The sequence below is a fragment of the Pristiophorus japonicus genome, chromosome 6 (genome assembly GCF_044704955.1).
Source record: "Pristiophorus japonicus isolate sPriJap1 chromosome 6, sPriJap1.hap1, whole genome shotgun sequence".
NCBI classification, from domain to species: Eukaryota; Metazoa; Chordata; class Chondrichthyes; family Pristiophoridae; genus Pristiophorus; species Pristiophorus japonicus.
In genome coordinates, this window is record NC_091982.1 from 175,660,528 (window position 1) to 175,948,885 (window position 288,358).

The following is a 288,358-nucleotide window of genomic DNA, read 5'->3' on the forward strand; positions in this document are numbered from 1 at the left end:
ATAAAAAAGAAAAAGAAAAACTACTCACCAATCACCAGCCAATCACTTACCCCCTAGGCTGTGACGTCACCTTTCTGTTTCTTTCTACTTCTTTTTTGCCTTCTCCCTGTAGCTGCACAAGTACGCCTTTTATAGGCCTCTGCTGATCCCCGGACTCACGCCTCAGTGACCACGAACTCCCGCTGCCTCTCGCGGCCTTTTATTGGCCTCTGCTGATCCCCGGACTCACGCCTCAGTGACCACGAACTCCCGCTGCCTTTCGCGGCCTTTTATTGGCCTCTTCTGATCCCCGGACTCACGCCTCAGCGACCACGAACTCCCGCTGCCTCTCGCGGCCTTTTATAGGCCTCTGCTGATCCCCGGACTCACGCCTCAGCGACCACGAACTCCCGCTGCCTCTCGCGGCCTTTTATTGGCCTCTGCTGATCCCCGGACTCACGCCTCAATGACCACGAACTCCCGCTGCCTCTCGCGGCCTTTTATAGGCCTCTGCTGATCCCCGGACTCACGCCTCAGCGACCACGAACTCCCGCTGCCTCTCGCGGCCTTTGTGCGTGTTGATGCAGGTGAGGCCCTTCGATGATCCCTCCAGCTCCTGCGTCATGCAGGCCGAGGTCAAGTCCAGCTTCGTGAACATTTTTCCTCCCGCCAGCATTGCAAATAGATCATCTGCCTTTGGTAGCGGGTATTGATCCTGCAGGGAGAAATGATTGATAGTTACTTAATCACCACAGATTCTGACAGTGCCGTCTTCCTCGAGGACTGGAACAATCGGACTGGCCCACTCATTGAATTCGATCGGCGAAATGATGCCCTCTCGTTGCAGCCGGTCCAGCTCGATCTCCACCCTCTCTCACCATGTGCGGTACCGCTGACGCCTTGTAATGGATGGGTCGCGCCCCCATAATCAAATGGATCTGCACTTTTGCTCCTTGGAACTTCCCGATACCTGGTTCGAACAGTGAGGGGAACTTGTTTAAGACCTGGGCACATGAAGTGTCATCGACGGACGAGAGCGCTCGTACGTCATCCCAGTTCCAGCGTATCTTTCCCAGCCAGCTCCTGCTGAACAGCATGGGGCCATCGCCCGGTACCACCCAGAGTGGTAATTTCTGCACCGCTCCCTATACGGTAGCACTGCCGATTACGGGAATCAGTTCCTTTGTGTACGTTCTCAGTTTAGTACGAATGGGAGTCAGGACTGGCCTTGAGGCCTCGCTGCACCAAAGTTTATCAAAAGTGTTTTTGCTCATTGTGAACTGGCTTGCGCCCATGTGCAGCTCCATTGACATCGGGAGTCCATTTAATTCAACCTTCAGCATTATTGGGGGACACTTTGTGGTAAATGTGTGCACCCCATAATACCTCTGCCTCCTCAGTCTGAGGCTCTGGTTCGGCGTGATCCACCGTGGATTTGTCCTCCTCTGCAACATGGTGGCTTGCAGGATTAGCAGGGTTTGCAGCTCGCTTGCATATACGTTAGAGGTGTCCTATTGTTCCACAGCTCTTGCAAACATATCCTTTGAAGCGGCATGAATGGAAGCTATGATTACCTCCGCAGCGCCAACAAGGTGTTAATGGCCTTGCGTTCACCACCCTTGATGGTGGACTCTGAGACATCTGCAGACACTTTGGTGGTAAAAACAGAGAGACAGACTATTATCTGAATGGTGACAGATTAGGAAAAGGGGAGGTGCAAAGAGACCTGGGTGTCATGGTACATCAGTCATTGAAGGTTGGCATGCAGGTACAGCAGGCGGTTAAGAAAGCAAATGGCATGTTGGCCTTCATAGCGAGGGGATTTGAGTACAGGGGCAGGGAGGTGTTGCTACAGTATTGTGTACAGTTTTGGTCTCCTAACCTGAGGAAGGACATTCTTGCTATTGAGGGAGTGCAGCGAAGGTTCACCAGACTGATTCCCGGGATGGCGGGACTGACCTATCAAGAAAGACTGGATCAACTGGGCTTGTATTCACTGGAGTTCAGAAGAATGAGAAGGGACCTCATAGAAACGTTTAAAATTCTGACGGGGTTAGACAGGTTAGATGCAGGAAGAATGTTCCCAATGTTGGGGAAGTCCAGAACCAGGGGACACAGTCTAAGGATAAGGGGTAAGCCATTTAGGACCGAGATGAGGAGGAATTTCTTCACCCAGAGTGTGGTGAACCTGTGGAATTCTCTACCACAGAAAGTTGTTGAGGCAAATTCACTAAATATATTCAAAAAGGAGTTAGATGAAGTCCTTACTACTAGGGGAATCAAGGGGTATGGTGAAAAAGCAGGAATGGGGTACTGAAGTTGCATGTTCAGCCATGAACTCATTGAATGGCGGTGCAGGCTAGAAGGGCCGAATGGCCTACTCCTGCACCTATTTTCTATGTTTCTATGTTTCTATGTAGCTTCAGGCATGTGAGTCTTGCCCTGTACATTACGATTCGAAAACAACATTACTTTATTCACAGTACTTGCAACAGCACTCGTGTGCTGAGAGATTTGTTTGGTATTGTCACTGGTGGGCTATCGCTATGGCTTTACTCAAGGTTGGGGTCTCTACAGTCAAAAGTTTGTGAAGTATTACTTCATGGCCAATGCCAAGTACAAAGAAGTCCCTGAGCATGTGCTCCAAGTTTCCTTCAAATTTGCAATGTCCTGCAGGCGCCTTAGCTCGGCGACATAGCTCGCCACTTCCTGGCCTTCAGACCTCTTGTATGTGTAGAACCGGTACATCGCCATCAGAATGCTTTCCTTCGGGTTTAGATGCTCCCGGACCAGTGTGCACAAATCATCATATGATTTCTCTGTGAGTTTTGCTGGAGCAAGCAGATTTTTCATGAGGCCATACGTTGGTGCCCCGCAAACGGTGAGGAGGATCGCCCTTCGTTTGGCAGCGTTCGCTTCTCCTTCCAGCTCGTTCGCCACGAAGTATTGGTCGAGTTGCTCCACGAAGGTTTCCCAATCATCTCCCTCCAAAAATTTCTCCAGGATACCCATGGTTCTCTGCATTGTTGCGGTGGGATTCATTATCTGTATCTCGTCGGCAGTTGTTATGTCTTGCATAAAGAATCTGACCAGATACCTTGAACTGAAAGTAAAGTGTGACTGTAGTCCTTTATTCAGGTTTCCAGAGTGCCTCTCGAGCCTGTGAGGCCTCCTGATGTACAGGTGCTCCCAAGGGATTGTGGGATTCCTTGGGACTCCAAGGGATGAGCCCTATTGTGGTTAAACATGGTATTTACAGGTTTACATATATAACAGTATGCACTACCCTCATCGACCCTCTTGGTTATCTCCTCTAAAAATTCAATCAGGTTAGTCAAACACGATCTTCCCTTAACAAATCCCTTAATTGTGATACAGAATAGTACTATCACACCTAAGTGTATTTGTCAATAGTGCAATGTTTCATTCACTGCATTTTTGTGGTGCAGTCTCTCAGCTAATCGACGCTGCATACTTTAAAAAAATTACTGCAGATTTTTTCTTTTCACTTGCCTCTCAGTACAAACGATAAGTTCTTGTTTTGTTTTCAGAGTTATTATAAAACTAAGAATTCAACATCAACTCTCCCTGTCTGTGGGTAACCTGTTGATAAACCAAAGCTATTCATTAAACTTGGGCTCATCCAAAACTGTGCTGCACGAATCTAAACTTGCACCATGTTCACCCATCACCCCTGTGCTTGCTAACCTGGCTTCCGGTCCGGCAACGCCTCAATTTAAAATTGTCATTCTTGTCTTAAAATCCCTCCATGGCTTCACCCCTCCCTAACTCTGTAACCTCCTCCAGCCCTACAAGCCTTCAAGATCTCTGCGCTCCTCAAATTCTGGCATCTTGCACATCCCTGGTTTTAATCGCTCTACCTTTGGTGGCCGTGCTTTCAGCTGCCAAGGCCTTAAGCTCTGGAATTCCCTTCCTAAACCTCTCCGCCTCTCTACCTCTTTCTCATTCTATAAGATGCTCCTTAAAACCTACCTCTTTGATGAAGCTTTTGGTCATCTGTTTTTATATCCCCTGTGGCTCAGTGTCAAACTTTAATTGATAATGCATTTGTAAAGCACCTTGAGATGTCTTGCTATGTTAAAGGCGCGATATAAATGGAAGTTGTTGTTGTTGCAGTGAGGGCCATTAGGCCTTCTGTTCCATTAGATGTGACAGAGCCAATCGTGGCCAAGATGGAATCCACATTCTTAGAACTACATGATTGTAGTGTTGTTGTTGGTCATGGTATTTTGGCTGAGGAACATCAGATTATCATTTGGTTTCATGTTTTGAGCAGTAATTAGTGAAAGAATAGCTTAGTTTCTGCACTGTCATGTGAATGATTTCTGGTTAAATTTATGTCATAATCCTTTCAATCTGTTAAGATTGTTCTCAGAAATGTTGACGGGGAATGTCCAAGTTGATTCCCCCACCCTACAGCTCTGTATTCAAATTGCCCTGCATGACTCAATTACATCCATAATTTCCTCAATAACTTTACCAGTAGAGTCACAGCCTTGAGGCAAAGGTTCAGCATTATTGTTCAGGAATGTCTTTGTTATTGGAAAATGGAGCTCTGGAGTTTTCTTTTCAATATTTTCGATGTTCTATCTTTCAAGGGAAGCTGAGTTACAATCATTAAATGTTACAACAGAGGAACAGCTCTTTTGCCCTATTACGTCTGTACCAATGTCTCTCTTCACAGTAGCCACTGTAATGTATTTGCTTCATGGGTTCTTTGCTTAAGAATTCATAGCAACACATTGCTCTTAAGAACTAGTTGGTTTATTAGCAAAGATTTAACAATAACACAATGCATTACCAGTTCATCCACCAAGCTCACAACCACATGCCACATCGTAAATCCCCTGAACCCAACTGGCTGGGGTTTTATGGAGTCTTGTGAACATCGCGTGACTGGCTATGCCACTCACAACTCAACTGCTCTACAACTATTTTGGTGGAAACTTTACATCACGTGCCCCCTTATTAAAGGGACACTGGAACCGACAAATTCACAAATAAAACTTTTAAAATAATAATCGGTCAAATTAAAATTTGGTTGCCGGGGGTGATGTTGCACTCCAGTCCCTCCGGGTCCCACCTCTCGCGGAAAGCCGCGAGCGTACCGGTGGACACCGCGTGCTTCATCCCTGGCACACCCTGGCGCAAACGTAACCGCAGAAGAGAGGCAGGCAGTTGGGCTGAACAACCCCGTCAACCGCCTCTACAACTATTTTGAGTTGTACCTATAAATCAAATGTAAAGGGGCACTAAACCTACAAAGAAACAAATTAAACTTTAGATGTTACGTGGTTCAAATTAAAATTTGGTTGCTGGGGGTGATGATGCACTCCAGTCTTTCCGGTGCCCACCTCTCGTGGAAGGCCATGAGCGTACCGGTACCGTGTGCTCCATCTCCAGGGACAATCTGGCTCGGATGTAACCGTGGAAGAGAGGCAGGCAGTCAGGCTGAACGGCCCCCTCGACCGCCTGCTGCCTGGACTTTGGCCACGCCCAGGAGCAATCCTACGAGGAGGCCTTCCGACCTGCCTGCTCCCCTCCGCACAGGGTGCCCAAAGATCAGGAGTGTGGGACTGAAGTGCAACCAGAATTTGAGGAGCAGCCCCTTCAAATATTGGAACAAGGGCTGCAACCTCACACACTCAACATAAATATGGAACACGGACTCTTCCAGACCGGTGAAATTACAGGTGGCCTGGGAGTCCGTGAACCGACTTAAAAATTGATTGCACAGGACTGCTCCGTGCAACACCCTCCAGGCCAAGTCCCCAATAAATAAAGGGAGGACTCCTGCATAGAGAGCACTCCATTGGGGACCTCCGCCTCCTCCGGACAGCAAGATGGTGCGCCATGGCGTGTCCGGACGGCAGATGAGGATGGCAACATGGAAAGTGTGCAAGAGAAGCCCGTACAGGAATCCCCTCCGCGCAGAACTGAAAAGCACAGAGGGGATTTCCCGGAGAAGGCTCAAGTTGTGAGGCGCCGGCTCCCGAAGGAGGATTCGGGGCTTGGCGCCGATGAGGAATTCCATTGGACGGAGGTCAGTTCAGATGGGATCGCCCCACATGCTTGAGCATCCTCGACACATCTAACGGAGTCAGGGCCCAGTGCTGTTTTTAGCAACTCGATGGCATTGGCCACGCGCCGGACGTCGGCCCATGATAAGCGCCGTGCCAGCTCCTCTGGCGCCATCCAGCCCGTTCCTCCGCCAGGTCCCTGACCCTGGTCGCCTTGCCAGCCACAGCCCTCTCATCCACCTGCCACCTAAAACCGCGGTCATGGAGGTACGGATTCCTGAGCAGCAGCTCCCAAAGGACAGCCACCACTCCAGACGGGGAAGAACTGAGCTTGATGGCGACTCTGTTCCAGACCCTGATGAGTTCCTGGTAAAAGACAGGCAGCCCCCACATGGCGGTCCTGTCGCCCCCCAGGTTCACAAACAGGAGCTGCGTATCGTAATTGAGGCAGTGCTGCTGGCGAAAGAAATACATCGCCAGCGCACACCATCTAGGAGGGTGGTCGACGTACAGGTATCTCTCCAGGGTCTGAAGACGGAAAGTCACAGCCTGGGTGCTCACGCAGACCAACGCCTGACCGCCCTCCCTAAGCGGGAGACCCAGAGCCGTAGCGGAGACCCAGTGCTTCCTGTTGTTCCAGAAGAAGTCGACCAGCTTCTTCTGTATCTTGGTGACAAACGAAGGGGGAGGGGGTCAAAGTGACCAACTGGTACCACAGCATAGCGGCCACCAGCTGGTTTATGACTAGCGCTCAACCCCTGTAGGGCAGCACTTGGAGCAATCCTGTCCAGCGTCCTAGGCAATGAGGATCCTCGACCATGAGGAGCACGTCATCGGCATAAGCCGAGAGGACAACTTCCACGCCCGGCCCTTGCAGAGCCAGTCCCATCAACCTCGTCCACAAGAGGCGCAGGAAAGGCTCCACGTAGATGGCATATAACTGGCCGGACATGGGGCAGTCCTGGCGCACCCCTCTCCCAAAGCGAAGGGGCGCCGTCAAAGACCCGTTAACCTTAATCAGAAAGCGTGCAGAATTCCGAACAGATACTCGTGGTCCACCCTGTCGAACGCCTTCTCTTGGTCTAGGGATAGGAAGGCGACTGACAGACCAGCCTCCTGGGTGTCATGTATTCAACCAGCATTGTAACTCATGTATAATCTGACCTAAGTTGTACACTGTGAGAACAATGACTACTAGGTGGGAGACACTCCTAACCTGGGCCTTCAGGTACAAAAGGGGAAGCTCCACCCACCTTCATCACTTGGAGTGCTAAGGAATAAAGGACAGGTCACAGACGGACCTTCTCTCAAGCATGGGCCTCGTGTGCATTTATACTGTATAGTAAGGACCTATCAATGGCGACGAGAAACTGGGATTTAAACCACGCGAGCATGGCCACTAGCAGAACAGACGAGAGGTACTGTGTTAAGGAATGGTTGGGACAGAGATTCAACATTGTTAAAGCAGCACACAGTTCTCCAGGCAGACAGGGGCAATCGGGAATGCCCCAACATGTAGTCAAACCCAGAGGGGGAGTTCGACAGAGACAATGGCAAGCTGAACGGCGATTTACGCCATTGCAAGGGACAATGCGACCATAATGGGGCCATCAACACCTGTTAATGGCGCACTCAAGGACAATAACAGGGGCAGTCAGGGACGATCGACTGGCAAGGGACCTTTTGTTTCCAACAACAGCTCATGTTGGAGGCGTGGAGGCACACACTCAGCTGGAGTTTGCAGAGGTGAGCAAAATAGGTCCAGAAATTGCAGAAATGAACGCTGGGGGAAATCACTGGAAACTGAAGTTCAGCGAGTTCATGTGGAGCACGTATACAGTTCATACACCAGGACATCCTCATCATGGGTTACGATACTGAAGAACACCTCCACAACCTGGAGGAGGTGCTACACAGACTGGATCGGGTAGGGCTGCGACTGAAAAAGGTGAAGTGCATCTTCCTAGCTCCAGAGGTAGAATTCCTGGAGATGAGGGTAGCAGCAGACGGGATCAGCCCTACTGCGTCCAAGACGGAAGCGATCCAGAGAGCACGCAGATCCCGTAACACGACGGAGCTGCGTTCGTTCCTGGGGCTCCTGAACTATTTTGGTAACTTTCTTCCCAAGTTGAGCACGCTGCTAGAGCTGCTACATGTGCTCCTATGCAAAGGTCGCGAATGGGTCAGGGGGGACAGCCAGGAAAGGGCTTTTAATAAAGCACGCAATTTGTTATGTTCCAACACTCTGTTAACACTATACGACCCATGTAAGAAACTTGTGTTTACGTGCGATGCGTCGTCCTATGGTGTTGGGTGTGTGTTGCAGCATGTCAATGTCAAGGGTCAGTTACAGCCGGTAGCTTATGCCTCCAGGAGTCTGTCCCAGGCAGAAAGGGGTTCCGGGATGGTAGAAAAGGAGGCGCTCGCATGTGTATATGCTGTAAAGAAAATGCACCAGTACCTGTTTGGCAGGAAATTTGAGCTGGAGACAGATCACAAACCCCTAATGTCCCTTTTGGCCGACAACAAGGCCATAAATGTAAACGCATCGGCCCCCATACAGAGGTGGGCACTCACGTTAGCCGCCTATGACTATACAATTCGGCACAGACCGGGCACCGAAAACTGCGCCGATGCACTCAGCAGGCTCCCATTAGCCACCACTGAAGGGGCTACCGAGCATGCTGCTGAGATGGTCATGGCTGTTGAAGCTTTCGGAAGCGAAGGCTCACCCGTGACAGCCCGTCAGATTAAAGTCTGGACAAATAGAGACCCGCTATTGTCTCTAGTCAAGAAATGTGTCCTGAATGGGGACTGGGCAGCCATGTACGGGGCATGCCCTGAGGAATTTAAACCATTTCACAGGCGCAGGGATGAACTCTCGATTCAGGCTGATTGCTTACTGTGGGGAAACCGTGTAGTAATGCCCCAGATGGGCAGAGAGGTATTCATCAGAGAACTCCACAATGAGCACCCGGGCATTGTCATGATGAAGGCAATTGCCAGGTCACACGTTTGGTGGCCAGGGATAGACGCAGATCTGGAACTTTGTGTTCGCAGGTGCAACATGTGTGCCCAGCTGGGCAATGCGCCCAGGGAAGCCCCCCTTAGCCCCTGGCCATGGCCCGCTAAGCCTTGGTCACGCATCCATGTGGACTACGCAGGTCCTTTCATTGGAAAAATGTTTTTGGTTGTCGTCGACGCCTACTCCAAATGGATCGAGTGTGACATTTTAAATTCAAGTACATCCTCTGCCACGGTAGAAAGTCTACGGGCAATGTTCGCCGCCCAGGGTCTACCGGACGTCTTGGTCATCGACAATGGCCCGTGCTTCACAAGCACTGGATTCCAGGACTTCATGGCAGGCAATGGAATTAACCATGTCAGAATGGCACCGTTCAAGCCGGCCTCAAACGGCCAGGCAGAACGAGCAGTGCAGATAATCAAACAGGGGATGCTCAGAATCCAAGGGGTTTCCCTACAAAGACGCTTATCACGCCTCCTGTTGGCCTATAGATCCCGACCACACTCGCTCACAGCGGTTCCATCCGCAAAGCTGCTAAGGAAAAGGACGCTCAAAACCTAGCTATCTCTTATACACCCCATCATGAAAGAAATTGTCGAGAGCAGGCGTCAGTCACAATATGACTACCATGACAGGCATGTGAGGGCGCGATGTATTGATGTAAATGATCCTGTTTTTGTCCTCAACTATGCTGCAGGGCCCAAATGGCTCGCAGGCACTGTGATTGCCAAAGAGGGAAATAGGATTCTGGTAGTTAAACTTACCAATGGACAAATCTGCCACAAACACATGGATCAAACAAAAAGGAGGTTCAGCAACCCCATAGAAGAAGCAGAGGAAGAACACGATGTAGAGTTCACTCCACCACAGGTGACCGAACACCGGAACCAAAGGGAGGAGAGCCCAATCACTGTGGGCAATCTGGATAGGCCTGAGGCACCACAACAGCAGACACTCAGATCAGCGCCCAACAACTGGAGCCCCAACTCAGGCGCTCTACAAGAGTGCGTAAACCACCAGAGAGACTCAACCTGTGATCCCAATAAGACTTTGGGGGGGAGGTGATGTCATGTATTCAACCAGCATTGTAACCCATGTATAATCTGACCTAAGTTGTATACTGTGAGAACAATGACCACGAGGTGGGAGACACTCCTAACCTGGGCCTTCAGGTACAAAAGGGGAAGCTCCACCCACCTTCATCACTTGGAGTGCTAAGGAATAAAGGATCACAGACTGACCTTCTCTCAAGCATGGACCTCGTGTGCATTTATACTGTATAGTAAGGACCGATCACTGGGAATGGTGGATCAGGTACAGTTCAAACTCACGCCGGTGTCACTACCAGGGGCATTGCACACCAGGCGCAGCTCTTCCAGGCGGTACTGCTCAGTGCTGCCGCTAAACCAGACCCGAGGATCGCTGTGGAGTGCTGGAGCCTGACTGCCTGGCCAAAACACCTCACCGCCGCCATTGCCGCCGCTCCGGGACAAAAAATGGAGCGCAGAAGACCCGAAAATCCAGCCCTAACTTTATCCTCCAATGCTTTGATATTGTCTCTAGTTCATAACACTACTTAACTCCCTTTTTTTCTCCTCCAAATCTCCTGAAAGTTTTACAACCAGAATATTTAATTGTCAATCTTGATCCAACTGCAACCTCTTTCCAGTTATTGTTATTATCTCATGATTTTCTATTTTAATCTATGTTCTAATTTCACAATTTTATGTTTTATACACTATGGATGCAGTTTAGTTTACAAAAAATAGTTGGTGCTCATTTTGTGAGTTCATCATCCCAATGACTTCAGTGGACCGACATATTCGTGTACATTTTGTGAAGCCTGGTTGTGGCTCAGGGCCTCATAAACAGCTATTTTGGGTTAGGAAATCACACATGTCTCCATGCATTTTTAAAATGAGTCAAGTGGGCATAGCTAACCATTCAACTTTTGCCCCATTATACAAGTGGCAGAATGAGCACCACTTTTTATCTCCAGTTTCTAACTCACCTTTCACTTAAATCATCATCCATGTCTGTAAGACTTGCTGCACAACAGAAATGTTTAAAAGCTTATTTTAAATTATAGACAAATGATAAATAAAACTGTCCACAGGAATTTAAAGCATTAATTGAATCTTGATGTTTTGCTGGCATTCATTACCCCTTCATGCTTCACCCTTGCAGTTTATTTCGTCATCAGAACTAGTCAGTTGAATACTGTCTTATAACTCACTTGCAGCCATCTGTTATACAATATATAAAATACATAGCCCATGTGATATATTCATGTTTATGCTCAATGTAAAATCTTAATAATGTTTGAAATTTAAAATAGGAATTAGGAAAATTAAACTATTTTCTTTTTAAGAACATACCCTTTCAATTGATCAAGTGAGGATAATGTCTTCCCTGAAGCTTAATGCTATATAGTTTTTTTGTCAAACTTTGGATTAATAATTATATGAGTGGGGGTGTCTTCAATCATTTGGCCAAATATCTTGTTATATTAAGCACTGGGGTTTAGTGTATTTAATCAGAAACCCAGGCAACTCATTGAAAACGTTGATTCATTTTTCTAAGCCTTAACTATCTTCAGAAGGAAGTCTCCAGAGCACACTAAGGTAATGTACTAAACCATGAGAATTTAAATTAATACCACCCACCTAAAAATGATAGAATTTAAAAATGAATTTATCTGAATACAGATTGTATTTCAATTAAATACTAAATTAAACTTCAACAAAATTGGTGACAATTGAGTACAGCTGTATGTCCACCTGATTTCTTCTTTTTAATTTTCAGATTTAAGACTAATTTAGAAGAAATTTGAGTGGAAAAAATTACAACAATGATGCAAAACCACACATGGATGCAAAGAATTTCAAGGAAGCAGCTTTTTTTCCAAAATGCTGACTCCAGCAGTCAGAGCAACGGGTTGCCTAAATCCAGCAGAGAGATAGGAAGACTTTTCTAATTTGCTTTTCCTCTTTTTTAATAATAGCTGTGCATAAGTAATTTATGAAAGGCCAACCAGGCAGTTGGCAACAGAAAATTAAACTCATTTTATCTGAAAGCAGGTGGATTTCTATACATCATTAGCATGCATAGAATTTGCACAATGTTATTTTTAGTTCTGATGGAATGTAACCAAATAATATGAGTTTTGCTTATACACGAGTGAAATTTTTAGATAAAAGTGTCTGCCTATTGCAATTTTCTGCAAACGGAAACTAATTCCATGAAGCTTCTTATTACAGGAAAGATTCATTTCGTTTGCATTAGAGACTGACATAAGTGACATTAGGATCTTTCTAACACATATTCTGAAATGCAGTGTAGTCTTTAATATCATTAGTGAATCCCTCAGCAGTATCAGCCGTTTTGCTTCCTACCTATCAAACTAAATGTAAATGCCTTTCTATTTAATATTATTTTCTAGTGTACTGAAGAGATTTCTCACTTTTTAATGGTCAGCACTATGCTTTTTTTCTTTTAGAATTAAATGCACATACACATTCAGTTTTATTATAGTACATACACATACTATACTAATGATTTTTGAGGTTAGAAAATGAAAAGATTATTATTTTGGGTGACAGTAAAGTTTATCTTAAAGCAATTTTACACAGTAATTATTTTACATATTTTCTTAATATTTGAAATTATTTTACCCTCACCCTGCTGAATTTACAGAAACTCCCACACCTAATCTAATGCTGTGACTATTGCTGATTTAACTATAATTGGTTAATTTTTCTAATAAAGGAAAATGTATACATTTTCTAATTTTGATTTATTATATTGAAATAGAGTGACATTGAAATTTATCAACTTGTTATTTTAATGCAGTTTAATTTATATTTTTTCCATTTTATACTACGCTGTATTTATAATCTGCACAAAGACTGTTTATATTTTTGGAAATAATGTTATACATGAAAATAATTCTGCTTGGGCCAGACTAAGCAACACTTGCATCATAGGGTGCAGGATATAAAGTATAAATATAAAACTGTATGTCAGCTTTGAGTAGATTAGAAAAAACATTTAGGAATGTTATCATAACATTCAGTGCAGCAAATTCTGGACTTCTGTTGCCCAGTTTTAACCACACTGTTGAAGATCCCAGCTAATTCTGCTGATTTATGGAAATACTGTATCAGTATCACCAGAAGCATCAGGAACATCTAAAAAGCTTATTATAAGCTTTAGCTGAAATGGTATGAGGTTTGAATTTCTGCAATGATCATAAACTGCAAAGAGAAATCCTAATTCAGCAGAAATGTAGTGTCTCTAATCGTAAAACTTTAATACTGCTGCATCAATTTTAGAGGATTGGCTTGTGCAATTTACTGCAACAAACATAGACGTCAAGGTATACATAACTGAAGAACTGATATAACAAGACTCTAAAAATGTGGCAGATCCATTTATGGTAGAGACGCTCCAAGTTTCTCTGTGCTATTAAATGTATATGTACATCCAATTAACTATATACAAATTCAGCAACATTATCCTATTATTGTCCATTAATTACAAAACCCTGAAAATAAAATGATCATTACCTAATGAAAAGTATCACGGATCAATGTGCAAATCTATGTTGCAAAGTTGGAGAATTCTATTCTATTTGGCATCTATGTTCTCATTGTTTCTGCCTATCTTTAGGAACTCTGATGGCTGCAAACACAAATTTTCTGATTATGAATGTTTGAAAACAATAATATTTTTAGTGTTTTGTTAGTTTTGAACAGTCATTGGTGAGTGTGGAACCTGTAGGTGGTAGAAGGGTGTACAGCAACACCAAATTTAAAGGTAAAGTTTAAGAAAAGAAATATCATACAACAGTTGGACACAAATTGTGTAACTGATATTACATGCATATGCCATTATATATATTCTAGAATACAAGGCAAGCTTATTACTTTGGGACCTGTATGAGTTCCAGCCCACGAAAGTTATCTTCATTTTTCCTATCCTGTACAGTACCGAAACTCCTCTCATCAAAGTCACAAATGACATCCTTTGTGACTGTGGCAAAGGCAAACTATCCCTCCTCGTCCTTCTTGACTTGTCTGCAGCCTTGTACACGGTTGACCACTCCATCCTTCTCCATGCCTCTCCACTGTCGTCCAGCTGGGTGGGACTGCACTCACCTGGTTCCATTCTTATTTATCTAATCGTAGTCAGAGAATCACCTGAAATGGCTCCTCTTCCCACTCCCGCATCGTTACCTCTGGTGTCCCCCAAGGATCTATCCTTGGCCCCCTCCTATTTCTTATTTTCATTTTGCCCTTTGGCGACATCATCTGAAAACACAGATGACACCCAGCTCTACCTCATTACCACCTCTCTCAATCCCTCCATGATCTCTAAATTGTCAGACAGATTGTCCCACATCTAGTTCTGGATGAGTAGAAATTTTCTTCAATTAAATATTGGGAAAACCGAAGCCATTGTTTTCGGTTCGTGCCACAAACTCTATTCCCTAGACACTGACTCCATCCCTCTCCCCAACTGCTGTCTGAAGCTGAACCACACTGTTCACAACCGTGGTGTCATATTTGACCCTGAAATGAACTTTCAACCACATATCCGCAGTATAACAATTTCCACCTCTGTAATATTGCCCATCTCTGCTGCTGAAACCCTCAACCATGCCTTTGTTACCTCTAGACTTGACTATTCCAAAGCACTCCTGGCTGGCCTTCCACATTCCACCCTACATAAACTTGAAGTAATCCAAAACTCGTAACTCTAGACTTGACTATTCCAACGCACTCCTGGCTGACCTCCCACATTCTACCGTACATAAACTTGAGGTGATCCAAAACTCGGACCAAGTCCCGTTCACCCATTACCCGTGTGCTCGCTGACCTACATTGGCTCCTGGTTAAGCAATGCCTCGATTTCAAAATTCTCATCCTTGTTTTCAAATCCCATTATGGCCTCACCCCTCCCTCTCTCAGTAATCTCCTTCAGCCCCACAACCCCCTCGAAATATCTGCGCTCCTCTAATTCTGCCCTCTTGCGCACCCTGATTATAATCGCTCAACCATTGGTGGCCGTGCCTTCTGTTGCCTAGATCCTAAGCTCTGGAACTCCCTGCCTAAACCTTTCCGCCTTTCTACCTCTCTTTCCTCCTTTAAGATGCTCTTTAAAACCTACCTCTTTGACCAAGCTTTTGGTCACCTGCCCTAATTTCTCCTTCTGTGGCTTGGTGTCAAATTTGTTGTCATATAATACTCCTGTGAGGCTCCTTGGGACGTTTTATTAAGTTAAAGGCACTATATAAATATAAGTTGTTGTTGGGAAGACCAAAGAAAATAATCTTTCATTCCAATCTTGTTCATGTGAAGTGTTATCGCCTCCTTCCCATTCCGCTCTCAATATAATGCTTTTGCAAGAAAAGGGTGGCTATAATTCTAGCTTAAGAGTCTGCTATGGTTTAAAATTTTCAATAATTAAAAAATATGATTGATACAGACAGTTATACTGTCATTATGATCAGAAAATATGTGCATTTCCATTTTATGTATGGTTGGCTTCCACAGAATTGCAGAATGTGTTTTACTTGGCAGTATTATCTACTTCTAGCTCAGATACTATATTGATGCCTCTGCCTTTTAAGTCTCAACCTCAATTCCACCCAGCATTTCCAAAATCCAAAATTCCCAGAATTGGTATTGCTTTTCTGGTGATTAAACAAAGTATAAACATAGGCTGATAGCAGCAATATTAGTGATGTGATAATGTTTGCATTAAAAATGTTTATTTACTCTTTATTTAGCAGTACTATATTTGACTTTGGAGTGCTTGACTTTACCAAAAATAGGAAAATAGGAGGCTGCATGGGAGGGGCCCGAAGCACGCCGTCCCTAGCCCTGGCCGAATGGGCTCACTGGGGCGGCGAAGATCGGACTTGGGCCTCCCTCATCTTCATCTTCAGCTCCTGCTCCCACCCCCCCCATTCAGGTCTGCTGCCTGCCGCTCCCCCCCGTTCAGCTTCCTCTCCGCTCCAGCTCTATCCTGCCCGCCCCCCACCCCCGCCCCCGTTCAGCTCTGGCTCCGGCTCCTCCTCCCCCCCCTTCAGGTCCGGTCCGGTCCGCTCCGCTCCGCCCCACCCCCCCTTCCCCCGTTCAGCCGTTCCCCCTTGCTCCACGTCATCGGCGGGGCCCGCCCGCCCGGCATCTTGCTGGGGGCGGGCCATGCCCGAAGTCTTTGGCCCGGCTTCCTCTCGTCGGCCGGGCCCGTTCAGCCTTCCCCTCCTCCCTCATCTTTTCTCCCCCTCCCTCTCCCCTCTTCTCCCCTCCCTCTCCACCCCTCCCTCCCTCTCCTCCCCTCCCTCCGTCTCCTCCCCCCTCCTCTCTTCTCCTCCCTCCCTCTCCCCCCTCACCTCTCCTCTTCCTCCCTCCCTCCTCTCCTCTGCCCCCCTCCTCTCCCTCCCCTCTTCCTTCCCCCCTCGCTGTCAGAAACACAGAGAGACACTGACTTACAGACAGAGAGAGACACTGACAGAGAGACACTGGGGGGGGACCCCATCCCAGCACGCTGTTGGAGGGCTCCCGGTGCTGCAGTCGGTGAGTAGAAACTTAATTTTTTATTTATTGATTGATTTTTTATTATTTTTTATGTTTTAATTTTTTTTGATTGATTTATTGGTTGATTTATTGATTTATTTATCATTTATTATTGATGATGGCTCTTTATTTGTAAAATTGATGTGTTTCATGTTTTGTAAACTTCCCTCCCTTCCCCCCCCCCTCCCATCTCTCGTTCCTTATGCCTGATTTCTAAGTGTAGGCAAGGTTTTTCTGAGCGTACAAAAATCTACACTTACTCCATTTTAAGTTAGTTTGGAGTAAGTTTTCGCTGCCTAAACATGCAAAACAGGCGTAAGTGGCCGGACACGCCCCCTTTTGAAAAAATAAATCTGCTCTAAAATGAAACTGTTCTAACTCACTTGAACTGGAGCAAACTAAATGCTGAAAATTGGAATTTCTAAGATACTCCATTCTAAACTAGTTGCTCCAAAAAAATAGGAGCAACTCAGGCCGAAACTTGACCCCACAGAAACCACTCAATTTTCATTTTCATTAAAATACTAGTTTTAGGCATGGGCGGTAAGTTGACAATCTGCCTGTGTCTTTCACATGTGTCTTTACGTGTTCTTCTCCAATCTTTCAATAGGTGGACTGTTTACACTTTAGTGAGATGAGATGGGAATGAAACATTTAGTAGTTTAAGACAAACAGTATGTGAAAATACAGAGCAACAGCTGGAATTGAACACATTTAATTCAATCAGTACAACTTGTCTTCACATAATAATACAAAATAATGAATAAGCTATACTGTGCCACATGTAGGTCGTGTTGCTTGATGTAAAAAAACTGACTTCTGATTACCCTCTTGCATCCTAACCTGAGTTCACATCATACCAAAAGTGGTGGGGAACCAAGGGCCTAATAAGGATGAGGAACTTAATATAAGTAGAGAAAATGTACGAGAGAAACTAATGGGACTAAAAGCCGATAAATCCCCTGGACCCAACGGCTTACATCCTAGGGTTCTAAAAGAGGTGGCTGCAGAGATAATGGATGCATTGGTTTTGATCTTTCAAAATTCCTTCAATTCTAGAAAGGTCACAGCGGATTGGAAGGTAGCAAATGTAACGCCGCTATTCAAGAAAGGATAGAGAGAGAGAAAACAGGGAACTACAGGCCAATTAACCTGACATCAGTCATCGAGAAAATACTGGAATTCTCTGTTAAGGAAGTGTTATCAGGGCACTTAGAAAATCATAACATGATTAGGCAGAGTCAACAAAGTTTTATGAAAGGGAAATCATATTTGACAAATTTATTGGAGTTTTTTGAGGATGTAACTAACAGAGTAGATAAAGGGGAACCAGTGGAGTTAGTATATTTGGATTTCCAAAAGGCATTTGATAGGATGCCACATAAAAGGTTACTACACAAAATAGGGACTCATGGTTTTGGAGGTAATGTATTTACATGGATAGAGGATTGGTTAATGGACAGAAGAGTAGGATAAACAGGTCATTTTCAGGTTGGCAGGCTATAAGTAGTGGGGTGCCACAGGGATCAGTGCTGGGGCCTCAGCTATTTACAATCTATATCACATCGAGAGACCGAGTGTGATGTATCCATGCTTGCTGATGATACAAAGCTAGGTGGGACAGTAAGCTGTGAGGAGAACACAAAGCGTCTGCAAAGGGATATCGACAGACTAAGTGAGTGGGCAGTAAGGTGGCAGATGGAGTATAATGTAGGGAAATGTGACGTTATTCACTTTGGCAGGAAGAATAGAAAAACGGACTATTTTTTAAACGGTGAGAAACTTTTAAATGTTGGTGTTTAGAGAGATTTGGGTGTCCTTGTGCAAGAAACACAGAAAGCTAGCATGCAGGTACAGCAAGCAATAAGGAAAGCAAATGGCATAATGGTCTTTATTGCAAGGGGGTTGGAGTATAAGAGTAAGAAAGTCTTGCTACAATTGTACAGGGCCTTGGTGAGACCACACCTGGAGTACTGTGCACAGTTTTGGAGGTGGTGTAACAAAGGTTCACTAGATTGATTCCTGGGATAAGAGGGCTGTCCTATGATTAGAGATTGCATAGAATGAGTCTATACTCTCTGGAGCGTAGAAGAATGAGAGGTGATCTCACTGAAACATATAAGATTCTGAAGGGAATTGATAGGGTAGATGCTGAGAGGTTGCTTCCCCTGGCTGGAGAGTTGAGAACTAGGGAACATAGTCTCAGGATAAGGGGTAGGCCATTTAAAACCGAGATGAGGAGGACTTTCTTCACTCAGAGGGTTGTGAATCTTTGGAATTCTCTACCTCAGAGGGCTATGGATGCTGAGTCGTTGAGTATATTCAAAGCTGAGCTAGATAGATTTTTGGACTCTAGGGGAATCAAGGGATATGGAGATCGGGCGGGAAAGTGGAGTTGAGGACGATGATCAGCCATGATCCTATTGAATGGTGGAGCAGGCTCGAGGGGCCAAATGGCCTACTCCTGCTCCTATTTCATATGTTCTTATGAAAGCCTGCCTAGCAGCTTACTAGTTAAAAGCTTGACTGTCAGTGTGTGTTTCTGTCTCTATTTCATCTCCCTGTGTTCACAACCAGAAGAGAGTGCCTATGCCAGCTACCCTCTATCAAGCACATAGAACCAGAGATTTCCCAATACAATGGGTGTGAGGTGTTTATTAATTGGCAATACAGGCTAAAGAGTTTCAGATTAATTTTAGTCTTTGAGGAAACTTCATAGCCTAGCTCATTAGAATTTTAACCGCATTTTATCTCTGTTTTTTAAAAAATTTGTATGAATACAGTTTGTAGAAAACTTGTAAATATATCCCAAAATGTGACAGTCTTTTCAAAGGACTGTAAAGAGTTCGTCTTCACTTTCATCTGCAGAATTCTGTTCCACAAGTCTGAGAAGTGTAAAACATTTGGACAGCCAACCTCATTCCCTGCTTCCTCAGTTTATATGGACAACTCCTGGTTCTACCTGACCCCATCACTGCACACACATTATCTACTTTCATGTTGTCAATGCCTTTATTAATGTTGAATATATGTATCAGATCCTCTCTAAATCTGTGGTCTGGAAATTCCTGGGGCCTGCTCCACCAGAGTAAGTGTGGTGAAGTGAAACGCCTGCCTGCACTTGCTCACTCTTCTAGTTGCAGGATTTGATGGCAATTTCCATCACCAATTAAGAGGTAGCACATTCCTTCTTCTTAAAGTGACACAATCAATAAGAATACAAAAGCAAAATAAGATCTTTAACTTAAACAAAAATTAAAGGAAACTTAACAAATTAAATCAAAATTCCATTTTCCGGGGTGATGAAGCACTCAAGTCCCTCCGGTGCCCATCAGTCACGAAGGGCTCAAGCGTGCTGATGGACACTGCATGCTTCATCTTCAGGGACGCCCGGGCACGAACGTAGCTGTGGAAGAGAGGCAGGCAGTTGGGCCAAATACTGCCCTCGACCACCCGCTGCCTAGGCCTGTTAATGGACACCTTGGCCAGGCCCAGGAGCAGTCCTGCGAGGAGGTCTTCCAATTTGACCGCTCCTTCCCGCATCGGGAGACCAAAGATCAGGAGCGTGGCACTAAAGTGCAAGCAAACATTGAGGAGCAGCCCCTTCAAATAGTGGAAGAGGGGCTGCAACCTCTCACACTCTGTGTATTCGCGGAACACGTACTCCTTCAGGCTGCAGAAAATGCAGGTGGCCTGGGAGTCCTTAAACTGACTTAAAAACTGCCCCGTGCAACACCCTCCAGGCCAAATCCCCAATAGATAAAGGGATTACTCCCATGAACAAAACCCTCCATTTGGGACTCCCACCTCCTCAGGATGGCAAGATGGTGCACCAAGGCGTGTGCCTGCCCTTGCTCAAGGCAAGAGACCCCATCCTAATTTATAAGAATGGGATAGTTTGAATAGCTGATTGGGCCACTGATGTCTGTAAGGTTGTACCATAGGCAGCTGCCCAAGTCAATCTGCCTTCTAATGTGAAGCAGAATTCATTTGAGGTCCAAATGGGTTGAAGAAATTAAAAATAAATTCTTGCACACCCACTGGAGAAGGTAATTGGCCCTCTCCGGGATTGATTGCATTACTCGAGTGAATGTTTGGGGCCTTTCAAAGGCATCAAAGGGACTCACTGAGACCTTTCAACGACTTGTGACGGGTAGGCAGAAGATCCATCCATGGTCCCCAGCCAGAATTTCAAGGTCCAGTCCAAATGGGGTGGAACCTTAATGGAGCCGGAATCTGGCCAATAGTGCTCCCCGCATGTAATTGTGGCTTACAACCTCTCCAGTCCCAGGAATTTCAGCACCTTATTCCCTCATAAAAATACAAACCCAAGGCATTAAGTTTATCATAATAGCTCAGTGAACTGAGGCTAAGGCTCATCCTTGTTACCTTTCTCTGCATCTTCTATGGAGCCACAATGTATTTCCTGAGCTGGTGGGGGAGGGGAAGATTTGTACACAGTATTCCAAATGAGATCTTACAAAGCCTCCCTATGATCGTGACCATAGCTTTTACATTGCCCAGGACCCCCTATTTGCTTTATGGGAGTGATCAATGTCCAAGTCACTTTATGCTACACTGACTCATGTTATATTCCATACCCCTATTCTGTCCAACAAGGTACACAACTGCCCACATCTATATTGAAAGCAATTTACCAATTACGCCAAATCCTTTTGCAATTTCTTTCCTGACTCTACTGCACAATCGAGTGTCACCTATGAATATAATTGCTGTACTGTCTATGCACTCCTGCAGATTACTAATGACTATAATCCATAGAAAGAGACTTAGCAATGAGCCTGGGAGCGTCTTACTATAACCCATTGGGAAGCAACCCCATTTTAAAAAACACCCATTGTTTGCAGTCCCATTTTTATCCACCTTGTCATTCATTCATCACGCCATGAGACCTAATTTTTACACACAATCCTTTACGAAGCAATTTATCAAAACCTTTTTGGAAATCCAAGTAGATGATGTCTAGTAATCTTTTTTTAACAAAACTATCAATTTTGTCAAACATGACTTCTGTTTTCTGGAGCCATGCTATCATTCCTGTACATTATACTTGATCATTTATAACATCTCTAATAATGCTTTCCATTGAGTTCTTCCCCACAGAGGTTGAACTCACTGGTCTATAGTCGCCAGGATTCGATGATGTAGGACATAATTCCTGTGTGCTGCGGACCTCCGTTCCAGCCAATTTAAACATTACTATACGCCAGTATGGATGTATTTTGGGTGCCTTCTGGGTTGGAGGAAAAGGAAGATGTGCCACTGGCAACCAATTGGTGAAGGAGAAGCTGGTCATACCAACTTAAAAGATTATAAACTGTTGGTAATTGATCCCTTTATGAGAGCTGATATTCTATATTGTGGTTAGCAGTCTTCTGGGGTGCCAAGGCCAAAACCCTGGTCTGGACAACCTGTTGGCCCCACTTGCACCCTCCACCTAGATGCCAATTGTTTTCTGGTATCCAGATCGCTGAGAGCATAGGAGGTGAGGGCCACAGAAACTCCAATGGGAGATGCCATCCTGCTGGCCCCACCTCCTACTGACATAATGGGCCTTCTATGGATGGGCAGGGTCTCGCCCCACCCCAGACCTCAATTTAAATATTTAAATAAGACTCCTGCGGGAGCACTAGCTGCCCATTTCAAGAAGTGCTCAAAAATCAAGTTGGATTGGTCTTGGGCGGGCTGTGGTCAGGAGATTTTGAAAAAATTTGTTCATCTGCTACCAACTCCACATTTCAGTGTTAACAGGTCAGTTGGCAGAAGAAAATTGCCCCCGCCACAGGAATGTTTCTAGATCCCACCTGATTTCCCACCCCCTTCGCTGGGGTGTGTCCGAGTTCTGGAGGAAATTTGGAGCGACAGTCTCTCAAACATCTAATGTTGCTAAATTTGAATTTGAAAACATTAGATTATATGTATCATTTAATCCTTTGAAGTTAATTTTTAACAAATAATATGAAAATTTTAGTTTTCCCTGAGCAAAACAAAATAATGGTATCTGATTCTTGGCCCATCTTTGATAAAGTCTTATCTTTAGATATTAACTGAATCAAGAGGCTCTGGATGTCATAAGTTTTGATAATGAATTTCAAGCACTTTTCAACCCAAAGATTCAATTACTGCCTTGTGCCTCCACCAATCATAATTTATTTGTAATAATATACACCAGGTAATATTTATATTTACTGCTAGAAGTTATTTGAATTACTTTCCAAAATTGTCAGTATTGTTCTTTAGTCTTTCAGTCGTTAAGTTTCTGAATAACTGCAACATAGAGTAGCACAGATAAGACTAATTCAGTACCTGGATATCATGTGATCAGTACTATAATAATATTTTTATGGTAGCAGAAGACAGTAAAATATCAATAGAATATATAAGTCAATTTGAAAATAGCATTTCAATACATCATCTGAATGAATGATGCCACAATTGTATTATTAAAAACATTTAACTACCGTTGTTTAATTTCAATGGGGGGAAATATACATTTATTAATTTTGTGTTCCAGGTGCCCAGCATTAGGTCCCAGTTAACATTACCGCAGCCACAGTGACAGTGGCAATGGGGCTGTAGGTCATTGCACACAATTTTCGAGGCACTACTGCCCCATTGTTGCCTGGCGGAAGAGCTGTAAACTCCGCCCATAGATTTTTCATCCATTTCTAGTCTGATGGCCAAAAAATCTAGCCCATCTAATCTTCTGCTGCAGTGTAATATTATGTAAATTTGGACTGCAGTTGAAGGCATTAGCCTAAGGATAAAGGGCAGAAAAGTTTTCTAAGGAGAATTGTTTCCCAATTTTGGCGAACTGAAATACAAATCAACCCACCACCTTATAACATCAATAAATTTATCCTTTTGTCTTCATTCATTTCTTTTGGGTGCATCTGGCTTGTTGCATCTCTTCCACCATTAGTAGCCTCTCATCTACTCCAAAGTTCTATTTGATCTTTATTTTTGGAGTAATTTCTTCTGTGAACAGGTTCAGGAGTAGTTTTTAATGTGTGAAATGTTGTTTCAGACAAGTTAAAAAGATATACTTGTCAATTGGTGAGTAACTTACAAAACATTGCTTTAATTTAATTGATGGGTATAATAAAACAAGTACTGACTGAACTGGTCAAGCATAATTGGTAAGCTAGTGCCCTTCCAGTTGAAGAAGTAACAAGAAGATTTTACTCCTTTTGCTAATTTTAGCAGAAAAGTAGACATGAATATAAAGTTGACAGTAAAATGTACTTTTCGTTAAATTAGCAGGGAGTAAAATACATCCCAAGAGTGTTTATGATATCCAAAGCCTTTGACTTCTGCACTGTTTCCCATTCAAAACTTCCTGTAACAGAAGGTGTATTAATTTTCAAATTATAGCCCAAACACGGCAACCAATTAAAAAAATATATACTTTTAGATTACATTTATTTATAACCTGCAAATGTCACAAAATATAAGGCAGGTAATGACATGTGGTTTCTGATTTTAGTGGACAGCTCTCTGTCCTATTGATAGTGGACAACTCTTAGTGAAAATTATTGCTTAGCACTGGTAATACTGTAAGCTATATTCTGAAGCCAAAGGCTCTTTAGTAAATCATGCTAGCATTATGATTCAAGGATTTGAGGATGACGATATATGATATCCATTCCCCAAATCCATAATGCTAACTAGCATCTGTTACCTGTGACCAAATTTGAGATTGATCATAGGTAACAGATTGGGAGACAGAAACATTTCATTTAACTAGACATTTGTAAATAGAACATTTATATCATTTTCTACTAAGGAGAAAAAAATGGGACTTACTAAGAATCATCATTTATTCAAATTTTGCCAAAAAAGTGCTTGTGTCAAGATTTAATATTTAAAGAGAAAGGTAGAAATATTGCAATGTAATGATTTTCATGTTAGATATTAGCTTCTGCATTGAATATGAGTAATTGTCATTTAATTTTTTGGGGGGGTATTATTAGAAGATTATTTTATAAATCGGCTCTGAGACACCAAAATCACTGATAATTCATTTAATTCGTCCCTGAATATAATTAGCCAATAATCACATTTATAACAAACTGAAACAAGAATCTCACATTCCTAGCTCACTAGGTCCAATATTTTGATACAGCAGCATTACGACTGAAATTTGCTTGCCTTCATTATGTCTGATGTTGCCTGCTGCTGACGTACTATTTACTGAGGATTATATTTCAGCAATGTTATCATTTCCAGTTTATCAGGAGCAAGTCAAGATTTGCAAAATGGTAGATTTATCAATTATTTAAGAAATAAAGTGGTATAATACTGTTTTTTTTTAATTAACTAGGTGCAGAATTTTAAAGTTTAGAATATTTGTATTTCAAGGACTATATATATTCTTGTTTTCTAAAGCTTCCAAATACAAAAAAAAGTTACAAAAACTTTAACTTACTGTAATTTCAGTAATGCTTCAGCAGTCACTTTATTATGTGCTTTGTACACTGAACTGTAAAATGCCATTTAGGCATGGGTGTACCTTTATTTAGAAGTTTTCAAAGTAAATGAAAGTTATTATTTGCTTTGCAGTTTTTTTGCATTTGTCACTAACATAATTAACTTGCAGATTGAAATAAATGATCTTTAAGTTACTGAACAGTAACAGGAGTATTTCTTTAAGTAGATTGTTTCTATAATATAACAGAGTACAATCGAGCACCACTATAAAGAACATCATCTATGGCAGGTTGCTGAGAAATTTCATTAAAATAAACTCTAGGCATATCAAAATTATGCATTTTGAGCAGTTAGCACAGCCTACAAAAAGATGAGGACAGGCTCATCTCATTAAAGGAGAAGAAATAGTGGAATTAGCCAGAATCTAATTACAAGCCGTGCTATCTAATGTAAAAACATGTCTGTTTTTTCACTCTCATTCATTTTGACTAGTAATTAGTTTTGGCCTCTAAAATGCCACCCTTTAATCATCCAAACACAGATGTGATTTGCTGTGCAATTTAATCTTGCTTTAATGAAGAACTAATGGACGCATCGCAAATTACTTTCTCTGTTGGAAAAAAATTCTATTTCCTGCTTTCAAAAGATCAAGAGTATCTTTGATAATAGCTTGAGCAGCCCTGGCAGCTCTGCTGCACCAAGCAAACAAGCTCTTTTGCTCTGCTCACAATTTAATAGAAAGAGGCTACAATTAGCAACAAAGCAGTGAAAACCCACCACCGCAGCAGAAGTGCTTTCCATGTCTCAACCCCAGCCACCATTGCCTTGTTAGAGCCAAGGCTAAGTGTCAGTAATGAACAATGCACTGTGATAAATTACTCCCCCAAAACAGCTGTACTGCTAATTTTCAATTATACCTATAAATGGCTTGTAGATTGGGGGAAAATGGAGTACGCACCAAGAAGAGAAAACACTATTACATTCAGTCTATTTGCCTGTTTGTTTTCTGTAAATGAGCATTTTAAGTGACAGCTAACTTGTAAAGTTAATCTTGAAGCTTACTTTATGTTTTATGAAGATTGAATTGCTAATTCTTTTCTCTTTGTATTTCAACAGTTTACATTAACATGCATATTTTGAAGTCATGTACATTTTGATTACAAAATGCTTGAGGGAGGAGTACATTGAAGTATCTTGGCATGGTTGCATTTACACTGGGATGCTGTTTTTAAGGTCTGAAGTCATTTGTTTGTTCTTGGTCCCTGAGGTTCAGTTCTAAACTGGAACCATTTCATTAAACTGTGTGCTTCACTGCAGAAGTTACATTTAGCTGGATCTCTTGTGAATTATTAATTCCACCCATGATTATTTAGTTCTGTCGATAGCATGCTGCTTTCACTGTTTAACACGCATGTCGTCCTGTGTTGTTGTTTCACCAAGTTGTCACATTATTTTTAAGTACACCTGGTGCTGCTCCCAGCATGTTCTTCCAAACTGCTCATTGAGCCAGGTTTGGTCATCTGGCTAAATGGTGACAGAGGAGTGGGCAATGAACTTACAGATTGTGGTGGCATATAATTCTGCTGTTGCTGATGGCCCACAGTGACTCAGTTATCTGCTGCTATATCTGTTCTCAAATATCCCACTTAGCATGGTTGTAGTGCCACACAACACAATAGAGGGTGTCTGCAGTGTGAAGACAGGACTTGATCTTCACCAGGACTATGTGGTGGTCACACCTACCCATGCTGTCATGGATAGATCATCTGCAGCAGGTAGATTGTGAAGATGATGTCAAATAGGTTATTCGCTCATGTTGGGTTCTCTCACCACCTGCCACCAGCCCATTCTGGCAGCTATATAATTTAGGACTGGGCCAGCTCAGTCATTGGTGGTAGTCCAAGCTACTCTTGGTGGTGGACATTGATGCCCCACACCCAGAGTATGTTCGGTGCCCTTGCTACACTTAGTGCTTCCTCCAAGTGGTGTTCCACACTGAGGAGTACTAATTCATCAGCTGAGGAAGGGCAGTAGGTGGTAATTGGCAGGAGGGTTCCTTCCCCAGATTTGACCTGAAGCTGAGACTTTATAGGGTCAGGACTCCATGCTGACGATTCCCAGGGCCACTCCCACCTCCCAGTGTATACCACTGTTCCCCCAGTTCTGGTGGATCTGCCCTGCCAGTGGGACAGAACATGCCCAGGAATGGTGATGGAGGAGTCTGGGACATTGGCTGATAGGTATGATTCTGTGAGTACAGGTACAAAGTCTGAGATACAGAAACCTCAGGACTGAGTCCCTGCCGGTTTTCGGGTTTTGCCGGATTTAGGATCTCATTGTTGGCGCTCCTCGCCGCCTACTGATTCCTGCTGCTTGCCGATCCTCCGCTCCTCGCCGCTCGCTGATTCCTGCCACCTGCCACTCCTCTGCTCCTCGCCAATTCCCGCCGCCTGCAGCCCCCCGGCACTACGTTTTTTTTACCGGTTTCCTGGTCCCTTGTCGCCCGATGTCGCCATCTTGGCCGCCTCAAAAATGGCCGGTTTTCGGACAATTCCGGTTTTTGGAATTCCTAATTTGGGACATTGTACCTGTATTATTATGTCAGGCCGTTGCTTGACGAATCTTGGGACAGCACTTCCAGCTTTGGCACCATTCTCAAATATTAGTGAGGATGACTTTTCAAGTTCGACTGGGCTGGATGTACTTTTGTCGTATCCTGATTTGATGCCTAGGTCACAACCGAGTCAACCACAATGTGGGACTGGAGTCACATATAGGCCAGACTGGCTAAGGGCATCAGATTTCCTTCCCTAAAGGATACTAATGAATCAGTTTGAGGTGGTGGGGGGGGTTGGTTAACAGCAATTCAACATCTTCATGGTCACTTTTAGTGATGCCATCTTTTTATTTACAGATTAAAAAAAAACTGAATTCAAATTCTCAAACTGCCATGGTTGGATTTGAACTCATGGTCTCTGGATTATTACTCCAAGCCTCTGGATTGTTAGTCCAATACATAGCTTCATCATCATCATCATAGGCAGTCCCTCAGAGTCGAGGAAGACTTACTTCCACTCTAAAAATGAGTCCCTAGGTGGCTGAACAGTCCAATACGAGAACCACAGTCCTTGTCACAGATGGGACAGATAGTCATTGAGGGTAAAGGTGGGTAGGACTGGTTTGCCGCACGCTCTTTCCGCTGCCTGCGCTTGATTTCTGCACGCTCTCGGCGATGAGACTTGAGGTGCTCAGCGCCCTCCCGGATGCACTTCCTCCACTTAGGGCGGTCTTTGGCCAGGGATTCCCAGGTGTCGGTAGAGATGTTGCACTTTATCAGGGAGGCTTTGAGGGTGTCACTACACTACTGTACCCATCAAGTTAATTATTTTTTTCTCACTCTCTGTCCTCTTCTGTGTCTCTCTGTCTTTTTCTTCATTCCTTTTGGGTGGTAAATGGTGGGTAGTATTACGTGATGTGACAGGCAAAGGAACCACTGACAGCTACAGGCTGCATTTGGAGTTGGACTGCAGCGAAAAGGTGGCCTTCAGTAGGCCTTCCCCCAATCACATGCTTCCCCATCTCTTTGCTCCCATTTCTTCACCTTCCCATTACCCCTCACTGCTCCACCCCTTTGAATAACTCACTCAACCCGTTTTCTCCCTTGCTGCACTGTCACTCACCTCACTCTAACCTTCCATCCATTTTTCCCCACTCATCTCCAAGAGGTCAAAGGTCCCCTTGCTCACTTTCCCTCTTCAGCTCCCATCCTCTGTGTCCCTCAAAGTAGCTTTGTTTGCTTTCAAAATTCAATTAAAAAAGTTAATTTAGAAGAAAAGTACCTACCTTTCTGTCTATTTGTGTTTTTCGCTTTCTGTCTGGTAGGTGTTAGAAATTAGAATCTGTACCTCAGTGTTGACCTTTTGTGTCAATAAAACAAAGATGGAAATGAAGAAAGACATGCTCTCTGACCATCCAACCACAGTCTCTCTTGCTCTCTGTCTTTCCCATCAGTTTAATAGTTTAAAAAATTTATAGACGGAAAACAAAACCCTTATTTTGATTATTAGACATGTCAGTTACTGAGGGGGGCGGGGGGAACTATGGAAACCCAGTGGCAAGATAGGGTTGTAGACTGTCACCAGGAAATAGCAGATATTATGTAAAAATCCAACATTGATTCCCTCGTTTTGGGGGCAAAAAGTGAAGTTGGAGGGACGAATTTCGAGCCACCTGATCTTCGCCAGAAATGCGACAGCTGAGAGTTGACGACTTCCAGGTGTGCAATGCGCCCACCTGAATGCTGGTTGAAGGACCCCAATTGGTGATCAACGGGACGAATCTTCCAATTGTTCTGGGTGTTCAGTGGTCCTTACAGGGACTACTGGAGGCTGCCCACAAAAAGGTAGGATTAAAAAAAATTGTTTTATTTCTTTGGAACCAGGAGAAGCAGGAGTGTTCTGCCTGATTCCTGAAAAATACTGCAGGTCGCTGCCGGTTTGGACTTGCCTCGCCTCCTCGGAGTTGCCTCCCCCTCATTGGAGCTACTTGCGTTCGGGCTCGGCATTGGAACTAGTCGGAATTCCCAACTCCCGACTGGCGAGTTGCATTGGGACCCCGATTGGCATACACAGCTCACCGATTTCATGACTGAGACACTTTGAATCGGCTATTGCATTATGCATTGTATTTAGTGAAATACCTATGACAGCGCTACCAACAGGTGTAACCGGTACTGCAGGTACTTACAATAACTTTTCAATGAATTGCATGCTTCACGCACCAAATTTATTATATAATAGTAACTACAGTACTTTGTATGAACTATATTATGCTGCTGTCTTCCAACAAGGTAAAAATTAATCTGAAACTGCAGCAGTTGTACCTTACCAGCTGATACCAGAAATACACAGTCGGGCAAGCTGATTGTGTTTTATGTTTTTAAGTACGGGAAGCGGAAGGAAGATGTATAAAACCATAGAATTTTATTAAAACTTTGCTGATGTGTAGGGGCCTAGAGTATTATGTTCTGGATGAAAATCACTTTTTTTAAGAATACGGTAACTTCATTTAACTAGAAATTATTTCTGGATTGAATTCTGCCGGTTGAAGTGTGGAGCAGACTGGCTGGCATAAATCCCTCAGACTGATGTCAAACCTACTCTTTTAGCTGTGGGTCTCACACTGGTAGAATATTAATCTCAGTGTGGTGTATAAATATGGCTTTGATTTTGAATCTGCCTATAGTCTTTACTTTGCTAACCAAATATGAATAGCACAAGTGTTTTGGCTAGTACAGCATTCTCACCTATTTAGAAGCATAGAAAATAGGTACAGGAGTAGGCCATCCAGCCCTTCGAGCCTGCACCACCATTCAATAAGATCATGGCTGATCATTCCTTCAGTACCCCGTTCCTGCTTTCTCTCCATACCCCTTGATCCCTTTAGCCGCAAGGGCCATATCTAACTCCCTCTTGAATATATCCAATGAACTGGCATCAACAACTCTCTGCGGTAGGGAATTCCATAGGTTAACAACTCTGAGTGAAGAAGTTCCTCCTCATCTCAGTCCTAAAATGGCTTACCCCTTATCCTAAGACTACGTCCCCCTGGTTCTGGACTTCCCCCAACATCGGGAACATTCTTCCTGCATCTAACCTGTCCAGTCCCGTCAGAATTTTATGTTTCTATGAGATCCCCCCTCATCCTTTGAAACTCCAATGAATACAGGCCCAGTCAATCCAGTCTCTCCTCATATGTCAGTCCTGCCATCCCAGGAATCAGTCTGGTGAATCTTCGCTGCACTCCCTCAATAGCAAAGAACATCCTTCCTCAGATTAGGAGACCAAAACTGAACATAATATTTCAGGTGGGGCCTCACCAAGGCCCTGTACAACTGCAGTAAGACTTCCCTGCTCCTATACCCAAATCCCCTTGCTATGAAGGCCAACATACCATTTGCCGCCTTCACCGCCTGCTGTACCTGCATGCCAGCCTTCAATGACTGATCAATCATGACACCCAGGTCTCGCTGCACCTCCCCTTTTCCTAATCTGCCGCCATTCAAATAATAATCTGCCTTTGTGTTTTTGCCCCCAAAGTGGATAACCTCACATTTATCCACATTATAGTGCATCTGCCATGTATTTGCCCACTCGCCTAACCTGTCCAAATCACCCTGCAGCCTCTTAGCGTCCTCCTCACACCGCCACCCAGTTTAGTGTCATCTGCAAACTTGGAGATATTACACTCAATTCCATCATCCAAATCATTTAATATATATTGTAAAGAGCTGGGATCCCAGCACTGAGCCCTGCGGCACTCCACTAGTCACTGCCTGCCATTCTGGAAAGGGCCCATTAATCCCGACTCTCTGCTTCCTGTCTGCCAACCAGTTCTCTATCCATGTCAGTACATTATCCCCAATACCATGTGCTTTGATTTTGCACACCAATCTCTTGTGTGGGACCTTGTCAAAAGCCTTTTGAAAGTCCAAATACACTGGTTCACCCCTGTCCATTCTACTAGTTACACCCTCAAAAAATTCCAGAAGATTTGTCAAGCATGATTTCCCCTTCATAGATCCTTGCTGACTTGGACCAATCCTATCACTGCATTCCAAATGTGCTGCTATTTCATCCTTAATGATTGATTCCAACATTTTCCCCACTACTGATGTCAGGCTAACTGGTCTATAATTACCTGTTTTCTCTCTCCCTCCTTTTTTAAAAAAGTGGTGTTACATTAGCAACCCTCCAGTCCATAGGAACTGATCCAGAGTCGATAGACTGTTGGAAAATTATCACCAATGCATCCACTATTTCTAGGGCCACTTCCTTAAGTACTCTGGGATGCAGAATATCAGGCCCTGGGGCTTTATCGGCCTTCAATTAAATCAATTTCTCTAACACAATTTCCCGCCTAATAAGGATATCCTTCAGTTCCTCCTTCTCACTAGACCCTCGGTCCCCTAGTACATCCGGAAGGTTATTTGTGTCTTCCTTTGTGAAGACAGAACCAAAGTACTTGTTCAATTGGTTTGCCATTTCTTTGTTCCCCATTATAAATTCACCTAAATCCAACTGCAAGGAATCTACGTTTGTCTTTACTAATCTTTTTCTCTTCACATATCTATAGAAGCTTTTGCAGTCAGTTTTTAAGTTTCCGGCAAACTTCCTCTCGTACTCTATTTTCCCCTTCTTACTTAAACCCTATGTCCTCCTCTGCTGAATTCTAAATTTCTCCCAATCCTCCAGTTTGCTGCTTTTTCTGGCTAATTTGTATGCCTCTTCCTTGGATTTAACATATCCTTAATTTCCCTTGTTAGCCACGGTTGAGCCACCTTCCCTGTTTTATTTTTACTCCAGACAGGGATGTACAATTGTTGAAGTTCATCCATATGATCTTTAAAGTTTTGCCATTGCCTATCCACCGTCAACCCTTTTAAGTATCATTTGCCAGTCTAATCTAGCCAATTCGTGCCTCATGCCATCAAAGTTACCTTTCCTTAAGTTCAGGACCCTAGTCTCTGAATTAACTGTGTCACTCTCCATCTTAATGAAGAATTCTAACAAGATTGATAATTAGTCCCTTCTCATTACACATCACCCAGTCTAGGATGGCCAGTTCTCTGGTTGGTTCCTCGACATATTGGTCTAGAAAACCATCCCTCATACACTCCAGGAAATCCTTCTCCACCGCATTGCTACCAGTTTGGTTAGCCCAATCAATATGTAGATTAAAGTCGCCCATGATCACTGCTGTACCTTTATTGCACGCATCCCTTATTTCTTGTTTGATGCTGTCCCCAACCTCACTACTACTATTTGATGGCCTGTACACGACTCCCACTAGCGTTTTCTGCCCTTTGATATTCCGTAGCTCCACCCATGCCAATTCCACATCATCCAAGCTAATGTCCTTCCTTACAATTGCATTAATTTCCTCTTTAACCAGCAACGCCACCCCGCCTCCTTTTCCTTTCTGTCTATCCTTCCTAAATGCTGAATACCCCTGGATGTTGAGTTCCCAGCCTTGGTCACCCTGGAGCCATGTCTCTGTGATGCCAATCACATCATACCTGTTAACTACTATCTGCGCAGTTAATTCGTCCACCTTATTCCGAATACTCCTCACATTGAGGCACACAGCCTTCAGGCTTGTTTCTTTAACACACTTTGACCCCTTAGAATTCTGCGGTAAAGTAGCCCTTTTTGTTTTTTGCCTTGGGTTTCTCTGCCCTCCACTTTTACGATTCTCCTTTCTATCTTTTGCTTCTGTCTCCACTTTATGCTCCTTTGTCTCCCTGCATAGGTTCCCATCCCCCTGCCATATTACTTTAACTCCTCCCAAACAGCACTAGCAAACACTCCCCCTAGGTCATTTGTTATACTCACTTGTTTGTGTGAGTGTGGCACATTAAGAGAACATCCTTAAGAGCAAATTATCTTCCCAGTTTCACCAGGTGCTCCGTGAGCAATTGTGCTCCAAGTTTCAGAGACAACCAGAGGACATGCTATGTGCTATGATTATAACCCAGCTGCACACATGTTAAATCTACTTACAAGGAAAATGCTGTCAGTCTTAGGGATTCGACTTGCACTGGAAAGAAGATAGAACGTAGTTGCAGTGCTTGTTATGACATGGTGACATTCATTGCATTGTGTGTCATTGAACTGACTCCAGGTATTGTACTGCTGCTGACACAGCACTGCTCTGCTGTTCAGATAGCAACTTGGATGGGTTTTAGTCCAGTTGAATTGGAGTGAGATTCATTAACTTTGCACTGTGATTTTTATGACGAAATTATATTGGTACCATTTTAAATTGGGCTTCAAAATCATTGTATGACATCCATGCCTCATTGGTAGCACTCTTGCATCTGATTCAGAAGGTTGTGGGTTCAGGTTCCACAGATACTGTGTCTAGGCTGACGCTTCAGTACAGTACTCAGGGAATGTTGCACTGTCAGAGGTGGCATCTTTTTCGATGAGACCGGTAAGGGATTCCATGGGCCTATTTGAAGAGGAACAGGGGAGTGTTCCCAGTGTCCTGACCAATATTTATCCCTCAACCAACATCACTAAAACAAATTATCTGGTCATTATCTCATTGCTGTTTGTGGACCTTGCTGCGCACAGGTTGACTTCATGTCCTACATTAGAACAGTGACTACCCAGTATTTCAATGGCCGTAATGTGCTTTGGGATGTCCTGTGGTTTTGAGAAGCGCTATGTAAATGCAAATTCTTTTTTGTCTTATGTTCCAGTTTTACACTTGTGTAGCAGTGCACAACCACTATTTGTATATGGACAATATTGTGTGTCTGCTACATGCACCTTACAACTTAATATTACATTGATTAATATCTAAACTTCAACTACAATGTACTGGAGATCTGGTAGGGATAACCTCAGGGAATGTGCTTGTTTCAACAGAAACTGGCATTTACTAAACATGAATTATTTTTGCCCATCCGGTAGTCATTATAAGTATCCATGTTTGCCATGAAGACGGGACCTGCTCATGATAGATTTTAGCAATGCATGGGACCAATTTCTGTTTTGATGTTTTCCAATGTTGGTTCTCGTGAAAGTGAAGTATATTATTGGGGGGAGGGGGAGGGAGAGAAAAAGTAACAATGTTAGATAAATGCAGAAAATAATGGAAGCTGATGGATTACTTACTAGTTGGTTATAGCACCTATTCATTCCCCTCATGCACAGATATTGAAATGACTAATGACAAGGTACTGCTTATGATACAACTAAAATGCTCATTTAAATGTATAAGGAAATGATGCACCGGCAGGAGATTATTATTTTGAATACAAGTACCACACTGCATATTTTTGTGCATGTCCTAATTTTCCTCCTTTTATTGCACCTCAGGTTTTTCTTGGCTGTATGTTGATGGCTCAGCACTGTTGTTTCAGTACGGCTGGACCAACTTGTAGAAGATTATAAATGCTACCAGCCATGGCACAGCACTTAAGAGTAAGCCTGCCTGAGTCAATCTGGGTGCTTGTACAAATATAGCTAAAGAGCTTTTTTAAATTTCCCTGCTTAACCACCTACATGATAGTATAAATTCAAATTATTCTGAAAGCCATATGACATGGTTTACATTTGCAATGCATAAAGTATAAATATTGTATAACTACATTTTTAGAACAGATTATAAATGATTTAATTAACGGCATTTATTGTAGAATAAAAACAAACCGTGGACAATGAGAGCAGAATTCAGAGTTTCAATATTTTAGGCAATGTCATAAGTAGTAGTTGGGGAATTGACATTTTCAGCTGAACATTTTAAGCAAGTTCTATGAAGGAATGAAACATTGACCGATATAAATTTAGTTGAGTTCAACAGCAGATTTGTAGAGATGCTACAACAATCTGCTATTGCGATTGATGGCTCAGTGGTAAACTTAAAATCAAAAATAAACTAAGCAATTAGCACCAAATTTCTGTTCAACTGTTTTAGTTTCAGTAAGGTACATTTATAATATTTAGTTTCCGCAACACCCATAATTTTCGTTTCAATACTGACAAAAAATAACATTTAATTCAATAATTTAACACTGGTTCAGCAATGTAGCTGTGGTTTTCCACTTGGCCATTGTGCTGGCGGATGTATGGTGGGCGGGTACTTCTGTTTTTCTGACCCTAGGCTCATTAACATATGGGAGGCAGGCTCCCCAGCTTTCATCAGGATGTTGTCAGTCTGGGAACAGAAATGTGGAATTACCAGTATGGTCTACCAATAGTTTTTAAAAAAAAAAAAAAATACAGAGAAGCTGATGAGGCTGGTGGAGTCTTGGGTTTAGAATGCTCGCACAACCTCCTCCTTTTCAGGTCAACCCCTACACCTGCTCCACTGACTTCTGAATGCTGGTTGTAGGGACCGAACAGGTAGTCTTGGCGATCTGCATTCCAATAGTGCAAATGTTTCCTTCATTGGTATTTCATTAGCTTGTGCCCATCCACATATGGCTGGGTTCGATTTCTCGTGTCGCAACTAATCCAGTGTGATACTGTAACATAATCTAACATAAAACATATGATGCATCCAGCATCAATAACATAATGCAGCAACATCATATTCTGCCGCACTATTTTTTCCCACCATCTTTTGCCCCCCTTCCCCTTATCACCCTCTCTTGCCTGCTGCTCTTATTCAAAGTGGCACTAAGATGGCGTGCAGTCAGGCTGCCAAAGCACTGCTGTATTGGGGGAGAGACATTAAGGATGCTCCCTGGGGACGCACTGGACCAGCTCGTGCCATGGAAGGCCCGGTTTCTGACTGACTAGCCTCTTCATTGGTGTCACCAGTCACAGGTGGTTTGGGTGACAACTGTCGCTGATGCTTTTTTGGCGGCTGAGTGGGGGGAGACGGAATGCTGTCATCCAGAGGAATGACACCACCTCCCATATCCCTGGAGCCACGCAGTCACCGACGAGGCTGGTCCCTAGCAACCGGCACCTTGCTAGCCTGCTTCAGAACCGTCACTTCCCCGTGTGACAATGGAGAATGCAGAGAGTATGGCGGCAGGCATGGACTGCATCACCTGCCCAAGCTGAAGCAGAGCTTGTGCCTATGATGCGCCATATTCTGTAAGGGTTCATACCACCCTCTCCGGAACTGCACTGTCACTGCTGGAGGCCAACAACCTCGTGGGGGCATTGATGGCCTCGCTGGTATCATGGCTCGCACTGACAATCTGCGACCCTACCTCCATAATGATTGCTTTCAGACTGTCAATGCTCGCAGAAATCCTACCCAGACATCAAGGAGCTAGCTAACTGCTGATCTGGATGCTCTCCCTGGACATTCCCATCATATCCAGTTCCACATCTGCCTGTCTGTCAGCAGACTGACTTTGCTGGCTCACCATGTGGGATTCAACCCCAGCACTACGTTGCTGCACGCCACCAGTCCCAGGAGCCTCGGATTTGTCGAACCATGAGAACGTCACGTCATCCTCAGAGGAGCTCAGTGCCAATGGTGGAACAGGGGTGGAATGATGCTGCGCTGGAGTCGGCTCATCGGTATCCTCCTCCTGAGGTGGAGTGGTCCCTTGAGGGATGTGGCGCCTGTGTCTGGTCATCTGGAAGTAGCAAGGGAGGGGGCAGGGTGACATGAGGAAGGTCACATAGTACAGACTCATTTAAAGGATCGCTGCTACTCCATTATATCTAGTCCAGAGACATTGCATGACATTGCCCCAACCCAGCCCAGGGAGTGTGCAGAACTTGCCCTCCGTATCCGAGCAAAGGTCAGTGCCCCCAGTGGCAGCTGCCCGACCAGTGATGCCGATGAGGCCTGCCACTCTGTCCTCTGTCGGTGAGTGACAGGGTCTGAGGCGGACCACTGCCTGTCCGCACATGCTCCCAGCGATTTATGAGGCTTCTTTGCCTGCAAAGATGAAAATGGGAATAGTTACAAGAGGGTCCATCTGCCCTTGTGTCACAGATAACCATCAAAGCACTTAAACACACTGTCTGAATGTAATACAGATGGAACCTCCCTTATCCAGAATCCTCGAGACCTGGCCTGTTCTGGATAAGGAATTTTTACGGACGAGGGATGGTCACGTTAAATTGGATGGTACAGGCATTGAGCGAGGGGATATCGGGGCTGGCTGGCTTGGGGCTGGGAGCACGGCAGGGAGATCATGGGGGGGGGGGGGGGGGGCGGGGTGCTGTGGATCATGGGGTCAGGCCAGTGATTGCGGGAGTCGGCAGCGAGGAAGGACTTCAATTTGTACATATCGGAGTTCTGCACATGCGGTGGCTGGGAATGGTTTCGGATGAGGGGTGGTTCTGGATAATGGAGTTCTGGATAAGGCAAGTTCAGCCTACACAGTCCTCTGTTTAATGGCCTTGGAAGTTGCACATGGTTCATAGGAGGACATCGAAGTGGGGAGCCATCTTATGAGATCTCAGAAAGCAATCTTAATAATGTGTAAAGATCCTTCATGGCAAATAGGGTGCAGAAATAAGCATTTTAGAAGGCAACCCACAGAGTGCTGAGAGGCACCAATAGCATGAGAATAAATAGTGTGTCATATTTATAATTAAAGTAATGAAGGAGTGCATGAATTAAAATTGTACTCACTCTAATGACTCTTGAAAGATCATTAAACTTCTTTTGGCACTGTGTGCCAGTTCTGCCCACAGTGTCAGAGGCAGAGACTTCCTCTGCGATTTCCCTCCAAATCCTTTTAAATATGGATGGCAGTGGTCTAGATCCAGCCCTATGATGTAACTCCTGCCATCTTCTTTCCACAGCCCCCACTAGAGCTTCATTAGCTTCGTGGCTGAATCGCCTAGCACGCTTTCTCAAATCGTTGTTGTCCATGATCAAAATCCAAATGTGCATGCGCGCGGCCATGCCCTGCATTAGAGTTTGTGACAGGAGACCAAACCAGAAGCACACGAAGAAAAAAAAATTGTGCATGCGTAGAATGGCAGATGTTTTTCAACGCCGGAACTTTCAGCTCTGGCGCACAAAGTCTGTGTTGCAACGCCGGAGTTAACGCGAACGCTTCTCGTGAACTTTCATTCAGTGAAAGTTCCTCATTCTGGCGCTAACGGTAACCCGCCGCTAAATTTTTTGCTTCGCTGCGAATTGTGCCCTAAAACGGGCAAAAACGAAAAAGCCGAAAATCCAGCCCATTGTTGTCTTTGCCCAAGCAATAACAAATAGCAAAACATTGCAGTTTCCATGGCACTGATACTGAGAACCACATCTATTTCTCTAGATTACAGCCACGGCCTGATTTTCTCAAATGGTAACAATATTTATTCTGAGTCGGAAGAAGGTTGGAGTTTTAGTTTCTGGATAGGAATCCTGAAACCTCAAAAACAATTTACAGTACAAATTGTGCCATGTGCTGATGCTGTCACCTTTAAACGTGTTTCTGTATTTTTCAACATTACATTCTCCTGTTGGTAAACTGCAGAATCTATATTGAGAGAAAAAGTAGCTGTCAAAAAGAGGAGCAATACATGGCGTTGACTGTCTCAGAGCCACGTTAAGTTTGTTCTTTTCTCTCTACCAAAATCAAAACAGTTTTAGGGGTATTTACATATTGTCAACAAGGTTTTCTACCTAACATTAATTAAGATGCTCTTTTGCAGGTACATATGTCAAAGAATTCCTTCGTAATCTTGACAAGTCTATCACAAATAATCCTGCAAGAAAATTTGAGTTCAAGAAATGCTGCAGTTTTGATAACCATTAAATCACATTTTATATAAAAAGGGTATTTTTACAAGATATTGGCCCTGAAATTCCGGTTTGGTCACTCCGCGGGCATTTTAGAGAGAAAATACGCACCTACCTTAAGCAGGTGCCCACTTTGTTCCTTCCGATGCTGTGGCCTGCCCTGGCTGCGAGACGCAGCATAAGCAAGTCGACACGTGTGCAGGCCTCGAGCTGGACTTGCGTGGCTCTGGGCAACAAATCAGGTAAGGTATCATAGTAATAGGAGTTCCGCAGGGTCCTAAACTCCTATTACTATGATTGTGATAGAGCCTGAAACACCCAAAATACAGCCCAAAACACTAATAAAAGAAATAAAAAATAATTACACTACATTCATTTAAATTGGTTATTCATGTCTTTTTAAAAAAAAAGTCGGGAAAATTTATTTTGAAAGTTTTTTTTAAAATAAACTTACTGTTGTGGGGAGGGTTTTTAATGATGATACATGTTTTAATAACTTTATTTTTAGATGTTTTTGTGTTTTTTAAAACACTTACGCCTGTAAAAGTAGGCTATGCGCCTGCTTTTTTAGGCGCAAGATTTTTGAGGACATTTGTAAGCATAAATATCGGATATTTACACTTACAAGTGTCCTCGCTCCCGATCTGGCTACGATCTGTCAAGCCAGAAACTTGACAGATTGGAAATGTCGGTTTCCAGTGCATGCACATTGCGTGCTGGAAACCGGTATTTTCGATGCCTTCCCAGGTCCGTATGGACATGGACCTGGGCTGGCCAGGATTTCAGGGCTATTGTTTTGCTGACAGGCCAGCTCCTGAAAAAAACTGAGCGATATTTTGAGAACTTTTGTAAGCTATGAGTTATTTATTATATTTATTGAATATGTACAATGCACAGACTCCAAGGCCTTGATGATAATTTGGAGAGGCGCTTAGGGTGGGGAGTGCCTGATATTGCACGGGAAACCCTGAAGCTAGTGGTGCATTAACTTTATCCTTCCTCCTCCTCCTCTTCCTCTTCTTCCTCTTCCTCTTCCTCTTCCTCTTCCTCTTCCTCTTCCTCTTCCTCTTCCTCTTCCTCTTCCTCTTCCTCTTCCTCTTCCTCTTCCTCTTCCTCTTCCTCTTCCTCTTCCTCTTCCTCTTCCTCTTCTTCCTCCTCCTCCTCCTCGGAATCGTTTTGAAGAGGATCTGAGCTCTGTGCCTTGTTCCTCCTGCAGGACCAAATCTCACTGCTGCACGACATTGTGCAGAGCACAGCACACCATGACCATTCTGGAGACCCTAGCTGGTGTGTAATGAAGAGCACCTCCAGATCTGTCTTCAGCATGCCAATGGCTTGTTTGATCACACATCTGATGTTCATATGGCATTCTTTGTAGCACTGTTGGACTTCATTAGTTTGGTTTCTGACATATGCCATCAGCCAAGTTTGAAATGGGTATTCCTTGTCTCCTTGCAGCCACCCCTTAAGTCTGCTTGCAGGTTTGAAGACGTCTGGAAGTATGAACTGCCACAGGATGAAAGCCATCATGGCAGCTCCTTGGGAATCTTGCACACACCTGCATAAATATCTTTTTTTCGTTGCACACCAGCTGCACATGGATGGAGTGGAAGCCCATTGATGGAAGTGGTTGACGAATATTCCTGGTTTATATGGGGGTGACCGGATTGCCACATGCATGCAGCCATGGTGGGTGATATTGAGACTCTGGAAAGGGTGAAGAAGACGGCCACTAGATGAATTCCAAGTCTAAAGCATCTTGGTTATCAAGATAGGTTAAGAGTCCCAACTCTTTTAACCTATCTTGATAACTAAAATGCTTTAGACTTGGAGTTGGGACTCTTTACCTTTGGGCAGCATAGACTTAGGGTGGGGATATGATTGAGGTTTATAAGATAATGAAAGGAATAGACGGCGTTCCAGCTGACTGTTTATTTCAACTAAATAGGTTAGGCAGGACCATGGGACACAAATTTAAGTTGTATAAGGCTAGATCTAGGTTAGCTGTCAGGAGGTGGTTCTTTTCACAGAGAATAGTAGACCTCTGGAACAAGCTGCCCTCTCATGTGGTGGATGCAGATTCACTGAATTCCTTCAAGCAAAAGCTGGATTTGTTTCTGGCTGCGGCGGAGATTAACTCTTACAGAAGATAGGTACTCCAGGGAATTTAATGGCCAGTGTGATCTCCTGGACTAGCTTCGATTATCTAGATGGTTCGGAGAGGAATTTCCCAGATTTTCTTTTCCCAAATTGGCCTTGGATTTTTTGTTTTTTTGCCTCCCAGGAGATCACATTGTCACATGATTTCGGGTGGGATGGAGTGTATATGTTGTGATACACGAGGTCTCGCAATTGTGTGGGACAGGCTCGATGGACCAGATGGTCTTTACCTGTCTGTCATTGTTCGTAATGACACCCTGAACCTGCGGGAAGCCAGCCTGAGCCACAAACCGGAGTGTCTGCTCATTCTAACGGGTGTCATCGCAGGCGAAGTGCACATAATTGCCAGCCTGGAAAAACAAGCCATCATTCACCTGTCTTATGCATTTATGGGCCGCTGACTGGGAGATCCTGAGTATATCTCCGGCAGATCCATGAAAAAAATCTGGAGGCTAAAATGTTGAGGGCGGTGGTGATTGTTACAGCCAGTAGTAACCATGGCCACCAGGCAGCAGGTATTCTTCTAGGAGGTTGCAGGTGTCTGTCACCATCTGACGGGACATTCTGAGCCTCCTGAAACACTGCTATTCAGACATGTCAAGGCAACTCAGTTTCTGCCTGTACACCCTGTATCGTGGGTAGTGCCTCCTACTAGCTGCCCCCCTCTCCTGCTCAGCTATAGGTCTCAAAAACAGGCACCTGCTGCTGCTTCTGATCATATTGGACCTCGTCCGAGTTCTAATCTAAGGCAGCCAAAGTGCCATGTAGAAAGTAAACTCTCAGCGAAAGTACTGTGAACAAACCCTTTCCCATTCCAACCTCCCTTTCCTCTTGAATATACTGTCGCCTCCCAAATCCATGCCCATCTTTCTCTCCAATCATGTTTCCACCTCTGCCACAGTACCAAAATGGCTCTTAGCATGTCATTTATGACTTTGATATGTGACTGACAAAGATGATCTATCCCTTCTCGATCTGTCTGCAGCCTTTGATACAAGTGACCACACCATTCTCCTCCAAAGCCTCCACCGTCGTCCAGCTGGGTGGGACTGCACCCGCCTGGCTCCATTCTTATCTATCCAGTCGTAGCCGGAGAATCAACTGCAATGGCTTCTCTTCCCACACCCAAACCGTTACCTCTGGTGTCCCCCAAGGATCTATCCTTGGCGCGCTCCTATTTCTCCTCTACATGCGGCCCCTTGGTGACATTGTCTGAAAACACAGCATCGCTTTCCATATGTACTCTGCCGACACCCAGTTCTACCTCTGGTGACGTTCAGGCCTTCCTTCCACCGGCGATGTTCAGGCCTTCATTCCTCCAGTGACATCCTGGCCTCCCCCCCCCCAGGCCGCTGGTCCCACTCGACGGTGGAGTCTCTGTCGAGCATATGGTGTGCACAATGGCTGTGGACCTCTGACCATCCCAATGCCTGACTTCAGCCAGGCCTAAGTTTTCTCACCGCCTTTCCGAAGAGCGCTAAGCTTGCGGCTTGCATCGTGCCATAGGCAACTCTACTCACACAGCAGTGTCTGGTCTCCAGTCGTCTTGGACTCACTTGCCACTGGACCAAGATCTTGCTCTGCTAAGCCCATGTGGTAGCAGATGTGCAACGGCCACCCCTCGTTAAAAGAACTCACGCACAGACATCTTCCACTCCATCCTCATCATCCTCATCCTCATCCTCATCATCATCCTCCTCCACCACCGCATCTCTATATACCCCTCCACTATCTCTAAATTGTCTGACTGCTTGTCCGACATCCCGTACTAGATGAGTAGAAATTTCTTCCAACTAAATATTGAGTAGACCAAAGCCATTGTCTTCAGTCCCTGCCATAAATACCGTTCCCTAGCCACCGACTCCATCCCTTTCCTGGCAACCGGGTCTGAGGCTGAACCAGACAGTTTGAAGCCTCGGTGTCATATTTGACCCCGAGATGAGTATCCGCGCCATCACTAAGACCACCTATTTCCACCTCCCGTAATGTCGCTGACTCCACTCCTGCCTCAGCTCATCTGCTGCTGAAACCCTTATTCATGCATTTGTTACCTCTAGACTTGACTATTTTACTGCACTTCTGGACGGCCTTCCACGTTCTACCCTCTGTAAGCTTGGGGTCATCCAAAACTCTGCTGCCCGTGTCCCAACTCGCACCATGTCCCATTTACCCATCACCCTGTGCTCGTTGTGCACTCCTGGTTAAGAAACGCCTCACTTTTTAAAAATCCACGACCTCGTCTTTCCCTATCTCTAATTTCCGCCAGCCCTACAAACCTTCAAGATATCGGCCTCTTGAGCATCCCCAATTTTAATCGTTCCATGATTGGTGGTCATGTTTACCAATGGTCTTAAAGTCTGGATTTCCCTCCCTAAACCCCTCCGTTTCTCTAACACTCCTCCTAGACGCTCCTTAAAACCTACCACATCTGCCTTAATATCTCCTTATGTGGCTCGGTGTCAAATTTTGTTAGCACTCCTGTGAAGCACCTTGGGACATTTTACTGTTAAAGGCACTATATAAATACAGATTGTTGTTGTAGCAGGTAAGAAAGCAGCTGTGAGTACAGAGTATTTATTGCAGTATTTCCATGAGGCTGAAACAGCCCCCTCAATTGGCGTTGTTTATTCGCCTTACCTTCACTGGCGAATGTAAGGAAGCCTGAAAAACCAGCAGATACGCTGGTAAATTTAAAAGCCCCTCTCCTGATGGGGTTGTGCACAAGAAGCCTAATGTGCTCTCGTTAAACGCGGAAGTCAGTGAGTTGGAGCTGGCTTCCCAACATTCTGACACTTTTGCCAGTTTTAACTCGCCATCCAAACCCATGTACTCCTCCAGGTTAAAATTCCCCCAAATTACAAAAATAATGCTATAACAACAATAAGCTCCACTGATTAGGTTTTAAGTAATATTTGCCATACTGACCTTGTTATATATGCAGACTATAGATATACAGTCACTGTATAGTTGCATAAGATGGAGATTTTTTTTACTTGATGTACTATCAATAAGGTTTACACTGTGTATATACTATGCTGGTACCACTAGAGGGTGCAACTGGTGGAGACCGGGGTTTCCTGCCCCTGTGGCAGAGGCTATCCACCAGAGGGCACTGTGGTGGGAGACCTGAGGGTCACCTGCAGAGGTGTGCAGGGTTCAGTATAAAAGGATGCCCACCATGCTTGTGCATCACTCTGGAGTTACAAATAAAGGACCAAGATCACTACAATTTGAGTACAACACATTGCCTTGTGGAGTCATTCATAAGTGCATTACAGACATAACCATTGATGATGAGAATACATATTTCACCGGATTATGGCTACCTTCGGCACGCTAAACGACTTTGCAGAGGGTGATGATTGGGTTGCCTTCATGGAAAAGCTCGAGCAATATTTTGTGGCAAACGACCTGGCAGGGGAGACGGACACATTGGTGGAGAAGTGCAAGGCTATACTGCTGACCAGTTGTGGGCCCGAGGTCTACCGCCTTGTCAGGGACTTGCTGGCAGCCACGAAGGCCAAGGATAAGACATACGATGAGCTGACTGAACTAATTTGCGACCAACGAAAACCAAAAGCGAGCATCCTCATGGCCAAGCACAGATTCTACACTCACCGCAGACCTGAGGGCCAGGAGATTGCAAAATATGCTGCCAACCTCCGGAGGCTTGCGGCACCGTATGATTTCGGCACGCACCTCAACGAAGCATTGTGAGACTTCTTTGTTATGGGAGTTGGCCACGAGGGCCTCCTTCACAAGCTATTATCTGCAGACACCACAGTCAACCTACAGAAGGCCATCAGCATCAGTCAGGCGTTCATGACCCCGACCTGCAGCACCAAGCAAATTATTCATCTTGTGGACTCAAACCCAGCAAGTACTGTGCACAGAATGGTGCCTTTCACAGGCAAGACTGTAGAACGTGGCTCTGCCCAGGGCCGAGAGCACAGACCTCAGGGTTCTAGAACTCGGAATCCACCGAGGGGTGCTAATCGAGTAGCCCCATGCTGGCGTTGCGGAGGAAAACATAGGGCCCACCAGTTTCGGTTTGCTAAGTACGTATGCAAAGCCTGTAACATGAAGGGCCACCTCCAGCATATGTGTAAAAGAAATACGATTCACCATCTAGCAGAGGAGTCGGTAGATGACTTTGAATCCAGCGGGGAGTATGATGATTTGGCCAGAGAAGTAGCTCAGCCCCAAGAAGTAGTGTATGGGGTGTATACCTGCACTACCGATTTATCCTCCAATGAAGATGGAAGTCGAGATAAACAGCGTTCCCGTCTTCGTGGAACTCAGGAGCGAGCCAGTCAGTGATGAGCCAGGATGCCTTTGAGAGGCTATGGAACGAAAAACAACACGAACTGGTTCCAGTACAGGAAAAGTTGCACACCTACACCAAGGAGCTGATCCCAGTCCTTGGTAGTGTGGATGTAAGTGTAATTCCATAATGGCCTGGTGCACAAGTTACCTCTGTGGATTGTTGCAGGTGATGGTCCAACGGTACTCAGAAGAAGGTGGATGGGGAAGATCCAGCGGAAATGGGAAGCCCTCTTCACTCCAGCAATCAATGTCCCCCGTTTTCAGAGGCAGAGCAAAACCTCACCTTCACTTGGGTCAGGCATCCGAGAACAGACCAGCGCAGCACCTGAGGCACAGACTGTCCACCATGACTGCGTGGCAATGATCTGATCGGAACAACCTAAAAGTACCTTCCCGGCTCCAGTGATAGGAATCCTGGGGAGGAAGATCGAATTCACATGCACTCTTCCAGCTTTTGTGGCAGAATTGTGGGAGAGAAGGATCAAGGCAGTCGACCTAGAGGACAGAGGCAAGATGGCGTCCCTGCTGCAGCGAGGTGCAGCGTGGCTGAAAAAAAAAAAGATGGCTGCAGCCATATCACGAAGTGCAACGCTGAGGGACCAACACGTGGTGTCTAACCAAGGATTTGATTGGGGTAAAACCAGCAGGATTCTCTGAAAGGAGACCTGCAACCAACTGAACTTAGACATTGCCATGTATATAATCAATGTAACGAACCGATTAAGATTGAACAAAATGTTGAGATGTCGGGAATAGAGTGGCTCCAAAAGTAGCAAGTGAGCGAATTCAAGAGGGTAAAGGTGCTGATCCTGATGCCCTGCCCCAGTTGTCCCCATAGGTTATAGGCCAGCGACCTCAGGAGGATGAAGACACTGACACTGATCCTGATGCCCTGCCCCAAGTCTATCTCACGCTGCAGGCACCCGATGGCACGCTTCGCCACGGACCTGGAAATGGAAACAGCGCATTACGCGCAGTCAGCCGCCGTTGCCCACCACCCGGGTGGAGACGGCGCAGACCCAGTCGCTATCTCTGCCATGTCCGGGAGCGAAAGGTCAGAACCAAACGGGACCTGGAACAGCCAGGTTCCTAACACCATTAGAGAGCAGGCAGAAGATTCTGCAGCCCTCAAAGGAGGACCGGGAGGCCACACACATCTGTGGCTCTGCCTACCACTCGGCAACGGCAAAGACCCCGAGTCCTAGCTAGGTGAGCGAACCAAGCCCACCATGCTAGCAGGGAGCGCAACGCTGCTATCAGATGACTAGGATCCCGTCCGGTTGCTCTGGAATCGGCATCCTCGCATACCTGTACTGCTACCTCCGTACTCACCATTAATGCAATCTACCCAATCCTGGCGCATGACCGCAAAATGTAATGAATGTAAATCATTGTACCAAGGTGTCACAATACAAACTGTAACTTCCTTTCTTTGTATTTGCACTGTGTCTGATCCTGTGTGTTAATGTAATGGGCCTACTGCATGATCTCGCTGTGGCGGGGATGGGGGGAGGGAAATGGATGTATGTAGCCATGGACACACATGGATCACACCCAGAACCCATTGGAACCTCCATTGCATCATCAAACCATCCAAACTGGTAACCACTACCCAACATTGTGGCAAAAGGACTTGGGGGTTAACAGGGAGAGAGCCAAGCCAAAGCACAGCCAAGGTGGAAGGGCTATTGGCACCTAACTCTGGGGAGAGCTAAGCCAGAGCACATGGTTGCAAAGGTAATCGACACAAAGGACCTGAGGGAGAGTGATGTTATATATACAGACTAGATATATATAGATATAGTAACATCAATAAGGTTTACACTGTGTATATACTATGCTGGCACCACTAGAGGGTGCAACTGATAAAGACTGGGGTTTCCTGTCCCTGTGGCAGATTCTATCCACCTGAGGGTCACCTGCAAGGTGTGCAGGGCCCAGTATAAAAGGCTGCCCACCATGCTTGTGCCTCACTCGAGTTCCAAATAAAGGACCAAGGTCACTACAGTTTGAGTACAATACATTGCCTCGTGGAGTCATAAGTGCATAACAGACCTAATCACAACTAAATTATTCGTTGCATTATATCGGCTATTCTGCAGAAGAACATTGTTGTAAAAGTCGCCAATTAATATTGTTGAACAATATTTAACACTAATAAAGTTAGTGGTACGCACATCTGAGATTTTGGGCTCAAAATTGGCCAGGAGTTGCTCTGTTTTTTTTTTTGGAGCAACTTGATTTTTCTGGAGTATCTTAAAAGTCCACATTTTGCACATTCAATTTGCACCAGTGTAAGTGAGTTTGTTAGGATTTTTTTAGTTTAGTTTTTTTTCAAAGGGGACGTTACCAGCCACCTACGCCTGTTTTGGCCACTTTGGCCGGCTCATATTTACTCCAAATTAACTTCGGCCAGCGTATGTGGCCGCTTGTGAAAACCCTTGCGGAGAGTTAAGAAATCAGCGCAGGTGGGTACATCAAAGGCCAGCAGAAGTTAATGACTTAACTAAAGAATGTGAATAGGATCAAACAGCTGTCCAGAACATCATATGACAAAGTTTGCAAAGTTAGTTTACTATACAACAGAAGCATTCATGGAAGCTTAAACTACAAAAATAAAAGAAGTAAAAGATAGTTGAATTAAATTGCCCTAATCTCTCAACTAATTTAAACAACTATTTGTTTGCAATGCTTATACTGGGCCAAAATTGAGCCCATATTATCTAAATCAAGTCTACTTCAGTAAATAAGATTCTCTGTGTTACTCCATCACTTATGTTCTTTTTTCACAATAGCACCAGGTAAATAGGCTTGACAAATGGTCACCACTATTCACGAGACAAAACATAATTACATTTATTTTTTATTTGGATATTTTGAAAAAAGTAAGTCAGTCCTACCCTACCTTCATCTTCAGCCCAGAAAGGCAGCAGGCTGACCTGTGCGGTAGGCCACTCGACCTGGGATTGGGGCGGGATGCACCAGCAGCCCCAGTATAATGATGATGATGATGATTGGGTCTCACGCTGCAGCACGCACACTGAGAGGCTGGGGGCAGGAGCTGCTGCGCATGCGCGCACACTCCAATGCGCATGTGCAGACGTCCCGGCACTGTTTTCAGCGCGGGATGCTGGCTCTGCTCCCGACCTGACTGGCAATGCTGCACAAAGACTCGGGAGAGGCTGGACAGCGTCCAAAGTGGGGACCGATTTATATAAAAAAAATATAATTTTTTTTTAGATAAAGCACTTTTCCACGCAGAAAGTTGCCGCATCTCTGGTGAGTGTGCTGAGAAAAGGGGTGGGCCAATTTTGAGCCCCTTAATTCTACTTACAGACACTATAACATACACTGAAGAAAAATAAATCTGAAACATTATTTACAATAATAAAATAATGTTTCCATTTTGGATCCTTCAGTTATTTTGTGAATAAGTCCATACAATATTAGAAAATACTGTTCTTTTGGAGCTGCTCTTACAGAATGGTCTCTAGATGGCAGCAGTTACACTGTGTATTTTTACATAGATACAAACTATATAGATACAATATTTCAGCCAATGAATGTTAAAAGTTTTCAATCAGTTATTTTACAATGTACGCCTCTGTGCATTAAATGAACTTATGGGCTGATTTTATTAATGTGTAACTTGTGACGAGGAAGAGATGCCCTGTGAATTGTGAATCACCACAAGTTGTTGGACGATTTGCGAAAATGGCAGCTCGCTCTCAACCCCTCTGAGTTTTGTGAAGTTGCTGTATTTGCATATTATTTGCTCATTAAAGAAAATCCCCTGGGAGGACAGACGCACTAACATTAGCATCCTCGACCAGGCCGATATCCCCAGCTTTGAAGCATTGACCGTACTTGATCAGCTCCGCTGGGCAGGCCACATAGTTTGCATGCCTGATACGCGACTCGCAAAGCAAGCGCTGCGTTCGGACCTCCTTCACGGCAAACGAGCCAAAGGTGGGCAGAGGAAACCTTACAAGGATACCCTCAAAGCCTTCCTGATGAAGTGCGACATCCCCACTGACACCTGGTAGTCCCTGACCAAAGACCGCCCCAAGTGGAGGAAGTGCATCCGGGAGGGTGCTGAGCACCTCGAGTCTCATTGCCGAGAGCATGGAGAAATCAAGCGCAGGCAGCGGAAAGAGCGTGCGGCAAACCTGTCCCACCCACCCCTTCCCTCAATGACTCTGTCCCACCAGTGACAGGGACTGTGGTTCTCATATTGGACTGTTCAGCCACCTAAGGACTCATTTTTCGAGTGGAAGTAAGTCTTCCTCGATTCCGAGGGACTGCCTACGATTGATGAAACTGCCCACAAAAGGTTAGGGTAAGTACCAATGTTCCCTAAAAGCGAGCACACAGCTCTCTTCGTGGGACTGGCTTTTTCAATGTTAAGCTTCGCGCGTGCACGAAACTGGACCACGCAGTCCCTTAAAGGGACTGCACACCCAAAAGAAAATTAGAGGGAACATTGGCAAGTACCCTTTTTTAATGAGCTTTATATTCTTATAATCAACCTCTCCAGCCCAGAAAGAGAACAATTTAAACTCTAGCCTCGATTTTTAAAATTTAATGGTTAACATTTTTACTTTACATAGAAACATAGAAAATAGGTGCAGGAGTAGGCCATTCGGCCCTTTGAGCCTGCACCGCCATTCAATAAGATCATGGCTGATCATTCCCTCAGAACCCCTTTCCTGCTTTCTCTCCATACCCCTCGATCCCCTTAGCCGTAAGGGCCATATCAAACTCCCTCTTGAATATATCCAATGAACTGGCATCAACAACTCTCTGCGGCAGGGAATTCCACATTTTAACAACTCGCTGAGTGAAGAAGTTTCTCCTCATCTCAGTCCTAAATGGCCTACCCCTTTATCCTAAGACTATGTCCCCTGGTTCTGGACTTTCCCAACATCGGGAACATTCTTCCCGCATCTAACCTGTTAAGTCCCGTCAGAATCTTGTACGTTTCTGTAAGTTCCCCTCTCATTCATCTAAATTCCAGTGAATAAAGGCCCAGTTGATCCAGTCTCTCCTCATATAACAGTCCAGTCATCCCTGGAATCAGTCTGGTGAACCTTCGCTGCACTCCCTCAATAGCAAGAATGTCCTTCCTCAGATTAGGAGACCAAAACTGAACACAATATTCCAGGTGAGGCCTCACTAAGGCCCTGTACAACTGCAGTAAGTCCTCCCTGCTTCTGTATTCAAATCCCCTAGCTATGAAGGCCAACATGCCATTTGCTGCCTTCACCGCCTGCTGTACCTGCATGCTCACTTTCAGTGACTGATGAACCATGACACCCAGGTCTCGTTGCACCTCCCCTTTTCCTAAACTGCCGCCATTCAGATAATATTCTGCCACCTTGTTTTTGCCTCCAAAGTGGATAACCTCACATTTATCCACATTATACTGCATCTGCCATGTATTTGCCCACTCGCCTAACCCGTCCAAGTCACCCTGCAGCCTCTTGGCATCCCCCTCACAGCTCTCACCGCCACCCAGTTTAGTGTCATCAGCAAACTTGGAGATATTACACTCAATTCCATCATCTAAATCATTAATATATATTGTAAAGAGCTGGGATACCAACACTGAGCCCTGCGGACTCCACTAGTCACTCCTGCCATTCTGAAAAGGACCTGTTTATCCCGACTCTCTGCTTCCTATCTGCCAAACAGTTCTCTATCCACGTCAGTACATTACCCCAATACCATGTGCTTTGATTTTGCACACCAATGCCTTGTGTGGGACCTTGTCAAAAGCCTTTTGAAAGTCCAAATACACCACATCCACCGGTTCTCCCCTGTCCACTCTATAGTTACATCCTCAAAAAATTCCAGAAGATTTGTCAAGCATGATTTCCCTTTCATAAATCCATGCTGACTTGGACCGATCCTGTCACTGCTTTCCAAATGCGCTGCTATTTCATCCTTAATAATTGATTCCAACATTTTCCCCACTAATGTCAGGCTAACCGGTCTATAATTACCTGTTTTCTCTCTCCCTCCTTTTTTTTAAAAAGTGGTGTTACATTAGCAACCCTAGAATCGACAGGAACTGATTCTGAGTCGATAGACTGCTGGAAAATTATCACCAATGCATCCACTATTTCTAGGGCCATTTCCTTAAGTACTCTGGGATGCAGAATATCAGGCCCTGGGGATTTATCGGCCTTCAATTAAATCAATTTCTCTAACACAATTTCCCGCCTAATAAGGATATCCTTCAGTTCCTCCTTCTCGCTAGACCCTCGGTCCCCTGGTACATCCGGAAGGTTATTTGTGTCTTCCTTTTGTGAAGACAGAACCAAAGTACTTGTTCAATTGGTCTGCCATTTCTTTGTTCCCCATTATAAATTCACCTAAATCCGACTGCAAGGAATCTACGTTTGTCTTTACTAATCTTTTTCTCTTCACATATCTATAGAAGCTTTTGCAGTCAGTTTTTAAGTTTCCGGCAAACTTCCTCTCGTACTCTATTTTCCCCTTCTTACTTAAACCCTATGTCCTCCTCTGCTGAATTCTAAATTTCTCCCAGTCCTCTGGTTTGCTGCTTTTTCTGGCTAATTTGTATGCCTCTTCCTTGGATTTAACACTATCCTTAATTTCACTTGTTAGCCACGGTTGAGCCACCTTCCCTGTTTTATTTTTACTCCAGACAGGGATGTACAATTGTTAAAGTTCATCCATATGATCTTTAAAGTTTTGCCATTGTCTATCCACCGTCAACCCTTTAAGTATAATTTGCCAGTCTAATCTAGCCAATTCGTGCCTCATGCCATCAAAGTTACCTTTCCTTAAGTTCAGGACCCTAGTTTCTGAATTAACTGTGTCACTCTCCATCTTAATAAAGAATTCTACCATATTCTGGTCACTTTCCCAATGGGCCTCGCACAACAAGATTGCTAATTAGTCCCTTCTCATTACACATCACTCAGTCTAGGATGGTCAGCTCTCTGGTTGGTTCCTCAACATATTGGTCGAGAAAACCATCCCTAATACACTCCAGGAAATCCTCCTTCACCGCATTGTTAGCCCAATCATATGTAGATTAAAGTCGCCCATGATTACTGCTGTACCTTTATTGCACAAATCCCTTATTTCTTGTTTGATGCTGTCCCCGACCTCACTACTACCACTAGGATTTTCTTCCCTTTGGTATTCCGTAGCTCCACCCATACCGATTCTACATCATCCAAGCTAATGTCCTTCCTTACAATTGCATTAATTTCCTCTTTAACCAGCAACGCCACCCCGCCTCCTTTTCCTTTCTGTCTATCCTTCCTTAATGCTGAATACCCCTGGATGTTGAGTTCCCAGCCTTGGTCACCCTGGAGCCATGTTTCCGTGATGCCAATCACATCGTATCCATTAACTGCTATCTGCACAGTTAATTCGTCCACCTTATTCCGAATACTCCTCGCATTGAGGCAGAGCCTTCAGGCTTGACTTTTTAAACACTTTGTCTCAATTTTCCGTGCTCTTTTATACTATCTTTCTTTCCTCCTTTATTTTTCTTTCTGTACCTGATTTGACTCTAATTCACCCTCCTTCTATATCATTCCTCTGTTTCTCACTCCTTGTATTCCTTGCTCCTCACCATGCCATTATCAACTTGCATTTCCAGCAACTTACTGACCAAAAACATTTTGAACAGAAGGGCAAGAGAAAATGTCTTAAGGGGCATGCTTCCAACGTGTGGCGAGGAAGAGATACCGCGTGAATTGCTGTTGTTGGACGATTTACGCCGCACCGCCGGTACCAAAAATGGCAGCTCGCCCTCAACTTCCCCATGAGATGCCCTGCTCCAGCAAAATTTGGGCCAATGTGATGCATATGCCAATGTAGCAGTAAAGGAGGAAGCAGTAGCGATATTGAATCGGATAAAAAATTGATGAATCGATAAGATGTAGTTAAAATGGTTGGAATTCTTCAAAGTAGAAAAGTTTCTCAGTCCGGATGGGATTCATCCTAAGGGAGGTAATGGTGGATTGCGGAGGAACTGGCCACTATCTTCCAATCCTCCTTGGATATGGAGGTGGCGCTAGATGACTGAAGGATTGCAAATGATGCACATCTGTTTTTTAAAAAGGGGAGACTGATAAACCTGGCAACTGCCGGTTATTCAGCCTAACATCATGTGGTATATATCAACGATTTAGATTTGAATATAGGGAGTATGATTAAGAAGTTTGAAGATGACACTAAAATTGGCTGTGTGGTTGACAATGGAGGAAAGTCATGGGCTACAGGAGGATATCAATCTACTGGTTAGATGGGCAGAGCAGTGGCAAATGGAATTTAATTCAGAGAAGTTTGAGTTGGTGCACTTTGGGAGGGCTAATAAGGAAAGGGTATACACATTAAGAGGTAGGCCAATTAATAATGTAGATGAACAAAGGGACCTTGGAGTGTTTGTCCACAGATCCCTGAAAGTAGCAGGCCAGGTGGATAAGGTGGTTAAGAAAGCATACAGAATGCTTGCCTTTATTGACCGAGGCATATAATATAAGAGCAGGGAGGTTATGCTTAAATTGTATAATACTTTGGTTCGGCCACAGCTGGAGTACTGTGTGCAGTTCTGGTTGCCATATTATAGGAAGTACGTGATTGCACGAGAGAGGATGCAGAGAAGATTTACTAGGATGCTGCCTGGAATGGAGAATTTTAGCTATGAGGACAGATTGGATAGGCTGGGTTTGTTCTCATTGGAACAGAGGAGGTTGAGAGGAGACCTCATTGTGGTGTACAAAATATTAGGGGCCTGGACATACTGGATAGTAAGGGTCTATTTCCTTTGGTGGAGGAGTCTATTTTGAGGGGGCATAGTTTTAAGGTGTTGCTGGAAGGTTTAGAGGGGATTTGAGGGGAGGCTTCTTTACGCAGAGGGTTGTGGAGATCTGGAACTCGCTGCCTGGAAGAATGGTGAATTCAGAAACCCTCACCACTCTTAAAATGAGTCCTTTGGGAAAATGTTTGATTCTATAGTTTCGATACGAGAGCCACAGCCCCTGTCACAGGTGGAACAGATAGTCATTGAGCGTAAGGGAGGGTGGGACAGATTTGCCGCACGCTCTTTCCGCTGCCTGCGCTTGATTTCTGCATGCTCTCGGCGATGAGACTCTAGGTACACAGCGCCCTCCTGGATGCACTTCCTCCACTTCGGGCGATCTTTGGCCAGTGACTCCCAGGTGTTGGTGGGGATATTGCACTTTATTGGACTGGGGAAACATTTAGAGACAGTAATCCGGGACAAAATTAAGTGGCATTTGAAAAGGTATGGCCTAATAAATGAAAGTCAGCATGAAATTGTTAAAGGCAAATCGTGTTTGCCTAACTTCATTGATTTTTTTAATGAAGTAATAGAAAGGGTTGATGAGGGTAATGCGGATGATGTGTATATGGACTTTCAAAAGGCGTTTGACAAAGTACCACACGGTAGACTTGCTAGCAAAATTGAAGCCCATGGGATTAAAGGGACATTGGCAGTAAGGATACAAAATTGGCTGAGGGACAGAAAGTGGTGAAGGTTTGTTTTTCAGACTGGAGTGGTGTTCCACAAGGGTTGATATTAGGACCACTTATCTTTAATATATATTAATAACCTGGACTTGGGTATACAGGGCATAATTTCAAAATTTGCAGATGATAATGACTTGGATGAAGGGACCGAGTGTAATGTAGCCAAATTTGCTGATGATACAAAGATAGGTGGGAAAGCAAGTTGTGAAAAGGACACACACAATCTGCAAAGGGATATAGATGTGTAGGCAAAAATTTGGCATGGAACATAGTGTGAGGTTCTCCACTTTGGCAGAAAGAATAAAAAAGCAAATTATTATTTAAATGGAGAGAGACTACAAAATGCTGCGCTACAGAGGGATCTGGGGGTCCTTGTACATGAAACACAAAGTTAGCATGCAGGTACAGCAAGTAATTAGTAAGGCAAATGGAATGTTGGCCTTTATTGCAAGGGGCCAGGAAGTCTTGCTACAACTGTACTGGGTGTTGATGAGACCACACCTGGAGTACTCCGTACAGTTTAGGTCGTCTTATTTAAGGAGGGATATACTTGCATTGAAAGCAGTTCAGAGAAGGTTCACGAGGTTGATTCCTGAGATGAAGGGGTTGTTTTATGAAGAACAGTTGAGCAGGTTGGGCCTATACTCATTGGAGTTTAGAAGAATGAGAGGTGATACTAAAACGTATAAGATTCTGAGGGGGCTAGGCAGAGTAGATGCAGAGAGGATGTTTCCCCTCGTGGGGGAATCGAGAATGAGTAGGCTTAGTTTCAGAATGAGAGATTGCACATTTAAAACAGGTGAGGATGAATTTCTTCTCTGAGGGTCATGAATCTTTGAAATTCTCTACCCCAGAGAGCTGATGAGGCTGGGACATTTAAATATATTTAAGGTAGATATAGACAAATTTTTGAACGATAGGGTAGTCAATTTGGATTTATAGGTTTAACACTGGCTGGCCGGGTTCCCAAGCCTCGAAACCTGGCAGCTGAAGGAAGGTGATGACAGCTTCAGATAGAAGGTAAGTGCTTCACCACCACCCCCAGCCCCCATCAGATCATCTCCCCCACCCCAAGGTTGGGGATCGGACCTCCCCCCCCATCCCCCATGCTCCCACTACCAGCAGCTGGTGACTTGCAGCTGCGGTCTGCACCGGAGTGCTGCCCGCCCATCTGGAAGCCAAGCCTGTCAATCAGGCTGACTGGGGGAGCCTGTCAAACCAAAATTATTTGTGAAAACCCCACAGCATGGGGAAATACTCCGTCCCCTGCTTATGCAGCCCGCCCTGTTAAAATTCAGCCGAATGTTTCAACATCTAAGCATTACACTTCTGTGGGAGGGTTCCACTCACTCTCTACACATTACCATTAAATCAACAATTCACTTTGATTTACAATTCTTACATAGAATTACATAGATTGTACAGCACAGAAACAGGCCATTTGGCACTGCTGTCCTATGCTCCACGTGAGCCTTCTCCCACCTCTCCATCTAATCCTCTCAGCATAATCTTCTATTCCTTTCTTCCTCATGCTTCCCCTTAAATGCATCTCTGCTATTTGTCATGTATCTCACACTACTGTATATAACTCTATCTTACCATACTATACATGACTAACTAGATATAACCTACCTGTAACCACAAGCATACTTTACCACCAGGGGTGCACTTGCAGGAGACACTGCATACCTGTTCCACACAGTTTTATAAAGGGAGGTCTCAGGCAAGTGTGGCATTCCAGAGCTCTGAAATAAAGGTGCAGGTCCAGAGTGACCTTGACTTCAGCATGTGCCTCGTGTAAGTCTGTACTGCAGGGTCAGGACTTTACAGTGGTGACGAGTTACAGGATCACAGAATCCACAGAATGGCTACCAACGGCTCAGATGAGAAATACAATGCTGGAAACAATTGGGAGGACTTTATAGAAAGGCTCCAGCAAAGCTTTGTAACCAAAGACTGGTTGGGCGACGATAAGGCAGACAAGAGAAGAGCCCATCTCTTGACCAGCTATGGCTCGAAAACATACGCCTTAATGAAGGACCTGCTGGCACCCGAGAAACCAGCAAGCAAGTCGTTTGAGGAGTTGAGCACACTGGTGAGAGACCACCTGAAGCCAGCGAGCAGCCTACACATGGCCAGACACGGGTTCTACAACTACAGACGCTGTGTGGGCCAGAGCATACCCGACTTTGTGGCGGAACTTCAGAGGCTGGCTAGTTTATGTGAGTTTTCCGATGAACTAAGGAAAGAAGTACTGAGACTTTTTTTTATTGAAGCAATATTCCCAAAGCCTAGAGACCAAGAACTTGACCCTAGAGGCAGCAGCACTGGTCGCACAGACAATCTTGGCAGGAGAAGAAGAAACAAGGTTGATCTATATTGCGGGTTCGACAACTAATGAAATATTGGAACAAAAGGTTCACAGCGTGAAACGAGCCGCTACCCCCACACACAGACAAAGGCAGGAGAGCAGGCCTTCAACAGCAGGCAGTGGCGTCAGAAGCCATCAAGGGCCACATGAACGGCCGTTCACACCTCATCAACCCACAATGCGAGCAATCAACTACAGACTGAGAGAAGCTCAAGAGAGATCAGCCAGACGCAGCTCATCCTTCAGAAACAATGGAAGCGGTCTGTGCTGGAGATGTGGGGGAAGGCACTCAACAAGGGGGTGTCGATTTCAGCATGCTGTTTGCAGAAACTGCAACTATACAAGGCATCTGGCTCGCATGTGCAGAAAAACAGCAGCTCGGCTGGTATACGAATAGGAAGGGTCAGAAAGCGGACCAGAAGACGGTGGGGACAGTGCCCCGGGACGCCGAGGTACAGTGGGTCAACACGATTAATGTCCACTGTTCTTACAACAAGACGCCTCCAATAATGATGGTCCTACTTATCAGGATACCCATCAACATGGAATTGGACACTGGAGCTAGTCAATCTCTCATGAGCGTCAAACAGTTTGAACAGCTGTGGCCGCACAAAAGCAACAGACCAAAACTCAAGGATCGACACCAAACTAAGGACCTACAACCAAAGAAATCGTCCCAGTCCTTGGCAGCTCTGTCACACACAAAGGGATGGTGAACCGACTTCTCCTGTGGATTGTTCCTGGAGATCTCCCAGCACTATTGGGGAGAAGCTGGCTGGCAAAACTAAATTGGAAATGGGATGATGTTCACGCCATGTCATCAGAGGAATGGACCTCCTGCTCAAAAGTTCTAAGTCGTTTTGAACATCTTTCAGCCATGTATGGGCACCTTCAAAGGGGCTAAAGTTAAAATCTACATCACACAGGATGCCAGACCGGTCCATCACAAGGCTAGAGCTGTGCCTTATGTGATGAGGGAAAAGATTGAATACGAACTGGACCGGCTTCTGCGGGAAGGCATTATCTCACTCGTGGTATTTAGCGACTGGGCAAGTCCCATCGTCCCCGTCATGAAGCCTGATGGATCCATACGAATCTGTGGGGATTACAAATTTACCATAAATAGAGTCTCCCTGCAGGACCAATACCCGCTGTCCAGAGCGGAGGACCTATTTGCCACATTGGCTGGAGGAAAGCTTTTCGCGAAACTAGATCTCACATCTGCGTAAATGATGCAAGAACTGACCGAGTCTAAGCTACTCATCACCATCAACACACATCGAGGCCTCTTTATGTACAATCTATGCCCATTCGGCATCAGGTCAGCAGCTGCTATATTCCAGCGCAACATGGAGTCTGCTCAAGTCCATCCCGGGGACGGTTGTGTTTCAAGATGACATACTCCTCACGGGCAAGGACACCGACTCCCATCTCTGCAATTTGGAGGAAGTACAAAGTCAATTGGATCGGGAGGCCTAAGAGTTAAGAAATCCAAGTGTCTTTCTCGCGCCCGAGGTTGAATTTTTGGGCAGAAGGATTGCTGCTGATGGAATCCGCCCAACAGAATCCAAAACCGAAGCAATTCGTCTGTCACCCATGCCCCGGAATGTCTCGGAATTGCGCGTCTTTCTCGGGCTACTCAATTAATTTGGGAACTTTATGCAGAATTTGAGCATGCTGCTGGAGCGCCTTCACGTGCTACTCAAAGAGGTGTGATTGGTTTTGGGGGGACGCCCAAGAATGTGCCTTCAATAAGGCACGCAACCTTCTATGTTCCAACGGTGTTTTAGCCTTTTTTGACCCAGGTAAAAAGCTAGTTCTTGCATGTGATGCGTCAGCGTATGGGGTCGGGTGCGTTTTACAGCATGTCAATGATGCGGATAAATTACAACCCATTGCTTCTGCCTCCAGGTCACTTTCGCGGGCGGAGCTCGTGTACGGTATGGTTGAGAAGGAGGCGCTCGCGTGCATGTACGGTGTCAAAAAGATGCACCAATACCTTTTTTTCGGGGCCAAGGTCGCATTAGATACCGACCACAAACCCCTCACGTCCCTGCTATCCAAATGCAAGGCGATAAACGCCAACGCTTCGGCGCGCATTCAGCGGTGGGCACTCATGCTGGCGTCTTACGACTACACTAAGGCACAGACCAGGTACAGACAACTATGCCGACGCGCTTAGCAGGCTACCCCTGGCGACCACGGAACGGTCCGACGAACAGGACTGTGAGATGGTCATGGCAATCAATGCCTTTGTATCCACAGGTTCACCCATGAAGGCTTGCCAAATCAGAGCCTGGACAACCAGCGACCCACGTTATCCTTAGTCAAAAGATGTGTTTTAACTGGTGACTGGGCAGAGGCTCGCGATGCCTGCCCCGAGGAGATCAAACCTTTCCATAGCCGTATGCATGAACGATCACTACAGGCAGACTGCCTGATGTGGGGCAGCTGAGTAGTTATGCCCTTGCGAAGCAGAGAGGCGTTTGTCTGGGAGCTCCACCGCGAGCACCCGGGGATCGTCCTTATGAAGGCCATAGCCAGATCCCACATCTGGTGGCCTGGCATTGACGCGGACTTGAAGTTCCGCGTCCGGCGGTGCACCATTTGTGCCCAACTCAGTAATGCCCCCAGAGTGGCCCCCCTAAGCCCCTGGCCCACCAAACCGTGGTCGCGGGCCCATTCCTGGGCAAAATGTTCCTCATAGTCGTCGATGCATTTTCAAAGTGGATCGAGTGCACCATTTTAAACTCCAGCACCATCTCCACCACTGTGCAGAGCCTTAGAACCATGTTTGCAACGCACGGAATTCCTGGCATATTGGTCAGTGATAATGGTCCGTGCTTCACCAGCGCAGAATTTCAAGATTTTATAGTTGACCACGGCATAAATCACGTTAAGACGGCACCGTTCAAGCCGGTCAGGCAGAGCGAGCAGTGCAAATCGTTGAACAAAGCATGCTAAAAATCCAAGGTCCCACGCTGCAGAGCCGCCTGTCACGACTGCTGCTGGCATACAGATCTCGTCCGCATTCGTTGACTGGGGTTCCCCCCCCCCCCCCCCCGTGCAACTATTGATGAAACGGACCTTAAAGACTAGGCTCTCATTAATCCTCCAGACATGCATGAAATTGTTGAGGCAAAGCGCCGGAAGCTAACTGAATACTATGACCGAAATTCGAGGGGGAGGTGGAATGAGATAGGGACAAAGTGTTTGTGCTAAGCTATGGCAGAGGTCCCAAATGGCTTGCAGGGACAGTAACAGGCAAGGAAAGAAACGGGTTACTGGTTGTATAAATGGACAATGGCCAAACCTGCCGGAGGCATGTAGACCAAGTAAAAAGTAAATTCACCAACCACACTGCAGAACCAGAGGCAGATTACAATGTGGAACTCGCACCACACCTGGTGGACAGACAGAGGGAACAACCTGAGGAAAGGGCAGTCTCAACAGACCGCTCGGGCGAGATACCAGCAATCACATCGAAAGAAAAACAGGCACCAAGGCAAACAACTGAACCACAACTAAGACGCTCCACGCGAGAGCGTAGACCACCTGAGAGACTGAATCTATAAAGACAATAAGACCTTGGGGGAGCGTGATGTCATGTATCTCACACTACTGTATCTTACCATGCTATACATGACTGTAACTAGATATGACCTGTAACCATACATACTTTACCACCAGGGGTGCACTTGCAGGAGACACTGCACAGGTATATAAAGGCAGGTCTTAGGCAAGTGTGGCACTCGAAAGCTGTGAAATAAAGGTGCAGGTCCTGAGTGACCTTGACTTCAGCATGTGCCTCGTGTAAGTCTGTAATGCAGGGTTAGGACTTTACACTATTCGCCTCAACTACTCCTTCTGGAAGCGAGTTACACATTCTAATCACTAAGTAAAGAAATTTCTCCTGAATTCCCTATTGGATTTATTAGTGACTATCTGATATTTATGGCCCCTTGTTTTGGTCTACCCCACATGTGGAAACCACTTCTCTACATCTACCATATAGAACCCGTTCATAATCTTAAAGACCTCTATCCGATCACCCTCAACCTCTTCTGTTCAATCTTCACAGAGATTGTAAATCATTTTTACACCACCTCCAGTGCCTCAATATAATGTGGAGACAGAACTGTGCAAAGTACTCGAAGGCTGCAAAATTCAGCTCTGTAGCACCGGTAGTTTTGGCTCATTTTTAAGCGGCCATCTTGGTGAGGGCGAACGCATGGGAGGTATGTGTGTGCGCCGGCATTATGCAGAGTAGGCAGATTGTGAGGTCAGTCAGCACGTAATACTGATTTGATGCATAACCTGCCATTTTCAACCTCGCCACTCTATTCAACGCCTTCTCCCAGGGTGACCGTGCGTTGAGCTGCACGAGGGAACCCCCACCGGTGCTACTTAAAGGGATATATCCAACTTGCAGGTTAGTTGCTTATTGCTATGTATTGGCTCTTGCAGAGTTTGTCGGAGTACTAGGTTGCTGGAAGAGATTTTAAAAGTTGATAGTGTGCAGGGAGTGCTGCTGGACTTTGGGAAGGTGTTGGCTGCTACTGAAAGGCATCTGAGTACAACACTTGCTCCCAGTCCTCCTTGCGCTGTAGCATGACAGGAAGATGGAGCAGAGGCAGCAAAGAAGGCAAGCTGCTTGCAGAGGGAGAAGGAGGAGGAGGAGGAGGGCTCTCAACACGCTTGCTTTACCAAGGAGGTGGTCATCAAATTTTGCCACCTCTTAGAACCAGACCTGCAGCCTTAGAGCAGTGGTCCTCAAGGTGACCGTGGCCCTGAATGTTTTTCTCCAGCAGATCCTTCCCGGTTGGAACAGGTGACATAACAAATATCTCGCAGTTCGCCATCCATCGCTGCATCTGGAAGGTCACAGAGGCTCTGTACGCTATGAGAGAGGGGACTTCATTGTCTTCTCTCTAAACAGAGAGAAGTAGGAGGAGCATTGCTAGGATAGCGGACTTCTCCATGGTGCAGGGTGCCATCAATTGCACACGTGGCTTTGCAGGTGGCACATCTTAATGGTAAGGTGTACTATAAGCAGCGGGCGGTCGAGGGGACCATTTAGCCTAAATGCCTGCCTCTCTTTCGCGGTTACGTTGACACCAGAGTGTCCCTGGAGATGGAGCACATGGTGTCCACCGGTACGCTCGCGGCCTTCCGTGAGGGGTGGCACCGGAGGGACTGAAGTGCATCATCACCCCCGGCAACCAAATTTTAATTTGATTTAAGATTTTGTTAAAGTTTAAATTGTTCATTTGTAGGTTCTAGTGCCCTTGTCAAAAGGGGGCATTTGATTTACGTTGGTACTAAAATAGTTGTACCATAAGTTGGGTTTGGTTGTGTGCCTCCATTGACGATTGAATAACTCATCTACACTCACTGTTAAGGTTACCATATGAATAATAGCAACTTAGATAAGATACTGTACTGTAGAATATCCTGTGCCCATTTACTCCAGAAATGAGTCAATGGAGGTAATTTTGACTTTTTGGTCAACAGTGTAAATGGTTCAGCCACATGTTAAACAACTCTTCTGATCGTTTCTGTTGAAGTCTGGAAACTTGATACATAACTGTCAAAAGCGTCCATGCTATTTCTCTCAATAATATAATTGGCGCTCACCATGTCAATTAACCTAATTTCTTCCTGTTTTTTTTAAAGGGGTTCTAATGAGCAGATTTTGGTTACAAGGCAATGAAGCATTGAAACTGTCATTTTTGAAAGGCGTGTTGATATTTTAGTTTGGAAATTCACAATCCAAGATAAGTAATAAGAACTTCAGTAATGTAGCTGCCATTCCTACATATTTATTCATTAAATTAATCCTTTCCAGGAGTGCACTCATATATTTTTGCATTCTATTAGAATAATAATATAAGATTAGAATTTTCCATTTCTTCAGATTACCCAATAAATAGACACATTCCATATTTTTATATATTATACATACATTGTACTTTGCATTTCTATCAGCAAATTATCCTGCATTCTTCAAAATGTTCACAAATTCCTCCAAAACCTATTTAGTACTCCAGTTTAAAGAAGAAAACAAAATGTGACCTATATCAGTATTAAAATGTACTGTAACATCAACAAAATTAGTTATTTAACTGAAGGAGTTCTCATACAAGTAAATGGTTACAAATCTATTTTCAGATACCCTTTCAAAAACTATTAATTGCAGGACATGAATTGAAACATAAATTATCATTTACCATCCCATACCTACAACAATAAATCAGCTTAAGTGAAATAGATGTGGGGATTCTATTTGAGGTCAGTGAAGAAAGTGTTGCTGAGGAGATTGATGGATGAAGTAAAAAGACTTGGATTTATATAGAGCCTTTCATGACCACCACACGGCACATAAGAACATAAGAAATAGGAGCAGGCCATTTGGCCCCTCGAGCCTACTCCACCATGTAATAAAATCATGGCTAATCTGATCCTGGTCTCGACTCCACTTCCCCACCTGCTCCCATAACCCTTGACTCCCCTATCTTTCAAAAATCTGTATCTGCACCTTCAATACATTCAATGACCCAGCCTCCACAGCTCTGAGGTAGAGCATTCCAAAGATTGATGATCTTCTGAGAGAAGAAATTCCTCCTCATTTCCATTTTAAATGGGCAACCCCTTATTCTGAAACTATGCCGCCTAGTTCTAGATTCCCCCACGAGGGGAAACATCCTATCTGCATCTAATCTGTCAAGCCCCCTCAGAATCTTACACATACACATTTCAATAAGGTCACCTCTAAGTTTTCTAAACTCCAAAGAGTTTGTAGGCTTAACCTTTCTTCATATGACAACCCCTTTGCTGAGTGAAGAAGTTTCTCCTCATCGCAGTCCTAAATGGCCTACCCCTTTATCCTAAGACTGTGCCCCCTGGTTCTGGACTTCCCCAACATCGGGAACATTCTACCCCTTCTAACCTGTCCCGTCCCGTCAGAATCTTATATTTCTGAGATCCCCTCTCATCCTTCTAAACCCCAATGTATAAAGGCCCAGTTGATCCAGTCTCTCCTCATATGTCAGTCCTGCCATCCCGGGAATCAGTCTGGTGAACCTTCGCTGCACTCCCTCAATAGCAAGAATGTCCTTCCTCAGATTAGGAGACCAAAACTCAACATAATATTCCAGGTGAGGCCTCACCAAGGCCCTGTACAACTGCAGTAAGATCTCCCTGCTCCTATACTCACATCCCCTAGCTATGAAGGCCAACATACCATTTGACACCTTCACCGCCTGCCTAATGTGGGAAAAGTACAAAGGGTGGACCCATCAAAGAAATGAGGTAGCATCTGAGGGTTAGAATTCCAAGACGGGAAGAAACCATAGCCCTCAAATTCCAAAGTCATGCAATCTGCTGCCGTAAATGCAGCGGATTGGAGCTTCCACCCACCCACTCAGTTCTAAGTTCTGAGGTCATCAAATTTAAATATTGCTGGGCTGGCCAAAAGTGCATGGCCATAATTGCCCAGTTAAGCTGGGCGGTCCTGAAAATTTGGCAGGGAAAAGAAGCTCTCTGGTAAAGGCAGGTGCTGCACTTAAAACTGGACTCCTCCTTAAAGCAGTACCACCAATCAGCAATTTCAAATCACAGATCAAATTGGAACTAGGAAGAAAGAACCTGAAAATACAGCGTAGGTCATGTGAATACGCAACTCCTCAGATAATGAACCAGTCCATGCCGGCATGCAGCAAGATTTGGACAACATTGAGGCTTGGGCTGATAGCAAGTAACAATTCACGTCACAAGTGCCAGGCAGTAACCATCTCCAACAAGAGAGAGTCGAGCTGTAATATATTTATGCTTGGGGTCACCAGACACCAGAGGGCGCCTCTGTCGGATGTCATGCAGGCAATACAGCAAGTTGGATCTTGTACTTATCCGATGCGGAAATAAAAGAGATCGGGTACACACCCAATGGCAGTGATAACAACAGGACTCTTGCGTTTTTACATTGGCGACGAGGTAAACTAAGAACTTTCCTATTTACAATGGGCACTATTGGAATTCTGCACAAATTCGTGGATGGCGAGGATTTTGGCGACCACCTGGATCAATATTTTGTTGCCAAATGGAGGAGAAGACTGATGCAGTCCGCCGCAGGGCGGTTCTCCTCACCGTCTGATCAAAAGGTTTACGGCATCATGAAGAGCCACCTTTTGCCTTTACGTCCAACTGCCAAGTCTTCCGAGGAATTGTGTGATTTGGTGCATTACCATCTAAAGCCGAAGGAAGGGATCATCATCTCTCACTGTCGCTCCTACATGCATGTCTGTGCTGAGAGCCAGGACGTGTAAGGATTCATCGCCGACCTACGACGTCTTGCTGAGCTGTGTAAGTTCAGGAACATGCTGGAAGACATGTTGAGACTTTTTCGTGATGGGCATCAACCATGATGTGATTCTTCGGAAGTTATTGGCCGAAGAGAAACTGGACTTTTTAAAAAGTCCAGGCATGCATGACGACTGATGAGAACTTGAGGCAGATATCATCAAAATGTCAGAGCTCCACGGCAGGCTTGTCAGGTACTGTAAACAAGATTGTGTCATCTTCTGGCAAAGCTGCTCATGGCAGGGCCAAGTCAACTGTTTACATGAAGCCTGCTGCTCAGAGCCTGACAACTGGTACGAAACTGAGTTCACCCTGTTGGCGTTGAGGGCAATCATCTGTCTCATCAGTGTCGGTTTAAACAATACTCCTGTAATGGCTGTTTGAAAGTCGGACATCTCCAGAAAATGTACCCACAACTGAGCAAGCGTGCTGCTGCTGCTCATCATATTGTTGATAATGACCAGTCCAGTGCTGACTTTGATATACAACCTGAGGAGGAACTGTATGATTTGTATTCGTTCTCATCAAAGAGCCAGCCAATAACTGTTAATGTGAAGCTGAATGGCGTGCCTGTATCAATGGAGCTGGACACGGGTGCAAGTCAGTCGATCATGAGCCAAGTGACATTTGACAAGCTGTGGGACACTAGAGGCTGTGAAGCCTAAGCTAAATTCAGTCAAGGCCAAGTTACGTACTTGTATGAAGGAACTCATACCAGTGATTGGCAATGCACTAGTCAAGGTGTCGTATGATTGCATGATCCAAGATCTACCATTATGGATCTGTTATGTATGCAACCCTATGTAACCAGCATTCTACCACCACCAGAGGGCGTATCTGTTGGGAGTCCCAAGGGATCCCAGCATCCCTTGGGAGCACTGTATATAAGCAGATCTCTCATGCTGTACCTGCACTCTGGAGTTAGAATAAAGAGACTAAGGTCACACTTACTCACGTCTACAGTACTCAGTCACATTAGTTTATTCTGGACACGACATAACTGGCGACGAGATAACGAACCATCGCGTGAAAATGCAGATAACTGTTGGTATCCTGAAGAAATTCTCAGAAGGGGACGATTGGGAGGCCTTAGTGGAGCGACTCGACCAATACTTCGTGGCCAACTAGCTGGAAGGGAGTGCAAATGCTGCCAAACGAAGGCCGATCCTCCTCACCGTCTGCGGGGCAACAACCTATGGCCTCATGAAGAATCATCATCTTTCGGTGAAACCAACAACCAAATCGTATGAAGAACTTTGTACGCTGATCCGGGAGCACCAAATTCCGAAGGAGAGCCGCTCTGATTGTAAGGTATCGATTTTATACATGTCAACGGTCTGAAGGCCAGGAAGTGGCGAGCTACGTCGCCGAACTAAGGCGTCTTGCAGGACATTGTGAATTTGATGGATTTCTGGAGCAAATGCTAAGAGACTTTTTTGTGCGTGGCATTGGCGTGCGGTTACCCTTCGCAAACTATTGACTGTTGAAACACCGAACCTGAGCAAAGCCATGACGATAGCCCAGGCATTTATGTCCACCAGCGATAACGCCAAACAAATCTCGTAGCATAAAGATGTTTTGGCAAGTACTGTACACAAAATAATATCGTTTTCAGGCAGGAATGCTTGCGGCAGAACGTACACACCTGCAGCTGCAGGTCCTCAGGTGACTGAGTCTGCCATCAAGCATTAATGCGAGGCAATTCACACCTTGGTGCTGCGGAGGTGATCATCGAGCCCATCAATGCCGCTTCAAACACTGCAAAGGCTGTGGAACAATGGGACACCTCCAGCGAATGTGCAGATGAGCTGCAAACCCAGCAAATCATCACGTTGCAAAGCAAGACCGATCCATGGCGGATCAAACTGAACTGTAGACTCCGAGGAAGCAGAAGTGTACGGGGTACACACCTTCAACACGAAATGTCCACCGATCATGTTAAAAATTGAACTGAACAGTATTCCAGTATCCATGGAATTGGACACAGGCGTGAGTCAGTCCATCATGAGCAAAAAGGCACATAGGCCCAAGCTGAGCCCTATTCACACCAAGCTGAGAACTTACACTAAAGAGCTGATCCCTGTAATTGGCAGCACAGCAGTAAAAGTTTCCTATGATGGAGCGGTGCACGAACTACTACTATGGATTGTACCAGGAGATGGCCCCACACTGCTCGGCAGAAGCTGGCTGGGTAAAATCCGCTGGAACTGGGATAACATCCGAGCGCTTTCGTTGATCGACAACGCCTCCTGTGCCCAGGTTCTAGGCAAGTTTCCGTCGTTGTTTGAGCCAGGCATTGGAAGTTTCTCAGGTGCGAAGGTGCAGATCCACTTGATTCCCAGTACACAATCCATCCACCACAAGGCAAGGGCGATGCCATATATGATGCGAGAGAAAGTGGACATCGAGCTAGACAGGCTGCAACGAGAGGGCATCATCGCCCCGGTGCCGTTCAATGAGTGGGCCAGTCTGATTGTTTCAGTTCTGAAGGGCGATGGCACGGTCAGAATTTGTGGGGACTATAAAGCAATGATTAACCATTTTTCACTGCAGGACCAGTTCCCGCTACCCAAGGCAGACGGCCTATTTGCGACGCTAGCAGGAGGAAATACGTTCACCAAGTTGGACCTGACCTCAGCCTACATGACGCAGGAGCTGGCAGAATCTTCGAAAGGCCTCACCTGCAGCAACATCCACAAAGGTCTGTTCATCTACAATAGATGCCCATTTGAGATTCGATCGGCCGTGGCTATTTTTCAAAGGAACATGGAGAGTCTGCTAAAGTCAGTTCCGTGCACCGTGGTTTTCCAGGACGACATACTGGTCACAGGTCGGGATACCATCGAACATTTGAAGAACCTGGAAGAGGTTCTAAGTTGGCTAGATCATGTGGGACTTGGTTGAAACGCTCTGTTTTCCTGGCACCAGAGGTCGAGTTCTTAGGGAGAAGAATCATAGCAGATGGCATCAGACCCACCGACGCTAAGACGGAGGCCATCAAGAACGCGCCGAGACCACAGAACATGATGGACTGCGGTCATTCTTAGGACTCCTCCAATTATTTTGATAATTTTCTACCCAGGTTAAGCATCTTGCTTAGAACCTCTACACATGTTGCTATGCAAGGGAGATGATTAGGTATATGGGAAATCACAAGAGACTGCTTTTAAGAGAGCCCGAAAACTGTTACGTTCCAACAAACTGCTTATCCTGTATGATCCTTGTAAACGTTTACTGCTGGCTTGCGATGGATCTTTGTACGGGGTCAGGTGTGTGTTACAACAAGCAAATGAATCGGGAACATTGCAACCGGGAAGCATATGCATCCAGGAGCTTGTCCAAGGCTGAAAGGGCCTACAGCATGATTGAAAAAGAAGCTCTGGCATGCGTTTACGGGGTTTAAAAAAAAAATGCATCAGTATGTGTTTGGGCTTAAGTTCGAGTTAGAAACTGACCATAAGCCGCTCGTATCACTAGTTTCAGAGCAAAGGTATCAATACCAATGCCTCTCCTCGCATCCAAAGATGGGTGCTCACGCTGTCTGCATATAACTATGTAATTCGCCACAGGCCAGACACAGAGAACTGCACTGATGCCCTCAGTTGGCTACCATTGCCCACCACCAGGGTGGAAATGGCACAGCCTGCAGACTTGCTCTTGGCCTGCCAGATCAGGACCTGGACAAGCCAGGATCCTTTACTGTCCCTTGTTTTAAAAAAAAAAAACTCTCCTCCATGGGAGCTGGTCTAGCGTCCCAGCAGAGATGCATGAAGAGATCAAGCCGTTCCAGCGGCGTAAAGACGAAATGTCCATAAAGGCGGACTGTCTATTGTGGGGTAATCGCGTGGTTTTGCCAAAGCAAGGCAGGGAAATGTTCATACGCGACCTACACAGTACCCACCCAGGCATAGTAATGATGAAAGCTATAACCAGATCTCGTGTGGTGGCCCGGCATCGACTCAGATTTGGAGTCTTGCGTGTGCCAATGCAACACTAGCTCTCAACTGAGAAATGCACCCAGGGTGGCGTCGCTAAGTTTGTAGTCATAGCCCTCCAAACCGTGGTCTAGTATCCATGTTGACTTCGCTGGCCTGTTTCTAGGCAAAATGTTCTTGGTTGTTGTGGATGCTGCATCAAAGTGGATTGAGTATGTAATAATGTCTGTAAGCATGTCCACTGCCACCATCAAAAACCTACGAGCCATGTTTGTCACGCATGGCCTGCCTGATGTCCTTGTCAGCGACAATGGACTGTGCTTCATCAGTGCTGAATTCAAGGAATTCATGAGCCAATGGGATCAAGCGCGTCACGTCTGCCCCGTTCAAGCCCACATCCAACAGCCAGGCAGAATGGGCAGTCCAACCATCAAACAAAGCTTGAAACACGTGTCGGAAGGCTCCCTGCAGACCTGCCTGTCCAGAGTCCTGCTCAGCTACCGCACCAGACCTCGCTCGTTCACCAGGGGATCGCCCAGCCGAGCTGCTCATGAAAAAGGCGCTCAAAACAAGGTTTTCTCACGTCCTCCCTGATCTCCATGATCATGTCGAGGGCAGGTGGCATCAACAAAACATGTACCATGATCGCGCAAATTTGTCACGTGATATTGAAGTCAATGACCCTGCATTTGTACTTAACTATGGAAATGGTCTCAAATGGCTTGCTGGCACTGTCATAGCCAAAGAAGGGAGTAGGGTGTTTCAGGTCAAACTCGCAAATGGACTAACTTGCAAAAAGCATTTGGAACAAACCAAACTGCGATTCACAGACAGCCACGAGCAACCTGAAGAGGACACCACCAACATCGACCCTCCGACACACACAAAGTGGTAACCAACATCACAGTTGCCCACGAAGCTGAACTCATCTCCAGCAGCAAGACTAGCTGTGCGGCAGCCCAGCGAAGAACCAACCAACTCACCTGCACCTGCATTTGTACGGAGACAATCGACTCGGGAGCGAAAAGCCCCAGATCGTCTTGCCCTGTAAATAAGTGTACTATTGACTTTGGGAGGGAGTAATGTTATGTATGCAACCCTATGTGACCAGCATTCTACTGCCACCAGGGGCTGTATCTGTTGGAGTCCCAAGGGATCCCAGCATCCCTTGGGAGCACTATATCTAAGCAAGCCTCCCATGCTGTACCTGCACTCTGGAGTTAGAATAAAGAGGTCACACTTACTCACGTCTACAGTCTTGGACAAAGTGGGACTCTGGCTGAAACGTTCGAAGTGTGCCTTCATGGCACCTGAAGTTGAATTCCTTTTGTAGGAAGATTTCTGCCAATGGAATCCGGCCTACTGATTCAAAAACCAAGTCCATCAAAAATGCACCCAAGCCTCAATGTGATAGAGTTGTGTTCATTCCTTGGGCTACTCAATTACTTTGTCCTTGGGCTACTCAATTACTTTGGTAATTTCTTACCCAGATTGAGAACTTTATTAGAGCCACTGCATTTGCTACTCAGAAAAGATAACAATTGGGTCTGGGGTATGTCTCAAAATGGAGCCTTTGAGAAAGCTAAGAGTCTACTTTGTTCAAACAAGTTGCTTGTACATTATGATCTGTGTAAGCGTCTTGTATTAGCCTGTGATGCTTCATCAAATGGTGTTGGCTGTATACTCTAACAAGCCAATGAGTTGGGTAAGCTTACAACCTGTTGCGTATGCTTTGGGAAGTTTATCAAAAGTTGAAAGAGCTTACAGCATGGTAGACAAAGAAGCTTTGGCCTGTGTGTATGGTGTAACAAAGATGCATCAGTACCTGTGTAGTCTCCATTGTGATCTGTTTCAAGTTCAAAAGCCACTCATTTCATTGTTTTCTGAAAACAAAGGTATTAATACCAAATGCATTATCCCATATTCAGAAGTGGGCATTGACATTGTCTGGCTATAATTAGATTATTTGTCATAGACCCGGTACTGAGTCATTTGCCTTTGCCTACACCTGATGTGAAAACGCCTCAACCCGCAGATCTAATGTTGGTAATGGATGCTTTTGAGAGTGAAGGAACACCTGTCACTGCTCAACAAGTTAGGATCTGGATCAACCATGACCCTATTTTGTCGGTTGTGAAACATTGTGTTCTCAGTGGTGATTGATCTGATATACCTAGAGAGATGTGTGAAGACCAACTGTACACCAGTCGCAAGGATGAGCTGTCCGTTCAGTCAGATTGTTTGCTGTGGGGTAATCATGTCGTCATGCCTAAGAAAGGTCAAGAAAGATTTGTATGTGAGCTACATAGCACTCATCCCGGTATTGTTATGATGAAAGCCATTTCTAGGTCTCCTATATGGTGGCCTGGAATTGACTCTGATCTGGAATCATGTGTCCATCAGTGTAATATTTGCATGTAGCTAAGTAAAGTACCAGCAGAATCTCCATTGAGTTATTGGTCGTGGTAATCTAAACCATGGTCGAGGATCTACATCGATTTTGCGGGTCCATTCCTTGGAAAGATGTTTTTTGTTGTGGTGGCTGCATATTCAGAGTGGATAGATTGTATTATTATTTCATCCAATACATCTACAGCCACTATTGAGCGCCTACGTGTCATGTTTGCTACTCATGGTTTACCTGACATTGTTGTGAGCGACAACGGATCTTATTTCACAAGTCATGAGTTTCAGGAGTTCATGAAACTCAATGGTATTAGACATGAGGTCAGCTCCATTCAAACTTACTTTTGTTCAAACTATCAAACAATGTATGAAACATGTAACTCAGGGTTCACTTCAAATTCGTTTGTCATGTATATTGCTCAGTTATAGGACAAGACCTCATACTATTACTGGTGTTTCCCCTGCTGAACTACTGATGAAGAGAAATCTCAAGACCAAGCTTTCACTTCATCCTGATTTGAATGATCGTGTTGAAAACAGACTTCAAAGTCAGCAATTGTATCATGATTGTACTGCTGTGGCATGAGGTATTTCTGTCAATGATCCAGTGTTTGCACTGAAAAATGGATCGCTGGTACTGTTGTAGCTAAGGAGGGTAACAGAATGTTCATTGTCGTGCTGAAGGATGGCCAAACATGCAGAAAACATGTTGACCAGGTAAAACTGCAGCACAGATGAACTGGAACCGTTTGAGGAAGATCCAGTCAGTGACCCACCATCGATCGTTCATTAACCAGAGGCCTCTGCTGTCATCCCTGAACCCGGACCTTCAGTGTCTGATGTTATTACGACTCCCACCAGAACTGTTACTCAACCTCCAGTCACAACAGACTTAGAATGTTCACCTAGAACTGAAGTTGAACTGAGATGATCAACTCATGACTGGAAAGCCCCAGATCGACTTGTATTGTAAAGTGACTGATACAACATCCCCCTTTCAAGATCTTAATATATTTATGCTTGGGTCACCAAACACCAGAGGGCGCCACTGTCTGATGTCATGCAGGCAATACAGCAAGTCGGATCTTGTATTTATCCGAGGTGGAAATAAGAGATCGGGTACACACCCGGTGGCAGTTGATAATAACAGGACTCTTGTTATTACATGAGCCACCACTCTTTGACATTCAATTGGTTACCATCAGCAGATCCCTCACCATCAACATCCTGGGGGTCACCAGCCACATGAATACTGCGGCTACAAGAGCCGGTCAGAGGCTCCGTATTCTCCTGTCAGTGACTCGTCTCCTAACTTCCCCCGAAGCTTTTCCACCATCTACAAGGCACAAGTCAGGAATATGATGGAATACTCTCCACTTGTCTGGATGAGTGCAGCTCCAACAACACTCCAGAAGCTCAACACCATCCAGAACAAAGCAGCCCACTTGATTGACACCCCATCCACCACCTTAAATTCATTCCCTCCACCACCAGTGCACCGTGGCTGCAGTGTCTAACATCTACAAGATGCACCATCAACTCCCCAAGGCTTCTTTGGCAGCGCCTCCCAAACTCAAGACCTCAACCACCGAGAAGGAAAACGGCAGCAGGCATATGGGAACACCACCACCTCCAAGTTCCCTTCCAAGCCACACATCATTCTGACTTGGAAATGTATCGCTGTTCCTTTGTCACCAGGTCAAAATCCTGGAACTCTCTCCCAAACAGCGACTCCCAAATTAAAAAAAAATTGGTCATGGGATGTGGGTGTCACTGGCATGGCCAGCATTTATTGCCCATCCTTAATTGCCCTTGCGAAGGTGGTGGTGAGTTGCCTTTTTGAACCACTGCAGTATTTGTGGTGAAGGTACTCCCACAGTACTGTTAGGGAGGGAGTTCCAGGATTTTGACCCAGGGACAAGTCAGGATGGTGTGTGACTTGGAAGTGGTGGTCTCATGTGCCTGCTGCCCTTGTCCTTTTAGGTGGTGGAGGTCGCGGGTTTGGGAGGTGCTGCCGAAGAAGCTTACTGCAGTGCATCTTGTAGATGGTACACACTGCAGCCATGGTACGCCGGTGGTGAAGGGAGTGAATGTCTAAGGTGGTGGATGGGGTACCAATCAAGTGGGCTGCTTTGTCCTGGATGGGGTCGAGTTTCTCGAGTGTTGTTGGAGCTGCATTCATCCAGGCAAGTGGACAGTATTCCATCACACTCCTGACTTGTGCCTTGTAGATGGTGGAAAGGCTTTGGGGAGTCAGGAGGTTAAACACTCACTGCAGAATACCCAGCCTCTGATCCACTCTTGTTGCCACAGTATTTATCTGGCTGATGCAGTTAAGTTTCTGGTCAATGGTGACCGCCCACCCCCCCCCCCCCCCCAAGGATGTTGATGATGGGGTTATTCGACAATGGTAATGCCATTGACTGTCCAAAGGCGGCGGTTAGACACTCTCCTGTTGGAGATAGTCATTGCCTGGCACTTGTGATACGAATGATACATGCCACTTAGCAGCCCAAGCCCGAATGTCGTCCAAGTCTTGCTGCATGCGGGCATGGACTGCTTCATTGAGGAGTTGCAAATGGCACTGAACACTGCAGTCATCAGCAAACATCCCCACTTCTGACCATATGATGGAGAGAAGTTCATTGAACCAACTGAGGATGGTTGGGCCTAGGACACTGCCCTGAGGAACGACTGCAGCGATCTCCTGGGGCTGTGATGATTGACCTTCAACCACCACAGTTGTCTTCCTTTGTGCTAGGTGTGACTCCAGCCAGTGGAGAGTTTTCCCTCTGATTTTCATTGACTTAAGTTTTACTAGGGCTCCTTGCTGCCACACTCTGTCAAATGCTGCCTTGATGCCAAGGGCAGTCACTCTCGCCTCACCTCTAATTCAGCTTTTTTTGTCCATGTTTGGACCAAGGCTGTAATGAGGTCTGGAGCTGAGTGGTCCTGGTGGATCCTAAACTGGGCATAGGTGAGCAAGTGCCGCTTGATAGCACTGTCGACGATACGTTCCATCATTTTGCTGATTGAGCATAGTGGTAATTGACTGGATTGGATTTGTCCTGCTTTTTGTGGACAGGGCATACCTGGGCAGTTTTCCACATTGTCTGATAGATGCCAGTGTTGTAGCTGCACTGGAACAGCTTGGCGTGACTAGTTCAGGAGCACCGGGATGTTGTCGGGGCCCGTAACCTTTGCTGTATCCAGTGCGCTCAGCTGCGTCTTGATATCACGTGGGGTGAATCGAATTGGCTGAAGACTGGCTTCTGTGATGGTGCGACCTCAGGAGGAGGCCGATATGGATCATCCACTCGGCACTTCTGGTTGAGGATAGTTGCAAACGCTTCAACCTTGTCTTTTGCATTCGTGCTGGGCTCCGCCATCATTGAGGATGGAAATATTCATGGAGCCTCCTCCTCCCGTTAGTTGTTTAATGGTCCACCACCATTCACAACTGGATGTAGCAGGACTGCAGAGCTTTGTTCTGATCCGTTGATTGTGGGATCGCTTAACCCTGTCTATAGCATGCATGCAGTCCTGTGTTGCAGCTTCCCCAAATCAGCACCTCATTGTTAGGTATGCCTGGTGCTGCTCCTGGTATGCTCTTCTACACTCCTCATTGAACTAGGATTGGTCCTCTGGCTTGATGGTAATGGTCGTGTGTGAAGTGTGCCGGGCCATGAGATTACATTTGTGGTGGAATACAATTCTGCTGCTGATAGCCCACAGCATCTCATGAATGAGTTTTGAGCTGCTAGATCTAAATCCCATGAATGAATTTTTTTTTTTATATATACGATTCTGACATTTTCGTCAACTGCTACTTTTTCATTACAATTGGAAAATTCCACAATTTCACATTTATCATTTGTGAATGTATTGTGCGATGAGGATTTTGTTAGCGGGTCAGTTAATCGTTTATCGAACATGCTTTTCAAATTCAGCAATGTTGTCCTAACAGTTTTGAAAACTACAAACATGAACATGTACTCCAATACTATATGGAATAAAACACTGGACCATTGGCACACATGATTTTACTTCAGTTACATGTGTCTTCAGATTCTTAGCATAATTCACATACACATTTTATAAAAAATCATTCTTCAATAAATGCTAGTTTGGAACTCTCAATTTCTGTTACATATGCTCATGATTTTTGAATTTTGGATTATTCTCAACTACTTTCTGTGGTAGAGAATTCCACAGGTTCACCACTCTCTGGATGAAGAAGTTTCTCCTCATCTCGGTCCTAAATGGCTTACCCCTTATCCTTAGACTGTGACCCCTGGTTCTGGACTTCCCCAACATTGGGAACATTCTTCCTGCATCTAACCTGTCTAAACCCGTCAGAATTTTAAATGTTTCTATGAGGTCTCCTCTCATTCTTCTGAACTCCAGTGAATACAAGCCCAGTTGATCCAGTCTTTCTTGATAGGTCAGTCCCACCATCCCGGGAATCAGTCTGGTGAATCTTCGCTGCACTCCCTCAATAGCAAGAATGTCCTTCCTCAAGTTAGGAGACCAAAACTGTACACAATACTCCAGGTGTGGCCTCACCAAGGCCCTTTACAACTGTAGCAACACCTCCCTGCCCCTGTACTCAAATCCCCTCGCTATGAAGGCCAACATGCCATTTGCTTTCTTAACCGCCTGCTGTACCTGCATGCCAACCTTCAATGACTGATGTACCATGACACCCAGGTCTCGTTGCACCTCCCCTTTTCCTAATCTGTCACCATTCAGATAATAGTCTGTCTCTCTGTTTTTACCACCAAAGTGGATAACCTCACATTTATCCACATTATACTTCATCTGCCATGCATTTGCCCACTCACCTAACCTATCCAAGTCACTCTGCAGCCTCATAGCATCCTCCTCGCAGCTCACACTGCCACCCAACTTAGTGTCATCTGCAAATTTGGAGAAACTACATTTAATCCCCTCGTCTAAATCATTAATGTACAATGTAAACAGCTGGGGCCCAGCACAGATCCTTGCGGCACCCTACTAGTCACTGCCTGCCATTCTGAAAAGTACCCATTTACTCCTACTCTTTGCTTCCTGTCTGACAACCAGTTCTCAATCCACGTCAGCACACTACCCCCAATCCCATGTGTTAAGTCCTGACTCAAATGTACTGACTTATACGAGACACATGCTGAAGTCAAGGTCACTCAGGACCTGCATCTTTTAATTCACAGCTCTCGAGTGCCGCACTTGCTTGAGACCTCACTTTCTGCACCTGTGTGGAACAGGTATGCAGTGTCTCCTGCAAGTGCACCCCTGGTGGTAAGTGTGCATATTGTTACAGGTCATCTCCAGTCATGTATAGCATGGTAAGATACAGTTATATACAGTAATATGAGATACATGACATCACCCTCCCCCAAGGTCTTAGTGCCTTTATAGATTCAGTCTTTCAGGTGGTCTGCGCTCTCACGTGGAGCGTTTTAGTTGTGGTTCAGTTGTTTGCCTTGGTGCCTGTGTTTTGTTCGGTGTGATTGCTGGTATCTCGCCTGGGCTGTCTGTTGAGACTGCCCTTTCCTCAGGTTGTTCCACCCGTCTGTCCACCAGGTGTGGTGTGAGTTCCACATTGTAGTCTGCCTCTGGTTCTTCAGTGTTATCAGTGAATCTACTTTTTATTTGGTCTACATGCCTCCGGCAGGTTTTGCCATTGTCCATTTGTACAACCAGTAGCCTGTTTCCCTCTGTCTGTTACTGTCCCTGCAAGCCATTTGGGACCCCAGCCATAGTTTAGCACAAACACTTTGTCCCCTATCTCATTCCACCTCCCCTTCGAATTTTGGTCATGGTACTCAGCTTTTGATGCTTAGCCTCAACAATTTCATGCATGTCTGGGAGGATTAACGAGAGAATGGTCTTTAAGGTTCGTTTCATCAATAGTTGCGTGGGAGGAACCCCGGTCAACGAATGCGGACGAGATCTGTATGCTAGCAGCAGTCGCGACAGGCAGATCTGCAGCATGTGACCTTGGATTCTGAGCATGCCTTGTTTAATGATCTGCACTGCTCACTCCACCTGGCCATTGGAGGCCGGCTTGAAAGGTGCCGTCTTAACGTGATTTATACCATGGTCAACTATAAAATCGTGAAATTCTGCGCTGGTGAAGCACCGTCCATCATCATTGACCAATGTCAGGAATGCCGTGCGTTGCAAACATGGTTCTAAGGCTCTCTACGGTGGTGGAGGTGGTGCTCAAGTTTAAAATGGTGCACTCGATCCATTTTGAAAATGCATCAACGACTACAGTGAACATTTTGTCCATGAATGGGCCCGCATAGTCTACATGCACCCGCGACCACTGTTTGGTGGGCCAGGGCCAGGGACTGAGGGGGGCCTCCCTGGGTGCATTACTGAGTTGGGTACAAATAGTGCACCAATGGATGCAGAGCTCCAAGTCCGCGTCAATGCCAGGCCACCAGACATGAGATCTGGCTATGGCCTTCATAAGGACGATCCCCGGGTGCTCGAGATGGAGCTTCCGGACAAACGCCTCCCTGCCTCGTAAGGGCATAAATACTCGGCTGCCCCACATCAGGCAGACTGCCTGTAGTGAGAGTTCATGCATGCGCCTATGGAAGGGTTTGACCTCCTCGGGGCAGGCATCGCGAGCCTCTGCCCAGTCACCGGTTAAAACACATCTTTTTACTCGAGATAACGTGGGGTTGCTGGTCATCCAGGCTCTGATTTGGTGAGCCGTCATGGGATAACCTGTGGATTCAAAGGCATTGATTGCCCTGACCATCTCACAGTTCTGTTCATCGGACCCTTCTGTGGTCGCCAGGGGTAGCCTGCTAAGCGCGTCGGCACAGTTGTCTGTGCCTTATTGTGTCGTCATAAGCCGTCAGCATGAGTGCCCACCGCTGAATGCGCGCCGAGGCGTTGGCGTTGATTGCCTTGCACTCGATAGTAGGGACGTGAGGGGTTTGTGGTCGGTTTCTAATGCAAACTTGGCCCCAAAGAGGTATTGGTGCATCTTTTTGACACTGTACATGCACGCGGGCACCTCCTTCTCAACCATACTGTACCTGCGCTCCGCCCACGAAAACGACCTGGAGGCATAAGCAACGGGCTGAAATTTACCTGCATCATAGACGTGCTGTAAAATGCACCCGACCCCGTTTGCTGACGCGTCACACATAAGGACTAACTTTTTACCTAGGTCAAAAAAGGCTAAAACACTGTTGGAACATAGAAGGTTGCGTGCCTTATTGAAGACGTGTTCTTGGGCGTCCCCCCAAAACCAATCGCACCCCTTTCTGAGTAGCACGTGGAGAGGCTCCAGCAGTGTGCTCAAGTTCTGCATAAAGTTTCCAAAGTAATTGAGTAGCCCGAGAAAGGCGCGCAGTTCCGAGACATTCCGGGCCTGGGTGCCAGGCAAACAGCTTCGGTTTTGGATTCGGTTGGGCGGATTCCATCAGTGGCAATACTTCTTCTGCCCAAAAATTCAACCTCGGGCGCGAGAAACAGACACTTAGATTTCTTAACTCTTAGGCCTACTCGATCCAATCGACTTAGTACTTCCTCAAGATTGCGGAGATGAGAGTCGGTGTCCCTGCCCGTGATGAGTATGTCATCTTGAAACACAACCGTCCCCGTGATGGACTTGAACAGACTCCATGTTGCGCTGGAATATGGCAGCTGCCGACCTGATGCCGAATGGGCATCGATTGTACACAAAGGCCTCGATGTGTGTTGATGGTAGTGAGTAGCTGAGACTCTTCGGTCAGTTCTTGCGTCATATACGCAGATGTGAGGTCAAGTTTCGAGAAGTTTTCCTCCAGCCAACGTGGCAAATAGGTCCTCCGCTCTGGGCAGTGGGTATTGGTCCTGTAGGGAGACTCTGTTTATGGTAGACTTGTAATCCCCACAGATTCGCATGGATCCATCAGGCTTCATGACTGGGATGATGGGGCTTGCCCAGTCGCTGAATTCCACGGGAGAAATTATGCCTTCCCGCAGAAGCCGGTCCAGTTCGTTTTCCATCTTTTCCCTCATCACATAAGGCACAGCTCTAGCCTTGTGATGGACCGGTCTGGCATTCTGTGTGATGTAGATTCTAACTTTAGCCCCTTTGAAGGTGCCCACACCTGGCTGAAAGAGATGTTCAAAACGGCTTAGAATTGTTGAGCAGGAGGTCTGTTCCTCTGACGACATGGCGTGAACATCATCCCATTTCCAATTAAGTTCTGCTAGCCAGCATCTCCCCAACAGGGCTGGGAGATCCCCGGGGACAATCCACAGGGAAAGTCGGTTCACCGTCCCTTTGTGTGTGACTGAGAGCATGGCGCTGCCAAGGACTGGGACGATTTCTTTAGCATAGGTCCTTAGTTTGGTGTCGATCTTTGTGAGTTTTGGTCTGTTGCTTTTGTGCGGCCACAGCTGTTCAAATTGTTGAACGCTGATGAGGGATTGACTGGCCCCCGTGTCCAGTTCCATGTTGACGGGTATTCCGTTGAGTAGAACCCTTTATAATTGGAGGCGTCTTGGTGTAAGAACAGTGGACATTGATCGTGTTAACCCGCTGTACCTCGGCGTCCCGTGCACTGTTCCAACCGTCTCCTGGTCCGCTTTCCGACCCTTCCGATTTGTATACCAGCCAAGCTGATGCAGAACTCTGCACATGCGAGCCAGATGCCCTGTGTAGTTGCAGTTTCTGCAAACAGCATGCTGAAATAGAGACGCCTTGGTTGAGTGCCTTCCTCCACATCTCCAACACAGACCGTTTCCATTGTTTCCGAAGGATGAGCTGCGTCTGGCTGATCTCCCTTGAGCTTCTCTCAATCTGTTGTTGATTGCTCGCATTATGGGTTGATGAGGTGTGATCGGCCGTACATGTGGCCCTTGATTTTGATGGATTCTGGCGCCACTGTCTGCTGTTGAAGGCCTGCTCTCCCGCCTTTGTCTGTGTGTGGGGGTAGCGGTTTGTTTCACAATGTGAACCCCTTGTTCCAATGTCTCGTTGGTTGTCGTACCCGAAGTATAGATCAACCTCGTTTCTTCGCCTGCCAAGAACGTCTGTGCGACCAGTGCTGCTGCCTCCAGAATCAAAGTCTCTTTTAAGCTTTTGGAATATGCCTGCGTGGCCTATTCCTTCAATAAAAAAAGCCTCTCGGTACTTCTCTCCTTAGTTCATCGGAGAACTCACATGAACGAGCCAGCCTCCGAAGTTCCGCCACGAAGTCGGGTATGCTTTGGTCCACACAGCGTCTGTAGTTGTAGAATCTGTGTCTGGCCATGTGTAGGCTGCTCGCTGGCTTCAGGTGGTCTCTCACCAGTGTGCTCAACTCCTCAAACGACTTGCTTGCTGGTTTCTCGGGTGCCAGCAGGTCTTTCATTTAAAGCGTATGTTTTCGAGCCACAGCTGGTCAAGAGATGGGCTCTTCTCTTGTCTGCCTTATCATCGCCCAGCCAGTCTTTGGTCACAAAGCTTTGCTGGAGCCTTTCTATAAAGTCCTCCCAATTGTCTCCAGCATTGTATTTCTCATCTGAGCTGTTGGTAGCCATTCTGTGGATTCTGTGATCCCGTAACTCGTCGCCACTGTTAAGTCCTGATTCTAATGTACTGACTTACATGAGACACATGCAGAAGTCAAGGTCACTCAGGACCTGCACCCTTTAATTCACAGCTTTCCAGTGCTGCACTTGCCTGAGACCTCAGTGGGACAGGTATGGAGTGTCTCCTGCAAGTGCACCCCTGGTGGTAATGTATGCATATTGTTACAGGTCAAATCCAGTTACAGTCATGTATAGCATGGTAAGATACAGTAATGAGATACATGACACCATGTGCTTTAACTTTGCACATTAATCTCTTGTGTGAGACCTTGTTGAAAGCCTTCTGAAAGTACAAATACACCACATCAACTGGCTCTCCCTTGTCCACTCTACTGGAAACATCCTCACAAAATTCTAGAAAATTTGTCAAGCATGATTTCCCTTTCACAAATCCATGCTGACTTGGACCTATCATGTCACCTCTTTCCAAATGCGCTGCTATGACATCCTTAATAATTGATTCCATCATTTTACCCACTACCAATGTCGGGCTGACCAGTCTATAATTCCCTGTTTTCTCTCTCCCTCTTTTTTTTTTTTTTAAAAGTGGTGTTACATTGGCTACCCTCCACTCCATAGGAACTGATCCAGAGTCTATGGAATGTTGGAAAATACTGTCAATGCATCCGCTATTTCCAAGGCCATCTCCTTAAGTACTCTGGGATGCAGACCATCAGGCCCTGGGGATTTATCGGCCTTCAATCCCATCAATTTCCCCAACATAATTTCCTGACTAATAAGTATTTCCCTCAGTTCCTCCTTCTTACTAGACCCTCTGACCCCATTTATATCCGGAAGGTTGTTTGTGTCCTCCTTAGTGAATACCGAACCAAAGTACTTGTTCAATTGGTCTGCCATTTCTTTGTTCCCCGTTATGACTTCCCCTGATTCTGACTGCAGGGGACCTACGTTTGTCTTTACTAATCTTTTTCTCTTTACATATCTATAGAAGCTTTTGAAGTCCGTTTTAATGTTCCCTGCAAGCTTCCTTTCGTACTCTATTTTCCCTGCCCTAATCAAACCCTTTGTCCTCCTCTGCTGAGTTCTAAATTTCTCCCATTCCCTGGGTTCGTTGTGATTTCTGGCCAATTTGTATGCCACTTCCTTGGCTTTAATACTATCCCTGATTTCCCTTGATAGCCACAGTTGAGCCACCTTCCCTTTTTTATTTTTACGCCAGACAGGGATGTACAATTGTTGTAGTTCATCCATGCGGTCTCTAAATGACTGCCATTGCCCATCCACTGTCAACCCCTTAAGCATCATTCGCTAATCTATCCTAGCCAAATCACGCCTCATACCTTCAAAGTTACCCTTCTTTAAGTTCTGGACCATGGTCTCTGAATTAACTGTTTCCTTCTCCATCCTAATGTAGAATTCCACCATATTATGGTCACTCTTCTCCAAGGGGCCTCGCACAACGAGATTGTTAATTAATCCTCTCATTACACAACACCCAGTCTAAGATGGCCTCCCCCCCCCAGTTGGTTCCTCGACATATTGGTGCAGAAAACCATCCCTTGTGCACTCCAGGAAATCCTCCTCCACCGTATTGCTTCCAGTTTGTTTAGCCCAATCTATATGCATATTAAAGTCACCCATGATAACTGCTGCACCTTTATTGCATGCACCCCTAATTTCCTGTTTGGTGTCCTCCCCAACATCACTACTACTATTTGGAGGTCTGTATACCACTCCCACTAACGTTTTTGCCCTTTGGTGTTCTGCAGCTCTACCCATATAGATTCCACATCATCCAAGCTAACTATTGCATTAATCTCCTCTTTAACCAGCAATGCTACCCCACCTCCTTTTCCTTTTATTCTATCCTTCCTGAATGTTGAATACCCTTGGATGTTGAGTTCCCATCCTGGAGCCACGTCTCTGTAATCCCACGTCTCTGCACTACCTTCTTTGCACTGCTCTTCCTGTTGGTCTTCCATTCCCTATCTGGCTGTGGACCCTTTACCTGCGGTAAGACCAATTCGCTACACGTGCTATTCACGTCATTCTCAGCATCGTGGATGCTCCAGAGTGAATCCACCTTCAGCTCCAATTCCGCAACGCGGTCCGTCAGGAGCTGGAGGCGGATACACTTCCCGCAGCCGTAGTCGTCAGGGACACCGGAAGTGTCCCTGAGTTCCCACATAGTACAGGAGGAGCATATCACATGTCCGAGCTCTCCTGCCATGACTTAACCGTTAGATACACTTAATTTGCCAACAACAATGATCAAGGTTACTTACTGATCTAAAACCGAAAAAGAAAAACTACTTCCCAATCACTTACCCCCTTGGCTGTGACGTCACCTTTTGATTTCTCTCTACTTTTTTGCTTTCTCTCCCTGCTGAAGCTGCACAAGCTGGGCCTTTATATGCCGCTCCAACACCACGCACTCCCGCCTCTCGGACTGCCGCCACCTCTCCTCGATGCTGGGCCTTTATAGGCCTCACGACATAATGCACTCCCGCCTCTCAGACTGCTCTGCTCCTCTTTCAAAAAATGCCAAGGGAATTTTTACATCCACCTGTGAGGACAGACTCGGCTCAGTTTATCTTGTCATCCGAAAGACAGCATCTCCAACAGTGCCGCACTCCCTGAGCTGAACTGGAGTGTCAGCCCAGATTATGTGCTCAAGTCCCTGGAGTTGGGTTTAAGTCCGCAATCTTCTGACTCCGAGAGTAAAGTGGTATCACTGAGCCAAGGCTGGACACATGAAAATATGTGATTGTTTAAATGGGCTTCATTGTTGCTTATTAAATTTCATTCCTGGAGGGGACTGGATGGCATTATAAGCTGTACATTGATTGATCTTTCAACTCTGGGATGTGGGTTTGAATCCAGCCAGACTAAAAAGATAGAATGAGCCTGGGCAGTCTCAACCTTTATTCTGTGGCAGTGAACTTGCAAAGCAAAATTTCCCCTAATTTGGAGCAAAACTGACAATCTCATTCAGAGAAGCCACAGGCATACATCAACCCAGGACATTTGCAAAAGCTGACCAACAGCTTCAAAAACTCAGAGCCCAGAATATAGGCCTGTGATTATGTGAAAACATGTAGTTACAATGAAAGTATCTGGAACGCAAACGTGTTATAACCACACTTTAGGAAGGATGTGAAGGTGCAGAAAAGATATGAGAATGATTCCAGGAATGAGGGACTTCTGTTATGTTGATAGATTGGAGAAGCTGAAGTTGTTCTGAGATTTCATAGCGGTGTTCAAAATCATGAGGGGCCTGGACAGAGTAGATAGAGAAACTGTTCCCGTTGGCAGAAGGATCGAGAACCAGAGGACACAGATTTAATCTGATTGGCAAAAAAACCAAAGGCGATGTAAGAAAACCTTTTTTACGCAGTGAGTGGTTGGATCTGGAATGCACTGCCTGAAATGGTGGAGGAGGCAGACTCAATCTTATCTTTCAACAGGGAGTTGGATAAGTATCTGGAGGAAAATAATTTGCAGAGCTACGGGGAAAGGACAGGGGAGTGGGACGAGCTGAGGATTGGCATGGGCTCGATGGGCCAAATAGCTGCCTTCCGTGCTGTAACCATTCTATGATTCTAACTATGGAATCTTGGAATGATGCAGCACAGAAAGAGGCCATTCAGTCCATCATGCTTGTGCCAGCTCTTAGAGCTATACAATTAGATCTGTTCCCCTGCCCCTCTCTCCATAGCCCAGCAAACTTTTCCCCTTCCAAGTATTTATCCAAATTCCTTTTTAAACGTTATTATTGAATCTGTTTCCACCACCCTTTCAGGCAGTGCATTTCAGGTTGATGACCATTCCACTCTATATCTTTTGATGTAAATGGAAAATACAACAAGCGTTTAATTTAAAAAATGTTCTTTGAGTCATAACAATTTGCTGCGTAAAAATATTTCTCCTAATCGTGCCTCTGGTTCTTTTGCCAATTACCTTAAATCTGTGTCCTCTGGTTACTGACCCTTCTGTCACTGGAAACCGTTTCTCCTTATTTACTGTTATTCTATCAAAACTCAGGATTTTGAATACCTGATAAATCTCCCTTCTCTGTTCTAAGGAGAACAATCCTAGCTTTTCTAGTCTCTCCACTTAACTGAAGTCCTGCATCCCTGGTACCATTCTCATAAATCTCTACGCCCTCTCTCAAGTTGACATCCTTCCTAAAGTGCAGTGCCCAGAATTGGACACACTATTCCAGCTGGGGCCTAACCAGTAATTTATAAAGGTTTAGCATAACTTCCTTTCATTTGTACTTATGCCTGTTTATATGCTACTTTATCAAACATCTTTTGAAAGGGAGTTTGGACTTTCATGCACTATGTAAATCCAACATCCATCTCTTGTACATTTGGAGGGGAAAACCCTGAGGTAGGTGAAAGCATGGTTTGCAGCAGTATCATACTTGGAAATTTCTGATGGGGAATGTGTGTGGATTTCTTTTTTTAGGGATGTCTAAAATATGCCTTCCCCACCTTTCCTTGAATGCATTGATTTTTGGCACTATTTGGTGCATTTTCCAGTCTTTTCAGGAGCTTAAGAGCTTGATAATTTTATACACTGGCATAGATTGATGACCATTCCACCCTGTCTTATTTTGATACAAATGGAAAATAAAACTAGCGTTAAATTAAAAAAATGTTCTTTGAGTCATACTGATTCACATATTATATAGAAAACTTACCTAACACTGACTGTCAACATATTTAGTCACATCATCATTGTTTTATTATTCAACTCGTATCTTTAACTTCTCTCTGAATAGCCAAGTGCACAGACAACATCATTAATATCGACAGTTCTTCTCCACTGAAAAATTTCACTTTTCTCAAGGAAAATCACTTGATTAAAATAGATAAAATATTAAAATCTAAATGATAATTGTTATGTATGTAAACCTGTAATTACCATGTCTAACCACCAGAGGGCTTATCCCCTGGCATCCCAAGGGATCCCACAATCCCTTGGGAGCACCTGTATGAGGAGGCCTCACAAGCTGGAGAGGCACTCAGATCTGTAATAAAGGATTACGGTCACACTTGCTTTGAGCTTGCAGTATCTAGTCTGACTCTTTATCCAAGACATAACAATAATCTTTTAAAAATATTAATAATTCATCTATAAAATAAATACACAGTACTGAAAATAAAGCAGTAAATTAAGAGATGGCATCTATCCACAGAGAACATGATGCATATAGATGCTACTTTATTACTCCATGGTAATGAGTAAAAGAAAAAGGAATGCGTCATGCTAACTGTATACAGCACAATGTACAGATTTAGTGCCCCCTCTTTTTTAGATGCCCCCTCTCTCCCTAGAATACAGGATTACTTTCCCTCCCCTTTCTTTCATGCAGTACAAATTATTAATCCTCTCCTGTATACGAACAGGATTATTCTCTCGTCTTCTGTTTACTTAGTACACACGATTTTCATCACCCCTCAATTGCCCACATCTAAATGACCTTGCTCTCTTTCATAGATTATTACATTCTTCCTTCAAAACTATGGATTACCTTATGTCTCTTGTCTAATTGTGATACATATTGATTAGAAACCATTTAATTTGAACACACAGGTACAGGAGTTGAGAAAACAAAAATAACTCTGCATATTCAGGAGCCCTGTCTACACATTTTTTTAAAATCACTTCTGCTTTACAAAACAAAAATCACCAACTATCCGTGATTAATTTGCTTCCTTTCGGAGTAGCAGGGAGCTGAGTTAACTACTACTCTGAAAGGAAGCAAAGTCCTTGGGGTAGTTCTCAATTCGCAAAGGCCTGGCGCTGTAGAGCACCATCTCGCTCTCCCTCTAACGACAGCTCCAATTTATCCCGCCAGTTGCAGAGAACACATAATAGGCTGTGCATGTGAATTAGCAGTGAGCTGCAGTGACTCATTGACCTTGAGGATCAGGGATAGTTCAATATGTGCTGATTCTCACTTGCAAGTCAAAAAGACTGTCCACATCAAATGTAGACAGTTGCCTTGCATGCATAGGGATCAGTGCTGTGGGAGGCAGAAAAGTTCAGTGTTGGATGGTGATCTTCCAAAGTTGAGGTGGAGTGAAGGCAGGCTATGCTGTATCTTAGTTGGGAATTCTTGAAACAGGATGTCAAAATTGGCAACTGCTCCACTCCCCAACTTGGCATCTTTTGAGTACAAAGACATTTCAACTTTTTAAAAAATACTTCTAACTTTTTTCTTTGATGTTGCTAGTTCTATAGGTGTATAGCTTTCCCGTTTTTGGGATAAGACTAACTCATTTTGGTTTAAATATGTTACCAGTTTTGATGCATCTGTCTTAAACACAATGGCATGTGCTTAAATAGTCTGTTTTACATTTAATCAGTTAATTATATTTCTAATAACTTCCCCTTGGATCATGAGAGCTCTGTCGGCTGGACCGTTCTACCAGTCTGTCAGGAGCAGGCTGAATGTCTTAATTTAGAGTGAGTTGGTTTGTGGAGGAGGAGAGCGAGCATGTCCACACCCCTTTGCCTGGGTGCCTGACTCCTGGGTTTCATTCCCTGCATTGAATGAGGCGTCGCAGCGGTTCTGTACAAATTCTAGAAACACATCCCAGCCTCCTCTGCGCTTCCAATATGGAGGACCTGACGGTAGAAGTGCGCGGCTCCAACGGAGCATTTTACAAGGTAAATGCCTCACACCAGGAACCTCGCTTTCTTGGGTGGGTGGGGGAAAGAGGCGCTGTGACCGTGTTAAACTCGGTCAAAAGGACTATTAATTCCCGAGCCTTTAACAGGGAGTGGCGTGGATTAGTCGCCTCCCTGGTAACTCGTGTAATCTGCTATCGAAGCTGCAGGCCTTGCTATGTAGAGTGTTACTAGGCCTTGTTCTCTCATATTTTGGTATCTTTATATTTTGTGAAGTTTTCTTCCACTTTTGAAATTTGTGACGGGTAAACAGCGAAGAATACAGACATTTTGTTTCTTTTAAATAAAACTGTTGAATGGATGTCACAAAAATAAAGTAATTACTTTTTTGGCGTATGTCATCCTATTTTGTTCATGGTTTTTTTCCCTTTGTGTATAAAAAGATGATTTAAAAAAAATACTTTCTTTCTCATCCAACAACTATTTCAAGTACGTCATTCGAGTACATACCTCGCCGGCTGTTACTTGTCAGTCATGTTTTATCAAGTTTAGAAAAGCTCTTGGAGTCTAGTTTCAGGTTATTTTTAACACGAGGACGTATGTTGAAGTCGCTTGACTGAGGCATGTTGTTTTGCCATAAAAGTGCATAGGAAAGTTAAAATAACGGGAGTTCTGGGTGTGGTGGTTTACTTTTGAAGACGGGATGCCTGATGTGTAAATGATCAGATAATAGATACATAAGAAATAGTAAAGGAGTTTCTTTCCTTTTAATAGCGAAAATGCGTAAAAATGTCCCCCCCCCCTCAAAGCTTATTAGATTTCGAATCCTTTTGACGTGGCTTTATGTTTCAAACGTCAACTGTCTTAACACAATGAATCTTTAGATCTATTGAATTTGAACGCAGTGAAAACAGATGGAGTATGAGACTGGGGGAGGGGTGGAACTGAACGACGTAAAAATTATGCTGTTTTAAATATCTCCTCAAATGATGTAATCGTGACTAATCTCCACGTGTGGAATACTTGTTTGCTCTTGAAAGCAGTTTTGAATGAAAACGTGCTTCAGGTTTTAAATATTTACTGTTAGCGATTGCATGGGTGACGATCTTGTGTATAGAGGTTTTGCAAATGAAAAGGGTCGGAGGAAGTTTTCAGTTAATCTATGTCGGATACTTGCCTTTTCCTTTACTTTTAAAAAAAATTGTAGCATACTCTGGATGTTTTCACTAGGCCTGGTAGCAGTTAGTCAGTGTTCATCATAGTTTTTTTTTAAAGTATTGGATAATCATTATGGTACAGGGTATTGGTTTGTGACTGTGCCTCCCTAGAACTAGAACTACTGCTCTGATCATCTGCTCTCAAAGTTGGAGAGTCTCCAATCCCAGCCCTTCTTTCCTGTATAAATATGAATTCCAAAAATTGTTAAAAAGCTCTAAGATCACCACTCTTAGAAAAGAACTACTATAAGTTCTCATGTCCCTCAAATGCCCCAAAACCCATCACATTATTTGTTTTAAACTCCGTTCCCAAGCCACTGATTCCATCCCTCTCCCCAACTTCTGTCTGAGATTGAACCACACAATTCGCAACCTTGGTGTCCTATTTGACACCGAAATGAGCTTCTGACCATATATCTGCAGCATAACTAAGACCACCTATTTACACCTCCATAACATCGTCCGTCTTCGCCCTTGTCTCCACTCATCCGCTGCAGAAGGCCTCATCCATGGTACATCAGTCATTGAAGGTTGGCATGCAGGTACAGCAGGCGGTTAAGAAAGCAAATGGCATGTTGGCCTTCATAGCGAGGGGATTTGAGTACAGGGGCAGGGAGGTGTTGCTACAGTTGTACAGGGCCTTGGTGAGGCCACACCTGGAGTATTGTGTACAGTTTTGGTCTCCTAACTTGAGGAAGGACATACTTGCTGTTGAGGGAGTGCAGCGAAGATTCACCAGACTGATTCCCGGGATGGTGGGACTGACCTATCAAGAAAGACTGAATCAACTGGGCTTGTATTCACTGGAGTTCAGAAGAGTGAGAGGGGACCTCATAGAAACGTTTAAAATTCTGACGGGTTTGGACAGGTTGGATGCAGGAAGAATGTTCCCAATGTTGGGGAAGTCCAGAACCAGGGGTCACAGTCTAAGGATAAGGGGTAAGCCATTTAGGACCGAGATAAGGAGAAACTTCTTCACCCAGAGAGTGGTGAACCTGTGGAATTCTCTACCACAGGAAGTAGTTGAGGCCAATTCACTAAATATATTCAAAAGGGAGTTAGATGAAGTCCTTACTACTCGGGGGATCAAGGGGTATGGCGTGAAAGCAGGAAGTGGGTACTGAAGTTTCATGTTCAGCCATGAACTCGTTGAATGGCGGTGCAGGCTAGAAGGGCTGAATGGCCTGCTCCTGCACCTATTTTCTATGTTTCTATGTTTCGTTACCTCTAGACATGACTATTCCTAACACACTCCTGGCTGGCCTCCCACATTGTACCCTACATAAACTAAAGGTGATCCAAAACTCGGATGCCTGTGTCCTAACTTGCACCAAGTCCTGCTTATCCATCACCCCTGTGCTCACTGACCTACATTGGCTTCCGGTTGAGCAATTAAGCATTTTAAAATTCTCATCCTTGTTTGTAAATCCCTTCATGGCATTGCCCCCCCTCTATCTCTGTAATCTCCTCCAGCCCCCCCCCCCCCCCCCCCGGAGATGTCTGCGCTCCTCTAATTCGGCCCTCTTGAGCATCCCTGATTATAATCGCTCAACCATTGATGGTCATGTCTTCTGTTGCCGCGACCCCAAACTCTGGAATTCCCTGTCTAAACCTCTCCACCTCTTTACCCCTCCTCCTTCAAGATGTTCCTTAAAACATACCTCTGACTCCTGCCCTAATATTTCCTTATGTGGCTCGGTGTCAAATTTTTGGTCTCAATACTTATGTGAAGCACCTTGTTGGTATTGGGATGATTCACTATGTTAAAGGTGCTATATAAGTACAAGTTGTTGTCTGCACAGCAGTGGTCCACAAGTAGTAATGTAATGAATGACCAGCTAATTTGTTTTGGTAATGTTGGTTGAAAGTAATATTGACCACGACATCAGGAAAGCTCCCCATTCTCCCTTGAATAGTGCCGTGGGCATCCTAACACCCCAGGGCAGGAAACTGAGGCCTCCGATTATGTCTCTTCCAAAAAATGGCAATTACCATTCTAAACACCCAGATGGAGTACCAACCGAGATGACCACTTAGTTTATTTTGTGTATAGGGCGTTGAAAAGAATTGATGGTTTGTAGATCATGGTTTCAGTATGTCTTGAGCATGTCAATTTTTGTTTTTATTAAATGTTAGACCTAAAGCTTTTTTCAAACTTGATATATATTGACCTTCATTTTCAAATTGCAGCAGGGTTTTTATTTTATAAGTTTGTCAAAAAAAAGTTTCCAATTTATAACCTAAAATGTTTACTTCATTATACATTGCCACACTGATGCTTTACTATTAATGAACTGTTGTCGGTTTTGACTGATGTACACAAATGCACTGAAAGTGACAATCCTGTATGAATTCTGAATATACTAAAACTGTATCAGCAACGTTAGCTTTGACTGACTGACTACAGTAAGCAGTTTAATTTGAGACGTGTAGCAAGGCAAATGGCATGTTCTTTATTGCAAGGGATTGGAGTATAAGCGTAAGGAAGTCTTGCTACAATTGTAAAGGGCCTTGCTGAGACCACACCTGGAGTACTGTGCACAGTTGTGGTCTCCTTTTTATATAAGGGAGGATGTGCGTACCTTGGAGATGGTACAACGGAGCTTCACTGATTGATTCCTGCGATGAGAGAGCTGTCTTCTGAGGAGAGATTGTGTAGAATGGGCCTATACTCTCGAGTTTAGAAGAATGAGAGGTGATTTCATTGAAACATACAAGATTCTGAAGGGGATTGACAGGGTAGATGCTGAGAGGTTGCTTCCCCTGGCTGGAGTGTCTCGAGCTAGCGGGTACAGTCTCAGGATAAGGGGTAGGCCATTTAAGACAGAGATGAGGAGGAATTTCTTCACTCAGAGCTGTGAATCTTTGGAATTCTCTGTCCCAGAGGGCTGTGGATACTGAGTCTGAGTATATTCAAGGCTGAGGTGGATTGATTTTTGGAGTCCAGGGGATCAAGAGATATGGAGATCGGGCAGGAAAGTGGAGTTGAGGACGATGATCAGCCATGATCTTGCAGAATGGTGGAACAGGCTCGAGGGGCCGTATGGCCTACTCCTGCCCCTATTTCTTGTGTTCTTATATTCTTGTGTTATGTGTAGCTTTTAAAATACTGGCCTGACTTGCAGATATTTTTAAATATTGATTTATTACAAATAATTGGCTAGATCATGTTGAACAATGTCGAGGTTCTAGTACAGTGGAGTAGTGGTTATGTTATTGGACGAGCATCTGTTGTTGAATAAAGATCCCGTCTGTCCTTGGGCAGATGTTAAAGATCCTATGGCAGTATTTTGAAAAGGAGCAAGGGAATTCTCTCCCAAATCCTGGCCAATGTTTATCCCTCGTCTGTCCATGACAGCATTGTGGTGAGAGTGACCAATGCACAGTCCTTGTTGAGACCAAGTCCCATCTTCACAATGAGGACGTGCTCCATTGTGTCATGTGGCACTACCACTGTGTTATGTGGAACAGCTTAAGAACAGATGCAGCAGCTCAAAACTGGGCATTCTTGAGACTGAGGGACATCAGCAGCAGCGGAATTATATATCCGTACAATCTACAGACTCATGGCATGGCATACCCCTTCACCATTAAGCGAGTTGTTCAAGGAGAAGTGCAGAAGAGCAGTGCCAGATGTACCTGAAAATGAGGTGCCAACCTAGAGAAGCAGCAACATCAGACTACGTACATGCTAAAAAGCAAAAGCTGTGTGCTATAGACAGAGCTAAGTGATTGCACAACCAACGGATCAGGTCAAAGCTCTGCCACATCCAATCATGAATGGTGATTGACAATTAATCAACTAACGGGAGGAAGAGGAGTTGGCTCCATGAACCTTCCCATTCTCAACAATGGAGCCCAGCATGTGTGTGCAAAAGACAAGGCTGAATGTGTTTGCAGCCATCTTCAGCTAGAGTAGATATAAGTGTAGATGATTCTTCTCGGCCTCCGCTCAAGGTCTCCATCACAGGTGCCAGTTTTCAGCTAAATGATTCACTGCATGTGTCATCAGGAAACAGGCTGGACACAGCAAAGGCTATGGGCCCCAGCTGTAGTGCTGAAGACCTGTGCTTCAGAAGTAGCCACACCCCGAGCAAAACTGTTCCGAGTGCAGCTACAGCACAACCAATGTTCCCACCCCTTGGCTGCACGGCCCATTCAAATTTTTGTGCATGTGTGTTTTTTCCGTTTTTAAAAAGTCGATGAGGGCCGCATAGCTTAACGGGAACAGAGAACATAACCCAATAATGTGGAAAATTGCCCAAGTATCTCCTGTCTACCAAAAGCAGGGCAAATTGAACTTGGTCAATTACCGCCCTATCTGCCTATTCCCCATCATCAGCAAAATGATGGAAGGAATCATCAACAGTGCTATCAAGCGACACATGCTGACCAATAATCTACCTGCTCACCGATGCTCAGTATGGGTTTCGCCAGGACCACTCTGCTCCAGATCGCATTACAGCCTTGGTCCAAAACATTGAAGTGTGCTGAATTCCAGAGGTGAGATGAGAGTAACAGTCTTTGACATTAAGGCAGCATTCAACTAGAGTGTGACACCAAGGAACCCCAGTAGTACTTAAGTCAATGGGGATCAGTGAGAAAACTCTCTAGTGACTGTAGTCATTCTTAGCATAATGGAAGATGGTTGTGGTCTATCATCTCAGCCCCAGGCCATTGCTGCAGGAGTTCCTTGGCAAGTGTACTAAAAATGGGGTTACATTAGCTACCCTCCAATCCATAGGAATTGAACCAGAGTTCATGGAATGTTGGGAAATGACCACCAATGCATCTACTATTTCTAGGGCCATTTCCTTAAGTACTCTGGGATGAAGACTATCAGGCCCTGGGGATTTATCGACCTTCAATCCCATCAATTTCCCTAACACCATTTCCTGACGAATAAGGATTTCCCTCGGTTTCCCATTCTCGCTAGACCCTCGGTCCCCTAGTATTTTCGGGAGGTTATTCATGTCTTCCTTGGTGAAGACCGAACCAAAGTATTTATTCAATTGGTCTGCCATTTCCTTGTTCCCCATTATAAATTCACCCGAATCCGACTGCAAGGGACCTACGTTTGTCTTCACTAATCTTTTTCTCCTCTTATATCTGTAGAAGCTTTTGCTGTCAGTTTTTATGTTCCCTGCAAGCTCACTCTCATACACTCTTTTCCGCTTCCTAACTAAACCCTTAGTCCTCCTCTGCTGAATTTTAAATTTCTCCCAGTTCTCGGGTTTGCTGCTTTTTCTGGCCAATTTATATGCCTCTTCCTTGGATTTAACACTATCCCTAATTTCCCTTGTTAGCCACGGTTGAGCCACCTTCTCCATTTTATTCTTATGCCACACAGGGATGTACAATTGTTGCAGTTCATCCATGTGATAGTTAAATGTCTGCTATTGCCTATCCACAGTCAACCATTTAAGCATCATTCTCCATGAAGCAGCCCATGCTGGACAACATCTAGGCTTGGGCTGTGGCAAGTAATGTTTATGCTGCACAAGTTCCAGGCAATTATCTCAAACAAGAAATAACCTAACCACCTCCCCTTGAGGTAGTATTGCTATCGCCAAGTCTCCCAGCAACCATATCCTGGGGAATCCCAATTGACATGAAACTCGACTGGACCAGCCATACCAGTGTCGTGGCTAGAAGAGCAGTTCAGAGGTTATGTGTTCTGTGGCAAGTGGCTCACGTCGTGACTCCCTGAAGCCTCTCTACCATCTACAAAGCACAAGTTAGGAGTGTGATGGAATAATCGGCACTTGCCTGAATGGATACAGCTGGAACAATACTCAAGATGCTCAGAACTATCCACTGCAAAGCAATGTGCTTGATCAGCACTTCATCATCTCGCCTAAACATCTACCATCGGCATACAGTGCCTGCACTCTAGTATCTATAGTATGCACTGCAGCAATTCTGAAACCTGTGCCCTCCACCTACATAGGACGAGGGCAGCAGGGGCACCATTGCCTCCAAGTGTCACCATCCTGCCTTGAACATATATAATCCTGTTCCTTCAGTAGTACTTGGGTAGGAAGTTCCAAGATTAGGACTAACAGCACTGTGTGGAACTCACAACACCACATGGGCTGCAACAGTAAAAGATGGCCCATTACCACCTTCTCTGGGGGAAATAGGAATTGACAAATACCAGCCTTGTCAGCAACAGCTACATCCTGAGAATTAATGAATAAAAAATGAAACCTTATTTTCATTTGGAATTTGACAGCAATTAAGTTTGTAGTCCTTAACTGAAGGCAGGCTTGGGATAGTATCGTGCAAAGTTGTGTGTGTTTTAAAGTTGTACCTGTCATTTAGGGCGCATAATTAAATGTTTTGGTTGTAGAATAATTTAGTGGATTGTTCTGATGTTTCATAATGCATATATTTCATATTGTAATAAAAATAAATGTTAACTTCACGGTTTGAAGAGAAGCTAGTGAACATTCCTGAGCAGGAAATTCAGTTGTGTTGTGTTATGTAATGATGCGTGTATCGTCCCAGTACCTTAAATGTAACGTAAGTACTATGCCACACCACAGAGGGTGCTGCGGTGGGAAACCCTGGTAGTACCTGTAACAAGGACGATATAAGGATGACCACCACACCTGAGAGGCACTCTGGAGCTGAACAATAAAGGACAAAGGTCACAGCAGTTAGACTTACACCAGAGCGTGTGGAGTCAGTGATTTGTGTGCTACATGCACCACATATTGAACTGGTGCCTTCTGCTACAAATGCATTTTTTGACCTCCTGGGTTGGTAGTCCAGTATCAGAATCACTATTCGCATGTACCAATAATTCTGGGAGACATGGTGAGTTCCCAGAATTCCCATATGATAAGTTTCCAACTCTGGCAGTAGTAGTGTGAGATGCTAAACAGAAGACAGCCATTTCTCTACAGTTGGGACAATTGGAAGGCAAGCCATCATGGAATACTTAAATGATCTAGGCAGATGACCTTGATTGGGAATAATGAAGAATCTAGTAAAACTAAAACACGAACTTCTGATTCATAGGTGAGAGTGCTACCAACTCAGTGACAGCCGACGCTAGTTTCTTTTATTCATTCCTGGGATGTGAGCATCACTGGCAAATCTAGCATTTATTGCCCATCCTAATTGCCCTAGAGAAGATGGTGATGAACCGCTTTCTTGAACCGCTGCAGTCCATGTGGTGAAGGTACTCTCATAGTGCAGTTAGCGAGGGAGTTCCAGGATTTTAACCCAGCGACGATGAAGGAATGGCAATACATCTCCAAGTCAGAATGGAACTTGACGGTGATGGTGTTCCTCTACTGCCTTTGTCCTCCTAGCTGTTGGAGGTTTGGGAGGTGCTGTGGAAGAAAGAAGCCTTGATGAGTTGCTGCAATGCATGTTGCAGATGGTACACAGTGGAGGAGGTGAATGTTTAAGATGGTGGATGGGATGCCAATCAAGCAAGCTGCTTTGTCCTGGATGGTGTTGAGCTTCTTGTGTTGTTGGAGCTACACTCATCCAGGCAAGTGGAGAGTATTCTACCATACTCCTTGTGCCTTGTAAATAATGGAAAGGCTTGGGGGAGTAGGGGGGTAAGTCATTATCTGCAGAATACTCGGCCTCTGACCTCTTGTGGCCACAGTATTTATGTGGCTGCTCCAATGGTGACCTCCAGGATGTTGGGGGTTTCGGCAGTGATAATGCCATTGAATGTCGAGGGGTGGCAGTTAGACTCTCGCTTGTTGGGTATAGTCATTGCCTGGCACTTGGGTGGCGCGAATGTACTTGTGTGCCAGGCAATGACTAGGATAGATAGTGAAATTATGGGGCAGAAATCTTGGCCTCCACAGGTCCGTACTGAGTGTACGGACCCGGGAAGGCATTGAATAAGCCGTTTTTTGGCACGCAAATGCGCATGTGTCGCAAACTGGCTCTGGCTTGACAGATCCTCCGTATCCCCATAGTCAGGACATTTACCATGGGCAAGATTCTGGTATTTACCCATCTCTTGCCCATCGAATGCCCAGAAAACTCTTGCGCATTGCCTACTTTTACCAGCGTAAGAGTTTTAAAACGTACAAAAACATCAAAATTAAATTTTATAAACACGTTTTAATGTTTAAAAACCCTGCCCACTAAATTTATTTTTAATCCTAATTGCAGATCTTAGAAAAAATATATATTTTCCTGATTTTTTTTTTAAAAGACATTTATTAACTTTAATTTCAATTAATTTTAATTGAGGTGTTTTTTATTTTTTATTGTGCTTAATGTTTTTTTTTCTCAATAGCAATGAGAACTCGTAGATATGGAGTTCTCATTGCTACTAATGAGAATGCTGTAGAATACTTTACCTGATTGTGCAATCACATGTGACTGCATCATCTGCGTTGGAACCTGGAGGACATGAGTGCGCTTTGCAGCGGGGGAAGATTAGGCCTCCCCACCGGAATCCCAGGCACCTCCGGGACCACCAGGTAAATTCGTAAAAATTCTCCAGTCGGAGGTGTTCGTTTGAAAGAAGCCTCCGACCAGAATTTCAGGGCCTATATCCGCTGGTTGGGAAGTCTAAGACAAGGGGGCATAGTCTTAAAAATTGGAGCCATCCCTTTCAGGAGTGAAATTAGGAAACACTTCTCTACACAAAAGGTGGTAGAAGTTTGGAACTCTCCTGACAATTAATGCTAGATCAGTTGTTAATTTAAATCTGAGATTGATAGATTTTTGTTAATCAAAAGTATTAAGAAATATTGGGAAAAGACAGGTATATGGAGTTGGGTTGCAGATCAGCCATGATCTCATTAAATGGCAGAACAGGCTCTAGGGACTAAATGGCCTACTCCTGTTCCTAATTGCCACTTATCAGCCCAAGCCTGAATGTCATCCAGGTCTTGCTGCATGCGGGCATGGACTGCTTTATTATCTGAGGAGTTGCAAATGGCACTGAACACTGAGCAGTAATCAGCGAACAATCCTACTTCTGACAAGATGGAGGGAAGGTCATTGATGAATCAGCTGAAGAGGGTTGGGCCGAGGACACGGCCCTGAGGAACTCCTGGAGTGATGTCCTGGGGCTGTGATGATTAGCCTCCAACAACTACAACAATCTTCCTTGTTCAGCTTTCCCCCCTGATTCCCATTGACTTCAATTTTACTAGGGCTCCTTGATGCCACACTTGGTCAAACGTGGCCTTGATGTCGAGGGCAGTCACTCTCGCCTCACCTCTTGAATTAATCTCTCTCGTCAATGTGTAATCAAGGCTTTAATGAGGTCTGCAGCCAAGTTGTCATTGAATCATAGAAATTTACAGTACGGAAGGAGGCCATTTCGGTCCATTGTGTCCACGCGACCAACCAAGAGCTGTCCAGCCTTTCATCCATAGCCCTGTAGGTTATGGCACTTCAGGTGCACATCCAAGTACCCTTTAAATATGGGGAGGCTTCCTGCCTCTACCACCCTTTCAGGCAGTGAGTTCTCGATCCCCATCACCCTCTGAATGAAGACATTTCCTCTCAAATCCCCTCTAAACCTCCTACTAAATTCTAACACCCAAGTTATGGCACTCAAAATCTACTTTCTAACTTTCCTAGGTGGATTTCTGGCAAGCTCGTCCAAAAATAATTTTAAAAAAATCCCAACGAGAAAGTAGCAGTCCTTGCCTCCATCTGCATCTGAGGAAGTAATTTACAATGAAAGTACTCCTTTAGTATTTTTTTAATATGTATTCATGCAAAATTAGATCTGATCTTCAGACTTGAGGTGCTGTTTTGAGTTTGCATATTTATACAGAACAATTGCCTGCCTGTTTGGACTTGGCAGAACCTGAATTTTGATAGTAAAAATATGTGTTAATCTTGGGACATTATTTTAGTCAGTGTCTTAAAATCTGAAGGACAATATGGATCTGAAAAGTGACAAAGCTTGCAAAATGGTATATTAGAACTATGTTGAGCTAGCAGTTTGAAAAATGTAGTCATAAGATCTGAACACAGACATATGATTTCGCAAAGTATCACTTTCTTCAAAAAAAAAGTAATGATTCTTGTACAAAATGAGGATTAATATTACAAAGCATTTCTCCACCAAAATACTTATCTTTTTGTATCAGCACATGATATTTAAATGGCAACGCTCCCTCCTGACTTCAGTCTTTTCTCTTGTTGCTGATTATGAATCTCACCAACTTGTCTCCGATTTTTAAATTGGTAGTGGAAACATAAGACTGAATCAAGAGGGAAAACTGCCATTTTAATATTGCAGCACTGGAAGAAGCGAGCAAAGAAATGGGGATAAGAATGAGTGGTGATGGTGTTGCAGGATCCAATGTGTTTTCTGAAATTGCTTTGCTGGAAGGAAATCCTGAGAGAGAGATAATCTGTGCAAAGGATGACCCAAGATTTTAGATCCAAGCAGGGTCATATGTCATTGCATCTGACGAGGGTACATATAAATATCTGGTATGGATACATTTGAAAGCCTCCATTGAAACAGAGAAAATAGGTGCAGGAGTAGGCCATTTGGCCCTTCGAGCCTGCACCACCATTCAATAAGATCATGGCTGATCATTCACCTCAGTACCCCTTTCCTGCTTTCTCTTTAGCCATAAGGGCCATATCTAACTCCCTTTTGAATATATTCAATGAACTGGCATCAACAACTCTCTGCTTTGGGGAATTCCACAGGTTAACAACTCTCTGAGTGAAGAAGTTTCTCCTCATCTCAGTCCTAAATGGCTCACCCCTTATCCTTAGACTGTGTCCCCTGGTTCTGGACTTCCCCAACATCGGGAACATTCTTCCTGCATTTAACCTGTCCAGTCCCATCAGAATTTTATGTTTCTATGAGATCCCCTCTCATCCTTCTAAACTCCAGTGAATACAGGCCCAGTCGATCCAGTCTCTCATCATATGCAAGTCCTGCCATCCAGGGAATCAGTCTGGTGAACCTTCGCTGCACTCCCTCAATAGCAAGAATGTCCTTCCTCGGATTAGGAGACCAAAACTGAACACAGTATTCCAGGTGAGGCCTCACCAAGGTCCTGAACAACTGCAGTAAGACCTCCCTGCTCCTATACTCCAATCCCCTAGCTATGAAGACCCCAATGTACCATTTGCCGCCTTCACCGCCTGCTGTACCTGTATGCCAACTTTCAATGACTGACGTACCATGACACCCAGGTCTCGTTGCACGTCCCCTTTTCCTAATCTGCCGCCATCCAGATAATCTGCCATCTTGTTTTTGCCACCAAGGTGGATAACCTCACATTTATCCACATTATACTGCATCTGCCACGCATTTGCCCACTCACCTAACCTGTCCAAGTTACCCTGCAGCCTTTTAGCGTCCTCCTCACAGCTCCCACAGCCACTCAGCTTAGTGTCATCTGCAAACTTGGAGATATTACACTCAATTCCCTCATCCAAATCATTAATGTATATTGTAAAGAACTGGGGTCCCAGCACTGCGCCTTGCGGCATCCGACTAGTCACTGCCTGCCATTTTGAAAAGGACCCGTTTATCCTGACTCTCTGCTTCCTGTCTGCCAACCAGTTCTCTATCCACGTCAGTACATTACCCCCAATACCATGTGCTTTAATTTTGCACACCAATCTCTTGTATGGGACCTTGTCAAAAGCCTTTTGAAAGTCCAAATACACCACATCCACTGGGTCTCCCTTGTCCACTCTACCAGTTACATCCACAAAAAATTCCAGAAGATTTGTCAAGCAGGACTTCCCTTTCATAAATCCATGCTGACTTGGACCGATCCCGCCACTGCTTTCCAAATATGCTGCTATTTCATCTTTAATAATTGATTCCAACATTTTCCCCACTACTGATGTTAGGCTAACTGGTCTATAATTACCCATTTTCTCTCTCCCTCCTTTCTTAAAAAGTGGCATCACCATTGTGGCCTAACACTCTTTTTGGCCTCTGTTTACCAAATTGGCTTTGTGGGAAATAAGACCACGGTAGGGCATGGGGAAGTTGAGATTATCACTGCAAAAAGCAAAAGTGACCTGGGTTAAACCGTTTAAGTCAGTTGGACTGGCTTTTCACCATTGAATTTTAAGTTTGAATGGGATGCTCAAAGACCGGACTTATGTTGCAACCCTGGCAAAGTGAGAGTAATTTAAATAGGAAAGGGTTTTCCTTCTTGTGGTGGTCCAACGTAATTGTCAAGCTTTTTGAAGGCATCCCTCTCTCCTGTTCAGTATCGTAGATTGGTGCTGCTTAAAAACCAACAATACATGCCTACTGAAACAGCAAATTTTGTTTCCTTCTGGTATCAATACATGAAATGAGCCCAGTATATGTAAGTTAAGGTTTCTGATGGTAATCTGGAGAATGATCATTAGCATCTTTAGAAATTAAGAGGAGAAATGCTCATTTTAACTGCTCACTTCTGCCATGGAGGAGAGACCATCTAGACTCCAGACATAAATGGTACATAGGAGATTATAATTGGCTTTGTGCAAGGATGACAGATTGTGACTGATCTGCTCAAAACTTGATGTGGTCCATCTGAATGGAAAGGATGAACTTGGTGCCTGAAAGGAGGAGCGTGCTTGATGTCATGGATCCTGTTTTGGCACTGTTGATGTTGTACTTTGACAAATCATACTGCCTAACATCGGCTATAACCATTTTAAGGGTATATAAGGTTGAATAAATTAAATGAGAAGTTGGCTGATAAATATAGTTTAATTTGTTGTAAGATTGCATTGACTTTGGGGTATTCAAGCATTTTTAACTACGATTCTTGGCAATGCTTTTTGAACAAAGTTCTTATCCATTTTCACTTTTGTAAAATGGGCAATATGAGGAACAAGAAATAATAATAGAATGCACCAAAATGTATTCCATGTTACACGATGTAATTTAAGCTTTGTATTTTGTGGTAATATATGTTTGAATCCTCAAATGAATCATGCCACAAGATATAGCAGCTGTAATATTGTATCACTAACAATTTGAAACATCTTTAAAGATTATGGAAATGGTTTTGATTTTCAAAGTTGAAAGCAAACTAGTACAGTATGTTAATCTTCAACATACTACACTCATCATACTTGTGTGCAATGATCAGATGCAGACTCCATTCTCCCACTTTACCAAGCTCTTGACCTTGGTTGTCCTGCTTTGCCAATCAGAAGGCAGACACACAGGAAAGAAAAATTAGAGCATATACAGCGGGTTTGTGGTCCATGGAGGGAAAGAGGGGGAGTTAGAGGGCAACATATCCTCCAAACAAACTATTAAAAACGCTTGCATGCCAACCTAGGCAAAGAACATAACACAAGCTGACCAACTGCTTCCAAAGTGCTGACAAAGTTGTTTTTTAAAAACAAAAACCTCAAAAAAACCTGTGACATGAGAACAAGTAATTTGCAAAATTAAGTGAGTTACAGGCTTTCAACCTATGTTGTCGGTATCCCCAATATGATTTCACTTCAAAAACAGTCAGGAAGCATCTGTATAGAAATAATCCATTCTGATGAAGGGCTATGCCTGAAATGTCAATTTTTAAGGCGGAGATAGACAGATTTTTGAGCGATTTAAGGGAATAAAGGGTTATGGGGTGTGGGCAGGGAAGTGGAGCTGAGTCCATGATCAGATCAGCCATGATCTTATTAAATAGCGGAGCAGGTTTGAGGGGCCAAATGGCCTACTCCTAGTTCTTATGTTCCTTTCTTTACAGATGCTGCTTGACTTGCTGAGTGTTTCTAGCATTTTCTGTTCTTTCCAGCATCTGCTGTATTTAGTTTTTTTATGCCTTCACTTACGTTGGAGGGAAGCAGTTGGACTGAAGTTTGAAGGGGAATGCAAATGTCCAAGGCACCAGATTTATTTTCTCAAAGTCAAGGTGTATGCCATCCAGAATAGTTGGGTACATTGTTCTTTTAAGAAGGAAATAATAATATTAAGTATTATTTACATCTATTGTATTATTAACATTTTGGAATTTTAAACTTCTTTCTCTCTTAGTAGTGATAGATTATCTACGGTTTTAAAAAAAAATAAAGGCACAATGGCAAATAAATTTTTCGAACCAAATTTTATTTGACAATAGGACTCTAGGCAGAAAATTAATTATATATACTTCATTCAAATACTGATCCTATTCCTATCTCCTAGTCTTGCATATATGGTGGTATGGGCATTGCTCCCTTCAGATAATTTTGAACTTTAAAAAAAAAAGAAAATGGTAGACAGATTTTTGTCTTTGGAAAAAAAATGGCATTTCAATTTTCAGCAGACTGACCAGACTCAGTTTTCCCAAAAGCCATGCCTGATCCCCATTGACTTTTCCAGATTGCTCCCAAATGCTGACCTTCCATGTTAAAATCCAGGTAGTTGGTATGGTGAAAACGGACCATTGACTTGCATGATAAATTATTAATTTGAAGTGCAATGAGCTTGATTTATGCTCTACCAGATTTTAGAATCTTGGATGCAAATTGCTTGGTAGTTTATTGGTTGCCAACAGTAGTATGACAAAGTACATTTCAGTATCCTGTATGCACCTTCAAAGAATGTGAACTGAGGGGAATTGCAAAATATCCCTTGATCTAGATCCTACATTTGTAGAGAATCCACAGAGCATATAGTTAATGAATCTTCCCCTTTTTCGTGCAGACATTCAGCTTTTGCAGTACCATTCATGTGGCAGCCTGAACAGCTGATTTGGAGCTAGTTAACATTGCCCCATAATCAACCATGTGTGCTTTAGTGCATCTGAAATAGCTCTTTTCCAGGCCTGTCAATTTACAGTATGAATTGTCTCCTCTGATGACCACCCCTATAGTCTGCTGATGAATTCATCAAGCAGAGCCCACTCTTCCTGGCAGTGAACTTCCAATGCCACAGGTCCCAATTGCCAACTTTGTATACTGGAAGCAGGAATCTTTGCAAGAATAGATGTTCCTGCCTCCAGTATACAGAGCTGGCAATCTAGTGAAAAAAGAGAAGTGGGACCTGTCTATATGTGCATATAACAGTGACTACACTTCAAAAGTAAATGACCTCCTTAGTCATGGGCACATCTGTTTTCAAAATTGAAGCATAAACTTTAGATAAACACTACACCGCACTTTCACTTGACTGTACTAATACAGAACAAATCATTGTCCTATTTATATCTGGCTGCAAGCCGCATTGTTTATCATGATCTAATGATCTGACTTGAATGGAGCTTAGATTTGTAATTGATTATCTCCTTTTGTGATCGATCAAAGTGGATTAAGAATGTGGTACTAATAGAACTAACTTCACAATACAAGAAATCATTAGCTTATTAAAATCTTGACAATCCAGTTGACTTTATTTCCATATATCTTAAATGCTAAGTCATATGTAATAGACTGCTATTTCATTGTAAATTCCAGTTTTAAATAATTTGTTTTTGTTTTAGGCATTTGTTAAAGATGTGTTTGAAGATTCACTTGCCATTACCTTTGAGAACAAGTAAGTATTTTCTAGTCAAGTGATAGACTTAACTTTAAATACCTACATCAAAGAACTACTGGCAATTTTAGGTCTCTTATCCATGTTTGTTTTCTAGCAGTATTGCCTTGAACCCACGCGTATAATTACTGCTGCCGAATGAGTCTCCATTCTGTTACCTCTTCCCCTCTCACTCCTCTCCCTCCATTGCTCCTTCACCAGAAGTACAGCTAAAATGTTTGGACAGAATAAATATTTATTTGATGCTACTCTGCTCGACTTTTGCAAAATATTTCAAAAGTGCTGTTAAATGTTAAGACCCTGCTTGCGTAACACTTCCTTATTGCAGTTTTTGGCTAACTTGCTTTATGTACCTTTTCAATGGTTTATGTAACTGCCTGTTAAATCTGTGGTTTCATATATTTCAATGTTTTCTTTCTAGATGGAGGAAATTTCAGATATTGGAAAATATACTTGTTTTAGATGCTATTCTTTCAATTTTATATTAACATTTATTTTTCTGACAAACTGTTTTTCCTTTAATAGTTGGCAACCGGCACGTCAGATTCCTTTCTGTGATGTGCGATTACCACCCCCTTCTGATCTCAAAAAGGAGATCACCGAAGGGGATGAAGTTGAGGTGAGTTTATAATAATTAAGTCACATACAGTAAACACAACACACACAGGCCCCAAGTTTCCACACGCGGCAAAACAGGCGCCCCTCTGAGCTGGGCGCCCGTTTTTCGCGCCGAAAATGGCGCCTGAAAAAAAAACCGCGCTATTCTCGAGCGCTTTGCAGCTCAATGTCTGCTTGGCGCGGCGCACGGGGCGGAGCCTATCACTTGCGCCGATTTTGTAAGTAGGAGGGGGCGGGTACAATTTAAATGAGTTTTTTTTCGTGCCGGCAACCCTGCGCGTTGGAGCGTTCGCGCACACGCAGTCTGAAGTAAACATTGGCACTCGGCCATTTTAAAAAATGCTGCAGAAAAAGTGAAAATTTGTTTATTGAACCCTTGCAAAGGCTTGCATTTTAATTTTCTTGATATTTCTGTGTGTGAGGGAGTGCATTCTGTAATTAAAGATAGACTGTGATAAACGGGACACACGCACTTGTTTGAGACTATTCAAATTCTTTGTAGCTGTTCAATTTTTAACATTTTTTAATAAAACCACATTGCCCTTCCATGATCAGCACTGAGGCTTCTTGCAGCTTTCTCCCCCTGCCGTCTGTCGGGCCCGACGGCAAACGGCTGCCTCAAGCACTGAGGCTTCTTGCAGCTTTCGCCCTCCCCTCCCCCCCCCCCGCCGTTGGTCGGGCCCGACGGCAAACGGCTGCCTGAAAGGCCTGCCTGAAGCACTTTCTCACAGGTAGGAACATGGTTTATTTAATCTTTTCTTTGCTTATAAATTTTTATTCAGGTTGGATTTATTTGTATAAGTATAACTAAGGATTTATTGTAGAATTTAATGACTTCCCTTTTTCCCCCCCCCCACCCCACCCACCTCGTTCCCGACGCCTAATTTGTAACCTGCGCCTGATTTTTTAATGTGTAGACAAGGTTTTTTCAAGCCTACAAAAATCTTCACTTGCTCCATTCTAAGTTAGTTTGGAGTACGTTTTCACTGTGGAAACTTTGAAATCAGGTGTCAGTGGCTGGACACGCCCCCTTTTGAAGAAAAAATTCTGTTCCAAAGTGGAACTGTTCTACCTGACTAGAACTGCAGAAAACTTAAATGTGGAGAATTCCGATTTCTAAGATACTCCGTTCTCCACCAGTTGCTCCTAAAAAATCAGGAGCAAATCATGTGGAAACTTGGGGCCACAGCAACCAATTTTGACAGTCCTATTCAAATTCAACATTTTCTATGTTTTGTCTACAAAATGCATTCCTTCATAAATTAGCTTATAGATGCGAGTGAATTTAGAAGCGTTGAGCTTAATTCAGCAATGTGTTGCTTAAAATTATTAGCGTGTTAAGAGCGCGGGAATGGGCGCTCAAGAATCTTTTTCTAGCCACCTTTTTAATTCATTTTGTGAGTATCTTACATTTGTGTGTCCTGACCATGGCACTGTGTATACTCTGTGCTTTCTGGAATATAGTCCAAATATTGTTTATCTCTACTCACTATGACTGTTTTAAATATGGTGAATGTCGAATCTAACACCCGAAGTCTGAACTTCCCCATTGGTAAGTTCAGTCCTATCCATGAAGTATATGTGCGTCCTAATTTTATTTTCAATACGCATCTGTTTGTATTGAACTTTAATTTGCCACTGGTGAATAACTTGGCTGCATTCTCTGAATCCACAATCATTTCTTCACTTCCTGGCCCCCAAATAAAGTTTGGTGCTGTCTGCTAATTTAGCTACCTTGCACTGAGGTTATTAATATAAATCAGAAGTAGAAATGGTCCCAGCATGGATCTCCTGAGGAAGGCATCTCATTTGAAATACCCCTCTCATAAGCTGATTCACCCACCCCAAAAAAACTTCCTTGCTCCCTTTATAACTACATTCTGCTTTCTCTCCTTTCGCTAGTTGCTAATCCATGTTCGTGTCTTGCCTTTGATGCCCATTCACCTTAGGTTGTAAAGGAATTTCACACACAAGTTTATAAAATACCTTTCAGAACTCTAGGTACAATATATCATATGACTTCCTCACACATATCATGTCTGGGATGTCACTGCCTCAAAAATACCATGAAGTTGATCAGGTAGGATCTACTTCTAAAGCTGCTTATCTGTCGTTTAGGATGGTTTGGCCCAATAGAAATCGCTGACAATGACACCATTTCACTTATGTGCACTAATTTTAGTAGAAATCGCCTAACATACAGGTAAATATGCTTCATATGTATATTTACATCAGCTTTCCCTCAATGGTAGAAATCTAGCCTGAGTCAGAAGATTGTGACTTCAAGTTCCACTCAACATTTGAGGACATAATATTGGATGATGTACCAATGCATTACCTGGACAATGCTGCGCTGTTGGAGGTGCCATCTTTTAGATGAGACGTTAAAACCAGTCTGCCCCCTCAAGTGGATCTGAAAAATCCCATGGCACTTATCGAAGAAATGTGGGGAGTTCTGACCAATATCACTTTTTTAAAAAAAAAAGAGAGATTACGTGGTCATCTCATTGATGCTTGTGGGACTTTGTGCAAATTGGCTGCTGCATCTCCTTACATTACAACATTGACTACACTTCAAAAGTACTTCATTGGCTGTAACATCCTTTGGTACGTCCTGAGGTCGTGAAAAGCGCTGCATAAATGCATTTTTTTTTCTTGCCACTATTGAGTAACCAAGGAAGTTAAGTACTCATAGCAATCAAACCATCTGCACACTCTTGCTTTTCAATGTAACATTTTACCAATAAATTAACAAAAAGGTTCAAGAACAAATGTGTATGCTGTGCAAAAATGAGTGGCGATCACATGGCTAACTCTGGTATCTAATACTCCTTTTTAAAATTCAGAAATGCAATTAGCCAGATAAGCACTGGCTTAGGATGTTATTATGCAAATTCCATTAGTTTTACAATGAGTCCATAGTTGCAAGGCATCTGTATTGTGCTATTGTCCTTCTTGAATATGGGAGCTGCATTTTTCTGTGTTCGTCAGAACCTCCTCATTAAGTTAATTGAAAATGACCAGGTGCTTCACAAATCTCCTTGCTTGACTCTCTTAGCACCTTTGAATCAGTTCGTCCAATGAAAGGAATTTAATCGTTTCTAGTGCCTCAAGTGTATCTAGAACTTTGCTTTGTTCACTCTTGGCTACTTTTTTGTATAATCTATTTGGCAAAATGGTCACACCCTCTCTTCCTCAAAGCTTTGTAAATCTTTCCTTTTTCACACCCCTCTTAATTTCCCTATTGATCTATTCCAGAGCACTTTTGGTTACTTTACTCCTGCTACACTTGAGTATGTGCTTGTCCTGAATACCGTGCATAATGTTTCTGGAGGATATCCATTTAATCTTGAGCAGCACTCATACATTTTATTTTTATCAAACTGCTCTCCACTCTCATAACCCTGAAGTATCAGTACCATCTGAAGTTGTGTACTGGTGCTGGTTAAGTATTTGCAGTATTTCCCAAGTCAAATTGAAAATTTTGCTGTGGTTGGCTTTTTTTTTTAACAAGCCAGTAATTATAACTTTTTCTATCGTCCAAATAGAAGTGTATGACAGCCCCTTAGTATTTGGAAAGATACTGACTGGATTCGACCTGAAATTATGTCTTTTGGGACTTCTGACCTGACATCCTCTTAGTGGCAGTGACAATCATAGATCTAGAGCCCCATGTTGTTTCTGTCGCACACTTGCATATATTATTATTTCTCTAACACGAGATACTAGCCAAATCACTTAGACTTGATTTGTATTTTGTTCATAGCTAATAACTTATACACAAGAGGTCTCCTTTCCTTGCAGTTGATTGCTAACACACCAAAGGGAATTGTGTATTGCTTAAATTCAGGCCTTAAAGTTCCTTTCAGATTATAGAACTTTAGTTCCATGTTAAATCTGCAATACTTGGGTCCAGCTAAAAGTTCATATGAAAAGATGTAATAGTTTGAAATGAGAGGTAGCTCTGGACAATGTCATTCTATTTTGACAGTCTGTCACAAACCTCAAATGTTAAAATTTTTTACTTACTGAATATATCTAGCTAGAAAATGTCATCATGTGACTCTTCAATCCTAGCTTCACTTTGCAGGTATTTTAGATCTAGTACATGGTACTGTGTATTGAGACAGGATTAATGAATAACCTTGTAGTAAAGGGCCCTCCAGGGAGCAGTGATCATACTATGATTGAATTTTATGTTGCTTGTGAAAGTGATTTCGTTAAGTCCGAAACTAAGGTCCTAAACCTGAACAAAGCAAATGACGTAGGTATGAGAGGCGAGTTGGCTAAGGTAGGTTGGGAAACTTGATTTAAAAGATTTGACCGGAGAAAAGCAAACATTTAAATAAATAATTCCTAATTCGCAATGAATATCCATTCCCTTAAGGAATAAAACACCACGGGAAAAATGGTCCAACCATGGCTAATAAGAGAAACTAAACATAGGATTAGATTAAAAGAAGAGGCTTATAATGTTGCCAGAAAGAGTAGTAAGCCTAAGAATTGGGAGGATTTTAGAATTCAGCAAAGGAGGACCTTAGGCAGTCCCCCGGAGTTGAGGATGACTTGCTTCCACACTAATGAGTTATAAGGTGACTGATGAGACCAATGCGGGATCTACAGTATGTGAAATAGGTAGACAGGTGGTGGTTGAAGAGATGGATAGGTGGGGCGCTTGGTTTGTCGCACGACGACCAGAAAATTGATGAAGGGAAAATAAAATGAGTAAACTAGCGAGCGACATAAAAACAGACTGTAAAAGCTTCTATAGGTATGTAAAAAGGAAATGCTTGGCAAAAGTAAATGTGGAGCTGAGACAGGAGAAATTATAATGGGGAATAAGGAAATGGCAAAGAAATTACACAAGTACTTTGTATCTGTCTTCACGGAAGAAGACACAACAAACCTACCTGAAATAGTGGAGAACCAAGGGTCTAGCGAGAATGAGGAACTGAGAAATTAGTATTCGTAAAAAAATAGTACTGGAGAAATTAATGGGACTGAAAGTCAATAAATCCCCTGGACCTGATGGCCAACATCCTAGGGTTTTAAAATAGGTGGCTATAGAGGTGGTCATCTTCCAAAATTCCATAGATTCTAGAACGGTTTCCGCAGATTGGAAGATAACAAATGTAACCACTAGTTATATTAGTAGAAAGGAGGGAGAGAGCAAACTGGGAACTACAGACCAGTTAGCCTAAAAGTGGTAAGGAAAATGCTAGAATCTCTTAAGGATGTGGTAACAGGGCAGTTAGAAAATAATAATAGGATTGGGCAGTGTCAACACGGATTTATGAAAGGGAAATCATGTTTGACGTTGAGGTTGTAACTAGCAGATTAGATAAAGGGAAACCAATGGCATTCGATAAGGTGCCACACAAGAGGTTATTAAACAAAATTATAGTTCATGGGATTGGGGGTAGATGGACAGAAAACAGAGAGCAGGAATAAATGGGTCATTTTGGAGTTGGCAGGCTGTAATTAGTGGGGTACCGTAAGGATCAGTGCTTGTGCCTCAGCTTTTCACGATCTATAGGATTTGGATGAGGACCAAATGTAATACTAGGTTTGCTGATTATACAAAGCTAGGTGGGGATGCAAAGAAGCTTCAAGAGGTTATAGACAGGCTCAGTGAGTGGGAAAGAACATGGCAAATGGAATATAGGCCCCAATTTTGCCCAGTACTGGGTGCCGTTTTTTCAGCGGCCAGTGATTTTCTTTTGGCACTGAAGCTCAGTTGAAAGATTCCCCAATCTTGGGGTGCCGGTGTCTACTATCAGCGCCAGAATGTTTGGTGCCATACATTCTAGCGCTGGTGTAACTGTAAAAGAAGGTTGCATGCCATTTCTGGGCATAAGGCCAACTTTCCCCACAAACACAATTTTTCAAACCGGCGCACAGACCTTAGAAGCACCGTAGGAAAACCCTTTACCTGCAGTTACAGAAATCTGCGCTGGCCCGCTCCTATCCCTGGCTGAAGGGACTCCTCATAGATGATTATTAAAGCACAGACAGTAGCCCCTAGCCTAAAGTGTTTGCCAGCAATTTTGGATATTAAATACATTTTGATTAAAGTTAAGAGCGGATAATTTAAGTAAGGGGGAGGGGGGATGGTTATAGTTACAAATTGCATTTTTGATGGAATGTTGGATGTAATAATTAGACCAGCGAAAATACTTCCGTACCTATAAAAATTTTAGTTAACAGCTAAGCGTTCCATCCAGCGAACATTTATCCAGAGCTTCTTCCCGCTGTCATAATGGGGAGGAGGGAGGAAAGTCCAGGCGTTTAAATGGGAAATTTTTATAGATTCAATAATGGCATCCGCTGCTATATAAGCGAATAATGCTAACATTCCACCTAAATAAATTAAAAACAATACTGGAGATGTTAATACGGATTCTTTTCCCTCAATCTGGTTCAGCGAATTCACTGAGTCGAACACCGTTGTCGCTTATAACAAAGCAGACTTTATTAATTGTTTCACCGGCCGGGACTTATCAGAATGAAGGAATGCTCTCCCTATAGAGTGCACCCACTCCCTACGGACAAGTCCTGTTACAATGTAGGTGTGCAATGGTTATACATTTTCAGTACATGATACAATTAGTGACATTCAGTTCAGCCTATCCCCTTATGATCCCTCCTTCCCTTTGTCCACTCATGAGCCGACATCTGGTCTTCCTGGCCCAATTAGGTATGGGCTGTAGTTATGTGTAGCAGCAATTGTTCAACTGTTTTTTTACACAAAGAGCCTTTCAGAGCCTTACCCACCCTTGTTAATGTTTCAAGTTTACTGGTGTGACTTAGCAAGACCTTGAGCCAGTCTGTTATTTGTGCCAATGTTGTAACATTTGCAGTCTGACATTCTTAAGGCTATTCTTCCATGAATCCTTTGTTCAATTCACTGTCTCTATACATTTTCCCACATTCTCAACTTCAGTGTCTCTGTACATTTTCCCACATTCTCAGAGATAAAAAAAGACTCATCATGCCTGACCAACAAACCACATGCAACCACAGCTGCTGCTGCTAATCCTAATGCTGCAAAATAAGGAGAAGGGTTAGCCATCAGTCATTGAAGTTTGGCATGCAGGTACAGCAGGCGGTGAAGAAGGCAAATGGCATGTTGGCCTTCACAGCGAGAGGATTTGAGTATAGGGAGGTCTTACTGCAGTTGTGCAGAGCCTTGGTGAGGTCAAACCTAGAATATTGTGTTCAGTTTTGGTCTCCTAATCTGAGGAAGGACGTTTTTGACTTGAGAGTGCAGCGAAGGTTTACCAGACTGATTCCAGGGATGACAGGACTGACATAAGAGGAGACTGGATCAACTGGGCTTGTATCCACTGGAGTTTAGAAGAATGAGAGGGGATCTCATAGAAACATATAAAATTCTGACGGGATTGGACAGGTTAGAGGCAGGAAGAATGTTCCTGTGCTGGGGAGTTTCAGAACCAGGGGTCACAGTCTTGAGAATAAGGGGTAAGCCATTTAGGACCGAGATGAGGAGAAACTTCTTCACTCAGAGTGGTTAACCTGTGGAATTCTCTACCGCAGAAAGTTGTTGAGGTCAGTTCGTTAGATTATATTCAAAATGGAGTTGGATATGGCCAAAGGGATCAAGGGGTATGGAGCGAAAGCAGGAAAGGGGTACTGAGGTTGAATGATCAGCCATGATCTTATTGAATGGCGATGCAGGCTCGAAGGGCCGAATGGCCTGCTCCTGCACCTAATTTCTATGTTAGATGTTACTGCTATTAATCCCAAAATAAGACCGAGCAATATTACAAACATAAAATAAACCATAATTCTGGTTATGTCTCAAATAAAACAATGTGACTGAGTACTGTAGACTTGAGTAAGTGTGACCTTAGTGTATCTATTCTGACTCCAGAGTGCTGGCACAGCATGGGAGGCCTGCTTTTATGCAGTGCTCCCAAGGGATGCTGGGATCCCTTGGGACTCCAACCGATGTGCCCACTGGTGGCGGTAGAATGCTGTTTACAAGGTGTTGTATACGTAACATCACTTCTCCCCACCCCACAAAAGTCTACAGTACACTTATTTATAGGGTGACAGTCTGGGGCTTTCCACTCCCTAGTCGATCGTCTCGGGACAAACACAGATACAAGTGAGTTGGTTGGGCCTTCGCTGCGCACCTGGCCTTGCTGGGCTGCTGGGGATGATGAGTTCAGCTTCGTGGTCAACCGTGATGTCGGTTGTTACTTTTGTGTTTATAGGAGGGTCGAAGTTGGTGGTGTCCTCTTCAGGTTGCTCGTAGCTGTCTGTGAATCGCAGTTTGGTTTGGTCTAAATGCTTTTTGCAAGTTAGTCCATTTGCGAGTTTGACCTGAAACGCCCTACTCCCTTCTTTGGCTGACAGTGCCAGCAAGCCATTTGGGACCATTTCCATAGTTAAGTACAAATACAGGGTCATTGACTTCAATATCGCATGACAAATTTGCGCGATCATGGTATATGCTTTGTTGATGCCACCTGCCCTTGACATGATCATGGAGATCAGGGTGAACTAGAGAGAACTTTGTTTTGAGTGCCCTTTTCATGAGCCGTTCGGCAGGAGGAACCCCAGTGAGCGAGTGGGGTCTTGTGCAGTAGCTGAGCAGGACTCTGGACAGGTGGGTCTTCCGACATGCGTTTCAAGCTTTGCTTGATGGTTTGGACTGCCTGTTCTGCCTGGCCGTTGGATGCAGGCTTGAATGGGGCAGATGTGACGTGCTTGATCCCATTGCAGGTCATAAATTCCTTGAATTCAGCGCTGGTGAAGCACAGCCCATTGTCGCTGACCAGGACATCAGGCAGGCCGTGCGTGGCAAACATGGCTCGTAGGCTTTCGATGGTGGCAGTGGATGTGCTTACAGGCATTATTACACAAACAATCCATTTTGAATAAGCATCCAAAACAACCAAAAACACTTTGCCTAGAAACAGGCCAGTGAAGTAAATGTGGATCCTAGACCACGGTTTGGAGGGCTATGACCACAAACTTAGCGGTGCCACCCTGGGTGCATTGCTCAGTTGAGAGCAAGTGTTGTATTGGCGCATGCAAGACTCCAAATCTGAGTCGATGCCGGGGCACCACATGTGATCTGGCTATAGTTTTCATCATTACTATGCCTGGGTGGGTATTATGTAGGTTGTGTATGAACGTTTCCCTGCCTTTCTTAGGCAAAACCACGTGATTACCCCACAAAAGACAGTCCGCCTGTATGGACATTTCGTCTATGCACCGCTGGAACGGCTTGATCTCTTCATGCGTCTCCGCTGGACCAGCTCCCATGGAGGACAGTTTTTTTTACAAGGGACAGTGAAGAATCCTGGCTGGTCCAGGTCCTGATCTGGCGGGCTGTAATGGGAGACTTTTCGCTTTCAAATGCATCCATCACCAAGAGAAAGTCTGCAGGCTGTACCATTTCCACCCCAGTGGTGGGCAATGGTAGCCGACGGAGAGCATCAGCGCAGTTCTCTGTGCCTGGCCTGTGGCGAATTACATAATTATATGCAGACAGCGTGAGCGCTCATCTTTGGATGCGAGCAGAGGTATTGGTATTAATACCGTTGCTCCCTCTGAGAATAGCGATGAGCGGCTTATGGTCAGTTTCGAGCTCAAACTTGAGGCCAAACACATACTGATGCATTTTTTTCACCCCCGTAAACGCATGCCAGAGCTGCTTTTTCAATCATGCTGTAGGCCCTTTTGACCTTGGACAAACTCCTGGACGCATAAGCGACCGGTTGCAATGTTCCCGATTCGTTTGCTTGTTGTAACACACACCCGATCCCGTACGAAGACGCATCGCAAGCTAGCACGAAACGTTTACATGCGTCATACAGAACAAGCAGTTTGTTGGAACATAACTGATTTCGGGCTTTCTGAAAAGCTGTCTCTTGTGATTTCCCCCATACCCAGTTATCTCCCTCGTGTAGCAATGTGTGTAGGGATTCTAGCAAGGTGCTTAACCCGGGTAGGAAATAATTGAGTCCCAGGAACGACCGCAGCTCCGTCACGTTGTGTGGTCTCGTCGCGTTCTTGATGGCCTCCGTCTTAACGTCGGTGGGTCTGATGCCATCTGCCGCGATTCTTCTCCCTAAGAACTCGACCTCTGGCGCCAGTAAAACACACTTTGAGCGTTTCAACCCGAGTCCCACATGATCTAGCCGACTTGGAACCTCTTCCAGGTTCTGCAAGTGTTCGATGATGTCCTGACCTATGATCAATATGACGTCCTGGAAAACCATGATGCGTGGAACCGACTTTCGCAGACTCTCCCTTGAAAAATAGCTGCGCCGATCGAATCCCAAATGGGCATCTATTGTAGATGAACAGATCTTTGTGCGTGTTGATGCAGGTGAGGCCTTTCGAAGATTCTGCCAGCTCCTGCGTCATGTGGGCTGAGGTCAGGTCCAACTTGGTGAACGTATTTCCTCCTGCCAGCGTTGCAATTAGGTCGTCTGCCTTGGGTAGCGGGTATTGGTCCTGCAGTGAAAAACGGTTAATTGTTACTTTATAAATCCCCACAAATTCTGACTGTGCCATTGCCCTTGAGAACCGGAACAATCGGACCGGCCCACTCGTTGAACTCAACCGGCATGATGCCCCCTCGTTGCAGCCTGTCCAGCTCGATCTCCACTTTCTCTCGCATCATGTATAGCACCACATGTGCCTTGTGGTGGATGGGTCGTGCACTGGGAACCAAGTGGATCTGCATCTTCGCCCCAGAGAAATTTCCGATGCCTGGCTCAAACAACGACGGGCACTTGCTCAAAATCTGGGCACATGAGGCATCGTCGACGGACGAAAGCGCTATGATGTCGTTACAGTTCCAGCGGATTTTTCCCAGCCAGCTTCTGCCGAATAGTGTGGGGCCATCTCCTGGTACAATCCATCATGGTAGTTCGTGCACCGCTCCATCATAGGATACTTTTACTACTGCAGGGATCAGCTCTTTAGTGTAAGTTCTCAGCTTGGTATGAATAGGGCTCAGCTTGGGCCTTTGTACTTTGTTGCATCTCAGCCTCTCGAAGGTCTTTTTACTCATGATGGACTAACTTGCAACCGTGTCCAATTCCACAGATACTGGAATTCCATTCAGTTCAACTTTTAATATGATCAGTGGACATTTCGTGGTGAACGTGTGTATCCCATACACTTCTGCCCCCTCAGTTCGAGTCTCCAGTTCAGTTTGATCTGCCATGGATCGGTCTTCCTCTGCAACATGGTTTGCAGCTCGTTTGCACATTCACTGGAGGTGTCCCATTATGCGTGCTAAGGCTGTGGAACAGTGTTTGATGCGGCAATGCTGGGCTCGATGATCATCTCCGCAGCGCCAACAAGGTGTTAATTGCCTTGCACTCACACTTGATGGCAGACTGAGTCATCTGAGGTCGTGCAGCTGCAGGTGTGTACGTTCTGCCATATGAATTCCTGCCTGAAAACGACGTTACTTTGTGTATAGTACTTGCCGATGCATCTTTATGCTGCAAGGTTGAACAGCTTCCCACTGGTTCTGAAGTTTAGTTCCACTCCAGCGGGGAGCTTATCAACTGAGGTGGAGCATGGCAGCGAGGAAGACTGAGAAGAGGGTTGGGGCGAAGACGCAGTCCTGCTTGACCCTGGTCTGGACATGAATTGAGTCTGTTCTGTGATGGGGCTGTTCAACCTTCGCCGTCTCCAGGCCAGGTCCAGGACCACTCCAACCTCTGTCGTCGAGCTAAAGTACGCGGATGATGCCTGTGTCTGTGCACAGAGGTTGAATTCCAGGACATCGTCGACGTATTTACCGAGGCATATGAAAGCATTGGCCTTATGCTAAACATTAGTAAGACAAAGGTTCTTTACCAGCCTGTCCTCACTGCACAGCACTGCCCCCCCCAGACATCAAGATCCACGGCGTGGCCCTGGACAATGTGGACCACTTCCCCTATCTCGGGAGTTTCCTATCAACAAGAGCAGGTGTTAACGACAAGATTTGATGACGAGATCCAACGCCGCCTCCAGTGCGCCAGTGTAGCCTTCGGCCGCCTGAGGAAAAGTGTTTGAAGCCCAGTACCTCAAAACTGTCACCAAGCTCATGGTCTACAGGGCTGTAGTACCCCACTAGTCACTGCCTGCCATTCTGAAAAGTACCCATTTACTCCTCCTCTTTGCTTCCTGTCTGACAACCAGTTCTCAATCCACGTCAGCACACTACCCCCAATCCCATGTGCTTTAACTTTGCACATTAATCTCTTGTGTGGGACCTTGTCGAAAGCCTTCTGAAAGTCCAAATATACCACATCAACTGGTTCTCCCTTGTCCACTCTACTGGAAACATCCTCACAAAATTCCAGAAGATTTGTCGAGCATGATTTCCCTTTCACAAATCCATGCTGACTTGGACCTATCATGTCACCTCTTTCCAAATGCGCTGCTATGACATCCTTAATAATTGATTCCATCATTTTACCCACTACTGATGTCAGGCTGACCGGTTTATAATTCCCCGTTTTCTCTCTCCCTCCTTTTTTAAAAAGTGGGATTACATTGGCTACCCTCCATTCGATGGGAACTGATCCAGAATCTATGGAATGTTGGAAAATGACTGTCAATGCATCCGCTGTTTCCAAGGCCACCTCCTTAAGTACTCTGGGATGCAGTCCATCAGGCCCTGGGGATTTATCGGCCTTCAATCCCATCAATTTCCCCAACACAATTTCCCGACTAATAAAGATTTCCCTCAGTTCCTCCTTCTTACTTGACCCTCCGACCCCTTTTATATCCGGAAGGTTGTTTGTGTCCTCCTTAGTGAATACTGAACCAAAGTACTTGTTCAATTGGTCTGCCATTTCTTTGTTCCCCATTATGACTTCCCCTGATTCTGACTGCAAGGGACCTACGTTTGTCTTAACTAACCTTTTTCTCTTTACATATCTATAGAAACTTTTGCAGTCCGTCTTAATGTTCCGTGCAAGCTTCCTCTCGTACTCTATTTCCCCTGCCCTAATCAAATTCTTTGTCCTCCTCTGCTGAGTTCTAAATTTCTCCCAGTCCCCAGGTTCACTGCTATTTCTGGCCAATTTGTATGCTACTTCCTTGGCTTTAATACTACCCCTGATTTCCCTTGATAGCCACGGTTGAGCCACCTTCCCTTTTTTATTTTTTACGGCAGACAGGGATGTACAATTGTTGCCCATCCATAGTCAACCCCTTCAGTAACATTCGCCAATCTATCCTAGCCAATTCATGCCTCATACCTTCAAAGTTGCCCTTTAAGTTCTGGACCATGGTCTCTGAATTAACCGTTTCATTCTCCATCCTAATGTAGAATTCCACCATATTATGGTCACTCTTTCCCAAGGAGCCTCGCACAACGAGATTGCTAATTAATCCTCTCTCATTACACAACACCCAGTCTAAGATGGCCTCCCCCCAAGTTGGTTCCTCGACATATTGGTCTAGAAAACCATCCCTTATGCACTCCAGGAAATCCTCCTCCACCGTATTGCTTCCAGTTTGTTTAGCCCAATCTATATGCATATTAAAGTCACCCATGATAACTGCTGCACCTTTATTGCCTGCACCCCTAATTTCCTGTTTGATACCCTCCCCAACATCACTACTACTGTTTGGAGGTCTGCACACAACTCCCACTAATGTTTTTTGCCCTTTGGTGTTCTGCAGCTCTACCCATATAGATTCCACATCATCCAAGCTAATGTCCTTCCTAACTATTGCATTAATCTCCTCTTTAACCAGCAATGCTACCCCACCTCCTTTTCCTTTTATTCTATCCTTCCTGAATGTTGAATACCCATGGATGTTGAGTTCCCAGCCCTGATCATCCTGGAGCCACGTCTCTGTAATCCCAATCACATCATATTTGTTAACATCTATTTGCACAGTTAATTCATCCACTTTATTACGGATACTCCTTGCATTAAGACACAAAGCCTTCAGGCTTGTATTTTTAACACCCTTTGTCCTTTTCGAATTATGATGTAGTGTGGCCCTTTTTGTTTCTTGCCTTTGTTTACTCGGCCTTCCACTATTGCTTTTTACCTTTCTACCATCTGTTTCTGACTCCATATTACTTCGCCCTGTCTCGCTGCATAGGTTCCCATCCCCCTGCCATATTAATTGAAACACTCCAGAACTGCATTCGCAAATGCTACCCCTAGGACATCAGTTCCAGTCCTGCCCAAGTGCAGACCGTCCCTTTTGTACAGGTCCCACTTCTCCCAGAACTGGTTCCAATGTCCCAGGAATTTTGAATCCCTCCCTCTTGCACCACTGCTCAAGCCACGTATTTATTCTAACTATCCTGTTCCCTCTACTCTGATTAGCACGTGGCACTGGTAGCAATCCAGAGATTACTACCTTTTGAGGTCCTACTTTTTAATTTAACTCCTAGCTCCCTAAATTCAGCTTGTAGGACCTCTTCCCGCTTCTTACCTATATCGTTGATACCTACATGTACCACGACAACTGGCTGTTCACCCTCCCTCTCCAGAATGCTCTGCAGCCGCTCCGAGACATCCTTGACCCTTGCACCAGGGAGGCAACATACCATCCTGGAGTCTTGGTTGCGGCCGCAGAAACTCCTATCTATTCCCCTTACAATAGAGTCCCCTATCACTATAGCGCTCCCACTCTTTTTTCCCACCCTTCTGTGCAGCAGAGCCAGCCACGGTGCCATGAACTTGGCTGCTGCTGCCCTTCCCTGATGAGTCATCCTCCTCAACAGTACCCAAAGCGGTGTATCTGTTTTGCAGGGGACCCCTGCACTACGTTCCTTGTACTGCTCTTCCTGCTGGTCTTCCATTCCCTATCTGGCTGTGGACCCTTCACCTGCGATAAGACCAACTTACACGTGCTACTCACGTCATTCTCAGCATCGTGGATGCTCCAGAGTAAATCCACCCTCAGCTCCAATTCCGCAACGCAGTCCGTCGGGAGCTGGAGGCGGATACACTTCCCGCGCACACAGTCGTCGGTGTCCCTGAGTTCCCACATGGTACAGGAGGAGCATATCACGTGACCGAGCTCTCCTGTCATGACTTAACCCTTAGATTAACTTAAATTGGCAACAACAATGCTAAAGTTTACTCACTGTTATAGAAGAGAAAAAAGAAAAACTACTCGCCAATCACTTATCCCCTTGGCTGTGACATCACCTTTCTGTTTCTTTCTACTTCTTTTTTGCCTTCTCCCTGTAGCTGCACAAGCACGCCTCTCCGCGCACCTCCCGACCTTTTATAGGCCTCACCAATGGACTCACGCTGCTCCCGGCTCAGCGACACCTCTCCACGCACCTCCCGACCTTTTATCGGCCTCACCAACGGACTCACTCTGCTCCCGGCTCAGCGACGCACCTCCCGACCTTCTATAGGCCTCACCAACGGACTCACTCTGCTCCCGGCTCAGCGACGCCTCTCCACGCACCTCCCGACCTTTTATAGGCTTCACCAACGAACTCCCGCTGCTCCCGCTGGTGGACATAAATGCCTGGGCTATTGTTATGGCTTTGCTCAGGTTCCGTGTTTCAACCGTTAATAGTTTGCGAAGGGTAACCTCATGGCCAGTGCCAAGCACACAAATGTCTCTTAGCATTTGCCCCAGGAATCCACCAAATTCGCAATGTCCTGCAAGGTGCCTTTGTTTGGCGACGTAGCTCGCCACTTCCTGGCCTTCAGACCGTTGACATGTATAAAATCGATACCTTGCCATCAGAGCGGCTCTCCTTCAGATTTTGGTGCTCCTGGACCAGCGTACAAAGTTCTTCATAAGATTTTGTTGTTGGTTTCACCGGAGCAAGATGAGTATTCATGGGGCCATCGGTTGTTGCCCCGCAGACAGTGAGGAGGATCGCCCTTTGGCAGCGTGCTCGTTGGCCGCAAAGTATTGGTCAAGTCGCTCCACGAAGGCTTCCCAATCATCACCTTCTGAGAATTTCTCCAGGATACCAACAGTTCTCTGCATTTTCGCGTGATGGTTCATTATCCCATCCTCGTCGCCAGTTGTTATGTCTCAAATAAAGTAATGTGACTGCGTACTGTAGACTTGGGTAAGTGTGATCTTAATCTCTCTATTCTGACTCCAGAGTGCTGGCACAGCATGGGAGGCCTGCTTATATGCAGTGCTCCCAAGGGATGCTGGGATCCCTTGGGACTCTAACAGATGCGCCCTCTGGTGACAGTAGAATGCTGGTTACAAGGTGTTGCATACATAACAATTCTCGCCTGCTATGAAGAGATACGCAGTGCGTTTTTAAAAAAATGTTTATTTTTGCGCATGCGCAATTAGTTAGCCGTTTTTTTTTTTTGGAGCGTGTGCGTTCCAGGTACACACTGGAAGTCCCGCCCTGCGAGATCTACTCTGGTAGTGCCGGTGTCAGAAGGTACGGATGTTGGAAGAAAACTTAGGATTTTTATTATCAGCGCTGAGACAAAAAAAAAAACAAGCATCCAGGTGAGAGTGAATTCTTTTTTTATTCAGAAAACGTGGGGCCCATAATGTGTAGAAATGTCAAGTTATGCAGTTTTTTAGGAAAAATAGAAAAGCAGAGTATTTTTTAAATGGTGAGAGATTGGGAAATGGTGTTTCAGAGGGACCCGAGTGTCCTTGTATACAAATCACTGAAAGTTAACATTCAGGTACAGCAAGCAATTAAGAAAGCAAATACTATGTTGGCCTTTATTACAAGAGGATTTGAATACAAGAGTAAAGACATATTCCTGCAATTATATAGAGCCCTGGTGAGACCACACCTGGGGTACTGTGTACAGTTTTGGTCTCCTTACCTAAGGTAGAATATACTTGCCATAAAGGGAGTGCAACAAAGGTTCACCAGTCTGATTCCTGGGATTGGGGGCGGGGGTATTGTCCTATGAGGAGAGATTTAGTAGTCACGGACTATAGTCTCTAGTTTAGAAGAATGAGAGGCGATCTCATTGAAACATATAAAATTCTTACAAGGCTTGATGCAGAGAGGATGTTTCCCCACCTGGGGCATCTAGAACCAGGGGTCACAGTCTCAGAATAAGGGGTCGGCCATTTCTGACTGAGATGAGAAATTTCTTCACTCAAAGGGTGGTGAATCATAGGAATGTTCTACCCCCAGAGAGCTATGGATGCTCAGTCTTTGAGTATATTCAAGGCGGAGATGGATAAATTTTTGAATATTAAGGGAATCATGGGATATGGGGATAGTGCAGGAAAGTGGAGTTGAGGTGGAAGATCAGCCAGGATCTTTTTGCAGGCTCGAGGGAGCAAATGACGTATTCCTGCTCTTATTTCTAATGTTCTTGTGTAAGAATGGAACAAGAGAGGGAAATCCCACTGAGCTGTACAATAGAGATGAGAGGAACGTGTTATGGTTAAAGGCTGCAGAAAGTTTGAGGTGAATGAAGAGGGATAATGTCACTGGTCAGTCAGAGATGATGTAATTTGTCTTTAGTTAGTGCCGTTTCTTGCTCCGCTAAGTTCAATGCAATCTTCAGGACAGTTTTTCACCTTGCTTCTGGGACTCGAGCATTCTGATCTGAACATTCACTTTCGTAACTTCAAAACTTAACTGTTTCCCCTGATATCTTGTAACATTCTCCCATTCACATTTCATCAAGTTCTTAATGAAATGTGAATGGGAGAATGTTACCAATTATCTGTCTAATGCTTTTGCACAGCTTGATTGAAGAACCCTTGCACTTACCGCCTTTTTAAAATTATATTCATGCGGGGTGTTCAGTACATAGCATTTGTTAAACAATATAAGACCAATGTCCATCAAGTTCACTTGCAACCATCCTGGTAGTTGTAACACCTTTTTCAGTGAAAACATGCCTAATTTATGCATTTACTTGTTGTAGTTCAATCCCTCCATCCCCTTTAATTATTCTGGTTGCCCTTTTCTGTATCATTTCAATTGTTGCATTATCCCTTCTGTACAGTGGTAATGAACTGTACCCTGTATTGTAAGTGGAGGCACACCAATGATTTATAAAGTGGCAGGATTATCTCACTTGCGGCTGAATATTGATCTTTTAATACATCCCAACATCTGATTGCTTTACTTAACTGCCACTGAGAATTATTGTGATAGCTTCAATTTATTGTCAATCAAGACCCCCAGATCTCTTTGTCCATTCACATTATTTTCTTCCCTTTTGTAATAGTCTCTTCCTGGATTGTTTTATCCCCATGTGAAGCATTTTGCGTTTCTCTGCGTTGAAGTTCATCTGTTTTCCCAACTCCCAAATATATTCAAATGTGATCACTGGTACTTAAAGCCTCAGCCACCTTGGAGTTAAAGATTTGATCGTCCTATTTATGATCAAATATAAAATGCTTTTTACACTTGTTGACACTTTTACAAATTGAGTCATAAGACAGTCCCATTAACTCTAGAAATCCCTTCCCTGTCTTACTAATGAAGCTATTATTATCCTAGTCAACTTCTGGTAAGTTGAAACCTCCCAGCTACTATAGTTGGACTCTTACTAATCACCTTCATTATCTCACCCCACAGTTCCTGATTAAGGCTTTTACTCTTGCTTGGGGGTCTGTAGCATAACCCCAGTAATAGATTACCTCTGTTACCATCTATTGGGCTCAATTTTGGAGTAGGCTGCTTTTTCTGGCATAACTTAAAAATCCCCAGTTTCCCCGATCAATTTGCACCAGCGTAACTCAATTAGTAAAATTTTTTTTAGGTTAGTTTTTTTTCCTCAAATGTGGGTGTTACCAGCCATCTACGCCAGTTCTGGCCATTTAGGCAACTTTGGCCAGCTAATAGTTACTCCATTTCTACTTAGGCCAGCGTATGTGGCCACTTGAGAAAACCCTTGTGGAGAGATGAAGAAATCGGCGCAGGTAAGTACATCTGAGGCCATTCGGCCTGGGATAGGGGTGGGAAGCGGAGAGGATCTGAATCAACAAAGCCTTACCCGTAGCAATGTTTGCAAACAAAAACTACTAACAACTCTATATAAGAAATTTAAAAAATTGAAGTCCTACCTTCATCATCTTCAAACTCCAATTCACCTTTCTGCGCTCGGCCCGGGAAGGCAGCGGGCCGGTGCAGGAGGCCACTTGGCCTGGGCTAGGGGCGGGAGCGATGGAACTGGCCGGCATCGGGGCCCACACAGCGGCTGTAGAGGGAGCGACCTAGCAAGCATCGGGGGCCAGAGAGGAGGCGCAATTCAACAGAGAGGTGGCTGGGGGGGAGGGGAGTGAGGTCACAAAACTCTGAGGGGGTGTGTGGAAAGAGGAGGAGAGAGAGGTGTCACAAGACTCCGGGGAGGAGAGGAGAGGAGAGGACAAGACAAAAGACCTTTGGGTGTGGTCCATCCATACAGACTTGGGGGAGGGGGGGGTGGGGGTTGGAAGAGAGAGAACTGCGAACCTGTTCTGCCTGCTTTCTTGCCGTTTTGACCTTCTTTGAAAGTTTAACTTTAAGTATGGGGACAATACTGACAATGCCATACCTTGTGCGAGCATTCTGCATCATTGTGCTACGTAGGAGACAATTGATTCGAGCTCATCACATCAGGAACATCAGAGCCCGGAGGCTGCTGGGCAGGAGGCCTTGCTCATCTCGGCAATTTCGAGTCATGCGTTCGTACCTGCACCTGAGTGATGCAGAATGTGTCAGAAGATTGCGTTTCCGCAAAGAAGTTGTTTGTGAGATCTGTGAGTTGCTGAGACCAGACCTGCAACCGAGAAATGCCAGTTGGACTGCTTTGTCAGGTGAACTGAAGGTTACAGCTACACTTTCATTCTATGCCACCGGATCATTTCAAGCTGCAACTGGAGATGTGTGCTCCATCTCTCAACATGCAATACATGTCTCTATTCGCCAGGTCATGGCTCACTGTATGCGCGGAGGAATTACTTCAAGTTCTCAATGACCACCCAAGCAATCCATGACGGGGCTGTGGGGTTCTCGAGGATTGCTGGCTTCCCAAAGGTATAGGGCTGCATTGATTGTACTCACATCGCCTTGCGAGCACCTGTGGGAGGATTCAGAGCTGTTCAGAAATAGAAAAGGCTTCCACTCCATTAATGTGCAGTTCGTATGTGACAACATGTATCTCATCATGTCAGTCAATGCAAGATACCTTGGCAGTACCCATGCTGCGTTCATCCTACGCGACAGCCATGTAGGAGCAGCAGCCAGAAGGGCAGAGCTGGCTAATGGGAGACCTGGCTCATGGCACCCCTACGCGTAACCCGGACGGAAGCTGACTGTCAATACAACATGTTACACATTACGATGCACAGCTTCATAGAGAGGGCCATTGGCATCTTGAAACAGCATTTCTGATGCCTGGACCATTCCGGAGGCTACTTGCAATACTCCACTGAGATTGTCGGTCAGTTCACTGTTGTGTGCTGCATGCTGCATAACTTAGCCATCATGAGGCAGCAGCACCTGGTAGTGGAAGACCCACCTGCGGTGAGAGTGGCTGATGATGATGATGATGATGTGGAAGATGTGGGTAACGAGGTGGAGGAGGATGATGACGACGATGAGGAAACCATGCAAGTGCCTGAGGCCGGAGCACGATAGCGGAGGAGGGTGGGCCATCGTGCTCCTTTAACGATTGCTCGAGCCGTGAACGCCTTACTGATGTCTGAGGGCTCAGCGACAACTATTCCACATGGACATGTTTATTGTTTGGAGCTGTTCCGTTATGTGTTGTATTCATGGAACATGATTCAGTTTTAATGTAAAATATATTATTCAAAAGTTTACAATGTACTTAACTTAACTTTAATAAAATTATTCTTGTATCAAACTTTACTTGAATATGACTCTTTAAGGTCACACACAGTTTTAAATTTACATAACTTTCAAAAAACTTTTAATGTGAGAACGTTTACAACAGTAATATCAACAGCAGCAGCAAAGAAAGGCTGAACACATCTCCTATCCCCTTAGTCTAACACCGCCCGGCCGCTGCGCTTGGTCTTGAACTCTCCAACACCCATGCCTGCAGGTGGTGGCGCAGTGATTTTGGGCTTGGTACCAAGCTTATTCCTTCTAACATCTCTAATGTGCACTGCTTGATGGGGTGGGGCTGCGGGGCGGGGGGCTCTGGTGTTAATGTAGAGGGCCGGCTTTGGTCTCTTCAGAGACTGGTGTGGGATTGCAGTGGGAGTGGCAGTTGATTGTCAATGAGCGCATGGTCTGGGCGTGTTCCCTTATTGCAGCAGCTAACTCACACATGCCCTCTCTCATGCACCCTGGCAGTGTCTCAGCGGACTGAAACATTCCCTCCCTGATGGCCTGTCATTGCCAGTGTCGTCATTGCCAGTGTCGCCCTTTCCACTCCCTCTGACATTCCCTCATGGCCACTGCCGTGCTTTGCATTACCTCTGACATTCCCTCCCTCATGGACACTATTCCCTCACTGATGTTCCCGGACATAGTTCCCATTTCCCGTGCCATAGCTGTTACTTCTCCCGACAGTTCCGCTACCTCATCACTCACCCGACTGATGTGTCCAGGAGTGATCGGATAAGGTCAATGCTCTCCGTACTCAATGACATTCTCTGACCCACATCTGTTATATCCTGCACCTCAGGAGAGCGTGGTTGATTTCTCCTTCCCCTCGCCTTGGGTCTGCCTCGCAGCATCCCAGCTGGGCTCTGGGTGTGCCTCGCGGCTTCCTACTGGGACCCGCAACCTCTGAATGTGTGAAACCATAGAATGTCCCACCAGAACTAAAACCACTAGTCATGGAAGTGGGGAAACCATGGAATGTCCCACCAGTACGCAAACCACGAGTCAGAGAAGGGGCTGGCAACTTCAAGAACTGCACATGCTCCATATTCAGTATATTAGTGGCAGCTTCATGCAGCTGATGCAACTCCCTCTCATCCCCATGTTGGTCTGGAGGGTTGGCTTGGAAGATGTTTTCAGGCTTGTCTGCGTCTGAATCTTCTGCATCGTCAGGATTGGCCTCAGGTTCTGCAAAATATAACCGAACGGTCAAATGGTTAGCAGCAGAGGAGGGGGGGGGGGGATGGGTGGCATGAGTCGGATCACACATAGGCCAGGTAGCAGGTTGATTTGAAAGGCCAAGATGAATTTTCAGGACTTGCCATCTCCTTCGAGCGTGGGCCCAGCTAGTGCAGTACTGATTGTTTGTTTTTCTTAGGCAGGACCCATCAAAACAGCGACCCTGTCTTCCAAGGGTGTCAGTGCGTGCAGATTTGGCGGGCTGCCTCCTGTTCGAGTTCTTTCCCTTTTTTTGTGGGCCAATTTCTTCTGTAAAGATGAAAGTGCAACTTTTTAGAAAGGGTGTCTTTCTGCTGGGTGGGACACATACAGCTGGTCACATTTACAATTGTAGTTACATTGAATAAATGAAAATATTACTTACACTAACTACTTGACCAAGGTCCTGCCATTTCTTTTTACACTGGCTTCCACCACCAATGCGCAGAAATCTTCTGCAACTTGGTTCCAGTGTTTCTTCATTTCTTTCAGTGGCACTTTTATATGACCTCTGCTGGTATCCAGCTCCTGCCATCTGTTCTTAATGACATTAACTAGTGTCTCCACTTCTTCCAGCAAGAAATTCTTTGTTCTTAGTCCACGTTGCTGCATTGCTATATTGCTGCAGCAACTCTGAGACACTCGCACACTTTTTTCCAATGCTCTTAGACACGCACTACTGATTTTGCATTCAGTAGTGATTTTTCCAAACACACCGTACTGATTTTTCCAAATACAGCACTCCTGGCACTTCCGCTGGCATACGGCACTGATTTTGCCAAATGGAGCACTGCTTCTTGCATTCAGTAGTGATTTTCCTACCACAGCACTCCTTCTGGCACGCAAACACAAGCAGCTCTTTATAAATGGACGATTGCCAACTCGCAGCGCTACTGCGCATGCGCGGACATCATTATTCTCCACTGCGCATGTGCAGACGTCCTGGCACATTTTCCAGCGCAGAACGCAGGCTCCACCCCCGCGTTTCGACTGACCACGCTGTGCGGCTGCAGTGAAGAGGCCAGACAGCGGCCAAAGTTGCAACATTTTTCCGGCGCATCTCTGAACGTACGTAAGCGGTTCAACTCATAAGTACGCTGAAAAACAGGCTCGGCCAAAATTGAGCTATTTATTCTACCCAAAGTGTCTGCCCTTTCCTTTTTTATATCCTCTCATTTGTGCCTCAATACTAGTGTTTATATATACTGTCACCATCACCACATTTTCTTTCATTAAACCCATTTGCTGCTGCTTTATAATATTTATACTAATCATTACCTGTTCTCTCATCATCTCATTGTTTTGGTAAGTTTATAAAGGGGCTGTCTTGCATTCCTAGTTCCCACCCAAAACACAAACTATCATTTCTTTTCCAGATTCTGATGGATCTTTATGTTCTTGATTTAATTTCCTTTTTTATAATACGATGAAGTGCACATCAATCATTCTGTACTGTGCAGTGTTTTTGGATATGAAACATGTTGAAATGTTGGCAAATTTAAGTTAACTATTCTACATACATTTTAATCATAGCTTTAAAAAATGGGTCTCGCAAATGCGAGGAAACAATAAAATGCAGCTGCACCAATTGAACATTTGAAACTTTTATGATCGAATTCCTAAATTTAGTAAGGGTTGGACAAAATCTGATTTGAAATGTTGGCATTGATGGTGACATTATTAGTATTTGAGAAGTTTGCCAGCCACTAATCTTTTAGAATAGTGATACTGGAAAGTGAAGCAAACAAGCCTGTTAAAGAAGGTTCGTACAACCCTGTAGAAGTTGCAAAATTCAATTATGTTGTACACTTCTAGAATGTGAACTATATTGAATTAAGTTGTAGTTAGTCTTATTTAGCAGTCTGTGTTTCTGTTTGAACTAAATCTTAACGCATTCCCTGTCTGCGTCTATCGCTGGCAAGTTGCAGCCTATTGAGCTGCTGCAGAACAAAACCTTTGCAGTGCAAGTTTCTAATTTCAAGTCAGGACAGACTAAATTACATTAAATCATTTGCTATGTAGCCCAGGACACTATTTTCCAGTGATGCATCCTTTTTATGCCGTGCATGCCAGTTAATCACTTCAACTGAACTTTAACATCCTAGTATAGCAAAGTGCAGTCACACTACTAATAGCCACTAGATGGTGCTGGTGTGCTAATTTGATTTTAAGCAACACATTTTAAGACAAAGCGGATTTGTGTAACTCGGGCTAATTTTAATTTATACACTTTGTGATCTCACCACAGAAATGACCCTGCTTGGGGATTCCATGCTAGTCAGAATCCTTAGTTTAGTAAAAACACACCAACTAAAAAATGCTCTGATTGATTATTGTCTTCTGCAAAATGGGGAGGAGGAGTTCCCTCTAGACGTTTCTGCCAATTTAAGAAACACATGTAAATTGATACTGCGTGGAAAAACATGGGCCGAATCTTCCTTTTTCAAGAGAAGTTACAGTCCCAAAACCTACAGACACAAAATATCTGCACCAGCATAGACTTGCAGATTCCTTGATTTCTGTACCTGTCCAGCTAGACTGCCCAATTTCAACTGTCATGGTACTGAGCAGGTCTCTGCATCCAAATTACATTACTAAATGTACTGGTTGGAGAGCAACTTCCATACTGCTGATGTTGGTGTTCAGACCTTTTACCTTCTCCTTTCCTCACCTCTTTTCTTTCTGCATTCTTTTCACTTTCCACTAACTTATGTGGCAGCCTTGGCTCAATAGTGGCACTTGCCTCTGAGTCACATCGTGGGATCAAGCTTCACTGCAGAACTTGAGCGCACAATCTTGCAGACATTTCTGTGTAGAGAGATGGATGAGATGTTGAACCAAGGCCGTGACTGTTCTCTCGGGTTGGTGTAAAAGACCCTGTCACTTTTATTTGAAGAAGGACAGGGGAGGTTTCCCAGCCTTGACATTTATCCCTCAATCAACAGCACTATGACAGGTTATTTGGTCATTTATCTCCTTGCTGTGTGAAAATTGGCTGCCATGTATCCCTAACTTACAACAATGAGTACGCTTCAGAAGTACTTCATTGGCTGTGAAGTGTTTTGGACCATCCTGAGGTCGTGAAACATGCCATGGAAATACAAGATTGTTCATTTCTGATTGTCCAGTGACTTGTAGAATGCATTATGACCTGGCTAGAATTGTTTGGGATTGGTGAAAGCGTATGGCACTAATTCCATGGCTATTGCTTGGGCAGTATTGAAACCAGTATCTCTTGCTATTAGTGGTGTCCAACATGGAGTATTCTGTACACCTTTTATAAAGCACAACTTTCTCTGATTAGCTGGGGATCTGATTACAGTTGTCAGGTCGTTGATAACAGCTGGAGTAACTATTTTCCTCTCATTACTTCCCTCCTCTACTTTATTGGAAGACATCGTCGTCATCATCAGGCAGTCCCTCGGAATCGAGGAAGACTTGCTTCCACTCTTAACATGAGTTCTTAGGTGGCTGAACATTCCAATATGAGAACCATAGTCTCTGTCACAGGTGGGACAGATAGTCGTTGAGGGAAGGAGTGGGTGGGACTGGTTTGCCGCACGCTCTTTCTGCTGTCTGCCCTTGATTTCTGTATGCTCTTGGCGACGAGACTCTAGGAGCTCACCACCCTCCTGGATGCACTTCCTACACTTAGGGCAGTCTTTGGCCAGGGACTCCCAGGTGTCAGTGGGGTTGTTGCACTTTATCAGGGAGGCTTTGAGGGTGTCCTTGTAATGTTCCCGCTGCCCACCTTTGGTTCGTTTGCCGTGAAGGAGTTCCGTGTCGAGCGCTTGCTTTGGGAGTCTCGTGTCTGGCATGTGAACGATGTGCCCTGCCCGGTGGAGCTGATCAAGTGTGGTCAGTGCTTCATTGTTGGGGATGTTGGTCGAGGACGCTAATATTGTTGCGTCTGTCCTCCCAAGGGATTTGTAGGATCTTGCAGGGACATCGTTGGTGGTATTTCTCCAGCGACTTGAGCCGTACAGCAGGGCGGGTATTACTACAGCCCTATAGACCATGAGCTTGGTAGCAGTTTTGAGGGCCTGGTCTTCAAACACACGTTTTTTTTCCTCAGGCGGCTGAGGGGAAAAGAGTGTTTGGAGGCGGTGTTGGATCTCGTCGTCAATGCTAGCTCTTGTTGATAGGAGCCTCCCGAGATAAGGGAAGTGGTCCACATTGTCCAGGGCTGCGCCGTGGATCTTGATGACTGGGGGCAGTGCTGTGCGGTGAGGACAGGATGTTGGAGGACCTTTGTCTTACTGATGTTTAGCGTAAGGCCCATGCTTTTGTACGTATGTCCTGGAGTTGGAAGGTGTAGCCTGTAGAAGAGAACACCTACTTTGATAGATCTCATCTTTTTTCCAACCAACATCCTCCACACACTCAGCCATTCATGTCATGGGTCTTTAGGAGAATAATATATTCCTTTCACTGGGTTGAGCTAGTATTGCAGCAGAGCTTATGTTTTCTATGTGGGTATTCATTACTGGCTTAAGGATGTCACTATCACAAAATTCAAAGGAGGATGGTTCATCTATGTGAATCTTCGCAGGGAGCATACCTGGTGTTGGAGCACCAGAAATATGTGGAGTCTTTTTTAGAAGATCTGTGTGATTATTTAGAGACTTTATTATTGAATCACCCAAAGAAAAATATTTTGTGGTGTAAAGTCCTTTGCCTCTCTCTTATTTCTGCAGTGTAATTAATGGTTACAATCATTAAGTGCAGAACATTTACTTTGAAACCTATTTTCATGTTGCAGCTGAAATATATTAGCTGGTGCTGAAACTAAATATCAGAGATCTTCTATTTACGAGTTGTTTAAAAATAAGAGTTATTCTATACTATCTTTTGTCTAACCTGCTATTGTGTTTTCTTAAGATTATGTTGCATCCTTCTAAGTTGCATTTCATAACATTGAAATCAATTTTTTGTTCAAACATGTATGTTTTAGTATAGTATTGAAGTATAATCAGTGTGTGAAGACTGCTCACAAAGCAAGAACTATCTGTGGAAATCAAGAAAGTATCATTGTGAATTATGTTATTTGGAAAATATATTTATTTAGATCAAACCAAACTTGAAGGTACATGCTAACTTTTTACAGTTTCCTCTTTCATAATTATAGCCTTAAATATAACCTTAATTTGTTGTACTCCCAAAGCAACAGACTATAGTTTAAAAAGCCATGTTGCAGCAAGGCATCACTGCTGCAGACTTCACAATTGCACCTTGCTGTAGGAGGAGCACAAAGAAATCTAGTGTGTGTCGCAAGGGTTTTGATCACCAGTCAATGAATAATTTGTTCTTGATTAAACAAGAAGGTGTTGATGATCTGCCATTTAAAAAAAATAAATCAACATGTTGAATTTTAAAAATGAAGACCTAAATGAGTGCATCGTAAATGTTCTCTAAATGTGATGTGAATCATTTAAAACTTACACAAGCGGATTTTTACATTTAACTTAAAAAAAAACTCACGGTAGGGAAATATCAGTCCTGTATTTCCTATTAAATCCCCAATTGCATTGGGGTCAAGTTTCCACAGGAGTTACTCCAAAAAAAATAGGAGCATCTTTAAAATCGCAATTCTCCACATTGAGTTTGCTCCAGTTTCAGTGAGTTTGTTCAGTTTCTTTTTAGTTGTTTTTTCAAAAGGGGGCGTTACCACCCACTTACGCCTGTTTTGGCCATTTAAGCAAGTTTAGACAGTCACTAACTAACTTAGGCCAGCGAATGTGTCCACTTTTATACGCTCAGAAAAACCTTGCGGACACTTTAGAAATTAGGAGCAGATAGCCAGAGATGGCGGGGGTTGGTGTGGGGGGGAGGGGGAGGGATGGAGGATTTTCCAAAGCACTAAGCACCTTCACAACAACATTAAAGAAGCATAAGTACATTTAAAACATTAAGCACAAAAATAAGCATTCAGTAACAAATAAAAAAAAATACAAGGAAAGCACCAAGACTTACAAAGCACAAAATATAGTAAGCAATTAATTAACAAATAAAACAATAGGAGGAACCCTGCATTTAAAGCAATAAGACCAAAGTAATGTTAAACATACAAGCCTGCCTAGATCCCATCCTACTCACGTCGTGCCCCCAATCTCTTTGCTTTCCTGCTACCCCTGCCCCCCCCAAACATCTGCGAAACAGTCCCAAGGAACACTCGATGGCCTCAGTCATCTTCCTCCTTGATGGTCACTTTTGCCAGCTCCTTCTCCCTTTCCTGTTTGGCTTTCTGTTCCCGGGATCTCCTGTCTCCGATGATGGACATTGCCGTCTGTTCCCTCGCAGGTTGTGGCGGGGAGCCTATTCGGCCACATCTAGGTGCGGCGTGCTTCGGGCCCCTCCCACACAGCCTGCAGCACACGCGCACAGAATCTGGGGGCGAGGAGTTACTGCATGTGTGCGCACACTCTAGCACGCATGTGCAGAGGTCCCGGCACTGTTTTTGCGCCAGGACTTGGCTCCGCCCCCCCACATATTCTGCTGCGCTACGCCAGGGCCGTACATCGGTGCTGCTGCTTGGAGAATACGAGGGTAAATAATAGGCACCGTTTCTGTTCTTAAAAAGTTGGCGCACTTCACGGTTGTGCGCCATTCTAACTGTGGGTGCAAACTTGGGCCCATTGTTTCAATCTCATGTTTCCATTCTCTGGCAGCTAAGTGTGATGGGCAATAAATGTGAGAAATATGGCCAATTTTTTGATGTCCATTGCAGCAGGCCAAGAGTGGAGACTGCTATCCCATTCACCAATGCTTTATTTAAGCCTGGGTTCCTTGAATGAACTTCAGTTGTAGCACTGCACTATACCATTTCATACAAAGTCGTTTTTGAGTAAATATATAGTCTGTCTTAATTAAAATGTTTGCATGGATCATTAAATGTTTTGTTTAATTCCTTTGCTTTATTCTCTTTATCCCTCTCTCCCAGGTTTATTCAAGAGCAAATGAGCAAGAGCCCTGTGGATGGTGGCTTGCCAAGGTTCGGATGATGAAAGGAGATGTAAGTTAAGAATATTTCAGATGATGGAGTAAGACAATTGGATTATAAAATGTTTTAAAGAAATAATTGGACGGCAAATTATATGTTCGTACTATAGTTATGTTTTATAAATATGAACGTAGTGTGCAAGAATATAGAGAGTACTGCATGCAGTTATGAACACCCCATTTAAAGAAGGCATTAAAGCCATAGAGATTGTACAGTCAGATTCACCAGGATAATGCCAGCGATGAGAAACTATGGGCTCAATTATGCCACCAGTGGGCGCCGTTTTTCTGGCATCCGCTGATTTTTTTTTTTGGAGCAATGTTAATTTTGCAACTTTCCTCAAAGTTTGTACGTCGGCGGCAACTGTCGGCACAGATTTTTTGTACAGATTTTTTGGCGCAGGTCTGGGTGAAAACTGATTTCCGTGCCGTTTTTGGCCATTTAAGCGACTTTCCCCCCCCCCCCCCCCCCCCCTTCTTAAAGGATGGCGCAGAGTGGTCTTATACCGATCAGAAAAACCCTACGTTAAGTTAAGGAAATTGGCGCTCAGGTCTGTATCAGAGCTGTTTCTTTGAGGTTTAGTCTTTTTCATACAGATAGTTTATAAACTATCATGTTTAAGTACGTTCCTTGCATCTCTTTACATTAAAGATTATTTACTTATGGTGCTTGGCCCCCTGCTTCCGGTCCCGCTGCAATCTGGGCCGAAAAAATCCCTGCTCCCTGGCCCTGCTGCAAGCCTGGTCCGAATCTCTCTTTCTCCACCCCCCCGGGGTCCTGTTGTTATCCCGGGCAATTCCCCTGCCGCAGCAAGCCCTGGCATGAACTTCAACTCTCAGGTAGGTGGAGCTTCAGCCCTCTGTGTCTCGTTACCCTGGCAACCTCCACTTTTGGCGCAGACTTGAAATTCCACCCCCAGATTTAACTTTGGGTACTGCAGCGGCAAAATTAAATTTTACTTTGGCGAAAGTTTCAATGTGCCAGGAAAAAAAAAATCAGGCACAAAAAAATTGGCCATTAATCCTCCTGGGCGCCAAAAATTGGCAAAGAGGAAAATTGAGCCCTATAGATGAGAGGTATGAGATACTAGGATGATTTCCACTGGAGCAGAGAAGGCCAAGAGAACATTGACTAAAGGTTTTTCAAATTGCGAAGCATTTTGATACTGAGAATTAGGAAAGACTTTTTTTTCCTTTGATTGGGAAGTCGGTGACAGGCGATCAATTTAAAATGGTTCCTGGCATTGAGGGGCGAGGAGAAATTTGTTTTACACACAAGGTTGTTGGAATGGTTTGCTACAAGTAATGGTTGAATCGGAGATCATTACATCTTCTAATGGAAAATTGGATGAAATATTTGAAGCACTTCTATGGTAGGCTATTTGCATGAAGACGTTTTCTTTCAAAACTTAAATTTGCATTGAATTGGACAGATAACTCCAAAATGTCTACATTTTCAACAAATGTCAAGTTCCTTTGAGGAGTATAAAATCTTAAACAAAACTAAGACAGATCAAATGCTTAATATTTAACCAGTTGGCTAATTGGTTAAATATTAAGCAAAATCAGTCTTGTTGCATTTTATGTACTAAACATTTCTGGCAAGAGTATGTACTAGGGCTTTTACTTTTAAGTCAGCTGAATTAAGATATATTTTTAAGCGTTTTGTATATAAAAATGCACAGTATTAGAGTGTGACATCTTTTTTGCAGTTTTATGTAATTGAATATGCTGCCTGTGATGCAACATACAACGAAATTGTTACTTTTGAGCGATTACGGCCTATGAACCCAAACAAGGCAGTTACAAAGAACTCCTTCTTCAAATGCACAGTTGATGTTCCTGATGATTTAAAAGAAGCGTAAGTAGAAAAGTGATGCATGCCGTAACCATTTTAATTGTTCAAAATACGTAGCTTCCTTTTTCTCCGCAATGTTGTTGCAGCTGCAAACAGCCCAATTCTTTAGCATTTTCATTGCCATTATTGCAGAATATAGGTAAGAAACACTTTGCAGCTGATCACTGAATTAAAATTTCCTTGCATTTTACTCTGCATTTGCCTCCTGAAGATGATGAATTGTAATTAAAACTTGTGCTCTTGCAACATTAAATTTTAGATGAAATAACGGGGAGGGTTGATGACGGTAGTGCAGTTGTTGTGTATATGGACTTTCAAAAGGCGATTGATAAAGTGCCACATAATAGACGGTCGCAAAACTGAAGCCCATGGGATTAAAAGGACATATATTAATGATATATATTAATGACCTGCATTTACGTATAGGGGGCATTATTTAAAAGTTTGCAGATTACACAAAACTTGGAAATGTTGTAAATAGTGATGTAAGGGGATTAAAAAATGGTCAACAAAGTGGATACTGAAGTTAGTGAATTGATTTGACACATAGTCCAGATTGTAGGGCTTATCAGTATTAGGAGGTTCTGAGGAATCGAGAGTTCCTCTGTCTTTACGGTAGGGATTGTAATTGACCGATTGTATGTAAAACTCGCTTATGTATGTAAAGCACGCTTATACACTTGCGTGAATGGTTTTTAAGAAGGGGAAGCAGCAAAGATTGCTACCCAGCAAAACTTGATGGTTAATGAACCATCCGTTATATTAACCTTAGTACAGACTCATGGGGCCCAAGTTTGCCCCCCTGGCGGAGGTGCGGCGACTTTCTACACTAAAAACGGCGCCGAAAACTTACCGTAGCACTTCGCAGGCCCTGGCGTGGCGCAGCACAAGCAGTGGGGGGGCGGAGCTAGGTCCCGGCGCTGAAAACCGTGCCGGGACCTCTGCACATGCGCGTGTGCTCTGCAGGCTGTGTGGGAGAGGCCCGAAGCACTCCGCCCTTAGCCGTGGCTGAATGGGCTCCCTCATTGGCGGCCCGCTGAAGATAGGTCTTCTTTTTTGTTTGTTTGATTATTTATTTATTTGGTCCATTTTTCATTTTACTTTCTGGGTTGCACGAGATCTCGAGACCCCAGTTTAAGTTCACTAAAGAGATTCTGAGCTTTCTCTGAGTTTCAAGTGCACATCATGCAAGTTGAGTTGCAGTCAGTAGGAGCTTGAGGGTATATCACCGGGAGCAGATCTACACAGTGAAAAAGAACTGTTGACAGCTAAATCCACAAGAACTTCTCCGGGTGATTACTCCTCACCAATAATGCAGGGTTCGGAGTGTCGGCCAGTGGGGAATGGAGCAGCACAGCATCCCCTGGGATTGAGGTTGTTCGGAGCCGGCAGAGGAGCAAGTGAAAGCTGCACATGTAGTTCACCGACCTCGGTCCCAACTCACTGACCTCAGGGCCCCGCCGATTCGTCGACCTTTTTATTTGCTGTTGATTGCTTATTACTTTGGTCTTGGTGCTTTAGGTGCAAGATTTGTTCTATTTTTTATCAATTAATTGCTTATTACTTTTTGTGCTTTGTATAGTGCTTTGTAAGTCTTGGTGCTAGGTGCAGGTCCTCTCAACTTCCGTTTTTTTAATTATTGAATGCTTATTTTTGTGCTTTGTTTAGTGCTTGGTGCTTTAAATGTACTTATGCTTTTTTAATGTTGTTGTGAAGGTGTTTAGTGCTATGCAAGGTCCTCTCATTCCCCTCTTTCCCCGCCCCCTCTTATCTCTGGCTACCTGCGCTGATTTTTTAACTCACCGCAAGGTTTTCCTGTGCGGCCACGTTAGCTTGGAGTAATTTTTAGCTGTCTAAACTTGCTTAAATGGCCAAAACAGGTGTAAGTGGCTGGTAACACACACTTTTGAAAAGAAAATGAAACTTTAAAAAAAAAACCACACTAACTCACTTACACTGGAGCAAATTAAATGGGCAGAATTGCGATATTTAAGATACTCTTTTTAAAAAAAAATCTAGTTGCTCCAAAAAAAACGGAGCAACTCCTGGGGAAACTTGGGCCCATGGAAACTTACATATTCAGTACAGAACAAGGAGAGTAAAATGTTTGGGAACATAGATTATAGCAGCATGGGAACAGGATGGTATTGACTGGTAGTTTTGACTAGAGTTCTTGGGAGAGGGATAAGGAGGCACCACCCTGGAAAACAAAGTGAACCAACACATCATGAGGCAAAGTTGACACCACTGAATAACACATTGTGGGAGGGTGATGGGAGATGGACATGTGGGGGAGAACCACTCCGAGGCAGTCTGAGCAGTAGTCCAATCGGTGGTTTTGTCGGAGGGTCGCACACCTCTCAAAATGTATAACTAACTGTAAAACTTTTGTTCTGAGAAGTTTCATCCGTGAACACTTCCCTAGCATGCTTGACTAAAAACCCCAGCAGTGAGGAGGATAGTAGCTGACTTCAGGAGGACATAAACAGACTGGTGAAATGGACAGTAACATGGTAGATGAAATTTAATGCAGAAGTGATGAATTTTGGTCAGAAGAATGAGCAGAGCCAATGTAAACTTAATTGTACGATTTTAAAGTAGGTGCATTAACAGAGACCTGGGAGTTCAAATCTTGGGTGGTAGGACAAGTTGATAATGCTTTATAAATAGAGATACGAGAGTACAAATGAAAGGAAATTATGCTAAACCTTTATAAATCACAGGTTAGTCCTCAGCTGGAGTATTATATCTGTATTTTAGGAAACATGTTCCGTCCTTTAGAAGGGTGCAGAGGAGATTTACTAGAAACATACCAGGGGTGAGGGGCTTTAGTTATGTGGAGAGACTGGGATTGTTCCTCTTGAAGCAGAGAAGGCTAAGATGAGATTTAATAGAGGTGTTCAAAATTAAGAGTTTTGATCGAATAAATGAATTGTTTCTGTTGGCAGGAGGGTTGATAGCCAGAGGACACAGATTTAAGATAATCGACAAAAGAACCAGAGGGAAGCTGAGAATTTTATTCACAGTGAAATATGATCTGCAATGCACTGCCTGAAAGGGTGGTGGACGCAGATTCAATAGTAACTTTCAAAGGGGAATCACATGAAAAGGAAAAATTTGCCAAGCTACAGGGAAAGAGTAGGCGAGCGGGAGACATGGCTAACTCTTCCAAAGAGCTGGCACAGGCATGATGGCCTGAATCGCCGCCTTCTGTGCTGTCTGAGTCTATGATCCAGCATCAAATTATTATTTTCATGTTTGGTTTAAAGCATAGCTCTTGTTTTTGGATAAAGTTTATTTTTAGCTCATCTGTGCTTGTTTTCATTGCTGATTGCAGGAATATAAATCATGGATTTAACGCTGTTCTTTGTTTTTTTTTTCTCATCCAGCTGTGCACATGAAAATGCGCATAAAGATTTTAAGAAGGCCACTGAAGCAGATTGCATTTTCTATAGCGCTGACACTGGTCAGTTGTTGGTTTTGGTAAGAACTGAAGACCTGTTCAGATTTGATTCTCAAAAAACTAGATATTTTTTCTATCGTTATGAGGCTTTGGTGAGATCTTACGTGGAGTACTGTGTACAGTTTTGGGATCCTTACCTAAAGAAGGATGTACAGTTGCAGCTCCGAGAATCCCTGGCGGGGGCTGGGCCCGCCCGACCCCCATCCCCTTTAGGATAAGGTGTAGGCCATTAAGGACAGAGATGAGCAGAAGATTCTTCATTCAGTAGGTTATGAATCTTAAGAATTCCCAGAGAGTTGTAGATGCTCAGTCATTGAGTATATTGAAGACTGTGATCGATAGATTCTTGGACACTATGGGAATCAAGGGATATGGGGATAGGGTGGGGAAGTGGATTTGATGTAGACGTTCAGCTGAGATGTTGCCTGTTGAAGGTACACAACTGGTGCAATTTAATAAGTAGTTTTGATTTCAAACAAAAGATAAATGGACAAATGAGCAGGAAATGAATATTGCCTTACTAGAAGGGAACTCTTGTTACTAAATGCACACTAATGTTTACAGTGGAAGTGTCTGATTTGGAATGCGCTGATAAGAGGCTGTAAGTAGGGGAGTGGATTGTTGGAATTTTTTTTAATGAAAATTTGTTTTATGCAAAAGGTATACATTAAACTTTTTTTTAAAAATCTAGTCTACCAAAGAGGCCACCGTGAAGAGAGTTAGCATTCTTAGTGATATGCATTTGCGTAGCATTCGTACAAAGCTCATGCTTGTGTCCAGGAATGAAGAGGCGACAAAACATTTGGAGGTAAACACAAATATATTGTCCCATGTAACTGCTTATTTTCAAGGGCTGAACATGACTTGTTAATCAATGGTATTTTTTTCCAGAGATGAAGGATGTAAAGTACTTTTAATATAAGGCAATGAGAATTTTTTTTTAAAAAGCAATGATTGAAATGAGTGATATCATTGCCCGAGAAGGTTAGACATGCCTGTAAAGGGCAAGCTTGATAAGAGTCATAGATGATCAAAACATTACTGAATTTTTAAACATTTTAATCTCTGCAGTCTTTCTGATGATTATTTGTGGGATCCTTGATTCTACAAGAAAAATAACAGGTATTAAGAAAGATGATAGAGAAAATATTAAAAGATGGAAACTTCAAGAATTGCCTTGAGGATTGAATTTTTCTGTGATTTGTAATGCATGAGAGAAAATTAGTTTGGTACTTTCAGAGACAGCTGGAATTTCTCAATGAAGTGGAGGATATTTGGTAGAATTATTCAGTAACTTACTGATAAGTGAGGAGATCATTTTGAAGAGCAGAAGCTTCACTTGGGAGTTGCATATGGAATCATAACCGAAACATTGCACTAATAAATTAAGTTTATTAAACAAAGATAAATCAGATTTTTTTTCTCACGAACTTTTCTTTTTTTGCGGATGTAACTAATGCAAATAATTAAGTGCATTTTGTCTTTAAGAAACAAAGGACTTCAACAGAGGCTGATAATATTGGCTTATGTTGTTGAAGAGATAAAGTTGCTCAAAAATGGTGGTAAATTGCAGTGTAATTTAATATTTCCTCATCTATGCAACTTCCACAGAGGGGGCAATGTGTAGGCATCCTATAATACACTGTCTCTTAAAATTGCACCCTGAGCATGCCCCTGAACAATTTCTTGCTAAGAATGAGAAAAATCATACCTGCAATGTGTAATACAAGGATAGTCAGTAAAGCCGGGAACAGCAATTAATGGCATTTCTTTGGTACCTGTCCTTGGACCTCTACTTTGTAAAATCTGCATAAGCTACCTATATTGGGATTAAAAAGAAACATTCTAAATTGGTAAGTTTTATTGAGGGTCAACGAATTCAGCTATAAGTGAATTCAGATCTGGAGAAGATCAGTTAAATTAATTGGTAAACAGCAGGAGTTCGTTTTTTTTTCTCGAAGATTTGAAAGAGGAGAAATAATTCTGGTCCAAAAGGAGTAGGATTCATTGATAAACTAATGGAGAGCAAATTAAAAAAACCATGATGACCCAAATTATATTTTCTTATTTTACTGATCAGTTCTTAAATTATTACGCTTAGAAGTTCTGGGGAAGGAGAATCTGTTATGTGGTGTTTTGACTTAGAAAATAAGAAACTAGTGGAAAAAGGGGACGAGGGCTACACATATAGCCGAAGGCAAAGTGCAATTTGTTGAGTAACTCGATTGTAAACTTATGGAATAAACTGCTGCAATGTATACTGTATGTTGATTTCATTTGTAGCATTCTAAAAAAAAGACAGATTTCTGATTCAGCAGTGAATAAACAATTGTAGATTTGGCAATAAGGCATGATGCAGGTGTAAAAGTTGTACAAGGGGATTGGTGTGCTGCATCAATGTTTTTCCTGAGTTCTACTGTTAGTGAGGATTTATTTATGCATGGTTGGTTGCAGAGAAAAACTGAATAGTCAGTTTTGCAGTTCATATTAAAAACCTATACTGCTATTGTACTATTGGGCCCAAGTTTCCACACGATAAAAAATGGGCGCCCCTCCGAGCTGGGCGCCCATTTTTCGCGCCACAAAGTGCGCCTAAAAAAACCCTCCGTATTCTCCACCTCCCTGCAGGTCCTCTGGCCCTCGGCGTGGCACAGCAGGAGCTGTAGGGGGCGGAGCTAGGACTCTGCGCCGAAAACAGTGCCGGGAGCTCTGCACATGCGCGCTACAGTGGGCACGCAAGTGCAGTAGCTCCAGGCGCCCGAAACTGTGTGGGAGGGGCCCGAAGCACGCAGCCCCTAGCCCTGGTCAAATGGCCTCACTGGGGCTGCGTGAATAAGGCTCCTCCCATGGCCAGCTCCTGCTTCCTGCCGACTCCCGCTCCTGCTCTCTCCTCCCCCCCCCCCCCCCCCCCAGGACCCGACCGTCTGCCGCTGTCGCTTCCCCCCCACCCCCCAGGACCCGACTCGACCCGTCTGCCGCTCCCGCTCCCACCCGACTCTACCCCCGCCCCCGGACCCGACTCGACCCGCCTGTCGCTGCTGCTCCCCCCCCCCCCCCCCCCCCGACTCGACCCGTCTGCCGCTCCCACCCGACTCTACTCCCGGCCCTGCCCCCGGACTGGATCTGACCTGACCTCCCCCTCCCCACCCGACCTGACCTCCCTCTCTCTCCCCCCCCCCCCCCCCCCCCCCCTCCCCGACCCGAACCGAACCTCTCTCCCCGACCCGACCCAACGCCACCTACCTCTGGTGCTGGGGACGGGCCCTGCCCGAAATCTCGGACCCGGCCCGTTCAGCCTTCGGTCCCGACGGCAAACCGCTTCCTAAAGGCTTGCCTGAAGAACTTTCACACAGGTAGGAACATGGTTTATTTAATCTTTTCTTTGCTTATAAATTTTTATTCAGGTTGGATTTATTTGTATAATATTTGTATAAATATAACACAGGATTTATTGTAGAATTTAATGACTTCCCTTCCCCCCCCCTCGTTCTCTACGCCTAATTTGTAACCGCCTGATTTTTTAATGTGTAGAACAGGTTTTTTCAGTTCTACAAAAATCTTCTCTTGCTCCATTCTAAGTTAGTTTGGAGTACGTTTTCACTGTGGAAACTTTGAAATCAGTCGTCAGTGGCCGGACACGCCCCCTTTTGAAGAAAAAATTCTGTTCCAAAGTGGAACAGTTCTAACTGACTAAGAACTGCAGAAAAAAAAATGTGGAGAATTGCGATTTCTAAGATAGTCCGTTCTCCACCAGTTGCTCCTAAAAATCAGGCGCAAATCATGTGGAAACTTGGGCCCATTATGTTGACTGCCATTATTTTGCAAATTTGTAAGTATTTGAATTTCTTTTCTCGAGAGTTCTTGAACACTTCAGTTTGAGTGCATAGTATTGACTGCTAAGACTTGTACACCTTGGAAATTCAAGACGTTTATGATTTTGTTTGTTCCGTTAGACCATTAATCCTGCCATCAAGAGGATTGGTGGTATTCTGTGCCAGGTTATATTGATAGTCTGAGGGTACTTCACAGTTGATTTGTGAGGTGTTCCTGCTCCACTTACCCACCTCTCTCATCATCTCTGTGGCGAGAAATTTGTCTGTCTTGGTGTACAATTGATTATAGCACAGTGTAGTGGCAATCCTCAATGAAGAGCTGCAGTGATGTCAATAAGCTGTCTAAGCAGCCAATCACATTAAAGAATTCTCAGACAGCAAACCAGGAAATGAAAAGCTGCTTTTATCCTCACTTTAAAAAAAAATGTTAGAGCGCAATAAAGATTGGGACTTCAACATGGGGATAAGGTAGAAGCTGAAATAGCACGAACAAACGTTAAATTTTTTTTAATTAAAAAAATTTTTTTTTACATTTTTATCATAATGGAGAAATTTGACACTGCATCAATATAAAAATTAGTTTTTCAGGGCCATAACGTTTATAGCAGTCAATATGCTGTTAAAACTCCAGTTTCACCTATTCCGACAAGGCCTAACATTTAATGGGGTGTTTAACGGCGATATTTGCGTGGAAAAGCCCAAAATTTCATCAGTTTTGCTGATTACACTGATTGCTGGCTATGGTAGGAGTGGGAGGTCCACAGCGCAGCCTGTGTTGGAGCAGTGAATGACTGACCATAATGATTTCTGCGTTTAGATGCATTTGTGCTGAATCCTGAAGTTGCAGTCACCGTCATTACCCACCGCAAAATCCGGGGCTATGAACTCTCATCTACCATGGCACTGATACAATGAATATAAATGCTACTGTGTTAAATTAGAGATTCAAGATTTTTATATCTTTCGCATCATGTAAATGGTGTTTCATTGTTGGAAATTTTAATTGCTCTTATCAGCAAATGTAATTGCTACCAACAGAATAATTAATATTCAAGCTTACCTTTTTTAAATGAAAGTCACAAACCATGTTTTACATGCAAAATTTGTGCTTTTTAAAAAAATTCCTCATTTAAACTCTCTTCTGTTCACTGTTTATTCCATGGCTTACAAAAATGCCTGGTCTGCAATCAGCTGAAATAATTACAGCTCTTGTAATTTTTTTTTAACTACCAGAGTACCAAGCAGCTAGCAGCTGCATTCCAAGAAGAATTCACTGTCAGAGAGGATCTTATGGGTCTAGCAATCGGAACCCATGGTTCCAACATCCAACAAGCAAGAAAGGTTTCTGGTGTCACAGCAATTGAACTTGATGAAGAAACTGGCACATTCAGGATTTATGGAGAGGTAAGCTCGTAGGCACATTTGATTAAATCTTTAGATTTCTTTAACACTTTGACAGCGAACAAAGTGATCATGAAAACATATCTACCATTATTCCTCCAAAGAACGTTTAAATTAAAGTGAAATGAAATTATATAAATATGTGTTGCAGTTTTATGGAAACTTGAATTAAATTATTTTGACGGTTTGGGTAAAGAGTACTTTTGCTGTAAGTACTTGTATTGTTCCATGTGCACTTAAAATGATCTCCACTTCAAGTGCCTCATCTTTTCATTACTCTTTCTCCATCTATATGAGACACTCGATGCAAACTGTCATTCAGATTTGATGGCAAGGTAAGAATTTTGTGGGAAGTTCTCGAATCAGCATTAAACATTTTTCCAGTAGCTTCATCTCCTGAAGCAATAACTTTGTTCTTTGGTATGGTCCAGCACTTCATCCAAGTAGGACATTTTTCACGTGAGCTTTAACAGTTAGTCAGTGGAGTTGCCTAATAGCCAGGAGTGGGAATGCTTTCCTTCCCTTCTCCCCCAGGCCATTTGTTGTACTTTGCAAGAGCTTGCTATGTTTTGTGTACTAAGATGACTCAAAACCTTTTACAGTTGACTGCATGCATAGCTACAATTCTATACAATTCCCCTTGAACTATGTTTTGTTAACAGTCTTTGCCACCTCTTGAGACAATTTCTGGTTTAATTGACATTTCAAGTCATTCACATTGCTTGGCCAATTACCTTTGAACCTAGGCCTGCTTGAAATTGAGTCCAAGTTCCATTATCTGAAAAAAGAGGTCTATCAAGGAAGTGTTCTCCGTGAATACGGCAATGTAACTGGTATAATTTTCCAGTTATGTCAATTTCCCCTTTGGAAAGCTGTGGGAATATTACTTTTATGCTCTTGGGTGTCACAAGGCAAGCAACTTTGTTCAAGTCTTTTTAGGGGTGGCAGGCAGTGACTAGTGGGGTACCACAGGGATCAGTGCTTGGGGCACCAGCTATTCACAATATATATAAATGATTTGGATGAGGGAAACCAAATGTAATATTTCCAAGTTTGCTGACGACACAAAACTAGGGGGGGTTGTGAGGAGGATGCAAAGACACTGCAAGGCAATTTAGAAAGGTTGAATGATTGGGCAAACACATGGCAGATGCAGTATAATGTGCATAAATGTGAAGTTATCCACTTTGGTAGGAAAAACATAAGGACAAATGGTGAAGGCTTGGGAAGTGTCAATGTACAGAGGGACCTTGATGTACAAGGACATCTGTCATTGAAAGCAAACATGCAGGTGCAGCAAGCAGTTAGGAAGGCAAATGATATGTTGGCCTTCATTGCAAGAGGATTTGAGTACAGGAGCAAGGATATCTTACTACAGTTATAGAAGGCCTTGGTGAGACCGCAGCTGGAGTATTGTGTGCAGTTTTGGTCTCCTTACCTAAGAAAGGATATACTTGCCATAGAAGGGATTGCAGCGAAGGTTCACCAGACTGATTCCTGGGATGGCAGGACTGTCGTACGAGGAGAGATTGGATCGACGAGCTGTATTCGCTAGAGTTTAGAAGAATGAGATGGGATCTTATTGAAACATATAAAATTCTGACTGGGTTGGATAGACTGGATGCGGGATGTTTCCCCTGGTTGGGAAGTCTAGAACAGGGGGTCACAGTCTCAGGATAAGGTAGGAAATTTAGGACCGAGATGAGACATTTTTTCAGTCAGAGGGTGGTGAACTTGTGGAATTCTCTACCACAGAAGGCTGTGGAGGCCAAGTCACGGAATATATTTAAGAGGGAGATAGATTTCTAGAAACAAAAGGCATCAAGGGATATGGGGAAAAAGCGGGAATATGGTGTTGAGATAGAGGATCAGCCATGATCATATTGAATGGCGGTGCAGATTCGAAGGGCCGAATGGCCTGCTGCTCCTATTTTCTGTTTTTCCAGTGGGTGATAGCAGCTAACAACTGTTACCTTCTAGAGTCTGGAGCCTAGAATCTATCCAAGGCATTTTAAATTCTTGGGCATGTCTGGTGAAGATTTCTACTATAACCCATGGTATTATAGCTTGAGTTCTGATGTTCGCTGCTTATAAAAATACCTTTTTAATTTTATATAGTACCTTTAACAGAAAAACATCCTAAGGTGCTCAACAGAAGTATAAACCGATTTTAAAAAGGGACCAATATCTTAATGGGTTTTTTGGAAAGACTTGGGAGGGGACGGGGGGCAATTTTTGCCATTATTGGGCGTGTTTTTTTGGCACCTGGCAAATTTTTTTTGGCGTAATTTGAAATTTTCCCCAAAGTTTTGGCGTCAGCGCCAGATTTTTTGATGGCAGATATTTTGGTGCTGGTTTGCATTGAAGAGAGATTCTGCACAGTTTCTGGCCATTTATGCCAGTTTCCACAGCAATGATTTTTTTCAAAATGGTGCAGAGACAACTTGGGCACCTTTGTTTTTAAAAAAAAAGCCTACCTTCAGTTAAGGAAATTGGCACTGGCCTGCTGCAGTCCCGGGCCGAATGGTCTTCCTGTTCCCGGGGCCATGCTAATTTAAATATTTTTGGCAGATTTCTTGCTTGCGCCGGGGCTAGATGGGGATGGAAGAAGAGAGGAAAATGCAATCCTTGGTCCCCCCCCCGTAACAGCAGAACAGGCATACAATTTAAAAAAAAATTGTCTGTGCAAGATTTAAACTTTACTTTATTATAAAATATGTAGTTTAAAAAAAAATAACACATTTATACACGATTAACTTTTTAATATCTTTTAATGGCTTTATTAAAGTTTTTATATGAAAGCTGCCTCCTCTCCCAAAAGCCTGCCATTGATTCCATTCATGAAAGGGGCTTTTTAAAGTTTAAACTATCTTCTGCATCCCATAGCAAAGCTGGATGCCATTAATATGCTTGTGAAACAGTGGGTAGATCAATTTAATATTCTCAACCTTTTCCCTGAATATAGACAAGCGTGATCACCTATTTTCCCCCCCCCCGGCCAATACATCACCACATCAAGCTGTTCCTGGTAGAAATAGTGGCGGTGGTGGGGGGGAAATTGATAGTTTACTGAACTGTTCAACATAATCTCTGACCTGACCTTGTGCAGGATGCATCAAGTTAGGCGGCATAAGGAGTTGTTCTATTTTGTTCATATCGGCTTTTTCTCTATGATTCTCTTTGACACATATGTGATTTTTTTTTTCCAGTGCATGCGCAGTGATTTTTCGGCGCACACTCCAAGCTCCGCCCCCAGAATTGTTTTTGGGTAGCGCCACTAAAAAATTTTGCTTTGTGGAACTTACTGGGTTTTTTTAAGCGCAAATGGGGGGTGGGGGGAAAAATGTACATTTTTGTACGTGGGCACCAGAAATTGTGATAGTGGAAAATCGGGGCTTTTGTCTCCAGTTTATTTGTTGGAAATTGCCACAGTCTATTTGGATATAACTGTTACAGAACCAGTATTCTTAAATCCTGCAGCAACACTCGTTCAACACTCTTTAGGATAGAGCAGAACGTTTGATCTGTATCCCGGCCACTAGACTCCGTATGCACCCCTTCCACAACCAACACACTGTGGCTACAGTATGTATTTTGTACTGCTTGCACTGCAGAAATTCGTCACGTTTACTTTAACAACATCTCCCAGCCCTGTGACATCTAACATCCAAGAACATCAAGATCGTATGAACACCATCACCAAGTTCCCCTCCGAGTCATACACAATTCTGACTTGGATGCATACTGCCGTTCCTTCATCAAAGCTGGGTTTAAAATCTTGTAATTCCCTACCTAACACCATCAGCACAAGAACTGCAATGTTTCATGAAGGCTTATGCTTTGCCAGTGTCATCTGCATCACGATAACAAATGTGTTAAAACTTGATGCTCATAATGTGGGTTGAGAGATGAACCCAATTGTCTACACATTGGGCTAAAAATTCACTGACCTTGCGACTGGTTTTTCGCCGATATTTTGCCGTTTTTGGTGAAAAACGGCATGGCGGGAAATTCTGAAGTCTTGTGGCGGTGCTTTTCACATACCGCTGGAGAGAGGAGCTCCTCTGTGCAAGACTCGAAATATCGCTTTTACCAAAAATTTGGCTCTGCACCTGTATTTAGGATGAGAAAAGCTGTGTTGCAGCCCTTGGATCAGCGGTAAGTATGAAGACCTGCAAAAAAGGTAAGTTAAAGATTTTATTTTTAATTCTTTTTGCAGCCATTCACTAGTTAAGTGTCTTGTGTATGTTTTGTCATTTAAAAAAAATTTTTTTTTAAGCAATTTTTTTTTTTGTGTTTTTCCCCCCCTCCCTAGGCCCAACTCGCAGCGGTATCAGTCTCGTAGTAAAGTTGCAGAATATTCACGGTTTGCGCCACGAATCCTCATGCAACGCTGATTTTTACCGCTGCGCAAATTGAAGCTCTAATTTACTGCCTCATAGCAATAGCGTTGCCGTAACGATAATTTGGGCGGAAAAGGACAATTATCGCTGAGAACTGAATTTCTAGCCCATGTGTCAGCTTAAACCCTTGGATAACATCAAATGGTACTAAGAAAACTAATACCTACCACTAGAACTTCTAAACATAGTTTAGCCCCAAATTGTGTGCTGCTAAATTGGAAGCACACTCTATTACGACTGAAAAGTACATCTAAAGCATTGACTGTCATTGCAGCTACTTGTGCCAATTTGGATTTCTGTGATCTTAATTAGAAATATATCCACATAGAAGTTCTAACTATATGCAGTGTGCAAATCTCCTAGCTTTTATAATTAAATCAGGCTTATTAATATGGTGTTCTGATGAGTCATGATGTGCTGCACTGCTTCTCATTTTGCAGTATCAGTAGTTCTCAATAAAAGATAATTAGGGGCTGTTGTATTGAGAAATAAAGCAGTGAAGTCACTGTTTCTGACTGCAGAAGAATTGGGTGAGAAGTTGTACGGCCGCAATTTCAAATGGGCAAAACTGTCACCTTTGAGATACTCAGACAAAGCCATGGAGATTGCTGGAAGAAAACTGAGCCAGTCTTTTATTTAAAAAAAAAAGACTTCCTATCCGGTTTAAACATGGCCTATATATTTTTTTAAGCTGTCTGGTTAATAATCCATATTGCCAGGTGAGCTGGTGTCTACCGTTGTTATAATTTACAGGAATTGCATCTCAAACATAAAACTAATGAAGCTTAAAAGAGAAGGAAAATCTAGGAATGGTGAGCGTTATTCCTCTTCTTTCGCAAAGCTCTCTAGAACTGCCTGATTCAGGAGAAAATCATTACTGGACCAGTACTATCACATAGTTGACTGGTGGAGGGGATTTCTGCAAGAGTTTGCTGACTCAGGATTGATTGTAGGCTAGCTTAAAGTGCAAGCTTCCAGTAAAATCAAAACAGCAGTTCCAGGACAAATGCAGTCCACCATCATCATCTGTATAATTGGAGCAGCACTGGGGGAAGTGGACCTGTGAAATATTGTCCTCTAAGGGTAGAAAAATTGTAAATATTTACAACATACTAATCTATATGGTATGAGTAGTTTTAGAAAAGAACGGTGGGGGGTGTTAATTTGAAAAATAATGTATTTCCCAGACATAGGGCCCAAGTTTCGGGCCGCGCCTAGAACGGCGCAGCCCCGACCTGGACGCCCGTTTTTCGCGCCACAAAGTGCGCCTAAAAAAACTTCCAGATTCTCCAGCTCCCTGCTGGTCATCTGGCCCTCGGCGTGGTGCAGCACGAGCAGTTGGGGGCGGAGCTCGGTCACTGCGCTGAAAACAGTGCCGGGACCTCTGCACATGCGTACTACAGTGGGCGCACATGTGCAGTAGCTCCAGGCGCCCAAAACTGTGTGGGAGGGGCTCGAAGCACGCAGCCCCTAGCCCTGGCCCAATGGCCTCGCTGGGGCTGCTTGCATAAGGCTGCCTCCCACGCCCAGCTCCTGCTTCCTCCCGACTCGACTCGACTCCCCCCCCCCCCCCCCCCCGGGAATGCGCTGCCGACCCTGACCTACCTGTAATCTGGTGCTGGGGATAGGCCCAGCTGGGCCCGGCCCATTCAGCCTCCCCCTCTCCTCGCTGTCAGAAACACAGACACTGACAGACAGAGAGTGAGAGACACACAGAGAGATAGAGACACTGACAGAGACACACCGGGGGGGGGGGGGGGCATCCCAGCACGCTGTTGGAGGGCTCCCGGTGCTGCAGTCGGTAAGTAGAAAATGTTTTATCTATTGATTTAAAAAAAAAAAAAATTTTCTTATTAATTTTCTTTTGATTTTATTGGTTGATTTATTGATGTTTTTATCATTTATTATTGATGATGGCTCTTTATTTGTAAAACTGAAGTGTTTAATGTTTGTAAACTTCCCTTTAAACCCCCCCCTCCCCCACCCCACCCCCCCATTCCCTACGCCTGATTTGTAACCTACGCCTGATTTTCTAAAGTGTAGACAAGGTTTTTTTAGAGCGTACAAAAATCTTCACTTACTCCATTCTAAGTTAGTTTGGAGTAAGTTTTCACTGCCGAAACTTTGAAAACAGGCGTAAGTGGCCGGACACGCCCCCTTTTGGGGGAAAAAAAATTCTGTTCCAAAGTGAAACTGTTCCAACTGACTAGAACTGGAGCAAACTAAATGCCGATAATTTGAATTTCTAAGATACTCCGTTCTACACCAGTTGCTCCAAAAAATCAGGAGCAACTGAGGCCAAAACTTGGGCCCACACTTTCCCCAATGTCTGTCAACATGACTGAATTAATTCTGCATAAATTTATAACCACAATAGGAAGTTTATATTGTCTGTGTGTTATTAATGCTGCCCTGTTTTTGCCCCAAATTTATGATGTGCCAAAATGCCTTGCATGCGCGACATCAATACATACTTAACACTTGGCACACAAAGTAGCAAATAACTTTATATTAAATTATTTTTCCAATTAAAAGAATATTGTGGAATGAGGCATTATAAGCACTAAAAGTGGTCCCTCAATACTTTGTGTTCACATCCTTGATTGGAAATAAGAGCTGAAACTTGAAGTTTCTTTGCGATTTCTGGGGATCAATATTGGTATAAAAACTGGAGGAAAAAATGTCATCAGTTGTGTTTGTCTGCATCTTCAGTCTCGTCATCTTGCATACAATGTTTAATGGTCAGTGCAACATATGAACATAATCTGTCGTTTTCAGAGTGAAGAGGCTGTCCAGAAGGCTAGAAGTTATCTTGAGTTTGTAGAGGATTCTGTTCAAGTTCCCAGGGATTTAGTAGGTAAGTAATGCACATAGCTATTAAAAAAGGACATAAGTACAGTGTGAATGGTGTCAAAATAGCGAAGAATGAAGTTGAAACATCAGGGGGTTTCATTTGACTCCGTATTAAACATATAAAATCACTCCAGAGCACCAATCAAGAAAGCAAATGGAATGCTAAACTATTAACCTGAGTGTGCAGCATCTGCATAGAGCTCTCATCAGACCACACTTGTGTTCAAATCTGGTCATCAAGACAAAAATCTTGGGAGTGGTTCAGGGAAAAGCCATAAGACTGATCTGTGGTGTTGGACAACTAAGTTATGAAAAATAACTGTGGAAACTTTTCAGCCTACAAAGAAGGTGACTTGGTTGGTGATCTTCGAGGCATATAGAAGATAGTAAACAAAATAGAATAAGTAGATCTGAGCACTATTTCAAATTCAATTGCCACAGTGGGATAGGATACACAAGCTTGAATTCGTAAAAGGAAAATTTAGAACTGATGTCTGGAAGTTAGTCAGGCACGCAGTGATCAACATGTGAGATTGACTTCTGCTGGGGTACTGGAGGTGTCAATTGCTGGATGCCATGATGGGGGACAGTATGATTTTTCAGAATGGATGAGTTATGATGGGTCAAATGGCCTTCCTCATCATTATATTGAAATGTTGAGGTTTAATGCTGAATTGCAATCTGTGTACAGCACTAATTTAGGATACCTCTCTTTTACTTGGTTCACAACATAATGTTGCAACCGGTTTTAATTTGAGAAAATTGTTTTTCTGACTATTCCCTAAATCCCAAGAAATAATCATAGAAGATAATCATAGAATACTTCAGAAATTCTTGTCCCTCTCTGCCCTTCACACTATTATCCCAGCCTATATTAGTATAGTTGAAGTCCCCCATTATCACTACTCTATAGTTCTTGCAGCTCTCTAATTTCTCTGCAAATTTGCTCCTCCATAGTTTTCCCACTAGTTGATGGCCTATAGAATACACGTAGTAGTGTAATGGCATCTGTATTTCTTAACTCTAACCAAATAGATTCTGTCCTTGACCCCTCCAGGACATCCTCTCTCTCCAGCACTCTTAACATTCTCCTTGACCAATAAGAACATAAGAAATATGAACAGGAGCAGGCCATATGGCCCCTCGAACCTGCTCTGCCATTCAATAAGATCATGACTGATCTGATCATGGACTCAGCTGCACCTCCCTGCCGCTCCGCATAACCCCTTATCCCCTTATCGTTCAAGAAACTGTCTATTTCTGTCTTAAATTTATTCAATGTCGCAGCTTCCAAACTCTCTAAGGCAGCGAATTCCACAGATTTACAACCCTCCGAAGAAATTTCCCTCATCTCAGTTTTAAATGGGAGGCCCCTTATTCTAAGATCATGCCTTCTAGTTCTAGTCTCCCACATCAGTGAAAAAGAAACATCCTCTCTGCATCCACCTTGTCAAGCCCCCTCATAATCTTATACGTTTTGATAAAATCACCTCTCATTCATCTAAATTCCAATGAGTAGAGGCTCAACCTGCTCAACCTACTCAACCTTTCCTCATAAGTCAACCCCCTCATCCCTGGAATCAACCGAGTGAACCTTTCTGAACTGCTTCCGAAGCAATTATATCCTTTCGTAAATATGGAAACCAAAACTGCACGCAGTCTTCCAGGTGTGGCCTCACCAATACCCTCTTATGTCGGAGAGGCAAGAGGCCGCGAGAGGCGTCGGAGAGGCGTCTGGAGGTGCGTCGGAGAGGCGCGAGTCCGGGGTTCGCGAGAGGCCTACAAGAGGTGTCGGGAGGTGCGTCGGAGAGACGTGAGTCTCTGGTCGGCGAGATGCGTCGGGAGGTGCGTCAGAGAGATGTGAGTCCGGGGTGGACAAGAGGCCAGCCGGAGCAGCTACAGGGAGAGGGCAAAAAAAGTAGAGAGAAATAGAAAGGTGACATCACAGCCAAGGGGGGTAAGTGATTGGTAAGTAGTTTTTCTTTTTTCTCTTCTATATCAGTGAGTAACTTTTAGCATTGTTGTTGCCAATTTAAGTGTATCTAAGGGTTAAGTCATGGCAGGAGAGCTCGGGACACGTGTTATGCTCCTCCTGTACTATGTGGGAAATCAGGGACGCCTCCGGTGTCCCTGACGACTGTGTGTGTGGGAAGTGTATCCGCCTCCAGCTCCTGACTGGCCGCGTTGCGGAATTGGAGCTGAAGGTGGATTCACTCTGGAGCATCCACGATGCTGAGAATGACGTAAATAGCACATTTGGTGAGTTGGTCTTACCGCAGGTAGAGAGTCCACAGCCAGATAGGGAATGGAAGACCAACAGGAAGGGTAGTGCAGGGATCCCCTGCGGTCATCCCCCTGCAAAACAGATACACCGCTTTGAGTACTATTGAGGGGGTGACTCATCAGTGGGGAGCAGCAGCAGCCAAGTTCATGGCACCGTGGCTGGCAGGAGGGCAGGAAAAAGAGTGGGAGAGCGATAGTGATAGGGGATTCAATTGTAAGGGGAATAGACAGATGTTTCTGCGGCCGCAACCGAGACTCCAGGATGGTATGTTGCCTCCCTGTTGCAAGGGTCAAGGATGTCTCGGAGCGGGTGCAGGACATTCTGAAACGGAAGGGTGAACAGCCAGTTGTCGAGGTGCACATTGGTACCAACGATATAGGTAAAAAACGGGATGAGGTCCTACGAGACGAATTTAAGAAGCTAGGAGCTAAATTTAGAAAATAGGACCTCAAAAGTAGTAATCTCGGGATTGCTACCAGTGCCACGTGCTAGTCAGAGTAGGAATCGCAGGATAGCTACTGAATACGTGGCTTGAGCAGTGGTGCAGCAGGGAGGGATTCAAATTCCTGGGGCATTGGAACCAGTTCTGGGGGAGGTAGGACCAGTACAAACCGGACGGTCTGCACCTAGGCAGGACTGGAACCAATGTTCTAGGAGGAGTGTTTGCTAGTGCTGTTGAAGAGGAGCTAAACTAATATGGCAGGGAGATGGGAACCAATGCAGGGAAACAGAGGGAAACAAAATGGAGACAGAAGCAAAAGACAGAAAGGAAGTGAGTAAAAGTGGAGGACAGAGAAACCCAAGGCAAAAAACAAAAAGGGCCACTTTGCAGCAACATTCTAAAGGGTCTAAATGTGTTAAAAAGGCAAGACTGAAGGCTCTGTGCCTCAATGCGAGGAGTATTCGGAATAAGGTGGACGAATTAACTGTGCAGATAGCAGTTAACGGATACGATGTGGTTGGCATCACTGAGACATGGTTCCAGGGTAACCAAGGCTGGGAACTTAACATCCAAGGGTATTCAACATTTAGGAAGGATAGACAGAAAGGAAAACGAGGCGGGGTGGCGTTGCTGGTGAAAGAGGAAATTAATGCAATTGTAAGGAAAGACATTAGCTTGGATGATGTGGAATCGGTATGGGTGGAGCTACGGAATACCAAGGGGCAGAAAACGCGAGTGGGAGTTGTGTACAGACCTCCAAACAGTAGTAGTGATGTTGGGGAGGGCATCAAACAGGAAATTAGGGGTGCATACAATAAAGGTGCAGCAGTTATCATGGGTGACTTTAATATGCATATAGATTGGGCTAACCAAACTGGAAGTAATACGGTGGAGGAGGATTTCCTGGAGTGCATAAGGTATGGTTTTCTAGACCAATATGTCGAGGAACCAACTAGGGGGGAGGCTATCTTAGACTGGGTGTTGTGTAATGAGAGAGGATTAATTAACAATCTCGTTGTGCGAGAACCCTTGGGGAAGAGTGACTATAATATGGTGGAATTCTACATTAGGATGGAGAATGAAACGGTTAATTCAGAGACCATGGTCCAGAACTTAAAGAAGGGTAACTTTGAAGGTATGAGGCGTGATTTGGCTAGGATAGATTGACGAATGATGCTTAAGGGGTTGACAGTGGATGGGCAATGGCAGACATTTAGAGACCGCATTGATGAACTGGCATAAAAATAAAAAAGAGAAGGTGGCTCAACCTTGGCTATCAAGGGAAATCAGGGATAGTATTAAAGCCAAGGAAGTGGCATACAAATTGGCCAGAAATAGCAGCGAACACGGGGACTGGGAGAAATTTAGAACTCAGCAAAGGAGGACAAAGGGTTTGATTAGGGCAGGGAAAATGGAGTATGAGAGGAAGCTTGAAAGGAACATTAAAATGGACTGCAAAAGCTTCTATAGATATGTAAAGAGAAAAAGGTTAGTAAAGACAAACGTAGGTCCCCTGCAGTCAGAATCAGCGGAAGTCATAACTGGGAAGAAAGAAATGGCAGACCAATTGAACAAGTACTTTGGTTCGGTATTCACTAAGGAGGACACAAACAACCTTCCGGATATAAAAGGGGTCAGAGGGTCTAGTGAGAAGGAGGAACTGAGGGAAATCCTTATTAGTCGGGAAATTGTGTTGGGGAAATTGATGGGATTGAAGGCCGATAAATCCCCAGGGCCTGATGGACTGCATCCCAGAGTACTTAAGGAGGTGGCCTTGGAAATAGCGGATGCATTGACAGTCATTTTCCAACATTCCATAGATTCTGGATCAGTTCCTATGGAGTGGAGGGTAGCCAATGTAACCCCACTTTTTTAAAAAAGGAGGGAGAGAGAAAACAGGAATTATAGACCGGTCGGCCTGACATCGGTAGTGGGTAAAATGATGGAATCAATTATTAAGGATGTCATAGCAGCGCATTTGGAAAGAGGTGACATGATAGGTCCAAGTCAGCATGGATTTGTGAAAGGGAAATCATGCTTGACAAATCTTCTGGAATTTTTTGAGGATGTTTCCAGTAGAGTGGACAAGGGAGAACCAGTTGATGTGGTATATTTGGACTTTCAGAAGGCTTTCGACAAGGTCCCACACAAGAGATTAGTGTGCAAAGTTAAAGCACATGGGATTGGGGGTAGTGTGCTGACGTGGATTGAGAACTGGTTGTCAGACAGAAAGCAAAGAGTAGGAGTAAACGGGTACTTTTCAGAATGGCAGGCAGTGACTAGTGGGGTACCGCAAGGTTCTGTGCTGGGGCCCCAGCTGTTTACATTGTACATTAATGATTTAGACGAGGGGATTAAATGTAGTATCTCCAAATTTGCGGATGACATTAAGTTGGGTGGCAGTGTGAGCTGCGAGGAGGATGCTATGAGGCTGCAGAGTGACTTGGATAGGTTAGGTGAGTGGGCAAATGCATGGCAGATGAAGTATAATGTGGATAAATGTGAGGTTATCCACTTTGGTGGTTAAAAACAGAGAGACAGACTATTATCTGAATGGTGACAGATTAGGAAAAGGGGAGGTGCAACGAGACCTGGGTGTCATGGTACATCAGTCATTGAAGGTTGGCATGCAGGTGCAGTAGGCGGTTAAGAAAGCAAATGGCATGTTGGCCTTCATAGCGAGGGGATTTGAGTACAGGGGCAGGGAGGTGTTACTACAGTTGTACAGGGCCTTGGTGAGGCCACACCTGGAGTATTGTGTACAGTTTTGGTACATACAGTTGAGGAAGGACGTTCTTGCTATTGAGGGAGTGCAGCGAAGGTTCACCAGACTGATTTCCGGGATGGCGGGACTGACCTATCAAGAAAGACTGGATCAACTGGGCTTGTATTCACTGGAGTTCAGAAGAATGAGAGGGGTCCTCATAGAAACGTTTAAAATTGTAACGGGGTTAGACAGGTTAGATGCAGGAAGAATGTTCCCAATGTTGTGGAAGTCCAGAACCAGGGGTCACAGTTTAAGGATAAGGGGTAAGCCATTTAGGATCGAGATGAGAAGAAACTTCTTCACCCAGAGAGTGGTGAACCTGTGGAATTCTCTACCACAAAAAGTTGTTGAGGCCAATTCACTAAATATATTCAAAAAGGAGTTAGATGTAGTCCTTACTACTCGGGGGATCAAGGGGTATGGTGAGAAAGCAGGAATGGGGTACTGAAGTTGCATGTTCAGCCATGAACTCATTGAATGGCGGTGCAGGCTCGAAGGGCCGAATGGACTACTCCTGCATCTATTTTCTATGTTTCTAAGACTTCCCTGCTTTTACACTCCATCCCCTTTGCAATAAAGGCCAAGATTCCATTGGCCTTCCTGATCACTTGCTGAACCTGCATACTATCCTTTTGTGTTTCATGCACAAGTCCAGGTCATGCTGTACTGCAGCACTTTGCAGTCTTTTTCCATTTAAATAATAACTTGCTATTTGATATTTTTTCTGCCAAAGTGCATTACCTCGCACTTTCCAACATTATACTCCATCTGCCAAATTTTTGCTACACCACCTCCTATCTTTCCTGAATACCCTATATCCAGGAATATTTAATATCCAGTCCTGCCCTTTTTTGAGTCAGGTCTCCGTTATTGCCACAACAACATATTCCCATGTGTCTATTTGTGCCTGCAGCTCACCAACCTCGTTTACTATGCTTTGTGTGTTCACATGTATACACTGTAAACCTATCTTAGACCATCCTGTGTTCTTAGTCTGACCCTACCTAATACCTTACTATTTCTTGCTTTAGTGCTATCCGTCTCTCCCAATCCTTTGTGCGCTTTGTTTCTCCTTTATAATGCTACATCCTGGTGCCCATCTCACTGACAATTTGGTTAAATTTAGGACCGAGATGAGGAGAGACTTCTTCAGCCAGAGAGTGGTGAACCTGTGGAATTCTCTGCCACAGAAAGTGGTTGGGGCCAATTCACTAAATATATTCAAAAGGGAGTTCGATGAAGTCCTTACTACTCGGGGGATCATATGGCGAGAAAGCAGGAAGGGGGTACTGAAGTTTCATGTTCAGCCATGAACTCATTGAATGGCGGTGCAGGCTAGAAGGGCTGAATGGCCTGCTCCTGCACCTATTTTCTATGTTTCTATGTTTCTAAAAGCTCCCCAACAGCATTAGCAAACCTCTGTGCGAGGATATTGGCACCAGCCCTGTTGAGGTACAACCTGTCCGACCTGTACGGGTCCCTCCTACCCCAGCACTGGCCCGGATGCCCCAAGAATTTGAAGCTCTCCCTCCTGCACCATCTCTCCAGCCACGCATTCATCTGCTCTATCCTCCGATTTCTATACTCACTCTTGCGTGGCACCAGGAGCAATCCAGTGATTGCTACCTTTGAAATCCTGCTTTTTAATCTCTTTTCTAGCTCCCTAAAATTTGCCTGTCTATAGGGCCTCATCCCTCTTGCTAACTATGTTGGTATTGATATGGACCATGACCTTTGGCTGTTCATTCCCCTCCCCCCCCCCCCCCCCCCAATGTTCTGCAGCCGCTCAGTGACATCCTTAGCCCTGGCACCAGGGAGGCAACATGCCATCTTGGGGTCACGTCTGTGAAACATAGAAAATAGTTGCAGGAGTAGGCCATTCGGCCCTTCGAGCCTGCACCACCATTCAATAAGATCATGGCTGATCATTCCCTCAGTACCCCTTTCCTGCTTTCTCTCCATACCCCTTGATCCCTTTAGCTGTAAGGGCCATATCTCACTCCCTTTTCAATATATCCAATGAACTGGCATCAACAACTCTCTGCGGTAGAAAATTCCACAGCTTAACAACTCTCTGAGTGAAGAAGTTTCTCCTCATCTCAGTCCTAAATGGCCTACCCCTTATCCTAAGACTGAGTCCCCTAGTTCTGGACTTCCCCATCATTGGGAACATTCTTCCCACATCTAACCTGTCCAGTCCCGTCAGAATCTTTTATGTTTCGATGAGATCCCCTCTCATCCTTCTAAACTCCAGTGTATAAAGGCCCAATTGATCCAGTCTCTCCTCTTAACTCAATGTTCAGCCATGAACTCATTGAATGGCGGTGCAGGCTCGAAGGGCCGAATGGCCTACTCCTGCACCTATTTTCTATGTTTCATATGTCAGTCCCGCCATCCTGGGAATCAGTCTGGTGAACCTTCACTGCACTCCCTCAATAACAAGAATGTCTTTCCTCAGATTAGGAGACCAAAACTGAACACACTATTCTAGGTGAGGCCTCACTTAAGGCCCTGTACAACTGCAGTAAGACCTCCCTGCTCCTATACTCAAATCCCCTAGCTGTGAAGGCCAACATACCATTTGCTGCCTTCACCACCTGCTGCACCTGCATGCCAACTTTCAATGACTGATGAACCATGACACCCAGGTCTCGATGCACCTCCCCCTTTCCTAATCTGCCATTCAGATAATCTGCCTTCATGTATTTGCCCCCAAAGTGGATAAGCTCACATTTATCCACATTATACTGCATCAGACATGCATTTGCCCACTCACCTAACCTGTCCAAGTCACCCTGCAGCTTTTTAGCGTCCTCCTCACAGCTCACATCACCACCCAGTTTAGTGTCATCTGCAAACTTGGAGATATTATACTCCATTCCTTCATCTAAATTATTAATGTATATTGTAAAGAGCTGGGGTCCCAGCATTGAGCCCTGCGGCACTCCACTAGTCACTACCTGCCATTCTGAAAAGGACCCGTTGATCCCGACTCTCTGCTTCCTGTCTGCCAACCAGTTCTCTATCCACGTCAGTTCATTACCCCCAATACCATGTGCTTTGATTTTGCACACCAATCTCTTGTGTGGGACATTGTCAAAAGCCTTTTGAAAGACCAAATACACCACATCCACTGGTTCTCCCTTGTCCACTCTACTAGCTACATCCTCACAAAATTCCAGAAGATTTGTCAAGCATGGTTCCCCTTTCATAAATCCATGCTGACTTGGACTGATCCTGTCACTACTTTCCAAATGCGCTGCTATTTCATCTTTAATAATTGATTCCAATATTTTCCCCACTATTGATGTCAGGCTAACCGGTCTATAATTACCTGTTTTCTCTCTCCTTTTTTTAAATAGTGGTGTTACATTAGCTATCCTCCAGTCCATAGGAACTGATCCAGAGTCGATAGACTATTGTAAAATGATCACCAGTGCATCCACTTCCTTAAGTACTCTGGGATACAGACTATCAGGCCCCGGGGATTTATCGGCCTTTAATCCCATCAATTTCCCGAACACAATTTCTCGCTTTAAAAGGATATCCTTCAGTTCCTCCTCCTCACTAAACCCTTGGTCCCCTCGTATTTCCGTAAGGTTATTTGTGTCTTCCTTCGTGAAAACAGAACCAAAGTATTTCTTTAACTGGTCCGCCATTTCTTTGTTCCCCATTATAAATTCACCTGAATCTGACTGCAAGGGACCTACGCTTGTTTTCACTAATCTTTTTCTCTTCCCATAAATATAGAAGCTTTTGCAGTCGGTTTTTATGTTCCTAGCAAGCTTCCTCTCATACTCTATTTCCCCCCTCCTAATTGAACCCTTTGTCCTTCTATGCTGTATTCTCCCAGTCCTCAAGTTTGCTGCTTTTTCTGACCAATTTATATGTCTCTTCCTTGGATTTAACACTCTCCTTAATTTCCCTTGTTAGCCACGGTTGAGCCACCTTCCCCGTTTAATTTTTACTCCAGACAGGGATGTACAATTGTTGAAGTTCATCCATGTGATCTTTAAATGTTTGCCATTGCCTATCCACCGTCAACCCTTTAAGTATCATTCGCCAGCCTATTCTAGCCAATTCATGTCGCATACCATCGAAGTTACCTTTCCCAAGTTCAGGATCCTAGTCTCTGAATTAACTGTGTCACTCTCCATCTTAATAAAGAATTCTACCATATTATGGTTACTCTTCCCCAAGGGGCCTCGCACAACAAGATTGTTAATTAGTTCTTTCTCATTACACATCACCCAGTCTAGGATGGCCAGCCCTCTAGTTGGTTCCTCGACATATTGGTCTGGAAAACCATCCCTAATACACTCCAGGAAATCCTCCTCCACCGCATTGCTACCAGTTTGGTTAGCACAATCTATATGTAGCTTAAAGTCGCCCATGATAACTGCTGTACCTTTTATTGCACGCATCCCTAATTTCTTGTTTGATGCTGTCCCCATCCTGATTGCTACTGTTTGGTGGTCTGTACACAACTCGCACTAGCATTTTCTGCCCTTTGGTATTCCGTAGCTCCACCCATACAGATTCCACATCATCCAAGCTAATGTCCTTCCTTACAATTGCATTAATTTCCTATTTAACCAGCAATGCCACCCGACCTCCTTTTCCTTTCTGTCTATCCTTCCTAAATGAATGAATACTCCTGGATGTTGAGTTCCCAGCCTTGGTCACCCTGGAGCCATGTCTCCGTGATGCCAATTACATCATATCCGTTAACTGCTATCTGCGCAGTTAATTATTCCGAATACTCCTCGCATTAAGGCACAGAGCCTTCAGGCGTGTCTTTTTAATACCCTTTGCCCCTTTAGGATTTTGCAAACTCATGTCTAATATTTAATCATCATCATAGGCAGTCCCTCAAAACGAGGATGACTTGCTTTCACGCCAAAAAGGGATGATTTCATAGTGTTTCAATGAAGGACCTAATATTCCAGATCCCGAACTAAATCTTGAAGGATGGAAGATGCTGTGCGTTAATTTTTTTTTAACGTGTGGTGGCCGTTGCACATTAGCCACCACATGGACTTGACCGTGGCAAGGATTAACCAAGACGACTGGAGACCAGCTCTGCTACACGGACCTAGAGTGCAAAGCTGGCCCGTGCTGCCCCTCGGCCCTCGCCTCTTCTGGGCCCAAACTCTCACTTCTCCTGGGGCCTGATCACATCCCTCTACGAACTATTGCCGCCCCTTCGCCCCAACCTTGCCACTCCTGCTGTTGCTTCCCGCACTGCAATCGGTGACCTGGATTTGGGCGACGTCAAATCCTGTCGCCCTCTTCGCATGTGCTGCTGCCTCGCCACTGCATGTTGCTCCTTCTAGTGACCCCGGCCTGCTGCTGATCTTGCAGGCCGGGACCGCGCCGAATATTTACCTTTGGAGAGTCAAACAATTGACAACTGCTTCATCAGCTTCCAGCTCTCCGCTTTTACCACTTACTCAAGCAACCACTTACAGCTGGTGGCTGCTAACTGCCACTGACCATGCAGTTTCTTTTATGTTCCAAGACAAAGGCAAATTCTAATTTGCCTAACCTACCTTGTACCTACCAGTGAATTTCTCCTCTCCACCAATTCCTGCGCTCACAAAATTCCTCACTTTGCTTGCGAATCACTCAGTTTGCGAATCTCCCAGCTGTCTCAAACTATGTTTCCCGATTACTCTGTTAGGAATCTGCATGACTGGAAAAAGACTATTTGGCCACCCCCAATGTTTAGAAACTGATTATATAGATTGACAATTAGTGGACACTTAGCAAACAGTTTAGGTAGAACTCTTCCTTTCATGAATCAGAACAGTGGGCTATGGACTGTGCTCTTTATGATGTCACTTTGAAGAGTGAAGACCGTTGAGAAATCCTCCTTTTTGTTTCTTTAATTTATTTTTTGTGTATGTTAACAGTTAATGGTTTATATTTCATGTACTTCATTGAAAATTAAATTGCTAATGCTTTCTCATTTTTATTGCAGGAAAAGTTATTGGCAAAAATGGTAAGGTTATTCAGGAGATAGTGGATAAATCAGGAGTAGTTAGAGTGCGAATTGAAGGTGATAATGACAGCAGGCAACCCAGAGAAGAGGTAATCCATTGAAGTGTGTTCATGTTTTCATACAGCACTTTGTTGTAATGCTATTAGAAGCCCCATTCTAATTGTACTTTGATTTTGACTGGAAATCCAACCACCTTTTTCTTTGAATTGATTTCTCCCTTTTGTGAAGTAAATGGCGAGGATGGAATAAAATATCCAAGCTGCATTCTGCTAGTGTAATTCTATGATGCTCTCAAAAGTAAATTTAATCTGAAAGCTGGTATAAACTTCTATTAACTTTTGATCTAAACAAGTGGGATGAAAGGAAATTTGTTAGTGCATTATCTGTTTATCTTTGCATCTATGAACACAAACGCTTGCATTTAAGCAGCACCATATTTTAACCAAAGAGTTCTTCCCCTTTGAAAATTGAGTTCCTTTTAAGATGGATAATTGGGCTCTGTTTTACAGTTTCTGAATTATCCTCCATTTTGAAAACTTGTTGAATTTTTGCAGTATTGATTAAAGAATTGCACGTGATTTACAATACCTTTTAAAGAGTTTTCTTGTCAAGCCATCCGAGATGTGGCATAAATTTCAACTGCCGGCTGCCCATTTCTCGCTTGAAAAACAGGCAGCTAACAATTGAAAATCAGGGCCCTATTCATGCTCGAGGTCCATCTGGTACAGCCGAAAGAGGCTGGAAATTGCCCAGGATATTTCTAATTTTTTTTGGTGGCCCTAGGAAGACATCCCACCCTCTGAGAACTGGCAAGCTTCACTGGGGTGTCTGCAACTTGTCAGCCACATGTTATTTTGATGCCTCAGCCTCATTGTCTTGGACCGCTCGAACAGGTGGACAGAGCGGCTGCTCTGCTGACTTCACATTTGTTTTGGGCGCTACTTGAAAAATGTCCCCATGGTTTTCTAAGTAAAAGGAATTGAACGGTTGTCCCGTTTATGGGCTATGCTCCAACATCCCTGCTAGCTTCACTCATGAAGTAGTACTCGGTAAAATAATGTGACTAAAGGCTGACCAGTCCCCTGGACCCGATGGCTTACCTCCTAGGGTCTTAAGAGATGGCTGCAGAGATGGTGGATGCATTGGTTGTAATCTACCAAAATTCCCTGCATTCTGGGGCGGTCCCAATGGATTGGAAAACCTCAAATGTAATGCCCCTGTTTAAAAAAGGAGGCAGACAGAAAGCAGGAAACTATAGACCGGTTAGCCTAACATTTGTCATTGGGAAAAAGCTAGAGTCCATTATTAAGGAAGCGGTAGCAAGACATTTGAAAAAGCATCGTTCAATGAAACGTGGTTTTATGATCGGGAAATCATGTTTGACAAATTTGCTGGAGTTCTTTGAGGATGTAACGATCGGGTTGAATAAGGGAGGAACCAATGGATGTGGTGTATTTGAATTTCCAGAAGGCATTCGATAAGGTGCCACATAAGAGGTTACTGCACAAGATAAAAGTTCATGGGGTTGAGGGTAATATATTAACATGGATAGAGGATTAGCTAACTAACAGAAAACAGAGAGTCGGGATAAATGGGTCATTTTCCGGTTGGCAAACAGTGACTCGTGGGGTGCCGCCGGGGTCAGTGCTGGGTCCACAACTATTTACAATCTATATTGATGTCTTGGATGAAGGGACTGAGTGTAATGTAGCCAAGTTTGCTAATGATACAAGGATGGGTGGGAAAGCAAATTGTGAGGAGGACGCAACAAATCTGCAGAGGGATATAGATAGGCTAAGTGAGTGCGCAAAAATCTGGCAGATGGAGTATAATGTGGGAAAATGTGAGGTTATCCACTTTGGCAGAAAAAAATAGAAAAGCAAATTACAATTGAAATGGAGAAAAATTGCAAAATGTTGCAGTACAGAGGGACCTGAGGGTTCTTGTGCATGAAATATAAAAAGTTAGTATGCAGGTACAGCAAGTAATCAGGAAGGCAAGGGGGATAGAGTATAAAAGCAGAGAAGTCCTGCTACAACTGTACAGGGTATTGGTAAGGCCACAACTAGAGTACTGCATGCAGTTTTGATCTCTGTATTTAAGGAAGGATATACTTGCATTGTAGGCTGTTCAGAGAAGGTTCACTAGGTTGATTCTGGAGATGAGGGGGTTGACTTATGAAGATAGGTTGAGTAGCTTGGGCCTATGCTCATTGGAGTTCAGAAAAATGAGAGGTGATCTTATTGAAACATATAAGATAATGAGGGGGTTTGACAATGTGGATGCAGAAAGGATATTTCCACTCGTAGGGGAAACTAAAACTAGGGGACATAGTCTCAGAATAAGGGGCTGCCCATTTAAAACTAAGATGAGGAGGAATTTCTTAGGGTTGTAAATCTATGGAATTCTCTGCCCCAGAGAGCTGTGGAGGCTAGGCCTTTGAATATATTTAAGGCGGATATGGACATTTGAGCGATAAGGGAGAAAAGGGTTATGGGGAGCGGGCAGGAAGTGGAACTGAGTCCATGATCAGATCAGCCATGATCTTATTGAATGGTGGAGCAGGCTCGATGGAACATAAGAACATAAGAATTAGGAACAGGAGTAGGCCATCTAGCCCCTCGAGCCTGCTCCGCCATTCAACAAGATCATGGCTGATCTGGCTGTGGACTCAGCTCCACTTACCCGCCCGCTCCCCGTAACCCTTAATTCCCTTATTGGTTAAAAATCTGTCTATCTGTGACTTGAATACATTCAATGAACTAGCCTCAACTGCTTCCTTGGGCAGAGAATTCCACAGATTCACAACCCTCTGGGAGAAGAAATTCCTTTTCAACTTGGTTTTAAATTGGCTCCCCCGTATTTTGAGGCTGTGCCCCCTAGTTCTAGTCTCCCCGACCAGTGGAAACAACCTCTCTGCCTCGATCTTGTCTATCCCTTTCATTATTTTAAATGTTTCTATAAGATCACCCCTCATCCTTCTGAACTCCAACGAGTAAAGACCCAGTCTACTCAATCTATCATCATAAGGTAACCCCCCTCATCTCCGGAATCAGCCTGGTGAATCGTCTCTGTACCCCTTCCAAAGCTAGTATATCCTTCCTTAAGTAAGGTGACCAAAACTGCACGCAGTACTCCAGGTGCGACCTCACCAATACCCTATACAGTTGCAGAAGGACCTCCTTGTTTTTGTACTCCATCCCTCTCGCAATGAAGGCCAACATTCCATTTGCCTTCCTGATTACCTGCTGCACCTGCAAACTAACCTTTTGGGATTCATGCACAAGGACCCCCAGGTCCCTCTGCACCGCAGCATGTTGTAATTTCTCCCCATTCAAATAATATTCCCTTTTACTGTTTTTTTTTTTCCCCCAAGGTGGATGACCTCACACTTTCCGACATTGTATTCCATCTGCCAAACCTTAGCCTATTCGCTTAACCTATCTAAATCTCTTTGCAGCCTTTCTGTGTCCTCTACACAACCCGCTTTCCCACTAATCTTTGTGTCATCTGCAAATTTTGTTACACTACACTCTGTCCCCTCTTCCAGGTCATCTATGTATATTGTAAACAATTGTGGTCCCAGCACCGATCCCTGTGGCACACCACTAACCACCGATTTCCAACCCAAAAAGGACCCATTTATCCCGACTCTGCTTTCTGTTTGCCAGCCAATTCTCAATCCATGCTAATACATTTCCTCTGACTCCGCGTACCTTTATCTTCTGCAGTAACCTTTTGTGTGGCACCTTATCGAATGCCTTTTGAAAATCTAAATACACCACATCCATCGGTACACCTCTATCCACCATGCTCATTATATCCTCAAAGAATAGGGCCAAATGGCCTCAGCTTGCTCCTATTTCTTATGTTCTTAGTACCTGTTTTTCTGTATAACGGTAAACAAATTGAATGAAGGAACTGGTGGATTATTGTGATTTAAAGATTTTCAATAACTGGTAAACATGGCTTTGCGGTAAATCGACCCAGTACCACAGTATCAGTTTGGCTTTGTGTCAGTCCCATTCTAAGTAAATCATCGAGGCTGACATTTAATTGCAGTATAGAAGGAGCACTGTAATGTCTGAAGGTGCCGACTTTCGGTTGAAATGTTAAAACTGAGGCCATGTGTGCCTCTTCAGGTGGATGTAAAGATCCCATGTCATTATTCACAGACAAACAGGGGACTTCTATGCCGTGACCATCTGTTATTCTTCAACGGTGATCACCAAAACAGATTAGCTGATTATTAATTACATTGCTTTTTGTGAGAACCTACTGTGTGCAATGTAGCTGCTGCATTTGCCTATACAATTGTGACTACACTTCAAAAGTAGTTCATTGTTTGTGAAATGCTTTTGATATCCTGAAGACCTGAATGGTGCTATATAAATGCAGGTTTTATTTATCTTTTAGTGGTCATTAGTGAATTTTCTTCACATTTCGAAGTAGTATCTTAGCAGCATTTTAAGCTAATTTTGTGATCTGAATGAAGACAAGCTTGACGGAATGACCATTTTATGTAACCACAACAACAATTTGCATTTATATAGTGCCTTTAACATAGAAAAATGTCCCAAGGTGCTTCACAGATGGGTGATCAGATAAAAATGGGTGCCGAGCCAAAGCAGGAGATATTGGGAGGGGTGACTACAAAAGTGATTTTTTTTAAGGAGGGCCGTAAAGGAAGAGGGAGGTGGCGAGGTTTAGGATCAGGATTCCAGAGCTTTAGTGCTCGCGACTGAAGTCATGGCTTATGATAGGGCAAAGAGTGGAGGGTGCATAAGACACGAGTCGGAGGAATGCGAGTTCTCGGAGGGTTGTCGAGCTAGAGGAAGTAAGAAATAGGAAGGCATGAAGAGATTTAAACACTAGCATGACTTTTAAATTTGAGGTGTTGAAGGACCGACATCCATTGCAAGTCCTGCATGAAGGGATGGAATTTGTGGTGAGGGTACAGAGTTTGTGGCAGGCGCCAAAAACAATGGGTTCAGTCTTCCCAATGTTTAAATGGGAAATTGTGCATCATGCAGGACTGGATGTTGGACAAGCAGTCTGACAACACAGAGTCAGTAGCGGGATCGAGAAGAGTGATGGAGAAGTAGAGCTGGGTGTCATTAGCATGTACGGTATAGCTGACCTCGTGTAGAATAATGTCACCAAGAAGCAGGAGGTAGAGGAGGCAGGAAGAGAAACCATTGCTGGTGATGTTCAGGCTACGATTTTATAGTTAAGAGTGGATCCAAGCGAGTGTAGTCTCCACTGAGCCGCGCCGTTCAGGAGAGGCATTGGAGGAGGGGTAGCGTGGTTGACCGTGTCAAGGACTGCAGAGTTTGAGATGGCGAGGTGGGATAGTGCACCACATTCATAGAGCATGTCATTTGTGACTTTCATTAGAGTTGTTTCAGTGCTGTAGCAGGGAACGAAACCTGATTTGAGAGATTAAAATATAGAGTTGTCGGGGGAAAAAAGGGAATGGATTTGGGAGGCCACAACACATTCAAGGACTTAGGAGAGTAAATGAGGCAGTATGCAAGGGTCTTGAGTTTTTTTTTAAGGAGGGGTTGATGTGGTTTGAAAGGATACCTGAGAAGACGGAACATTTACAATGTCAGCTAGTATGGGGCAGGAAGGGAAATTGGATAGGAGGTTTGTGGGAATGCGGTCAAGGGAGCAGGAGATGGACCTCACGGACAAGATGACCATATTAACTACAAAGGGAGTAAGTTTGATTTGAAAATGTAGGTATACCTTATTTAGGTGTAAAACATTGATTTTATTGTTTGAAAGGTCGCAATAATGGTGATTTTAATAATTTTTCTAAAAATTTCTATAGGGAATGGTCCCTTTCACTTTTGTTGGAACAAAGGAAAGCATTGAAAATGTGCAAGTTCTTTTGGAGTACCATATTTCTTACCTGAAGGTACGTATGTTTATTTTCCCTGTAGTAACAGCTATAGTGGAGTTCGCGTGAAACACTTGGTCAGTGCAAACACAGTTAAGTGAATTTGAGAATAGTTGCTGGAATAAGCATCTTAATGGTGCTCCACTTGGATTGTAGAAAACTGGAGGATAGTATTATGTTGTACTATCAATAGGTAATATCAGCCGTAGAGATTGCCATTACTTTGCTGTTGGAGCTTTAACAAGATTGCCTTGGTTGTAGTTTCTGCAGTCTTGCTGGCTAAAATGGTGTCCCAACTTCACTGCAACAGCACACGGGAAGTGAATGGCATCTTGCTATAAAGGAAATACTGCTGCTATGCTGCTTGACTCACTGTCTCAATATGCTTTTGAGGATTTTTCTTAAAATGGTCAAGCTAAAAATTCGAAGTAGTGGAGTTTGCTATAGATGTGCTGCAGTATCTGTACAGCAGCCTGTTCAAAACTCTTGATGATGGTTGCATTTGGGCTAAATATAGAACAGCAGGTTTGGAACTGTGGGATATAGAAATTTGTTCAAGAAGACTTAACTCAGAGGCCTGCAAAGTAGATTGTGTGCTTTCAATATTGAGTTGGAATTGCTAGTAAGTTAAAGTACTTTCCCTTTATTTTGTTGGTTCCAAGTCAGAAATTGAAGTTATACATACACTTGTTTAATGCACAGTTTTGCAGTTTAAAAAGTCTATAGTCCAATTACTCTCCCAAACCAGTGTCATATGTATAGTGCCTGACCTGACCCAGCCCTACTGCAAAGCTTTGATCAAGGGAGTCGAACCCAGCAAGCATGCACTGGAGGCACCACGTCGGCATGGTGCTTTACTTGGAAAAAAAATAGCAAAAAAGAAGCCAATCAAATGCTTTTTGTGGTATATATCAATGACTTGGACTTGAATGTTGGGGGTATGATTAAGAAGTTTGCAGATGACACTAAAATAGTCTGTTATATGGTTGATAATGAAGAAGAAAGGGAATAAGGGGTTATGGGGAGCGGGCAGAAAGGTGGACCCGAGTCCATGATCGGATCAGCCAAGATCATATTAAATGGCAGAGCAGGCTCGAGGAGCCGTATGGTCTACTCCTGCTCCTATTTCTTATGTTCTTAAAGCTGCAAACAGCAGGAAGATATCAATGTACTGGTCAGGTGGGCAGAAAAGTGGCAAATGGAATTCAATCCAGATATCTGTGAGGTAATGCATTTGGGAAAGTATAACAAGGCTAGGGAACACACATTAAATGATACAACACTGAAAAGTGTAGAGGGACAAAGGGACCTTGGAATGCAGGTCCGCAGGCCAGGTGGATAAGGTAGTTAAGAAGGCATATGGAATACTTGCCTCTATTAGTCGAGGCATGGAATACAAGAGCAAGGAGGTTATGCTTGAACTGTATAAAACACTGGTTAGGACACAGCTGGAGTACTGTGCGCAGTTCTGGTCACCACATTAAAGGAAAGATGTGATTGCACTGGAAAGGGTGCAGAGGAGATTTACAAGGATGTTGCCTGGACTGGAGAATTTTGGCTACAAGGAAAGATTGGAGATGCTGGGTCTGTTTTCTTTGGGACAGAGGAGGCTGAGGGGAGACCTGATTGAGGTGTATAAAATTATGAGGGGCCTATTTCCCTTGGCAGAGGGGTCATCAACCAGGGGCATAGATTTAAAGTTATTGGGGGGGGAGGTATAGAGGAGATATGAGGGGAAATTTCTTCATCCAGTTTGTGGTGGGGGTCTGGAATTCACTGCCTGAAAGGGTGGTAGAGGCAGAAAGCCTCACCACATCTAAAAAATACTTGGATGTGCACTTGAAGTGCTGTAACTTACAGGGCTACAGACCAAAAGCTGGAAAGTGGGATTAGGCTGGATAACTCTTGGTTGGCCGGCGCGGACACGATAGGCTGGAATGGCCTCCTTCCGTGCTGTAAATATCTATGATTTTATGAAGACCACCACTAATAAGTGGATAAGATCAACGAGTTGTGCCTGTATTGTGTTGGATCCGAGGGGGATAGGCCCAATGATTCTTGTAGTCCTTTTGATGGACACTTCTGTGGCCAGGAGCATCTGATTTCAAGCTTATAGGTATCTGCTGGGCTCAGTTTCGGAGTCGGTGTAAAGCCAGTAGTGGGACTGAGTTAGATCACTAGTTCCATGTTAGCATTTTGCCATTTAAGAAGTGATGTTTTAAGGATCAACTTCAGATTGAGAATTAGTGCAGATATGTCTTTGTTTTTGGCATTTCAAGGAAAATAATAAAAATTGCATACACACTACTTGTAGAAAGTACTTTTCATTTACCTGTAATGTGAAATAAATTTGTCTGTCAGTTTACCGCCTGTCGTGTATTTCTAATCCACGTACCAAAACAAAGCGGTCATGTGGCAGCATCTGATGTATTCTAGCAAGCTGGATATCAGTGGCAAGGACTCTGATTCATTCCTGAGCCTCACTATACACTCCGGTTTATTGGGGACTTAACGTCTGCTTGTGGGAGTGGGCAGTGATGCTCAATCCAAATAATGTAACCTGAAACTCCCAAAATGTAAGGCGGCCCTGCCCTCCCTCTCCACCCCCTCCCACCTTATTTACAGATTTGTATTTATCATGGAACTAGACCAAAAAAACAAGTATGTACATGGGATCAACATAGCAAGCAAAGAAAACAAGGTTGTGTATTCCTTTACACTTCAGATTGCTTCTCCATCCCAAGCAGATATTTTAGCTGTTACACAATCAGAATTCCTCTGAAATAGAAAAAAAGGTGCCTTTTGTGTTACTTATAATGCTTTCATGGGATCTTCCTTGTCTCTTTTAATTGCTTTCTTCATTTTGCATTTGGCATATGCAGGTCTTTGAAACCTGAGTTTGAGATAATTCTGATCATTGAAATTGTTGTACTGAACAGAGACACCTAGAATAGTGTGAGCATTATCGATATCAGCAAACTGGCTATCAATCTAGGATAAAGTGCAGATCTGTTGTGTGTTTACAGCAGGATTTTCTGTACAATCTGCATATGCTTTTTGGTAGCTTTTCTACAAGCAGTTTATAAATAAATATGGCCATGTTTCCCCAATAACTTGCATAATCAAGTTGTTGCTTAATACCCAAGTCTTTTTAATGCTGCAAAGGAACATTTTTCCCCAGAAATATTCTGTAAAACAAAATGCATTTAGCGGGTTGCTGCTTGTGCTTTCTACATCATGCAGTGTTTTTTCTGAGTTTGTAAATTATGTTGATTCCCTGAATCGTGTGTCATTCACTATATTTTAAAGGTGGACTGAAATTATAATTTGTTAAATATTTCAGTTTTCATAAGGTTTTATTCTGGTTCAAGTAAATTAGTTACCCAGTAGACCTACTGTGGCATTGTTCATGATGTGAGAACAAACATTGTTTTCTATGGAAATGATTCCACCTGTTCTGGGCAGCACAAGAAATGACACCCTCCCCACTAGACACTTTGCCCTCCTCTCACCTTCCTTCTCCTTCCTCTGGTCCCCCATAGAAACTACAGCCTTCGGGGGGGAAAAAAATTATAATGATTAGTACCATTCAAAAATGGCATCATAGTTTTCTCAGTTGATTGAAGGGAAAGTAATCTTTCTAATTTGCCTTGTATTTACCTGTTTTAGGAAGTCGAGCAGTTAAGAATGGACCGGTTACAAATTGATGAGCAACTTCGGCAGATTGGTATGGGGTATAGGCCAGTGACAAGTCGGCCAGAGAAAGATAAGGGCTATATCACTGATGAAAGTACGGCTTCCTCACTTCATGGTAGCAGGTCCTATCGTGGCCGTGGTCGTCGAGGTCCAAATTATACCTCTGGTTATGGTAATTTTAATTTCTATTTTTATTCCATGTTGATTTTAGCTAAGTTATTTCATCTGACTAATATAGAAATAGATGATTATGGAGGAGGAAAAGGTTGTTTATATATAGTATAAAATTAGTTTACACCCTGAGGAAAGCGAAGGATGCAATAACAGAGTCTCTTCTTTTCTGTCTAACAGTGCTGTTCAGCTCACCATTTTTAGCTAACCTTTCTTCCCCTCAATCTGCCTTTCCAAAATGTAATGTTTCTATTGAACTCGTTTCCATCTAACAAGCCCACTATATTTTTTGTCAATGTCAAGGCTTTCTCTGACAGATCCTCTGTCACCTCCTGGTCTTTACTTAATACCAAATCCCATAAGCCCCCGTTTGCATAGGTTTCTTGACCAGTTGTTTCATGTAACATTTTAATATTCTGTCCAGGATCATGTTTTCAATATATTGCTTAATGTTAGATGGGTAGGCTGATGGCACAGATTTGGTTATGGGTTTAAGGAAAGTGGTGGCTAGATACCTTGGTATCCTCAGCATACATCTAAAAGCTGGCCCTGTGCCTATTGTTGGTGTCAGCAAGGGGGCCAAGGATGGGTCCTTGGAGACTTACAGAAATGATAATGGATTGGGGAATGTATATCAAGATTGTTGAAAGCAAAGGTTATGGGTAAAAGGAAATTTATTGGACCATCTGTATGTGGTGAGTGGTGTTTCTTGTTTATTACATGTGCATAAATGATTTAGACTTGGAACTGAGGGAATACTATTGAAATTTAGTGATACCAAATGTGGGGGGTGGTGGTGCTGATTGTGAAATGTAGGAAGGCTAGATATGCTTGCAGTATGGTGGCAGATGCACGCCAGTGTAGAAAAATGTGAAATATTACCTTTTGGAAGCTAGGATAGGGAAAGGAAATGTGTTGTATGGTAAAATTGTTAATCCAGAAAAGAAGCAAAAGGACCTTGGTGTGCAGGTCCCTTTTTAATTTCCTTTTACCCATAAGATGACAATGCAAGTCGAAAATTCCATAAAAAGGCAAATGGAAGCTTGGATTTTGTATCTAGAAGCTTGGAATACAAAAGCAAGGAGGTCGTCTTGAATTTGTACAAGACCTTGGTTAGGCTGTAGTTGGAATATTGGAAAGATGTGGTGGAGATTCATTAGGATGTTACCACAGATAAGAAGTTACTGTTATGAAGAAAGACTTGACAAGTTTGGGCTTTTTCACTAGAGCTGAGAAGATTAAAAGATGATCTGATATAAAGGTCTTCAAGATTATGCAGGTCAGCAGTGATGGTTTGTTACCACTGATTGATACGGTAACTGGCCACAAGGTGAAGATAATCTCAAACAATTCAAGGGCATTTTTGACGGAGTGTATGGAATTTGTTTGCATAGTCTCATGATTTGAGGGAAGGATGATTTTGTTATTGGACAACGGAACTATTGTATATGGACTCAAATTTATTTGAGCTTGTTCACAACTGTAGTTTATTGTATTTATTGATTACACAGGTACAAATTCAGAATTGTCAAACGCTTCGGAAACTGAATCTGAACGAAGGGATGAATTAAGTGATTGGTCACTGGCTGCTGAAGATGATCGGGATGCAAGACCACATCGTGATAATCGAAGGCGGCCTGGAGCAGGGAGAGGGCGGGGTGGAGGACAATCCAACAGGGGTCGTGGGGGACCACGAGGTGGAAACTCATCAATTAGCTCAGGTAGGTTTTGTAAACATGTCTTTAATCCAGTACAGTCTGAAAATAGTGCTTTGTATACCCCAGTTATACTGCAGTCATGACTGCATTTTTGACAGTGACACAAATGATTGTGCTGAATAACCACAGTCAATCAGGTCAATGTTGAATCGGGAAAAGGCAGTGGTTTGCATGTGTGTATTTAGTAGCACATGTGGAATGCAGCTCAGCAGCCTGGAGGTGCTGGTAAGTTTTCCAAAGAAGGAAAATTGCTGGTTTAATAGTTGTTTTAAATTCCTAAGTGGCAGTAAAGTGACTTGAGATAACTTAATGAAGTTTAGAACACTACAGTTGGTGCATGCTGCTTTTGTTGTGGGACTATGATGTCATACCTTGCATCAGTAATAAATTAGAAGGATCATTGAATGGGCACAATTCATGGGCATTTTAGACAGTGTATAGAATTTGTTTGCTTGGGAAAGGATCAACATCTCAAGTTGTTGTGGCATGAAGAACTTGTACCTTGTGACTTAAGATGTGTCTGATAGATGGGTGTTCCTGCACACATTTTTGTCCAAACATTTCCCTTGAGGGCAGAGTACTCATTTTGCATTGTAAATCATGCAGTACCGAAGGAAGCCATTCAACTCATTTTGCCTGTGCCGGCTCTTTGAAAGAGCTATCCAATTCATCCCTCTCCCTTGCTCCTTCCTCATCGCCTGCAATGTTAGTCCAATTTCCTTTTGAAAGTTACTGTGTACAATGAGTCACAATTATAGAATCTTGCAGCATAGAGGGAAGCCATTCAGCTGGATATTGGGCTGTTAACAGCTCATCAGTATCTGGATACTGGTGAAGTAGGGTATGATCATGTGACACCTTGATTTCTGCCTCTTCTCTTCCCCCCCCCCCCCCCCCCCCCCCCACCGATTTCAGAGCTCACGGCTTTTGTGTGATGGAGTTCTCTTTACCTAGCATCCATAGTGGTAATGATACTCCTCTATCCCTGGGATAGAGTCGTTCAAGCATTCAATCCCACAGATAAAGCAGTTTCTCTGCCGCTATGCATACTAGGTAGAGAGATCTCCATTATACAAAAGTCATTATTTTCACCGACTGCTGCCTTGCACTTAATTATGTGTCCGGTGTTTAATGTTGTAAACGGACTTGGTGTATTGAAGGCTGTCCGTTGTTTGTAATTTGTGAGTGTCCGTGGTTACAAGGGGCAATTTGTATCTATTATAATGCAAGTTATTTGAGACTGCCAGTAAGTGTGTTTTTTTTGCAGGTGCTTGTTTTGGGAGTTTTCTGTTTGTGCAGGTTTCACTACACTTAACTGCTTTTATGAATAACAAATATAGTCCACTAAGATTCAACAGTCTGTCACAATTTATTTGACAAGAATCCTTGTCTATTTTTACTTCAGGATTTAATAACTTACTAACCCCTATAAACTTAGATACGCTTGTATACTGTTATAAATCACCTTTTGCGATGCTTATCAGCTCAGACAATGTAAAGGAATAAAAATATTAACCACAATTCGTATCTTTGAAAGAAGAACTTGAAAAACATTGGTTGTTCTCATCAGAATATCTGTTTTCCCCTTAGTGTTCAAGGATCCAGATAGCAATCCTTACAGTTTGCTAGATAACACAGATAACACCGAAACAGACCAAACAGCAGACACTGATGGTAGTGAATCTCACAGCAGCTCAAACCGCCGCAGGAGATCACGTAGGCGTAGGACAGATGATGATGCTACCATGATTGATGGAATGACCGAATCTGACAGTGCTTCAGTTAATGAGAATGGTTTAGGTAGGTATATATCGCATTTATACACCATTTGAAAGAATGTACTTGGCCAACTAAAATTTTACTTGAATTGACTCCATGCATAGGACTGCTGTTATAAGTAAAACACTAAAGAGAAAGCCTCCATCACACTTTACATTTGCAGATGATAATGAAAGGAAACCACAGCGGCGTAATCGTAGCCGCAGACGTCGTTTACGTGGTCAAATTGAAAGCTCTCTGAGCAGAGACAGCCAGCCAGGTAATGGCCACAACTAGCATGCTAGGGTGTTTGGAGTTTTGATGTTTTTGAATGTGTGCATCGCTGTTCCACTTTATCTAATTAATTAAATTCTAACAGCCACGGCTTCATGGGCCTGCTGCTTGTGAGTGGTAAACCTGCTTTGAAAATCTTAACACAAGCATTTAAATTTTGATTACCCTGTATTGAAGAGGAAAACCTTTAATTAGCAATTTTTTTTATGTTCATGGGGAGAAAAATTTGAGAAACGTAACAATACAATACAATATTGACAGTTAAACATACCTTAACTTCCAAGTAAGCGCGCCATGTACTTGATCTCTCCGTGCCTACTGCTAAAGAGTCTCATCTAGTTGCTAGGGTCTTTGCTTTAATTTATATTTTCAGATGAAGTTACAGATATTAGGAAGAGTCAGAGTTCCCAGATGGCTCAGATTTGACGTCTCCGTCTCTGAACAATACAGACCATGAAAGTCCCAGGTTCAATCCAAGGTCTCTGCTTAGTTGATCCCAGCCTGGGCAGCGGTTGGAGTATTACAATTGACTTCAGTGCCGTAAAGTTAAGAAAGGGAAAATTGAATAGCCGCCTTGCTTATTATACAACAACAACTGCTGCTGGAAGTGTGCGTGTGTGGATGTCAGATGAGCACATGATACAAGTTTAGTTGTGATGGCCTTCATACTCCTTCACTGTCGAGGTTTACACTGCCGCTTATGGAATCCCTCACAGGAGAGAAGGGAAGAAAACTGTGCAGTCTAATTACTGAATTGTGCAAGCTACTGTTCTTCAATATACTGTGTACTGTAAGATACAATTATAGAACCTTACAGCAGAGAAGGAAGCCATTCAGCTCTATGTGAAGAACTATCTAAATAGTCCCATTCACCTCTTTCCCCATAGCCTGAAAACTTCTCCTTTTCAAGTTTATATCCAATTTCTTTTTGAGAGTTACTATTGAATCTGTTTCTACCACCCTTTCAGGCATTGCATTCCAGATTGCAGTAACTTGTTGCTCCCGTTTGGTTCATTTGCCAAATAACTTAAATCTGCCTCCTCTGGTTATTGACCTACCTGCTAGTTGAAACAATTTTTCCTGCCATCATCAAAGATGTTTGCTTGTAAACACCCAGGTCTCTCGTTCCTGTATCCCATTTATAATTGTACCATTTAGTTTATATTGCCTGTCCTCGTCCTTCCTCCCAAAATATCTCATTTCACACCTTTATTAAATTTAATCTGCCATGTGTCTGCTCATTTCATGAGTCTGCTGCTATCCTCCTCACTGTTTACTACAAGATGTATATAACATTTCTGTTCCTTACACTGCTAAATGATCTTTAATTGATATTCCTTTGATTAAATAACAATTTTAAGTAAGCTACACCAATATTTTTGTTTTAGTTGTAACATGCATGCATCTGTGTTCAAGAATAATCTTCAGCTGGTGTTTGATGTCTTGAATCCCAAACTCAAATTATTCCTGAGAATTGCTCCAGCGTAGCATTATTTTATGTATTATATGCTATGATGTTTGTTAGAATTTTTTTTTAATGCTGGGATATTTCCATCTTTTCACTGAAGAATTAATGACTATGATATAACTACTATAAGCTTGTTGATGTAGAATTAATTTTTTTGAAAATACATTTTTTCCTCATTCAATCAGCCTCCATATACAATTAAAGTTCAGTGTCATCTACAGCGAAAAGATAACTTTTGGTAGTTGGTTTGGTCAGGTATTCTTCCATTTCTTATTGCACAGGGTCTTGCATTGATCTTCACCCTTGTACGACAATGTGTGGAAGACCAACTGACCCAAATAGTAATTCAAAGGCACACATTAAAATTACATTTTTTTAATGAGTTTCATATTAATTGCATATGGATTTTGTGTTTTCTTCAAAGAACAAGGAAGATGATACCAGCTGTAGGTAACACAACAGTTTGTATATTTTTTAATGACTTAAAGTTGCACTTAAAATATGCAGTGGTGTCCACTTTAGATAAACTGATAAAATCACATGCCACTAAAGATTTTTTTAAATTGTGCACAAGGGTTCTACTTACAGCAGTGACAAATGGTTCAAATGAATTCCAAAAGATCAAAATTTCAGATCTTGTTCCACATTCACTAACCATCCTTTATTATGTTGTGTTTCACAATACATAATCAATTAAATTACTGTATAAGTAGCATCTTTAGATTAGATGCAGGAAGAATGTTCCCGATGGGGTAGTCCAGAACCAGAGAACACAGTCTAAGGATAAGGGGTAAGCCATTTAGGACTGAGATGAGGAGAAACTTCTTCACTGAGAGTTGTTAACCTGTGGAATTCTCTACCGCAGAGTTGTTGATGCCAGTTCATTGGATATATTCAAGAGGGAGTTAGATATCGCCCTTACGGCTAAAAGGATCAGGGGGTATGAAGAGAAAGCAGAAAAGGGGTACTGAGGTGAATGATCAGCCATGATCTTATTGAATGGTGGTGCAGGCTCGAAAGGCCTACTCCTGAACTTTGAGTCAGCATCTCAGCAACTGGATTGTTTTTTTTAAGCTAGTGCAGTGGCTCTTACTGCCACAAGATGCCTTTATCACATTTCTGAGGAACTGAAGAATGTGTGAATGATACCAAATGAATAGAAGAGAGTAGGTGCCAACTTTCTTTTCCAAAAGCAGATCAGTTAATAATAAATTTTGCTTCCCAGAAAAAAATATATTTTCAATCATATTCTGCTGTGTCAAATTATTTAGAAGATGCTGTATACCACTGGTTCCCAAGCCGTACTAGACCTGACAAAGGCAGGGAGGAGATAGGGAAAACAATCTGTTGCATTTATCATCCAGAAAGTGTCATCCTTCGAACAGACAGTAAATCACACCACTTCCACTTGCATTACCAGTATTCCCATTTTCTCCATTATCATTGGAGGAGTCAATAATCAAGATTCAGTAAAAGAATCTCGTAACATTACTGCTATATATTACCCAACTAAATTAAGTTTGCATAACCAAATTGCAATATTTAGCCTAATGTAAAACAAGAGGTCTTATTTGACTGTAGTATGTGAAAACAAAATAGTTTTTTTTTTGTTTTTAGAAATTGGAAGAACTGAGAAAAATCATCTTGCCATAAGCTATTTAGAATTGCAAGGAAAATCAACTTTAGTTCCAATTAAGTTATCAATGGGCAGAATGTATATGTGCATTGCAGTACTGACAAGATTATGGATGTTTTTGCTTGGTAGTGAAGACACAGAAGTTTGCAAAGTGGGTACTAGGGCGTTATTAGGATTTTGTATAGGATGCTGTAACTTGCAGCTGCTCCTATATAGCAGTGACTTCGATGAAGTTGTATATCCAAGTTTGCAGATGGCACTAAATTAGGAGGCACAGTAAGTTGTGTAGATTGGAGCAGGAAGTTGCAAAGAGATAAAAACACATTAAGTGACAGATATTTGATGTGGGAAAGTGTGAGGTCATCCACTTAGAATACAAGAAAAACAAATTGAAATATTTCCTTAAAGGCGAGAGACTAGGAACTGTGGAGGGACAAAAGGATTTGGGTGTCCATGTGCATAAAGCACAAAAAGTAATCAGAAAGGCCAATATGTTTTTTTTAATCTTAAGGGGGTTTGAATTCAAGTGTGGAAGTGATGTTTCAGTTTTACAGAGCCTTGGTCGGACCCTATCTGTGGGGTACTGTGTTCAGTTTTGGGCACTGCACCACAGGAAGGATATATTGGCTTTGGAAGTGGGTACAGTGTAGATTCACCAGATGACACCAGGGCTTAAAGGATTAAATTATGAGGACAGGTTGCTTAAAACTTGGCTTGTATTCCCTTAAATTTAGACGGTCGAGGGTGATCTAATTGAGGTGTTTAAAATGTTAAAGGGATTAAATGGAGAAACTATTTCCTCTGATGGTGAAATACAGAACAAGGAGGCACAATCTTAAAATGAGTACTAGGCCATTTAGGGGTGAAATCAGAAAGCACTTTTTCTCACAGTCGTGGAAATCTGGAACTCTCTCCCACAAAAGGCTGTGGTTACTGTCAGTTAACATTTTCAAAAGATCGATAGATTTTTGTTGGGTAAGGTTATCAAGGAATATGGATCAAAGGCGGGTAAACGGAGTTGAGGTACAAATTAATATGTCCTTACTATACAGTACAAATGCACACGAGGCCCATACTAGAGAGAAGGTCACTCTGTAACCAGTAACCTTTATTAGCAAGCACTGAAGTGTATCTGAAAGTTCAGGTTAGGAGTGTCTCCCACAAGTTCACCACCTAGTGGTCAGTGTTCTCACGGTGTACAACTTAGGTCAGTTTATACATGGATTACAATGACAGTTGAATACATGACATCTCCCCCCCCCAAAAAACCTTACTGGGATCACAGGTTAAGTCTCTGGTGTTTTGCGCTCCCTTGTGGAGTGCCTGAGTTGGGGCTCCGGTTGTTGGGCGTGGCCTGAGTGTCTGCTGTTTGCGGTGCCTCAGGCCTGTCCGGACTGCCCACAGTGACTGGGCTCTCCTCCACTTGGTTCCGGTGTTCGGTCACCTGTGGTGGAGTAAACGCTACGTCGTGTTCTTCCTCTGCTTCTTCTATGGGGTTGCTGAACCTCCATTTTGTTTGATCCACGTGTTTGTGGCAGATTTGTCCTTGGTAAGTTTAACTACCAGAATCCTATTCCCCTCTTTGGCAATCACAGTGTCTGCGAGCCATTTGGGCCCTGCAGCGTAGTTGAGGACAAAAACAGAGTCATTGACATCAATACATCACGCGCCCTCGCATTCCTGTCATGGTAGTCACATTGTGACCGGTGCCTGCTCTCAACAATTTCTTTCATGGTGGGGTGTATAAGGGATAACCTGGTTTTGAGCGTCCTTTTCATTAGCAGCTCTGCGGGTGGAACCCCTGTGAGCGAGTGTGGTCGGGATGTATTGGCCAACAGGAGGCATGATGAGCGGCTTTGCAGGGAACCCCCTTGGATTCTGAGCATCCTCTGTTTGATTATCTGCACTGCTCGCTCCGCCTGGCCATTTGAGGCCGGCTTGAACGGTGCCGTTCTGACATGGTTGATACCATTTCCTGCCATGAAGTCCTGGAATTCAATGCTTGTAAAGCACGGGCCATTGTCGCTGACCAAGACGTCCGGGAGACCATGGGTGGCGTACATTGCCCGTAGACTTTCTACCGTGGCAGAGGATGTGCTTGAATTGAGAATGTCACACTTGATCCATTTGGAGTAGGCATCGACTACAACCAAAAACATTTTTCCCATGATGGTGACCATGGCTTGGCGGGCCAGGACCAGGGGCTAAGGGGAGGGCTTCCCTGGGCGCATTGCCCAGCTGGGCACACGTGTTGCACCTGCGAACACACAGTTCTAGGTCTGCATCTATCCCTGGCCACCAAACGTGTGACCTGGCAATTGCCTTCATCATGACAATGCCCGGCTGCTCATTGTGGAGTTTTCGGATGAACGCCTCTGCCCATCTGGGGCATGACTACTCGGTTTCCCCATAGTAGGCAATCGGCCTGAATTGAGAGTTCATCCTTGCGCCTGTGAAATGTTTAAATTCCTCAGGGCTTGCCCCGTACGTGGCTGCCCAGTCCCCATTCAGGACACATTTCTTGACTAGAGACAGTAGCGGGTCTCTGTTCGTCCAGACTTGGACCTGACGGGCTGTCACGGGTGAGCCTGCGCTTTCGAAAGCTTGAACAGGTCATGACCATCTCAGCAGCATGCTCGGTTGCCCCCTCGGTGGTGGCTACTGTGCCGAATCGTATAGTCATAGGCGGCTAACGTGAGTGCCCACCTGTATGCGGGTCGACGCATTTGCATTTATGACCTTGTTGTCGGCCAAATGGGACGTTAGGGGTTTGTGATCTGTCTCCAGCTCAAATTTCTTGCCAAACAGGTACTAGTACATTTTTTTTTACTGCATCTCCACATGCAAGTGCTTCCTTTTCTACCATCCTGTAGCCCCTTTCTGCCTGGGACAGACTTCTGGAGGCATAAGCTACCGGCTGTAACTGACTCTTGGCATTAACATGCTGCAACATACACCCCACCCATAGGACGACGCATCGCACGTTAAAACAAGTTTCTTACATGGGTCATATAGCGTTAACAGATTGTTAGAGCACGCAATTTGTTAAGCTCCATCGAAAGCCCTTTCCTGGCTGTCCCTCCAGACCCATTCGCGATCTTTGCGTAGGAGCACATGTAGTGGCTCCAACATCGTGCTCAATTTGGGAAGAAAGTTACCAAAATAGTTCAGGAGCCCCAGGAACGAATGCAGCTCCATCGTGTTACGGGGTCTGGGTGCTCTCTGGATCGCTTCCGTTTTGGATGCAGTAGGTCTAATCCCGTCTGCTGCCCTCATCCCCAGGAATTCTACCTCTGGAGCTAGGAAGACGCACTTCGCCTTTTTCAGTCGCAGACCTACCAGGTCCAGTCTGCGTAGCACCTCCTCTAGGTTGTGGAGGTGTTCTTCAGTATCACAACCCGTGATGAGGATGTCGTCTTGAAAAACCACCGTCCTTGGAATCAACTTGAGACTTTCCATGTTTCGTTGAAAGATCGCGGCGGCCGAGCGAATTCCGAACGGACATCTGTTGTACTCAAACAACCCCTTGTGTGTCGTGATGGTGGTCAGCTTCTTCGACTCACTCGCCAGCTCCTGGGTCATGTAAGCTGAGGTCAGATCCAATTTTGAAAAAAGTTTGCCACCGGATAGCGTCGCAAAGAGGTCCTCCGCTCTCGGTAACGGGTACTAGTCTTGGAGTGACACCCGATTGATGGTGGCTTTGTGATCACCACATACCCTGACCGACCCATCCGCCTTGAGCACCGGCACAATCGGGCTCGCCCGGTCAATGAATTCGACTGGCGAGATGATGCCTTCTATCTTTTCCCGCATCACGTACAGCGCCGCTCTGGCCTTGTGGTGTATTGGCCTGGCGTCCGGGTTTATGTGAATCACTACCTTGGCCCCATGAAAGTGCCAATGCCGGGTTGAAATAGTGAGTCAAATTTGTCCAGGACCTGTGAGCATGATATTTGCTCCACAGAAGAAATTGCATTGACATCGCTCCATTTCCAGTTCATGACAGCAAGCCAGCTCCTCCCCAGCAGCGCGGGACTGTCCCCCGGGACAATCCAGAGTGGCAATCTGTTCTCCGAATCTTTGTGGGTCACGACTACTGTGGCGCGCTGCCTAGCACCGGAATTATATCCTTTGTATATGTCCGTAGCTGTACGTCAATCGGCAATAATTTTGGCCTCCTGGCCTTGGATGCCCACAACTTGTCGAACTGTTTGATACTTATCAGGGACTGGCTGGACCCCGTGTCTCGCTCCATTGATACTAGGATGCCATTGAGGAGCACTTTCATCATTATCGGTGTCCTGGTGTATGAACTGTATATGTGCTCCACATGAACTCGCTCAACTTCAGCTTCCAGCGATTTTCCCCCAGTGTCCATTTGGCCTCGTAGGGCTTACATCGGGCCCGTCGTCCTCGTACATCAACCTGGCTGCAGGCTTCCTGCACATACGCGCCAAGTGACCGCTGACATTGCAGTTTCTGCAGGTATATTGCTGATACCTGCAAGCTCTGGCTGTGTGTTTGCCTCCACACCTCCAACATGAGCAGTTGTTGGAAACAAAAGGTCCATTACAAGTCGATCATCTCTGACTGTCTCTAACTGTCCTTAAACGTATCATTGACAAGTGTTGATGGCCCCATTACTGGCCGCATTGTCCCTTGCGATGGCATGAATAGTCATTATCTCTGTTGAATTCCCCCTTTGAGTTCGACTATATGCTCGGGCATGTCCGATTGCCCCTGTCTGCCTGGAGAACTGTGTGCCGCGTTAACAATGTTGACTCCCTGTCCATTTGCTGCACTTAAACCAAGATTTTTGTCAAACATCATTCTGGTCTCTTCCTCCCCTGAGATAAATGTTTGGGCCATCAAAACCGCCGTTTCCAGGATCAAGTCTTTGGTCTCGATCAGTTTCCTGAAAACCCCAGCGTACCCGATGCCCTCAATTTAAAAAAAAAGTCTCGCAGCATCTCCGCTCTGCATGCATCTGGGAACTTACAAAGGCTCGCTAGTCGCTGGAGGTCTGCCACGAAGTCTGGAACGCTTTGCCCTTCTTGTCGCCTGTGTGTGTAAAACCGGTGTCTCGCCATGTGCATGCTGCTCGCCGGTTTAAAGTGTTCCCCGATCAACTTAGTGAGCTCTTAAAAGTCTTGTCCGCCGGCTTCTCTGGCGCTAGAAGGTCCTTCATCAGGGTGTACGTACTGGATCCACAGTCAGGAGATGAGCCCTGCGTTTGTTGGCCAAATCCTGTCCCAGTCAATCCTTAGTGACGAAATTTTGATGTAGTCTCTCAATAAAATCGTCCCAATCATCACCAACACAGTACCTCTTCTCTGTGCTGCCCGTGGCCATGCTTGCATGGTTTAAATCCCAGTTTCTCATCGCCAATAATATGTCCTTACTATACACTACAAATGCACATGAGGCCCATACTAGAGAGAAGGTCACTCTGTGACCAGTAACCTTTATTCGCCAGCACTGAAGTGGAGAAGATGGGTGGAGCTTCCCCTTTTATACCTGAAAGTCCAGGGTTGGAGTGTCTCCCACAAGTTCACCACCTAGTGGTCAGTGTTCTCACGGTGTACAACTTAGGTCAGTTTATACATGGGTTACAATGACAGTTGAATACATGACGCAAATTAGCTATGATGTGATTGAATGACAACAGGCTGGAGGGGCTGAATGGCCTACTCCCGTTTCTGCCATGCTTACAACTGCAAGTGTTTCATGATGTTTGCTAATTTATTAAGTGTTGGTCAGTAGTAAAAGATCTTTTTGATACTTGCATTTTCTCAACCATTATTTCAGACTTACTGGTATCAGAGTTGGTAGGTAGTCTGGGTGAGCTGCTAAGAATTCTTTGGTAGGGCATGACTTGAAAAATGTTTGAGAATCTTTATTGTTTACAACAAAATGTGCAGTTTGTTTTCTCAATTGAGACTGTGTAGGCAACCTGTTCCCACACCTCTTTCAGTGCCAGGATCTAACCTGCCATTGAATTACATCCAAAAGAGCAAGGTGGATTACCTTCTTGTTTTTTTTCTTTCCCTTTGTCTTGGATCTGCTTGCCATATTTGTCAGTTGTCTAGTCAAGATTGAGATCATGCCGTGATGTAACATTGAAACATAGAAACATAGAAAATAGGTGCAGGAGCAGGCCATTCAGCCCTTCTAGCCTGCACCGCCATTCAATGAGTTCATGGCTGAACATGAAACTTCAGTACCCCCTTCCTGCTTTTTCGCCATAACCCTTGATCCCCCGAGTAGTAAGGACTTCATCTAACTCCCTTTTGAATATATTTAGTGAATTGGCCTCAACTACTTTCTGTGGTAGAGAATTCCACAGGTTCACCACTCTCTGGGTGAAGAAGTTTCTCCTCATCTCGGTCCTAAATGGCTTACCCCTTATCCTCAGACTGTGACCCCTGGTTCTGGACTTCCCCAACATTGGGAACATTCTTTCTGCATCTAACCTGTCTAAACCCGTCAGAATTTTAAACGTTTCTATGAGGTCCCCTCTCATTCTTCTGAACTCCAGTGAATACAATCCCAATTGATCCAATCTTTCTTGATAGGTCAGTCCCGCCATCCCGGGAATCAGTCTGGTGAACCTTCGCTGCACTCCCTCAATAGCAAGAATGTCCTTCCTCAAGTTAGGAGACCAAAACTGTACACAATACTCCAGGTGTGGCCTCACCAAGGCCCTGTACAACTGTAGCAACACCTCCCTGCCCCTGTATTCAAATCCCCTCGCTATGAAGGCCAACATGCCATTTGCTTTCTTAACCGCCTGCTGTACCTGCATGCCAACCTTCAATGACTGATGAACCATGACACCCAGGTCTCGTTGCACCTTCCCTTTTCCTAATCTGTCACCATTCAGATAATAGTCTGTCTCTCTGTTTTTACCACCAAAGTGGATAACCTCACACTTATCCACATTATACTTCATCTGCCATGCATTTGCCCACTCACCTAACCTATCCAAGTCACTCTGCAGCCTAATAGCATCCTCCTCGCAGCTCACACTGCCACCCAACTTAGTATCATCCGCAAATTTGGAGATACTGCATTTAATCCCCTCGTCTAAATCATTAATGTACAATGTAAACAGCTGGGGCCCCAGCACAGAACCTTGCGGCACTCCACTAGTCACTGCCTGCCATTCTGAAAAGTACCCGTTTACTCCTACTCTTTGCTTCCTGTCTGACAACCAGTTCTCAATCCACGTCAGCACACTACCCCCAATCCCATGTGCTTTAACTTTGCACATTAATCTCTTGTGTGGGACCTTGTCGAAAGCCTTCTGAAAGTCCAAATATACCACATCAACTGGTTCTCCTTTGTCCACTTTACTGGAAACATCCTCAAAAAATTCCAGAAGATTTGTCAAGCATGATTTCCCTTTCACAAATCCATGCTGACTTGGACCTATCATGTCACCATTTTCCAGATACACTGCTATGACATCCTTAATAATTGATTCCATCATTTTACCCACTACTGAGGTCAGGCTGACCGGTCTATAATTCCCTGTTTTCTCTCTCCCTCCTTTTTTAAAAAGTGGGGTTACATTGGCTACCCTCCACTCCATAGGAACTGATCCAGAGTCAATGGAATGTTGGAAAATGACTGTCAATGCATCCGCTATTTCCAAGGCCACCTCCTTAAGTACTCTAGGATGCAGTCCATCAGGCCCTGGGGATTTATCGGCCTTCAATCCCATCAATTTCCCCAACACAATTTCCCGACTAATAAAGATTTCCCTCAGGGCTCAACTCTTGTAAAACTTGGACAGTGTATTTGTGTACTTTTTTTTACAAATGTACATTCATGCATAAATTAATTCAGCTGAAATCTATATTGCAGTAATCTGGTTTCTCATTTTGCTGTGCTCAGTGATTCCAGTTTTTGGTTTAAAGCAAAAACTATTGATAAATCGATATCCGGATGTAAATTCCCAAATTACTCAAAACTATGAAATAACCATCTGAAATACTACTGCTAACCACAAGAAGTAATCTTTTAAATAAAATACCATGGTGATGAGAGATTTTCAGGTTTGAACACTTATTGTGTAGTCTGCATTGTCTGTGATGCACTATCTATGCAGTGAGCATTTAGATTAACTGTCTCACATATCATCATAGGCAGTCCCTCGAATCGAGGATGACTTGCTTCCATGTCAAAAAGTTCACAGGTGTTTCAATGAAGGACCTAATATTCCAGGTCCCAAGCTAAATCTTGAAGGGTGCGTGAATGTTTTTTTTAAACGTGGTGACCGTTGCACACCAACCATCACACGGGCTTGACAGAGCTAGGTCTTGGTGCAGTGGCAAGGATTAACTAAGACGACTGGAGACCAGCTCTGCTGCACGGGCCTATTGCGCACACACAGCGCAGTGTGGGCCTGCCCGTGCTGCTCCTGGCCCTGAACTCGTGCCTCTCCTGGGCCCCGATCACGTCCCTCGACAATCTTGCGCCGCTCCTGCTGTACCTGCCCATGCTCCAATCACCGATCTGGATCTTGCTGACGTTCCTCTTCACTGCCGTTGCTCTGCTGCTCCAGCACGTGCTGCTCTCTGGCGTGGTATGCCGACACGCTGCTCCTTCTGCTCCCCGGCCTGCTCCGATGGTGCTCACATATATGTGGCGATGGAATCTCATGTACTCATACTACAGGTATATCTGTCTCATCTTGGAAGTCAGCACATTGATTTTTGATCGTTTAGCAATGCAGACTCGCCTCAAAGCAAAGAATCCCATAAAACAATTCTGCGGTACTTGATGAATTGTCTTTCCAGAAAAATCAATATAAGGTTTTGAGAAACAGAAATGAATGTCACTTGAGCCCACAAGCTATATTGCAATTTAGCATTTATCCAAACCAAACCCATGGCCTGTTACAATATCTCAAGATAATTTGGGATAGGGAACACCATGCAGCCTTTCTTAATTGATCCACCTAGAAATATATTAAATCTGCCCACCCCCCCTCCATCCCATTGCAGCATCCAGTTGTTGCTTAAATGATTCTATCAGGAAGACTATTCCATATGTTGTTAACTGCATGAAGCATTTCCTGATGTCAGACCTAAATTTACCTTTTGCTCATTGGAACTTTTATTTTCTTGTCCAATTTCTTGCAGTTTAATTTAAAGTAATATTTTAGATTTGACTGCCATTTCCTTAACTAGTATACCTCTAAGATCACCTCTCAAATGCCTCCTATTCAGACTGAAAAATACAAGTTTCTTCATTTTTTCTTAACTCAGACCTTTGGCACTAAGAATTAGCTTTGTGGCTATCTGTACTGCCTCTCTTTTTCTCTCTCGTGCCTTGGTGACCAGAACTGGGCTTGGTATTGATGGTGCAGCCTGACTAGAGCACTTGTATGGTTTGATAGGGTTCGAGGATCATCTGGCACCATCTTATGGTCTACAGGGCTGTAATGATACCTGCCATCCTGTATGGCTGAGATGTGGACCATATACAGCAGGCACCTCAAATCGCTGGAGAAATACCACCAACGATGTCTCTGCAAGATCCTGCAAATCCCCTGGGAGAATAGACGCACCAATGTCGGTGTTCTCGATCAAGCCAACATCCCCAGCATCAAAGCACTTGACCACACTCGACCAGCTCCGTTGGGCGGGCCACATTGTCCACATACATGACACAAGACTCCCAAAGCAAGCGCTCCACTCGGAACTCCTACACGGCAAGCGAGCCCTAGGTGGGCAGAGGAAACATTTCAAGGACACCCTCAAAGCCTCCTTGATAAAGTGCAACATCCCCACCAACACCTGGGACTCCCTGGCCAAAGACTGCCCTAAGTGGAAGAAGAGCATCCGGGAGGACGCTGAGCACCTCGAGTCTCATCACCAAAAGCATACAAAAACCAAGTGCAGGCAGTGGAAGGAGCATGCAGCAAACCAGTCCCACCTATCCTTTCCTTTAACGACTGTCTGCCCTACCTGTGACAGAGACTAATTCCGGTATTGGACTTTACAGTCACCTGAAAACTCAATGTTTAGAGTGGAAGCAAGTCTTCCTCGATTTCGAGGGACTGCCTTTGATGATGATGATGATAGTTTGATACTGACTTCCTGTGACGTGTATTCTATGTTTTGGCTTTGTAGTTGAACATTCTGTTGCCTTTGGTTGCTGCTATGCATTGGTTGGACATGTTTAGCATTGAAACTAAAGTACTAAAACTTTTAGATTTCTTTCAACATCATCCATGGCTATTTCAGTATCACTTATGAAATACCTTTGTTGCCGATTTGTTTCTATAAGCTGCATTAAATCTCATTCTTTGTTGGGCTTGCTTGCATATTTAGTTGTTTTGGGAAAGGGGGTTAGAACTCTGCCCAAGTGTGTGTGGGTAGTATATCCTCAAGTTTAGAAGCTCTTCTTTCACAAATTGTGCACATTTCTGTGGTGACTGACAAAACACCAGAAATACATGATGAGTCTGCAAAGTGTTGAACATTTTCATAAAAACTGGGAATGTCTTCTTTGCTTTTGTAGTGATTCTGTGAGCTGTCTGGAAAAAATTGTTGAGAACTTCAAAGCTAGGTCTGCTATTGGTGCTTTTGCTTGACTATTATTTCGAGCAGTTTACCTGATTTTAAACTAGTTATCACAATGTAATTTGATGTCTAATTTTATAAGGAGTGCCAAAATTATGTCAATTGCAGATTCAGAAATGACCAGGTTTGATCATTTCTAAGTCGTCATAGGCGGGGGTTTGAAGGTTTGATCACTTCTAAGTACACAAGTTTAAGCAGTATTGGTATAGTAAAAGTAGTATTGTTGAGTAGTAGTTAAAGCTCATCTGTGATGCAAGATCTGCATTGTTCAAATCTTGAATAGCAGTGAGCATCCCTTCTGTCCAATTGGTTTGTGAAGTGGCATTGTCAGCCAAATATTACTCATTAATTTTTATTATTGCAGTACTTTTGGATTATGATTGTGTTATGTTTTTAATCTGTCGAGCCAGTTCTGAAAAACAAGAATGGTGAAATTAATTTGTTTTAGTTAGTAGTATTACTTGTTTGGTGTTGTGTTCATGTATTATGAAAACTACTTGGGATTTCTTCGTCCGCAGCATTCAGCTCGTTCAATTTCTCATGAATAAGGGAAAGATATTGTAAAATGTAAAAATTTTGGATTATCAATAAAGGTTTCACAGTTGGGAATTAAGAGTCATGAATTATCTTAACATTTTAGGCATAAAGAGCTTCAATGGCCAAATTTTGAACCTTATTACTTTTTAGTTCAGTATTGAAAGCAAGTTTGAGGTGGCCTAACTGTAGTTAAATTGGAGGGTTGAAGGAATTTGAGGTGGTAGAATAGAAACTGGATGCCCAAACATCATATTTTATCTATGGAAATTGTATCTAATATTCTACATTTAAAGAAAAGAATTGCAGTTGTGTGAAAAAGAGAAATATTGAAGAGTATGGGGAATGAGCAGGACAGTGGGATTAGAGTAGGTGGATGATGGATAAAAACATGATGCACTGCTGAGGAGGACTTAATGGGCTGTGTCCTTTTTTCATGCTGTAATCTATAATTCTACATACTTTAAGTGGCTTCATCTAGTTTAATCTAATTATTTTAGTGTAATTTAAGATTAATTTGCGAAGAGTGTATCTTGCTGGATCCAGAAATGATCATGATTGACCATTTCTAGGAAGTATACATGTTGGCCGGTTTGTGTTTTTGGTATGTTAAAAGTCGTAGATGCTTAGGAGCGGTTAAAACTTAACTGCAGCATAAGGAATAGTTTTAATCCCAGTGTTATGGATCTGTTCCTATGAAAACTAGTTTGTCAACAAAGTGATTTTCAAATGACCGCATCAAATTCTCATCAAACTTGGGTTACTTCATTTAAGTCTGGAAAATAGCATGATTCGTATTGGTAATAGTTTGTTTATTGGACAAAGTTGCCTGAGCTTAGAAATTTATGGGTTGGGTAAACAGTACTACTGGATCTAAACAAAAGTACCACATTTGTAAAGTACATCAGAAAAAAATATAAAGGATGTCTGCATTGTATTTATAACAAATGTAGTTAAAAGAAGTAACTTTTTATTAATGGCCTTGTCTAAACCATTGATTTCATCCTGAATATATCTTGCACTTGTGTATGACGGTATTGCATATGACTGTAGAATGTCTTGTTTAGACTAAATAGATACTGTTTGATTAAATTTTAAAAAGTTGGCAAACTTGTGCAGAAAATGTCTGCACAGACATTTAATCTATGCAATTCATCACGATATGCAGAATCAGGTGTGTAAAGAGCTTGTTTTTTGTTTTCAATGACAGTAACTGTAGCTGATTACATATCTCGTGCGGAATCACAGAGCCGACAGCGGGTCCAGCCTAAAGAGAATCCTGCAGCCAGCAAAAAAGCAACTGCCTTGGTAAGAATTTGAGCAATAAAATTGGTAGCAAAACTGATGTACCGTTTGTATCCGTTATTGGTCATTTATATACGGTTGTAGTGTCTATATGCACTGCTATCGAAAGCCAAGCACTATGTGTGGTTATGGAAGGTTTACTAGCCTCTGATTCAGATAAAGAAGAACTGACAGGATAGTCAGCAATTTTCTATCAAAAGAAATTTAAGGTTGTGTAGTTAGTCGGATGGGTTCATTTTTAACTGAGTATAAAAGTTTAAAATCAGCAACACAGCAAAGCACAATGCCAACACTTCGAAATTCGCCTTTTGGCATTAGCACTTTGCTGATTTCTGTGGAATGTTCACTTTACACAAATGCCAGATATGCAATGTAATTGGGGCATTAAAGTTTTTACAGTACAGATCCCACCACTTAAAATATCCACGTTTAAAACGTGCTGTTGCTAATATCGGCCAAAAATTGATGACCATCTGCATTAACGTCAACTTCAAAGTTGCTGGTTATAATGTCTTAATTGCTCCAGTTATTTTGAGCAGAAACAGCTGTGTATACTCTTGAGTTCACCTTCATTTAAGGTGCACTGAGTGCAAGAACAAATAAGTAAATAACACTAAATAAGGTGCACTAAATGTAATAAAATACAAGGTGAGCATGATTTTTAACATCCAAGAACCATATATCCACAATCTGTTGCATCATTTTTATGAAAAGGAATAACATTTATTGGCATTAATTTTATTACCTTTGGGGAAGGGAATGTGGTGATGGCCTTTGAAGGCACTGTTTTGGTTAAATGTTACAGCTAAGGTGACTAATTTGGTACCATTTGTTTGCAGCCCTGAATGTTCAGCAATTTAGAAGCAAAAACAATTTATCCTCCTGTGCTATACTGTCCATTGTATGTAGCGGGCAAATCATATTCGCACAAATGTGTCCACTATAAGTGGTGGGGACGGTATTGGTAAATAGTATTAAATTGTATGTGGTTGTGAAATAAATTATGGTTTTCTAAATAAGTTCGATTTTCTAATGCTTTTGTACATTTCAACACCTATTTTGAATTGATGCAAATTTGGACTAGAATCTGTTACCTTGATTATCATTAAATTATTGGTGATGACCAACTGGTTTCTGTTCAGATCACTCCAGCATTTGATATTTGTGCACCTAAAAATGAGGGACCAGTTGATAGTCAGTGCCGGGAATGAAACTTCTCCCCTTTCAACAAGTCAATGTTATCAGCGAGCATGAAGCAATCTTTAGTCAGGTATAGCATGGGTTACAGGAAGAGTAAACTTTCATCAACTGTCCCAGCAAGGCAGCTTAACCCTACTCTGAAGGACCCCCCCCCCCCCCCCCCCACCCCCGCTCCTCTTCTCTACTAAATCACAAGATAATCATGAATAAGGAAGGTCACTTGATCTAAGTGTATCAGCACATTCTCCCCCACCAACACCCCCCCCCCCTCCCCCCAATTGTAGTATTGTTATATTTTTCAATTATTTCATCCATTAAATCACACTGTGCATGAGCATAAAATTCCTGATATTGGTCCTAAAGTTATCTTTCTTGTTTTGCTCCCATAGTTTCATTTCAATTAATATTCTGGGTTAAAAATGTCCATACTCTTAACAATTTTGTATACTTCTATAGAAGACTTCATTGCTAGGCTGAAAAGCTCACGTTTCTTCACTTTTTTTTCCTCATAACAGATCTCTGACACTTGGGATCAGTTTTTGGCTGTTCTCTGCATTACCTTCCATTCCTGAACGTCTGTTGTTTCTTGGCAACTTAGAAAACTGCAAACTTTTCTCCTCCTACCTCCCTTCATAACTGCCATCATCACTATCCTCAAAAATGCACCTTGACCCATCTGCCCTCTCCAATTACTGCCTCATTTCACACCTCCCTTTCCTCTCAAATCTTTCACTGTATTATCGCCTCCCACATCCATGCTCATTCTCCTGAAACTCTGTATTTGAACCCCTCTAGTCTGGCTTCCAATCTTTTCATAGTACCTGTACAGCTCTTGTTACCAAGTCATGAATAATATTCTCTGACTTGCCATTTGCAGCTTTTGACAGTTCAACATGCCATACTCTTTCATGCTGTATCTGCCCACACTCCAATCACTGACCTGGACCTCGATGATGTCACTCTTTGCTGCCGTAGCCCTCCCGCACCAGCTCATGCTGTACCTTGCAATGGCACGCCGCCCATGGTCGCTGCTCCTTTTATGGCCCCGACCTGCCGCTGATGGTCTCTCGCAGGTCGGGGCCTCCATGCTGCCCATGGTCGCCGCTCGCTGCTCCTTTTATGGTCCCGACCTGCAGGAGCAGCGAGAGACTGTAGAGGGATGTGATCGGGGCCCAGGGGAGCCGCGAGTTTGGGGCCAGGGACACAGGGGCAGCACGAGCCAGCCCACACTGTGATATGTATGCGCACTAGATCTGTGCAGCAGAGCTGGTCTCCAGTTGTCTTGGGTAATCCTTGCCACTGGACCAAGACCTAGCTCTGTCAAGCCCATGTGGTGGCTGGTGTGCAACGGCCACCCCACGTTTATAAAAAAAAAATTCACGCACAGGCATCTTCCACCCTTCAGGATGTAGTTCAGGTCCTTCATTGAAACACCTGTGAACTCATTCTCTTTTTGGCGTGGAAGCAAGTCATCCTCGTTTCGAGGGACTGCCTATGATGACTCCTTCATGCCATATTCGTGTATCTCATCTTTTTCAGCCTTACAACCCCACAAGATGTCTGCGCTCCTCAAATTCTGCCCTCTTGAACATTCCTCATTATAACTGCTCAACCATTGGTGGCCATGCCTTCAGCTGTTTGGGCTCTAAGCTCTGGATCTCCCTCCCCAAACCTCTCTGCCTCTCTTTCCTCCTTTTAAGACGCTCCTTACAACCTACCTCTTTAACCAAGCTTTTAATCATCTGCTTTAATTTCTTTTGTGGCTCGGTGTCAAATTTATCTGTTTTGTCTTGTAACACCGCTGTGAAGCGCCTTAGGACGTTTTAATACATTAAAGGCACTATAATAAATAAAAGTTATTATGCCTCTGCTTTGTAGTCCAAGTCCATGGCACTGCCCTTGCATTCCTACTATTTAAATGCAGGCAGTGTATTTCCAGCAATGGCTTCTCCTTCCTTCCCTGCATTGCTACGTCTGGAGTCACTCAAAGATCTTGCCTTTGCCCCCTTGTATTTCTAATCTACATACTGCTCCTCAGTAATATTATCTACAGGCAATGGGTCAGCTTCCACGTGTATGTTGACAAAATTCAGTTCAGAAGTACTGTGATTAGGCCTGTGTGGAGCATAAACGCCGGCATAAACCAGTTGGGCGGAATGATCAGTTTTATGTGCTGTAGGCTATGTAATTTGCAGTCTGTAAATGTAGTTTTGGATCTGTGGACAAGCCTACTAAGTAAGTGAAGAGCATTGTGATTCATTGTAGCAGAATTGTATAAGATTTAGTGGGGGCCACCAAAAAGTCAGCTGCTAGGATGGGCCCTGCTCGAGGAAAGGTGACTGTCGGAGGATATATAATGAATAAATATCTCTTCAATTGATTGGTCCCGGGAGTTGGGATTAATTACGGTTTTCTGCTAATTTATACCAGAACGTGTTTTGTAAGGAACAGTAACTAATGTGATTTTAAGCAAATAATTCAGAAATTTCTGATCTAACATTGAGGATTCTGTATAACGCTCTTGTCTCCTGTGCAAGAGGATGATTGCTTTTTATAGTACTTACTTGAGACATTCACAGTTGTGCGCAGAACAAATTTTGCATTGGCTTTTTCTCAGTTAACTAATTTTAATTCGCACTCGCGTGTGTACTCAGCAGGTGCAAGAGGATGTGATTGATGAACTCTCTCCAGCTGTTAAGACCATAAATGGAACGAACAATGTTTCTGGTGATGAAGCTCCTACACGTATGGTTTCTAAGGAAAGCCAACAAAAAGATTACCAAGGAAATGGAACTAAAGTTGTGGTGAATGGTGTTTCTTAAATATTACCCACCATCGTCCAGTTCTGCATAAATTACGTTTTCTAATAGTGCTTGTAAAAGCTTGCCAAAGATAGAATAAGGACTGCCAGACTTTACGGCGCACTTTTTTCTAGTTCCTCCGTACTGGAATGGAGATGGGGAGGGTTCTTGAATAAAACACTTGTATAAATTTGTTTTTCACCTAGTTAAGTTCTCAATACATTATCAGATGTTGTGCCTTCAGACAGTAGATGCAAAATTAAAAGAGCTAGCTGGTTGTAGGAAATGTTTTGAAATGTTTAAAAAGAAATTTCAGATTATTCTGGAGATGGAGATCATTGACATTTGCCGTAATATGTTATGGATTAAAGCATTGGCTGCTTTTTGTCAAGTTCTCCAATATGCAACCACTTTTTCACCTGAGGAAAACAATAGAAAATGCAGTTTCAAAATTTTGCACTGAATTGTAAATTTAACATTAGGGATACTAGGTGATACTAGTCTGGAAACTGGTCAATTTTACTAAATCTCTGTAGGTTTTTTTTAATGCTGTATGTAGAGAAAATTGCAGACCACTGGAGAATACTCGTTTGCATCTATACATCTGCAGGGACATTGGGATGTGATTGGCAGTGACTGTTTTACAAAGGGGCTTGTTTGGTTTATTTATTAACTGTACAGTATTTAAAAATCAAGCAATGCTTTGGATGTTACACTAAACTGGTTGTAGATGTCATTGCCAAAATAATCCAACTACTGTAAGATTAAGTTCCAGAGAAACGATTTTCCATGTAAACTACATTGGTTAGAGTCCTTAAGAGTATTTTTATTTTCAGTTTCGGTTGGTTGATGTGCAATATGTTTTGTATGCAGATAGTTGATAAATAAAGTTTGATCTTCCATCTTCTGACTTAAAATATGCAAACATGAATGTTTTCTGCAGCTTTACTGTAATGTTTTCAAATTTGAGTTTTTTTTCATTCCTGTGCTTGCTGACCCTACACTGGCTCCAAGTCTGACAACACCTGTATTTTAAAATCCTGATGCTTGTTTTGAAATACCTCTGGACTCACCCTCCCCATCTCTAAACTCCAGCCCTGCAAGCCTTCAAGATCTCTGCACTCCTCCAATTCTGGCCTCTTGCGCATCTCTGATTTTAATCGGATTGGCTAACTAACACAAAACAGAGTCTGGATAAATGGGTAATTTTCAGGTTGGCAAACTAACTTGAGGTGCCGCAGGGATCAGTGCTGGGGCCTCAACTATTTACAATTTATATTATTGACTTGGATAAAGGGACCGAGTGCAATGTAGCCAAATTTGCTGATACGAAGATTGGTGGGAAAGCAAATTGTGAGGAGGACGCAAATAATCTACAAAGGGATATATAGGCTCAGTGAGTGGGCAAAATTTGGTAGATGGACTATAATGTGGAATAATGTGAGGTTATCCACTTTGGCAGGAAAAATAAAGAGGCAAATTATTTAAATGGGAAGTGATTCCAAAATGCTGCAGTACAGAGGGATCTGGGGGTTCTTGTACATGAAATGCAAAAAGTTAGCATGCAGGTACAGCAAGTAATCAGGAAGGCACAAGGAATGCTGGCCTTTATTGCAAGGGGAATGGAGCATAAAAGTAGGGAAGTCCTGCCACAACTGTACAGGGCGTTGGTAAGACCACACCTGGAGTACTGCGTACAGTTTTGGTCTTATTTAAGGAAGGATATACTTGCACTGGAGGCAGTTCAGAAAAGGTTCACATCGTTGATTCCTGAGATGATATGAAGAAAGGTTGGGCCTATACTCCTTGGAGTTTAGAAGAATGAGGTGATCTTATTGAAACATATAAGATTCTGAGAGGGCTTGACAGAGTAGATGCAGAGAGGATGGTTTCCATCGTGGGCAAATCTAGAACTAGGGGGCATAGTTTCAGAATAAGGGGTTGCCCATTCAAAACAGAAATGAGAAGAAATTTCTTGAGGGTTGTAAATCTTTGGAATTCTCTACCCCAGAGAGCTGTGGAGGCTGGATCTTTGAATATATTTAAGGTGGTGATAGACAGATTTTTGAATGATTGAGAGTCAAGGGTTATGGGGAAGTGGAGTTGAGGCCAGGATCAGATCAGATCAGCCATGATCTTATTGAATGGCGGAGCAGGCTTGAGGGGCCAAATAGCCTACTCCTGCTATTTCTTATGTTCCAATCTCTTCCCCCATTGGTGGTGTGCTTTTAGCTGCCTTGGCTCTAAGCTCTGAAATTCTCTCTCTACCTCTCTCTGCTCCTTAAAACCTACCTATTTGACCAAGCTTTTGATCATCTGTTCTGATACCTCCTGTGGCTTGCTGTCAAAAAATATATTTTATTGATATCGCTCTTAAGTGCCTTGGGATGTTTTGCTATGTTTAATGCGGTATATAAATGTAAGTTGTTTCTGTATTGTGTATATATTGCACCAAGTGATACTTTAGAATATAGCTGCTATTGTAAACAAATTTGACACCCCAGCTTCTCGCCTTGTACATAGCTACAGCCACACACACAATTTAGAGCTTGGTACTCTGAACTAATCAGAGATCCACATTCTAGTATGAGAATGTGATATAATTAGAATAGGGACATCAGATACACCTTTTTTTGATCCCATTGCTGCTGTTTGTGATATTTTTGGTGGGGTGGGGGTGGATGCAAAAATAGCACCACTTGGGTTTGTTTCATCATTCAGACCTGGTAAAATTTGTAAAGTTTTTATTTTATGAACAACCACAAACTACAATAAGAAATATTTAGCAATAGGCACATATTCTGATGCCCAGTAAAATGTACAAATAATTCTAATTATATCCCAGCCAATCTGAGATTACGGGTGACACGCAGCCGCATTCTGGTTACCAGGTGCATGTTCAAATAAAATAAATACACAAATATATTACATACAAGAGAGTACCTAGGTGTCACTGGATATTTTTCTCGGGTTCAGCATCTCTGATCACCCCTATAGGTGAGCGCTCCTTCCTTACGACCTGAAATGTAAAGTTTCCTGCCTGATATAGAGAATTTAGAGTGAATCCTTGGATCGAACAGAAAAACTATTCATTGTTCTATTATGCTTACTGATTAATATTAGTAATCTAGCTTCTACTGTTCTTCCTTGACTTCAGAAGCCACTTCAAGATTGTATCTTAAGTCTATTTGATAGTTTATAAACTATTAGACAGTGAGTGGATACATTTGTGTCTGCTGCATGGCACTACAATGTAGACTCTGGATGTATGATTCTTGAAAGTAACCTTTATATGGTAGTTTGTTGCTCGCTCTCCATGGACTCCTGCTAGCAAATCTAACACTGATGGTTTAAAATGCACTGTTCAATTGGAATGAGACAGACAGACATTTAAATAGTCTGGAACAATTGGAACTGCCAATTAAACAAATGTTCAAACAAGACCCACAAGATGCTTATTATTGAATTGAATGGCTTGGCTCCTCCCTCAGACATAACATCCATATTCTGGGATTAACAGGCTTTAGTTGTGGGTCAGCCCCATTTGATTTGGCATGAGGATACAGTAGTTCTATCATTCAGTTGTTCCTAATGTACTGGAGGAACCATACAAAAAAATTTAAAATTACCTGCTCCTTATTGTATCTTGAATTATAGCATTCATTGAGCAATCCAAGTCATCCAGGTTTTCACCCCAAGATAGTCTGTTTCATTTGTGTCAGGTGATTGATTCACTTTCATCTGCTACCCTATTGATTGAATGAGGATTGTTGGTGCACAGAGCTTTGTTATATGTGACCACTTGGATATTAAATATGAGGTCTGGTTAAGAGCATTCTATTCGTTCAATGGCTGCTAATTGGGCTGCTCGTAATTATGTATCATTTAAAGTTTCTCTGAAGCTGATACGTAGACTTAACTTTCATCCGACAGACCGAGGGCCGTGCCGACACGATGGGCTGAAATGGTCGCCTTCTGCGCTGTAAATTTCTATGTTTCTATGCTGTTTACCAAACATTTGTTTTAAGTGCAGCCAACACCAAGGATAGTGTTTTCAGCTGGTCTGATTTGGCAACAGTGATTTAATCAATGCTGAGACTCCAGTGCATTACTGAGGGAGTGCTGCACTGTTGGAGGTGCTGACTTTGGATGAGACATTAAACCAAGGCTCTGTCTGCTCTCTCTAGTGGACGTAAAAGATCCCAAGCACTAATTTGAAGAAGAGCAGGGGAATAACTGCCAGTGTCCTGGTCAATATTTATCCCTCAACCAACACAAAGATTATCTGGTCACTATCTCATTGCTGTTTGTTGGACCTTGCCGTATGCAAATTGGCTGCTGCACTTCCCTACATTACAACAGTGACTACACTTCAAAAAGCACTTCTGGATGTCTGAAAGCCACTATATAAATACAAGTGTCTTTTTTTAAATTGGGGAATCACAGTAGGGGCCTCCTTTCTACTAAATTGGTGGTACTTTGGCAGGGCTGCTACAATGTGCTTGAATGACTTACCAATATTGTAGGGTCTTTGTCCTTTTAATAATCTTCACCTCCTGACCATTTTACTCAGGCTCTGCAGGGGATGTTATTGTTGGTTTATAGTTGGGGGATTTTCTAGGAAGAATTTTTAGGTTAGTGTAAGTCAAAAAGAACTCTGCTATTCTGGCCTTTATACATGGTGGGATTAGGGGTTCACATGGCAGCTTTAACCATATCTAGACAAAAAGTGATTCTCCAGAACCAATCAATCAGTATTGGACAAGTTCCAATTTATGAGGGATGCTATATTTTGAAGAATGGCAAAACTCTACAATGTAGGTATTTTTTTTTCCTGTTGCTGTTTTTCCCTCAACAATGAAATGGAGTTCTAATTATTTAGAATATACATTGATCAATTTTTATGTTTTGTAATGTGCAAATTTCAAAGTACACATGATTGCTGTATTTGCTAAACAAACAACTGTTTGAATTTGAGTTTCTGTGAAAGTTAGGAATGTGCAGTACTGGCAAAGACTTAACAGTCCATTTGGCTGGTTCCAGTGTCCAGGAAAATACATGCCATGCCCCTCTATCATGGAACATGGAAAAGTTCTCAAATTTCCAAAGTTCCTGTTTTATATATGGGGGCAAAAAAAATCAAATTGCTAAAATGGCTTCTAGCTGACTTTAGATGATGGTCTTTCTCCAGTGAGGGATAGTAGGGTGAGTGAGCAGGGTTTACAAACAGCAAATCCAAGCATACAATGACCAGTTTTGCAGTCAATCAAAAATATTCCAGGAATTGTAGGCAGAAATGCTCACTGGAAAGGACTTGGGCCTCTTGGACAGACACAAGCTTCTGGTAGAAAATGTTGAGGTATTTTGAGCACAGGAACTACTATGCAAGTGAGTTTCATTTTATTGTTTTAAAAAAAGTCACAAATCTTATGTACAATGGTAAGTCCTCAGCTTAGTGGTGAAACACATAGTGGCCAAAAGGATCTTCAAGCAATACTTTGAGCAATTTCTTTAAGCCTGTTTTTCCACTTTAAAGATGGACTACACCAATGGTTCATTTTTATCTTTTCATTTTTATTTTTTCTACTTTTTCCATTTTGATTAGAACATTGCTAGCTTGTGATTTGTTGCTGTTTTATGAATTAAATTTGAGCCAATTGGGCTGTGTGCACCACATCCACTGCATTTCCTCCCTCAGTCACCTCCTGCAAGACCTCTTCAGGTTTGTCAAGCAAAATCTTCCTTTCTGAAATCCACTGACTGCTTCTAATTATTTTCCCTTCATCTAGATATTTAGTAATTTCATTAAAGAATCCAAATATTTCCCTCACATATTAATCTTAACTGTCCTGTAATTATGCAGTTAAGTTTTCTCTTTTTGAAAATGGATATTACATTAGTCAATCCTCCAGGACCTATCCACTCAATAGGACCATGAAATGTAATTTCTAGTATTTCTTTCCCCTGAGGATCCTGTCGAGTTCTGGCAATTAATCTGATAGCTGAACTAATTTTTCCAGTACTTTATATAACATCTCTCATCTCATTTTTGACCAATGCAGGATTTACCATCACCTCTTTTGTAAACACTGAAGCTAAGAACTTGTTAAATATCCCTGCAAATTTATTTTATACTGTACTCGCTCACTATCCTATCTGGTTCCATCTCACTTAACTCTTTACTGATATTTGTAAAATACTGTTTTTAAAAAGCTTTAAGATACTAATTGCTGTTGCAAACTGCTTTACGATGAAATTATTTCACTTTTTGGGGGAAATGTCTTGCTGTGTTGTGAATAAAGTGGATTTTCTGAGGAACTTTGCCTTGGGAGTTCTTCTAGACACTTGTATTTTTGATATTTCTAAAATTGGCCATTAGTCTCAAGCCTCCATCAATTTTTTCAAATGATATTCTCCTCTAGCTCATGTTTGCGTGGTTAACCTTTCCTGTAGTTTAAAGTGTAAATGGGACAATCACTGTCAATTATGCCATCTTATCGCAGGCAGCCAGGATTAGAGAATTTTTAACCTTGTTGGAGGTTGCATGTGCTGAGGACTTGTATCTTATTTTGCATAGCAACACTCAAGAATTGCTGTTTTAAATATGAAACATATTTTGAAAGAGCAGATCTAATTAGGAGTCTTGCTGCTGCCAGGACAATATGTTCCTCTGACCCTCTCATACTAATGAATCCTAAATCTACAAAATGATTGTTCAAAGAACTGAAACAATTACAACTATCTTTGAACATCAGATGATTTATTTAAAGTACACTTTCTTGATTACATGATTAAATAAACCGATCAGCATAACATAATATATTCTCATACAAATGGTTATGGTTCACCCGCCTTCCTCCAAGCTCACTTTTTGTTCTGAGAATCCAGTAAATCTTTAGCTTCGTTGATTTTGGATGCAAGGTAAGGAGATCCACCTGCCAAACAAACCCATTTTCTTCAATGTTTAAAGTGAAGATTATGATCCAACACATTTAATAGGCACACCCAGTTTTGACCATTTAAGCTCACCTTTGTCTGGGTGGTTAAGCACCATGATCCTCCTGTGTGCCTCCCGGATCTTAACCTTATTAGCTGTAGGGCTGTTAACAGACAGGTTAAGAAGCTAAATGTAGTTTTTCAAAAGTCTAGGTCTGTCATTTTTTTTTCCAAGTATGAAATCTGATGTCGTGCAAGGACAATAAACGTGGACATTTGTTAGTCAGTTGTCCTTTGACATTTTATAAAATGTTCCAAGTGAACATTTAAAATGTGCATTGGAATATCTTCCAAGGAGGCCAGGGCTGGTTTAGAAAACCAAATTTATTTTGTATGCATATGCATTCTTCGATGGTTTTTCCAATTGGACACATCTGGACCAATGTAAGCTGTACAACAGAGATTCCAAGACAATTTGGGATTTCTGAAAATAACCAATAATTATTAAAGTAGTATTATTTAGCATACATAGAATGGCACGAGTGCCCAGCATAACTATGTAATAGGAAAAACCCTGTGTGCCAAATTATTATTTTTTTTTTTTTTTATTCGCTCATGGGCTGTGGGTGTCGCTGGCAAGGCCAACATTTATTGCCCATCCATAATTGTCCTTGAACTGCTGCAATCCCTATAGTGAAGGTACTCCCACAGTGCTGTTAGGAAGGGAGTTCCAGGATTTTGACCCAGCAACGAAGAATGAATAAGAACATAAGAATTAGGAGTAGGCCATGTGGCCTGATCTTCTACCTCAACTCCACTTTCCCCACATTCCTTGGTTCCCTTAATATCCAAAAATCTGTATCTGTCTTAAATATACTCAAAGACTGAGCTGCCACAGCTCTGAGGTAGAGAATTCCAAAGATTCACCACCCTGATTAAAGAGGTTTCTCATCTCATCTCAATCCAAATGGCCAACCCCTTATTCTGAGACTGTAACCCCTGGTTCTAGACTCCCCAGCCAGAGGAAAAATCCTTCCTCCATCTACTACCCATAGGACAATCCCTGGAATCAGTCTGGTGGACCTTCATTGCACTCCCTCAATGGCAAGTATATCCTTCCTTAAGTAAGGAGACCAAAACTGTACACTATTTTAGGTGTAGTCCCACCAGGGCCCGAAAGAATTGCAGTAAAATGTCTTTACTCATACTCAAATCCTCTTGTAATAAAGGCCAACATTCCATTGGCTTTCTTAACTGCTTGCTGTACCTACATGTTAACTTTCAGTGATTCGTGTACAAGAACACCCAGATTCCTCCACCAACATTTCTGAATCTCACCATTTAAAAAAAAAATATTCTGCTTTTCTATTTTTCCTACCAAAGTGGATATCTTCACATTATATTCCATTTGCCATGTTCTTGCTCACTCACTTAGCCTGTCTTTATCCCCTTGAAGCCACTCACACAACTTACATTCCCACCTAGCTTTGTATCATCGGCAAACTTGGATATATTGCTTTTGGTCCCCTCATGGAATTCATTGATATAGATTGTGAATAACTGGGGCCCCAAGCACAATCCTTACGGCACCCCACTAGTTACAGCCTGCCAACCTGAAAATGACCAGTTTATTCCTGCTGTTTTCTGTCCATTAACCAATCCACAATCCATGCTAGAATATTACCCCCCAATCCCATGAGCCATAATTTTGTTAAATAACTTCCATGTGTGGCACCTTATCAAAAGCCTTCTGAAAATCCATATCCATCGGTTCCCCCTTATCTATTCTGCTAGTTACCACCTCAAAAAACTCTGTCAAACATGATTTCCCTTTCATAAATCTGTGGTGACTGCCCAATCCTATTTTCTAAGTGCCCTGGTACCACGTCCTTAATAGATTCTAGAATTTTCACTACTAATGTCAGGCTAACTGGTCTGTAGTTCCCCAATTTCTCTCTCCCTCCTTTTCTTAAATAGCGGGGTTATATTTGCTATCTTCCAATCTACGGGAACCATTCCAGAATCTATGGAATTTTGGAAGATGACAACCAGTGCATCAACTATCACTATAGCCACCTCTTTCAAAACCCTGGGATGTAGGCCATCAGGTCCAGGTGATTTATCGGGCTCAGTCCCATTAATTTCTCCAGTACTAGTTTTTTTTTTTACAAATAGTTTCTTCCAGTTTTTCAATCTCGCTAGACCCTTGGTACTCCACTATTTCAGGGAGGTTTTTCATGTCTTCTTCCGTGAAGATAGACACAAAGTATGTGTTTAATTTCTCTGCCATTTTCTTATTCCCCATTATAATTTGTCCTGTCTTAGCCTGAAGGGGACCCACATTTACTTTTGCTAATCTTTTCCTTTTTACATACTTATAGAAGCTTAGTCTGTTTTTATGTCTCTCGCTAGTTTACTCTAATTTTATTTTCCCTTTATCAATTTCGTGGTCCTCCTTTGCTGAATTCTAAAATGCTCACGATCCTCAGGCTTACTGCTCCTTTTGGCAACATTATAAAACTCTTTTTTGATCTAATACTATCTTTAACTTCTCTTGTTAGCCACGGTTGGATCACTTCCTGTGGGGTTTTTGTGCCTTATTAATTCTTTAAAAGCTAGCCATTGCTTGTCTGCTCTCATCTTTTAATGTAGTTTCCCAATCTACCTTGGCCAACTCTCCTCTCATACCTAGGTAGTTTCCTTTGTTTAGATTCAAGACCCTAGTTTCGGATTTAACTAAATCATTTTCAAACTTAATGTAAAATTCTATCATTATGGTCACTCTTCCCTAAGGGCCCCTTTACTACAAAGTTATTAACCCTTTCTCATTGCACAATACTAGATCTAAAATAGCTTGTTCTCTGGTTAGTTCCTCAACATACTGATCTAGAAAACCATCTTGTATACATTCCATGAATTCGTCCTCCACACTATTACTGCAAATTTGGTTTGCCCAGTCTATGTAGATTAAAGTCTCCCATGATTATTGTATTACCTTTGTTACATGCACCTCTAATTTCCTGATTTATACTGCTTGGGGGTCTATAAACAACTCCTACCAATGTTTTTTGCCCCTTGCTGTTTTTTAGCTCCACCCAAACTGATTCTAAATTTTCCGAGCTAAGATTCTTTCTCTCTACTATCTTTATCCCATCCTTTATCAGGGCTACCCATCCTCCTTTTCCATTTTGCCTTACTCTTCTAAAAGTTAAGTATTCTGGGACATTTCGTTCCCAACCTTGGGCACTTTGCAACCTTGTCTCCATAATGGCTATTAGATCAAACCTATTAATTTCTATCTGCTTCACACATTCAGATATAGTGCCTTTAGCTTTGACTTTTCTATTTTTTCCTGATGTCACCTTGGTCATTAATGCCCTATTACCTGTTACTCTCTCTGTCCCTTCCTGACCTACTCTGCTTATTTTTACCCAAAACTCTGCTCTACTCTAGAGCCTTGACATTTCTCTTGCTTTAACATTTACTCTTTCCTGAATCTTCCCAACTGCCCCCTTCCTTAGTTTAAAGCTCTGTGACGATATAATTCCAAGTCAGGATGATGTGTGACTTGGAGGGGAATGTGGAGGTGGGGGTGTTCCAATGCGCCTGCTGCCCTGGTCTTTCTATGTGGTTGAGGTTGCGGGTTTGGGAAATGCTGCTGAAGAAACCTTGGCGAGTTTCTGCAGTGCATCTTGTAGATGGTACACACTGCAAGCACAGTATGCCGGTGGTAGAGGGAGTGAATGTTTAACATAGTGAATGGGATACCAATCAAGTGGGCTGCTTTGTCCTGGATGGTGTTGAGCTGCTTGTGTGTTGTTTGAGCTGTACTCATCCTGGCAAGTGGAGAGTATTCCATCACAACCTAATCACCACAACCATCTTCCTTTGTGCTAGATATGACTCCAGCCAGTGGAGAGTTTTCCCCAAGATTCCCATTGATTTCAGTTTTATTAGAGCTCCTTGATGCCACACTCTGGTCAAATGCTGCCTTGATGTCAAGGGCAGTCACTCTCACCTCACCTCTGGAATTGAGCTCTTGTCCATGTTTGGACCAGGGCTGTAAATGAGGTCTGGAGCCAAGTGGTCCCGGTGGAACCCAAACCAGTTCAAGACCAGCAAAAACGTGTTGCAAACATCTTGGAGGTTATTTTAGTAATAGGTCAAAAAGGTATTTATGACCGTTAGTGGCTGTGGCGGTAAGGATATTTTATAATAAATTGAAATGTTTGATATGTTGCCTTACCTCACTCCCAAAATAAGAGCTGCCTCTCTCTTGGTCATTTTAGCCTCAAATCCACCCCTGTAGTATCCACTGAAAGCCTGAAATTATAACGTCAATATTTTTTTTACTGCTTTAAAAGGTTAAGTTCAAATGTCACTGTAATATGATCCTTTGATAGGAGACCTAAAAGAATTGGGGCAAGTGAATACAGGAAGCCAAAAAGTACAATAATCCAAAGGTACAATAACCATTACATCCAAAGTAGCTCAAGATCGTTCTGTAAGTGCATTTAACAGAATGCATTGGATTTTATGCTCTTGCAAAGCAGTTTTAACACACTAAAGGTTGTACCTCTCAGTTTCCTAACTTGCAGTGTGGAAGTAGGCTCTAAATTTAAAAAAAAAAAATCAACTCTTCAGTGCAGGCCACAGACTGGTCCCTGTACTACAATACTCCACATCATGGTTTTTAAACAATGGTTCTCTATGTGGGTAACCCGCATTTAATGACCATCCCCACTTACCCTGACAAAATTCTGTCTGTTCTCTTCCTTGAACTGCTGCAGCCCATGTAGTGATAGTGTTAGGTAGGAGGATCTTAACCTAGCAACGATGATAATATATGTATGACTTGGTGAAAATATTTCTTAATAAATTCATGCTCTTGAAGAGGTCGCAGGGAAGGGGGAATGCTGTTGAAGTAACCTTAGTGAGCTGCTGCAGTGCATTTTGTAGATGGTACATACTGTAATCACAGTGCAGCTGGTGATGAAAGGGTGGCTATCTAGTCCAGTGCCATGAGTGCTGTTAAAGCAAATTGCTCTGTCCTGGATTGTGTTGAATAGTGTGTTGCAGCTGTGCTTATCCAGGCGAGTGGTGTGTTCCAGCACACCTCTGGCTTGAACTTTGTACATGATGGAAAAAGCGTTGAGGGGATCGGGGTTGAGCCACTAGTTGCAGAGTATCCAGCTGTTGGATCCATGGTATTGATTTGATTTGCCTAGTTAAGCTTCTGGTCATGTTGACCCCCTAAGATATTGTGGGTGAGGGACTTGGTGATGGTGAAAATCAGGGGGAGATGGCTGGGCTTCCTCTTGTTCAAGGTAGTCATGACCTGGCACTTGTATGGGACAATTGTTACCCATTACTTGCCAGCCTAAGCTTGAACATTATGGCGATCCTGCTGTAGGCTAACATAGGCTACATTATTATTGGAGGAATTGTGAATGGAGCTGACCATGAATTGTCAGCAAATAATCCCCACCCCAGACTATATGACAGGTCATTGATGAAGCAGCTGAAGATCTTTGGGTCAAGAATACTTCCCTGAGAAACTCTTACTGAAATATCCTAGGGCTGTGAGGATTTACCTCCAAGACTGCATTCCTTTGTGTCAGGTAAACATGAGGATTACCTTTACAACCTAGTAAGGATCTTACTCAACTGAGTTTGAGAAAGTGACATTCCAAGTGGACACTCTTGACTGGCTTGATCTGGACTCCCAAAAATTGGATGAAGTAAAATAGCTAAGATTGAAGTTGAATGACATCTTGAGGAGCTTTAGTACAATCAATGCTCAACATATCAAACTGTTGTGGAGCAGCAACTAACAAAGCAAACAGAATGTTTAACTGTGCAATCAAAACAGTAGATTACAAGTTAGATGTCATGCTTAAAATGACACTCTTTCCCTGGGAAAAAATACTTCCCTCAAATCACATGCAACTGCATTTTAAAATTCCCAACAATCTAGCCTTTGGCCTACAATTAATGATATTTCTTCAGCTGCTGATTTGCCAAATCATACCCTCTCCACCACTTTAATAACCTTGTCCCCATTTCTCTCGCTCTAATTACTCTCCCTGATATACCCCTCATCTCAGCTCCATCAAGTCCAAGGGACACAGATTTGAACGTCTTTAGCAAACAACTGGTTTAAAGATCAATCAGCAGATCGTGCTGGACCATTTAAAGCATTATCTAGTTAAGCTCTCCGGCATCGCTAAAACTGCTCACTATTCAAAGATTATCCAGGAATGCAAAGATAACTTCCTGGCTTCTCTTCACCACACTCTTCGTAAACCGCCTCTCCCCACCCCATCACCTCCGACAATAAGCACAAGGAGCTTATGGACTTTGTCAAAAATATCAAAACCATCTGCTTCGACCACTTCCCTCCCTCCCTCTCCCTAACCCATTGGGACAAACCTTTTCTCAAATGTTCCCCGCTGCCCTAGCCATGGACTCTCATCTTTCTCTAGATTCTATGCTATCTCCGACCGCATCCTGTCCATGAGACTCACATTCTGCTTCCCTCGATCCTATTCTGACCAAACTGTTGACCATGCAACTTCCCTTCCTGGGCCCATATTAGATGATATCGTTAAATGTTCCCTCTCCTCAGGTCCTGTCCCCGCCGCCCCCCCCCCCCAGTCTCGTTCTTTCTCTCCTTCTTCTCTTCCCTCCCCCCCCCCAAGTGGGTAACCCTGCATGGTTTACAAATGCCTGGAATCAGTAACCCAAATGCATCATTCTGTATTTATCCATTATTGAAGGACATTGACTACATCCAAGCTCATTCCCCAAAAGTATCTGAAATCAACTATTTATTTCAACCAAAGTCCTAACTTCCATATATATACACCAGTCATCAGCAAACTTGAGACTACATCCATTCCCATCATTGAATAGATTGTTTAAGATTCTGAAGAACAATGGAGAACAGTCTGGGACTTACTACTGTCTGGACCCTATGCGGAGCTGCCAACATTGATAATCATCCTCTGCTTATGTGAATGCAACCAATTTGCAATCCATTTAAAATTTAGCTGCTAATCCCACAGGACGAAATGCGGTACCATTTGTCTGTATGGTTTTCTATCAAAGGCTTTTTGGAAAACAATGCATAATATCAACCAAACCCAATGTTATTACATGAATAGTAATTGTAAATCTGAAATTCTGATTCATCAGATTAGTGTTTGATTACATTGCACCAAAAAAGTAGAATTCATAAATTGTAAGAAATTACAGCAAAGAAGGATGTAATTCGTCTCATCGAAGCTATGCCAGAGCGTAACCCTTCAACTCGAGCTATCTAGTCTAATCCCATTCCCTGCACTTTCCCCATACACTCATTTTTCCTTTTCAAATAGTTCTCCAAATCTCTTAAATTATGGTACACTTGCTGCTTCATTAATCACCTGTGGCAAAGTATTCCAGGCTGCAATAATCCTGTGTGAAAAATTCTCTTCTAATGTCTCCATCACATTCATGATAATTCTGAGTTTAGCCCCCTTGTTAACAATTCACCAACCATTACAAATAATTTCATAGGTTTGAAAGAGTAAACCTTCAAAATCGTAAACCTCCATTAGATCCCCTGAAAAAAGACTCATTGTTTCTCACATTTCTTCATAATCTCATTCCTGGTATCATTCTACTTTTTTATTTTCAATTATAGATTTCCTTCCTATGATGGGATGCCTAGAACTATATGCAATACTCCAAATATGCCCAACTAGTCTTGTACAAATTCAACATGGTTTCCTTGCTTTCATATTCAGTGTCTCATCCCTTGCTGAAGTGTATGCTAGTCAAGGAGTGGGAATCTCAGTGATGGGGAATGGAAAAATGCTCCCTCATCTCTATGCCCTGAAAATACACCTCAACTCCAATCTCTCTTTCTGTTTCAATGCTTTCATTTTCTTTACCAGCAATCCTTACAGCTTCTCTGAGCAAGACTATAAGACTCTGCTTATGCACTTTTGGAAAACATTGGAGACTATGCACATTGCTTGCCCTTCAGATCCTGATTGGACAGAGGAAATGGACAGAGAGCGAGTCTGATCGAGATTTGAACCTAGTCCCAAAGGTGAAAGGACATTAACATTTAATGTGCAGCATTAAAATATAATTCATTTGTAAAAAAGAAATGTTAAGCCATTCATCAATATCAAAGGAAACTTTTCATAAATACCATTCACCTTTATTACCTAAAGTCATCCTCGAGTCCGAGGGACTGCCTAAGAGAAGACCGAATATAAAATGAACCATCACCAGAGAAATAACTAGATGAAGAAGATTAATGTTCAGAAAAGTGACATTTCCATGAATGATGCTCATTTTCCCACAAATGGCTCAGGTAAACTGCAAATATCTTTAAGTTGTTCAAGTTCCTAAACATCTACAAGCCCAATAAATATTCTTGTTCCCCTTTGAGCCACACTTTCCTTAACAACTATTCTAGTCAACTTATCATGTATTTGCTTCTATGTTTGTAAAATTGATGCAGATTTTGTCACTGAAGATTTTGAATTTGCCCAGGATGTTTGTTTTCTAATTATCTTGCTCAATACAGTAATAGGTGTAGTTAACAGCAATGGTTGGGTCAGGGGTACAATAGAAAATGGTTGCAATTTTTTAAAATAATTTTTAAATGGCCATGTGATTTTAATCCAGCCTAACATCTGTCATTGGGAAAATGCTGGAGTCCATTATTAAGGAAGCTGTAGTGGGACATTTGGAAAAGCATGATTCAATCAAGCCGAGTCAGCATGGTTTTATGAAAGGGAAATCATATTTGACAAATTTGCTGGAATTCTTTGAGGATGTAACGAGCAGGCTGGATAAGGGGGAACCAGTAGATATGGTGTATTTAGATTTCCAGAAGGCATTCAATAAGGTGCCACATAAGAGGTTACTGCACAAGATAAAAGCTCACGGGGTTGGGGGGTAATATATTGGCATGGATAGACTATTGGCGAACGAACAGAAAACAGAGTCGGGATAAATGGGTAATTTTCCGGTTGGCAAACAGTGACAAGTGGGGTACCGCAGGATCCTCAACTATTTACAATCTAATGACTTGGATGAAGAGACCGAGTGTAATGTAGCCAAGTTTGCTGATGGTACAAAGATGGGTGGGAAAGCAAATTGTGAGGAGGACACAAATCTACAAAGGGATATAGACAGGCTAAATGAGTGAGCAAAAATTTGGCAGATGGAGTATAATGTGAGAAAATGTGAGGTTATCCACTTTGGCAGAAATAATAGAAAGGCAAATTATAATTTAAATGGAGAAAAATTGCAAAGTGCTGCAGTACAGAGACTTGGGAGTCCAGTCCTGTGCATGAAACACAAAGTTAGTGTGCAGGTACAGCAAGTAATCAGGAAGGCTAATGGAATGTTGGCCTTCATTGCAAGGGGGATAGAGTATAAAAGCAGAGAAGTCCTGCTACAACTGTACAGGGTATTGGTGAGGCTTCACCTGGAGTACTGTGTCCAGTTTTGGTCTCCGTATTTAAGAATATACTTGCATTGGAAGCTGTTCAGAGAAAGTTCACTAGGTTGATTCCAGAGATGAGGGGATTGACTTATGAAGATGGGTTGGGCCTATAATAAAGTTCAGAAGAATGAGGTGATTCTATTGAAAAGTATAAGATAATGAGGGGGCTCGACAAGGTGGATGCAGAGAGGATATTTCCACTCTTAGGGGTAACTAAAACTAGGAGACAATGGGCTCAATTTTGGCCGAGCCTGTTTTTCGGCGCACTTACCGGAGTTGCGCCGCGTATGTACGTTCTCAGATGCGCCGAAAAGAAATGTTGGACCTTTGGCCGCTGTCTGGCCTCTTCACTGCAGTCGCGCAGCGTGGCCAGTCGTTCTGTGCTGGAAAATTTGCCGGACGTCTGCACAATGCACAGTGGTGATTAGTGATGGCCGCGCATGTGCAGCAGCGCTGAGAGTCTGCAACAACAGTCCCAATTTGTCAACATATTGATGTAGGTTTCTGTCAGTTTGAGAGTGTGGTGATGTTCTTCCTCTCTCTCTCGTCAGCCTTGTGCTGTTTCTCCTCACGCTGCCGCTATTTTGCCATCTCATTGGCGCTGAATTTACATCATTCCCGCTCTTCAAATCTGTGTTGCTCTTGTTATCTCTCTCGCCGAAACCGGGGTTCCTTTAGGTAAAATTCTCTCTCATAAATTCTGCCTCCTTTGTTGGGCTAGGGGCGGGCAGGAGAACTGATAATGCTCCTGCTTGCCGATGATTTCTATCAGTTCTCCTGCCCGCCCCTAGCCCTGGCCGAGTGGCCTCCCGGCGTTGTCCTTCCCCTAGCCCTGGCCGAGTGGCCTCCCGGTGCGTTGTCCTTCCCCTAACCCAGGCCGAGAGGCCTCCCACACCGGCCCACTGCCTTCCCGGGCCAAGTTTGAAGAGGAAGGTAGGACTTTAATTTTTTATTTCTTATAGAATTGTTAGGTTGTGTTGCAAACATTGGTAAGGGCAAGGCTTGGTTGGTTTAGATACAGGTCCTGTCCACTTCCCGCCCCTATCCCAGGCCGAATGGCCTCCGATGTACCTACCTGCGCTGATTTTGTTAACTCTCCGCAAGGGTTTTCTCAAATGGCCACATACGCTGGCCCAAGTAGAAATGGAGTAACTATTAGCTGGCCAAAGTTGCCTAAATGGGCAGAAAGGGCATAGGTGGCTGGTAATGCCCCCTTTTGAGGAAAAAAAACAAACCTAAAAAAAAAAAATGGAACTAAGTGAGTTACGCTGGTGCAAATTGATTGGGGAAACTGGGGATTTTTAAGTTACGCCAGAAAAAGCAGCCTACTTCAAAAAAAAACTGAGCAACTCCTGGCCAAAATTGAGCCCATAGTCTTAGAATAAGGGGCTGCCCATTTAAAACTGAGATGAGGAGAAATTTCTTCAGTGAGGGTTGTAAATCTATGGAATTCTCTGCCCTGGAGAGCGGTGGAGCCTGGGTCATTGAATTTATTTAAGATGGAGATAGACAGATTTTTGAGCAATAAGGGAGAAAGGGTTATCGGGAGCGGGCAGAGAAGTGGAGCCGAGTCCATGATCAGATCAACCATGATCTTATTGAATGGTGGAGCAGGCTCGAGGGGTCAAATGGCCTATTCCTGCTCCTATTTCTTATTGCAAATGAGGACCAGTGCCCAATCGAAATCATGACACCTTAATTAAGTCTAAATCATGGCATCCGCCCAAGAATCTCATCCCTTTTTCCACAAAGAAAGGGGCAGAGAAGTCATCTTAGATATATAACCCCAAACATTAACTTGGAAAAGGTGTATGACAATGCTATTACCAAAACATGGTTTAAAGAAGGACAGAAGTGGCAGGTCAACATTCCTGGTTACAGGATTTGCAGACAAGATAGAGAGGGGGATAAAAAGGGAAGGGGTTGCAATATTGGTTAAGGAAACAATTACAGCTATGAGGAGGGATGATATGTTAGACAGATCATCAACGGAGACCATATGGGTTGAACTGAAGAACAATAAAGGGACAATCATGCTGCTGGGAGCGTACTACAGACCCCCAAACAATTAAAGGGAGATAGAAGAGCCAATATGCAGGAAAATTTGAAAGAAATTGCAAAAACAATAGGGCAGTAATAGTAGGGCATTTGAACTAGCTTAATATCAACTGGGATAGAATTAGCGTAAAATGAATAGAGGGTGCATAATTCTTAAAATGCATTCAGGAGAACCTTTTTAGCCAGTACATAATAAGCCCAACAAAGAGGGGGCAGTCTTGACTAAGTTTTAGGGAATGAAGCTGGGCAGGTAGAAGGGGCATCAGTGAGAGAGCATTTTGGAGGTAGTGATCATAATTCAGTTAGAATTAGCATTGTTATGAAAAAGGACAAAGATAGACCAGGTGTAAAAGTTTGAGACTGGGGAAAGGCCAATTTTACCAAGCCGAGATGTGATTTAGCAAAAGTGGACTGGAAACAGCTACTTGAAGGTAAATCAGTATCTAAGCAGTGGGAGGCATTCAAGGAGGAGATAGATAGTGAGGGTATAGAGCAAATATGTTCGCACAAAAAAAAAAAAGAAGGTGGGACTCCCAAATCTAGAGCCACCTGGATGGCAAGGAGCATACTAGGTAGGATAAGGGGAAAAAAAAGGAAAGCTTTTATCAGATACCGAGAGCTCAATATTACAGAAAGCCTAGAGTATAGAAAGTGCAGAAATGTAATAAAATGGAAATTAGGAAAGCAAAGAGAGGGCATGAAAAATAGTCAAGTAAAGTCAAGGAAAACCCAAAGATGTTTACAAATACATAAAGAGCAAGAGAATAACTAAAGAGTAGGGTCCATTAGAGACCAAAAAGGTAACCTATGTATGGAGGCGGAAGACGTGGGTATGGTTCTTAATGAATACTTTGCATTTGTCTTCACAGGAGAGAGGGACGGTGCAGACATTTCAGTTAACGAGGAGGAGTGTGAAATACTAGATGGGATAAACAGAGAGAGAAAGTATTAAGAGGATTAGCATCTTTGAAAGTAGATAAAATCGGCAAGCACGGATGAAATGTATCCCAGGCTGTTGAGACACAAGGGAAGAATTAATGGCCTTTGGCAAGGTCCCACATGGTAGGTTGGTCAAAAAAATATAGCCCCCTGGGATCCAAGGGAAAGTCTAATCCAAAATTGGCTCGGTAGCAGGAAGCAAAGGGTAATGGTCGATGGGTGTTTTTGTGACTGGAAGGGTGTTTCCAGTGGGCTCAGTACTAGGTCCTCTGCTTTTTGTGGTTCATATGATTTAGACTTCAATGTAGGGGGCATGATTAAGAAGTTCACAGATGATACAAAAATTAGCCGTGTGGTTGATAGTGAGGAAGACAGTTGTAGACTCAGGAAGATATCAATGGATTGGTCAAATGGGCAGAAAAGTGGCAAATGGGCAGAAAAGTGGCAAATGGAATTCAATCCAGAGAAGCAAGAGGTAATGCATTTGGGGAGGGCTAACAAGACAAAGGATTACACAATAAATGTTAGGATATTGAGAAGTGTAGAAGAACAGAGGGATCTTGGAGTGCATGTCCACATATCCCTGAAGGTAGCAGGACAGGTAGATAAGGTGGTTAAGAAAGCAAACGGGATACTTTCCTTTATTAAATTGTCAGACTGCTTGTCCGACATCCAGTTCTGGATGAGCAAAATGTTTCTCCAATTGAACATTGGGAAGACCGAAGCCATTGTTTTCAGTCCCCACCACAAACTCCATTCCTTAGCCACTTGCTCCATTCCTCTCCCCAACTTCTGTCTGAGATTGATCGAGACTGTTCGCAATCTTGGTGTCATATTTCACCCTGAAATGAGCTTTCAACCACATATCCGCAGCATCACTAAAACCGCCTATTTCCACCTCCGTAGCATTGCCTGTCTCGGTCCTTGCCTCAGCTCATCTCCTGCTGAAGCCCTCAACCATGCCTTTGTTACCTCTCGACTTGACTATTCCAATGCACTCCTGGATGGCCTCCCACATTCTACCCTCGTAAATTAGAGGTGATCCCAATCTCGGCTGCCCGTGTCCTAACTTGCACCAAGTCCCACTCATCCATCAGCCCGGTGCTCACTGACCTACAATGGTTTCCGGTTAAGTAACGCCTTGATTTCCAAATTCTCATCCTTTTTTTTTCAAATCCCTCCATGGCATCGCCCCTCCCGATCTCTAGTCTCCTCCAGCCCCACAACCCTGAGATGTCTGCGCTCCTCTAACTCTGTCCTCTTGAGCATCCCTGATTATAAATCGCTCAACTATTGGTGGCCTTCTATTGCCTAGGCCCCAAGCTCTGGCACTCCCTGCCTCTCTTTCCTCCTTCAAGACACTCCTTAAAACATACCTCTTTGACCAAGCTTTTGGTCTCCTGTGCTAATTTCTACTTATGTGGCTTGGTGTCAAATTTTGTGTCAATACTCCGGTGAAGCACCTTGGGACGTTTCACTACATTAAAGGCGCTATATAAATACAAGTTGTTGTTGTTGTTATTAGTCAAGGCATTGAATATAAGAGAGGTGTTATGTTAAAACTGTATAAAACACTAGTTAGGCCAGAGCTAGAATACTGCGTACTGTTCTGGTCACATTACAGGAAAGATGTGATTGCACCAGAGAGGGTACAGAGGAGATGTATGAGGATGTTGCCAGGACTGGACAATTAGGAAAGGTTGCAAAGGCTGGGTTTTGTTTTTCTTTGGAACAGAGGAGGCTGAGGGGAGACTTAATTGAGGCGTTTAAAACTATGAGGGGCCCAGATAGAGTGGATAGGAAGGATCTATTTCCCTTCGCAGAGAGGTCAATTACTAGGGAGCATTGATTTAAAGTAATTGGTAGAAGGATTAGAGGAGAGTTGAGGAGAAATTTATTCACCCAGAGGGTGGTGGGGGTCTTGAACTCACTGCCTGAAAGGATAGTGGAAACAGAAACCCTCATCACGCCATGATCTTATTGAATGGCGGAGCAGGCTCGAGGGGCCAAATGGCCTAATCCTGCTCCTATTTCTTATGTTCACCATGTTTAAAAAGTACTTGGATATTGCACTTGGTGCCGTAACCTACAAGGCTACGGACCAAGAGCTGGAAAGCTCTTTTGACCGGTGCAGACACGATGGGCTGAATGGCGGCCTCCTGTGCCGTAAATTTCTATGATTCAATACAATCCAAGAACTTTATTTTTCATAATTTGCACATGTGCAAGCATAGGATGATAAAAACTATCATTTTGATTTCGATACCCCTTTAGGCTTTATATGTAATTTATATTTGTTATAGTTCAATAAACTGAGCGACAAGGCAGAAACTAACCGACTTGGGCAGGTTTTGAATGGTTTGTTTCAAAGCTGGTTCCATATGCTTCATAGCTTGAACAACATACCGGCCTAAAAGGGAAGAACAGAAACACTGAAAAAAACCAGCCTGCGTACAAGGTGTAACTTAGCATGCAGGTCTTCAACTCTAATAAAATTAAACATTCAGATTCAGATGATGGTCCGATATTCCTTTGTTTAAAAATAAAATCTGCTTTGCAGCCCCCTCGCCAACTCTGCCTATTCAGCACTTAAGACTTGGCTTTGAATCCCCTTTTCATCATATGTGATTGACAAAAGAACCAGAGGGCACATAAACATTTTTGTATACAGCAAGTTGTTGTGATCTGAATGCACTGGCTGAAAGGGAGGTAGAAGCAGATTCAATAGTAACTTTCAAAAAAGGGAATTGGATAAATACTTAACACTATATTTATTTTAAAAATCCTTTATGGGGAAACAATAGGGGAGTAGGACTAATTGGATAGCTCTACCAAAGAGCCAGCACAACCACAATGGTCCTTCTGTGCTGTATCATTCTATGTATCTTCTTGCTCTCTCTAGTTTTACTGCCCCCATCAGCCTCTTGAGTATATATCTGGTCTAGCCCAAAGCTGGCATTCCTCTGATGTGCAACTGGGAATTTTATTTTAAATGTTTAACCCAAGTAAATTAATTAGGAAATACATAATTTTTCTAATGCCAATTTTCACCTCTCCTGCAAGTGTTGACTTGTACCATGATACAATTCTACAAATACCAGTTGCCTATTGGTACCTCATTCAAGTGATCATTTTTTATGTCTGAGCCTAGATAGTGATAGTTAACAGGGTATTTGACTGTTGGGAAGGATCACAGCTATTTATTAATTAAAATAAAAATTAGTTATTGGTATGTGTGTTTTACTCCGACCTTGACTCAGCATGAAAGGCTCTTCTCGGTGCTGACTGCAAAGTCCTGTGCAGGATTCTACAAGTTGGGCTACAACAATTCAGTTCCTACTGGATGCATAAAACTATCCAATTCTCATTCTAAATGACCTTAAGGTGGCTGGTGCAAGAAGTATTAAAATTCAAACTGCTGTAGTACCATGTGCCCTTATTTGACTCCTAAGGTGGTACCAACAGATCCGAGTATATTGCATTTCAGTCTGTAAAAGATGAAGTGAACTATGTAATCTGTATAAGCAGCCAGATTTGGTATGAACCCTGTATATTGATAAGGAGTGAAGTGTGCAAATATAGGAATATCCACATGCACAAACCACATTACAGGGTACTACCCATGACAAATTAACAGTACAGCCTTGGGATAAACAATGTGCATATCTGAAAACATGCAAGTTACATGAATAAAACTGAGAAAACACAGGTGTACGAAGTACCTTATCTAGTTGTTTTTCAATACAAACCTGCAAATGCTGCAGCAGCAACTGTCAGGCCAACAGCTACCATTGTGCTAGCCTAGAAATGGAAAAAGAGCATTATTACTACATATATTTTAAAACAAGTTAGACTTTGAATTTACATATGTTCAGAACAAATCTAGGCTGTTGCATAGGTGACCTGTTCCAAAGCTTCTGCTAAAGGTACTCTCTAACCAGCTAACAGAACATGACAAAACCAGTTTGGGTTGACTTGTCTCTGATGTTCCTACTCCGAGAAATAGCTTGTCCCAGTTGAGACTACAAGGGAGTTGTGAGCTCATATCTCCCTCCATTCCATGTTGCAGAGTAAACTCACATGCTGCAACTTCAGGTTGCCTCTTTTGGTAATATTAACTATCAAATTGAACAAATACAAATGTAACACTAGAAAACATTACATATAAAGTAGTTATGTTTTATGCCCCTTTTAATAAAGGTAATGAAAATGGGCTGGATTTTCGGGACGTTTGCGCCCGAGTTTTCGCCGTGAAAAACGAGGCGGTCAGCTGTTTTTCGCCCGGTCGCGATCCTCGGGTCGGTTTTTGCGGTGGCGCTTGGGCAGCTGCATTGCGACACCGCCGAGAGTGGAGAGCCTCACCCGACCCGTACACCGCAAAATGCGCTCCATGATGACCGCTGGGGAAAAAAACAGCGGTGTAGCCCTGCCGGCGATGGTGAATTGGATAAACTGCAAAAAAGACAAGTTAAAGTTTTTATTTTTTTGCAGCGATTGATGAGGTAAGGGTGTTGGCAATGTTTTTTTGAATTTCCCCCCCTCCCCCTCCCAAGGCCTCTCGAAGTGCTCCCGGCCCTGCACTAAAGTTGGAGAGGATCCTGTTTTTGCGCCACGAAAATAGTTCAACGCCCCTGGCGCAGAGCCCAAATAATGAAAGTTAAGCAATTAATCGGGCGGTAAATTTCCTGCCCCAGTTTTCGCCCCGAAAACGGCAAGCCGAAAATGCAGCCCATTGACTCAACTACTGTTCTCAATACTTAAACTTACGCAAAACATCTCTACTCTGATGAAAACAAACTGATGTTCCATAACTAGCAACAATGTGCTACTAATGTAATGGTTTTCATTTGTAAATCTTAGTACAGGTTGAACCTCTCTTAACCGGCATGATTCCCGGCAGGGGGTCGGGTCTGTGTGTGAAAGCGACAGGTGCTGCTGCAGCGTCGAATGTGGGATGGCCGGTAATCCGGAGAATCAGTGCCGGCCTCCCCCCTCCTTCACCGAGAGAGAGAGAGAGAGAGAGAGAGAGAGAGAGAGATGAGAGAGATATTGACACTCACACAGACAACTGCAGCCATTTTGCAGCATTCCGCAGTTGGCAGACCCGACGTGGTTGAAGCAGCCAGATCTCTGGGTGCAAGGTCGAGTCCAGTGACAGCGTCAGGGCACAGAAGAGGTCGGCGAGCAGCGGGAAGCGAGGAGGTCAGCCCGAGGATACAGCGTGGGTGTTGTTGATGCCCCAGGTCAGCAGCATCTGGTAAATCTGGAGGGGGGGGGGGCAGTCGGCGTGACCTCCAGACATCTGGCAAAATCCCTTATCCGGCACAAGTCGGGTCCTGAAGGTGCCGGATAAGAGAGGTTCAATGTGTACAAGTATTGTCTTACTTGTTGCTATTCTAGTTAGTGTGACAGTGCAGTACTAAGGGAACAAATTAAAGAGGAAATCAGTATTCTGACAACTTTGAAGTTGTTTAAAATATACTGGTGTCTAAAATGTGTAACTGACCAGAAGGTTTAATGAAAATCAGTTGAGTCAAAGCAGAGCAGTGAAGAGAGCTGGATGCATGGACAACCAACAATTGGAACAGACTTACAGATTTTTCTCTGAAATTGGTCATTACCATGTAGTGTTTTCTTGTTTTGGAAAAAACCCCAGAAGTTTGTAAGTTTTAACAGGTATTTTTTCAACCAAGCATGTACCCTGTACTAGTAATATTTATTAAACCCAAAACATGTCATAGGCTGGAGTGGAGCATAAATGCTGGTATGGAGTGGTTGAGCCAAATGACCTGTTTCTGTGCTGTAGATCCCATATAAACTTATCAGTCCTGTTTTAACTCAATTCTGCTTTTCAAATAGAACAAAATCACATACTTTTGGAAAACAAGCATTTCAAAAGTAGTCACTGTTATTACATCCGTGCTATCAGGTTTTCATAATGAAAAGCTTAATGAGCATTTAAAATTAAAATAAAATATTAAATAAACTAATCAAACTCAAAAAGGATAAAACATAGAAAATAGGTGCAGCAGTAGGTCCTTTGAGCCTGCACCACCATTCAATAAGATCATGGCTGATCATTCCCTCAGTACCCCTTTCCTGCTTTCTCTCCATACCACTTGTTCCCTTTAGCCGTAAGGGCCATATCTAACTCCCTCTTGAATATATCCAATGAACTGGCATCAACAACTCTCTGCGGTAGGGAATTCCACAGGTTAACAACTCTCAGTGAAGAAGTTTCTCCTCATCTCAGTCCTAAATGGCTTACCCCTTATCCTAAGACTGTGTCCCCTGGTTCTGGACTTCCCCAACATCGGGAACATTCTTCCTGCATCTAATCTGTCCAGTCCTGTCAGAATTTTGTATGTTTATATGAGATCCCCTCTCATCCTTCTAAACTCCAGTGAATACAGGCTCAGACGATTCAGTCTCTCCTCATATGTCAGTCCTGCCATCCCGGGAATCAGTCTGGTGAACCTTTGCTGCACTCCCTCAATAGCAAAAACGTCCTTCCTCAGATTAGGAGACCAAAACCGAACACAATATCCCAGGTGAGACCTCACTAAGGCCCTGTACAACTGCAGTAAGACCTCCCTGCTCCTATACTCAAATCCCCTAGCTATGAAGGCCAACATACCTTTTGCCTTCTCAAAACCCCTGGATGGACTGCATTTGCGCATTTTAAAAGAACCTAGCAGAGGCATTACTACACAAATTTAATAATTCTTTAGAAAGTGTAGTACCAGAGGACTGGTGAATAGCTAACGTAATACCTATATTTAAGAAAGGGGATAGAACATGTCCAGGGAATTATAGACTAGTCAGCTTAACATTGGTGGTAGGAAAAGTAATGGAATCCCTACTAAAAAGGAGAAAATAGAACAGCTAGAAACCAAAAATATAGTAATGAATAGTCAGCATAAATTTCAAAAGGGAAAGTCTTGCTTGACCAACTGCATTAAATTTTTTGAAGCAAGAGTAGACAATGGTAATGCAGTAGATATAATTTAATTTATCTAGATTTTTTTTTTTTTTAAAAAGGCCTTCGATAAAATACCTCATTATGGACTTATGAAGAAGGTCAGGGAATGCAGAGTCAGGGGACAAGTAGCAGAACGGATAGCTAGCTGGCTTCAAGGCAGAAAGCAGAGAGTAGGGGTAAATGGTAGCTATTCACAGTGGCAGAAGGTGGGTAGCAGTGTTCGACAAGGATCAGTGCTGGGACCACTGTTCACAATTTATATTAAATGCTTTAGACTTTGGAATCAAAAACTAAATTTCTAACTTTGCAAATTACACCAAATAGGGGGGGGGGAAATAGTTAATACTGAGGAGGACTGCAACAAATTACAGGAGGACATTAATAAACTTGCAGAATGGGCATATAATTGGCAAATGATGTTCAACACAGATAAATGTCAGGTATTACATTTTGAGAGGAAGAATAGGGAGCTCACTAGTCTAGGTCAGGTAGAGGTACAAAGGGATCTTTACAAATACACAAATCACTAAATGTTGCAACATAGGTTAGCAAGGCCATAAAAAAAGCAAACCAAGCACTGGGGTTTTTTTTTATATAGAGGTCATCATCATCAAATAGGCAGCCCCTTGAAATCGAGGAAGACTTGCTTCCACTCCAAAAGTGAATTCTTAAGTGACTAAACAGTCCAATACAGGAATTACAGTCTCTGTCACAGGTGGGACAGACAGTCGTTGAAGGAAAGGGTGGGTGGAGAGTCTGGTTTGCCGCACACTCCTTCCGCTGCCTGCGCTTGCTTTCTACATGCGCTCGGCGACGAGACTCGAGGTGCTCAGTGCCCATCCGGATGCTCTTCCTCCACTTAGGGTGGTCTTTGGCCAGGGACTCCCAGGTGTTGGTGGGAATGTTGTATTTTATCAAGGAGGCTTTGAGGGTGTCCTTGAAACGTTTCCTCTGCCCACCTGGGGCTTGCTTACCGTGTAGGAGTTCCAAGTAGAGCGCTTACTTTGGGAGTCTTATGTCTGGCATACTGATAATGTGGCCCGCCCAACAGAGCCGGTCGAGTGTGGTCAGTGCTTCGATGCTGGGGATGTTGGCCTGATCGATAGAATTGAAAAATAGAGGCACTAGAAAGGGTGCAGAGAAGATTTACAAGGATGATACCAGAAATGCAAAGGAAAGGATGAACAGACTGGGTCTCTTTTCTCTTGAAAAAAGACTGAGGGATGACCTAATAGAAGTCTTTAAAATGATGAAAGGTTTTGATAGAGTGGATACAGAGAGAATGTTTCCACTTGTGGGAAAGAGCATAACTGGAGGCCATCAATTTAAGATAGTCACCAAGAAATCCAATAGGGAATTCAAAAGAAACTTCTTTACACAGAGTGGTGAGAATGTGGAACTTACCACCACAGGGAGTGGTTGCAGCAAATAGCATTTAAGGGGAGGATAGACAAGCATAGGAGGAAGAGAACAGAGGGTTATGCTGATAGATTTAGATGAGGAAAGACAGGAGGAGGCTCAAGTGGAGCATAAAATCTGGCATGAACTGATTGGGCCGAATGGCCTTTTTCAGTGCCATATATCTTATGTAGATCAGTCAACTTGAAACAAACGACTACTGGTCATTTACAGTGGCATCAGCAATACACAGACCTTAATGTGGATCTTGCCACTTCGTGCAGCCACCCAGAACCTGCTCCACGAGTGTATGACAAGCAAACAGATTAAACCTGTTAATCATTGCACTTACCCATTTAAAAAGCTGCATGAAAGTATCAGCAAAAGTATTCTCCAGGTCTTTTGAGATTTAAAAAATTTAGATCGGAGTTACTGGCTTTTACATTTAAAAAAATGAATGTGCTGCATTTTAAAAGGTTGATTCAACATTGTAAATCGCTCATTTCTTCCTCCAACAAGTTTTGATGAAGGGTCCCAAATGAAACGTGAACCACTTTACCTTTCAGATGTCGACTGATTTGCTGTTTAATCCGAACAGTTTCCGTTTGAAAACTGTCCCAAGTCCAAGCACGTTTCCAAACTCTGAAGGTGCAAATTATAATAACCCAGTTCAGTATTTAACACTTTTTATACTGTATATTAGGGGGTATCTGTCAAGCAAACTGCACTATCCTACAGAACTTGGTCACAAAATCCAAGCTGTCACATCAACATGCGCTCCTCCAAAAGTCAAAGACACAACAACCCCTGTACAATTCTGGAAGCTGTTTTAATGTCACAGTTGTGTGCAGCTGAGAGTTTGCAATCTGCTTCATTCAACTGTGCAGAGACTGAGTTCCAGGTTAAAAAATAGAAGGGATTCAGCCACTTACCATTTTTAACGAAAGGCGGATTATCTTTAAATATACAGATCGATAACTACAAACTGTGCCTTAATATCCCATCGCCCCCACACCTCGAGCACCTCTGCGCAATCCAGGTGGCCAGCCCTTCGACAAGGGTTTGCCGTGCACCGGATTACTGTCGCGAAACTTGCCCGCCTTTCAGTGACGGCCGTTGGAGTGCCCGCCTTTCTTTGTCTCCCGGCCCTGCGATTGGTGCATTCCTCCGGAGGGCGGGGCCACGGCTGGGCTCCGCCCCTCACGGTGGGTGATTGAGCGCCGCTGTCAATCGTGTCATTTGTTTGCACCTGTCGCAGTTCTGCAGTGTGAAAGAAGAGAGATAATGCTAGTGACAGTAACCTGTCCCGGTAAGGGAATAAAATACCAACAACATGGTCCAAGCTATGTGCATTATTTTGTTTTAATGGCACTGCACACATTAACTCTGTTATTAAATACAAAAGTAACCAGGTACACATAAAACTGCCGTTTTTTCACTTTCGATAATTTTACCAGTTTTAATGTGGTGAGAAAGAAAAAAAATGTTTTTAGTTAAACATGATTCCGGGTTTAATTTAAACAGGTTTATGGTTGCTTCAGAGAAAACTTGCTAATTTTAGGTCCTCCAGTAAACTCGTGCATTTGGCCCAACACTGGCTTTTTAAAGCATTAAAATAATTGTCATTTTCCAAACGTTGTTGTATAACTTAGTTGGGTATTTAATTTTATTGCGTGAATAATTTTTCAAATTATATCTTAAACCAATATATAAGTTAACATCAATTATCTTTGCTATTTATTCCCTGTGGGTAATTAGAACATTAAAAATTGCATATATACAAATGTTGACATTAAAATGGTAATCATTTCGATTGTGTCTTGTAAACCTGGCAAAGTATCTTACACATAATGATATCAAAGTTAAGGCTATTGTCTGGTGATTTGTCACTGGGAATTTTTTCTAAAAATCATAGAACTGGCATCAACAACTCTCTGCAGTAGGGAATTCCACGGGTTAACAACTCTCTGAGTGAAGAAGTTTCTCCTCATCTCGGTCCTAAATGGCTTACCCCTTATCCTAAGACAATGTCTCCTGGTTCCGGACTTCCCCAACATCGGGAACATTCTTCCCGCATCTAACCTGTCCAGTCCCGTCAGAATCTTATACGTTTCTATGCAATCCCCTCTCATCCTTCTAAATTCCAGTGAATAAAGGCCCAGTTGATCCAGTCTCTCCTCATATGACAGCCCAGCCATCCCTGGAATCAGTCTGGTGAATCTTCGCTGCACTCCCTCAATAGCAAGAACGTCCTTCCTCAGACTAGGAAACCAAAACTGAACACAATATTCCAGCTGAGGCCTCACTAAGGCCCTGTACAGCTGCATTAAGACCTCCCTGCTTGTATATTCAAATCCCCTAGCTATGAAGGCCAACTAACCATTTGCCTTCTTTACCGCCTGCTGTACCTGCGTGCCCACTTTCAGTCACTGATGAACCATGACACCCAGGTCTCATTGCACCTCCCCTTTTCCTAATCTGTCACCATTCAGATAATAGTCTGTCTCTCTGTTTTTACCACCAAAGTGGATAACCTCACATTTATCCACATTGTACTTCATCTGCCATGCATTTGCCCACTCACCTAACTTATCCAAGTCACTCTGCAGCCTCATAGCATCCTCCTCGCAGCTCACACTGCCACCCAACTTAGTGTCATCCGCAAATTTGGAGATACTACATTTAATCCCCCCGTCTAAATCATTAATGTACAATGTAAACAGCTGGGGCCCCAGCACAGAACCTTGCGGTACCCCACTAGTCACTGCCTGCCCATTTACTCCTACTCTTTGCTTCCTGTCTGCCAACCAGTTCTCAATCCACGTCAGCACACTACCCCCAATCCCATGTGCTTTAACTTTGCACATTAATCTCTTGTGTGGGACCTTGTCGAAAGCCTTCTGAAAGTCCAAATACACCACATCAACTGGTTCTCCCTTGTCCACTCTACTGGAAACATCCTCACAAAATTCCAGAAGATTTGTCAAGCATGATTTCCCTTTCACAAATCCATGCTGACTTGGACCTATCATGTCACCTCTTTCCAAATGCGCTGCTATGACATCCTTAATAATTGATTCCATCATTTTACCCACTACCGATGTCAGGCTGAGCGGTCTATAATTCCCTGTTTTCTCTCTCCCTCCTTTTTTAAAAAGTGGGAATACATTGGCTACCCTCCACTCCATAGGAACTGATCCAGAGTCATTGGAATGTTGGAAAATGACTGTCAATGCATCCGCTATTTCCAAGGCCACCTCCTTAAGTACTCTGGGATGCAGACCATCAGGCCTTGGGGATTTATCGGCCTTCAATCCCATCAATTTCCCCAACACAATTACCCGACTAATAAGGATTTCCCTCAGTTCCTCTTTCTTACTAGACCCTCTGACCCCTTTTATATCCGGAAGGTTGTTTGTGTCCTCCTTAGTGAATACCGAACCAAAATACTTGTTCAATTAGTCTGCCATTTCTTTGTTCCCCATTATGACTTCCCCTGATTCTGACTGCAGGGGACCTTCGTTTGTTTTTACTAACCTTTTTCTCTTTACATATCTATAGAAGCTTTTGCAGTCCGTCTTAATGTTCCCTGCAAGCTTCCTCTCGTACTGTATTTTCCCTACCCTAATCAAACCCTTTGCCCTCCTCTGCTGAGTTCTAAATTTCTCCCAGTCTTCGGGTTCACTGCTATTTCTGGCCAATTTGTATGCTACTTCCTTGGCTTTAATATTATTCCTGATTTCGCTTGATAGCCACGATTGAGCCACCTTCCCATTTTTATTTTTACGCCAGACAGGGATGTACAATTGTTGTCGTTCATCCATGCAGTCTCTAAATAACTGCCATTGCCCATCCACTGTCAACCCCTTAAATATCATTCGCCAATCTATCCCAGCCAATTCACGCCTCATACTTTCAAAGACCATGGTCTCTGAATTAACTGTTTCATTCTCCATCCTAATGTAGAATTCCATCATATTATGGTCACTCTTCCCCAAGGGGCCTCGCACAACGAGATTGCTAATTAATCCTCTCTCATTACACAACACCCAGTCTAAGATGGCCTCCCCCCTAGTTGGTTCCTCGACATATTGGTCTAGAAAACCATCCCTTATGCACTCCAGGAAATCCTCCTCCACCGTATTGCTTCCAGTTTGGTTAGCCCAATCTATGTGCATAATAAAGTCACCCATGATAACTGCTGCACCTTTATTGCATGCACCCCTAATTTCCTGTTTGATGCCCTCCCCAACATCACTACTACTGTTTGGAGGTCTGTACACAACTCCCACTAACGTTTTTTGCCTTTTGGTGTTCTGCAGCTCTACCCATATAGATTCCACATCATCCAAGCTAATGTCCTTCCTAACTATTGCATTAATCTCTTTAACCAGCAATGCTACCCCGCCTCCTTTTTCTTTTATTCTATCCTTCCTGAATTTTGAATACCCTTGGATGTTGAGTTCCCAGCCCTGATCTTCCTGGAGCCACATCTCTGTAATCCCAATCACATCATATCTGCTAACATCTATTTGCACAATTAATTCATCCACCTTATTACGGATACTCCTTGCATTAAGACACAAAGCCTTCAGGCTTGTTTTTTTAACACCCTTTGTCCTTTTAGAATTATGATGTAGTGTGGCCCTTTTTGTTTTGTGCCTTTGTTTACTCGGCCTTCCACTATTGCTTTTTACCTTTCTACCATCTGTTTCTGACTCCATATTACTTCGCCCTGTCTCGCTGCATAGGTTCCCATCCCCCTGCCATATTAGTTTAAACACTCCCAAACTGCATTAGCAAATGTTACCCCCAGGACATCAGTTCCAGTCCTGCCCAAGTGCAAACCGTCCCTTTTGTACACGTCCCACTTCCCCCAGAACTTATGAGGAAAGGTTGAGTAGGTTAGGGCTCTACTCATTGGAATTCAGAAGAATTATCGAAACGTATAAGATTATGAGGGGGCTTGACAAGGTAGATGCAGAGAGGACGTTTCCACTGATGGGGGAGACTAGAACTAGAGGGCATGGTCTTAGAATAAGAGCCGCCCATTTAAAACTGAGATGAGGAGAAATTTCATCTTTCAGAGGGTTGTAAATCTGTGAAATTCGCTGCCTCAGGATAGCTGTAGAAGCTGGGACATTGAATAAATTTAAGACAGTTTCTTAAATGATAAAGGGATAAGGGGTTATGGGGAGGGGGCAGGGAAGTGGAGCTGAGTCCATGATCAGATCAGCCATGATCTTATTGAATGGCGGAGCAGGCTCGAGGGGCCGTATGACCTACTCCTGTTCTTATTTCTTATGTTTTTATGTGATGCACCATTATAATTAGATTTGCACTCAACTGCTGGAATGCATGCATATTAGAATACAGCCTTTTTGTTTTGAAAAATGCAACCTGCTTACCAGCAACGGACTGGGAGACACCTAGGTATGGAAGGAGCAGTGCTTTGCTCACTCATTTGACTCTTAGAAAACGTCACTGCATGTCTCATCAATCTCCACCACAACATCAGAAAATCTGCAGTACGAGTCTCTGGAACAAGTACACAAATGAGGGCACAGGGCGTGGCACCCAGGCACATCACTGAATTATTCTTACTCCGAGCTCCAAGCTCTCCTGGAGGAAATTGAAATCAGGCGGCACAGATTCCTGGATGTCCATGTCAGCAAGCCAGCTAGAATCATCACTCAGCCCACTTGGAAGGAGGTGCTACTGGCATAAAGTGCGAACTCCCTCACCCACAGGACTGCCGAGGCATTAATTGACTTCACCAAGATAGGCAAGGTAACACATTTGACACACTTCCTTGCCCACCTTGGGCAATAGCATACTTTTCACCCTCTTAAAGCAACATTTCAACAACTAACCCTGGTTAAGTAGGACTCTAACTTAGCATCTTGAACTATAACATGCATAACCTTAAAACCCTTTACTTCACTTTAACAGGCACATACCACAATGTATTTTTCAGTCAAGTCTTCCATGCTACTTGGCACATAAAACTCAATTGCAAGTCGTCCCCTCATTTACTCTATCTTCTTGCAAGAGACAATGGCCAACAGAGGCAAGCTCTCAGAGGAGGTATCCTCACCTTTAAATCCCTTAAGGAAGCGGTCATGGAGTTCATACAAAGGCATTCAGCACTTTCTGTGTGAAATAGTGAGTTCAATGGCATGTTGCTGGTTCCAGAAATGGCGATTGAACATTTACACTGTTCCTGGTATCCCTCTGAAATACCAAACAGACACAACCTTTCACCCACCTCTGTCATTTTAATCCCAAGGTGGAATGCTGACCCATTCTTAGATTTGCAGCAAAGGAAGGTAGAGCTATCATACCAATGGGGGCAGAGGAGGAAGATAATGATGACTGAGGAGAAGAAGCAGCACGGAAAACATTTCTTCCTCATTGACAATGACTACAATGATGACACACCAGTACCTGGAGCATGATTTTGCACTGTATTTCTCAGCCCTAACCCTTTCATTGTTACCCCTGCAGCACTTGTTTCCTCTTTTTCAGGACTCACTTGGAGGGCAATTAGATAATGTTGGTGAGGATGTGAAACCGGGTGATTCTCCGAGCATGAGGGAACCTGGAAGACTCAGACATGGGTCAGAATGTCCCACCTTCCCAGCAGGGGCGGAGGTGAAGACTGCCTATGGTTTCAGAGTCATGGGACCCAGAAATCGTGGGTAGTCACCTGAAAAGCAAAATGATCAAGGAACATTGTATGTACATGCAAACTCTTGAGGCCAATCTTCGAGGATGTGCGGCAACTGATGGATATGATTCTTTAATATTTGCAGCAATATCTCGGAAGCTTTGAGTTTGTTGCAGGCACCAATTCATTAAGTCGTGGCTTCATTGGAATCGTCAGCCGATTCCCAGCTGAGAAGCTTCTAGTGACCTGTTGGTGCCTCCAGCTCCATAGAAGCAGAGTGAAGCTCTGGTGGGAATAGGAGACTAATTGGAGTGCAGCATTAATTGTAGTTTCCAGACTGTGGTGACCACTGCGTCTCAGGGATTTCAGGATCTCATAGATACTATCCCACTGATAAGTGGGGCCACTTATACAGGGCTGAGATATCATCTTTTAGGACAGCGGCTCATGCCATAGCTCCAGCCTTCTATCTCTGACCACCACAACAATGTAATGTGGAAGGTTTTACCAGGCACCCTAGGAGTAAGCCCCAGAGATACAGCTAGCAGCGACTCCCTACCAGAAGCAAGCTGCCATTAGATGAAAGCCACCTCCGATTCATGACCTCTGCTCCTTTTCCTTTCCTTTCATTCCTCCTTTCCTTTTCCCACTCTGCCATCCCCTCCCCATATGCAAGTAGTTAAATTAAATTGATGCGAAGATCTGAATACAGTGGTTTGTAATGGGACAATAGGCAACTTTTTGGAGGTGATATTTTTTGATGCAAATTTTAGAGTCCAGAACGATGGACTGTGCTGATTTGGATAATTTTGTCAGAGTTTAGATCCTGTGCGCTTAAACTGCTGCTGTTTTCTTTAATCATTCCAATCTAAAATTATAGCTTTGCCCACTATGATTTGGCTGACATACAGTTAGTGTATGGATTGTGATGTGCTGCAGTCTGGTGGTAAATCCGACAGCAAAAAACATGGCTGGAAACCTAATATAGGCTGTACTGGCTGCTATGCGTAGTTAATAAAACAAAACAGTTGCTTGATAAAATTATTATTGCCATATCATTGTTGTGATGTAATTCATTTTGTTAAAGACATGAAGCTCATGCTGATGGTAGGAACAGAACCCTAGGGATCTGGAAATTCTCTAACAGACTATAGTTACACATAATTATAAGCACTGTGTTTGGAATATCATCAGAGATGAAATATCTACCATATTTGCATAAACCTGGGTAGGTTGTAAATTAATATTCTATTATTTATATTATGTGGATAATTTTAATGTAAAACAGACAAGCAAATAGAGAAAGCCATGCTAATTTCAACTGGTAACTGATAATATATTAATGGCACTATTTTGGTAAAATTATCAAAGTAAAGTTTAGCTTAAAATCACAAGGTACGTTTTGTAAATCCTATTAATACCTGTTTTATAGGGAAAAGCAGTGAACATTTTCTACAGTGGCAAGAAATTGTATGCACTTGGAATAATGAGTTTAACTGAAAAATTAATATCCTGGATTTTGCAGTCGATGGAGCAATTAACAATTACGCCACCGACATCCAAACTGAATGCGCACATGCCTGTTGCAAGGCCCCAAGCGAAAATTTTCTGTCAGATGCTGCAGAGTTGAGCAGAGCGTAGTTGCCCACGATTCCCAGGGATGCACTATGTGCGGAATTATCCCTGAGATCACGTGGGGCGGTGCTCCAGTCAGGAAACAGAAGGTCTCTCATTCTTTCCCACTAGACACTGCGGTATTTTTAGGTAGAATGTACCAGCGAATGTTGATAAATGTTTATGCATTTTGTACCATGAAAGGTCACCTAAAGATACAGGGCCCAAATTTGGCCCACCCGTTTTCTCGGCGCACTCACGTGAGATGCGCCGACTTCCTAGGATCCAAATGGTACCAAAAAGTTGTTCCTGGATTCTGACCCCTCTGCCGACTCTCCCTGAGTTTGGCGCGGCGTGGCGAGTCCATTGCGGGGGTGGAGCTAAGGCCCTGCGCCTAAAAGTGTGACGGCAGCTGTCCGCATGCGCAGTAGAGCATTCGCGCATGCGTAGTAGCTCCTCCCATGATTATGATAATGCGTGCCTGCAGCGTGGGGCCCAATGCATCCCGCCCCTATCCAGGGCCGAGTGGCCTGCCGCACAGGCTGGCCCGCTGCCTTCCCACACTGACGGCTACAAGAAACCGGTTGGTGCGGGGAGACTTTTGATTGGGGGCTGGGGGGTGGAGTTGAGGTGGGGGAAAGGAGGAGAGTTTTGATCTGGGGGAGAGAGGAGAGTTTTGATCGAGGTAGGGGGAGCATGGTGGAGGAGGAGGAGGAGGAGAGTTTTGATCTGGGGGGGGGGAGGAGAAGAGAGGAGAGTTTTGATCCAGGGGCGAGGAGAGTTTTGATGGGGGTGGGGGCAGGGGGGGAGGAGAGAGTTGATGGGGGTGAGGGGTGGGGGGGGAGGAGGAGGAGAGTTTTGATCCGGGGGAGGAGATAGGAGAGTTTTGATTTGCGGGGGGCGGGGGGAGAGTTTTGATTGTGGGGGCGGGGGGGGAGAAGAGTTTTGATTGGGGGGGCAGGGAAGGAGGAGAGTTTTGATCTGGGAGGGAGGAGAGTTTTGATGGGGGTGGGGGGGCGGGGAGAGTGGGAGGAGGAGAATTTTGATTTGGCGAGGAGGGTGGAGGAGGAGAGTTTTGATCCGGGGGGAGGAGAGTTTTGATGGTGTCAATTTTGTAACTACAATGTAACACCACTGTATTACTGTATACACTCAACTCACACCTTGACCACAGGGGGTGAACTTGTGGGAGACACTCCTTACCTGATTACACAGGTATATAAAGGGAGGTCCCATGCAGGGTCATCACTTCTGGAGTCCTGCAATAAAGAGTTAAGGTCACAGAGTGGCCTTGTCCCTGGAATGTGCCTCGTGTGGTTTCATGCTGTACAGTAAGGACTTAATATTGGCGATGAGAAACGGGAATTCACGACCCACGAGAATGGCCACTGGTAGCACAGAGGAACAGTACTGTGTGAGGGAAGACTGGGACGATTTTGTCGAGAGGCTTCAGCAAAGCTTCGTAACTAAAGACTGGCTAGGGGATGCAGCGGCCGACAAGCGACGGGCTCATCTCCTGACCAGCTGCGGGCCAAAGACTTATGCACTCATGAAGGACGTACTGGCACCCGAAAAGCCGTCGGACAAAACCTTTGAAGAGCTCAGCAAACTAATCGGGGCGCACCGCAAACCGGCGAGCAGCATACACATGGCTCGACACAGATTCTACATCCACCGACGTCGTGAAGGACAGAGCATACCGGACTTTGTGGCGGACCTCTGGCGTTTGGCCAGCCTCTGTAAGTTCACAGACGCCTGCAGGGGGGAGATGCTAAGGGACTTCTTTATCGAGGGTATCGGTCATGCGGGAATTTTTCACAAGTTAATTGAGACCAAGGACTTGACCTTGGAAGCGGCAGCATTGTTAGCTCAAACTTTCATGGCAGGGGAGGAAGCGACGAAAATGATTTACGTGCACACTTCTGCCTCTAACACGACGATGGATCAGGGAGTCAACATCATAAATGCTACTCAGAGCCCCGCAGGCATGGAGGGGCAGCCCGACATTTATCAGGCAGCAATAGATCCCAGAGCAGGATCTCAGCAGAGACAATGGCAGGCTGAACGGACGTTCACGCCATCACAGTGGACAATGCGGCCTGGGATGGGGCCATTGACACCCACTAATAGGGTACTTAAGAGCAGTCAAAGGGACAGTCAGCGCGGAATTCCTGGCCATAGTCCCTTTGTCCCCAACAATGGAAACTTTAATTCATGCTGGAGGTGTGGGGGAAAACACTCAGCCAGATCTTGCAGATTCCAACATTTTGTCTGCAGAAACTGCAATCTCAGTGGCCATTTAGCTCAAATGTGTAGAAAACCTGCAACCAGACTGACATATGAGACAGAGGGACCAGAAGAGGGTTCTGTGAGGCAGGATGACTTTTGGGGCAAATCGATGGACGCCGAGGTTCAGCGGGTCCATGCAGCGAATATTCACAGTTCATACACCAAAGTGCCACCAATGATGATGAGGGTTTTGTTGAACGGCATCCCAGTTTCCATGGAGCTGGACATTGGGGCCAGCCAGTCACTCATGGGCGTTCAGCAATTCGAGAAGCTATGGCCACTCAAAGCCAAGAGACCCAAATTAGAACGTATTGAGACACAATTACAGACTTATACCAAGGAAATCATGCTAGGCAGTGCAATGATGGCTGTCACACACAATGGGCTAGTGAACCGGCTGCCACTCTGGATTGTCCCGGGAGAAGCTGGTTAGCCGAGATGAACTGGAAATGGGGGGATATTCATGCAATGTCCTCGATGGAGCGAAGTTCGTGCTCACAAGTGCTCACAAGTCCTACAAAAATTCGAGTCACTATTTCAACTGGGCATCGGGACTTTCAAAGGCACTAAAGTAGTGATACACGTCACCCCGGACGCCAGGCCAGTGCACCACAAAGCCAGAGCGGTGCCATATGTGATGCGGGAAAAGATTGAGAGCGAATTGGACCGGCTGTTACGAGAGGGCATCATCTCGCTTGTTGAATTCAACGACTGGGTGAGCCCCATCATTCCCGTTCTAAAAGCGGATGGCTCTGTCAGGATCTGTGGCGACTACAAGGCCACCATCAATCGGGTGTCCCTACAATACCAATACCCGCTCCCAAGAGCGGAGGACCTTTTCGTCATGCTGGCAGGCGGCAAGCTGTTCACCAAGTTGGACCTCACTTCAGCCTATATGACCCAGGAACTGGCCGACGAATCCAAACTACTGACCACCATCACCACGCACAAGGGATTGTTTGTATATAACAGGTGCCCGTTTGGCATTCGATCAGCGGCCGCGATTTTTCAGCGAAACATGGAAAGCCTATTTAAATCCATTCCTGGAACGATCGTATTCCAGGACGACATCCTCATCACGGGTCGAGATACCGAGGAACACCTCCGCAACCTGGGGGAGGTGCTACGCCGACTAGACCGGGTAGGCCTGCGACTCGAAGTCTAAATGTGTGTTTTTAGCTCCTGAGGTTGAGTTTCTGGGCAGGAGGGTTGCTGCAGATGGGATAGAGGCGATTCAACGAGCACCCAGGCCCTGCAACACATCAGGACTGCGTTCATTCCTGGGACTGTTGAACTATTTCGGGAACTTTCTGCCGAACTTGAGCATGTTGTTGGAGCCACTCCTGCGTAAGGGTTGTGATTGGTTTTGGGGGGACTGTCAGGAACGGGCTTTTGATCGGGCGCAAAACCTACTTTGTTCAAACAAATTGTTGATCCTGTACGACCCCTGTAAACGTTTAGTTCTGACTTGTGATGCATCGTCCTATGGGGTTGGGTGCATGTTGCAGCAGGGCAATGCTGAAGGTCAGCTACAACCTGTGGCTTATGCCTCCAGGTCAGGCGTTCAAGCAGAACGGGGATATGGCATGGTCGAGAGGGAAGCGCTTGCATGTGTCTATGGTGTAAAAAAAAAATGCATCAGTGCCTCTTCGGTAGGAAGTTTGAATTAGAGATGGACCACAAGCTACTCACATCCCTGTTGTCAGACAGCAAGGCTGTTAATGCCAATGTATCAGCTCGCATAAAGCGGTGGGCCCTCATGCTAGCTGCTTATGACTACTCCATCCGGCACCGGCCCGGCACTGAAAACTGCACTGATGCACTCAGCAGGCTCCCACTGGCCACCACTGAGGGGGCAGCTGAGCAAAGTGCTGAATTGTTCATGGCTGTCGAGGCCTTTGACAGTGCAGGCTCCCCCATCACAGCCCACCAGATCAAAATCTGGACAAACAGAGATCCCCTCCTTTCTTTGATTAAGAAATGTGTCCTGACTGGGGATTGGGCGCCCGCACACGGAGCATGCCCTGAGGAGGTCAGACTGTTCCACAGGCGGATGGATGAGCTCTCCATCCAAGCCGACTGCCTACTATGGGGCAGCCGGGTAGTCATGCCCCAGAAGGGCTGGGAGGTATTCATCAGGGAACTCCACAGCGAGCACCCAGGCAGTGTGATGATGAAGGCCATTGCCCGGTCACACGTTTGGTGGCCTGGAATTGATTCAGACCTGGAACACTGTGTTCGCAGGTGCACGACATGTGCCCAGCTGGGTAATGACCCCAGGAACGCCCCGCTCAGCCCATGGCCCTGGCCCACCAAGCCATGGTCACGCATTCACGTTGACTACGCGGGCCCGTTCATGGGGAAGATGGTCCTCATTGTAGTAGATGCGTACTCGAAATGGATCGAGTGCATCATCCTGAATTCATGTATGTCATCCACCATCGTGGAAAGCCTACATGCGATCTTTGCAACCCATGGCTTGCCGGACATCCTGGTTAGTGACAATGGCCTGTGTTTCACGAGCTATGAATTCCAGGAATTTATGTCGGGCAATGGCATCAACCACATCAGGACTGCACCGTTCAAGCTGGCCTCCAATGGCCAGGCGGAACGGGCAGTCCAAATCATTAAGCAAGGTATGCTCAGGATTCAAGGACCCTCCCTACAATGCCGCCTATCGCGCCTCCTGTTGGCCTATAGATCCCGCCCGCACTCGCTCACGGGGGTCCCGCCCGCAGAGCTACTCATGAAATGGACATTCAAAACTCGGTTGTCCCTCATCCACCCAGTCCTGACCAACATAGCTGAGGGCAAGCGCAAATCACAAAATGAGTACCTCGTAATGCGAGGGGGAGATGTACAGAAATAAATGATCCTGTACTCGTCCTCAATCACGCCATGGGGCCCAAATGGCTTGAGGGTACTGTAATTAGCAAAGAGGGGAATAGGATCATCGTGGTAAAACTCAACAATGGCCAGATATGCCGTAAGCATCTGGACCAAGTAAAAAAAAGGTTCAGCATGGACACGGAGGAACCTGAAGAAGACCATGAGATGGAGCTCACACTACCGCCAGCGAACCTGCAACAAGAGCAATCGGAAGAATGCACAGTCCCTGCGGTCAGCCCGGACAGGCTGGAATCACCACAGGTGACAGACACTCACATCAGCGTCCAACAACCAGAGCCCCAACTGCGGCGGTCCACGAGGGAGCGTAGACCACCTGAAAGACTGAATGTATGATCCCAGTAAGACTTTGGGGAGGGGAAGGTGAAAAATGTAAAGTCCTTACTCTACAGCATGAAACCCCACGAGGCACATTCCAGGGACAAGGTCACTTTGTGACCTTAACTCTTTATTACAGGACTCCAGAAGTGATGACCCTGCATGGGACCTCCCTTTATATACCTGTGTGATCAGGTAAGGAGTGTCTCCCACAAGTTCACCCCCTGTGGCCATGGTGTGCATCTGAGTTGAGTGTGTACAGTAATACAGTGGTGTTACATTGTAGTTACAAACATGACAGATGGGGGGGTGGGGGAGGAGGAGGAGAGTTTTGATCCACTGGGGAGGAAAGAGGAGAGTTTTGGTGGGGGGGGCGGTGGGCAGGGAAGGAGGAGAGTTTTGATCTGGGGGGTTGGGGAAAAGAGAGGAGAGTTTTGGTGGGGGGGAGGGGGGAAGGAGGAGAGTTTTGATCCGGAGGGGGGGAGAGTTTTGGTGGGGTGGCGGGGCGCGGGGAAGGAGGAGAGTTTTGATGGGGGGGCGGAGCAGGAGAGAGGAGAGTTTTGATGGGGCGGGGAGAGAAGAAAGGGGAGTTTTTATGGGGAGGGGTGGGTGTGATAACTGTGTAGCTAGAAATTTTAATGAGCTTACTCAAAACTTTCCTTAACCCTGTTGATGAAAATACTTTCCTACAAGCAGTGGTTACTTCTATTTTTTTATTTGGATATTTTGAAAAAAATATGTAAATATGTTTTGTCTCTTTACTACTATTTTTGTAGTTTAAGCTTCCATGAATGCTTCTGTTGTATAGTAAATTAACTTTGCGAAGTTTGTCAGTCCTGTACAGCTGTTTGATCCGATTCACATTCTTTCATCAAGTCATTAAGTACCTACCTGTGCTGATTTCTTAATTCTCCACAAGGGTTTCCCGTGCAGCAACAAGTGGCCTCATACGCTGGCCTAAGTTAGTTTGAAGCAACTATTAGCTGTCCAAACTGGCTTAAATGGCCAAAACGGGTATAGGTGGCTAGTAATGCCCCCTTTTAAACAAAATGAAACTAAACTAAAAAAAATCCTAACCATCTCACTTACACTGGCGCAAATTGAATGTGCAACATGGGGATTTTTAAGATACTCCAGAAAAATCAAGTTGCTGCAAAAAAAAACGGAGCAACTCCTGGGCAATTTTGGGCCCACAGTGAGGGGAGTAAGGGAAGTGTCATTTTGATTTTATTTTAATTTGCAAAACTGTCAATTCCCCAAACAGTCTCTCACTCTACCCAGTCTGGATTTCCATATTTCAATATTTAAAATAAAAAGCATCAGATGATTTTTTTTATTGACGGGTATCCCTTTGCGCTGTGCAAACAGGCTGCGTGTATAACTTTCATGTGTAATTGCAGGTCACTTGGTGGGCAATTAGCCCAACTCTGCGCCAGCAATTAGGATTTCATTGTCGGAGTGGATGGTCTGCCAAGTCGGAACTTGACAGATCACAAGTTTTGGATTTAGTGCATGTGCAAGCACATGCAGAAATCCTAAATTTGCTGTCCATTTCAAAGGCGGTATGACCGCGTACTCTGAGAATACGCCATCATACTGATCGTAAATTCTGCCCCAGTGATTATCAACAACTGTTTCATCATAGTGTGATAATATTTGATTTATCAGAACTTGAGATGCCGAGGATATCGTTGCGCATTTAGCGGTACAGTAGCATAGTGGTTATGTTACTGGACTAGTAATCCAGAGGCCTGGACTAATAATCTGGATACGTGATTTCCAATCCCACCACGGCAGCTGTGGAATTTAAATTTAGTTAATTAAATAAACCTGGAATAAAAAAACTAGTAACAGTAATGGTGAGCATGAAACTACCGGATTGTCGTAAAAACCTTTCTGGTTCACTAATATCCTAACCTATCTGGATCACTAATGCCCTTACCCAGTCTGGTGTATATGTTGACTCACAACTGCCCTCTAAAATGGCCTAGCAAGCCATCCCACTTGTATCAAACCACGACAATAAACAATAATAGGAATAAAACCAGACGGACCATCCGGCATCGACCTAGGTAGCAGATTCGGACACGACAAAGACTCACGCAGCCCTGCAATGCCCTCGTCACTAACAGCTGGGGACTTGTGCCAAAATTGGGAGAGCTGTCCCAGAGACTAATCAAGCAATAGCTTGACGTAGTCATACTCACAGAATCCGCCAATGTCACAGACTCCTCCATCATAATCCTGGATATGTCCTGTCCCACTGGCAGGATAGACCCACCAGAGGTGGCAGCACAGTGGTATACAATCACAAGGGTGTGGCACTGGGAGTCCTCAACATTGACTCCGGACCCCATGAAGTCTCATTGCATCAGGTCAAACGTGGGAAAGGAAATCTCCTGCTGATTACCATCGACTGCCTACCCTCAGCTGATGAATCAGTACTCTTCCATGTTGAACACGACTCTTGGAAGAAGCACTGAGGGTATAGCAAGGGCACAGAATGTACACTGGATGGGGCACGTCAATGTCCATTACCAAGAGCGGCTCGGTAGCACCAATAATGGCCGAGTCATAAAGAACATAGCCAGTCTGGCCTGCATCAGGTGGTGAGAGAACAAACACGAAGGGAAAACCTACTTCACTTTGTCCTCACCAATCTACCCATTACAGATACATCTTGTCCATGACAGTATTTGTAAAGTCCTGACCCTGCAGAACAGACTTACACGAGGCACATGCTGAAGTCAAGGTCACTCTGGACCTGCACCTTTATTTCACAGCTCTCGAGCGCCACACTTGCCTGAGACCTGCCTTTATATACCTGTGTGGAACAGGTATGCAGTGTCTCCTGCAAGTGCACCCCTGGTGGTAACGTATGCTTGTGGTTACAGGTCATATCGAGTTACAGTCATGTGTAGCATGGTAAGATACAGTTATATACAGTAGTGTGAGATACATGACATCACTCTCCCCCAAGGTCTTATTGTCTTTATAGATTCAGTCTCTCAGGTGGTCTACGCTCTCGCGTGGAGCGTCTCAGTTGTGGTTCAGTAGTTTGCCTTGGTGCCTGTTTTTCTTTCAGTGTAATTGCTGGTATCTCGCCTGTGCTGTCTGTTTCGTTCAGTATGATTGCTGGTATCTCGCCTGGGCTGTCTGTTGAGACTGCCCTTTCCTCAGGTTGTTCCCTCTGTCTGTCTGTCCAGGTGTGGTGTGAGTTCCACATTGTAGTCTGCCTCTGGTTCTACAGTGTTGGTGAATCTACTTTTTACTTGGTCTAAATGCCTCTGGCAGGTTTGGCCATTGTCCATTTATACAACCAGTAGCCTGTTTCCTTCTTTGCCTGTTACTGTCCCTGCAATCAATTGGGACCCCTGCCACAGTTTAGCACAAACACTTTGTCCCCTATCTCATTCCACCTCCCCCTCAAATTTTGGTCATGGTACTCAGTTAGCTTCCGGCGCTTTGCCTCAACAATTTCATGCATGCCTGGGAGGATTAACGAGAGCCTAGTCTTTAAGGTCCGTTTCATCAATAGTTGCGCGGGGGAACCCCAGTAAACGAATGCGGACAAGATCTGTATGCCAGCAGCAGTCGCGACAGGTGGCTCTGCAGCGTGGGACCTTGGATTTTTAGCATGCCTTGTTTAACGATTTGCACTGCTCGCTCCACCTGGCCATTGGAGGCCGGCTTGAACGGTGCCGCCTTAACGTGATTTATGCCGTGGTCAACTGTAAAATCTTGAAATTCTGCGCTGGTGAAACACGGACCATTATCACTGACCAATATGTCAGGAATTCCGTGCGTTGCAAACATGGTTCTCAGGTTCTCCACAGTGGTGGAGGTGGTGCTTGAGTTTAAAATGGTGCACTCGATCCACTTTGAAAATGCATCGACGACTATGAGGAACATTTTGCCCATGAATGGGCCCGCATAGTCTACATGCATCCGCGATTTGGTGGGCCAGGGCCAGGGGCTTAGGGGGGCCTCCCTGGGGGCATTACTGAGTTGGGCACAAATGGTGCATTGCCGGATGCAGAGCTCCAAGTCCGCATCAATGCCAGGCCACCAGACGTGGGATCTGGCTATGGCCTTCATAAAGACGATCCCCCGGTGCTCGCGGGCAAACACCTCTCTGCCTCGCAAGGGCATAGGTACTACAGTCTGCCTGTAGTGATAGTTCATGCATGCGCCTATGAAAAGGTTTGATCTCCTCGGGGCAGGCATCGCGAGCCTCTGCCCAGTCACCAATTAAAACACATCTTTTGACTAAGGATAACGTGGGGTCGCTGGTCGTCCAGGCTCTGATTTGGCGAGCCGTCATGGGCGAACCTGTGGATTCAAAGGCATTGATTGCCATGACCATCTCACCGTCCTGTTCGTCGGACCCTTCTGTCGTCACCAGGGGTAGCCTGCTAAGTGCGTCGGCACAGTTGTCTGTGCCTTATTGTGTAGTCGTAAGATGCCAGCATGAGTGCCCACCGCTGAATGCGCGCCGAACCTTGGCATTTATTGCCTTGCACTCTGACAGCAGGGACGTGAGGGGCTTGTGGTCAGTTTCTAACGTGATCTTGGCCCTGAAAATGTATTGGTGCATCTTTTTGACACTGTACACGCACGCGAGCGCCTCCTTCTCAACCATCCCGTACCCGCGCTCCGCCTGCGAAAGTGACCTGGAGGCATAAGCAATGGGTTGTAATTTACCCGCATCATTGATACGCTGTAAAGCGCATCAGACCCTGTACGCTGACGCATCACATGTAAGAACCAGCTTTTTACCTGGGTCAAAAAAGGCTAAAACACTGTTGGAACATAGAAGGTTGCGTGCCTTATTGAAGACGCGTTCTTGGGCGTCCTCCCAAACCCAATTGCTCCCCTTTCTGAGTAGCACGTGGAGAGGCTCCAGCAGCATGCTCAAGTTCTGCATAAAGTTCCCAAAGTAATTGAGTAGCCCGAAAAAGGCTCGCAGTTCCGAGACATTCCGGGGCCTGGGTGCCAGACGAATTGCTTCGGCTTTGGATTCTGTTGGGCGGATTCCATCAGCGGCAATCCTTCTGCCCAAAAATTCAACCTCGGGCATGAGAAACAGACACTTGGATTTCTTAATTCTTAGGCCAACCCGATCCAATCAACTTAGTACTTCCTCCGAATTGCGGAGATGGGAGTCGGTGTCCCTGTCCGTGATGAGTATGTCATCTTGAAACACAACCGTCCCCGGGATGGACTTGAGCAGACTCTCCATGTTGCGCTGGAATATAGCAGCTGCTGACCTGATGCCGAATGGGCATCGATTGTACATAAAAACGCCTCGATGTTGTTGATGGTGATGAGTAGCTTACACTCTTCGGTCAGTTCTTGCGTCATATACGCAGATGTGAGATCTAGTTTCGAGAAAAGTTTTCCTCCAGCCAATGTGGCAAATAGGTTCTCCGCTCTGGGCAGCGGGTATTGGTCCTGTAGGGAGACACTGTTTATGGTAGATTTGTAATCCCCACAGATTCGTACGGATCCATCAGGTTTCATGACGGGGACAATGGGACTTGCCCAGTCGCTAAATTCCACGGGTGATATAATGCCTTCCCGCAGAAGCCAGCCCAGTTCGTGTTCAATCTTTTCCCTCATCACATAAGGCACAGCTCTAGCCTTGTGATGGACAGGTCTGGCATCCTGTGTGATGTAGATTTTAACTTTAGCCCCTTTGAAGGTGCCCACACCTGGCTGAAAGAGATGTTCAAAACGACTTAGAACTGTTGAGCAGGAGGTCCGTTCCTCTGACGACATGGTGTGAACATCATCCCATTTCCAATTTAGTTTTGCCAGCCAGCTTCTCCCCAACAGTGCTGGGAGATCTCCACGGACAATCCACAGGGAAAGTCGATTCACCGTCCCTTTGTGTGTGACTGAGAGCATGGCGCTGCCAAGGACTGGGACGATTTCTTTGGTATAGGTCCTTAGTTTGGTGTCGATCCTTGTGAGTTTTGGTCTGTTGCTTTTGTTCGGCCACAGCTGTTCAAATTGTTGGGCGCTCATGAGAGATTGACTAGCTCCCGTGTCCAGTTCCATGTTGACGGGTATCCCGTTGAGGAGGACCCTCAACATTATTGGAGGCGTCTTGTTGTAAGAACAGTGGACATTGATCATGTTGACCCGCTGTACCTCGGCATCCCGGGCACTGTCCCCACCGTCTTCTGGTCCGCTTTCCGACCCTTCAGATTCGTATACCAGTCGAGCTGCTGTTTTTCTGCACATGCGAGCCAGATGCCCTGTATAGTTGCAGTTTCTGCAAACAGCATGCTGAAATCGACACCCCCTTGTTGAGTGCCTTCCCCCACATCTCCAGCACAGACCGCTTCCATTGTTTCCGAAGGATGAGCTGCGTCTGGCTGATCTCTCTTGAGCTTCTCTCAGTCTGTAGTTGATTGCTCGCATTGTGGGTTGATGAGGTGTGAACGGCCGTTCATGTGGCCCTTGATGGCTTCTGGTGCCACTGCCTCCTGTTGAAGGCCTGCTCTCCTGCCTTTGTCTGTGTGTGGGGGTAGCGGTTTGTTTCATGCTGTGAACCCCTTGTTCCGATGTTTCGTTAGTTGTCGTACCCGCAGTATAGATCAACCTCGTTTCTTCTTCTCCTGCCAAGAATGTCTGTGCGACCAGTGCTGCTGCCTCGAGGGTCAAATTCTTGGTCTCTATAAGCTTTCGGAATATGCCTCCATGGCCTATTCCTTCAATAAAAAAGTCTCTCAGTACTTCCCTCCTTAGTTCATCAGAGAACTCACATAAACTAGCCAGCCTCCGAAGTTCCGTCACAAAGTCGGGTATGCTCTGGCCCACACAGCGTCTGTAGTTGTAGAACCTGTGTCTGGCCATGTGTAGGCTGCTCGCTGGCTTCAGGTGGTCTCTCACCAGTGTGCTCAACTCCTCAAATGACTTGCTTGCTGGTTTCTCGGGTGCCAGCAGGTCCTTCATTAAGGCGTAAGTTTTTGAGCCACAGCTGGTCAAGAGATGGGCTCTTCTTCACCAAGCATGCCAAAAATGAGGTACCAACCTGATAAAGCTACAGTACAGGACTACATGCATGCTATACAGTGGAAGCAGCAAGCTATAGACCGAGCTAAGCAACCCCATAATGAACTGATCAGATCAAAACTCTGCAGTCCTGCCACATCCAGTCGCGAACGGTGGTGACAATTAATCAACATATGGGAGGAGGAGGATTCATGTACATCCCCATCCTCAATGATAGCGGAGCCCAGTACGAGTGCAAAGGACAAGGCTGAAACGTTTGCAACTATCTTCTCCCAAAACTGCCGAGTAGATGATCCATCGCCACCTCCTCCTGAGGACCCCACCGGAAGCCAGTATTCAGCCAAGTCGATTCATTTCATGTGATATCAAGAAATGGCTGAGCGCACTGGATACAGAAAAGGCCATGGGCCCCGACAACATCCCGGCTGTCATGCTGAAGACTTGTGCTCGAGAACCAGCTGCGCCTCTAGTCGAACTGTTACAGTACAGCTATAAACTGGAGTTTTAGAGGCCATAAAGGTAACCTGTGTGTGGAATCGAAAGACGTAGCTATGGATCTTAATGAATACTTTGGGTCTATTTTCACAAAAGAGAAGGGCGATGCAGTCACTGCAATTAGGGAGGAGGAGTGTGAAATATCAGATGAAACATAGTGAGAGAGGAAGTATTAAGGGGTTCAGCATCTGAAAATGGATAAATCGCCCGGCCCGGATGAAATATATCCTAGGCTGTTACGAGAAGCAAAAATGAAAATAGCAGAGGCTCTGGCCGTCATTTTCCAATACTCTCTGGCTACAGGTGTGGCGCGTTTCATGTAATGTATATGGATTTTAGCAATGCTTTTGATAAGGTCCCACTTGGCATACTGGTCATGAAAGTAAAAGCCGATGGGATCCAAGGCAAAGTGACAAGTTGGATCCAAAATTGACTGAGGCAGGAAGCAAATGGTAATGGTTGATGGGCATTTTTGTGACTGGAAGGCTGTTTTCCAATGGGGTTCCGCAGGGCTTAGTACTAACTAGGTCCCTTGCTTTTTGTGGTATATATCAATTATTTAGACTTGAATGTAGGGGGTATGATTAAGAAGTTTGAAGATGATACAAAAATTGGCTGTTTGGTTGATGAAGAAGAAAGCTGCAGACTGCAGAAAGATATCAATGTACTGGTCAGGTGGGCAGAACAGTGGAAAATGGAATTCAATCCAGAGACGTGTGAGGTAATGAATTTGGGGAGGGCCAACAAGGCAAGGGAATACACATTAAATGGTACGACACTGAGACGTGTAGAGGAACAAAGGGACTTGGAGTACATGTCCACGGATCCCTGAAGGTAGCAGACCAGGTAGATAAGTTGGTTAAGAAGGCATGTAGAATACTTGCCTTTATTAACCGAGGCATAGAATACAAGAGCAGGGAGGTTATGCTTGAACTGTATAAAACACTGGTTAGGTCACAGCTAGAGTACTGCGTGCAGGTCTGATCACCACATTACAGGAAAGGAGATTTACGGGGATATTGCCTAGACTGGAGAATTTTAGCCAGGGGGAAAGACTGGATAGGCTAGGCTTTTTTTCTTTGGACAGAGGAGGAAGGGAGACCTTATTGAGGTGTATAAAATTATGGGGCCTAGATAGAGTGGGTAGGAAGGATCAATTTCCCTTGGCAGAGGGGTCAACAACCAGGGGGCAAAGATTTAAAGTAATTGATAAGAGGTTTAGAGGGGATTTGAGGAGAATCTTTTTCATCCAGAGGGTGGTAGGGGTCTGGAACTCGCTGCCTGAAAGGGTGGTAGAGGCAGAAACTTTCACCACATTTAAAAAGTACTTGGATGTACACTTGAAGAGCCATAACCTACAAGGTTACAGACCAAGAGCTGCAAAGTGGGATTAGGCTGGATAGCTCTTCGTTGGCTGACGTGGACACGATGGGCCAAAACGGTCTCCTTCCGTGCTGTAAATTTTTATGATTATTTATAATTGGCATCTACCCAACAAAGTGGAAAATTGCCCATGTATGTCCGTTCACAAAAAGGAGGACAGATCCAATCCAGTCAAAGACAGAAAGAAGATGAGTAAAAGTGGAGGGCAGAGAAACCCAAGGCAAAAAACAAAAAGGGCCAATGTACAGCAAAATTCTAAAGGGTCAAAGTGTAATAAAAAGGCAAGCATGAAAGCTCGGTGTCTCAATGCAAGGAGTATTCGGAACCCAGGAGAGGGCTCTGAGCTAGTTAGAATGGGTGAGAGCTCAGATGAACAGGACCCCAAGAAAGAATGCAAAAGGCAGGAGGCAACAGAGCAGAGTAGCACTTGGGTAAGTGTAAACCACAAGGTGATAGGAAGGGACAATATGAATGAATATAAAGGGGCTGCAGGAGGGGTCAAAACTAAAAATCATGGTTTAAAAACTAGTATGACGGCACAAATCATTACAAATGGGTATGATTTGGTGGCCATTACAGAAACGTGGTTGCAGGGTGGCCAAGACTGGGAATTAAACATGCGGGGTATCTGACGATTCGGAAAGATAGACAAGAAGGAAAAGGAAGTGGGGTAGCTCTGTTAATAAAGGATGATATCAGGGCAGTTGTGAGAGACGATATTGGCTCTAATGAACAAAATGTTGAATCATTGTGGGTGGAGATTAGAGATAGTAAGGGGAAAAAGTCACTGGTGGACGTAGTTTATAGGCCCCCAAATAATAACTTCACGGTGGGGCGGGCAATAATCAAGGGAATAATGGAGGCATGTGAAAAGGAACGGCAGTAATCATGGGGGATTTTAACCTACATATCGATTGGTCAAACCAAATCGCACGGGGTAGCCTTGAGGAGGAATTCATAGAATGCATACGGGATTGTTTCTTAGAACAGTATGTTACAGAACCTGCAAGGGAGCAAGGTTCTTAGATCTGGTCCTGTGTAATGAGACAGGAATAATAAACGATCTCCTCGTAAAAGATCCTCTCGGAATTAGTGATCACAGTATGGTGGAATTTGTAATACAGATTGAGGGTGAGGAAGTAGTGTCTCAAATGAGCGTACTATGCTTAAACAAAGGGGACTACAGTGGGATGAGGGCAGAGTTGGCTAAAGTAGACTGGAAACACAGACTAAACGGTGGCACAATTGAGGAACAGTGGAGGACTTTTAAGGAGCTCTTTCATAGTGCTCAACAAAAATATATTCCCGTGAAAAAGAAGGGCGGTAAGAGAAGGGATAACCAGCCGTGGATAACCAAGGAAATAAAGGAGAGTATCAAATTAAAAACCAATGCGTATAAGGTGGCCAAGGTTAGCGGGAAACTAGCAGATGGGGAAAATTTTAAACGACAGCAAAGAATGACTAAGAAAGCAATAAAGAAAGGAAAGATAGATTACGAAAGTAAACTTGCACAAAACATAAAAACAGATAGTAAAAGCTTTTACCGATATATAAAATGGAAAAGAGTGACTAAAGTAAAGGTTGGTCCCTTAGAAGACGAGAAGGGGGATTTAATAATAGGAAATGTGGAAATGGCTGAGACCTTAAACAATTATTTTGCTTCGGTCTTCACAGTGGAAGACACAAAAACCATGCCAAAAATTGCTGGTCACGGGAATGTGGGAAGGGAGGACCTTGAGATAATCACTATCACTAGCGGGGTAGTGCTGGACAGGCTAATGGGACGCTAGGGTATTAAAAGAGATGGCGGAAGTTATAGCAGATGCATTCGTTATAATCTACCAAAATTCTCTGGACTCTGGGGAGGTACCAGCGGATTGGAAAGCAGCTAATGTAACACCTCTGTTTAAAAAAGGGGGCAGACAAAAGGCAGGTAACTATAGGCCGGTTAGTTTAACATCTGTAGTGGGGAAAATGCCTGAAGCTTTCATTAAGGAAGAAATAGTGGGACATCTAGATAGGAATAATGCAGTCAAGCAGACGCAACATGTATTCATGAAGGGGAAATCATGTTTAACTAATTTACTGGAATTCTTTGAGGATATAACGATCATGGTGGATAGAGGTGTACCGATGGATGTGGTGTATTTAGATTTCCAAAAGGCATTCGATAAGGTGCCACACAAAAGGTTACTGCAGAAGATAAAGGTACGCGGAGTCAGAGGAAATACATTAGCATGGATAGAGAATTGGCTAGCTAACAGAAAGCAGAGAGTCGGGATAAATGGGTCCTTTTCGGGTTGGAAATTGGTGGTTAGTGGTGTGCCACAGGGATCGGTGCTGGGACCACAACTGTTTACAATATAACATAGATGACCTGGAAGAGGGGACAGAGTGTAGTGTAACAAAATTTGCAGATGACACAAAGATTAGTGGGAAAGCGGGTTGTGTAGAGGACACAGAGAGGCTGCAAAGAGATTTAGATAGGTTAAGCGAATGGGCTAAGGTTTGGCAGATGGAATACAATGTCGGAAAATGTGAGGTCATCCACCTTGGAAAAAAAAACAGTAAAAGGGAATATTATTTGAATGGGGAGAAATTACAACATGCTGTGGAGCAGAGGGACCTGGGGGTCCTTGTGCATGAAAGTCTTTTGAGTTTACCTGAAAATAACCATAAACATTAAACCGTGCCACCCGCCTGGGTGACACAGCACCCAAAAAGTTAGTTTGCAGGTGCAGCAGGTAATCAGGAAGGCGAATGGAATGTTGGCCTTCATTGCGAGAGGGATGGAGTACAAAAGCAGGGAGAGGTCCTGCTGCAACTGTACAGGGTATTGGTGAGGCCGCACCTGGAGTACTGCGTGCAGTTTTGGTCACCTTTCTTAAAGAAGGATATACTAGCTTTGGAGGGGACACAGAGACGATTCACTAGGCTGATTCCGGAGATGAGGGAGTTACCTTATGATGATAGATTTGAGTAGACTGGATCTTTACTCGTTGGAGTTCAGAAGGATGAGGGGGGATCTTATAGAAACATTTAAAATAATGAAAGGAATAGACAAGATCGAGGCAGAGAGGTTGTTTCCACTGGTCGGGGAGACTAGAACTAGGGGGCACAGCCTCAAAATACGGGGGAGCCAATTTAAAACCGAGTTGAGAAGGAATTTCTTCTCCCAGAGGGTTGTGAATCTGTGGAATTCTCTGCCCAAGGAAGCAGTTGAGGCTAGCTCATTGAATGTATTCAAATCACAGATAGATAGATTTTTAACCAATAAGGGAATTAAGGGTTACGGGGATCGGGCGGGTAAGTGGAGCTGAATCCACGGCCAGATCAGCCATGATCTTGTTGAATGGCGGAGCAGGCTCGAGGGGCTAGATGGCTGCCTCCTGTTCCTAATTCTTATGTTCTTATGTTCTTATGTGCCCACATTTGTCTACTCTCAATCATCACCAAAATGATGGAAGGTGTCGTCGACAGGAAGGTGTCGTCGACAGTGCTATCCAGTGGCTCTTACCAGTTACCTGTTCACCGATGCTCAGTTTGGGTTCCACCAGGACCACTGGGCTCCAGACATCAGTACAGCCTCGTCCAAACATGGACAATGGTGCTGAATTCCAAAGGTGAGGTGAGAGTGACTGCCTTGACATGAAGGCAGCATTTGATCGAGTGTGGCACTAAGTGGCCCAAGTAAAATTGAAGTTATTGGAAATCACTGGCTGGAGTCATACCCAGCACAAAGGAAGATGATTGTGGTTATTGGAGGCTAATCATCTCCGCTCCAGAATGCAGGAGTTCCTCAGGGCAGTGTCCTCGGTCCAACAATCTTCAGCTGCTTCATCAATGACCTTCATAACGTCAGAAGTGGGGATGTTCGCTGATTGCACCGAGTTCAGTTCCAGTCGCAACTCCTCAGCTAATGAAGCAGTCCATGACCGCATGTAGCAATTCCTGGACAACATTCAGGCTTGGGCTGATGCGTGGCAAGTAATATTTGCACCACACAAACGGCAGACAACGAACATTTCCAACAAAAAGCATGGCCACCTCTCCTTGACATTCAGCGGCATCACCATCATCGAATCCCCCGCCATCAACATCTTGGGGGTCACCATTCACCAGAAGCTTAACTGGACTACAAAGGCAGGTCGGAGGCTGGGTATTCTGTGGTCGGTGACCCCTCCTGACTTCCCAAAGCCATTCCACCATCTACAAGATACAAGTCAGGAGTGTGAAGAAATACTCTCCACTTGCCTGGATGAGTGGAGTTCCAACAACACTTAAGAAGCTCGACACCAAGACAAAGCAGCCTGCTTGATTGGCACCCCATCCATCATCTTAAACATTCACTCCCTCCACCACCGGCGCACTGTGGCTGCAACGTGTCCCAGCTGCAAGATGCACTGTAGCAATTCCACAGCACCTGCCAAACCCACAACCTCTACCACCTACAAGGACAAAGACGGCAGACACATAGGAACACCAACACTTCCAAGTTACACACCGTGGGTCAAAATCCTGGAACTCTCTAACCACTGGGAGAGTACTTTAACCACACGGACTGCAGCGGTTCAAGAAGATAGCGCACCACCACCTTTTTGAGAGCAATTAGGGATGGGCAATAAATACTGGCCTTGCCAGTGACGCCCACATCCTGTGAATGAAAGAAAAAAGGCAGCAAAACTTGAGTTTATAACAAGTTTTCAGCTGTGTGATTTGGGTAAAGCACAACAGAATCATTTTATTGCTCACTGATTTGGATATAGAATCATAAAATTCTACAGCACAGAAGGAGACTGTTCTGCCCACCATACTCGTTCTGGCTCTGAAATAGGAAAATGTCCTATCTCACTTCAAACTAATTTGAAAAAATATAAACCCGGTGCACTAATTAATTAATGGTTACTTATTATGGGCTCAATTTTCCCCAGTGATTTGTACCGTTTTTTTGGAGTAGGCTGCTTTTTTTGGCGTATTGAGTTAAATTTTGACGTATTGTTTTTTCAAACTTTCCCCCTGCAACCTGAGCCGATGTAATGGACTTAAGATTTTTCTAGGCCAGTTTTTTTTCACCTGAAAGGGGGCGTTCCCTCATGTCTGCACCGGTTTTTTCAAATGTTCGCAACTTGGCCAACATTTTTCTCCATTACGTTGGCGTATCTGGCCGCTCCCAAAAAACCTTCTGGTGAGTGAAGAAACCAGCGCACATTCACACATCAGCGCTGAAAAGACACCATTGTTTTTAAATCAAAGATTTTGGAGGCAGTCAAGAACACTGTCAAAATCAATAATAAAGTTCTTTTTTTTTACCTGTCACCGTAGAAGTGTAAATTTGTTGGATTTCACAAGTTTTCTCATTTTTTAACTCACTCACATGCCACCACTGAACGTCTTGTAGAAGGCCTGGAGGGTTGTAGGTTTGGCCGGCAGAATCAGCCTCTCGTCCGGACACAGCGGCTCGGGGTTCAGCTGCAAAACAAGCCGTGGTGGCGGGGGTGGAGAAAGAGAGGAGAGGAGAGGAGAGGAGGGAGAGATAGCCTGTTATGTATTTAACCACTTGTAACCTACATCACACCTGACCACCAGAGGGCCTACCTGTTGGATTCCCAAGGGATGCTGGGATCCCTTGAGAGCACAGTATATAAGCAGGCCACCCACGAGGTACCTGCACTCTGGAACCATAATAAAGGAGCTAAGGTCACACTTGCTCATTGCACACAGTACTCAGTCTGACCATTTATTATGAGTGTAACAAATGGCGACGAGGTAACGAACAACCGCGCGAAAATGCAAAGAACAGTTGGCATCCTGGAGAAGTTCTCAAAAGGGGACGATTGGGAGGCCTTCGTAGAGAGACTCGACCAATACTTCGTGACCAACGAGCTGGAAGGGGACGAGAACGCGACCAAACTAAGGGCGATCCTCCTAACTGTCTGTGGGGCAACGACGAATGGCCCATGAAGAATCTCCTGGCCCGGCAAAACCAACAGAGAAATCCTATGAAGAACTGTGTACGCTGGTCCGGGAGCACCTAAATCCTAAGGAAAGCATTTTGATGGCGAGATATCGGTTCTGCACATGTTAACGATCAGAGGGCCAGGAAGTGGCGAGCTACGTCGCCGAACTAAGGCGCCTTGCAGGACATTGTGAGTTTGAGTGATTCCTAGAACAAATGCTCAGAGAATTTTTTGTACTGGGCATTGGACATGAGACAATCTTTTGCAAATTGTTGACTGCAGAAACTCCGAATCTGAGTAAAGCCATAACCCAGGCATTTATGTCCACCAGCGACAACACCAAACAGATTTCACAGAATAAAGAAGTTTCGGCCAGTTCTGTGCATAAAGTAACGTCAGTTTTGAGCAGAAATGTACAGGGCAGAATGTACACGCTAGCTACTGTGGCCCGAACTCAATTGACCCAGAGTCCGCCATCATCTGTTCATGCGAGGAGTTAACACTCTGTTGTCGCTGCGGGGGTGATCATCGGCCCCATCAATGCCGCTTTTTAAGCATTATGCGTGCAATGGCTGCAGAACAATGGGACACCTCCAACAAATATGCAGATGAGCTGCAAACCTTGCAAACCACCACGTTGCAGAGAAAGATCGATCTACAGTGGATCAGACGGAATTGGAAACTCATACTGAGGAGGCAGAGGTGTACGGGGTACACACGTTCACGACGAAATGCCCACCAATAATGTTGAAAGTTGAACTGAACAGTATTCCAGTGTCTATGGAGCTGGACACGGGGGCAAGTCAGTCCCTAATGAGTAAAACGGCCTTCGACAGGCTGTGGGGAAAGAAGGCACATGGGCCCAAGCTCGGCCCCATTCACACCAAACTAAGTACTTGCACCAAGGAACTAATCCCTGTAATTGGCAGTGCTGAAGTCAAAGTCTCCTATGATGGAGCAGTACACGAACTTCCGCTGTGGATTGTGCCAGGGGATGGCCCCACGTTGTTTGGCAGACGCTGGCTGGGGAAAATTCGCTGGAACTGGGACAACATCCGAGCGCTTTCGTCTGTCGACGACACCGCATGTACCCAGGTTCTAAGCAAGTTCCCTTCGTTAATCGAGTTTGTCCAAGGCCGAAAGGGCCTACAGCATGGTTGAAAAAGAGGCTCTGGTGTGCGTTTACGGGATAAAAAAAATGCACCAGTACTTATTTGGCCTCAAGTTCGAGCTTGAAACTGACCACAGGCCGTTCATATCGCTATTCTCAGAGAGCAAAGGGATTAATACCAATGCCTCTGCCCACATCCAAAGATGGGCGTGCACGCTGTCGGCATACAACTATGTAATCCGCCACAGACCGGGCACAGAGAACTGCGCAGATGTTCTCAGTCAGCTACCATTGCCCACCACCGGGGTGGAAATGGCACAGCCAGCAGACTTGCTCATGGTCATGGAGGCATTTGAGAATGAGAACTCCCCCGTTACGGTCTGCCAGATCAGGACCTGGACCAGCCAGGATCCTTTACTGTCCTTGGTTTAAAAAAAAAACTGTGCCCTCTATGGGAGCTGGTCCAATGTCCCAGTGGAGATGCAGGAAGCGATTAAGCCATTCCACAAATGCAGTGATAGTTGTCCCTGCAGGCGGACTGCCTTTTGTGGGGCAATCGCGTAGTCTTGCCCAAGAAAGGCAGAGACACATTTATTTGCGAACTGCACAACACCCACCCAGGCATCGTAATGATGAATGCCATAGCCAGATCCCACGTGTGGTTCCCTGGCATCGACTCAGATTTAGAGTCATGCGTGCGCCAGTGCAACACTTGCTCTCAGTTGAGCAATGCACCCAGAGAGGCACCGCTAAGTTTGTGGTCATGGCCATCCAAAATGTGGTCGAGGATCCATGTAGACTATACGGGCCCATACCTAGGCAAAATATTTTTGGTTGTCGTAGCTGCTTACTCAACATGGATTGAATGTGCAATAATGTCTGTAAGCACATCCATGGCCACCATCCACCGCCTACGAGCCATGTTTGCCACGCACGGCTTGCCTGGTGTCCTAGTCAGCGACAATGGGCCGTGCTTCACCAGTGCTGAATTCAAGGAATTCATGACCCGCAACGGAATCAAACATGTCACATCTGCCCCGTTCAAGCCCGCATCCAACGGCCAGGCAGAATGGGCACTTCAGACCATCGAGCAAAGCTTGAAACGTGTGTCGGAAGGCTCCCTGCAGACCTGGTTGTCCCGAGTACTGCTCAGCTCCCGCATCAGACCCCACTCACTCACCGGGATTCCCCCAGCTGAGCTGCTCATGAAAAAGGCGCTTAAAACAAGGCGCTCTCTTGTCCACCCTGATCGACATGATCACGTGGAGGACAAGCGGCATCAACAAAGTGTGTACCATGACCGTGCAAATTTGTCACGCGATATTGAGATCAATGATCCTGTGTTTGTGCTCAATTATGGACATGGTCCCAAATGGCTTGTTGGCACAGTCACACTCCCAAAGAGGGGAGTAGGGTGTATCAGGTCAAACTGACCAATGGACAAACGCACAGAAACACTTGGATCAAATCAAATTGCGGTTCACCAACAGCTATGAACAACCTGAAGAGGACACCACCAACTTTGACCTTCCAACACACACACAAGTGGCAACTGACATCATAGTTGACCACAAAACCGAACTCATCATCCCCAGCAGCCCGGCATGCTGGCTGCCCAACAGCCCAGTGAAGAGCTGACCAACCCACCCACACCAGCATTTGTACCGAGACGATCGACAAGGGAGTGCAAAGCCCCAGATCGTCTCTCCTTGTGAGTAAGTGTATTGTTGACTTCATGGGGGAGTGACGTTATAAATTTAACCCTATGTAACCTGCATCACACCTGACCACCAGAGGGCCTACATGTTGGAGTCCCAAGGGATCCCAGAATCCCTTGGGAGCACAGTATATAAGCAGGCCACCCATGAAGCACCTGCACTCTGGAACCATAATAAAGGAGCTAAGGTCACACTTGCTCATTACACACAGTACTCAGTCTGACCATTTATTATGAGTGTAACATAGCCAATCTTACGGCTTATAGCTCGGGGAGGGAGAGAGATAGCCGATCTTACGGCTTGTAGCCCGGGGAGGGGGAAAGAGAGGAGTAGTCACAAGACCTTTGTGTGTGGTCCATCCATACAGCTCTTGGGGAGAGAGAGAACTGCGAACCTGTGTTGCCTGCTTTCCTGCCGTTTTGAGCTTTGAAAGTTTAATTTTTAAGTATGGGGGCAATACTGACACTGCCATATCTTGTGTGAGCCTTCTGCATCATGGTGCTATGTAAGATACAATTGATTAGAGCTCATCACATCAGGAACATCAGAGCCCGTAGGGTGCTGGGCAAGAGGCCTTACTCACCTCTGGTATATCGAGACGGGCATTCGTACCTACACCTGAGTGCGTCGGAAGGCTGCATTTCCGCAAAGAAGTTGTCCGTGAGATCTGTGAGTTGGTGAAACCAGACCTGTAGCCGAGAAGCGTCGGGAGGACTGCTTTGTCAGTTGAAGTGAAGGTTGCAGCTGCACTTTCATTCTATGCCTCCGGATCGTTTCAAGCTACAACTGGGGATGTGTGCACCATCTCTCAGCATGAAACACATGTCTCCATTCGCCAGGTCACGGCTGCATTGTATGCACGGAGGAATGACTTCATCAAGTTCCCCATGACCGCCCAAGCAATCCATGACAGGGCTGTGGGCTTCTCAAGGATTGCTGGCTTCCCAAAGGTACAGGGCTGCATTGACTGAATCCACATCGCCTTGCTAGCACTGTTGCAAGATTCCGAGATGTACAGGAATAGAAAAGGCTTCCACTCCATTAATGTGCAGCTCGTGTGTGACGACATGCATCGCATCATGCCAGTCGATGTCACCCTGGCAGCAGCCATGCTGCGTTCATCCTACGCGACAGTGTTATATCTGCCATGTTTGAGCAGCAACCAGAAGGGCAGAGCTGGCTACTGGGAGACGAAGACTACGGCCTCGCCACCTGGCTCATGGGGCACCTATGCGTAACCCGGACGGAAGCTGACCGTCAATATAACGTGTCGCACATTGCGACGCGCAGCATCATTGAGAGGACCATTGGCATATTGAAACAGCGTTTCCGATGCCTGGACCGTTCCTGAGGCTACTTGCTGTAGTCCCCTGAGACTGTCGGTCAGTTCATTGTTGTGTGCTGTATGCTGCATAACTTCGCCATCATGATGCAGCAGCACCTGGTAGTGGAAGACTCACCTGCGGTGAGAGTGGCTGATGATAATGATGTGGAAGATGCAGGTGACGAGCAAGAGGAGGATGATGACGAGGATGAGGAAACCATGCAAGTGCCTGACGCCGGAGCACGATGGCGGAGGAGGGCGGACCATCGTGCTCCTTTAACGATTGCTCGAGCCTTGCGCCAGCAGCTCAACCGTGAACGCTTTACTGATGCCTGAGGGCTCAGCAACAACTATTCCACATGGACATGTTTATTGTTTGGAGCTGTTCCGTAATCTTGTGTTGTATTAATGGAACATGATTCAGTTTTAATGTAAAATATATTTTATTCCAAAGTTTACAATGTACTTAACTTAACTTTAATAAAATTATTCTTATATCAAACTTTACTTTAATATCACTCTTTAAGATCACTTAAAAATTTGTAAATTTACATAACTTAACTTACAAAAAACTTTAATTTGGGAACAGTTACAACAGTAACAATAACAACAACAACAACAGTAGCAAAGAAAGGCTGCACCCATCTCTCATCTCTTTTAGTCGAAGACTGCCCGCTGCGCTTGGTCTTGAACTCTCCTCCACCCCTGCCTGCAGGCAGTGGCGCAGTGTTTTTGGGCTTGGTACCAAACTTATTCCTTCTAATATCTCGGGTACTGCGCACCTCTTGAGGATGGGGGGACGTCAGCGTCAGGCCGCAAGTAGGAGGGCCCAGCTTGGGGCTCTTCAGAGGCTGATGTGGGGATTGCAGTGGAAGTGGCAGTTGATTCTATCAATGGGTGCAGGGTCTGGGCGTGTACCCTTATTGCAGCAGCTAACTCTCACATGCTGTTCCTCATGCACCCTGACAGTGTCTCCAGCGGACTGCAACAATCCCTCCCTAATGGCCAGTACTAACTTTGACATTCCCTCCCTCATGACCAATGACGTGGTTTGTACTACTTCTGACATTCCCTCCCTCATGGCCACTATTCCCTCACTGATGTTCCCGGCGAGTGTTGTTACTTCTCCCGACAGTCCCGCTACCTCATCACTCAGTCCACTGATGGTGTCCAGGAGTGATTGGGTAAGGTTAATGTTCTCCACACTCAATGACATCATCTGAACCACATCTGTTACAACCTGCATCTCAGAAGGGGCTGGCACTTCCATGAGCGGCACGTCCTCCATATTCAGTACAATAGTGAGAGCTTCATTCAGCTCAGTCTACTCTTTCTCTCTTTAACCCCCCCCCCCCCCCCCGCCCCACCTGCTGCCCATGTCTTGGTTGGAGGGTTGGATTGGAAGATGTTCTCCTCTTCAGGCTCATCCTCGTCTGAATATTCTGCATCATCAAGGTTGGCCTCCAGTTCTGCAAAATATAACAGAACAGACAAGTGATTAGCAGCAGAGGAGGGGGCAGGATGGGTGGCATGAGTAGGCTCACACATCGCAGGCCAGGCAGTGGGTTTATTTGAAGGACCACGATGAATTTGCAGGACTTACCCTCTCCTTCGAGTGTGGGCCCAGCTTGTGCAGTACTGCATGTTTTTCTCCAGGCAGGACCCATCAAAGCAGCGACCGTCTCTTCCAAGGGTGTCAGTGGATGCAGATTTGCCGGGCCTCTTCCTGTTCGAGCTCTTTCCCTTTTGTTGTGTGCCACTTTCCTCTGCAAAGATGAAAACACAACATTTTAGAGACGGTGTCTTTCTGCTGGGTAGGACATAGAAACATAGAAATTTACAGCACAGAAGGAGGCCATTTCGGCCCATCGTGTCCGCACCGGCCAACAAAGAGCCGCGCACAGCCCTTGGTCAGCAGCCCTAAAGGTTACATATAAACTTATGAACAATAACGGAAAGGCAAAGAGCACCCAGCTCAACCAGTCTGCCTCGCACAGCTGCGACACCCCTTATACTGAAACATTCTACACGCCACCCCAACCAGAGCCATGTAATCTCCTTGGAGAAGCAAAAATCAGATTAAAAACCCAGGCCAATTTAGGGAGAAAAAAACTGGGAAAATTCCTCTCCGACTCATCCAGGCGATCAAACTAGTTCAGGAGATCACCCTGGCTGTATTCGATTCCCTGCAGTACTTACCATTATATCTGCCCCTTCCAACAAAAAGTCATCCAGTCTAATCCCAATTACCAGCTCTAGGTCCGTAACCCTGCAGGTTACTGCACTTTAACTCCCCATCCAATCATCTCTTAAAAGTGGTGAACGTTTCTGCATCCACCACTCTTCCAGGCAGCGAGTTCCAGATCCCCACAACCCTCTGCGTAAAGAAGACCCCCCCTCAAACCCCCTCTAAACCTTTCACCAACCACCTTAAACTATGCCCCCTCGAAATAGACCCCTCCACCAATGGAAATAGACCCTTACTATCCACTATGTCCAGTCCCCTCAATATTTTGTATACATCAATGAGGTTTCCTCTCAACCTCCTCTGTTCCAATGAGAACAAACCCAGCCTATCCAATCTGTCCTCATAACTAAGATTCTCCATTCCAGGCAGCATCCTAGTAAATCTCCTCTGCAGCCTCTCTAGTGCAATCACGTCCTTCCTATAATACGGTGACCAGAATTGCACACAGTACTCCAGCTGTGGCCTAACCAAAGTATTATACAATTTAAGCATAACCTCCCTGCTCTTATATTCTATGCCTCGGCCAATAAAGACAAGCATTCCGTATGCCTTCTTAACCACCTTATCCACCTGGCCTGCTACTTTCAGGGATCTGTGGACAAGTACTCCAAGGTCCCTTTGTTCATCTACACTATTAAGTGGCCTACCTCTTAATGTGTATACCCTTTCTTTATTAGTTCTCCAAAAGTGCATCACCTCGCAATTCTCTGAATTAAATTCCATTTGCCACTGCTCTGCTCACCTGACCAGTAGATTGATATCCTCCTGCAGCCCAGGACTGTCCTCTTCATTATCAACCACACAGCCAATTTTAGTGTCGTCTGCAAACTTCTTAATCATACTCCCTATATTCAAATCTAAATCATTGAGATAGACCACAAAAAGCAAGGGAACCAGTACTGAGCCCTGTGGAACCCCACTGGAAACATCCTTCCAGTCACAAAAACATCCATCAATCATTACCCTTTGCTTCCAACCTCCAAGCCAATTTGCCACTTTGCCCTGTATCCCATATGCTTTAACCTTCATGACCAGTCTACCATGTGGGACTTTATCAAAAGCCTTGCTAAAGTCCACATATACTATATCGTACGCGCTACCTTCATCGACCCTCTTAGTTACCTCCTCAAAGAATTCAATTAGGTTAGTCAAACACGATCGTCCCTTAACAAATCCATGCTGACTGTCCCTAATTAATCCTTGTCTTTCCAAATGCAGATTTATCCTGTCTTTCAGGAATTTTTCCAATAATTTTCCCACCACTGAGGTTAGGCTGACAGGCCTGTAATTACTCGGTGTATCTCTTTCTCCCTTCTTAAACAAGGGTACTACATTAGCAGTCCTCCAATCCTCTGGCACCATGCCCAGATCCAAAGAGGACTGGAAAATGATGGTCAAGGCCTCTGCTATTTCCTCTTTTCCTTCGCTCAACAGCCTGGGACTTATCTACTTTCAAAGCTGCTAAACCCCTTAATGCTTTCTCTCTCACTATAGAAACATAGAAACATAGAAAATAGGTGCAGGAGTAGGCCATTCGGCCCTTCGAGCCTGCACCGTCATTCAATGAGTTCATAGCTGAACATGCAACTTCAGTACCCCATTCCTGCTTTCTCGCCATACCCCTTGATCCCCCTAGTAGTAAGGACTACATCTAACTCCTTTTTGAATATATTTAGTGAATTGGCCTCAACAACTTTCTGTGGTAGAGAATTCCACAGGTTCACCACTCTCTAGGTGAAGAAGTTTCTCCTCATCTCAGTCCTAAATGGCTTACCCCTTATCCTTAGACTGTGACCTCTAGCTCTGGACTTTCCAAACATTGGGAACATTCTTCCTGCATCTAACCTGTCTAAACCCGTCAGAATTTTAAATGTTTCTATGAGATCCCCTCTCATTCTTCTGAACTCCAGTGAATACAAGCCCAGTTGATCCAGTCTTTCTTGATATGTCAGTCCCGCCATCCCCGGGAATCAGTCTGGTGAACCTTCGCTGCACTCCCTCAATAGCAAGAATGTCCTTCCTCAAGTTAGGAGACTAAAACTGTACACAATACTCCAGGTGTGGCCTCACCAAGGCCCTGTACAACTGTAGTAACACCTCCCTGCCCCTGTACTCCAATCCCCTTGTTATATTTATTTCATCCAGAATATCACCCTCCTCCTCGATAGCAGTATCAGCATTGCCCCTTTCCTTTGTGAAAACAAATGCAATGTATTCGTTAATAACCTTACCAACATCTTCTGCCCTCCACACAAAGATTACCCTCATGGTCTCTAATAGGCCCTACCCTTTCTTTAGTTACCCTCTTACTCTTAATATATTTATAGAACATCGTGGGCTTTTCCTTAATTTTACTGGCCAAGAATTTCTCGTGCTCTCTCTTAGCATTCCTAATATCCTTTTTAATTTTGCCTCTTAACTTTCTATATTCCTCTAAAGATTCTATAGTATTTAGCCATTGGTATATGACATAAATGTCCCTTTTTTTCCTAATCCTCTCCTGTAAGTCTCTAGACATCCAGGGGGCTCTAGAATTACTTTTCATATGCAGCTGGTCACATTTACAATTGCATTGAATAAATGAAAATATTACTTACACTGACTACTTGACCAAGTCCTGCCATTTCTTTTTACACTGGCTTCCAAATCTTTTGGTCTTCACCACTGCGCAGTAATCTTCTGCAACTTGATTCCAGCGTTTCTTTTCTGTTGGTGAAACTTTTATGTGATCTCTGCTGGTATCCAGCTCCTGCCATCTGTTCTCAATCGTAGTAACTAGTGTCTCCACTTCTTCCAGCAAGAAATTCTTGGTCCTTGGTCCGCGTTGCATCTTGTATTGCTCCAGCTGTGATTTTTTCCAATGCTCTCTCACAGTACTCCTCACACTCACACACAAAACTGGTTCTTTAAAAATGGCTGATTGCCAAATCCGAGCTGCACTGGGCATGTGCGTCCATTGGAATGACGTCAAAAATGTAACTTTTTTTCCGAGCATGTGCAGAAGGTGTGGCTTCATTATTTGGTGCAGACAGCAGGCTCAACCCCGCCCCCCCCAAGGAGACTGGACACGCTGCGCGGCGCCAAATTCGAATTATAGATCGGGGAAAGTTTGGCAAAATATTTCTGCCGCATTTCTGGCCTAGAAAACCCAGCGTAACTCTGGCAATACGCCAGAAAACGGGCTTGGGGAAAATTGAATCCTATATGTGTATATATGTATATTTTATAGGTTGACGTATTTCCTGAATACATTTTGAATTTTTCATTATAAACTAGTTGATGGATTTTTATACAGTGTTGGTTGTCCAGCCTGACTCACTTTTAATATCAAATTATAACATGGTGCATTTTTAATCCCCAAGAGAATTTTAATTCGTGGGCGTAAAGCTGGCAGGACACACAGGTTGTCCGCCGAGGAGCCGCAGCTCATTTTAATGGACCCCTCCCAGCAATATTTAGAAAAATCTGGGCGGAGATTGCAGAGGAGGTTTCTTACTCCAGAACTGTAGCAAGAACGGTGAACCAGTGTAGAAAAAATTGCAACTACCTCACGAGGGTCATCAGAGTGAATACCGTTTTCATTCTTGCACTCATTCATTATTGAAATTATAAATCTGACACACTATTTGTTCTGATGCTGTTGTTTGGTCTCAGTTCTCTGTCGGCTGCCTCCTAAAATGTATGACACATAGATAGGCTTAGTTTGGTCCCCGATTTGCCATGAATGATCTTTACACATTATTAAGATTGCTTTCTGAGATCTCATAAGATGTATCCGCAATTCGATGTCCTCCTGACGAACCTCGTGCAACTTCCAAGACAATTAATCAAAGGACTGCATTACATTCACACAGTATGGTATAAGTGCTTCGGTGTCTATCTGTGTGTGCCACAAGAGCAGATGGACCCACTGGTAAACACTCCCATTTTCACCTTCACAGGCAAAGAAGCTGCACAATAGGCGTGAGCAGCTGCGTAGAGGCAGTGGTTGGTCTCGCACTTTGCCACTCACGCATGTGGAGGAGTGAGTGGCAGGCCTCATTGGCACCAACAGTCGGGCAATTGCTCGTGGGGGTACTGACCCCCTGCCTGGAACATTCTGGTAAGTCCAGAACACTCCCTGGGCCGGGTTGGGGCAATGTGATGCAGTGTCTGTGGAGTAGGGTTGGGGCAATGTGATGCAGTGTCTGTGGAGTAGGGTTAGGGCAATGTGATGCAGTGTGTGTGGATTAGGGATGGGGCAATGTGATGCAGTGTGTGTGGATTAGGGATGGGGCAATGTGATGCAGTGTGTGTGGATTAGGGATGGGGCAATGTGATGCAGTGTGTGTGGAGTTAGGGTTGGGGCAATGTGATGCAGTGTGTGTGGAGTTAGGGTTGGGGCAATGTGATGCAGTGTGTGTGGAGTTAGGGTTGGGGCAATGTGATGCAGTATTTGTGGTTTGCATATAATGGAGTAGCGGCGGTCCTTCAAATCAGCCTGTGTATGTGACCTTCCTCATGTCACCCTGTACCCTCCCCTGCTGCTAACCACTGGTATGTTGCTTTCTGCTTTGTATAAGGGCTGGTGCTGTTCCCTGCATTTTTCCTGCAGCTGTCGCGCTGCAAAAATCATGTCTGTTGTGCCCCGTAGGGGATGAAATCTTGGAGGAGCTCCTCAGCCACAGGGTGAAGATGGTTGAGGACTCTAGTGATGACTTTCCCAGTGGCTGATAACAGGGAGATTCCTCTGTAGTTGCTGCAGTCAGACTTATCCCCTTTTTTAAAGATGGTCACGATCACTGCATCTCTGCGATCTCCCGGCATGCTCTCCTCCCTCCAGATGAGAGAGATGAGGTCATGTATTCACGCTAGTAGTGCCTCTCTACCATACTTCAGTGCCTCAGCAGGGATTCCATCTGCTCCCGTAGCCTTGTTGTTCTCGAGCTGTCTTATGGCTTTTTCTACCTCATGCAGTGTTGGGGTTTTACTGAGGTGGTGACGAGTAGCATGCTGCGGAATGGAGTCGAGAACACTCGAGTCAAAGGCAGAGTCTCTGTTGAGATCTTCGAAGTGCTTCTTCCAGCGGGACCTGACTGCCTTGGTGTCCTTGATGAGTGTTTCCCCGTTCTTGACCAGCTGTGGGGTGGGGCCTTGGGTGTTTGGCCCTTGGGTGGCCTTGACTGCGATGAAGAAACCTCGCACATCATGGCTGTTGGCCAGCTGCTGTATCTCCTGTGCTTTCTCCATCCACCACCTGTTCTTTAGGTCCCGGGTTTTTTGTTAGACCTCAGCCTTGAGGCGCCTGTAATGCTGCTTTGCTGCTCCGGAGCTGGGTTGTTGCTTAAGGCTCAGAAATGCCCTGCATTTGCAATCTATTAGCTCTTGGATCTCCTGATCATTTTCATCAAACCAATCCTGGTGTTTCCTGGTCAAGTGACCGAGCATCTCTTTGCAGGCACTGGTTATGGAGGCCTGGAGGGCAGACCAAGCGCTGTGGGCATTCTGCATCTCGGGGTCATCAAGGCACGCCAGGTTAGCTGTGAAGCGCTGACTGTATAGGGCTCTCTTAGCTGGGTCTTTAAGTGCCCCGGCATTGATCTTTTTGCGACACTGCTTCTGCTGCGCCCTCCGCTTCAGGGCTATGTTGATGTCAGTGACACATTGGATTAGGCGATGGTCCATCCAGCAGTCATCAGCTCCTGTCATGGCGCGGGTGATGCGCACATCCTTGCGATCCCTGGCTCGGACAATGACATAGTCGAGCAGGTGCCAGTGTTTGGAGCGAGAGTGTTGCCACGATGCCTTGTATTTGTCCCTCTGGCGGAACAAAGTGTTGGTGATGACAAGTTTATGTTCTAGACATTTTGTCAGGAGTAGGTTATCGCTGGAGTTGGCTTTCCCTACCCCCTCTCTGCCAAGCACGCCTCCCCAGAGGGCTGTGTCCTTGCTGACCCAGGCGTTGAAGACGCTGAGGAGGTTCAGTTTGCCGTCCACAGGGAGGAGGGACAGAGATTTTTGAGGTTGGATTAGAAACCCTCATTGGTCTCATCTGTTGCATCGAGTGTTGGGGCGTATGCATTGATGACTCTGGCGCATTGATTCCGGGATAGGGTGAGTCGAAAAGTCATAAGGCGTTCGTTAACCCCGCAGGGGGAGTCTTTCAGGCGGTCGACCAGCTCGTTTTTGATGGCGAAGCCAACTCCATGGAGGCGCCGTTCTTCCTCTGGTTTCCCTTTCCAGAAGAAGGTGTAACCTCCACTTTGTTCCTTGAGCTGGCCTTCCCCTGCCCGCCAGGTCTCACTTAGGGCGGCGATGTCGATATCAAAGCGTCTAAGTTCCCGGGCAACTATGGCAGTGCGGCATTCCGGCCTGTCGCTGTTGGGGTTGTCCATGAGGGTCCTGAGGTTCCAGGTCCCGAACTTCATGTTAGAGGAGTGGAAGATGCCTGTGCGTGAGTTCTTTTAATGTGGGGTGGCCGTTGCACACTGGCTACCACACGGGCTTAGCTGAGCAAGGTCTTGATCCAGTGGCAAGGGGGTCCAAGATGACTGGAGACCAGGCACTGCTGTACAAGCCTAATTGCCTATGGCGAGATGTTGGCCGCAGGCTCGGCGCTGAGTAGCGCTCTTGATGGCCTTACAAAGGCCTTTGACACTGTCAACCGCGATGGTCCATGGAGCGCCCTCCTCCCTTTCGGATGCCCCCAAAAGTTCATCGCCATCCTCCGCCTTCTCCACAACGACATGCAGGCCATGATCCTTACCAACGGATCCATTACATACCCAACCCACGTCTGGCCCGGGGTCAAGCAGGGCTGCGTCATCGCCCCAAACTTCTTCTCAATCTTCCTCGCTCCCATGCTCCACCTCACAGTCAACAAGTTCCCTGCTGGAATGGAACTAAATTACAGAACCAGTGGGAACCTGTTCAACCTTCGCCGTCTCCAGGCCAGGTCCAAGACCACCCCAACCTCTGTCGTCGAGCTACAGTAAGCGGACGATGCCTGCATCTGCACATACAGAGGCTGAACTTCAGGATATAGTCGAAGTATTTACTGAGGCGTACGAAAGCATGGGCCTTACGCTAAACATCAGCAAGACAAAGGTCCTCCAACAGCCTGTCCTTATTGCACAGCACTGCCCCCCAGTCATCAAGATCCATGGCGCAGCAATGAATAACGTGGACCACTTCCCTTATCTCGGGAGCCTCCTATCAACAAGAGCAGGCATTGACGATGAGATTCAACAGCGCCTCCAGTGCCAGTGCAGCTTTCGGCCGCCTGAGAAAAAGTGTTTGAAGACCAGACCTTCAAAACTGCCACCAAGCTCATGGTCTACAGGGCTGTAATAATACCCGCCCTCCTGTATAGTTCAGAAACATGGACCATGTACAGTAGACACCAAGTCGCTGGAGAAATATCACCAACGATGTCTCCGCAAGATCCTCCAAATAAACTGGGAGGACAGATGCACCAACATTAGCGTCTTTGACCAGGCCAACATCCCCAGCATTGAAGCACTGACCACACTTGATCAGCTCTGCTGGGCAGGCCACATAGTCTGCATGCCAGACACGAGACTCCCAAAGCAAGCACTCTGCTCGGAACTCCTTTACGGCAAACGAGCCAAACGTGGGCAGCGGGAACGTTACAAGGACACCCTGAAAGCCTCCCTGATAAAGTACAACATCCCCACTGACCAAAGAGCGCCCTCGGTGGAGGAAGCGCATCTGGGAGGACACTGAGCAGCTCGAGTCTCGTCGCCGAGGGCGTGCAGAAATCAAGCGCAGGCAGCAGAAAGAGCGTGCGGCAAACCAGTCCCACCCCTTCCCTCAACGACTATCTGCCCCACCTGTGACCAAGTCTGTAGTTCTCGTATTAGACTGTACAGCCACCTAAGAACTCATGTTAAGAGTGGAAGTGTAGATTACCTGTACAGGTGTGCCAGGCCTAGTATAAAAGGCAGGCCACCAGGTGTGATCCTCATTCTGGAGTTATATTAAATGGACTAAGGTCACTACAGTTCAAGTGCAATACATTGCCTCGTGGAGTCATTATCAGAGCATCCCAAGACATAACAATTGGCGACGAGATTACGGACTTTCACGCAAAAATGGCCAATCTTGGTACGTTGCAGCAGTTCACCGATGGTGATAGAAACATAGAAAATAGGTGCAGGAGTAGGCCATTCGGCCCTTCAAACCTGCACTGCCATTCAATAAGATCATGGCTGATCATTCCTTCAGTACCCCTTTCCTGCTTTCTCTCCATACCCCTTGATCCCCTTAACCGTAAGGGCCATATCTAACTCCTTCTTGAATATATCCAATGAACTGGCATCAACAACTCTCTGTGGCAGGGAATTTCACAGGTCAACAATTCTCTGAGTGAAGAAGTTTCTCCTCATCTCGGTCCTAAATGGCCTACCCCTTATCCTAAGACTAGGTTCTGAACTTCCCCAACATTGAGAACATTCTTCCCGCATCTAACCTGTCCAGTCCCGTCAGAATCTTATATGTTTCTATGAGATCCCCTCTCATTCTTCTAAACGCCAGTGAATAAAGGCCCAGTTGATCCAGTCTCTCCTCATATGACAGCCCAGCCATCCCTGGAATCAGTCTGGTGAACCTTCGCTGCGCTCCCTCAATAGCAAGAACGTCCTTCCTCAGACTAGGAGACCAAAACTGAACACAATATTCCAGGTGAGGCCTCACTAAGGCCCTGTACAACTGCAGTAAGACCTCCCTGCTCCTATATTCAAATCCCCTAGCTATGAAGGCCAACATACCATTTGCCTTCTTTACCGCCCGCTGTACCTGCGTGCCCACTTTCAGTGACTGATGAACCATGACACCCAGATCTCGTTGCACCTCCCCTTTTTCTAGTCTGCCGCCATTCAGATAATATTCTGCCTTCGTGTTTTTGCCCCCAAAATGGACAACCTCACATTTATCCACATTATCCTGCATCTGCCATGTATTTGCCCTCTCATCTAACCTGTCCAAGTCACCCTGCAGCCTCTTAGCGTCCTCCTTACAGCTCACACCGCCACCCAGTTTAGTGTCATCTGCAAACTTGGAGATATTACACTCTATTTCTTCATCCAAGTCATTCATGTGTATTGTAAAGAGCTGGGGTCCCAGCACTGAGCCCTGCGGCACCCCACTAGTAATTGCCTGCCATTCTGAAAAGGACCCGTTTATCCCGACTCTCTGCTTCCTGTCTGCCAACCAGTTCTCTATCTATGTCAGTACATTACCCCTAATACCATGCGCTTTGATTTTGTACACCAATCTCTTGTGCGGGACCTTGTTAAAAGCCTTTTGAAAGTCCAAATACACCACATCCACTGGTTCTCCCTTGTCCACTCTACTAGTTACATCCTCAAAAAATTCCAGAAGATTCATCAAGCATGATTTCCCTTTCAAAAATCCATGCTGACTCGGCCCGATCCTGTCACTGCTTTCCAAATGGGCTGCTATTTCATTCTTAATGATTGATTCCAACATTTTCCCCACTACTGATGTCAGGCTAACCCGTCTATAATTACCTGCTTTCTCTCCCTCCTGTTTTAAAAAGTGGCGTTACATTAGCTACCCTCCAGTCCATAGGAACTGATCCAGAGTCGATAGATTGTTGGAAAATGATCACCAATGCATCCACTATTTCTAGGGCCACTTCCTTAAGTACTCTAGGATGCAGACTATCAGGACCCGGGGATTTATCGGCCTTTAATCCCATCAATTTCCCTAACACAATTTCCCGCCTAATAAGGATATCTTTCCGTTCCTCATTCTCACTAGACCCACTGTCCCCTAGTACATTCGGAAGGTTATTTGTATCTTCCTTTGTGAAGACAGAACCGATGTATTGGTTCAATTGGTCTGCCATTTCTTTGTTCCCCATTATAAATTCATCTGATGATTGGAACGCCTTTGCGGAGAGGCTCGATCATTTCTTCACAGCAAATGACCTGGCAGGCGATAATCCGGCCACACTGGCCGATAAGCGCAGAGCTATCCTGCTAACCAGTTGTGGGCCCACCGTCTATGGCCTCATCAGGGACTAGCTGGCACCAGCAAAGACAACGATCAAGACGTACAAGGAGCTAATAACGCCGATCCAAGAACAACTCAAGCCCAAGGAGAGCATCCTCACAGCCAGACACCTGTTTTATACCCACCGTCGGCCCGAATGCCAGGAAATCGCGAAATATGCTGCAGACCTCAGGAGGCCGGCGGCACCATGTGATTTCGACGAACACCTCACCGAGGTGCTGCGGGATGTCTTTGTCATCGGAGTCGGCCACGAGAGCCTTCTTCATGGGTTACTATCTGCAGATACCACAGTCACGCTGCAGAAGGCCATCTCCATGAGCCAGGCATTCATGACCTCGACCTGCGGCTCTACGCGGATGACTCGCCCTCAGGACTCAAACCCGGCAAGTACTGCACACAGAATGGCGCCTTTTAGAGGCTGGACTGTAGAACGTGAATCTCCTCGGGAGAGAGAACAGGCCCCAGAGTCCCTTAACTCAAGAGTCCGCCGAGGGGGGCTAGTCGAGCAGCACCATGCTGGTGTTGCAGAGGGAATCACAAGGCTCACCAGTGTCGATTTAAGGACTATGTGTGTAAAGACTGCAGCACAAAGGGCCACCTCCAGCGAATGTGTAAAAGAAATATGACTCACTGTGTCGATGAAGAGTCTGCAGATGGTCATGAATATGGCGCGGATTATGAAACGATAATCAGAGTGGCAGCTCAGCCCCACGATGAGGTGTGTGGTATGTTTATCTGCACCACAGAATGTTCCCCATTGAGGATGGAAGTCGAGATAAATGGCGTTTCAGTCTTCATGGAAGTGGACAAGGGATTGAGCCAGTCAGTAATGAATCAAAAAGCCTTTGAGAGGCTATGGGACAATCAAGCTGAACGACATAAGTTGGTTCCAGCTCAGGCAAAGCTTACACCAATGAACTTATCCCAGTCGTTGGTAGTGCAGATATAAGGGTACTCCATGATGGCGCGGTGCACAAGTTACCACTGTGGATTGTTGCAGGTGATGGACCAACGCTACTCGGAAGAAGGTGGATGGAGAAGATCCATTGGAGCTGAGAAGATTTCATTCCTCCAGCGATCGACAGAAGCAAAGCAAGCCCCCACCTGAGGTTGGATCCGGCACCAGAGAGCAGATCAGCACAGCACCCGAGATACAGACCGCTCAGCACGACTGCGTGGAGATGCTCCAGCTGAGACGACCTGAATGCACTTTCCAGGCTCCAGTGGCAGGACCCCGGAGGAAGAAATCGGATCCAAAGGCGACTTCCCAGCCTTGGTAGCAGAAGCCGGGGAGAAGAGGATCACAGCAGTCGACATCGTGGATGGAAGAAAGATGGCGCCCAAACCACGAGGTGAAGCGCTGAAGAAAAAGATGGCGGCGGCCAGATCATGAGGTACAGCGCTGATGGAGCAACAAGTGGTACCAAGCGAAGATGATGGTTGGGGTAAAGATAGCAAGGCTCTCTTAAAGGAGGCCAGCAACCCACCAAACTTAAAGGGACAATGTAATAGCAACTGTGAGTTAAATGTAAAGCTTGTAATTGATGATAAGAATTTTATACATGTAATAAGCAAAGAAAGCCACGTGATTGTGATCGGAACTACAGTTTATCTACAATGGGTAATGAAATGTTGTGCGATGTAGGATTTCAACTGCATTCAATTAATGTAGCGGGCAAACACCCATCGGGAGCACACAGATCCAGCAAGCTACCCAATGCTGTGGGCTGCGTCCCTGGGACCAGAGTGATGCACCATGGAGTGTGGCCACAAGCAGCTAATATAGACAAGCTGCAGAGCAGGCGATCTCAGGAGGGCAATGGCACCGGTATCGATACCCTGCACCTGATTGGCTCCATCTCTCAGGCACCTGATGGCACCAACCGCCACGAGCTTGAAAGAGCAAACCGCGCTTGTACAGATTCACACAAGACATGTAGTGAAGTCAAGGTCACTCTGGTCCTGCACCTTTATTTCACAGCTCTGGAATGCTGCACTTGCCTGAGACCTGTCCTTATATACCTGTCTCTTGCAAGTACACCCCTGGTGGTAAGGTCTGCTGGTGGTTACAGGTCATATCTTATTACAGTCATGTATAGCATGTTAGGATACAGTTATATATAATAATGTAAGATACATGACAGCGCTAAGGCGCAGCCCCCAGCCACTATCGCCACCAAGGCTACACCTGGGAACAAAGGGTCAACCACAACAGTTCTCCCAAATGGGACCGGGAGCAGCCAGGATCCCAAACCAAATAACACTCAGGCAAGCGAGTCAGCACTTCCCTGCGCACTGCTAGACGACTGCTCCTCAGGGAGCAGCAGCGACCCGGGACGCAAGGAAAGGACAGGGAGGTCAGAGGCATCTGTGAACCTGCCCGACACTAGGAGCAACAGCAAAGGCCCCGAGAGCAGGCAACTTGAGCCAACCAGGTTCCCACTGCCAACACTGGGCACCGCGCCGCCACCAGATTACCTGGACACCATCCAGCAGTTCTGGTACTAGTTTGTCCTCACGCACTGGGGCTGACACCAGCACTGATTCCAAGTATGTATCAAGAATATACCTCACCAGTCAAATGTCATCGTCATTGTAAAGTCCTTACTCTAAAGTATGAAACCACACGAGGCACATTCTTGGGGACAAGGTCACTCTGTGACCTTAACTCTTTATTCACAGGACTCCAAAGACCATGACCCTGTGTGGGACCTCCCTTTTCATACCTGTGTGATCAGGTAAAGAGTGTCTCCCACAAGTTCACCCCTTGTGGTCAATGTGGTTACATACATGACATCACCTCCCCCCACAAAGTCTTATTTGGAATCATAGGTTTAGTCTTTCAGGTGGTCTACGCTCCCTTGTGGAGCGCCGCAGTTAACCACAATGTAACACCACTGTATTACTGTATACAATGAACCTCAGGAGCTAAAAACACACATTTAGACTTCTTGAGTCGTAGACCTACCCGGTCCAGTCGGCGTAGCACCTCCTCCAGGTTGTGGAGGTGTTCCTCGGTGTCGCGACCCGTGATGAGAATGTCGTCCTGGAATATGATCGTTCCAGGAATGGATTTAAGCAGGCTTTCCATGTTTCGTTGAAAACTCGCGGCCGCTGATCAAATGGCAAACGAGGCACCCGTTATAGACGAACTGTCCCTTGTGCGTGGTGATGGTGGTCAGTAGTTTGGATTCGTCGGCCAGTTCCTGGGTCATATAGGCTGAAGTGAGGTCCAACTTGGTGAACAGCTTGCCGCCTGCCAGTGTGGCGAAAAGGTCCTCCATTCTCGGGAGCGGGTATTGATCTAGTAGGGACACCCGATGGTGGCCTTGTAATCGCCACAAATCCTGACAGAGTCATCCGCTTTTAGGACGGGAACGATGGGGCTCGCCTAGTCGCTGCATTCAACAGGCGAGATGATGCCCTCTCTCAACAGCCGGTCCAATTCGCTCTCGATCTTTTCCCGCATCACATACGGCACCGTTCTGGCTTTGTGGTGCACTGGCCTGGCATCCGGGGTGATGTGTATCCTTACTTTAGTGCCTTTGAAAGTCCCGACGCCAGGTTGGAATAGTGAATCGAATTGTTGTAGGACTTGTGAGCATGAATTTCGCTCCACAGATGACATTGCATGAACATCCCCCCCATTTCCAGTTCATCTCGGCTAACCAGCTCCTCCCCAACAGTGCGGGACCATTGCCCGGGACAATCCAGAGCGGCAGCCGATTCACTAACCCATTGTGTGCGACAGACAACATTGCACTGCCTAGCACCGGTATGATTTCTTTAGTGTAAGTCCGTAATTGTGTCTCAGTACGTGCTAATTTGGATCTACTGGCTTTGAGTGGCCCTAGCTTCTCAAATTGCTGAACACCCATGAGTGACTGGCTGGCTCCAGTGTCCAGCTCCATGCATACAGGGATACCGTTTAATAAAACCCTCATCATCATTGGTGGCATTCTGGTGTATGAACTGTGAGTATTCGCCACATGGACCCGCTGAACCTCAGCATCCATCGATTTGCCCCAAAAGTCATCCTGCCTCAAAGAACCCTCTTCTGGTCCATCCGCCTCATATATTAGTCTGGTTGCAGACTTCCTGCACATTCGAGTTAAGTGGCCACGGAGATTGCAGTTCCTGCAGACAAACTGTTTTAATCTGCAAGATCTAGCTGAGTGTTTTCCCTCACACCTCCAGCATGAGTTAAAGTTTCCATTGTTGGGAACAAGGGGACTATGACCAGGCATTCCACGCTGACTGTCCCTTTGACTGCTCTTAAGTACCCTATTGGTGGGTGTCAATGGCCCCATCCCGGGCCGTATTGTCCATTGTGATGGCGAGAATGTCCATTCAGCCTGCCATTGTCTGTGTTGAAGTCCTGCTCTGGGGTCTATTGCTTCGGACTGCCCCTGCCTGTCCGCGGGGCTCTGAGTCGCATTAATGATGTTGACTCCCTGATCCATCGCCACGTTAGAGGCAGAATTGCGTGAGTATATTACTTTCATCACTTCCTCTCCCGCCATGAAAGTTTGAGCCATCAACGCCGCCGCTTCCAAGGTCAAATCCTTGGTCTCAATTAATTTGCGGAAAATTCCCGCATGACCGATGCCCTCGATAAAGAAGTCCCTTAGCATCTCCCCCCTGCAGGCATCTGTGAACTTAGAGGCTGGCCAAACGCCGGAGGTCCACTACAAAGTCCGGTATGCTTTGTCCTTCACGACGTCGGTGGGTGTAGAATCTGTGTCGGACCATGTGCATGCTACTCGCCGGTTTGAGGTGCTCCCCGATCAATTTGCTAAGTTCTTCAAAGGTTTTGTCCGTCGGCTTTTCCGGTGCTAGTAGTCCTTCATGAGCGCGTAAGTCTTTGGTCTGCAGCTGGTCAAAAGTTGAGCCCTTCGCTTGTCGGCCGCTGCATCCCCCAGCCATTCTTTCGTAACGAAGCTTTGCTGAAGCCTCTCGACAAAATCGTCCCAGTCCTTCCCAACACAGTACCGTTCCTCTGTGCTACCGGTGGCCATTCTTGTGGGTCGTGAATTCCCGTTTCTCGTCGCCAATGTAAAGTCCTTACTCTACAGTATGAAACCACAGGAGGCACATTCTGGGGACAAGATCCTTCTGTGACCTTAACTCTTTATTCACCAGACTCCAAAGACCATGTCCCTGCGTGGGACCTCCCTTTTTATACCTGTGTGATCAGGTAAGGAATGTCTCCCACAAGTTCACCCCTTGTGGTCAAGGTGTGTATCTAGGTTGAGTGTATACAATAATACAGTGGTGTTACATTGTGGTTACATACATGACAGTCATCATCATCACAGGCCGTCCCTCGGAATTGAGGAAGACTTTCTTCCACTCCTGAAGTGAGTTCTTTGGTGGCTGAACAGTCCAATATGAGAGCCACAGACTCTCACAGGTGGGACAGAGAGTCGTTGAGAGAAGGAGTGGTTGGGACTGATTTGCCGCATGCTCTTTCCGCTGTCTGCGCTTGATTTCTGCATGCTCTTGGCGTTGAGACTCAAGGTGCTTGGCGTCCTCTCGGATGCACTTCCTCCACTTAGGGCGGTCTTGGGCCATTGACTCCCAGGTGTCTGTGGGGATGTTGCACTTTATCAGGGAGGCTTTGACGGTGTCCTTGTAGCGTTTCCGCTGCCTACCTTTGGCTCGTTTGCCATGAAGGAGCTCAGAATAGAGCACTTGTTTTGGGAGTCTCATGTCTGGCATGCGGACTCTGTGTCCTGCCCAGTGGAGCTGATCGAGTGTGGTCAGTGCTTCAATGCTGGGAATATTAGCCTGAGTGAGGACGCTGACGTTGGTGCGCCTGTCCTCCCAGGGGATTTGTAGGATCTTGCGGAGACATCTTTGGTGATATTTCTTCAGCAACTTGATGTGTCTACTGTACATGGTCCATGTCTCTGAGCCATACAGAAGGGCAGGTATTACTACAGCCCTGTAGACCATAAGTTTGCAGGACCTGTTCTTCAAACACTCTTTTCCTCAGGCGACCGAAGGCTGCACTGGCGCACTGGAGGCGGTGTTGGATCTCATCGTCAATGCCTTCTCTTGTTTATAGGAGGCTCCCTAGATACGGGAAGTGGTCCATGGTGTCCAGGGCCACGCTGTGGATCTTGATGACTGGGGGGCAGTGCTGTGCGGTGAGGACAGGCTGGTGGAGGACCTTTGTCTTGCTGATGTTTAGCGTAAGGCCCATGCTTTCGTACGCCTCAGTAATACGTCGATTATGTCCTGGAGTGCGGCCTCTGTATGTGCGCAGATGCAGGCGTCGTCCACGTACTGAGCTCGATGACAGAGGTTTGAGTGGTCTTGGATTTGGCCTGGAGATGGTGCCGGTTGAACAGGTTCCCACTGGTTTTGTAATTTAGTTCCACTCCAGCAGGGAGCTTGTTGACTGTGAGGTGGAGCATGACGGCGAGAAAGATTGAGAAGAAGGTTGGGGCGATGCGCAGACCTGGTTGACCCTGGTCTGTACGTGAATTGGATCGGTGATGGATCCGTTGGTCAGGATCACGGCCTGCACGTCATCGTGGAGCAGACGGAGGATGGTGACGAACTTTTGGGGGCATGTAATGAGCCACCGGCGTAATCTGTATGTGGGGGGGAGAGAATGAAGTGATCATGGACTCACAAACAGAAACCACCAACACCTCTACTGCCAATGAAACACCACTTACTCACCTAAGATGGAAATGACCCTCCAAGGGTCAACCATATAGAGCTAAGCCCAAAGCACAATCAATGCATGTAGGCAATTTGCACAAAGGACTTACGGGAGAGTGATGTCACGTATCCAGACATGTTTACTGCTTGTACTATTACACATGATATGCCACCAGAGGGCACCACTATGGGGAACTTGTACACCAGCTGTATGGTCACTAAGGTGTGCCACCAGAGGGCACTGCAGGGGGAGACTTGTAGGTTACCTGTACAGGTGTGCCAGGCCTAGTATAAAAGGCAGGCCATCAGGTGTGATCCTCATTCTGGAATTATATTAAATGGACTAAGGTCACTACAGTTCAAGTGCAATACATTGCCTCATAGAGTCATTATCAGAGCATCTAAAGACATAACAGGAAGCAAGTCTTCCTCGATTCCGAGGGACTATGATGATGATGCGTTCTACTTACAGATGAAGAGTCACAGGTGCCGCATGCCTCCTATGAACCTTCCCCATCAGGCAATAATGTGGGATGGAGGAGGAGACGCAGGGTGAGTTGGCAAAGTCGGTCTGCTGACAGACAGGCAGACGTCCAACTGGACATGGTGTGTCTGTCGAGGGAGAGTGTCCAGCTCACCCGACAGCTCCTCGAGGTCCTGGGTAGGATTCCTGCGAGCATTGCAACACTCACTGCGACCATTACGGAGGTAGGGTCGCAGATTCTTCATGCAAGACGCGAAACCTGCGAGCCCCAGTGTCACACCCAAACCCACACCACTTTTGACAGACGATGCCGAGCAAGAGGTGCGTGAGTCCGAAGCCAGGCCTTCCATATCCCGAGCTTCTCCAGTTGATCCCCACATGGCATCGCCAAGGTCTCTTCCACCTCCCCACCCACCCAGTATCAGCCTTGCTGCGCAAACTGGTGCCACTTTGGGAAGCTGGAGCAGGGGCGGGGAACATCTAGTGCTCAAAGACATTGCGGTATGGGTTGTTGTACTGTTCTTGTTGTTTTATTAAAGTTTTAAAAGTTTTCAAATTATGTTCCTGTTAAGTTATAAAAGTTTTCAATGTTTATTAAAGTTTGTTTTAACGTTTACAAAGTTGGATAAGTTAACATTTTGATAAAATCTGTTGTTTACCTTAACCATTCGTATGTAGTGTTTCATTTGCAGAATAAGAGAGGGAATAGCCAACATGGTGGGATAGAGTGGCCAGGCAACGGTCAAACGTGTGCCATTCAAGCAAAGCGTTCAATTATCAGCTGCTGATGCAAGGCTTTTGTAGTGGCAACATTTCCACAATGCCTCCACTGTGGTTGTGGTGGGGGTAGTGGTGGCATGGGCTCCTCGCCAGGCTCCTCCCTCCCACCCCCCCCCCCCCTCCACAGGTGGTTCTGCAATCCCCATTGGCAATTCCTGTCTCCTCATGGCTAAGTTGTGTAGCACACCACAATGAACTCACAAACCTGCTGAGGGGGAGTATTGCAGGCTGCCTTCAGAATACTCCAGCCATTGGAAAATTGCCTGTTCAATGATGTTGCATGTGGCTGCATGAATCTCATTATAGCAATGCTCAGCTTCTGTCTAAGGGTTCCGGAAGGGGGGGTGTCATGAGCCAGGTGACGAGGCCATAACCTTTGTCCCTGAGCATCCAGCCCTTGCCTTGTGGTTGACACTGCAACAAGCCTGAGACAGTGCTCTCACACAAGATGAAAGCATCATGGATGCTCCCTGGATATTGGGCATTGACTGCCATGATGCGCTGAGCATCATGGCAGTCAATGCCCAATATCCATGGTCGCAGATGATCTGTACATTCATGGAGTGGAATCTCTTTCGGTTTTGGTAAACTGCTGGATTGTGTAAAGGTGCTTGCAGGATGATGTGCGTACAGTCCCCGTAGCCTTGGGGAAGCCAGAAAATCGTCCAAAAACTATAGCTTTCTCAATCTGGGTCTCCTTGGTCATTGGAAAGTTTATGAAGTCCATCTTGCATGCGTACAGTGCCGTGGTCACCTGGCGAACGCTGCGATGTGTAGCTTGCTGGGAGATGGAGCATATGTCCCCTGCTGATGCTTTCTATGCCTTCGGCTCCTTTCAGGCAAGTGCCGCAGTCACCTTTCACCTCAACGGGCAGTACAGTTCTGTTGCCGCTGGTAGGCTGTAGATCTGTCTTTATGAGCTGGCATCTCTCTGTCAGCACTTCTTTTTGGAAACGCAGCCTCAGATAGCTGCAGGTATGAGCGCTGTTCCCTATAAACTCGTTGGGGGCAAGGCCTTCTTCTCATACGTCTGCGACCTCTTCGATTATGTTCAACGTGATCATCAATAAGTTTTCTTGCAGCTCGACGCCCTATAAATATAGCAGCCAGGAATAATGGCTGACATAGTATAGCCCCCATCTTTTGCAATGTCCTTAAATGTGCTTTGCAACACTTTACTATGAAAAACACAGCCTTCTTCTCCCAATCCTTTGACAGCAATGGCCACTATATAATTGGCTTATGTCCCAAGACAATGACAGATGGTTTAGTAAACCTTCTGGAAATTCCACTTGTATGGATGATATTGAGTTCCTAACACAGATGAGGCTGCACACAGGGAGGTTAAAGTAACAGTGACCTCGGTCTTTAATAAGACACTCCAGAGTGAGGAACAGGCCTTAAGGGCTGGCTTTTATACAGTGCTCCCAAGGGATGCTGGGATCCCTTGGGACTTCAGGGGATGAGTTCCCTGGTGGCGGAACATGGGAGTGCATGCTTTACAGATACACAACAGATGATGAGTCAGAACAGGCTGCACCTGGCCATCCCTTTCCCACCCCTCCACTCACTTTCACTACATGAAGAAAATGGAACATTAAAAACTGGTCTGCAGATCATAAAGGTCTGAGGCCTTGCCCACTTGCCTGAATGAAGTTTGCTGATCTTAGCCAGGACAGTGGTAAGCCATTATTGGCTTTGAAGAGAAGAAAATAGCCCAGTAATGCCAATGAAGTGAGCAACATCTGTTTGACAGAGATGATCTATAAACACAAGAAAAAGTTTGCTCAGAACCGAAAATTTAACAACATATCAGAAGTCACTAAATCAAGTTTAAAAAGTGACAATCCCTGAAATTCCATTCGTAGGCTTCCATCAGACGAACGCCTCCGACCCAAAATTTCTCTATGAATGTACTTGGTGGTCCCGGAGACGCCTTGGCTTCCGGTTGGAGGCCGCCTTTCCACCTGCTTCACCGCGCGTCCACATCTTCTAGATACGGACGGCGAAGCTGGACTCAGGTGGACCTGGACCACCAATCACTCTGCAGTATTCTTATTGATAGTAAAGGGAACTCCGATTTTACGAGTTCCTATTACTATCAATGAGAATAACCCCCTAAAACACCTAAACATAACATAATAAAAAAAACACCACACACATTTAAAATTATTTGAAATTAAAGTAAATTAAATGTTTCAAAAAAATATATATATATTTTGGGGATTTAAAAAAAATGTGTTTAAATGGGCTACACTTTCCCTAAAGCCCCTCACTGCCCGATTACTGCCCAGAGACACCGCTAATGTTCTGCAACTAATGCTGGTGAAAATTTCCATAATAATGATAATAAATACTGCCCAGCGAGAAAATGGATCTTGCACCAATATTCTCGGCGGTTAAAGGCGAAACTAGGTGAAACGGGCGGTTCTTAATGTTTTTTAAATTTTCTCAGAGGCTGCAGTTGGGGGTAAACTTAAAAAAAAATATTCACGAAAACAATTTAAAAATATTCCCAAGATAGTTTTACAGCTAATTGCCGTTTTACAATTTAATATAAAAAAAAATAAAGAACCTTTTAACTTACCTTTCTTTGCAGAGTACTCATCTACCGCCCTGTTTCAGGCTGCTTCCACAGGGTGGTTCCCTCGGCGATCTGGAGTAGATAATACTTATAGCAGATAGTAACATATGGAGCTGGCACAGTGGGCATCCTACTGTATTGAATTTTCTTTGCAATCCTGCTAAAATCATAGATTCAAAGAGTTTAACCAGCCAAGCATGGGCTGACCAACACTCCGAACAGCACCTGTTGCAATGTGATCTAACATTTAAGGTTGGAAGTGGAGTTGCAGATGGAATTGGAAGGCTGCCTTAAAGAAAACGGTTGGAAAATCTCAAAAGTAACTAAGAGCCAGTCAATTAGAGTTGGAATTTTTTAATCTTGTCAATTTGAGGATTGAGACTGTAAATATGGGCGCTAAGCACTTCGAGTCTCAACGCCGAGAGCATGCAGGAATCAAGCGCAGGCAGCGGAAAGAGCGTGCGGCAAACCAGTCCCACCCACCCCTTCCCTCAACGACTACCTATCCCACCTGTGACAGAGTCTGTGGCTCTCGTATTGGACTGTTCAGCCACCAAAGAACTCACTTCAGGAGTGGAAGCAAGACTTCCTCGATTCTGAAGGACTGCCTATGATGATGATGATGATGACATGTATTATATTGCTGTTGGATTAATTGTTTGATCATCATTTGTTTAATAAATTTGCTTCATATTTTAAACTTAAAAACTGAGGCTTACCACTAATTATTTATCATTTTAAAGACTGAAGTGAAATCTTATGGAGGCATATGATAGTCCATTATCTAATAGTAATTGCCAAACAGTGTTACAAGGTGCACTGGTGAAATCTTTTCTCGATCTTGAGGCAAGGAAAAATATTTTTTGCGAGTTTGCATTTAACCATTAGAGTGATCTGAAGTACAAGACCTGGAATTATCAAAAATAAGATACAAAGGGCTAGATTTTCCCTAAAGCCCCCCACCGCCGGATTGGCGCCCCAAAGAAACGCTAAGATTCTTCAAATAACGCTGGTGAAAAATTCCATAAAAAAGGGGAAAAAAACACCGCCCGGTGAGAAAATGGATCTTACACATAGATTCTCAGTGGTTAAACGCGATCCTTGGCAGAATGGGTGGTAATTATTCAAATTTAGACCAAGGCTGTGGTTGGGCCTAGGGAGGGGGGGAAAATTCACAATTTATTTTCAATTAAACAAAAATTAAAAATTTAGGAAACATTCTCAAGACCCTTTTTAACTTAATCATCATGAAAGAATTAAAAAATAATTACAAAAAAACCTTTAACTTGCCTTTCTTTGCAGGGTACTTACCTACCGCCCTGTTCCAGCAGCTTTTCGTGGGCGGTTCTTTCAATCTTACCTACAGGTCACCGCTGAGGCAAAACTTGGACCATGTCAGTTTTCTCGGCGGTGCATGTGGGCGGTCCGCTCCCCAGCGGTACTTTGCAAATGTCGGCGTAACTCTGCCGAGAAAACCGCCGAAAATGAAGAGGAAAGTCTAGCCCTAAATGACCAAAAGATGTAACGGGCACAAAGGAGCTATCTATTGCAACGAGTTAAGTACTATGCATTAACATTTGACTGATGAAGTCAGTCAAAATAATGTGTACTTGGATGTCCATTGGTCCTTTGAGGTTGTGACCAAGTTTCCATTGCAAGATCGCTGTCTAGACTTCCAGTTTTGATTAAAGGTCTCTCCTGAAAAACTATCATAAGAACATAAGAAATAGGAGCAGGAGTAGGCCATCTAACCCCCTCGAGCCTGCTCTGCCTTCTAATAAGATCATGGCTGATCTGATCATGGACTCAGCTCTACTTCCCTGCCTGCTTCCCTTATCGCTCAAAAATCAGTCTATCTCCACCTTAAATATATTCAATGACCCAGCCTCCACAGCTCTCTGGGGCAGAGAATTCCATAGAATTACAACCCTCGGAAGAAATTCCTCTTCACCTCAGTTTTAAATGGGCCGCCCCTTATTCTGAGACTATGCCCCCGCCCCCACCTAGTTTTAGTTTCCCCTATGAGTGGAAATATTCTCTCTGCATCCATCTTGTCAAGCCCCCTCATTATCTTATGTTTCGATAAGATCACCTCTCATTCTTCTGAACTCCAATGAGAATAGGTCCAACCAACTCAACCTATCTTCAAAAGTCAAACCCCTCATCTCCGGAATCAATCTAGTGAACCTTCTCTGAACAGCCTCCAATGCAAGTATATCCTTCTTTAAATACGGAGACCAAAACTATACGCGTACTCCAGGTGTGGCCTCACCAATACTCTGTACAGTTGTAGCAGGATTTCTCAGCTATTATACTCTATCCCTCTTGCAATAAAAGCCAACATTCCATTTTCCTTCCTGATTACTTGCTGTACCTGCATACTAACTTTTTTGTGTTTCATGCACAAGGACCCCCAGGTCCCTCTGTACTGCAGCACTTTGCAATTTTTCTCCATTTAAATTATAACTTGCTTTTCTATTTTTTCTGCCAAAGTGGATCCTTTCACATTTTCCCACATTATACTCCATCTGCCAAATTTTTGCCCACTCACTTGCAGATTTTTTGTGTCCTCCTCACAAATTGCTTTCCCACCCATCCTTGTATCATCAGAAAACTTAGCTACATTACACTTGGTCCCTTCATCCAAGTCATGAATATAGATTGTAAATAGTTGAGGACCCAGCACCGATCCCTGCAGCACCCCACTAGTTACTGTTTGCCAATCGGAAAATGACCCATTTATCCCGCATCTCTGTTTTTTGTTAGCCAATCCTCTATCCATACATTAATATATTACCCCCAACACCATGAACTTTTTCAAGGAGGCTTTGAGGGTGTCCTTGAAGCCTTACCTCTGCCCACCTGGGACTGGCTTGCCGTGTCAGAGCTCTGAGTGGAACGCTTGTTTTGGGAGTCTAGTACCGGGCATGTGGACGATGTGGCCATCCATTGGAGCTGATCGAGCCTGGTCAATGCTTCGATGCCGGGGATGTTGGCCGGAGCGAAATCACTGACGTTGGTGCACCTATCCTGCCAGTGGAATTACAGGATCGTGCGGGGACAGCGTGATGGTACTTCTCCACTGCTTTGAGGTACCTGCTGTACATAGTTCATGCCTCTGAAGCATATAGGCGGATGTGTGTCACTACTGCTCTGTAGACCATGAGCTTGGTGCCAGGTTTGAGGTCCTGGTCTTCAAACACACTCTTCCTGAGGCGACCGAAGGCTGCACTGGCACACCGATGGCGGTGTTGGACTTAATCATCGACACCTGCCCTTGTTGACAGTAGGCTCCCGAGGTGTGGAAAATGATCCACGTTGTCCAAGGCCTCGTCATGGACCTTGATAATCGGGGGAGGGCAGTACTGTGTGGTGGGACAGGTTGGTCGGGAATCTTTGTCTAATGGTAGTTTAGTGTAAGACCCATACTCTCATACGCTTCGGTGAAGGTGTTGATGATGGTTTGGAGTTTGGTCTCCGAGTGTGCGCAAACGCAAGCGTTGACTGCATACTGTAATTCAATGACAGAGGATGGGACGACCTTGGATCTGGACTGGAGGCGACAGAAGATGAACAATTTCCCGTTTGTTCTGTAGATTAGCTCCACTCCAACGGAGAGCTTATTGAGGGTGAGATGGAGTATTGCACCAAGGAAGATCGAGAAGAGCCTTGCATGACCCCGGTCCGCACGTGTATTGGGTCTGTGGTGGATCCGTTGCTCAGGATCACGGCTTGCATGTCATTGTGAAGCAGGCGGAGGATCGTGATGAACTTTTGACGGCAGCCGAATTTGAGGAGATTACTCCATAATCCCTCCTGGTTGACAATGTCGAAGGCCTTTGTGAGGTCAAAGAAGACCATGTACAAAGGCTGGTACTGCTTCCTGTATTTTTCTTGAATTTGAAGCGCGGTGAAGATCATGTCCATTAGTGGGTGGAATCTGCATTGCGACTCAGGGAGGAGCTCTTCAGCGATAGGGAGAAGATGGTTGAGAAGGATTCTTGCGATGACTTTCCCTGTGGCAAACAGCAGGGAATCTCCTCTGTAATTACCATAATCGGACTTGTCACCTTTCTTAAAGCCGGTCATGGTTACAGCAGCTCTGAGATACTCTGGAATGCTTGCCTCCTTTCAAATAAGAGAAATTAGTTCGTGGATTCACGCCAATAGTGCTTCTCCGCCATGCTTTAGTGCTTCGGTGGGGATTCCACCTGCTCATAGCAACATCAACATCAGCAACATAGATCTGAGAACTGATGGGCTGAAAGAATGCAGCAGATGTGGTTCTTATAAACGACATGAATTCAATGTTTGAATTCCTTCAATCTGGTTTTCACCCCTGCCACAGTACCGAAATGGCTCTCTTCAAAGTCACAAATGACATCCTTTGTGAGTGTGACAAAGGTAAACTATCCCTCCTCCTCCTTCTGGACTTGTCTGCAGCTTTTGACACAATTGACCACCCCATCCTCGTCCCAACGCCTCTCCACTAATGTCCAGCTAGATGGGACTGCACTCGCCTGCTTCCATTCTTATCTATCTAAGCGTAGCCAGAAAATCTCCTGCAATGGCTTCTCTTCCCACTCCCGCATCATTACCTCTGGTGTCCCCCAAGGATCTGTCCTTGACCTCCTCTTATTTCTCTTCTGTATGCTACCCCTTGGAGATATCATCCGAAAACACGGAGTCAATTTCCACATGTACGCTGACTACACCCAATTCTATCTCTCCACAACTTCTGTTGACCCCTGCTTAGTATCTAAATTGTCAGATTGTTTGAGCGACATCCAGTACTGGATGAACAGAAATTTTCTCTAATTAAATATTGGGAAGACTGAATCCATTATCTTTAGTCCCCGCCACAAACTGCGTTCCCTAACCACTGACTCAATTCCTCTCCCAAGCATCAGTCTGGGGGTGCACAAGACTGTTCGCAACCTAGGTGTCATATTTGACCGTGAAATTAGTTTCCAGCAACTTATCCATGACATAACTAAAACCGCCTTTTTCCACCTCCGTAACATTGCCCGCCTCCACCCCTGCCTCAGCTCTTCTGCTGCTGTGTTGTGTATGCAATAACTGTTAGACTGAGTACTGTTTAACTCCAAGAGGTATGACCTTGGCTCTGCTTTATTAAGGCCCAAAGTGACTAATATACAAAATGGCTGGCCTTTTATACGCAGCCCAATGGCCTCCAACAGTGACGCTATCTAGTGGCTAGTGATCCCAAAAGTACCTACATGACAATACCCCCCTCTGAGATATTAACACAATCTTTTACAAATTGAGATGGTCCGGTGTTTTACGCTCCCGGGTTGACCATCTCAGTTCAACTCCAGCCTTGGTTAGTGTTCAGAGTCTGTTGTGACTGGTGGCTGGGTGGCTGACCTGGTGGGAGAGGGATTGAACATGTCAGTGATTGAAAGTCCCGATTCACTGATGATCACTGAGTCCTCTGATTGGTTGGTCATCGATTGTCCTTTACTCCGACTGTTCCGGTTTGTCTATGTGCCGCATCTTTGTCTGATCCATATGTTTCTTGCATGTTTGCCCATTTTTGAGCTTGACAATAAATACTTTGTTGCCCTCCTTGGCCATGACAGTACCAGCAATCCACTTGGGACCCTGACCATAATTCAGAACATATACAGGATCATTTACAGAAATATCGCATGACGCAGCTGTGCAATCGTGATACCTTGCTGGCTTTGTCTTCTATATTCAACATGATTATTCAAGTCAGTGTGTACAAGAGATAGCTTGGTCTTAAGACCTCTCTTCACATTAGTTCGGCAGGCGAGACCCCGGTAAGCGTGTATGGTCTTGTCCTGTAACTCAGCAGTATGCATGACGGGCGGGTCTGCAGTGACCCTTGGGTTACTCGCTTCATATTCTGCTTTATGATTTGGACAGCATGTTCTGTTTGCCCATTGGATGCAGGTTTGAACGGTGCTGACCTTACATGTTTGATACCATTGAGGTTCATGAACTGTTGAAACTCCTGACTGGTGAAGCACGATCTGTTGTCGCTAACAACGATGTCAGGCAGACCATGTGTTGCGAACATGACACTGAGATTCTCAATGGTAGCTGTGGATGTGCTGGATGACATGATTATACACTCTATCCACTTTGAATATGCATCCACCACAACTAAAAACATCTTCCCCAGGAAGGGACCTGCAAAGTCTATGTGGATCCTGGACCATTGTTTGGACAGCCACGACCACAGACTCAGCGGCGATTCTGCTAGTGCTTTGCTGAGCTGCATGCAAGTGTTGTACTGATGCACACACGATTCCAGCTCAGAGTCAATTCCCGGCCACCATACATGAGACTTGGCGATGGCTTTCATCATTATAATGCCAGAATGTGTGCTATGTAGCTCGTGTATAAATTTCTCTCCCTTTCTTGGGCATAACACGATTGCCCCACAGTACACAATCCGACTGAATAGACAGTTCGTCTTTGCAACGAATGTACGGTTTGGTCTCCTCGCATATTGGTCTGCCATACCCAAGCAAATCACCTTTGAGGATGCAACTCTTCACCACCGATAAAATCAGGTCCTGGCTGGTCCAGGTCTTAACTTGTTGAGCCGTGACAGGGGTTCCTTCACTCTCAAAAGCATCCATAACTAACAATAGGTCCGCCGGTTGTGGCGTTTCCACCTCTGGTGTGAGCAGCGGCAGAAGGCTCAAAGCATCGGCACAATTCTCGGTGCCAGGTCTATGGCGAATGACATAATCATAAGCGGATAATGTCAGTGCCCACTTCCTGGATGCGGGATGAAGCATTGGTATTGATACCTTTGTTTTCAGAGAAAAGTGAAATGAGCGGCTTGTGATCTATCTCCAGTTCAAACCGAAGACCAAACATGTACTGATGCATCTTTTTAACCTCATACACACAGGCTAGTGCTTCTTTCTCTGCCATGCTGTAGGCTCTTTCCACTTTAGACAAACTTTTTGAAGCATATGCGACTAGTTGAAGTTTATCCGACTCATTAGCTTGTTGGAGTACGTAACCAATTCCATATGACGAAGCATCACCGGTCAATATTAAACATTTACACGAGTCATAACGTACCAGCAGCTTGTTAGAGCAAAGCAGATTAGTGGCTTTTTCAAAAGCTGTGTCATGAGACACACCCCACACCTAGTTGTCGCCTCCATTTTGTTGGCCACGAAGAACTGGCTCAAACCGCACTCAAAGTTTGCCCAATCTTCACCTTCCACAAATTGCTCCAACAATCCAATTGTGCTAATTTTTGCATGCAAAGGTTCTTGTTGCCTCGTCGACAAATGTTGTGTATGCAATAACTGTTAGACTGAGTACTCTTTAACTCCAAGAGGTATGACGTTGGCTCTGCTTTATTAAGGCCGAAAGTAACTAATACACACGTGCGTGCAGCCCAATAGCTTCCAATAGTGACACCATCTAATGGCTAGTGATCCCAAAAGTACATACATGACATGCTGAAACCCTCATTCATGCCTTGTTACCTCTAGATTTGACTGCTCCAACTCACTCCTGGCTGGCCTCCCACATTCTACACTACATAAACTTGCGTCATTCAAAACTCAACAGCCCATGTTCTAACTCACACGAAATCACGATCACCCATCACTGCTGTGCTTTCTG

At 44.4% G+C, this 288,358-nt stretch overlaps 2 protein-coding genes across 6 annotated transcripts; one reads left to right on the forward strand and one right to left on the reverse strand.

Moving 5' to 3' along the window:
* The first annotated feature begins 88,470 nt into the window (after positions 1-88,470).
* On the forward strand, positions 88,471-198,174 carry fxr1 (FMR1 autosomal homolog 1). Of its 4 annotated transcripts, none has more exons than XM_070883424.1 (17): positions 88,471-88,637; positions 105,217-105,269; positions 105,795-105,888; positions 134,825-134,896; positions 136,596-136,744; positions 140,131-140,224; positions 140,896-141,012; positions 145,271-145,441; positions 152,620-152,698; positions 164,171-164,280; positions 170,028-170,114; positions 173,766-173,964; positions 175,475-175,684; positions 177,272-177,481; positions 177,624-177,719; positions 193,177-193,274; positions 197,129-198,174. In XM_070883424.1, the coding sequence occupies exons 1-17, from the start codon at positions 88,521-88,523 to the stop codon at positions 197,291-197,293; spliced, it is 2,121 nt and encodes a 706-aa protein (XP_070739525.1). In that variant the 5' UTR covers positions 88,471-88,520; the 3' UTR covers positions 197,294-198,174. The 4 variants fall into 4 exon arrangements, with proteins under 4 accessions (XP_070739525.1, XP_070739526.1, XP_070739524.1 ...); XM_070883423.1 differs by having other exon boundaries at positions 88,475-88,637; positions 197,126-198,174; XM_070883425.1 differs by lacking the exon at positions 177,624-177,719 and having other exon boundaries at positions 88,473-88,637; positions 197,126-198,174.
* Positions 198,175-204,015: 5,841 nt separating this feature from the next.
* Positions 204,016-226,196, reverse strand: dnajc19 (DnaJ (Hsp40) homolog, subfamily C, member 19). Of its 2 annotated transcripts, none has more exons than XM_070882274.1 (6): positions 226,029-226,196; positions 220,466-220,517; positions 219,053-219,126; positions 208,455-208,531; positions 204,302-204,372; positions 204,016-204,207 (listed from the first exon to the last, which is right to left on the reverse strand). In XM_070882274.1, exons 1-6 carry the CDS (start codon positions 226,029-226,031, stop codon positions 204,137-204,139), a joined length of 348 nt encoding a protein of 115 aa, XP_070738375.1. In that variant the 5' UTR covers positions 226,032-226,196; the 3' UTR covers positions 204,016-204,136. The 2 variants fall into 2 exon arrangements, with proteins under 2 accessions (XP_070738375.1, XP_070738374.1); XM_070882273.1 differs by having other exon boundaries at positions 204,016-204,227.
* Positions 226,197-288,358: the final 62,162 nt, after the last annotated feature.

Coding starts and splice junctions, on each gene's coding strand:
- dnajc19 (XM_070882273.1), bottom strand. Junction 204,373..208,454: donor GCTCTTATTTTGGGAGTGAG/GTAAGGCAACAT, acceptor GTCTGTTAACAG/CCCTACAGCTAATAAGGTTA. Junction 204,228..204,301: donor GCTTAACCACCCAGACAAAG/GTGAGCTTAAAT, acceptor TAAACATTGAAG/AAAATGGGTTTGTTTGGCAG.
- fxr1 (XM_070883423.1), top strand. CDS start 88,521: ATGAGGCGTCGCAGCGGTTCTGTACAAATTCTAGAAACACATCCCAGC. Junction 105,270..105,794: donor GCCATTACCTTTGAGAACAA/GTAAGTATTTTC, acceptor TTCCTTTAATAG/TTGGCAACCGGCACGTCAGA. Junction 145,442..152,619: donor CATTCAGGATTTATGGAGAG/GTAAGCTCGTAG, acceptor TGTCGTTTTCAG/AGTGAAGAGGCTGTCCAGAA.